At 28.1% G+C, this 288,358-nt stretch overlaps 6 protein-coding genes across 10 annotated transcripts; 4 read left to right on the top strand and 2 right to left on the bottom strand.

The window, feature by feature from the left end:
• The first annotated feature begins 115,124 nt into the window (after positions 1-115,124).
• LOC136071815 (D-2-hydroxyglutarate dehydrogenase, mitochondrial-like) lies at positions 115,125-165,152 on the top strand. Of its 5 annotated transcripts, XM_065797232.1 has the most exons (19): positions 115,342-115,477; positions 119,932-120,038; positions 128,203-128,391; positions 128,524-128,637; positions 141,087-141,164; positions 143,645-143,685; positions 151,001-151,081; positions 152,341-152,440; positions 153,965-154,058; positions 154,205-154,262; positions 154,586-154,674; positions 157,791-157,884; positions 157,991-158,121; positions 158,576-158,653; positions 158,789-158,860; positions 159,194-159,302; positions 163,711-163,794; positions 163,972-164,099; positions 164,359-165,152. In XM_065797232.1, the coding sequence occupies exons 5-19, from the start codon at positions 141,091-141,093 to the stop codon at positions 164,395-164,397; spliced, it is 1,272 nt and encodes a 423-aa protein (XP_065653304.1). In that variant the 5' UTR covers positions 115,342-115,477; positions 119,932-120,038; positions 128,203-128,391; positions 128,524-128,637; positions 141,087-141,090; the 3' UTR covers positions 164,398-165,152. The 5 variants fall into 5 exon arrangements, with proteins under 5 accessions (XP_065653303.1, XP_065653304.1, XP_065653307.1 ...); XM_065797235.1 differs by lacking the exon at positions 128,524-128,637; XM_065797233.1 differs by lacking the exons at positions 115,342-115,477; positions 119,932-120,038 and adding an exon at positions 127,154-128,135.
• Positions 165,153-169,439: 4,287 nt separating this feature from the next.
• Positions 169,440-172,801, top strand: LOC136080500 (uncharacterized). The gene is made up of 2 exons (XM_065797230.1): positions 169,440-170,380; positions 170,490-172,801. The coding sequence occupies exon 2, from the start codon at positions 170,826-170,828 to the stop codon at positions 172,095-172,097; it is 1,272 nt and encodes a 423-aa protein (XP_065653302.1). The 5' UTR covers positions 169,440-170,380; positions 170,490-170,825; the 3' UTR covers positions 172,098-172,801.
• LOC136071785 (DNA mismatch repair protein Msh3-like) lies at positions 172,209-202,981 on the top strand. Its single transcript, XM_065796754.1, has 12 exons — positions 172,209-172,286; positions 172,481-172,581; positions 174,960-175,283; positions 175,329-175,428; positions 175,474-175,624; positions 175,778-176,010; positions 178,928-179,305; positions 179,404-179,498; positions 180,379-180,521; positions 188,895-190,658; positions 191,807-192,137; positions 202,342-202,981. The coding sequence occupies exons 1-12, from the start codon at positions 172,209-172,211 to the stop codon at positions 202,415-202,417; spliced, it is 3,774 nt and encodes a 1,257-aa protein (XP_065652826.1). The 3' UTR covers positions 202,418-202,981.
• On the bottom strand, positions 202,587-249,363 carry LOC136080501 (calsenilin-like). Its single transcript, XM_065797236.1, has 10 exons — positions 249,230-249,363; positions 248,959-249,081; positions 248,718-248,786; positions 246,728-246,840; positions 243,453-243,522; positions 231,115-231,185; positions 213,497-213,604; positions 210,038-210,133; positions 208,473-208,535; positions 202,587-202,827 (listed from the first exon to the last, which is right to left on the bottom strand). Exons 1-10 carry the CDS (start codon positions 249,270-249,272, stop codon positions 202,588-202,590), a joined length of 996 nt encoding a protein of 331 aa, XP_065653308.1. The 5' UTR covers positions 249,273-249,363; the 3' UTR covers position 202,587.
• A 5,476-nt stretch (positions 249,364-254,839) lies between these two features.
• On the bottom strand, positions 254,840-265,633 carry LOC101239208 (kinesin-related protein 4-like; the record flags this gene model as incomplete). Its single annotated transcript, NM_001309756.1, is given in 4 exon segments — positions 254,840-255,108; positions 255,111-255,295; positions 265,141-265,258; positions 265,407-265,633. Coding segments are annotated over 3 exon segments (486 nt in total). The 3' UTR covers positions 254,840-255,108.
• On the top strand, positions 255,731-258,617 carry LOC136079909 (uncharacterized). Its single transcript, XM_065796582.1, has 4 exons — positions 255,731-256,148; positions 256,296-257,325; positions 257,453-257,617; positions 257,691-258,617. Exons 1-4 carry the CDS (start codon positions 255,823-255,825, stop codon positions 258,072-258,074), a joined length of 1,905 nt encoding a protein of 634 aa, XP_065652654.1. The 5' UTR covers positions 255,731-255,822; the 3' UTR covers positions 258,075-258,617.
• Positions 265,634-288,358: the final 22,725 nt, after the last annotated feature.

Here is a 288,358-nt window from a genome sequence, read left to right as displayed (position 1 = left end):
GAACGAGTAATAATTTTTTTATTTACCCTAATCAATCTTACAATAATAAATACAAATTTTATAGATTTATATATTAATAAAGATTTAATTAATTTCTCATAGTTCACAAAGTGTTTTAGATTAAATAGTTTACAAAGTGTCTCATTTTAATACAATTCCGCTAGCTTTGACTTTTTTTAAGAGTAATTAGACTAATTTTGTTTGAACGTTCCCGTTCAAGCAACTGTGTAAGTTCATAATTAAGTTTTTATTGGATTTTTTAATAAATTTTATAACAATAAAAAGATATTATTTTGCTGACTAGTATCAGCGAAATGTTATATTTTGCAAAAGTTTATACAAATATTTAGATTATTTTATAATTATATAACTATATTATTTGTGTAAACATTTCACAATAGTGTAAAATAGACTTTTCGTTGTTTACATAAATTAGAAAAACAAGATAGATACCTATCACCAGTAAATATAAACTTAATGTTGGATGAAGTAATACTGAGTTTTATTTTTTACAGTTGACTGAGACAATTAAAAAATACTCCATATCATGTATATAATTTATTTTATAGAATTTTGTAGTTGCGTTTTTAGAATTGTAAAAATCAGTAAAATCAAGAAAAAAAACTTATTTCAAAGAAGAACAGTTAAACAAGCACAGTTATCCTAAGTTTGATTTTTGGCTAATTATAACAGCCAGGCTAAATGCATACTTTTCCATACAGTAATTGAACTTTCAAAGTTGGGTATCCAAGCACTAAAAAGTCATGAGATAAAAAAAGGATTTGTTGAAGAAACTGTGGTCAAAAAAATACTTTCTCAATTAAAATTGTTATAAATTTGTCAATTCTTTTTAAACGCCTATAACTTGGTATCAAAAGATAGGTATTAGAGTGGGCTACAAATTTATGTTGGTTTCTAGCCACCGGACGTATCCGGGAGGCTAGAGGGGGTACCAACACCTACACCGCAATTAAATGCAAATTTTATTTACAAAAAAGTTTTTTTGGTAAAATAGTTGATTTTCATTTTATTTTTTAGAAGTAGTTATTATTTGCTTCCAGACGGCTGCCAAATATGAGACTTAGGGTGGGTCAAAGGGTGTCAGTGGGTGTAAGGGTGTTAACACACACTAAATTGAAAAAATCTTTTCTATGAAATTTTTTTTTTTATTAAAAAAATTAAATTTAGTATCTAATACAAAAACTTGATTTTACTACTACTAGCGATACACACATTGATTCAGTGAAATAGGGTGTGCCACCACATCTATTCAACCTAAAAGTAGAATTAAATTTTTATATGCAATTAAGAAAAAGATTTAAATTGCTATTATATAAAATAAAACAAAATAACATTAACAAAATAACAAGATGCATCAGAGGATCCATTCTTTCTGTAAAAAGAACGTTTAAATCTCCCCTCTTCCTAACCTAAAAATAACATTTTTAAATTAAATTATTTTGAACTAAACCAATTATTAATTTTTGTCTTGGCTTTTAGTAAAATGGTTAAAATTTTAAATTCCGTCAATGAAGCAAAATAATAATCATTTTTAACGATAGACACGACAAGAACGTAAGCGAGAGCCGTCTATCAATAAAATTGCAAGTCACGCCACTTGCGGTACTTTTTTTGCAAGTCACATCACTTACTGTACGTTTTTTTCAAGTCACAACACTTGCTGTACTCGTTTTGCAAGTCACACCACTTGCAGTAATTAATTTATACGTATTTTGATAACTTTTATACATATATTTATAATAACTACATCACATAATTAATATTATTATAAATTGTTACATATTCACTTAAAGAAATGTTGTAACACAGCTTACCCTAAAAAATAAGTTTGGTTTCTACTATCACATAATTAACATTAAACCACATAATAAAAATAGCTAAATTATTAAAAAATCAACTCTTCTGCAATAACATCAGCAGCAAGCAGGACTTTTTTTATGACATGGTAAACAGCTTCTGATTAAGATTCATCCTTTTTCCAGTAAGAAATGATATAAATTCTGTCTTCTTTTCTCTTATTTACTTTTTCTACTCGCCCATCATACATGACAGATCTGTATCAAACCATTCATGGCAGAGTTCTCTCCCAACAATTCTTTCATACATTACATCATATAAGTCATCAAGTTGTTTAATAGATAAGTACTTTATAAATTTTCATATCATTAAAAGATAGAATACGCAGCTCTCCTACCAGCTTTCTTTTTTCTTTTTCATCTAAATTTTGTCTTTTGCATGTCTGTCTTTTTAAAATCTCCGCTTGTAATGCAGTGTGTTTCAGTCGATTTTTTAATCTTTTTTTACAAGCTGCTTGCATTGACCTCTTAACTATATTTTCCCTAGATGTTTGGTCAAGACTATCTAGTCTCCTCCTTAAATGTCTCCGTAATAGAAAGTAAGAAATATCACTCATATTGACGGGTCAAAATTCCACCACAATAAAACAAGCCAAAATCATGTTCATAACCTGCTCATTGATGGAGCATAAATTTTGGAAATGGTTCTAAAACATTTGATTCAAGAGGATTTCCGAAACAATCCTTTTTACCGTTTATCCGTACACCTGGATAAGATTTTCAATTTTTATTTGTTTGCAAAACATTTTTAACTACTGAGATACCTGCAATATGATCAAAACTTGCTTTTTCAGCTGGTACATAAAATTTTTTTATCCAGGCTCCAGTGAGAAGTTTTCCAAATATTGCTAGCACGCACATACTGTTCCAACGGTCAGAAATTGCTTAAAAGCATTGTAGTGTTTCATAAAAATGAAACAAGTATGGAAAAGTATATGAAAACGATTGCCTCGATATCTTGGAACTATACCTCGTGGCAGTTTGTTATTGTCTAAAAAATTCCGGGTCACCTTTGCCATTTTTAAATATCATTTTGTTCATTGCCAATAAAATTTTAACTGCTATACAGTCGTGTCTTAATAATAGGCAACTTTCCTTTTCAAAAGACTGTAATACTGAACGATATGAAATAGCTCACGGTGCATAGGAACATACTCTAAGACCTTGCAACACATCCCCAGAGATTTTATTTTTGATTATCATTAAAAAACATTTCCTTATTCAAAAAATGTAAACGACAACTTTTTTTAGTGGGGGCCTGGGGAGAAAACACACATTTTAGGGCAGTGCCCAGGAATTTTGTTGTTCAAGATAGGTAGCTAATAAGCATGGGGCATACTCAAATTTTTAGTATGTTTATACTGGTAGCAAATGAGGATGACTTGCAAAAAATGGTAATTGAAGCTAAACCAACCCCTCCCCGATCCCTAACTGCCCCCTTACTAGAACTACGTCTCCTTTAATTGTAAATTTTTTTTTTTGTTCTATCATAAAGTAGATCAAAATTCATCGACAGATTTCAAATTTCATCAAAAAATCTCTTTTCGTTTAAGATTTATAATAATGCAAAGCCTAAAATTACCCCCTGAAATAACCTTGAATGGTCTCAACTTTTAAACAAAAAAAATTTTTTTTTGATGTAATTTGAAATCTGTCGATGAACTTTGATCTAGTTTAATATAAAACAAGCAAAAAGTTGAAAAGTGTTTTTTGGAACCATACCCTAGGGGGATTTGGGGAATCTTCTCGAACACCACTAAATCATGCCCATGCCCCATATTTAGATTTTCAGAAATATTTGTGATAGATTTATCAATTTTATTTTTTAAAGTTTTTAAAAATTTTTGTTTAACATTAAAATTTACAGACGGATAAGTAATTTTTATTACTTTCTATTTACATTTTTATTAAAATAAAAACAAAGCAAAGCAACCTTTAATTATTAACAATTAGTAAAAGTTAGCAGTTGCTAATTGTTAACAGTTGCATAATAACTCTTTGCACGCGTTGATATACGAACTGAAAGCATGTTTTTAGCCATTATATTGACATGTGTTTATAGGCATTATATTGACATTTAATTGATATAACCAATGTATCATGCCAATATGATCAATCCATATCAGAAGTTTTTATTTGAAGCATTCATTTAAAATGCCTAAACATGCAAAAGAACAGTGATTTTGTAAAAAAATTTTGCATTTGCTGCTTCAGGAAAGGCACGGATTTAAGACCAATAAATAACCCTGAAACAACTTACTTAAATCTAAATAAAAAGAAAAATGACTACTCAAACCTTATCAAAACTATATTCTGGAAAGATAATTCAGCGGATAATCCTGACTTTCCTACCATGCTTTGCTCAAAATGTAGAAAAAAGCTTGCAGGGACTGATCTTTACTTCATTATGTGGCCGTGTTATGAAGGTAATTATAAATATATTGATGTTTAATTTACTTCATTTAAAATTTAGTTTCGCTATTTTAGTTATTATAGTTGTCATACAAGTGCTATAAAATTTAGACCTGAATACCAGAGTTATTAGAGGGTAAAAATGTGAGTGCTTTATTCGTGAAAATGGGCGCAAATCAAAAATGGAAAAAATATTGGCCCCAATGGTTGATTGTGTTTCGGGAAAGCTTGTTTATCAAGGCGCTGAAGATGTTTCAAATAAACCTGCAGAAAGACTAGTTTGTCAACATTGTTATGCCCAAGTGGGACAGGGAATTCCACATCCCTGTACGAAATTAGAAAGACAAAAGAATTTGACTGCCATTGTAAAATCAACATCCCCAACAACGCAAGGAAAAGTTCTGTCTAGCTCTATCAAAGATTTCAGCACAAATGACTCAGAGAACACCTTAGTTTTGAAAACCTTTGGTCCGAAGCAACTCACTGTCTCTTTCGGAAAGACTGAGGTTAAGAAACCTTTCTTTTCTTTAGATAAATTGAACAACCTTCAATTAAAACTACATTCCAGGTAAATTTTTGTTGCTTAAAAATTCTTTTAAAAATAAAATTGTTATGAGTTTAAAGCCAATTTTTGTAATAACTTTATTATGATTTATAAGTAATCGCAACATGATTGAAGTTGCACGATTTCTAAGAAGTGAGGCAGGACGAAAAAGTGTGGAATCCGGTTTCAATATTAATCTGATTGAGAACAACGAAATAATTGGAAATTTATTCAATTGTGATAAACTCCCATTGCTATTAAAATTAAAAGAAAGCGAAGAGGTAAGTAAACTATTTCCAAAAAAATTATTTTATAGCTAGGTTGCAATTTGTATTATTCATTTTGATTTTTTATGAATGTATAGTTGGTAGAAAAAGATACTCCTATTGTGTATTGCAATGACATTGAAGAACTCGTAGCAATGGTACTTCATCACTGAAGTCAAGAAAAACAAATGATGTTGTTATCAAATTAGGTGTAGATGGAGGGCAGGGATTCCTAAAAGTTACACTGTCAATAACCCTAAAACCAGAGTTAAAAAATAATAAAATTCCAGAGAAACTGAGCAAGAGTGACGGATATGCGTGCAAAGATTTTAAAGATTCAAGCGTCCACAAAACTATATTGGCTATTTTGCCTTCATTGAACGAAAAATACCATAACTTGCGGTTAATATTGGATAAGCTAAACATTTCATTCTTTGATTACACAGTATCTGAAGATCTAAAGATTTTGCTTCAAATGGTTGGAAAACAAACTGCAACATCAAAACACCCTTGTCCGTATTGCATGACGTCATCTCCTGACTTTCAAAAAGCTGATCATTATACTCTAGAGTCTTTGTGTACATTGTACGACCAATGGATGGCTGATTTAAAAAAAATTTAAAAAAATCTAAAATCTAAAAAATCTAAAAAATACACTAATGTTGTTAACTCCCCTTTATTAACAGGCAACAAAAACAAAAAAATACTAGAACTTGTAAATATTCCCGGACTACATATACTGCTAGGTGTTGTAGACAAAATTTAAAAGATATTGAAAAAAATTTATTTGAAAACAAGGAGTTTGGATTACAGTTTGTTAATCAATATCTGTCTAAAATTAACATCTGCAGAGTGTCCTACCAAGGGCAGCATCGTTTGGAAGGCATAAATTGCTTAAAAACATAGACAGCTTTAAACTGTTTTTTCAAGAGTTTAGTCTTGGAGTTTCCGCTGCCAAATATATTAAGGTACTTAGAGATTTTGTTTAGAGAGTTGTTTTGGAAAATCATTAAGCTCCACGTATGTTAAAGATCTAGAGGAGTTCTCTACAAGCTGTAGAAATCTAAGGGCTACAATTCCTTTGAAGGTACACATAATTGAGCAACATGTTATTGAATTTATCAACATGAAAGGTGGAGTCTTTGATATGATAAATAACTTTTAAATTTGATTAAAAATAATTTATAATCTTAGTAATTAAATACTCTATTTCAATAGTTGAATCGTAAAATTTGCATAATTTACGACGAATATTTATTAAATAAACTTGCATTTCTTTTGTACTTCTACTGTTCTATAGGCTTAGGTTACTGGACTGAACAAGCTCTCGAATCCATTCATCAGGATTTCAATCAGTTTTGGCGAATGAGAAAAGTTGGAGAGCACAGCCCAAACTATATAGAGGCGCTGAAAAACGCGGTTGTTGCTTACAACTACAAGCACTTTTAAAGTAGCTTTCTATTTGCAGGAATGTAGTTTGTAAAAAGTAAAGTGTTAAATCTCCTATGAACAAACGTTTAGTATGACTTTGAAATGTAAAATATCAATCATAATGTAACCATAAAAATCAGAGTTTTTTTTTTTACTGCAATAAATAATTGTAGCAAACCCTTCTCGACCCCTTATAGCTCTCCCCAGGGCTAAAAAATACTTCCAAAAAACACTTTTCAACTTTTATAAAATTTTTTTACAAAATCGCTATGTTCGTTTGCATGTTTAGGCATTTTAAATGAATGCTTCAAATAAAAACTTCTGATATGGATTGATCATATTGGCATGATACATTGGTTATATCAATCAAATGTCAATATAATGCCTATAAACACATGTCAATATAATGGCTAAAAACATGCTTTCAGTTCGTATATCAACGCGTGCAAAGAGTTATTATGCAACTGTTAACAATTAGCAACTGCTAACTTTTACTAATTGTTAATAATTAAAGGTTGCTTTGCTTTGTTTTTATTTTAATAAAAATGTAAATAGAAAGTAATAAAAATTACTTATCCGTCTGTAAATTTTAATGTTAAACAAAAATTTTTAAAAACTTTAAAAAATAAAATTGATAAATCTATCACAAATATTTCTGAAAATCTAAATATGGGGCATGGGCATGATTTAGTGGTGTTCGAGAAGATTCCCCAAATCCCCCTAGGGTATGGTTCCAAAAAACACTTTTCAACTTTTTGCTTGTTTTATATTAAACTAGATCAAAGTTCATCGACAGATTTCAAATTACATCAAAAAAAAAATTTTTTTGTTTAAAAGTTGAGACCATTTAAGGTTATTTCAGGGGGTAATTTTAGGCTTTGCATTATTATAAATCTTAAACGAAAAGAGATTTTTTGATGAAATTTGAAATCTGTCGATGAATTTTGATCTACTTTATGATAGAACAAAAAAAAAATTTACAATTAAAGGAGACGTAGTTCTAGTAAGGGGGCAGTTAGGGATCGGGGAGGGGTTGGTTTAGCTTCAATTACCATTTTTTGCAAGTCATCCTCATTTGCTACCAGTATCAACGTACTAAAAATTTGAGTATGCCCCATGCTTATTAGCTACCTATCTTGAACAACAAAATTCCTGGGCACTGCCCTAAAATGTGTGTTTTCTCCCCAGGCCCCCACTAAAAAAAGTTGTCGTTTACATTTTTTGAATAAGGAAATGTTTTCTAATGATAATCAAAAATAAAATCTCTGGGGATGTGTTGCAAGGTCATAGGGTATATTCCTATGCACCGTGAGCTATTGTATCAAGTGGGTGCAAATGGCAGTTCAGCTCATTTAAATTCTTACTCCATGTTGCACAAGTTTTGGTATTGGTAAGATGATTTGCTGCAACTCAGTCTGTCATTGTGTTTGATATATTTGAAATAATAGACTTTTGTCAAAGGAAAGTGAGAAATAGTCTGAATAAACTAAAGCCGAAAAAAAATAGCTTGTTATTATAGCCATTTCATGTTGTTCAGCATTACAGTCTTTGGAAAAGGAAAGTGAGAAATAATATGAATAAACTAAAGACCTAATAACATATGTCTCATTTGCAATGAGACCTCTGTGATTAGGTCTCGTTGCAAAATGAAATAAAATGTTTAGAGTCTTTTAAAGTTGCAAACCCATTTCTTTGCCTTATTAACAAGGGTCTGAATATTATTTTAGCTAATGCTGAAGCAAAAATACTCTTTGACTTGTTTGACAGTTTCAATAAACAACTCACTGTTCAAAATAAAACAAAAAAGTATATGCCCTACCCAACACTGATTGTTTGTTTCGCAAGGTAGTTTGAAGTTAGTAAACAAAAATTTTTCAAACTTGCCACGAAATTTATGTAAATTTCTTTTTGGGCCCATATTATCTTTAAAAGTTTACCAACTTAGTCAATTGGGTAAATATTTTGCAATAGTAGAGCTACTTTAATAAGAAAATATAAATAGTTTAGAGAAAAAGTAAGTGCAAACAATAACATATATACTTTCTACAACCAATGCTAAGTACAATGCTAATGTTTTTAATTTCAGTAAAACCAATTTTAATCTTAATAACTGCAAATAAAAAAAAATTGGTTACAGAAGTATTCAAAATTGCAAATTAACTGTTTAATTAAAAAATTATAAATCAATGACAAATTAAAAAAGAAATAAAAATACATAATGAAAATTTTTTTAAATACAGTTATGAAGAATTGAACCAATTAAACTTTTCAAGTTTAAATAAATGAAACCAGAGTCATAACTGAATAATAATAAATAATTTAATTGAAGATAAAAATTTTAAGAATTTTGTATACAGTTCAACTGTAATTAAAAATATTATAGTTTTATAATTAAACGCTCGATACTTAACAAAAAAACTTATAAAAATTGAAACTAGCTAAATCATTTATTTGAATCGTATTTAATATGGTTCAAATAAACTACCATTTAACAAAAAGTAGAGTCGTAATATTATTTATTAAAATGATTGATTTAGAAGTATTTAGGAATAATTGATTTAGGAGAACTTTTAATTACCATAAGAGGGTTGTTAAGGAGAACTTTTGATTACCACAAACATTTTTATTTTTTCATTTTAAGTCTTTTTTCTTTTTAGTTAAATCTGAATCAATTATTATAATTTTAAAAGCAAACTGAATTTTCTCTTTTACTGTCCCCCCCCTCCTTTCCCATGTCTCAAAATAAAAGCAGAAAATCAAAATTTAAGTACCAAAAGTGCTGCACAAAATAGAGTATGTGTAAATGGTGGCAGAAAATCTTTTTATAAAGTGTTACTTTAACACTTTATAAAAAGATTTTCTGCCACCATTTACACATACTCTATTTTGTATTTATAAAGTATGCATTTAAATTATTTTTATTGTAGCGTACAATAACGTGTGTTAAATCTATTGCAGTTTATTTTACATAAAAAATTGTAAAAATTATGTCCTAATAATGTAAAAAAACCTGCTAAAAAATTAAAAATCTCTGTCTTTCTAAACAGTTATAAGTAAATTTTCCATGTTAAGAGACAAATGCCAAATACGACACATAAATTGGGTTATACCGTAATAAATATTTTACGTATAAATATTTTTTAATACGCGTTACGACATTTTGATAGTTTAAATTACCATCTGCCTTGAATTAATGCCATTAATTATTTTGTTAATAATTACATTAATTAATAATAATTTTTCTGTATTTTTGTTAAATGTTAATTTTTAAAAACAGGCAAAAATAAACGTACTTCATGTTTTTAATTTGATGTTTCTAAAATATTGAATAGTAAACTTAAAATCAAAATTTATAATGCAGATTTATGCTGTTATTGGTTGTACTAATATGGCAAAATCAGGACCTCATGTATTCTTTAACAAGTTTTCATATCTGACACTACTGTCAACTATATTGTTTAGTGTATTCTTGTACTTTTATTTTGTAACCTTAGCAGGTTGTAATTGGTATGGAGTTGCCGACATTTTAAAAGTTTTGTTATCAAATGCAAAGTTTAATGGTATTTCCTTTTCATCCGTATCCAATTTAGCAAATTTAGCAATTTAAATTAAATCAGCGTAATTAAAAAAATTTTATAATAAAAAAATTTAACAGCTCATCAAATATCTCTTATATATACTGCCAGTTAATGAAAGTAATTGTTAATAAATACTTCTTTTCGACGAGAGAACAAAAAATGTTATAACGTAAAAATGACCAGAGAAGTTTAAAAATAGTTCCCATTATTTAAACGAAAATAAGTAAGATTCAGAATATATAATACAGCGCTTTGACTAAAATGACAAGATAAGTTTTTCTTGGTATGCATTTATTATTTATTTTCAATCAAAAAAACTTAACTTAAACCTTTTTTTAACATTGTCTTTAATATGAACACAATATGTGTTGGGAGTTTGGGATCCCTTTAACAATATAAAACAGTTTAGAAGTAAATGTGTTTTATTTCTCACAAAACCATGGAAAGTTTGCTAAAATGCATCCCGCTAAACTGCAATCATAGCAAATGCAAGTTGTTTTGAACCAATCGAACTCAAAACATTAACAATTGAATCTAATCAAAATAAACTGAAAAGGTTGTTACATTATCTTGGCATTTTAAAAATTATATCTGCAGCACAAAGTGATAAATGACATGAAATTAAATATAGAAAAATTTCTTAGCTTTGATAAAAAAAACCACTCATAGTTTTTTTAGATATCTTTTATTTTTATCAACTGGATATAGCCAAACATAATGAACTTTCTTATATTATCAAATTGATTTTAGCGGTTAGTCATGGTCAAGCTTTTGTAGAAAGGGGTTTCAGCTTAAACAAAACAATTCTAAATAAAAATATTCATTCTAACTCAATAGTCTCCCATTGCATTAAAAAAGATCATATGAATTCTTAAAATATTCAAGCTTACACTATTAATATCACAAATGCATCAATGTTATCAGTTAAGTCAGCCAGCCAACAGTACTAAATCAGTTTAGAAGAGGAGAATAATTTAAAGACAGAGAGTACCAAATTATAGACAGAGAATCTTAATTTATTAAAAATGTACGATATGTACATGGAGTGCTTCCCACAAAATAAAGTTTGTCTAGAAAACTATAGGTGCTTTAATAATGTTTGATTATTTAAGAATATTATTGGATATTATCTAATTTTCTACTTTTTTTTTTTTTGTACCTGGAAAATATTTGTAGAAAAATTTAACAAAACTCGTCAAGAAGCAGAGGTGTTTTATGCCAAAAAGAAAGAAGTGCGCTGTAATGCAAAAACTGGCCATGCAACTCTTGCATTTTACTTTGCTAAAAATATGAATTGTCTTAATGTTTCTTCAAATGATCTTTATTATCGTAGACAGCTTTTTATGTACACATTTAATATACACTGCTTAGGATCAAATAATGCTTACTTATTTTGTTTCGATGAAACTTACCGTAAAAAGTAGACGATTTAGCTAGCATGCTGGAGCACTATTTTGAATACATTTATCAAAAGATGTATCACATTTGCAGCTTTTTTGTGACTCATGTGCTGGGCAAAATAAGAATTAGACTATTATAAGTTTTTTACACTTTAATGTAGTGATTAAGAAACGATTTCAACAAATTATACTATCTTTCCCGATATGGGGCCACAGCTACATGGATTGTGACCGTGATAATATATTAGTTAACCTAAAGGTTCGAGCATAACTACCAATAAATTAGATGGAAGAATTTCGTACGTGTCATAAGAAACCTTCACCATTTGAAGTTATCAAGTTGGAGTTGAACATGTTCCTAAATTTTTTTGATTTATGAAACCATTTTACTAAGCCAAATGTCCCATACCAACTATTCGTGAGATTAGTTTCTCCCAAGTATTCCCTATTATGTTACAATACAGACTCAGTTGAAATGGACCTTTTGAAAGAGTTGTCTCATAAAAGAAGTGACTATCACAAAACCCCTTACATGCTTGTGCAATGAGAGACTGCGGATCAGCTGTGCAAACTATGGTGACCTTCAAGTTTTAAAACCTTTTTGCATGCCTAAGGCCCAGCAGTATTTTAATGATCTGCCTCGCAAAGGTCAGTTAAGCGATGATGAATCAGTACCAGAGTTTGACAGAATACCATTTATTGATTAAAGGATAAAAGGAAATTTATTTTGAATTCTTGATTAATGTTTAAAAAAAATGCTATTAAAGTAATTGTATCATAAAATATTATTGCGTTTAGATTCAAAAATAAGTCAATTTCCACTTTAAAATAAAATAAGAAAAGTATATATTGGGTAAGCCAAAAAATCAATTAAGAAGTGAAATTTTTTTGAGGTTTAGATTTCTAAAGTTTAGAAATGAAATCCTCAAAAAAATTTTAATTCTAATCTGATTTTTATACTTACCCCATATACTTTTCTTATTTTTTTAATGTTGAAATTAACTTATTTTTGTTAACTTAAAAATCAAAGATTAGAAGGCCATTAGAACCCTTCTAATCTTTTTTTCTAACCCTTCACCACCTTCGAGGTGGTGAAGGGTTGAGGATTAAAAAGTTTAATAATTTATTGTTTTTAACAAAGTATATTCAATTTATGATTAGCAAAGTGAAGCATTAAAAATACAATATTTGCATGTAATTTGAGTTTCATTATTTTTGTAGAAAATAATGTAATATATTAGTATTTTATTCATTATATTTTAGTATTTCAGTATTTTATTTATTAACTTAAAGACTTTTTTAAACAATGTTATGTAAATCATTTTCAGCTTAAAATAAAACAGAAATTAATCATCAACCTACATCAGCGTATATCTCAAAAGAAGGTAATGAAAAACAACTTGTTTTATCTTTATCTTCAATTAGCTTTGTAAGTTCTAAATGTGATGTGAGAATTTTTGGCGAAATGAACAGTATATGTGCTGGAATTAAAATACTTCGTGTTCAATGCTACAGTATTCATATATAGCACATGAATTAAATAATTTAAAATTTTGAAAACGTTGAAGTTCCTTATATAGTACCATTATAATTCGTTGAAGTTAATTAACATATGGAAAAGTATGATTTTCCGTTATCTCAAAATTAAAATAAAAGTTTAATGTGAATTTAAATTTTTGACGAATACTACAAGTGCCGAAATACTATAAAATGTATAACTTTCAAATATGCTAGAAGTTATAGAAAGTATATTTAAATTGTTTGGTTTTCAAACAATTTAAATATACTTTCTATAACTTCTAGCATATTTGAAAGCTATACATTTTATAGTATTTCGGCACTTGTAGTATTCGTCAAAAATTTAAATTCACATCAACTTCTACTCAGTTTATGTGGTCAATTGATGATTATGAAAAGACCTTTAATAAATGCAGTTGTACGATTTGTCTGTGACTTTATATAAAGATTGTAAGAAGAAGGATAGTGAGCTTTTCAATTTGATTAAGTTGTTTTTTATAAACAATAATTTTTTTCTTTTTTTTTTTCGCATTTGACGATTTTAACTTAATGCATTATTTTATTTTCAAAAAAATTAAATTGTCACTGTCTTTTTTAATGAAATTTTCCTATCTGGCTAGGGTTAAGATTGTTGTCGACTTAATTATTATCCGGTCTTTAAAGATATTTTGCTGACCAAGACAATTCCATCAAACGATCTGACCTCTAAATTATCACATAAGTTGAATTTAAATAATAGAAGGTTTTGAAGGAGTTATTTACGCATGAAATTTAATCATAAATATATATTTTTCAGATTTTGTTTTAATGCAAATTATGGACCTAGGATAATTTGTTTTTTTATTTTATCTCTCTAAGGTCTGCAATGCTACGACTTTACAAGTACTCTAATAATTAGGGTTCTAGTTCCTAATGTTATGCGAGATTGTATGTTGTTTTAAACAAAGTTCTAAAGAGTTAACTTAATTTAGAAATAACCTGTCCAAATTAAGCACTAGCGTCAATGATTTAACAGTTTGCAGAAAAGCCATAGCGATTTCGTTCTATAAAAATTACAGCTTCGCGATTACCTAACTATATATTGCATTCGAAAGCGCCTCCGGTTTATAATCTATAAAACTTACCGCATCACAAAAAATAATACTACTCCGAATGCCACTGTTTAGTCTAATTAAACTGCCGACGCTTTAGGACAATTAAAAAATCTGAATAGTTAAACCCTTAAGTTTTACCGTTTGAAGCTTTGAATTCACTTGTCCCTCCACATCAGAATGGCAATAAAACTATGTGCGATAATGAAGATTACTTATAGTCTGTAATGTCGGATATAATAATGATTCATTGGACGATGAAAATAATGATTGCTTGAAATATATATATTTTTTTGCTTTACATTAACAGCTACATTTTAGTTATTTAAATTAGTAATATTTTTTTTATTATCACAAATTTTAATTATATAGTTTATGAGGTGTTGAAATTAAGTAATTATTTTTATTACATAATTAACTTTTTTAATACTATAATTCCCTCAAATCAACAAAATGCATAACTAATCAATAATTGACAAAAATATTTTTGATTGCATTCTTAGCAATCAAACTGCAAGAAAATATTATTTGTCCTAGCTTGGTGTAGGCAATTTACTGTGCGCCCTAAAATTTTTTAAATTTATTTTAAATTTGATGTTTGAGTTTTTCATTGGGAAAAACGTTTAATAAATTTACATGACCGACAAAATCTGTTGCTGGTATAGCCCATTATTATAATATTCTATTTGTCCCCATCACCTTGAAACAGCCCTGATTAATTATAAAAATAAATAGGGTGACAGTATATTCTCAATTGTCATAGTATATTTAAAACGTAAATTAATTTCTATGACATTATGTTTTTAATAATATGTGGTTATGAAAATAACCGTTTTTTAGAAGCACTTTTGACCATCACAAATAGAGATTCTTCACTTTATACCATTGTATCAAAACTCACCATGTTACTTTTGTTTCTAAAATAAAATTAAAAAATTCAAATTATAAAGTATTAATAATTTTCAAATTTATATATACAACAAGAGAAGTGGGTGAGTAAGGATTCATTTCTAATCTCAATTTGGTTAAACTGTAGTTTAACAATAATTTTTGTTTGTTTTTTGGTGAAAAATCAAATAATGTTCTCAAAATTATGCTTTGTAAGCGCCCATTTTTGCCATATTGACCAAAAAAAGGGTTTCGTTTGTACTTTTTCGTACTCCTTGAATTGATTTCAAACTTTTTTCGGTCTTTAAAACAACTTACACACACACACATATATACATATACATATATATATATATATATATATATATATATATATATATATATATATATATATATATATATATATATATAAATTAGTAAAATTACTTATCTAATTTTTGATTACTTTAACACCGTGTTTCACCATCAGTAGGTTCATTAGGAAGAACGTCTAAATATAAAGAACATTTTCAAATTATAGAGAAATTATTTCACAGGAAGTTGGGAATGTAATGTTATAATTAATAATATTATTACATAATTAATTATAACAATTCCCAACTTCCTGTGAAATAATATATATATATATATATATATATATATATATATATATATATATATATACATATATATACATATATATACATATATACATATTTATATATATATGTATATGTATATATATATGTATATGTATATATATACATATATATATATATATATATATATATATATATATATATATATATATATATATATACTGCTAGATACCAGATAAAGTCGACAGTGTTTAAAATGCTACTCTAAGTCGACTTTTTTTTTTTTTTCAATTAAATTGCATAATTTGGATAATTTATGCATTATACTTGCAGTTTAGCGGTCTATATCTAGGTACGTGTGCAAAATTTTTAAACTATTCAAATATTCAATTATTATACATCATTGTAAAGAGCTTTAATTCAGTATTACAATGGTGAAAATTTCATAAAAAACAAATGATTCTACTAAAAGTTATGCCCATTTAAATGACAAAAATTCATTATAAGGAATGCTTAAGAAAACTGCAACCAACTTAAAAAATTAGCGTTCGGCTTACGGTAGTTTTATAATAGAACTTCATTGTTTAGTTTTTAGCGCATAACTATGCCTCGCTTATATTTTATTCAAGTTATAACAAACAAACAAATTAAAATTGCTTGATTAAAAAAAATTATTTCTATTAACAAATTAAAAAAATTATAAATAATATAAAATAAATCAATTTTTAAAAGATTAAAAATTTTATTCATAAATTAATTTATTTTATAACTTTTTTTTTAAAGATAATACTTATTATATTACACTTTACTTTTCATATATAGGCATGTATATTAAAACGCGTAGTTCATTCGTTGCGTTATTATATATGTACATACTAGAATATAAACAGAAGATAAACAGTAACTGAGAGAAAATAATAACCTCTTTAATTATATCTATTTTTTGCGAGCGAAAAATATGACTTAAAGAAAAAGTCGGAAAAGGATGTGATTTGTGTAAGAGCAATAGTTTTGGGGAAAAACAAGGCCTGTTTTCCCAACCGTACCATTGTTATTACTCAAGCCACATAATTTTCCACTTAATCCATGATAGATACTAAAAAATACTATAATAAAAATTGTTTAATTACTTTGACAATTAGCGATAACATTTCATGTTAACTAGTATTTAGAGAGATGAAGACTTGTATTTAGAAAAAGCGCTTCAGTATTCTTTGTGTATCGCCTCGATTAACATCGAATAATACGCCCACCCCAATAAAAAAAAGATTTATTTGTTTTAAAATATACTTCATAATATAAAATTTAAACTAAATTAATTGTTTTCCATATGCTTATTAATGTTTTTAACAGAATTGTGGCTATGAAAATAGCTTAGTTTTGAAGCAAATCTAGCACTGACATCCAAAGATAGAAAAAGTCGATCCTTCGAGAATATCTAAAAAAAAAAAAACAGATTTTCAAATAAATCTATAGATCACCCTAGCACAACCATTATTAATAGAGAAGGCATAAGTCCTGAAAAATAAATTATTATCTAAAATGATACAAATATGTTATTACTGCATAATTTAATCTTATAAGTATAAATTATATACATTATGTCATTAAAACAGAAATATCAATGGAACAAATTGAATTCTTCGATTTGTCGCCTGAAAAAGAAAAGATATGTATAAAAATAATAATCAAAAAAACTGATTTCTATACTGATTGATTTAAACTACATAACACTAACATCTTGGTGTCCATGCATGCAAAAGGTCATCTTTTTAAGTTGAAATAGTATATCAAAAGCTAGGTGATTGGCTCAAAGCCAATAGTAAATGAGTTATGGTTTCCCATAGCATGTTACAACCAAGTCAATCCTGGTTGTTGGATGTTGGTAACTACCCGACTACCTAAATTAAGATCTGATATATAAATATAATCAATAAAAGAATTATAAATCTTTTCATAATCTTATCAACAACAACAAAAAAAAGAGGGTGAGGGGGCATAATATACACATTAGGCATTTTAAAAATATTGCTAACCAAGGCACTTACCTAATATCTGTAAATAAAAATTATTAATGCAAGTATATAAACCATATTATGATTTACAATAACACATACCTTATTATAATCAATTTGCACATCATTTTTTTATGATATTACCATATTACCACTAATGATGTCTGCAGATAGTTGATATTTGCTAATTTCATAATTAACAGCATCATCATCCTATTCTCATTTGGTTTCCAATAAGAAACTATGTATATACCACTGTTCTCCTTTTTAATGCTAAGAAGTCTGCCATAACATACATCTTGGCTGTTAGTGGCATTATCAAACCACAAGTGGCAAACACATTTTCCAATAGCAGCTCCAATAAGAATTTCTTCAATATTAGAAGCCTTATTATTTTCTAGGTCAGGAAATATTTCTTTTATCTGATTAGGCATACAATTTTTTAAAATTTTTTCTATTTTTCTCTGTTCTTTGAATTTTTTATTTTCAATTTTGTCAGCCATACGCTTTATAAGTTCTGACGTCATTTCTTTATGAGATTGTGCATTTGCAAATCGAGTTTTTTCTGGCATTAGAAATAGCCCATAATGTTAATTTGTTTTGAATATCAGTAGGTTTTTTGGAGAGTAGAGCAGTTGTTTTATTTTTACAAGCACGAAGTTTTGAAGAAAGAAAGCAAAGCGTGGCATTTGGAGCTTTTTGCTTTGCAGCACTAAACATACCCATAAGTTCTTCTGAGTCAATGTTGTGAAGCCTTGCTGATTTAGTCTGGTTCATAATTTGATCATTAGAACTCATGTTAAACTGCCGCTTGTATTGCCTGTCAATGACACTAACAACAGCTTTTAGACATTCAGCTAATGTTTTACTCATTTCATCAGTTACTGGGCAAAAGCTGATTATTGAATCAAAAACAGGATCTTTAATAATATTTCCGAAAAAATCAGTTTTTTGTTTAATTAGATTTAGAGGATCCTTTTTATAAGAGTATTCCGAACATTTTTGACTACCTGAATGCCAGATATGTAGTCAAGTCCCTGACCTGGCTGGATATAAAATTTTGTCATCCAAGGACCAGTCAGTAGCTTTCCAGTTAAAGCTAGAGTACATAACTCACGGATACCTGAAACAAAAAATTTATAAATAAACCGTAATATTAGTCTCTAATAATCTATAATCCATTAACTATTGCTCTTAGTATCATTACTACTGGTTTTAAAGGTTCATCCCATAGCCTTTAATATTGCACCCTTTCCTATCAATTTAATATCTGAATGTGTCCAAGAAAGGAAACAATCATATAAAAGATTCACCTGTTTCAGATGTAAAATCTTGGTACAAACTATATCTCAGACCTCTGCATAACGCTAAGCCACAAAACAGAAATGTTTTCAATATTTCATAGTGATGAATCAAAATACCACATGTGTGAAAAAGAATGTGTAGTCTGTTACCTCTGTAGCGTGGTAGCAGTCCTCTGGGCAGCTTATGTTGGTCCAAAAAGGCTACAAAACCCTTTGGGTCACCTTTAAATAACATAAAGTAATTGTTTTAAAGAGCATAAGGAGCATGTGAAATAAGAAGCATTTATATGCTAATAAAAAAATATTTTAGATTTATATATCATAATTCACAAAATTGTTGTGTTAAAGTGAAAAAGTGGGATTAAGATTATAGATCTACCTTTTCCATCCTTATAGCGAAGTTTGTTCAGCTGTAAAACAATATTTGCTGCAATGCAGTCTCTTCCAAAAAGTTTTCCTTTAGAAGTCTCTAATGCTTTGAATGAAGATTTGCATGAACTGGTCATTGTGTCCAAGGGGTGAAGGAGACAGTTTACTTCATTTAATGATTTCTGCCAAACAAGGTTTAACTTAGTAACTGTCGCATGGTTTGTTGCTACTCTGTCACTCATCGTGTTAGTTATGTTTCCAATAATAGTACTTCGCACATCAGTGAATTGTAGCTGGTAGAAATCACTATATAACTTGGCAAGATTATCAACAGATTTTGTTATGTGACTCTGATAGTCGTAAGCTGTACCTCCAGGAAGTTGATCAATAGCTACAACCATGCATACTGATTCTGTTGTTAAGTGCACAACATTTACATGAACACCCTCCTGTGTTGTTGCATCAAAACCAAGTGTCAGATTTTTTGTTGAGAAAGCTCAGCAGTCAGTAAGTCTGAAATTACACCTAGCTCATGCATCATTTGTTCCACAGTTGTGCGATGTGGAATGTGACTAAATTGATTGCCAGTGTGTTCTCCAATTTTACTGAGCAGAGTTGGAACACTATGTGTAGGAACTTGGCACACAAGCATGTCATATATAAGTGCTCTAATATATGCTGAGTACCATATTTCAGTTTTGGTGTTTTGTGTTGTTTGTTGCATTTGCTCCACTTTTTCCTGTAAAATCAGTATGTCATTTTGCAGTACAAGAATTTCAGAATTTTTGTGAGCAAGTTGTTGGCTTAACATAGCCTTTTGATAAGATAAGTTGCTTTGGGTAAATGTCAACCGCTGTTTTAAAATAAAAATGTGATTTTGAAGTTTCTTTAACTGTAAATTCAAATATTTTTCCTTCAATTTTTTTCGAAGATTAAGGATTGTCTTTTCTTTGCGAGCAATAACCTGATTTAGATATTTAAGTTAGTATGGTCGGGCCTTTGCCTTTTCTCTTAACTCTTTTAGATCCTCTTTATGCTTTTTTTTTTATTTGCCATTTCATTTGCCAAAATGGTTAACCTCTTTCATAAAACTTTTTTCCTAGGACTTAAATGATCAGCTCTCAACCTGGGTAGTAGTGGTTCATGAGAAGAGGTTATTAAAGTGGGACCAGGTAAAGGAGATGATTACTATTTGATACAGATAATGCACTGATGTGTTGAGAAGGTAAAATAGAAGAACACGAAACAATGTTACTTGAGTTTGTGGTTGAATGCAATGGTTGTGGCACAGCAGATATTGATTTTTGGTATGCAAAGAGCATATTGCAGATATTAATAAATTGTTCAGAATCCCTTGAATAATTACGAGCATAGAATTTGGGTCTATTTACTGGTTGCACGATCTGACTTTTACATATTTTGAAATTAAAAAGTTTATTGACTATTTCAACAGTTGTTTTAAATGATTCATTGTTGGATATGAATATATTTAATATATGTCCATTTCTACATTCAACATTTAAATGAGTTGGCATTGTAAAGTTACAAGCTAATTAATTTTTGGCTTCACCATAAAATAGATGATTCTTTTTAGTCATAATGCTCTAAAAAAAAGTTTAATAATCATAATAATTATTTTATTGAAACAGCTTTAATTATTATTACACTTTTTTTTAAATAAAAAAAGCTATACAATATGCAACAGAAAAAAAAATCAATTGAATCTTAAATAAAATATATATAAACAAAGAAATAGCATAGTGTGTGTGTGTAAATCATGTTTTGAATACTTTAAAAAAATCACCAATATTTTTAATAAAGTTTCATTTTTCAAAAAAAAAACAACTTTTTAATTAATAAAAAAGTTCAAATATACAAAATGCTCATAATCGTGAATCGCCCTTACCCCCCCCCCTCCCCCACAACCTCTATAACAGAAGAATATTTGGTACCTTTACTGCGTGCAAAAATAGAGTATAAGCGTGTCATTATTTTTTAATGAAATTTGGCAAGTACATAGAAAATAGATATATAAAATTGACTGGAAAGTTAGAAAAAAAACCCATCATTCCTTCAATGTCAATCCACTTCCAGAACAGGAACGAAGTTTTCAATAGCAATTAAATTACTAAAAACGTTAGTAACTACAATAAAAAAAAAACTGCAATAAACTTACAACACTCTACTTTTAAAATATTATCTGAGTCAATATAAAATTCTAAAAAAAAAACGACAAAAATCCATCCTTACTACACCTACTTCGAGCACGCGGTGAAAAAATGGTCACAGATTTTATCTTTAAAATCGGTGCCGTAAATCGAAGATACGCACGTACCTACTATATCAAACATTTAACCATGTTTTCTATGTAAATTTTCGCATTGAATTACAACTGTCGTCTTTAATTTAAAAGCATTAAATTTTTTAGAAGTTATCACTAGAATGCTTATAATGTCGACAAAGCGTATATCTCCGTAATAAATGTCGCCTTTAATGAAAATAGTTTTTTTATACTTTTTATTATTTTTTTTTACATAATATAAGAATTTATTTATACTATGGTAATTAGTAACCAGGTCGTGATTTTTTTAGATTTAAAATATGTACGAAATGAAAGCTTTTTTCAAATATGAACTTTATCATAGATTATTAATCTTTAACTTAAAGTTATTTACTAAACTGCAATAACAAAAATGCATTCGAGATGAGTTTAGAAGTGGTTTTTTGAACTTAAAATTATCATGAAGATATTTATGATAAAAATTATCATAAATAACTATTCACCGGGTGGGAAATGAGCTTGCGAGTAACTAGCTTATATTAAAACAATTTTTTTTTAACATCTTGAAAAATTCGATTTTTAGTGTTAAGTCTATTATAATTATGAGAATAATACAATAGCCAGTGGGTCTTTACTTATTAAGGTAGCTATACTCGTAGCCAAAATGCTGTCTTTATCTTTACAAATATAGATACTAGGGTGTCCCATAAGTTCGCGGGCACTTTGCGACAAAACTTTATTTCATTGTAACTTAATATTTATTAACAATTATTCTTCAAAGTAAATTCCATTGCTTTCTACAGCTTTCGTCCATCTTTGCGCCAATTGCTCAATTCCGCGACGATACCATTCCGCCGGTTTGGAGGCGAAAAACTCTCTACACCCATTTTCGACCTCCTCCAAAGAATCGAAGGTCCTACCGCGAAGAAAGTGAGCCATCGAACGGAACAGGTGGTAGTCGGATGGCGCAAGGTCCGCACTGTATGCAGGATGAGGAAGAACTTCAATTCCAGGCAACTCCGAAATTTTTTCCTTGGTGCGAACGGCGGTGTGTGCTGGAGCGTTGTCGTGTAGCAGGAGCGCGCGCTTTCGATTGACCAAGGCAGGATAACGAGCCGAGAGAGCGGCGTAAACACGATCCAGTTGTTCAGTGTAGAGTGCGGCGTTCACTGCAAGACCATTTGGAACAAGCTCAAAGTAAATTATCCCCTCGAAATTCCACCAAACACACAACATGACCTTGTGAACGAACCGATCCTGTTTGGCGACTTGTAGAGCGGGTTGGCCGGGCTGGATCCAAACGTTCGCCTTATTGGCGTTACGGAAGAAGACCCACTTTTCATCTCCAGTAACAACTCAACGCCAGAAACGAAGGGCCTTGGGGTTTTAGAGCAGATGGGTGCAGGTGTCGACGCGTCGTTTTTGCTGCGCAAGCGTCAATTCGTGAGGAACCTTCTCGGCAGCGCCTATTGACGAGTCCGATTTGATGGAGGTGGCGATCGATGGTGGACTTGGAAGGGCCGAGCTCTGCCGACAATCTGCGGGTGCTAGTTTGTGGTTACTGCTCCACCAGCTCGCGCAGCGCCTCATTGTTTACTGTCGATGGACGGCCTGACGTGGGTAGATCTGCAAGGCTGGTTTCGCCGTTGTTAAAGCGCTTGAACCATTTGGCCGCTGCGGTTTTCTTGACCATTCCCTCGCCTTCCACATTGCAAATTTCAGTTGCTGCATCTCTTGAATTCAGTCCTTTTTTCCAATAGTGACGCAAAAGTACGCGAATCTCATATTTTTCGTCCGTCATTTTAGAACTAAAAAGACACATTTTTAAATCACAATTACAAAAAGCGATACACCATTTTAAAGAGGAATAAAAATACTACAAAATAATATCATTCATTAATTGATTTGAGTCAAACGTCATAAAAAAAATTATGTTTGAAAATATTAGCTTCAAGTGCCCGCGAATCTATGGGACAACCTAGTATATTTTCGCTAACTTGCTAGTGATACTCGTGGCCAAATCGCTGTCTTTATTGTTACGATTATAGCCAGCTATTCGCCAGCCAATTTCCCACCGAACAGCTCGAAGTGGGAATAGAGTTTGATTGAACTGGAAGTTAGGAACTTGTTTTTAACCCTGCAATGCTTAGACCCATGTAGTTTTATAAAAACTCTTAGGTTAGCAAACATGTAAAAACTTTCACAATCATTTTGAAAGAGTGTAATTTGTATAAATTGCCTTTTGTATAATTATAGAGTTAGTATTCTTATAATCCACGTATTTTAGTATTGACTATAGCCAAAGATGCAGGGCGTTCAAGTGGAGACAAAAATGACTGACTTAATATATAGTTTGGTCCTAATAATTACAATAAACAAAAATCAACTTTAAGAGTTTAAGTTTATTTCCAACAAGTTTTCGCTTAATACACTTTCTAATTTTAATGCGTTCATTCGGAAGTTTGGTTCTTACGGTTTTATACGGTAAATCGATTCCACTGATAGCAATAAATTCACAAAGAGATTTTTTATCTAAACAACAAGCACTTTAAAATAAAGAAACATATTTTAGTTAGATACGCGAAATAATAAATCAAAAAACCAAGTTTTATCCAGGCTTGTTAGCATATGGAGAAACTCTACACAATATTGAAATATTTGTGAGAAATAAAAGTAGATAAAACTAGATAACATTGTAACTTTGTTACCCAGAATATTGGACTATCTTACAGGTTAAAAAACAAAAGATTTGCAATTTAAATTGTCGATGTAAAATAAAATTGTGTAAACGGACTGAGAACTTTATGCGAATTATTTATGCGAATAATATTTCGGATTTTACTAATTCGTTAGCTGAAAATTAATTACGTAATATGTAATTTAGTGAACTTACCAGGCATTGTGTCACTAATAATTTCTTTAGAGAATCTCTCGAGTAAAATTTTTTCCATTTTTGGAGTCCATGAATGATAGGGCCTGACAACTAAATATTTATTGGGATAAAATGTTTGTGTTTTAGTATAATATTCTTTGTCAAGACAGGAGAACAGAGTAGACATTATAAAGTAAAGAACTAGAAATTTTTTTCCATAAACAACTTTAAACCAAAAACAGATAAAGTTCATTAAAGAAACCTTTTGCATCGTGGAATTTAAAACATACCTGAATTATATTCTTGTTCATCATTAGGTTCTGTAATAATCTCATTAGATTCAATATCAAAAGCATCTGAATAATCAAGATTTCGTGTTTTTCTAAAAGGATAAATTTTGACTAAAGAAAATAAAAGAGAAAAGATAAAAAAAATTCGATTAACACACGGATATTGTTTACATTAATGTAATAGCACGTTAAATAGAAGTGGTGGTTTTAGGACTATCAATGGCAGACTACCACTTTAAAATGTTATAATGTGAATTCCTTATAATAACTTGAAAAAACTTTCTTTTCTGATTTGCTTCAGTATCTAAAGAAATTTTCAAGTTTGTGTGTAGAAGTAAAAATAGTAAAAAAAGATTTTTGTAAGTTTACTTAAGCAGTTTACAATAGAAACTTTGAATATATCAGATGAACTAAAAAAATATTAGGTAAATTAAAAGTTAGTTTAGTAAATACTTAATCTTAAAATAATCTAAGCAACTAACTTTCAAAAACAACATTTTTTGCCATGTCTTTTCGTGTACTTGCTAAAATTCAAAAAAAGTAAATTATCATTTTCAATAACCATTTATATCAAACTATGTAAAAGTTGTCTTAAACTATGAGTAAGTAAACTGATTAAAATACAATTTAATCAAATGAAATATCAATAAACTTACTAATTGAGATAACTTTTGGATTTTCATTGTTTTTACACGCAGGATGTGTTTCATTACGAGCTGATTTTGCTAAAAATAACAATAAATAATAGATATAACAGTTTAGCAACTTAGTTTTAAAGTTGTTAAATTTAAAATTAATTTTACATAGGTAAAACCTATTATAACTCAAAACTTCCAATTAAAAAGTTTAAAGTGTTTTTCATGTAAAATTTTATCATAATTTATAATAAATTTTATTTAAACTATCAACATACAACAATCAAAGTCAAGGAGATGTTTTCCAATTTTTGTAATTTCTATTAAAGCTGGAGGTACTTGATAAGTGCCTTCATTTAATGCAGCAGAATGTCCCATATATTTATAAAACAATTCCCTATCTTTTTTTGGTAAATCTAGGGTTGAAAAAAGTGTGCTAACTCTATGGCGATTGGAAGTTGCTTTAATATTTTCAGGCTTTATTAAACTAAGAACACTAATTATATTATGAACAGAATGCCACCCAGAAGTGTGACCTTCTGATTGTTTTGTACTTGCAAACAAGAAAGCATTACTTTGTAAAATGTCAACTTCTTTGCGAACAATGGGATCAGCTAACTTTTTTAATGAAGGCATAGTATCTGGAGGAGTAAGTATAGGTACTAAACGGTTGTTCCCTTTACCGCACATGTAGGTTATTTTAAGGTGATCTTCTAATGATTGTTCTAAATCATCCAAATCAGAGAGTCGCTGTTTATCGATCCAAGATTCATTGACAGCTTGATCAAACTCATCGATTAGCAACCTAGCAGGCTCTCCACCTGTAAAAAAATTTAGGAAATTTACACAAATTATACATATACATATATAAATATTAAACTAAAAAGATGTATATAATAAGAATAATTTCGAGCCATACCACTCCTACCATTCAACATTGTTAATCTTGCACATGCACAGTCCCTAAATTCTACATAACTAGATGTATAAAAGAATTCGAAAGATTCAGCTGTAAGTTCCTTCATTCTTTTTCAAATATGGCTTCTGAATACAAATATATCATGATCATCTGGTAATTCAGAAGGTTTCCTTAACTTTATGTTTTTATTTTTATTTAGCTGATATGTTGCGTCTCCGAAAATAAAATCTTCCCACATCTCTAAAATACTAACAAACTTATCGATTTCTTGGGATAGATTACCTTTACTTTGAGTGAGAAACACAGCTTTTAAAGTTTTTGCTAAAAGCTTAAGTAAGTAATACAAATTTTGTTTTAATCCAGCTTTTATGGTTGAACTGTCTACAGTAGTGTATTGATCTATTGCTACTCTTAATACGTTGAAATTTTCTCGAGTAAACATATCATAAAGATTCTTATAAGTTGTAGTTACTTTCTTTTGCTGCATAAAGATAACATATAGATTTGCTAAACGTCTCATATCTGTTCGTACTGATTTTCTAACACCAATTGTTTTTCCAAATTTTCTCCTTTCCTCATGAAAAAACATACTACCAATGCTCAATATCATTGGATCTGTACGACATATATGACCTATATTGTCATTTTTAAACTTGGCTAGAATGTTTGTTCGAAATCTTCACCAATTTCTACACCATTGGGTAACTGTAGAAGTCCAATAGGTATAGGAACAATTGATTTACAAGAGTTTTTTTGACACTATTTAACGTGGTTATACCAGTACCTTCTTGAAGCAAACATTAAACAATGACTACAAAAACTATCATTATCCACTTCAGCAATGCGTTCTCGTTCATATTGAGGTTTCTCTTTCCTGGCTTCAGCCTGATTAACTTCATATATACCGAGTCTTTTGAACTTTTGAAAAGCAAACCGCTGTTCTTTTTTGGGGAGTGCTAATGCCTGAACAACTTCAACTTCGGATTTATGCTTTGTTTTGATATGACGCTTAAGATAAAAAGAGTATATTTTGCAAAACACGCAAAACCGACGGGGCTTCTTTTTGTCTTTTTTCTTGAATATGTAAATAATTAATTAATTATAAACATAAAAAAAAATTAATTTTAAAAACAAGACAAAAAAAATCTTAAATATTCTTTAATATATTGAAAAATAAAAGCAAAAACATTTTAAAATTTTGTTAGCTACAAATAATAATTAAACACAAAATTAGAATGAACAGATGTTAACAAATATATCTACTATAGTATTTAGAATTTCTTCAAAGGATTTATCACTATAATTATTTTCTGAATCTATTACACTGTTGTCTGAATCCAAACAAAGTAAAGAATCATTTTCCACTTTAATCTGAAATAGGAAAAACAGTATTATTATATATTTGTCAAAAAAATATTAAATATATGAATTAAAATAAAGTTTCAAAACAACCTGATTGGGTAGGGCTGTGTTCAATTCAAAATCTATATCACTAAACTTACTCTAAAAAAAAAGTTACTCTAAAAAAAAACTAAACTTACTCTAAAAAAAAAGTTAAAAACAACATAAGCCAAAAGATATTTTAAAAAACATAATTAAATATCATATATATATATATTCGTGTATTTATATATATATATATATATATATATATATATATATATATATATATATATATATACACACACACTTACATATATATATATATATATATATATATATATATATATATATATATATATATATATATATATATATATATATATATATATATATATATATATATATACAGCTATGCTCAAATGTATGGAGCACCCCTATATTTTATTTAAAATTCAAAAGTAATGAACAAATAGTAAATGTGAATGTGTTTATTTGATACAAATTATTTCAATTCAACAATATTATTTAATATAATTAATATTTTGTAGCACCTCCCTTTGCCTTGATCACCGCACGTAGTCTTTTGGGCATGCTGTCCACAAGATCCTTACATACATTCGCTGGTATTTTTTCCCATTCATCCAGAATTTTCGCTTTAAATTCTTCTTTGGATTTACATCTGTAAATTGACAACTTCCTCTTCAAAATAGACCACAAATTTTCTATGGGTGACAAATCTGGAGACTGGGGGGGCCACGTAATGAGGGGAACTTCATTTGTTGAAAACCAGTCCAAACTTTTTTTTGCCTTGTGGCAAGGAGCGTTATCTTGTTGAAAATAATATTGAGGGACATCTTCGTCAAATAATTTCAATATTGATGGCTCCAAAACTTCATTTAGCATGGTAATGTAGCGCTCTGCATTTATCCTACCCTCACATAAAAATATTTCACCTACGCCACTGGAGGCCATGCAACCCCAGATCATTGTGCCACCACCGCCAAATTTGACTGTAGGGATGATACATTCCGGCTCAAATGCTTCGCCTGGTCGTCGTCTTACAAAGGTGCCTCCAGGTTGCCCGAAAATCTACGTCAAAAAAGTAAAGGAATACAAATTTGATATTATAAATTTCAACATGTAAAATTTCAGGTACTTAAAGGAATAATTTCGAAATGATTTTTTATTTTTATTTTTTGGTTACACCGTAAGTCATAATGATGCCTTACCTCTATATTTGATTCGTCTGACCAAATAATTTTGGCCCAATCTTCTGATGACCAATTTTGGTGCTGTTTAGCCCATTCTAAACGAAGTTTCTTATGGTGCTCAGTCAGCAATGGTTTTCGGCGAGCCCTTCTTCCATGTAAATTACCTTCTTTTAAGTATCTTCTAACACTTGGAGCAGAAATTTGAATTTTTCTGTGCTCCCACAGATCGCTAACCAAGTCTTTAGAAGATTTGGTCCGATTTCGAAGTGAAATCCTGTTGAGGAAACGATGGTTTCTAGGAGAAAGTATACGTTTTCTTCCCGTTTTTGGTCTATTTTCGTATGAACCAGTTTCACTAAATCTATTTATAGCATTTTGCACTGCTTTCCTTGACCATTTCATAATTTTTGAAATTTCCACTTGGGAATGTCCTTGTTTATGGAGTATCACAATTTGGCTTCTTTCACTCACAGAAAGTTCGCGTGTTTTACTCATAATGAAAATAAATAAAGAACGATAAAAAAAATCACTACTTTTAAACAATAGATAATGAGCGGCTGACAATAGTTACGTTTAAGATAAGAATGAAATGAATATCTTAATTCGACAGAATTTATACTAAGTGAGTATGTAGACAAGTTAAGACAAGTCTAATCATGCCCAGACAAGCAAATTCAACATGCATTAAATGATTTACTAATGCTTAAACGTAAAAAACAAATAAAATACCATTTAAAAAAAAATTCATCATGTATATCTCATCTTTTAAACACAAATATATTTAAACAAATAGGTGCTCCATACATTTGAGCATAGCTGTATATATATATATATATATATATATATATATATATATATATAATATATATATATATATATATATATATATATATATATATATATATATATATATATATATATATATATATGTATATGTTTATATATATATATATATATATATATATATATATATATATATATATATATATATATATATATAAACATATACATAATGGATACTTTTATACATACATACTTACAATTTACTTTACATATTGATGAAGTATACGGTCGTTTTCCTAAAACTGGATATTGGTCCAGATTAGAGCATCGTCTTGAAATATATATATATATTTAACTTATATATATTTCATTGTAATGAAATATATATAAGTTAAATACATTATAATAGTTAGCACATAAAAAAAGCAGAACGCAGTAAAGATAAATAAACTAAATATTGATTGAAATATTTTTAAGAAGCAATTCTAAAACAAAGCATTTGTAAATTATAGTATTAAAAATAAAAATAGCAAAATAAAATTAATTAATTCCGTTCTTTTGTATAAAACACAAAACTTAAGCAACATTAACATCCACTAAGTGCCTAACTTGATTCTCTAACTTCGGTTCTTCATGACTAAATGTAGTTGACTATAACAGAAGCACACAGCAAAGTCATTATTTTTAACAATATTCTAAAGATTTATTTTATATTTGTAAAAGAGTTTGCAGTGCATAAATATAACAAAAATACTTCTGTGCTAGCTTCTTCCAAATGCGGATCAAAAAAATTATCCTATAATAAATACTTATAATTATTTGAATATACATAAATGTGTGTAAACATTTGAATATTTATGTATGTGTGTGTGTGTGTGTGTGTGTGTGTGTGTGTGTGTATGTGTGTGCGTGTGTGTGTGTATTATATATATAAAGTATAGGCATTATATAGTTTAGATGTAGCAAGTTATGGAAATGGAAAACTCTGATATAAAAACCATAAATTAATTATGGGTAAGATTAGGAAAGAGAAAATATTGGAAGTTAATCTCTGTAAAATTATACAATTGTAAACATTGAATTATCGTCCAATGTTTACGATTACAAAAAAAGAACTGAGTAATCCAATATTTTCTTCCAGTTCATTTTTTTTAATTTCATATAAAAATTTAAGAAAATAGTCTCATGGAATTAGATATTTAAAACACTAAAAGTTAAAAAACGTTATAAATACAAGAGTAAACATTAGAAATAAACAAAGTACAGTAAAAAGAGTTAAAACAACTCTACCTTTAAGTCTTTGGTATGTTCCATTTGAGAAAACAGACGATTGATAACTTGTAAAATGAAAGACAACTTATAACTTTGAAAACAAAAATAAACTAACTGAAAGAGACTTAAGAAAAAATTAAATGAGCACAAAAAGGTTGAAACAAAAGTAGATATAATTTATACTAACTTTTGTTTAAACCTATGTGCCTTTTTAATCTTTTTATATTATAAAAAAATCAAAAAACCAAATCATTATAGGTATACTATTATATCATACCTGTAATATTCATAGACTGTAATAACTAAAACTTTAACTATAATTTAGTATAATATAGTTTTAATTGATATGTAATATATAGTTTAAGTAAAAGAATAGTATAGTATAACTATTACCAAATAATATAAATAATTTATGCACCATTTGTTTATTTAAAAACCATGACAAAATATATTTAAATAAAATCAAGATAAATCCAACATAAGTCGACATTCGACTATAATTTATCGCTGCGAAGAGAAAAACGCTTATATGTTCATAAAAAAAAATATATATCTAAAAAATTTCATTAACTGTATATCTTCTAAGCTTTTTGATAACTAAAAAATATTTTTAATGATAAATATAGTTTCATTTAAGAAAAAAATTTATATATATATATACACTAAAGACGGCCAATAAAATTGCTTTATTTTAACTGTCGTCTCAACAGGTATATTTCTTACGTTGATAAATATATGCATCGAAACTTTAGTTCTTTGGTTTCTTCCAAATATTTATACAATTAAAGCCAAAAGACCTATTTTGGAAACACGGTAACTAAATTTATCAAAAGAAGTCTTTTGGCGCTAAGTTGTGAAAAGAAAATTAATGAAAATAAACCTTTAAAAATAAAGTCGACGCAACTTTGTCGCCTTTAATTAAATGTCGCCTTTATCAGCTTTATCATAATCGAAGTGTCGATTTAAACGGTTCGCATAAATATATATATATATATATATATATATATATATATATATATATATATATATATATGTATGTATGTATATATATATATATATATACATACAGACGTATATATTTATATACATATGTATATATATTTATATATATAATAAAAAATTATATATATACAAATATATATTATTTATATATATATATATGTGTATATATATATATATATATATATTTATATATATATATATATATATATATATATATATATATATATATATATATATATATATATATTGTTCTTATCAACATTAGCACACACACACATTTATGTGTGTAACATTTATTAAAATTTGCAGAAAAACCTACTTTACAAAATGTTACTGTCTGGTACATTTGTTTCTCCATATTCACAACCATATGTGCTAAGAGCAAGTCAATGGTTGTTCCCATTATGAATAACTTGAACAAATGGTTGCGAACCTAGAACCTTAAAAAATAATTTTTGTCCTAATATTGGATCTTAAAGCCCATTTGATGATAGATGACTGTTTTTAATCAAGTTTTGGAAACAATGTATTACACTATCAGATAACATTCGGTTATTTAAAAGATCTTCTAAATCATAAATTGAAAGTAGTGGAACATTTGAAATTGCATTTTCGGTGTTGCTTTCAGATGATACATTTGCAATCATTATGTTGGTTGTAAATGTAATATCTCCTGTTATTTGTTCATCAATGATACACTCTTTTATTTGTGCTTCAGATGCAATGTAATCAATTTTAATGTTAGATGCTGAGTTGAACAATTCAATTTTCTTACCTACTCGATGTACACTTTTTTTTTAATAATAGGCAGATCGACTGTTTTTGTATGATTATTAGTTACATAATCGAGTGAATGCGTTGTTCTAACTGGTAAGCCTTTTTCTTTATTTCTTGCTTGATATAGATTTCCTAAAACATTTGAAAGCATTTCATGGAGATAATTAATTTCTTCCGATGTTTCATCAAAATCAAATGTTAAATTTTTAATAGTGCTAAGCATTTCACGCACTTCAGAGGATTTAGGTTTTTTTCTTTTAATTCTACCCAATTGATTTGATGGTAATTTAGTATAAACATTATTAACATAATCATTACTATTCTTATCTTCATGTTTGGATTGACATACATTTGAATCATTTAAAACCATATCATTTTTAATTATATCTAAATGTAAAAACGGAGGTTGCTTGTATAACAATGATAAAGAATCCCATGACCATGCTTCTGGAAATTTTCTAAATATTTAAAAAAAAGTGTTTACATAGGTAACATGATCGTAACCAGTCTTTAAAAGTACAACTCGGCATGGTATTTTCATCCCCAAAATAAACAGTGTAACTTTTCTGTTTATTTGAATAACTATTTATTGAAAATATTCCATGACCTTCCATTTTTACCCCATTTATATCAAAACTATTAGCCAAAGATTGTTTCTTTAAACACTGTTTAACAAAATGATGTGGTCGGCTAAACAAGTATTCAGGTACATCAACACTGTAGCGTTTATATCCATGACTCATTTTGTAATTAGACTCTGAATAACTTAAGAGAAAGTAAATAAAATTCTTTAAGCTAATACAGTAACAATATAATATTAGTAAATCACAGTAATAATATAAACTTTTTTTTTTTTTTAAAGATACATGTTTTTACTAGATGCTAGGCATAATCAGTTTCAAAATAAAAGTTTTCTGCATTATAATTAAAGTATAAAATCAATTTAAAATATTTTATATTAGTAATCTTACAAAAACAAACGAAAGAGCATTAAAAAAAGAAAGGCCAATAGATTAGTGATGGCTTTTTTAAATTTATTAATTGATTTTTTATTAACTCATTAACTTTATTTTAGGTGCCCAAAGAATTTCTTATAGTCTTAACACAGAGCACAACAGAAGTACATTTAAAAGGAAGTTCACGTTTCCTTTTTAAATAATGGCACATAACTTGTCCAGAGGTAGCTTTGAACCACAAACTTTTCGCTTATGAGTTAGTAGCACACTGACATAATTAACTTGTTTGTTCATTTAGCTTTTCCTACTTAATGTACATACTTTCCTTAATTTTAAGGTCCCTTTTGATAACAGCAATATAAAAAAACCAAGCTAAAAAAATTTTCTTTTTAAATTTTGTTCTTATCATCATTAATTATCTTTAACAACCTTACATTTAAAGTAGCTCTTTTTGCTGATGTCAGAACTTTATACTCCTGTCTTCTCTTTTCGATCGCTTAGAACGGGCAGTTGATCTTGAATCTAATCTCACTTCTGTAACAGATTGGGGCTTGCAGTGGCTTGTAAACTTTAACTCCAACTAAACTCAGTTATTTACTGCAAACAACTATTGCAATACTGTCGACACTCTTATATTAATGTTTGGCAACCTTCTCAATGAGTCTTCTTTTTTAAGTCTCCTTGGATTATTGTTTGCTACTGACCTTTCATAGAAACCATAAATACAATCGATTGCTAAATTAGCATTTGCTAAGGTTGCTTCTCTTCATTGTGCTCAGTATTTTCTAATTTTTTTCATTTCATTCTCTGCCTTTACATACCTCTTATTTATAATGATGCTTTTCTCTTCTAGACAAGGTCCAAAATCCAGGGTTAGAAAAAACCCGGGTTTTTTAAAAAAAATCCAGCCCACTGGGTTTTTTTAAAAATATCTTTTTTTGCTTAGAAAATGAAAGACATAATACCTATTTTGCTTTCAAACTATCTTTAAACATTTAATTTTTACAAAATAATAATTAAAAACACATAGTAATAGTTATATTTATTTATTGGAAAGAGCTTTTACAAGGAAAATTTTTTAAATTGAAGAACTGTAAGTAAAATTCTCCTTACATAATTTTACTTTGTTTGATTATTACAATAATTTTCGATTCTTGTCAGCTTTTCAGATGTTTTTGACAGATTTCAAGTTAAACACTTCCTCTGGAATCATCAAGAATAAACTAAAACAAATATAAATTACACTCAAATAATATAAATAGATTTTTTTTCAGAATTTAGATGGTTATACTGAAGTTAAAAACAATTTTTCCTACTTCTTACATACTTATTGATCAGATTCGATATCATCACAGGAACTGCTGTCAGCTGCTGAGCTATTGTGAAATGATTTGTAAATCTTCACAAGTTTCATTGCCTTATCTGCACCAAGACGATTCCTGATCTTCGACCAGACAAATCCAAAGGTTGAAAACCATCTCTCAATTGAGGCTGAACTAGCAAGACAGGAGTGTAGAGAAAGCTGCTAAAATTGGCAGAAACCTCTTTATCCCTGATTTGAGATCTAGTAACCTTTCCTTTCATGATGTTCCACCATTCTGATGGAGAGATAACCTTCAGTGATTCTGAGGACATTTGCTTGGGGAACACCTTTCTGTCCTTCAAGTAAAACTTGTATAGTAAACCCAAGAAATCAGGGTTCCTGTCCTCTAACCATTGTTCTGCACTGTTTTCATTATCATTATTAATATAGCTTTTGTAATCATCTACATAGCGATGGTCAGTTTTATAGGCCAAAATATGAAAGAGTTGTACAGCATCTTGAAATCTCTTCTTTATTGCATCATAGTATATGGATAGCTCTTCATCCTTTATCAATGAATACCAGATATGAACTGCGTCAGAGAGATGACAAGAATCACTCTGCATCTTGTCTAAGGCAATCCCCAATTTTTTCATTTGACTAAGAAGACGACTTGCCTCACGTTTGATGGCTATGTTCTCAATTATTCTTCTAATATTGGCTGGAAAATCTTCCATCTTCTCTCCATAGATCTGTACGTAGAAGTTAAAATTTTTCTGGCATGTCTCAATGCAGGCAACTTGAGAGTTTCAGCGTGTTTCATTTGGCAGCTGAGGCATACATCCATCTTTTTCCTTTAACAAACCATAATGGGCCACATGCACATTTCTAAAATATTTCTGAACTTCCTCAACCTGTTTTAGAATTGTTGAAAAAGAATTGCAAATGTCTTTCTGTAGCAAATTCATATAGTGTGCATTACAGCCATATGTTAACATATCAGGATACTCTTGTTTGATCAGCTCTTTCATTTTTTTCATCTTAACTTCATTGTCAGTGCAGACAGCAAATACAAACTTATTATATTCATTTTTTATGCTAACTATAGCTTCATTGATGATTTTGAAGCAGTATTCTGCAGTTTTTTTTTCTAATCCTGAGTCAACTATGTTGTACAGATAACTCTTTTTTCCATCATAAAATGAGTGAGCAATTATTGGGTCATTCTGAATACTAAACCATCCATCTTGACAAATTGCCAACGTGTCTTTGGTTTCTAGTTCGTTCTTTATACCAGCTGACAGACCATCATAGACTTTATTTAATAGATCTCCACCCAATTTCTTTATGCTTGGTGGGACATACCCAGGACGAAGAAGAGAGCAAAGTTTCTGAAACTCACAATTTTCCACTGAATTAAAAGACATGTTAGAGCTGAAAAAAAACCGGTCAACTTGCTTGTCCATGGCATCTTTCTGATCGTTTGATGTTCTAACTACAAAGTTATTTAAGTTACTACTTTTAAACCTTTTTGCTGGTGTGGAGCTGGACATAATAGATTCTTCGGAAATTGAAGTATCTGACTCATTTGACAAGAGGCTAATGTTGCTCATTGAGCCTCCAGGTTTTGGTTCTTGTTCATCAGTGTCCTTTCTCTTTTTACACTTTTCCAAATGAATACGAGCTCTTTCAATTTTTCCACTAATCTTCTCTGAACAATGGTCACTCTAAACACTATTTTTGTCCCCTTCTATCTCACTGACCTCCTTCCACTCCCATCCTTTCTTCCTTCCACTTCCGAATGGCATTCTTATAAAGATTTTTTTCTAAAAAATACACATTGCATCGAAATATGCAAGTTAAATATACTTAATGCTACACAAATAATAATACTGTTTGAATAAAAGTTTCTTGAGTAATTTGTAAGATAGAACACAGACCTGACTTTGATATGGTTGATGAAAGCCACTGAGATCACTGAAAGTATATTGTAAAAAATACTAAAACTATTTTTTCAGAAATATTTCAAAAAAATCATGTCTTTTAAAAATTTTGATTCTTATTAAATACTATATTCTGATCAAATCCATATCCTCTTTTCAATAATAATTACCTTTTAAATAGTCATAATTATGTTTAAATGTTTTCTGAAATAAATAAATCACAGAAAAAAACCAAGCAAAGAGAATCCTTTAAATAAAATATTATTTTAAAAAAATACAAAAAAACCGGGTTTTTTTGGGTGGGTTTTTTAATGCCAACCCTGCCAAAAACGCATTGTAAACATAGTTAAATCTGTTCTATCTGCTAATCTTGAGCCTCTTTCCCATCGTCGTAAAGTTGGATCTCTTTTTGCTCAAAGGAGCTATCATCTCTATTTCCGCTAACAAACTCAATCTCGCTTGACTCGTCACTCAGTAAAGTCTCTCTCGTTTACTGTATCGGTCCCTGCTTGCTCCAAAAAATGTTTTTCGTCTAGTTTTTTTCCCCACACTTTAACTCTTTGGAACTTTTTCCTATTTTCATGTTTTTCTGACTCATACAACCTTCAACTTTTCAAGTCTTCTGTCAACCATTTTCCTTGGTCTATAACTTTATTCTTTTTTTTTAGTAATTCCTAACTTAATAGTGGTTGCTTGCAGCCTTGTTAGTAATGAATCAAAATAAAAATAAAAAGTTATTTTTTTTCCTACGTTTAAAAGAAAATACTCTTTTTACAATTTCAAAAAAAGAGGGAAAAATTGACACACCCTAATGCTATGGTCTAAACCTGTATTTTAATAATTGAATGATTTTAGCAAACTTTCAAAAATTTTTATCTTTCTTATTATAATTTTTTATTGTTATAATTTTTTTATTAGAATCTTTCTTATTACAATTTTTACAAATTTTTTCCTATTGTGCTATAGAATCATTTACAGAGAAATTCATTGAAAAATTTAAAAACATTTACTAAAGATGATAATAAATATATAAAATGAAAGTATATACTAACTGTTCAAATTTATCAGCAAAAAGTTCTTCAAATAATAAGGTTAACATTCCAGTAATAGATGAGTTTTTTATGGCGCTGAAGATAGGTGTACTTAAAAGTTTCATTTTGTCTTTCAAGACCATTGTTGGTATTTAGATTGACTCATAAACGATCCTGGCGATAGGCCCGTATCCATCTCTTAATTAAATGCAAAAAAATGTTTCACATTTATAATTAACAAATTTTAATACTAAATTGAATGTCAAAAGAATGTAATAAACATTTTGCAGTTCATAAATATTCGGCAGCAAAATCCTTTGAGCAGTTTTAAATATTCAGAAGTATTATAAAATAAGCATGCATGATAACTCAATTAATATGGCACAACAAATGATTATAATAATTATGACATGGTTTTAATAAACCATGTTATGAATTAAGCTTTAAATATCAAATAGAAATTGAAATAAACTTACTTCTTTGTTGCATAACCAATAATTAGTTATATACTTCTTAAATTTATGAAGTTTACCATCCAACCAAAAATTTGAAGTATTAAGCTTTTCAATTGCTGCCTCTAACTCATTATTATTTTGCGCTCTTGCAATACGTCGCATTATTGAAATTATGATTCTTTTAAAATCGGAACAATCGTTTGTTTTTTTGGAAAGCCATCAATCCCATGCCTGCACTCTGTGGAAATCACATATGATTACATGACAATCTAAAAAAAATAAAAAAAACTCCAAACTAATTCAATAGACAGTAATCAAAGTTACAGACACTAAGCATTTTACCTGGAAAAACAGTTTCTAATGACTCAATTATTTCATTGCAATATTCTGTCATACAAAAAGAAGGCTGAAAGGATGAATTCCGATCTTTTATGATAGTTAATGCTTCAGTGATAGCATTTTCGTTTCATTTTCAGTGACAAAAGTGGCTACTACTTGGTAATCATATAAAGTGGCTACTACTTGGTAATCAATAAATGTTAGTATTTACAGTTAAAAAAAATAAGGGTAGGGAATATCTTGTAGTTCTGTAAGTAGCATCAAGAAGTATTATTTTATTTCCATACCTCAAAAGAAGGTCTTTTTGCCACTGCGACTGATATACAAATAGAAATGTAGAATTTTTTTCAAAATTTTAATTTGCTGTCACTTCGCATTTTGGTCGAAGTAAGACTTTAATGAATGGATCACTTATTTTCCATTCATCGCGCTTTTTCAAGAGACATTCTTGATCAATTATGGAATACCTATAAAATTATCATACACAAAATTAGCACTATAAATGTAAAAAAAAAAAAGAAATGTAGTTAAAACTTGGAGGTTTTAGTATTTATTAGTTAACAAAATATATAGTTTCAAGACGACGTTTAAATTTGTGATGAATTATGACAGTGAAGCATAGATTATGACAGTTATATCATTATGCAAGTGGAATCAAGCATGAAATGAAATAAAATAAACATGAGATAAGAGAAAAGAAGATTGATTGGTTTGGAAGATTATAAATTGTTGCTAAAATACAAAAACAAGTAAAGAGTAAAGGTATAATGAGTATAACTCATTATACCTTTACTCTTTACTTATTATGAGTTATACTCATTATACCTTTATAATGAGGTATAATGGTTGCTTAGAGACATCTGAAAAAAATTTACCTTAACTTTTGTCTCATTTTAACAATATGCGATCTTATAGTACTAGCACATGGATAAAATCTCCTATTTCTTGGAGGAGGAAGGTTTTCATTTTAAAAAATTTCTTTGACAGCAAGTCGAAGAAGGCGTTTCATTTCTCTTGTTATATATTTCTTTCTTGACATACTCTTCTATTTTTTGAAAAATTTGCGGATCAATTGTTTGAGAAATTAATTTAGCCTAAAATGGTTTAGCAAAAAATAAAAAGGATATGCAACATATACAATTATTATTTTGATTATTTTTTTTCTGTTATTATTTTTCAATTTAGAGTCAATATATACCTGTCCAACTAGATGTTTATCATGAGAGGACAAATCATCAATGATAACTACAATGGTTCGACTATATTGTAATTCATTTAAGGTTGAAGTTTTTAGTTTTTGTCTTAAAAGTTAAGGCATTATTTTTTCGCCATACAGTTTTTTGTGATATCTAAATGTAACAATAAAAGATTTGAAACTTTTTGCTTTTCTTTTTAGGGTTTAAATAGTTAACTTATTCATATGCCTTAAATTCAGGAAAGTGAATTATTTCTCTCATAGTTATTTTGGCGCAGCACATAAACTTTTTACTATCTTGTAGAATTATATTGTTTTTTTGAAAGCAATGATCACTCTTCTAAAATTAGTTTAGTTAACAAGTTAACAAATGAAATTATCTAAAAATGTTTCAAAAACCTATAAAATTATCTTTTACATATCTTGTAAATAAATAATTTATATAAATAAAAAAATATTATGTTCTTGTAATATTATAAAGAACATATTTATAGCAAAAATGAGTAATAAATTTATTAAAAACAAATAAAAAAAAGATCAACTTACATCACATATTTTTTTATTTTTTTTTGTAATTACTCTTTTTTTAAATATTTCTGTCAAACCCATTGTGACACTCTAACACTTTAGAAGAAACAACAATATAAGGAGTTCCTGAATAAGAAATAGAAAGATCTTCCTATAATACATTACGACTCTCTGTAATTGAATCTAAAAAATAAAAACATTCGATTAGTTACTGAGTGCAAGTTAAATAGTTTAAAATTCTGAAAATAACTTGAAAGTAAGAACACCTGAGTATTATCTTACGTGTCTGACCAAAATTGTTATTTGCATAATACACTACAAATCGCGTTGTTGTGGCTAGTTCGTATTTTTTAATACATTCCAATGCCTCTTGGAGGCATAGGAATGTATTAAAAAATTATGTTTGTATGTGTAGTTCTTTTAAAGTTTATAAGAATAGGGGCAAAATTTAAAAAATCTGTTTGCCTCATATCTGTTACTTCAAAAGGCGTTTTTCTGTTTGGTTTGCTAATAATATCGTGCCATTCTCCTGGAGAATAAATTTGTGGTGCATATTTTCTATGACGTTTTTCTATAAGAGCAAAGTCTCTATCCGAAGGGAGATAAGTATGGCCACTAATAAGAAAATTATGAGTTATACTTTTAAATTTTTTCTGTTTTATCAACTGTAACCAGAGAGCCATCAGAAGCCAATTTTTGTTTTGTCCGGGACAATTATCAGTAAAGATTATTAAGTCATCTACTTCAGTTATTGTGCTTAAATACTTTAAAAGAATGGATGCTACTTTATCACTTCCCTTTTTTGCTATATTTTCTGTCCAAAGAAACATGTGACCCTTTCCCGCTATGCAATCATGTATGCCCGAATTATACATATTTTTCTACAATAAAATTCTGGACCAGTCGTTAATTTTGGAAGTGGCAGAGCCTTTTGTAAATCGAAAGTTATTACTAATTTTCTATTGTCGTTTTTTGAAACTGCCGTTTCCAATTTAAGTTTTTCTTACATAGCTAGGGCCTTTGCATTATTGAGTCTAAGTTCATTTTGTAATTGAATCAACTCTTGATTGTTGGCAACTATTCTTTCTGGCTCTATTTTAATATTAAGTTGATCACAAGTTTTGCAGTTGTCCGATTTTGGTAATTTAAAACCAATATTGTATTCTGAACAAAAACATTTTCTATAAGTATGCTCTAAAACTGGTTCAATATTTTGTTGTATACACCAGGGAAGGTAATAATCCGAATAAAGACTTGATATGGTCATATCGCAGTTCAAGTATTTTTTGTGTAAATTTTCATTTCTACTATAATGACTTTGATTTAATGAATTAAATTTATATGGTTTCCAACACCTGCTTTTTTTTCTTCACTCACTTTATTGGGTCTGTTAGCATGTTTTCCTCTTTTATCTGCCTTTGTTATGGAATTCCCTTTTATCTTTTTGAAACAATATTGTTCAATCTGCCTTTTAATTGTTCCATGAACATTTAAGAATTTATTTTTACATACTTTAATGCTCTGGCCATTAACATTAATATAATAATTTGCGTTGTAATTTCTACTAGACTTATTTTTTCTTTGTTTATGTCTCTAATAACTTTTCTGTAAATCCCATAAATTCCAAAATTCATCAAAATTTTTTATTTCAGCACCCCCTAATTTTTCCCTACGTTTATTTTTACAACCACAAGGTGATCCTTAAATTCTAGCCGGAACTAACTTTTTTGTTTTATCACAAAAATATTCGTGACCCAGATTTCGTTGTGTTTTTCTTTTTATTCTTGAATAAGTGCTTTCATTTTTTTGTCTCCAGCGACTCTTAGGATTAGGTTCCGGTGTTTCGATTCTAACTCGCATGTAGGCTGTTAATTTAGGATATTCAACAGAATCTGTAGCATCAACAGATTTGTTTGGGGTGTTACTCTAAAATAAATATACAATAATATAACAAGCCACAAAATGGAACTAGTTTGCTTGTATTATAATATTAAGTGCAATATAATAACAAGCCACAAAATAAAAATATATGTTTACCTTATGATTTGAAGCTATATTTTTTATGTCATCAGGGACATAGTCTTTATGGCATCACTATCAATCAAATCACTACTTGAAGCACTATTATCACTAAAAAAAATTTTTAAATCTGCGGAAACTGTTTTAACGTGTTGGCGTTTCGGCGCCATTTTATATGGCATGTCATTGTATAACCTCAAAATATCCTAATTAACACATTTTGCAGTAAGATGATTTTATAATTATAGCTCCAATTTTAAGAGTTATGCCTTAATATCTTTTTGGCTATTGCGTATACTATTTATGATTATAAAGAAAATGATAATAACTCATTTTTGAAAAAAGTGTGGCTTGTCATTGTTTCACAATAAGCCCTTCAATTGTAATCAAAAATCAAATTTTCTTAACATTTAGTTACAGCTCTCCATTAAAACAAGAAAGTCAAAAAATTTCAAAGTAAGAAATTTTTTACTAACCTACCCTTTTTTTCAATTCTTTTCAAATTTTTTCAACAAGCTGTAAATAAAAACAAAATAACAACATTCATTACAGAATTCAGTTGTTATTGATTACTCATGAAACTTTCAAAAAACAATTTGAATTAGGTGTAAAGCATAAATGAGCTTTACACTTGTTGCAAAAACCTTTTGTTATTCCTGTGCAGCTTGGATTTTTACAACGTCCTTTTTTGTCAAGAAAAATAGGAAAATGACTGTTGACCGTGAAAATCACCTTCTGCGACTGCATTTTGCAACATTCAGCTTAAATATGCGCAATTGATGGATATCTTTTTGTAAAGCTTGTGACTTTTTTATGTCCCTACAATAGAGTATCCACGCTTCAATCAAATCAAAGAAATGCCAAATGAGTTTGTGATACCACTATTGGGATCGAATATGGATCTTGTGCAGACTCAATTTGCCAACAAAACGGTCTAACCCACCCATATATGTGTTATATGTAGCTGCAACAGGTGGTTGTTTGACTTGAACAACTCTCCTGATCTCTCAGGCTCAACGTTATTAACTATGGTAACCCTTATGACCGTCGATCCTCTAACTTCTTTTTTTAATTCGCTTTCAATAGGCATCCTAATATTTTGGAACCTGTTTGTACGCACTGTTCCAGTGCATGCTATGCTTTGGTGTTAAAGTGTTTTCACCAGTTCTAACCCAGTGTAGCAATTGTCAAAAAACAGCTTGTGCCATTTATGCCTTGGTACATTAACTAACAATTGCATCATAGTATTTCCAAATGCTTTTAATTCAGACTGTCCTTTGAAAACATCAATTGAACCAAAATGTTTCTCAAAATTATGAACTAGTCCATCATCACTAGCTAAAGCATAAAACTTATAACCCAATTTTTTTGGCTTATGAGATTTTTACTGTTTTAACTTCCCTTAAAAGGAACAATCCGTTCATCAATACTTATGAGATTTTTACTGTTTTAACTTCCCTTTAAAGGAACAACCTGTTCATCAATACACTGAATTTTGCCATGTTTCAGGTTAATCAAAGATTCATCAACATTTTAATGATTGGTCTTATCTTGTAAAGCTTGTCGGTAGAGTTTTCTGGACGCTGTATGTCATCGTTACATTGAAAAAATAACTTTTTATTTTCAATATTTTCAAATTGGTTTTAATGTCATCACTGCAGCAACTTTTTAAAAATACAACTCATTGCTCCAGTACATGCTTGTTGACGTGAGCTTCACAATTCTCATCAAATAAAAAATGCCAATTTTATTTGTGAGGCTTATTTGTTAGATTTATCAATAATCTTTTGAAGAAGTTCTTCAGTTAGAATTCTTACATATAGTATTGGCTCATCTGAGAGGCCGTTATTATCATCTTCTTCTTCACTGTTTTAAAATAAAAATTTTATTTGCTTAACATTTTGTCATCTAAATATTATTTGTCATCTTTTTAATTTTCCAAATAACATTTCCTTTATTTTTGTTGCTGCGGTTGGTATCTTGCTTGTGGTGGTTGCAGTAACTGTTAATGTGTTTTAGTGATAACTGCGATTCTTGCTGTTGTTCATTACCATCTGAAGTACCAATATCCCATTCTGAAGTATCATATTCTGATTCTGACTCTTATTTAATAAAATCTTCATCAGATTCACCCGAAAGATGACATCAGAGTCAGGATCTTTCGGGTTAATCATCAGGGAAAACAGTTCTCGAAATGGACATAATTTTTAACATAACCTTACATTCTCTCTTCTTTTCAAAAAATAAATTTTAAAACAGATTTTATTAAGTTTGTATATTCTCCTTTTGCCACTATTGAAACACTAACTGATGAAAACGTTAGAAAAAGCTGACAAGTCACTTTCGAAAGTACTAAAAATTATTTCTTAAAACTATAGCAAATAAACAATTGTTTTCTTACACTATGCAAATCAAAAAATACAAAAGTAAATACAAATTTTTTTACATTTTTTTATTTTCTTTTGTTAGAGAAATGGCTTTTATTCTTTTTTAAATTCTTTTTTTTCGAATTGACTTTTTAATTAATGAATGCTAAGACAAAGTTTAGGAGCGATATGTTTTTATTTTCTTTATCTTTTTGTTTCGCTTTCCAAATTTTTTTAATTTGTTTTTTTACTTTATAGAATTAATAATTATCCGTTTATTTATTACTTTTTCATTTTCTTCTTTACTTTTTCATTTAATGAATGGAAAAAGAAAAGTTAAAAATTTGTAAATTATCGTCTTCAGTGATGCCACTGCAGTGATAATACAGTTTTCTATTCAAGCTTTGCCTAATTTTAATGCTGTAAAAACTTAAAAAACTCGATCAATTCATCCGTAACGTCGCAACTTTTTCTATTCAACCATCGCCTTCCCCGGCCCCTCTATGTCAGATTGTCACAAATTCTATGACTCCAGCCCTAAAAGCATGACGTAATTTGCGAACGACCTTTTAGAATAACATAATTTTTATTCTTAAAACTCAACTCTTTATTATAATTATCAAATATTAACTTATAGTGTAATTAATTATATAATATTATATATATAATAATGTTTATTTAGATTTATAAATTTATTTAACAAATATGGACTAGCAATGGTCATTAAATGTATAACAAAATTGTTTCAAAAGATGAACCTTATGTTAAAAGTTTTTGTCTAGTTTAAATGGAGTAAGTTGTCGCTTAATCTTGATAAAACGAAATAGATACTTTTTTTATCCAACTTCAAAAAAAAAAAAAAAATCTAATAAAATGTCCTATCTTTTTATAGACAAAATGCAAATATAAAGACAATTATATAATAACTTTTTAGGTGTCTATATTGATAAAAACCTTAGCTGAAATAATTACAAAGAAATTTTGTGCAACAGAGTTGCTAAAAGTATAAGAATATTGTATAAAGCAAGAAATACTTTATATAAATACATTTTAACACAACTATATTTGCCTTTATACATAGCCATGTTAATTATGCAAAAACTTCCTGGGGTAATACCTATAAATCTAAACTGTTAATACTTTATCGTCAGCAGAAGCATGTTTTTTGTCTAATCAACTTTAAAGATAAATTTGCTGATGCCAATCCTCTCATATTTGAAATAAAAACAATTTATATTTATTAGCTGAATATTTTTAACAAACTTTTTTGTACAAATGCAAAACTAACGTATCTCCTATTTCTTTTAATAATCTATATAGATAAAAGTAAATACAACTTTAAATAATTTAATCTTGGCCTACAATTTATAAAAAAATAAATATAAGATAAACATAATGAGTTTTAATTTAAATTACACATACTTTTGAACACAATTCAACAAATACCGCAACTCTTACAGGTGCCTATTTATTGTATGAAAACCACTAAATAAAGTTATTATGTTGTAAATTAAAAATCTATAAGTATCAGAACAAAAGATTTTTGTTTTGTTTTGTTTTACAAGAAAACGATTAAAGTATGAATATCTTATTAAAAAGATACTCAGGCATCTTTGTTAAACTCTTAGTACTTTTTGTATAAGCAATATTAAGTCTGATTTGAAAATTTTGCATTATAAAAAACAGAGCATATTCTGTTTGTTTACAAAAAACGCTAATATTTGTTTGTGTTTAACCAAATAAATTAAATAACGGAACAGATATAATGGATGATTTATGTTTTTTATTTAGATTTCAAATTCACATTAAAAATGAAATGCGGCAGTACGTAGAGATGTGCTACAAGAATATTTTCATAACAAAAAATGTTTTTTTAGAGTAAAAGGAACAATATTCAATGCAGCTAGTAGCAGAATTACCTTTTGAAAATTTGTTTGATATTGTGGCCAACCCTAATATATATATATATATATATATATGCATATATATATATATATAGAGAGAGAGAGAGAGAGAGAGAGATTTGTGTAGCAAGATAATAAAAAGTCAATGTTTAAAGTTGTGATTCATGCAAAGTGGATTAATGGGTGTTGCTTTTGTCCATCAACAATGTCAGTTCAGAGAGCCATTTCAATTATAATTGGAATACATTTTTTTGCACAGAAAGAGCGAAAGCTAAAAAACAACCATAAACATTTTCTATCCAAAAAAATATCAAAACCAGATTAGTAGGGTTTAAAAGTTTTACGATTTTGGTGTTAGCGACCTCTATTAATGGCCTTTAATTGCAATCATCAACTTTATTTTCTAAAGAATTTTGAGTTTTTTGTTTTTATTGGTAATGTCATATTTTAATTCCTTGAAAAAAGATAATACCGTGGTTTTTACGCCACCTTCATCGTTGAAGTGAAGTGTTATTCTCAAAATGTCATTAAATTATAACACAGTTGACTTTACTACCAATTCGAATGAAGTTTTATTTATAGAAATGATTATTGGGCACCTGAATCATATAAAATTGTTGGGTCTTTCATTTGAATACAGTGTTTGACCGTGAACGTATTTTTTCAAAAGTTTCCCATCACTTAAATACTAAAACCCTTTCTTAATGATATTATATGTCCATACTGGTAAATTTTTACCAACAAAGTTTCTTTCTTTTGATTACATTAATTTAGAGCCTACAAAAGTTTCCTATCACTTAATTACTAAAACCCTTTCTTAATGATATTATATGTCCATACTGGTAAATATTTACCAACAAAGTTTCTTTCTTTTGATTACATTAATTTAGAGCCAACAGGATATAATATATCGCGATGAGACTGATAAGGAAAATTAGTGCATGGGTAAAATAAAATTAAAAAAAGCGTGAATAATTTTTTTCAATTTGTACACCTTTTTATTTTCAGTTAAAGAACTATTAGTTTTAGCCTGTCGAATCGCCATACTAAAATAGTTTCGTCTTTTTTAAACTGCGCATTCAGTTAATCTTTCCTTTTAAGTTAACCGATTACCATAATGTCGATCTTTACTCCAGTTACGTAGCCTAGTACCAAAACTTACATGGAACACTCCCAATTATATCTAAAACTTTCTTTAAAGCATAAAATTGAATCATATTGTTATAGTTTTCCTTATGATTATAATCCTCAGCTTTTATTTAAAAAACTTTAATATCACTAACAGAAGCATGAGTATGAGGTTTTGGATTTACGTGCTCAACTATTTCCTTTAGATTTCCTGTTTTCTTTCACTGGGTGCATAAAAATTATCTTTTTCTTTCAAAGTTTTTTCTAGCTTTGCTTTCTATTATATGGAGTACTCTTTGAAAACAAAACTAAAAACTTGTACAACACAATATAAAAAAAAAGTTTTGGTAATATCACTAAAATTTGATACATAATACTTCCTGTTGTACCACACGTCTTAAGCAACTTTCTGTTGAACCATACGTCTTAAGCAACCTACATACTTTTATCAACAACATACATACTTTTATTACATTCTTTTATCATTTAGATTACACGATCTTTGTGCGGCCGATATCATTTAGATTACACGATCTTTGTGCGGCCGTGGCGCAGTGGTTAGAACGCTTCCTTTATATGCAGGAGATCCAGGTTCGAAACGAGCTTTGGGCATATTTTCGCGTCACGGTAAGGAAGGAGGCGTGAACTTCCTGGTTAAATGCACTTCCGCGGTGCTCTGTGACAAGACCGTTAGGACTTCTTGGGGCACCTAAAATAAAATAAAAAAAACTATGCTGGCTTACTAAATTAACACTTGCTTAACAAAATCCGAAAAATAAAAAAACTCAAATCAAGGTAAATAGAATGAGAGAGCAATTAACTTACTGTTACTGCTACTGTTGCTAGTGGCTGTTGTCAGGATGAAAGTTTTTAAGTAGGCATAAATAAAGTGGAATTACTCACAATAATCTGAAATGATGTCAAAATAGATTTCAGAATCACTTTTAGCTGAGTTGATTTGATATAAGTAAAAGAAATCCAAAACACTAAGTTTTAATATTAGGATTTATTTAGCAGTGAACAAGTATTAAATAAATAAGAATTCTTTGCAAAAACGATGATTTGTTTAGTTATTTAAATAGCTCCAAGGTACTTCCTACCCATTTAATCTTTAGTGTTAATGTTTTTATGTAAAACGGTATGAACGGTTTAAAAAAATTAACGCCATTATAACGGATAACTTTGAAATGACTCAAGCCTATCCGTAATATTGGTGTTATATTTTCTTGTTTGCGTCATAATTTTTAGTACGCTTGATCGATTGATTTTAAATAATTAACTCTATCCGTTATATTTATCGGTTATATTATCCGTTATATTATTTTTTTTCTTAGGTTCTTTGTGTTCCAAATATAAAAAAACATGATTTTTAATTTTAAAATTTTAGAATCTAAAAACTTAAGATAATACATTATTCAAGTAAATAGTATGTAAATATTTGTTTAGAGTAACGATTAAGGTAATAAAAGTAAAGTAAGACAATTGAAGCGAAATAGTTGTTGCCTATTTGTTTACTTTTTTCAAAAAAGTAAAAATATATATTTTTATTAACCTACCAATTTCTATTGTACTATTGTATATTATTTACATTTAGGATTCCTTTATCTTTGGATTTGCCCGGAGATCTCCGGATTTTAAAGCAAGAAATAAGGCTCTGGGGGATTTTAGAAAAAAACATGAAATCTCCTCGTTTTAGAGGTTTTTGTTTAGTTTTTATAAAAATTTTATATGTAATACTTAAATTTTGAGTATATATATAGAACTGAAAATATAAAAACTATTATATGTAAAAATTTTTTAGTCATTTTACCATTTATTGAAAATGCTCCAATAAAATGTGTTCTCTTCTTTTCTTTACACAATGTTCAAAAATGCGCGCACATCCAAACTCGCGAAAATAAAAGTTTTGACCGTTAAATTACATTAAGGTTATAACGTATTTTGGTTGCTACTACAAAAGAGGTTAATCCTTAAATTTAAAGTTTAAAAAGTAAAAGAATTGCTGCACTTTCAATAACGTCGTCCAAAAAAATGTTTTCTAGTTTAAGAAAGGGAGAAATGATTGTGAGGCCAAAATCAAAATTTGCCCAGCTTGATCATATATTTCTGTTTCTCACAAAGATAAACGAATTTCTATATGTTAATCTTATTTATCTAATGCATCTTACAATGATAAATCAGTACAAATTACGTAATTAAGTAACTTTTTGACCTGTTATTAGTCCCAATACCAAGAGTTAAAACTTTTTAGTTGGATGAAACTACATAGTATCCCTGTTTGGGATCAAGTTGAAGACTCAATTTTATTTGTAAATGCAAGGACCCCTTTTATGTCAATGAATCATTTTGCCATGACCAATTTTCTTACACTTTACAATAAAAATGGATTATTACGCTTTACAAAAAAAAAGGGTGTATTATACATCATTTGGTTGTTTTTTGGTTGTATCATGGTTGTATCGCGTAGTTGGTTGAATTATTTACCATTTAGATAGAATTATTCGGAAAGTCTGAAAGTAGTTGTATTATTCCTTTACATAATTTAGAATTTATTTTTTATTAGACAAGCTTAAAAGATTTAATATTTATTAATAAAAAAAACCCTTTTTCCTAATAAGTTGCTTATTTCTTCTTTTGAGAAGAAATAAGCAACTTATTAGGAAAAAAGCAGACAAAAGTTTAACCTTCACTAATTCATTTTATTTGATAAAAAACAACTATACAAATAAAATTAAACAAAAAATGAAAAACTAAAATGATAAAACAAAACATAAAATGATAAAAGAAACATTTAACGTAATCTATAATGTAATTTTTGTTATCTGAGAGTTAAAAAAAAATTTTGATGAAAAGTTTTTGTAAATTTATAAAAAAGTATTGAATTTTTTAAAAAATGATCTGCTCAGATTATAGTTTAAAAATAAAAGATTTAGAAGTACAGCAAAGGTTAAATTATATCACCCATTATTTCTAGCAAAACACCATTTTTGTAGCATTTTTATAGCTAAACACCATTTTTTGTATACGCTAACATTCAAAAATAAAAAAACAAAAACGTGGAAAATATATTTTAGTGATTTGTGTTAATTTTTTGCGGCACTTAGATAACAAGAAACTCATAATATTCAGGCGTTATGTTATGTTATCACGCTTATATTATGACTTTTTTTAAATCTGCTAGTGAGGTTGGGTTCGTTTTAGAAACTTCTGCTTTCAAGTTTACCCCACAGTTTTCGATAGCTAATTCGTCTAAGTCTAATTCGAGGAAATTGCCCAACCACAAATTTATAAAATAATAATAAATATTAAAAAAATAAATTTGTTTTTTGATGAGCCTGCTGCCTTTCAATTTGATTATAGTTTATGATTATAAAACTTGTTGATTTCCGTATTCTGTTTTATTACCTTGGGTTAGTTTATTATTCAAAAGGTAAACATTAGATTTTGAGGTTTACCTTATGTGATCATATCTACCAAAGTAGTGAAAGGAAGCAGCTTTTCTTATTTGCCTAAAAAATGAAATAGCATAACTAGAACCTTTATTTTTAAGGTTAAGGATAATACTATATATTTATAATAAATATAAAAAATTGAACAAAAAATTATTTTTATTAAAAATTATACCTTTAAGTAAACAGAATTTTTTTCCATTTTTATTTTTAAATTAGAAACACAATTGTGTTAAATTTAAAAACCAAGATCTTCTGTGCTTTCTACTGTTAACCAAATCATCCTTATGTGTTACATCAAACTTTTGTAGTATCTAACTTCACAGTAAGTAAAAAAACCGTTATATTTTTAAAAAATATAACGGGAGTTTTCCTCGTTTTCCTTTTTATCGTTTTCATATCCTAAATTAAGGCTTTATTACAATAATACAATGAGGGAAAATACTGTTATAGATCAAAAAGATAACAGAAAGTTTATTTTATAAAGAACTATGTTTTTTTAAATTCAGTTCATGTTAAAAAATTAACATACTACTTTTAAAACTTAGTTTTTTTAATATATCTACATGTATCACAATATTTGCAAAGCTATCCTACATAAAATAGGACATCAACTGTCACTATCCTTCAATTTCTCAAATGATTCACACATGCTGCATACAAAGTTGATATTTTTAATATTGAGCTCATAAAAATAATCTTTATCATAAATGAGGCCTTAACACTGGAGGTGATATGGTTTACTGCAATTGTCGCATTGAATCCATACATCATTGCTCAAATCTACCCACGTTTTGTTACAAAAGCACAGTACCAATTACTATCTGTGTTGCTGTTAAGCTCTTTTGAACCTGATGGCTTTGACTTTTCTAAACAATTACTTCCTTTACTTGGTTCCACCTTTGGACCACGTAGTTTGCGTTTTGCAGGTGGATTTGCGCCTAATCCGAGGCATTTTATAACCTCTGTTTTGTCCATAGGGTAGATCCCCGTTGCTCGAAATCTGCTAATCAAAGCTTCTGGCCGCAAAGTGTTATTCAATTTATTTAAAAGCGTAGGTAGATGTTCCTTTGGGATTGCTCCTTTGATACGACTTTCTTCTCTCCACTTCAAAAGAATACTCCTCCACAACCGCTTTAATCCTCTAAATACAGCAACATCTAGTGGTTGACAGAGATGAGTTGCATTTTGGGGCATTGTTATAAACTTGACGTTATGTTGAATCGTGGCTTCAATAACATCAGGAGAAAAATGTGAACCAAGATTATTCCCAATTAATGTTGTTCCGACTTTTAAAATAGCAACAGCTAAGTATATTTCCATAAATTATCTAGTAAATGTTCTACTATCAAACCACCCTTTAGGGGTGATGTCATAAACAGTTCCAGGTGGTCCACCTTGAGTCCAACCCTGGTAAAAATTCTTTGCTTTATAAACAACCATGGGCGACAAAAACTCTCCGACAGCATTGCCAGAAAACATTAAACTTGTCGACTGCTTTGAATATTCTTGTTTTTTTTCAACACGGTTCCCATGGCCACGACGAACAATAAAGGATTTGGACCCTGGATCGTCTGTTATATTGGTCTCATCATAGTTGTAAATATTTTCTGGAGGTATATCCTTTAACTCTAGGTACAAATTATCAAAATATTTGTTAAGGGTTTCTTCATTTACCACGGCTCTACTATCTTTCACATTGTCTGCAACCTATTTGTTAAAAAATGTCTCTTCATGGAAGACTGAAATCGATCTATCCCAGGCATATTATTTTTGAATTGAGCGTCATTTATCTTTACCTTATCACAATAATTTTTGACTAAAAGTCTTATTTCCAACGATTCAAATGATACTTTCCAGTCAGTCATATGAATAATTGCTTAGACAAATAGATTTTTGGTTTTACTATCAAGTCTGGTTTGTCCGCCATGCTTTTTCGGAACTTTATTCCCAAGCTTTACTTTTTTATGTAATGTTCCTAATGGAATATTGTACATTTTTTAAGCCTTCCTTATGGTAAATCCATGTTTTTTTACTTTAATTACAGCTGTTTCTATGTCTTTTTTTGTGTAACTTGTTTTATAACTTCGACTGTTTTCCTTTCATTTGTAACTTCGAGGCATAGTTCCTAAAGTTAACAAAGAAAAGCCTAATTCCGCATTGAAAAAATATCATTTCAAAATGAGCTTTTAATCGGATACAGGCAAGCTATACCTTAAATAATTATTTTATCAAAACATTATGTATCTGAATGTGATGCGAGCGAACTTTAATGACGTTTAAATTTGGGGTTCTTAAGATATTACTTGATAAGTGAGTTAATTGCCCTAACCACGTAACTTGCAATGTTTATTTGCGATTGAGAAAAGGCGGGAAAAGATAATTTTGAGGGCAGCTGAAAATTATCTTCAACACATTATTATTTTTAAGGCAAGTGAGTAAAAAAATCTCAATTTTTGGCTATATTTTATGTGCTGCTTCACCATTTAGTAAAACTACTACTGGTGTTCATTTTCACCCCGCTGTTCATAGTCACCCGATCACGGTACTTAATATGTATGAAAATAACATAACGGTTTTAGCGTTATGTTTTTTCATAGCCTTAAACATAACGGTTACATAACGTCAATGACCGTTATGTGAGAGGAAAACTCCAGTTATATAACGCGCATTTTACCATTATGTTTAAAACCTGATATAACGGGTATTTATCCGTTATGTTACCCGTTATGTCAAATTATAACTATTTATTTTAAAGTAGGTTTTTTGAAACGCATGATTAATAGCAGAAACTGCTAAATAAACAAACTAACCCTAAACATTTTTTATGCTTATAAAAGTTAAATTAAAAAATAAAACAAACTTATGCAGTTTAATTTCCTAATATATTTATTTTAAATTATGTTTTATTATCGTGAAAATTGATTACAATATAATTGAAGAAATTAACTTACTACTGTGATCAAAAAGTAAGGTGAATTTTTTTTATAAAATGAAAAATCTTTATTTATTCTTCCAAATCTGTTCGTCCCCCTCAAAATAATTCCCCCCCCCGGCCCCAATGCACTTTTGTTAACGTTTTTTCCAGTCTTCGAAGCATGCCGAAAAGTCCTCGGTAGGGATAGCCTTCAATGCGCGTGCCGATTCACGTTGGATCTCTTCGATGGACTCAAAACGATTTCCCCGGAGTGGTCTCTTGAGCTTTGGGAACAGCCAGAAGTCACACGGTGCTAAGTCAGGCGAATACGGTGGTTGTGGAGCAACATGGGTAGAGTTTTTGGCGAAAAACTCACAAAGAACCAGTGCTGTGTGCGAAAGCGCATTATCGTGGTGCAAAATCCAAGAGTTATTGGCCCATAATTCCGGTCTCTTTTTGCGAATAGCTTCACGCAAACGTCGCATAACGCTTAAATAATATTCCTTGTTGACAGTTTGGCCAGTTGGAAGGAATTCGTAGTGCACGACACCACAATAATCAAAGAAAACAGTCAACATGACCTTCATTTTTGAGCGACTTTGACGTGGTTGCTTCGGTCTCGGCTCGCCTTTTTCACGGTATTTACTCGATTGGTCGGTTGTTTCAGGGTCGTATGCGTAGACCCAAGTCTCATCGCCAGTAATAATTTGTTTGTAAACGTCTTGATAGTCAGAAAGCATTGCTTCACACGTTTTAACGCGACGCTCTTTTTCAAAGAAATTGAGAAATTTCGGCACCAAACGTGATTTGAGTCTTCTGAGGCCCAAATGATCCTTCAAAATCGCTTGCACCGACCCAAATGATATTCCAACCATGTCAACAAGGTCTCGAATGGTTAACCGACGATTTGCAAGCACCAATTCTTTGATTTTGTTGATGTGGCGATCATCAATCGAAGTTGATGGTCGTCCGGAGCGTTCCAAGTCATCAACACGTTCTAGGCCTTCTTTGAAGTCTTTGTACCACTTGTAAACATTTTTTTGAGACATAGTCTCTTCACCGAAGGCCTTTTGCAACATTCGATACGTTTCAGCAGTAGAAATAACATTCCGCAAACAAAATTTAATAGCACTTCTTTGCTCAACAAAATTAGACATCGTAAAAATCGCCGAATGCACTTTTGGTACTTGGGAAACAAGCGTAAACAAAAAAAAATAATTATGAGTTTGACATGTAATTTGGCGCAAATGTTAATGACATTCCTACCAACTTAAAAATAAAAAAGATTGGACGATTCGAATAAGGCGGGAAGTTTAAATTAAAAATTCACCTAACTTTTTGATCACAGTAGTATTAACATTTATTAATTCAAGAATACTTCACTTTGTTGTGAAAAGATTGCAAAATAAAAATGCATTTTTTAGATAGTAAAGCCGATTGTCCAAATCGCAAATATCTTGCAAACAACCCAGAAACTGCCCAAAACAAGAAGGATATGTCAAATCTAGCAAATAATAAACAGCCATCAAAACAACCACCATTTCACATGTACTGATCAAGGGCTGAACATCCATCTCGACACCTCTACAACTTCTTACTCCATATTCCGTTTGATTATAGATAACTTGTAGACCATACATGCTTGGCACTCTTAAGTATTCATGTATTGAATCACACTAAAATATTCTAAATACAAAATAAGTATTGCAACCATAAAAAAACAACTTATTAATACATTAAATGGATTTGAATCAATGTTAACTTTATTTTTATAGGGCTGGCTTAACACCAAATAAAAAAAAAAAATAAAACTTACATCAACTTTCATAAACAACTTATCAATTGTCTTCTTAGAAATAAGTGATTTCTGGAGCAGCATTAAACTTTCAGTATGGGTTTGCGAATCAGGTGAAATCCAAACCAACATCTTTTGAATCTTAAGAGACGAGTCTTTAAAAGTAGGGTACAAACGAATCGATTCTTCCAGCATAAATCCATGCAACTCTTTTTAGAAATACACTATAAGTCTCGTATGTCTGTTTAGAATAGACAGTGTTGAAAGCGATGACTTTTTCTTATTAAATTCATTCAAGGTGAATAAAAAAAGTGATATACATTATTTTATAGCTATTTAATGAAATAAAGTAACGAACTGACACTTAATATTAATTATAATATTTCTAAATTTTTTGCATCTAAGTTTACTTAAATAGACTATAATTTCTGATATTAGAATTAGAAATCATTTTTATACAAAAGTTAATAAACACAAAAAAATCTTTCAACAACATTTTGTAATAGCTGTTTTTTATCTGCAACTGATTCGGACAAAATTGGATTTACAACTCGGCTGCTATTATAAATGGAACTATTTACAACAGAAAAATGAGTAAATCGCTTTACCTTTAAACTATGACATTCACTAAATTGTCTTTGTCGATAATTATTAGGCAACTTTTTGAACAAAAAATCCTAATAGAAAATTAGAAAATTAAATAAATTGAATCAAACAATTTATGTTTTCAGCAGCAAATTTGAAAATCTGAAGTAAAATAAAAAAACGATGGAAAAGGAAGGAGATTAAAAAAGTATATTAAAATAATAAATATTACAAATTTTAATTAAAAAAAATATTATAGTATTGAAGACGCGATTCTTACCCATTTATGGCTGTAAGAAGGATTTAAAAAAATGCAAGCAGACTTTAACTTTGCAAAAAATATTTTTCGTAACAATATTCCATTTTTAATATTACTATGATTAGGCACATGCGAACAACAAAAAGCAAATAAACAAGACATTAGCTCTCTAGATATCATCTTATCTTCAATAGAAAACTTGCTGCTCAGAAATAGTTTTATGTGAAGTTGAAAAAAATCAATGAGAGTTTGTTTAATTTCACCATCAAAAGGGATTCTGTTAGTCTAAAAATTTACTATTAATGTCAATATTAAATACATAAAAAGAATAACAAAAAACATTTAGTTTCATCTTGTGAAAATCGACAAAATAAAACATTTACAACTACTAAAGACTATTAAAGACAAAATAAATAAAACAAGTTAGGCTAAATCAACCATTTATTGCAAATAATATAAACTTTATATAAAATTAGATTTCTTTCAATGCAATTATATGATAAAGGCTGGCAATGCTGGGGGTACAACATAGAAAATATCCCCTTCTTTAAAACAAAATGCTAAGCCTTCAGCTGCAATAGTTTTAAAAGAAACTTTGTTGTCCTCAACAGCAGTAAAAAAACCTCGTAACACATTGTAAGTAAGGCACTGAAGCTGTGAGGTAATAAATACTGTTTTTTCTACTTTTACTTGTATTTCTTTAATAATATAAGCAGAAAATTAAAAACCATCATGAAACCATAAAGGCGATTCAGGACAATATTTAATACCATAATCTGAATGCAGGTAACAATGTTTTTTTTTAAAGTAACTTGATTTAATTCAAAAAGAACTCCATAACTAATTTCTCCAAAAGAATTATAAAAAGATGCAACAGTGTTTAAAACCATACTCTTCATAGCACTATAAGGCATATTTTTGAAGTTAAAATGCCTAATTTTTTTTATTACTTGGTGTTTCCTCTCAAAAGCCATACACATGTGGTATTGTAGTGGACTAAATTGTCTGGATTGCTGAGGATAATGAATAAGAAAATGAAGCTTTGGTATAAACTTATCTGGATATAAGTTCATAAAGAGTATAATGGGCTGCAATTGCTTCTCTAAAGAGATGAAGTAAGCCTCAGTGGTAACTGGAGAGAGACACATTTGAAGAACACACAGCAGCTTCATAAGACACAAGAAATGACAATCAATAGTGATACTTCTTTAAAAAATTGGTAAAATACGACAAATAGAAAGAACTTGAGCACTGCCAAATTTCCCCTTAATAACCAAATCTACTATTGCTGGTGGCTTTTCACTGTCTTTTGGGTATTGAAACGATTTTACAAAATCGTTCAAGCTATCTATTGTAAAAAAACCTTTCAAAAACCCATGATTCAATAAAAGTTCTATCTGTAAAGGTTTTACATCTTCTAACAAATCATGCATTGGATCAAAAAGAACTTGCTTTGTCGCATCAAATTCTTTAATTTCAGATAAAATAATGTTAGATTGAACGCCATATAGTTTTGACCATTTTAAACGTTCAACTCTGGGAAGACTAGGATTATCTAGTTCTTTGACTCTCATCTTGTGTTCCTCTAAACTCCTTACTTTACACTGAGAATGTTTATTATAAACTATCATTTCTGACCTGGTCGAATCACACACTCTACAGCACCTCACAACTTTCTTGCTAAAACCCTCTTTAAAACCAGCAATTGCATTGCAAGTTAATGAATCTTCAATAAAGTGTTTTAACTTTACAATGAATTTTTTACCGTAAGCATTAGTTAAAGTTGAGCAATCAATCAATGGTAGTTTATTTAGAGATTGTACCAAGTCAAGAAGAAAAGATTTCATAAAGCTTTTTACCTTAACAGATTTAGAACCAGTTATTGCTAAGGGACTATCGAGAAAGATTTACTTAAACAACATTGATGAATGTTTAACAACTGAAAATATAAAACCCACAACTTGTGTTTTCCTCTAGATTTGTCTATTGGATTAGTTACACCTAAATCATCTGAATACAATGAGATAGATATTTCTGAAGAATACTCTAGAAACTTATCATATTCATTTGATGTAAAAATAAACTGAAGTATTTCTTTAAATGGAATAAAACATCCATGTATTTTATTTTTAAATACTAACTGAATTTGTGGCATTTTAAAAGCAGTTTGAAAATATCTTGTTCTAAGATATTCCGTTGATAGTTGTTTACAAATTGTAGAAATCTCTTCATTTATTTTGTGATTTATTATTAAAAATATTTTGCAAGTTTGAAAAAATGTCGACCATTTCAGAGCATCGATATTTTCCTCGCAAATGAAGAGCTAATGCAGCAAGTTGATCTTTTCTATTCTCATTCAAAATTGAAAATCGCCCGGTTTTTCAATATTAAAATCAATATTATTATTAATTACTTCAATTTCAGTATCAAAAGGAGCAAAACAGTTTTTATTGTAAAGCTTAAAACCTTTAACACTTTTAAATTTAGAAAAACAGTTTTCACATACAAATGATCCTTCCTGACCATGTTATTTAAGATGTGATATCATTAGATATTGTTTACTTGTTTGAAAACTACAATTAGAACAAGATAAAATTACTTTTTGAGATGCAGGTGGTTCAGCACTTGCTGAAGCCCCTGCAGCAAGTTGCTGAACCACCAAAAGGTGGTTCAGCAACTTGTGCAGCAGTTGATAATAAACTTGAATTTTGCGATTTTGAAGACACATCTAAATCCTCAAGTACATCTTCTTTATAATTAGAGTCTTGGTATAATGTAGATTCAGTTGGAAGTTGAGGAATAATGGATTGTTGGTTGTGAAAATCGAGTGAAACAGGATCAGAGTCACTAAATACAGCAGAAAAAACAGCTTTAACAGGATAAAATCCCTTTAAACTTTGAGTGTTTAAAGGGATTTTATCCTAAGTGTATTATTTTTTGCTAAGGATACAACTTCATCTCCCAGATTTTGTTCATTTAAAATGACAATGTTTCAGAATTGACTTCACATCCATTCCACATGATGCCACTTATATCACTGTCACCAAACTTCTTAGAAGCTAAAAAAGTATAATTTTAAATTAAATAGCTCATCCATTGTTTTTGTCATATGTAATACTTTAAATATTATGAAGACAAAAATGAACTGTAAATAACTTGAAGATTGATTAAATAAAATGAAGATTGAATAAAAAAAGAATGTGCATTAAAAAATAAGCTTACCATTAGTTAGAAAGTCTGCAATATTGCTATTACTAGCAAGAACAATTTTTCTTTCACCAAGATACTTGACAACAATAGCCTTTATCACTTTGAACTATAAATTATTGTAGAAATCAGTAATGCAGTTATTATTACTTAGAAAACTTAAACTATACAAATAGTATATTTATTATTATTTAACACTTGCAATATAATACAAAATTAATTTAAGAATAGTAATATGTAACAAATAGTAAGTATTAAATAAATAGTATTAAAGAACATTACTAACTAACATAAAAATACAGTGAACTCCCAATATCTTGAAGCCTCCAAGGGACCAAGAAAATAGTTGAATTAGCAATATTATTATATATATTTAATAATTGAAATATAATATCTATATGTGAATATATATAAATATATATATATATATATATATATATATATATATATATATATATATATATATATATATATATATATATATATATATATATATATATATATATATATATATATATATATATATATTGTTATTATTTTTATTATTATTACTATTATTATTATTATTGTTATTACTATTACGATTATTATGATTAACACTAATTACTAAATAATAATAATAATAATATAAATAAGTATAAATTCTAATCATTAACAACCCAAATGTCGTTTAAATTCTTGAGAAAATAAAATAAGGATACTAAAATAGTAAAGACCTTATAAACAAAGATTGCAAAGATTTTTTAGATTTGCGCTATTTTTTACTGATAAAATAATCTGTTTAACATAACGGTTAAAGATAAATTTACAAATATATATCACCATACTAATAACACTTTGAACATAATTTAAAGTTAACATAACGGTTAACATAACGCCAAAATTTTCGTTTACCGTTATGTAACCGTTATTTTAGCGTTATGTTTTTTGCTGTGTAGCGTTTGATAAAACAGGAAAACGTTTATGAATCTTAACAGGTAAAAAAATTTATCTAAACATTTATAAAACAATTCAATATAGATAGAGTTACAGTTTCTATCTTGGCATCTAAACTAAATTTTGTAGATTTAGGATTTGAAGATGTTAAAATTGCAGAAGGAAGTACGGCAAGTGACGGCAAGTGTTTAAATTTCTATTTTTCTTCCTTAAGGCATTTAAGCACAAAAAATTAGTTAGCATTAAAACACATACAATTTTATTTAATTTTATCATTGAAGATACCAAGTCCTAATCTATTAAAGATTTTTCTGAATTATTTTGTACATTTTTACCTAAACTAAGCCATGGGGAGGCTACTTAACATTTTTTTCCCCTACCCTCTACTTAAGCCATAACTCAAATCTTGAAAAGGTGGATTTATAATAGGATAATTTATGGGTGTTATTTAATCACTACTGCTTCATTAAAGTTTGATTCCGTATCAAAAACCTTCACCTTCAGAACAAAAAAAATAAAATATTAACCAAAAATTTTTGCTTACTTCTTTTTCTTCTTAAATGTCTCTATCAAATCTCGATTTTCTGTTTCTCTTTGGATATATTTTTGTTTTGCAACCAACTTATGACTTTCTGTCTCCCTAAATTTTATTCTTGTTTTAAATCGATTATAAATTAACTTTAAAAATATATAAAAATATATAAAAAGTGCAAAATAATTCTTATAAAAAATAAAACAAAATAAAAAAGTAAATGTAATACACGATGTTTGAAACATTTCATAAAAAAAGTCACTGACTAGAATAGTTGGTTCAGAATCAGACAAAGCTATGTAGTCTTCATTCCTATCTATACTCTAAAGTAAAGCAAAATATTTAGACATTTTTTTACTAAGAATATTTATGCGAGCTTCAGTAGACATTTGATTAAAAGTATGGGTTTGAAAATAATGCTTTTAACGACATTTTTTACAATCTGGATACTCGATGGCATGACTTTAAAGTCCCATTAGTAAATATCATAAATTATCTCACAGACTATTGTAGATACAAACTTTCAGTTGGGCTAATAAGTCCTGTTGGTAAACAAAGTGACTCATTTGGTAAAGTTAGTAATTATCAAAGTTCAAGTTAAAAATTGGAAAAAATCAGATAATTAAAAATAAGTGAGTTAAGCAAAATAATAAAAGAAATTACCTTTAAAGGATTACTTGAACCATTAATACTTGATTCATCCTTGTTACTTGATACACTTGACATATCAGTATCTGAATTTGAATGCTCATCTAAAGACTTAGGGTTAAATAAAAATAAATTAGAAAAATTTAACTTAATTTTTGATTATTAAACTAAAACTTATTTTATGCAAGTATTTCCAGATCTTTTGAACTTTCCGCTTGTTTAATATTGGCATAAAATGAAGAAGTATTATTTTCAGTTTCTTTTAAGATATTCATAATTTCTGACATTTCTTTTGAATCAACATTTTCTTTCAAATTCAAGCACACTACTATGTGTTTCTTTAAAGGTACATTTCTCTTACCAGCATATATAGAATTCGTTAGATCTTCAATTTCATTTTTTTCCAGGACTTTTTTAAAATCACCTACCTCAAAAGTATTTCCAACCATCATAGCAAGTTTTAAAGCTTCTCTATGATTTGAGAAAAGATTGTAGTGAATTTGTGTAGTGTCTTCTTTATTCTTCATAAAATGTTTTGCAAAATACCCACTATCAATTCCCTCACTTTTGCAGCCAAATGTAGCACATGAACAGCAAATTCTTGCAGGACAAACTCGTGGGTACTCTGTAGCACCAAACACCAAAGCTTGCCTTAATGTTGAGGCCAAAGCACTTCCTATTGCACCATGCCTCATTTTTTATGCATCAGATGAATAAATAAAAAAGACGCTTCTGATTGATTTAATATAGGCAAAAGTTCTTGTATATAGAACTCTAGATGCTTGAATAAAGGCAAAACAACAACTTTTTCTCCATAAATTGTAGATGTTTTGTATGTAGAATTTACAAAAACTTTATGGCCTGGGTTTTCAGGATTTGTAGTTGCGTCAAAAACATCTTTTGTACGTAGTTATATAATATTTAATGCACGTAAGCCATTCATAATACAAATATTTGCAATCAAATAATCACGAACTTGTTGTAAAAATCTTTTTGCAAGTTTAAGCTTGTTATCATTACAATTTATTTTCTTATTCAAGGATTTTATTATTCCTTGAACATGAACTGACCGCCCATACTTTATCATATGTGAGGGAGTCATAAGTCTTTTGAGTTTGATTTTTCTCATGTCAATTTTTCTTTGTGCTATTGGCTTTGTTAGATCTGAATTCCACTCATCCATATATTCTCTCAAGTTATTTATATCTTCACGTTTGAGCCCTATAAACACATGCCTTCTAAAAGAAAACTTCAAAAATAACCTAAGAGCAACAAACTTAACTCTTAGACTAGATGCTTCGTTTCCACCATTATTAACTTTGGCAACACTAGGATTATGGAAAATGTCTTCAATTAGTAAAACATTAATGAAAGCTGATTTTGGATAAATATTCATTTGCCCATCTATAACAAGCCAAATGGATTTAACATGGTTGCGATAAGCTGATGCTCTGCTTATTGGATGACGCTTGCTTAATTCGCTTTTAAAACCATCTAGTAGATCTGAAGCATTTTCATAAAATAATGAGAAATTTTCATTTTGGATATCCCACTCAATCATTTTTTCTTTGGATAATCTTTTAGCACCATTTGGTGTATATGTTAAAAAGCTTTGATACTTTTCACTATTTGTATTTTCAGTGTACTTTGGTTCTTTTTCAATGCTCCTACCAAGTGGAGTACAAGAGCTAGATTGATTCATACAATCAAATAGCCAATACTTTTGTCTTGCTTCAGAAGTAACCTTTACTATTTGATCTTTGTTCATTTTATGCTTGTTTTTGAGATGGTTATCTAAACGCAGGTGGAGTTTAGAACACAAAAGACACGGCAGTGGCTTTGCTACATCATGTTTATTTTTCTGTGCTCATAAAAATAAAACGCTTATTTCACTTTCTTTTAATGATGAATCATCTTTTAAATATTGAGATTAAGTGATTAGATAAGAAAAAAAGTGATTAGATAAGCGAGTTTGCTTCACTTCTCAAACAGGACAAATAATATCGGAAAACCTGCAATTATTTTCGGCATTTCTTTTTTTAACAGTTTCTGATGATCCAATATACTTTGCAAGACAAGCTCGAACTTTTTTTCTTTTTTGCTCATCTTTTCTTTTTTTACAAAGGTTTTGAAAGTCTTTTTTTTGTGTGATTTAAATAGTTTCATTTTTATTTATCATTAGTTGATTGCTATTGTCTGATATATATTCTCTTTCGGCTGCTCTTTCAGCTTTTTTTATTTTGCTTTGCAGTATTTCTATTTCTTCTTGCAGACCACTTATTATATCAAACTGGGAATCTATAGAGACAATCACTTTAAAATAACTTAAACTGAGTTATTATAAATGAGAAAACCATTTGCAAATAAAAATTTTTTTAACCTTTATCTGTATTCCTTGAACTTGACAAGGTCTCTGATAATTTAAAACAAAAAGGAACAATAAAAAACAGTAATAAAAACCATATAGTTCATATTCAATATAATGTCATTATAAATTTGTAAATATTTAATTAAAACAACCATTTGTCTCCACAAACGATCTTTTTAACTTTCTCTTGCATTGAATCTGGAAAGAAATATTGTATTTAACTACACGCATGAAAAATGTTAACATTTTAAAATAACTTCAGTAAACTTAAATTTTTTATTTACCGAATCATAATTTTGATAATTAACCATTTTCCAAATATCTTTGGCTAAAATCGACTTTCCGAAAAAAAAAATTTCCTTAAATAATTTGTGATAGAAATTGATGCTAAAAATAATTATAAAAATAAAATTGAAGTTATCATTTGATTATGTAAATTAAACAATTATAGAAACATAAATCTTAAAGTATACTAAAAATTTTAAGTACAAAAACATCTAGTGCCAGAAGTACTTGGCTTTTGGTATCCAGACCATCTTTTTAAATTTTCTACTTCTTTTTAAATTTTATATTATTATTGTTTTCTACCAGACTCACTATATTGATCAGATGAAGAACTAGTTTCAACGATATCTTCTTTTTTCTCTCTAAAATATAAATAAACAAATTAAAAAAGAGAGAGATTAAAAAAGAGAATTTTCGATTTTTTTTTTGAAACAAAAAATATACTTTTCTTTTAATTTAACTGACAAAGTAATAATTAAAATCTTATTATGATAAATTATATATATTCACTTTACGTTGTGCACATTAAAGTTTTTTAATGTTTAATGTATGTAATAAAATGAACCATTGCTGTTAGCTACATCAAAAATTTAAAGATTTTGCATAAATTACAAAAATAGTATAAAAAACTTATAGATACCTTTCATTCATATAAGTATTTAGGAATACTTCAGACTAAAGGAAATAATATATGTTTTAAATATACAATTTTTTTAAATATTTTACAAAATTATAAAAAGAAGAATAAAAAAATAGCAACTGTTAGTTTATAATTAATGAATTAGTAAATATTTTATTAATACAGTTTATCAAAAACTCTTGCTATACACAAACCTGTGACCTTGAACTTTGGCAAACATTTGAATTATTGCTTCAGGCATTAAAACTTTCTAAACATAGTCATTGGACTAAAAGCCCAAAAAAACAATAAAAATACATTTTTTAAACAAATTTATAAAAAAATTTTATGAACGGTTATAATTAAGTTCATATTAAATTAAAAAAGAAACTTTATATTTAAAATTTTTTTCCCAATGCAGCTGAAAAGATGTCAGCTTGTTTTTCTGATAACAGATCTAATAATGGAACATCACTCATTGTTTCTAAAATCATTTTACCTGATTAAAAATTAATTAATAAAAAAAATGTTTTTGGCATTGTCTGGCAATGTATAAAAAAGATTTATAAGGCTCTGAATTTTTTATAACACAATGAGCCTACTAATTTATAAATGCTGATCTGTTCAAGAAACGTATAACTTTTTACAATGACCCTGTTGTAATCTTGAATTATTGGTAAATTTTTCATCAAGTACCATAATTTTTGGATAATACTTTAAAAAATGTTTCACTGATAATAATCATTTCAGTAAGAAAAAAAAATGAGCTTAGAGAAATGTTAAAGTTTTTTAGAAACACTTCCTGATAAACTAAAAACTATTATAACTGCAATAATAAATTTTTTGTTTGTTACAATACCTAATTTCTCATTTATTAACTTTTTAGAATTTTTAGAATGGTTAGGTTTAGGTTTTATAATGATTACAAGTTATATAATTGTTATATAAGACAAAATAAAATACAAACAATAATTCATACTTTTAGCAGCGCCTCCTTTTTTAAAATGGTTGGTTCTGTAACTATATTTCTAAAAAAATATATTTATGTAAAAGCTAAATTTTACCAGGAGTCAGTAACATTTCTAATAAACTTATGTTATTAAAGTTTTTTATAACTACAACACTATATAAAAAAAAAAAATTTAAATATGATTGGGTCTTGCATAACCTTTGCAATCTCACCTAATATAAACATTACATGGTTCTTCTTGAACTATGACATTAATAAAATATATTTTTTTTATAACTTACGGTTTTTGATTTTTTGATTTTTTGAGTTTAAAACATCTTCGCTTCCAACAAGGCTGCAAGCAACCACTAATTAAAGTTGGAAGTTGCAAGCAACCACTAATTAAAGTTGGAAGTTGCAAGCAACCACTAATTAAAGTTGGAAGTTATTGGAAGAGAAAAGATGAAGATTGTAGAGCAAGATAACGATTGACGGGCGACTAAAAGCATTGCAAATTATATAAATCAGGAAAGCAAGATGAAGGAAGCGAATTTCAAAGAACTGATGTTTGAGAAAAAAAACTAGACGAATAAGCGTTTTTGGAGCACTTAGGAACAGTCACAGAAAAAGGATGACACTTAATTGAATGACGAGTAACACGAGAGTGAATTTTAGTAAATGACACAAGAGACGCTAGCTCTTTAGAGCAGTGCCCATGATAGTTATTGTAGAAAAGAGAAAGAGTAGCAACATTAAGACGATGTAATAATGACTGGAGGTTGGCTGCAAGAGCAGGTCCAACTATGTTTACAATGCGTTTTTGCACCTTGTCTAAAAGAGAAAGGGCATCATTAGAGGATCCGCCCCAGATATGGCAACAGTATTCTATACAAGGCCGGATTTGAGATTTATAGAGATAGAACATAGAATCCGAAGTAAGAAAGTGTCGAGCTCAATAACGAGATGCAACCTTAGCAGATGCTAATTTTGCAACTGACATGATATATGGTTTCCAAGAAAGATCGGAAGTAAGAGTTAATCCTAGAAGATAAAGAGTAGATGAATCATCGAGTACATCACCGTTCATTAATATAGGAAGATCTAACTTATTTCGATAACGACTGGCTGAAAAAAATTAAGTTTTATCTGTATTGAAGTTTACCAGCCACTGTAAGCCCCATGCTGTAGCAGAAATGAGATCCTTTTCAAGCTCAATTGCCCCCTCCAAGCAATCAGAGAGTGTTGGTTTCTTATCACGACAAGAATAAATGATAGTATCATCAGCAAACAATGCCACCTAAGATGTGAAAATATCTGGAAGATTGTTAATGTAAATTAAAAAGAGTATAGGGCCAAGGATAGAAACTTGAGGAACCCCTGAAGTTACACAATAAGAAGAAGAGTGCTGTCCATCAAGGACAAATTTTATACTACGATTGGAAAGGAAAGATTCAATAATCTTAAAGGTGTTACCAGATAAACCATAAGAAGAAAGCTTATGGAGAAGACCAGCATGCCAAACTTTATCAAATGCCTTAGAAATGTCAAAAGCAATGGCCTTAATCTCTCCATCTTTATCTAATGCACAATAAAACCTATCGGTTGTTACTGTTAGCAAATTAGCTGTAGAACGAGAAGGTCGAAATCAATATTGATGGTCAGAAAGTAAGTTATTAGATTCAAGATGAGAAATTAAGTGTTTGTTAATTAGAGATTCAAAAACCTTCTTATAATAGGAAGAGTACTTATGGGACGGTAGTTAGACAAATCATAAATATTAATAATATTTATCATAAATATTATAATAATATTTATGATAAAATTTGTTAATTTACAACTCAAAAAATCACTATAAAAATAATAGTTACCATTAGCAACAGTTTTATCTTTTTCAATAAATGAATTTGGGTTGATAAGACCACAGCAATTTCTACAAACAACATACCCATCTCCAATTGTTCCTCCATGACATTTTACATCAATCAATAAATTTCATAATATGCAAATGGTGCCAGATTGAAAAGCATCCCCATTACACATATGAAGCATAATACCATTTTTAATCTACCCTAACTGCATAAGAGTTGTATGATTGGAATTAAACCATAAACAATTCATAATATTAATCCAGACAACCTAATGCATAGTATCGTGAGTAAAATTAGGAATTACAGAAAAACAACATTATTACTGCTATTCAATGCAGAGCAGTGATAATGTAAGTAGTGAAATGTAAATAGTATGAAGCCTTCATATTGGATATATCTTAAATTGTATATTCATATACACATTTTATTCTTAACTGAACATTTTACTCTTAAGAGTTAAGGCCATCTAGCATTTTTATAACACATTAAAAGAAAATTTATTATGAATGAAACATTTCCATTGCAGTATCCACCTCTATCTGCATATCATAAGCAGACTTCACAGAAGCGACTTAGCAGAGTGTTAAACTTTTTTTCAATCCATAATGTATATGTATAGATTTTAATAACTTTTTTTTTTATTAATGACACGTATTTATTAACACAATTGTCTTTGAAAATATAATTTTCTTCAAATATGATATAACAAGCTATCTTACTTTCTAAAAGCTGCTCGTTGTGAGCGGTGATGTTATACGAGTTTTTAATATCAGGCTACTAATCAGGGCGTTAGCCAGAAATAAATTTTATACCGCGTTTTAGCCGTATTGGGAATTTTTATTGTTGTTGTTCTAGAAAATGTTGGGAATTTTCTAGAAAAGGTCCTAAAAAACTCAAAAAAACACTTAAAAAAAAAGGTCGTTGACTTATGGGAATTTTAAGCCCATTGGGAATTCCGCGTTATACGCGGCACCATTGGGCTAGCTAACACCCTGCTAATAACAGTAGCGGATGTCTGGGTTGTATTATTTTGAAAATAACATCTTGAAACTTAATTTTCATTAAAAACCTTAGCAAATTTGAAATGGTGCAATCCAATTTTATCTGAAGTGGTCAAAGATTAAATTTTTTAAGTCATATAGTACGTTATGATTTTTGTTGGTGTTTACATTATTGCAAAAGTTAACCAAAAAAGCGGCGATCATAATACCGCAACAAATTGACTTGAATTTACTGAAGAAATCAATTTCTAATAGTTTAACATCGGTGATTAGCATTAGGAAGTTTCAACTTATACAATTAGCATGTAAAAATTTTAATAATACTATTAATTCAAAGTGAATGTTTTTAGAACTACAGGTAATGTAATTACAGGTTAAAGTGATTGCACTATTTCGCTGACGACCCCTATATTGATAAAAAATAGTGAAAAAAAATTATTGGAAAATATATTTTCAGGTAGAGTCAATAATTATTCATTACTGCATCACTTTTATGAAAATTTTAATATTATTGTGGCCTAAACTTAAGTACCGTTTCGGATGTGGAATAAGAAAACCAGACAGTGATAATAATTATTATTATTATAGAGAGCAAAAAGTACATGGATCGACGATCAAATATCAAATATGACTCGCAATGGAGTTACATCGACTGAGGATTTGGTTTGGGTTAGCATCAAGGTCAGGCGTAGGGTTATAGTTACGGCAAGGTTAAAATATATTACTGTAATTAAATAATATATTACTGTAATTATAAAACTGTAAAAACGGTTATATTACTGTAATTAATTGTTTTTGCAAACATATGAAAGTAAAAATGAAATATAATATAGAATAAATAAATAAAAATTGCAAAAATTAATTTAAAAAATATTTTTTTATAATAAAATAATAAATGTAAATTCTTATAAATAAAAATAGAAATAAAATAAAATTTTAAAAAAATCCATAAATTCGATAAAAGTAGTATAAATAAAGTGAAATAATAATACATAACGGAATTAAAAAAAACATATCCCCATAAAACCATTACCCTTTAAAAGAAAAAATCCTAGAAACACTTCTCTCACTGCAACTTTACCGTTGTGGATTTTAAATATCTGATCACCTCAGCCATCTGATCAGTGTGTGATATGTCAGGTATGGTGTCAAACATGATTCCAAAATACCTGGCAGCTTTTATACCATTTAAAAGAGTTTTCTTCACATAATTTGCCAGAACAGTTATAAATTCATTCTTTTCTTCTTAGCTTTTCGCTGCTCGCATCAACTAGGTCTCTTTGATTTGTGCACTCCATGTGGCATGATGGAATATTTTAAACTAATGTATATATAATATGTTGGTAATGATGGCTATGTGGCAAACAGCCGATTCTCAGTTTAATATGACTAGTCAATGTTATAATCAATTTTAAGAAGCTTTTTTGCAATGTTGGTTGTTCGTTTAATTTTAAAATAATAATAATATATGGGTTTTATTAATAAAGTATATAAATTATGATTTATAAATATATAAGATCAATATACCTTAAATTAAAAGTGCTGCTGAGCTGTAATTGTACAAAGTCTAGGTAACCACGTGTTTTATTCATATTAATTTTAAATAAATGTTTATTTCGTTAGATTTTTAGAATTCATTATTTTTAGAATTCCATTTTAGAGTTCGTTAGACTTTTGGTGTAATTCAGTAAATTTCAGTAAAATAAATTAAATTTTTTATTATATTTTGGTGTCATCCCTTGATGGTGTCACCCGGTGCGGCCCGTACCCTCCTCACCCTCTAGCAAAGTCCCTGATATATATATATATATATATATATATATATATATATATATATATATATATATATATATATATATGTATATATATACATATATATGTATATATATATGTATATATATATATACATATATATATATATATATACATATATATATATAAATATATATATATATAAATATATATATATAAATATATATGTATATATATACATATATATGTATATATATATATATATATGTACATATATATATATATATATATATATATATATATATATATATATATATATATATATATATATATATATATATATATATATGAGTTCATTTTTGCATTTTGATAATAAATATTGTTGTTGTAAAGCAGGGGGTAAAAAAAGTATTTAAAGAGAATTATTTAATTTATTCATTAAAATATTCAATTTGATTTAATCACTCCGTTTCGTCTGACACGGTCAATCAAACTCTTGATGTGACTAACTGTTTCTTGGATAGCGTTAGGATCAACTTTGGTCAAACAATACTTAATTCTTTCTTTGAGTTGTGAAAGTTTTTTTGCTTGCCAATCATTCTTATACGCAAGACCTTTCAATATTGACCAAAAATTTTCAATGAGCCTACATTCGGGTAAATTTGGCGGATTATCTTTTTTTAATACAATTTCAATATTTTTAGTCTTTAAATATTCCAATACGCTTTTGGCATAATGAGCAGATGCAAGATCTGCCCAGAACACAAAATTATCATTTAAATGATGCTCTTCTATAAACAGGATAAGTCTCTTTTGAACACAATGCTCTAAATAAATAAACTGGTTGATTCTCAAAAATATGGTTTTGAGGTACCTTTGGCCGAAATAGCGATCCAGATTATTTTTTTTTTTTGGAAACATCTCTTTTTGGCTATATTTTACAATCGGTGTAGTCAATAAGGTATCACTGGAGTGGTAACTAGCATTTCCATTTATCGAACTGTGATTTAAAGTAAAATACGATTCATCGTCAATGATCCTTTCAAAGTCTCGGTAATTTTGGTAAAGCCGACTGCAGCATGTTTGAATTCTTAGCATCATTTGCTCATCTCGCTTCGGAATCTTTTGCTTTTTTATAACGTTTGATAGCAGACTGATTTCTGAGTATTTTATTCACATACGGTTGCGAAATACTGAATTTACGAGCTATTTGCCTCTGTGAAATACTTGATAGTCATTTTTTCATCTGGATGGTCAAACATGGTTTTAAGCTTAGAAACCTTACTTTTTTGCATTTTTTTGGCTATACGACCACTTCCAGGCTTTCTTTCATGTCCAAATTTGTTTTCAGCGCGTTTTATGTCATAAATGGTAGTTCTTGGAATATTTTCAGCAAGAAAATGCTTTACTGTGTATGTTTTGCCGAGATTTATATTTTCCAAATAAAACTCATACACAAGTTTCCGTTGCTCATCTTCGTTTTTTTTGGTTCTCCTTCATTTTTAAATGATTGATTCAAATACTTTTTATGTTTTTCTAAAAAAAGAATATGTGAGCTAAATAAATATATTCTCATTATTATGTATTCACAGGTTTTTTTTATACGTATTTATTAGCAGTACTTTAAAAACCTCAATTAAAGAAGAATATTCGGAAAGCAAATCTTGACGTTTAAGTCAAATTTTGTAGCCACCTATTTTCTGTTCTTATAAAGCAATTTGTTATACAGCTATATGTATTCAAAGTATACGTAATTTATTTTAGTATTGTCAAATAGTATAAAATGATATCAATTATTGTAGTAATTATTATCTTAAGACATTTTTTATTTTTAATAATATGTTTATATAAATAAAAATAGTAAACGAAATATAACGCCAAATTTAACGGTTGAACCGTTAATTTACTTTTTCTCAATATAACGCCAGAGTTAAGCAAGTATAACGCCAAATATAACGGATAACAAGTGTTATCCGTTATTTGCTTAACTCAACGTTATATATATATATATATATATATATATATATATATATATATATATATATATATATATATATATATATATATATATATATATATATATATATATATATATATATATATATATATATATATATCACTGAAACTTAATAAGCAGGGGGGCTGGAATAAATGGGGGATTGGAAAATTTCGAGTTTTTTTAAATACTTAAAGCAATAACTAAGTAATGTTTTTGTTAATTATTAACATATATATTAGTTTCTGAAAACATGTAATTATATAATAAAGAAGTACTAAAGCCCAAAGAAGAAATGTCAACAGAAGACCAGTTCAAATAAGTTTCTCTCTTTACAGAGTTAAGCAAGTATAACGCCAAATATAACGGATAACAAGCGTTATCCGTTATTTGCTTAACTCAACGTTATATATATATATATATATATATATATATATATATATATATATGTAAATTATGTTAGTGTATTTTACAAATAGAGTGCTCAATGTTCTTAAAGAACAGAGCAATAATTAATTAGTAAAAAAACACTTATCTAACTTTTATCTTCGACTCGGAGTTTCACCATCGCTGGATCATCAGGAAGAGTGATATATATATATATATATATATATATATATATATATCACTGAAACTTAATAAGCAGGGGGCTGGAATAGGCGGGGGATTGGAAAATTTCGAGTTTTTTTAAATACTTAAGGGGGATGCCCTCCCTAAACAGAAGAATTAAACATTTTAAAGAAAATCAAGAACATAAAACATCAATATAATATGAATAAACAAAATCCTTGAAAAAAAATACAAAATGGTTTTTGGTTGCCATAGTGTAACCACAAAATACACATAAAAATGGGCAAAAAATGCATTCACACCGGCCGTAAAAACTATATAACCGTGCAAGATCTCTTAAAAACCTTTTACCAAATGCTTCACAAAAGGTCAAAGGGTGTTTTAATAGCGGCATTTTCCTTTAACTAAAAATCTGAGTGATGTGTGCACATTTAAAGATGGCGAAAATATTTTATTAAAAATAATAAAAATAAAAAAATCTAAACCTCAATTTAAAAAACTGTTTGTATTAAAACATAGTTTATAATCATAGAAACAACTCCAGAAAATTTCATCAAAATTGGTTAAACGGTTCTTGAGATAGAACGGCCGGCGTGTAAAAAAAGACTATTTTGAGAAAACGCGAAAAGAAAAAAAAATTAGCACATAAAACTTTTAAACTTTAGGTAAAACACAAACTATAGTTAAAATATCTAATAAAAAATATTAGAAACCTTCATACAACTTCCCTTCTTTTTCTTTTTCTTAATAATTTTTCGTCGCAACTTGTTTTTAGCAATATTCGTGTATTTGGAACGCGACAGTCGTTTATAGTTTAAATTTTTACAACCTTTAAGAGTATATGCTCCTGGAATTATGTCCAAAGATTCATAGACTAAAATCGAGGCTTTTCGACCAATGTTAAAATTAGCCACTGCATCATAAACTCCGAATCCTAATTGGCTGAATGATACAAATATCGTTTTAGGTAAAATTGTTTGACCTTTTTTAGACATAAAAATTACCATAGATTTCATTTATAAAATATGTTTTTGATAAAAATTATTCTAAAGTGCAGAAATTTTAGTTTTTTTAATGGTGAGTTGATGTTTCGATATATCAAAAGTGTAATTTTTTTGTCGTAATTTCAACAACAACAAAAAAAAAAAAGCTGTTTTAAAATGCGTAACTTGAGTTAGGATGCTACATTCTATTATACTTCTTGTTCAGCTATGCAAAAGTAAGCGAGATTAGGAGACAAAAACAGACTCAGATTAAAGTTATTTAATTTAACAAGAATGCCAAAAAGTTGTAGAGTAAAAAACTAAACTTGGTAGGAAAAGGTGTAGTTTTTTTCCAGTTAAAAAATCATTAATTTATGAAGAAGAAGTTGTTGTTGATAGTGTAAATAAAGAATCTACTCAAATTGTAAATATTTTATTTAATAATGACACTGTGATTGACTGTCTGAGTGATGAAAATAAAAATGAAGCTTCTGATAATATTGTAAATATCCCATCACATTCAAAAATACGACAAATTGATGTAGTCGAATCTTCTTGTAATACTCTATTGTCTGGATATAGAATTATAGATATAGAAGTGTTATCTGTTATTTTTAAAGAACTCATGTGTCCAATGTGCTTCAATGAAGACTCACTTGTGTTGTCTGATAACTTGAAAGATCGACATGGACTCGCCTCTTTTTTAGTTTTAAAATGTTCAAATTTTTTATTTCGTAAAAATTTTTGTACTTCAAAAAAAAGTGGTAAGCAGGGATACGACGTAAATAAGCGAGTTGTTTACACCATGCGGTCGTTGGGACATGGTCACGCAGGACTTGAAAAATTCACTTCTTTAATGAATATTATTCCGCCAATGACAAGAAATAACTATGACAAAACATTGCTAAAAAGCTTGCTAAAACAATTTCTAAAGTTGTGAAAAAAGTAGCAATAGAAACTATGTGTGATGCTGCTGCAGAAATTGGACACGATTCCAATACTGATATTGTTGATACTGGTGTTTCATGTGATGGGACATGGCAACGACGAGGTTTTTCATCATATAATGGTGTAATGACTGCAATATCTATTGATAGTGGAAAAGTTTTGGACGTAGAACCAATGAGTAGAGTTTGTAAAGCTTGTATTTTAATGGAACCAAAAAAGAAAAGTGAACCTTTACATTTTGCTGAGTGGAGAAACGTGCATAAGTGTGCATATGATTACAAAGGGTCTGCTAGGGGTATGGAGCCAGTTGGTATGAAAAAAATATTTGAACGTTCTATAACAGATCGCATGCTTCGCTACATAAAATATTTAGATGATGGGGACAGTAAGAGCTATTTAAATGTTATGAATGTCTACCCTGGTTTGGAAGTAAAAAAACTTGAGTGTGTTGGACATTATCAAAAACGTATAGGTACAAGATTAAGAAAGTTGAAAAAACAAACTAAAAACCTTGGTGGTAGAGGTAAATTAACAGATGCCACAATTGATCGGTTGCAAAGTTATTTTGGTATTGCAATTAGAGCTAATGTAGGGGATTTAGCATCTATGAAAGCTGGTACTCTGGCATCACTTTATCATGTTGCCTCCAACAAGGAGAATAATCTAAATTTTCCGCATTGCTCAGTCGGAGCTGATAGTTGGTGCAAATATAATTCAGATAAAGCCAATGGTACAAATACTTACAAACCTGGACCAGGTTTACCAATAGACATTGTTTATAAAATCAAACCAATCTTTGCAGAACTCAGTGCTGACGATTATTTGGAAAAGTGCTTACATGGTAAGACACAAAATACCAACGAAAGTTTTAATGGAACTATTTTTATGATTTTAGGGGGAGTTTCCCCTATAAAGCAATAACTAAGTAATGTTTTTGTTAATTATTAACATATATATTAGTTTCTGAAAACAAGTAAATATATAATAAAGAAGTACTAAAGCCCAAAGAAGAAATGTCAACAGAAGTCCAGTTCAAATAAGTTTCTCTCTTTACATATTTTGTAAAATGTCAAATATGTTACCCTCGTCCTCTTGCTCAACATCGGTATTATCATGAGCCTCTTTTATTCGTTTCTTGACGCTTTTTCGATCCTCGTAAAAAGCTGATTTCATTTTTTTTAGATGTGGCTTGAAAATAATACTAGTTTCATTTTCAAACATCCTCAAACACCTTCTTCAGTGCATCTAAAAACGTTGCGTCCTTATTAATCAATGGATCATCTGAAACATTTGTCAGTGATGGAATGGTATTGGAAGGATTGGCTGTAGCTTCAACCGTCACAGTTGGTGTTAAATCAGGCTGTGTTTCAGCATTGTTCTGTTTGCTATCACTTCCACTTTCGTCACTTGTGCCATCAGTTTCATTTCTATTTTCGTCTTCTAATAAGTAATGATCGTCCTCGATATAATCCAACAATTCCAAACCCTCGTGGTTTCTCCGAATACCTTTCGGTGGAATCAGGTTCTCGATAACTGACTGCAGGTTTACTGACACAGGTGATTCTGTTAGCTTCTTTCAAAATGTCTGCATGTCACTGCCGATCAGCGCAAACAGTTTATCTGAGACCAGGTGATCTTCCGATCCATCCAATGAACTGGTAACGAACAGTTTTTTGAATACCTCAGCAAAGTCAACTGGAACGTCTCTCCAAGCAGACAAAAGCATTTTGACCATGTCTTCGCGTTTCGGTGAAGGAACTTTGTTTTTATCCACTTCCAGCATTTTCAACATCAAATCTATTTCTTCGTGTCTGTATAATGCCTTAAGACGGCAATGTAGATCGGTATCATTTGCTTGAATGAAACCAGTGATACCTCCGCTCATCACTATTAGAATGTAGCCGCGTTGATAAAGAGCTTTTCTAACTTCTGGCATTAGGTGGACAGCGTAATCATCCAGGACGTAAATTGCAAAATTCTTTTGTGTGAAGGGGTTGAAACGATTTGGGAGATTATTTATCGTTTTGATCATGTGCTCTAATCGATAAGATGGACTTGGGGACCACTGGTAATTGACATTATTGACTTCTACCTTTGCTATAACTCCTTTACCTTTGAAGACGATTTCAGGCTGCAATTTATTGTTTGAAACGCTTGAAACCTGTGTGAATACAGTAACGCGCTCCTTGGAAAGATTATGATTTTCCCTAACAAATGTCTCTTCACCTTTAAACGACATTGTCTTCTCCTGTGAACTTTCATTTCTGTGGAGGGGCATTTGGTCCCCATTTATAATAGGAGGATCAACCCCATATTTCTCGATAAAGAACTTTCGAACTGCCCAGACATTTTGGAGATAATCACGAAGTCTTATCAGAAGATATTCTTTCTTAATTGAATAGCGTTTTTTTGGCTTTCTTAAGCTGACTCCGTATTCATTTTCCCAGGATTTAATCCATTTATTACTAAATTTGAGTTTCTCTTGTTCAGGAACTGAGTTTTGAATTAGCCATTCGCCATAAAGTTGCTGTGCTTTCAGCTTGAACAAACGTCGCGGCAAACGTCCCTTAAACGATTCTCTCACGTCTACGAACCAGTGGAATAATGCTACTCTTACTTCTGGAGCCTTCACTTTACGACCAGCACCAGCTCCTCGCGATTTTTTCGGTGGACAAGAGGAAGGATCTTGCAAACGCTCTAGGTCGTTGTATGAACGGGATGCAAGTTTAACTGCTTTTACGAATTCAGGGTCGTCACCTTTTGCATCGACCAAATCAGTATAAAAGAATCGGACAGACTTAGCAACATATTCAGTTGTCGGTTTTATTGGCACGTGTCGTTTTCTTTTTGAATCGTATTTCGTCTTTCCTTTGTTTTTTATCACTTCGGCATCGTACTCTTCTTTGAACTTTTCCACAATTTTTCCAAGCTCCATTTTTTCTACGTTACTATATTGGCTTCTTTCTGTCCTTTTAAAAATTCTTTTCGTAGTCGCCATTTCGTTCTTACACTCTGATATTACAACGTATACAAATAAATAAGTACTGTAAATGATATGACGTGACGATAGAAAGAAGAAAATTTATTTTTTAATGAATAATGACGTAACGATAGAAAGAAGAAAATAGAACGTTCTTTTTCTTTTTACGTAATATCATTCATTCAAAAAACAAAGTTTTTTGAATGAATGATATTACGTAACGTAAGTTAGTAGTGAAAAAGAAATTTTTATAAAAAATTGTCTTGTCTTGGATGGAATTTTTTCTAAAATTAATAGCCGGGGGGGTTGGAATAAGAATGTCGTGAGTTGAATATTTTTGAAAAATTAATTAGCGGGGGGGGTGGACGTCTATTAGGCACCAAAGAGTAATGAGTTGCTTTCAGCTCACGTTACGATCGGCAACAAATGTTAAGTTTTATTGTAACCATGATCATATTTTACATATATAATATGTGTAATTTGAAATACTTTTTAATATGTAAACACTTTTTTTTATGACCAATAACAACAAAATAAAGAGAAAAATTATTCTTTTTAGAAAATATAAAATAGAACACGATACTAAAGATATATTTTATATAACAAAGTTTAAATAAAAAAACAAATTCATAGCCGAAAAAAGCCGTTGAAACCCTTAAAAATTTGACCCCAAACGTCTTTTTTTGTATGGCGTCCTTTTTTAAACTTTTTTTCCAACTAAGTAAAAATAGCAAAAGAATAGAAACAAAATACAAAAACTATGCATTATAAAAATAATGTAACAGTTTCATAATATAAAATTATTTTAATGCATACATACATACACACAATTAAAACAGTTTAACACAATCGTTTAATAAAATAACTGCAATATAATTTAAGTTTGTTTAAGTTTCTTTAGATAATAAAATTAATATCACTTTTTTGATAAAAAAAACATCGTATGCTAAATAGCGATCTATAACTTAGTACGACAACATTATAGTGCTTCTAAAGTTACCGCCCTTTTTATTTACCGGCAGTATTAAATCAAGTTTCAATTACTATTTTTTGGAGTATACTTTATTCAAAACTCAACAAGATATTTTGTGTTTTCTATATAACGGAATAACCCAAAAATATTTTAGATAGTATTTTTGGTTATAATATCTCTGCGACATAGAACACGATGAAATTCGAACAATTAGCAAAAACTTTCAAGTAAAAGCTTTTAGTTTTAAAACTTTACGCCTTAAAATTTGGAAATGTAACAAAAACTTTCATGGAAATGTTTTTAGATACACCTAGTAATAAAACTTAAAAGTAAACAACACTCACCAATAGGGTAATTATAGACAGAAGTTTTCGATGGAGCCATCCTGGACTTCATACCATGGATCTCCAGCGTATATGTTTGCATTTGAAAATTCTTGTGGGTTTAAATTTTCTAACTCATATACTTTTTTAAAATTAATATATACTCTAAAAAAACTCTTTCCAAAAACAGCCATTTGACTTATTTGAACTACTATCCTCTGGTCCAGTAAAAGTGGCTCGAAATAAAAATGTTCATTTTTATTACCATTTATTGCAAAAGCCATGTGCAACTTTTGTTCATAAATCCAAACGCCAGGAATTCGATCACCGTATTTTACATTATCCTCTCCTATAGTTAATTAAATGACACCTCTAGAGATGCAAAAAACGTGTTTTTTTGCTATCGTGTTTTTTCACCCAAAAAAACGTGTTTTTTTGGTTTTTTTGGGGTTTTTTTGGTTTTTTTGGAGTTTTTCTGGTTTTTACAGATCCTTTTAGTGTTTTTTTTTTACTTACTTTTAACTTTTTTTAAATGTTTTCAACTTATCTTAAATGTTTCTATTTAGTTTTGTTTGAGTATTTTAGATTCTATATTAGATTATATTAAAATTATTTTATTAAAGCATAAACAGAGTTCACAAAAGAGTTAAACTAATGATTTTTTTATTGCTAAAATGGTTAACAAACTTTTGAAGAATTTGTTATTGTGTTGCACAGATATCCATTGCTTCAAGTTTTAAATTTTGCGATACAAACACTAATTTTGCTGCTCTTTCATTTGTTAATCTGTTTCTTTTGGCACTGTGAATATTTGCATAACTGCTAAAACTTCTTTCGCAAGCAGCACTTGTAGCAGAAAGCTGAAGAATTGAGATTGGGACATGACTGTGTCATCATTTAAAAATTTGTGTTTGACTTCAACTGGACATTTTCTACATTTCTTAATATGCAAGGCCATTCGTATTTCACTTTTCGACATAACATCATTGCAAAAAGAACATTGAACTTTTTCTGCTTTGTTCACCTGGCTTGCTGGCTTAAATAAAATGCTCACAGATGTTTTCTTTCTACCCCCAGTGAGGCCACAGACTACTCTATTATTACTACTCATTATTACTAGTATGTTCTAATCAAACAACTAAATGATGTGACTATTTTGATTAGAAAACTGTTTAATTAATGCTTACAATACCTTATAATGGCTATAAAATAATTTCATAACTCAGTAATATTATTAAAAAACTACTAATAATAATTGTATCACTGAAAATTTACTTTATTAAAAATTATGATAAACTGGTGCATTAAGTATTTTCAAAACAACAATATATCATCATAAATAATCTTATGTTTCAAAACTATTAACATAAAGGTATAAAATTAAAAAATAAAAATACTACAACACACTTATGCAATATTATCTATAACATGATTGAAAATACTATTTCCGCTTTCTGAAATTAAATGTTGACAAATTTAATTTATTTGCAATTGCAGAAATAAAACTAAAAAACAAAAAGCATAAAATAAAATAGCAAAATTAACAAAAAAATTAAAACTATGCAAAACTTATACAATACATATAAATTCTGCATTGCAGTGTTACTTCATTTATAAATTAAAAACTTTATTTGTAAATTATAAAGTTCTCATTCATTCTACAAATTACAATAATTAGTTTTCATTCATTCTTTTGAAAAATTTGTTTTTAACGTTAAGGAAAAATAGTTTTGAACTCAAAAAACATATCTACATAAAAAAAAAAAAAAAAAAAAAGACCCTTTACTTATGATGTCTTTGTATTTTATAAAAAAAATGTTTCTTTAAATAACTTTTTTAATTTTATTTTAGCTTTATATCAGTAAGTTATGAAGAAAAACTATTAAAGTTATTTGATGAACATTTGAAGAACTTGTAAAACAAGACAGATAAATTGTATGTTAAATAGGAGAATGACAAAGTCTTTTAATAAATATCTCCTAAAAACACACTGTTGAGGTGATATTTATTTAAATGTTAAAGTTCAAGGTGTTAAACTAGTTAGTTAAAAAAATACACAAAAAAAAAAAAGGAGGGGGGATCTGCTACTTGAAGAACTTTAGGCAATTCTAATAAAATCATATGTTAAATAAAAGAATGAAAACTCCATTAATAAATAACACCTAAAAACAAATTTTTAAAATTATTTCAGTGCTTAAAATAAGAAAAAGAGTAATTTAAAAAAAAAAAAAACGAAGCAGTTTGTTTTATTGGCAAAAAAAACGGTTTTTTTTTGCAAAAAAACGACTCACATCTATAGACACCTCTATGACCATCTGAAAAACTGTTAAGTTTTAAATTGAAGTGAACAAAAAACGATTTTTCTAATTTTAACAAAATTGCAACCAAGTTCTTTTTCTTCAGTGTTTTTTTCAGCACTATTAATCACTAACGTAAACAAAAAAACAATTTTATAACAATTTTAAAAATTGAATAAAGAATAAACAAAAGGTGCTGACTTTCTAACAAATGTTATTTATTTGCTATATTTATTGGCTGCTATTATTTCCAACTGGTTAGTGCAGGGGCGGATTAGGCTTTTGAAAAGGCCCGGGAAATGCTATCATGAAAAAGGCCCACCAAGTGACCTTTTTTTTTAAATCGTATTCGCTTGTAACCCCTCCCTTTTAAATACTTTTGTAACACTATTGAACAATAAGGACTTGTATACACTTGTTTAAAATCAATAAAGATGTCATTTAAGTACATGTGTTATATTTGTATTATAAATTCATATTTAAATCACAAAAACTAAAAATCATAAAAACAGTAACTTTTTTAATTCACCACTCAATTTAGCAAGTTCATCAATAATTTCATCGTTGGTTATGTTACTCAATATGTCCTTTTCAATGCACATCATCAACAGTGAGTCCAAGTGATCTTCTGTCAACTGACTTCGCAATCTTGTTTTGACACATTTCAACTTGCTGAAACTCATCTCACAAGCCACTTGGGTAATTGAAATTGTGAGCATGAATTTGTAAGCCCTGTGCAGCATGCAGTAGCTCTTGCCGTAAAGATTATATTTTCGAAGCACATGGTAGCAACAGTAAATGCACGAGCGACACTTCTTTAGAGGGCCGCATTTATGGTTGGTGGCGTCATCTTCATTTTCAACCTCATCCTCATCAATCGTGATTTGATCAGAACAATCGTAACTCTCTTCCAATGTTTTTTTTTAAAACTGGACACTTTTTTGCAAATTCCAACAGCTCAAGCAACAGCTGCGCTTCTTCGCCTAAAATATAAAAAGATAAAGATAATCTTATAAATATTCAAAATAAAGAACAAAAGAGATAACCTTATCTAATGTTAATTAAAAATTTAATGAAGTTTACCAATTTGGAAAACAAAAATACTTAAGCAATTACTAATAAAATTTAACAAGAAACCAATCAATTATATTTATAAGTAAATTTACACACCTGTTGCCGAAATATGACATGAGATTTTCTGAAGGGCTTTTTTTGGAATATTACATTCCAATAACTCAGAAAATCCGTTGGGGTCAAAACAACTCATATCAGAGTACAGTTCACCGTGTGATGCAAACCGAGTCGACAGACTTCTTAACACTGTGTCTAGAATACCATTGTGGACCTCTACTTCAAACTTTTTTAAAGGATCTGTAAGTGGATCATCATTTGCTAATTCTCCTGCCATTACTTTTCTTATTCTTTTGCGTACCATTGGCAAATCTGTCTGTATAACACAATCACATTCTTTCTCGTCAAGAATGGTTGCGGACACATTAATGAAATGGTCTGCTGCCACCTTAACTTGATCAAAATTGCGTGATTGAGTCTGAATTTCTGAAATAGTTACTTTAACCATCTCAAACGCCTTTATGAAATTCAATCCAGACGTCTGTAGGTATTTGGACAGTGGTGTGGTTGACTCCATTATTCTTAGATATACAAATCCCGTCAGTACAGTCTTATACTTCAGTAAGGACGTTAATAGACACTGCGCATCATAGCGTGCTTCAACACTTAATTTAGTGGAAGAGACTGCTATTTCCAGTACTTAAACGACGTCTGTGTATAATGCTCCTTCACCGTCGCGAAACGTACCAAAAAACGTTTGAAGGGCATCGTGTTTGGACCCCCATCTAGTAGCACCGATAAAACTTAGTCGTTTGTGAATGTTTTGGCCATTTTTTTCTTTCATGTGATCAGTCCAAAGGTCCATTCTCAAGTAGGACTCACGAAAAAACATAGCAGCCTTTTGAAGTATACCAAAAAGTGTCATTGAAGCTTCATTACTGCTGGTGGCGTCACATACGACCAGATTTAAAACATGCGCATAACACCATGTGTGAATGTGTCCAGGAGACGCTTTTTCTAAGAATGTAGTAAATCCATTGTATGCCCCGGCCATATTAGACGCGCCATCAGTACTATCTGACACACATTTAGTTATATCAATGCCATTTTGTTCCAAAACATTTGACATCAATTTTCACAGATCACTGCCTTTTCTAGAATGTGAATCGACAACACCAATAAGTCGCTCCTCAACTTTGTCGGTAACGTATCGCAGGACTATCGCACATTTATCCGCTTGTGTTACATCTTGAGTTGTGTCAAGTTTCACTGAGAATATTCCCGCTTGTTGTACTTCTTCAGCAATGGCACTTTTCATTAATTTAGCGATTCCTAATATAATTTGGTTTACAGTGGATTTGGAAATGAAAGTATTTCTGTTAGCTCTATTCCTCTTATCCTGTTTATCATTCAGCATGCCTTTGTCGATTATTTCCTTCAAATTCGCTTTTAGAATTTCATCGTACTTCGCAACAAGAATCACGATTTCAAGAAATGTTCCATGATCCACTCTGTCGTTAGCCAAAACATTGACGGCTTCGCAACCAGTCTTACCTCGATATGGCATACCACGTTTACCAATCACTTTGACAATTGACACTACTCTGTCCACGATCAATCTACGATGAAAAACTTGCTGTTTTCGTAGACTATATTGCTGACCTTGTACCATATCTAGAATGGTTCGATTAGCAGAGAAATGTAGATAAGCCTCGACACATTCTTGGTGTCTCTTTGACGATTCGTGTTCCACAATACGTTGATGAATATGAGTCCAACTGTTAAAACCTGTTACAAACGAACTTGGTTTCTGCTTCTCATTTCCATGTGCTAAACAAACACTGCAAAACAGGCACTCTTCTTCTTCTGAAAATGAAAGAAACATACGCTGCATACCATCTTCAGGACGATAATATACCATTTTTGAATTAAAGTGACGTGTTTCAGGCTGATGTGGGTGATATTTATAGAAAGTTGTCAGTTCATTCAGGTGAAGCTTATTAAACCAATCATTCACTCGGGTAGTAGTTTTTTCGTTATCACCAGTAGGTTCAACCATGCTTGAAGAAGCTGTGATGTTTAGAATGAGGATTGGTTGGGTCATTTCATTAGTGTCAGTATGAACGCCATCTTCATCATCAAGGTTTGTTTGGGTCTCTTTAGCAACGTGAGATCGAACCTCATCAACAGGCTCAGCATCAGCATGGTGTTGCAGGGTATTTGAATTCAGTTTAGAAAACATGGATAGTAGATTTTTAGTTGTTTTAGCATCTTCTCGCAGAAGCTTTATGTTTTTCTCACGTAACTTTTCATGTCCACTTTTTCGCTTAGACATCACACCTGTAAAAAAATTAAAAAATAAACATTTGTATTAGCCTTTTAACTACTATGATAGTTTTCATTGATTATTTTTAAATAAGTCTTATGAATGGAAGACCTGCGACTGTATTGTTATTTGTGTGAAGTTTGTTAATCTTATTATTTTTAAAGAAGATAACTTAAAATTTTAGAATATACTAATTTTAATATTTTTTAAAATAAACCTACATTTTATTAAACCTACATTATTATTACCTACATTATTATTAAACCTACATATTTATTAAAATAAACCTACATCTTCATTAATAATAAATTATTCATATTTATTTTTATAAACTGTGTAGGGATTTCTTGTTAATATTATACATACTATATAAAATATAAATAGATTACTTTTAATTTTTAAATAGTAAAATACCATATTAATAAAAAACCAATATTTATATAAATACCTAATTACTTTTTTTGTTAGATATTTTATATTATATTTATAATATTGTTTTGATTTAGAAAATGTTTATTGAAATAATAAATTATAAAAGAAGCGTTACATTAAATTAAAACTTCTATATAAGATATGTATAATAAATTATTTAACGCGTTTTTATTTAAACAATAATCTATAGTGAAAACAAAGTTGAATAAAGCAAAATCTGAAGTAAATTTCAACTCACAATTTTTTATTACTGTTCTAGAAATTTATTAAAAAAATTAAAGAAAGTACGTTTTAAAATATTATAAAATTTTAAAATGTTGTATTGCTGACGGCCCACCGGGAAATGTCCTGGTGTCCCGGTGGCCTAATCCGCCCCTGGGTTAGTGTGGTTTCTATAAAACTATATTATTACAGGTATTAATAAGTATGATATACTATTATAGATTTTTTTAAATGATTTAGTTAGAAAATAACTACCTGTAAGAACAAAAATAAAAAATTAATGAGGAGCCCATTTGCAAAACGCGCTAAGTCCGAGTAAACTGATTTTGAAAAAACAACGAATAACTAAACTACTCTTAATTGCGCATCTAAAATTGATATTTTTGTGTGTATTTTTTGGACCTAAAGTTTTTTAATTGGTCTAATATTTGAATATATAATAGATTTCAGAATATAGAGATTGGAAATGAATTTAACTTAAAATTTTTATTTTTCTGACTTGTTTTGCAGATGGGCTCCAAAAATAGGTACCTAAACCATGAGTAACCACTGATAGTAAAACAACACCAAGTATTGCTTTCTAAAAAAACGTTATTCACAAATTAGGCTGTTTTTAAATAAAAACTTATTTCGAAAAAAATAGTAAAAAGCTCATTAGAGAAAAAATTAAATTTTTAAAATACTATTATTTGTTCTATTATTTGTATTGCAATGTTTCGCTTCTCTTAGCAGATCTGCATAGATTGATGAAATAGCGCATCTTTATATAGAGAAAAAGGTTACTGGCAAATGACAAAATCAATATTCTTAACAATGGTTTTTTAAATTAAATTTTTAATTTTATTTTAAATTTCATTGTTAAAAAATGTTTTATTCACTCTTTGACGTTAATTCCTAAATGATAAAATCTCATTTTGCATAGATTGTTGCCATTCATTTAATTAGCTGATTTTATGATAAGATTCAACATTTATTATACACAAGTTGAGAGCTTATAATGTACCATATTGTAATTAAAACTACGCAGCATTTGTTACGATAAGATCCTAAATTGTTCTTAAATTTTGTCCTCAAAACTTGAATGTATTTTTACTAATTGTCCATGTATTTGTTATCTTTTACATGTTACTCTAATTTTTTAATTTTTTTTTTTTTTTTTTTTTTACTTTTATTATAACGTTTGTTAAAAATTAGAAAAAAGAAGTTCCAATAATAAAAAATCCTGGCGGAGCAAGAAGAAGACAGACTTGGCTAATCACCGAGTCCCGTTACATTGGTGTTTACAAACGTTTTTTATAAATTTGCATAACTGACAAGTGATAAATAAAATAGTAAAAGTAATACAAAACTTCAAAATGTGATACAAAAAAGTATACAAAACTTCAGCGATAAAATAAATTTTTGCTAACAATTTTCCAGCGGAATAATTCAAAAAAATAGGAAAGAAGTGAGATAATCGTCAAAGTGAATCACAAAAATTACAAAAAATTGCGTTAATTTTAATTAAAAATAATGCATTATAAATAAGTATTTAGGGCTGATTAATAAATATCAACAAAAACATAAAACAAAAAAAGAAAACAATAGGCACAAATAGTACAAATAGCTTAAAAAAATGTTATAATATTAAATGATTTTTTTAGTTCAAAACCTTTTAAATTGTTTTTAAAAAAGATATTTGAAATCTAGTATATCGAAGTTCGTGTTTAGTAAATGCCGTTTTACTACCACTGACGATGCAATTAGAACGGAAGCTCTCATATATGGTGAAGACTATATAATTGAAAATATATATTATAAATCGACAATAATATATACTTAACACCAATCTCATAGTTTTACTGCAAAAGAAAGGCAATCAAATTCTTAAATAAGTTTTCGGAGAAATCTCAAACAAAAAATTATGAAATAATAAGTCTTCTGCTGCAATAGCTTATAAAAAAGTTATTTTGTAGCGCGTACGAGTACCTATAAAAGAGTATTCAAACCTGTACATTGCATTTGTAGATTTCAAAAAGATATATTTAACTAAATTAAACGGTCAATATTCAGAACTGTCCCCATCCTACTCAATACCCAAATTTTTAAAGCAGCATGCAAACCTATTCTACCTTACGGCTGCAAAAGATTCTCATGCAAAGAGATTCTCATGCAAAAGCTTCGAAACTTAAACACTTAGTAGCAGTTCAAGTAACAGCTACAGGTAAATCCTGAGCATTAATATAATTGACCAAGTCAGTATTCACTTAATAATTAAAATGGTAAACCGCAATTGGCTTAAGTTTCATATTCAGCAACTGTGTTTCGTAAGATACCACATTATAAGAGACTCGAACAATTTCATTATTCAATCCGTACTGTGGATTCTAGAAGAACAAGTTGGATCCAAATTTCGAAGTAAACTGAAACTGATAAATTGTAGAACGCTACAAACAGCAAATATGATCTGGAACGTCGAAAGGTCAGGCATGCTTGATCAAGCACGGAAAAAATTTAAAAAATTTTGCTAACTGTAAACCCACCCTGTTTGCAGCCTGTAAAAATGATGATTGGCCATGGAGCATCGACGATTTAAATCACTTCTTTTATTGACTTACTTAGATAACCCCCATGCTACCTAAGTTAAGAAATTTAAGTAAATAATTATGTTATGTATAATTCAATAAAAAAAAAGTTTTTTTCATTTATTTAGTAAAATAGTAGAATAAGAAAACTTTATTAAAAAATTGAACTACTTGCGCATGTGTGAAAACAGAAAAGACATCAATTTTCTAGCATGTATAAGCGGAAACAGAACATCAATTTTCTAGGTTTATTCATTCAACAATGAAAAGTTTTTACAAAACCAACCCGATTAAACACATTTCAATAACATCACTCAAGTAAATACGCGGAAAAAAAAATTACGAGTAGGAGAAAAAATTTATGAGACGAAAATATAACAACTGGTGGAACCATGGCATTTTTAGGGGGAAGTTATTTGGTTTTAAGAAGCAATTGTTGTTTGTAAGCGATTTTAATTCATGGTGAGGGGAATCATGTTTAGCCCTAATGCTACGCAAGTAAGAAAAACGTATAAGAAAAAAGCTATTTTTACAAGCAGAACAAATCTTCCAGTTAAAAAAAAATATTTAAAAAAAAATAGTATTTATTTTGAAGCATTTATAAAAAAAATTCTTTAAAATATCGTTTTTTTTTTGCACCTCTAGCCTCTATGAATGTATTTTGAATGTAAAAATTGTTTTTAGCAAGTGGAATGTTTTCCACTTGTTAAAAACAATTTTTAGCAAGTGGAAAATATTTTCCTATGTTTGTCTTGTCAATACCGTGCATAAGATTGTATAATGCTGTTAAATCTCCCCTTTTTCTTCTCTCAGGGTTGTTAAACCTAAAGCAATAAGTCGAACTTCATATTTGAAACTTCTAATTGATGAAACAGTTTAGTTGCTCAGTGTCGTATTTTTTCAATTGCATTACAGTCTCCTTTCATATAAGGAAACCGAGCCGGAACTGCAAATTCAAATGAATTACAAATGAATGTTAAAAAAAGTGATCTCACAAGTTGACAATAGAAATTAGCCGACGAGTTTTTTATTCGTCCCAGCATTTGATTGGATTTCCCGATTGCAATAGTTTTTTGATTTTTCAATTTAATATTTTTTAAAAATATAGTTATATTTTCAAAAAATCTTTATAGTTATAAAGAAAATATAAAGTCAAAAACATTTTTGAATTCTTTTAAGCTTCAGATGAAAAAACGATTTTTCTTATCGTCAAATGAGTGCAAATAACGTTGCTACGCAAAGTTATTGTTTTAATTATGTTTTTTATCTATTTTTTATTTATTAATCATATTTTTTTTAAACTTTTACAATATCTCATTAAAAGATATTTAAACTAAATATGTTTTAATGAGATATAGACAGCATTTTTATTTTCTTAATCATAGTTTAAACTATGTCTAAAAAGGAACTTTAGCTCAGGAGTTCAGCTAACTCAACTGTAGAAAAATAATATTATTCTGAACTTTCATTTTAACAATAATCTGAATGTTTTGCCTTATAATAATATGAATTTTCTTTTGTTTTAAAGTTATCCTAGTGTATGACAAAAACAACCAAAATAAGTACCGGGCGTTTGAAATTGGTTCAACATTTTTAGCAACAACGATTGATTACACTATGCAGTTGTAATAAAGATTAAAGCTGGACTAATTGATATTAAAAAAAAGTAAATATTTTTATTCGTATAACGTATTTCCGCCCTTTAAACTTTAATGTTTCTTCTTTTTGTTTAATGTTTTTTCTTAGAACACATAATTGATTTGGCATTTTAATAGTGCTATTTTGCTCCTTAGTTAGCTAACTCATATATACGTTCTATATAAAAGTTAGCTAACCAAAACGACAAATAAGATACTTATCTTTTTGTTTTTGGTTTATAGGGCCAAATTTCTCTCTAAAGATATGTTTAGTAAAATTTCAGAAACAGGTGTAGATGGTTCGAGAGTTAAAGGATATTAAACATTCATATTGGCAAACGAAACATCTGAAGTGCCTGATGATAATAAAATAATAGGCAAATTTGATATATGGTCTAAAAAAGGTTCATTGCAAAAGTCAACAAAATGATCACTGTCCTCAGTCCTGTAAAATCTCAATTCAATGATTTATTTATGAGACTCCTAAATTGATATTTACATGTTTTTATCTTAAATTGTTTAGTGAATTGTTGAGATGTTTTGATTAACAACTCACTACTTTTTGTAAATAATAAAATAATATGTCCATTTTTACAAGCTGTACTACTCTCTGTATTAGAGTCAATGCTTAATTGAGACAATGCAAAACTATCAGTTAAATACTTTTTGAATTCACCAGAAAACATAAACTTTGTTTTTAAACCCTAGAAAAATAATTAGATTCAGTAGTTTACTTTTTGATAAATATAAAATAATAATGTTTTAAAATAATGAGAAATATACTGACATTACTGTTTCTAACTACATTATAATTTTTTAAATCAAGTATATAGTCTATATTTAACATCATTATTTTATTACTTATAGGTTCTGCCCACTCTTCCCGGCATTAACTTTAACTTATATTATTATATATTATATTATATAATCTTTTTTCGTCAATATAAAATTATTTTTTTTACAAAACTGTTAACGTAACAAGTTGACTGGAGCAAGCAGAAGACGATGGTCTAATCATCTTGCATCCGTTAATTTCAATTATGTTTTACAATCAATAAGATAAACACAAATTATAAGATATTTAAATATATATAAATATAAGAACTCATATAAGTAAAATAGCCAAGTAAATGTATCTTTATAAATATAAATACAATTAAATGCACTTTTATAAATATAACCACAATCATTTCTAGCTATTGTGTAAATGGAACAAAAAAAAAAAAATTTCAAGACGTGTGAAAGTTTTTTAAAAAATAAGAGATTGTTTCAGTAATGTTGAGGTCAAGTAACTGTTGTTTAACAACGCATTTAAAATGTTGAAAAGAGATTATCGTTTTAATCTTATTTTTGAGAAATGAGTTCCACAATTGTGGTCCTCTTCTAGATATTGAGAATTGGGATTGACTCAAAGACATTTTTGGAATATAGTAGTTCTGCTTAGAATGTTTTGCTTCGTATTTATGATCAATAAGTTGGAAGTAATTGTGGAATGTTTTTGGGACCAAATTATTTTTTACTTTGAACATAAACTGAAGGATGCTATAGCTGTTTTGTTCATAAATATTAAGAACTCTCAGTTCTTTCATTATTTGTTTAGCACTAACATATCCATTTGTGAATATGCGGCATGCCTGCTTTTGTTTTTTTATAGACTAAGGCTAGTTTTGATTGGTAAGTACTTGCCCAGGCAACATTGCAGTAGCTAATGCAGCTATGAACAAATGCAAAGTATAAACTTTTTAGACATACTTTATTTAAAATATACTTAGTTTTATGCATAATCCCAATGCTTTTAGATATTTTATTTTCTAACAACTTGATATGCTCTTTCCAGCTAATATGTTCATCTTCACAGAAAATTCTCTTTTCAATCTTTTTTTGTCAACTAAAATATCCGGAAGTCTTAATGGTAATGTGTCTGACTTTGATGGTTTTGTGAAAAGAATGTATTTTCTTTTTTCAATGTTCAAGGAAAGTTTGTTAGCTTTCAACCAATCGCTTAGCTCTTCAAGCTCCTGATTTATTATATTAAAAATAGTTTTAATATTTGAGTGGGTGTAGAAAGCTTGGGTGTCATCTGCAAAAAAAATAAAATTCAGTATAAGAGAAGACAAAAATTTGTCGTTAATATAGACAAGAAAAAGCAAAGGATCTAGAATAGATCCCTGAAAAACGCCACAAGTAATGGTTTGAAGGGAAGTGTAAGTTTTATTGTAATAAAAAGCTTGTTTACGATTGTTTAGATAGCATCTAAACCGTTTAAGATTTTTATTTTTTATACCATAATTACTAAGTTTGTATAGAAGGATCTTGTGATCCACTGTATCGAACGCTTTTGAAAGATCGATAAATACTCCAAGTGTATATTGATTTTTGTCAAACCCATTCAAAATTTCGTTGACTAACTTTATTACTGCATGTTCAGTTAAATGGTCTTTTTTAAATCCGTATTAGTTATTAAAAAGGATATTGTGATTTTTGAGGTATGAAAAAAGTCTGTTGTACATAATGCGTTCTAGTACTTTCGAGAAGCATAAAAGTATGGAAATTGACCTATAGTTTGATAAAGTAGACTTATCTCCGCTTTTATATATCGGAACTACGCGTGCTAATTTTAAGTGTTCAGAAAAAACTCCACTTTTTAATGAGTGATTAAAGATATACAATAGGGGATATTCAATAACATCATAAACTTCCTTAACCACATGAGAGTTGATATCATCAAGGCCCAGACTCTTTTTTGATTGTATTGTTTTAAATGCGTTTCGAAGCTCATCAGAAGATAAGTCAAACTCGTCCATTACAAAGTTTACTTCTTTTAAATACGATTTAAATATTTGTTTACTTTGAGTTATTTTATTAGCTAGTGTGTTTCCGATGTTTGTAAAATAATTGTTAAAATTTTCAGCAATCTTTTTTTGATCATTAATAACAATGTTTTTGTTACCGATATTTAAATGGTTTGGCAGGATATTACCTGGATCAATCTTTTCCTTTCCTATTACTTCTTTTATAACATCCCATTATTAAGGCCTAAAATAGTTTCCTAATTCGGTTATAGTTTTAGGGTGTCTGGACATCCTTTTTTTTTTCAATAAAATTTGCCATTTAGTAAGAAAAAAGGCTTTTAAAGGTGGAAGAATGTAATAGAATAATGATCTGGCATTTCTTTGACAATTTTTAAAAATAACTTACTTCGTAATAAATAAAGTTTTACATCAAAGAAATCCGTGTAAAATTAAAACTCTATATTACTAGTATTCAAAAAAAGTCTATGTTGATAAATATTTTTAAAAAATAACGCAGCAAAAACAAGTTCATATCATGCAACTTTTCAACAAACTTGAACAAAACTTATCGCAGAATTCGACCGAAAAAAACGGTTCCGTAAAATCCGGATTTACACGTACCTAATTCAGGTAAAGAAATATGATAGCCTTTATAAGACAATAAAAAATTAATAATTTTTTTAACAGCTTTTGAATCAAAAACAGTTTTTATGCATGATATTTCTACGCCAACTATAAATGAATAGTCAAATTTGTGACATTTTAATTCCTGCGTGTTTGAAATATGAAGCATAATAGAGTATTTACATTGCAAAACATTGTTTTGCAGGGTGATTTTTTGTTTCTATTAATTTATTTTTTACAATTTTACAATTATGTAATTTTTTAAGTTTTATTAATTGCAATTTCCAATGGAGCGTTGTGTGTATCTTTAGTAATATGTAAGGTTATTTTTAATAGCATGTTGATATAGCTATCTGAAAACTTATTTCAGTATTCTGTGTAAGTAACTGATTTCAGTATTCTGTGTTAGTAACTGATTTCAGTATTCTAAAAAGCGGTTCTGAGTTTTAGAAAAACGCAGACCAGATATCATACTGTTATTGTGAGAAATGTAAGTGTGTTACTATATTGACTGATATTTGCCTGCCCCAAACCAAACCCTCAGTAAATGTAGTAGTATCTCTTGCATGTTCTACCTAAATCAGTTAATATAGTAGCGCTTCCTTACATGTTCTCATTGTATCAATATAATGTCTGGTCTGCGTATTTTGAATGCTAAAAAGCCTCATCTTGAGCCATACGATTTTCTGCTTACCAAGAAACTCAAGATTTTATACATTAGCCGTAAAAAAACTTGCCTCTTAATCTTTTACGAAAATGCAACTTATCAAGCTCTATAATTTAAGTAGGCCATGATCTAATATACAAGATATTATATATTGTCAAAAATATTATTATTTTTATTTGTTGAAATGATTTGTGTCAATACTGGAATTTAATTATTTATGCAATAATCTAGTTATTATCCTAATGAAGATTGTTATTATTAACCTAATGAGGGTTGCTAACTATTATTCTAATGAGGGTTGTCACACGTGTTGAATTCCTAAACACGTGTGTATTAAATTTAGGTCTTGCAGGAAAAAAAACTTCATTTTTTAGAGCTGTTAGTCATTCGGAGAATAAGCTAATTAAAACGTTGAATGAACAAAAAATGACTATGGACGTCCGCGTGTCCAATATAACATTTTTTTGCTCATGAGTTTATCATAAATTTTTAAATACAGGGCCGACGACACCAGGGAGGCCTGCCCCCCCCCCCCTTCCCCCGCCTCCACTTTTTTTCTAAAGGACCTTTTTTTTTTTTTTTTAAGAAATTTCTAGTTACAGAAGACTTTTGTTAAAAATTGACGATTGTGCCAACCCCCACCCCCGAATTCGAAACCCGTGTCGTCGGCCCTTAAATATGAATCAAAAGGACTGGAATCAAGAAGAAAGTAGTTGTTTAGTTTTTCAGTTATAATTAATTTATCATATCATACTAATTTTCTATTAGTTAAAAGATTTTTTTGCATTTTTATTTTTTTATTATAGTTATTCTCTACATTCAAATCCTTAATTCCAACCCATATTTTTTAGTGTTTCCGTTGTTTGTTTTTTAATAACTGAGCATAATAAAGCTTTTTTGAGTATTTTTTCATTTTTCAAATATATTTTAGTAATTTTAATCTTATTTCAATTTTATAAGATTTTTTTTAAGATATTGTATACATAATTTTCTTGAAGATTATAATTTTTTGAAGATTTTAGTAAGCCTTTCGACATCATGAGATTTTGAAGTGAATTTATAATTTTTCTTTTCTAAAAACGCTATTCCATATTTGCAAAATTGATCAAGGAACTAGTTGTGTGTATTGTTAGCCTCAGTTGATTGCAAAACCAGATTCCAATCAGCATAATTTTTTAAAGTTTTTAAAATGTTTTAAGGATTTTTCATTGAACTGTCGCAGAAATATTGCGGATTTTGTGGCAATATTGTTAACTAAAATGTTTTTGATAGCTAAAAATGTAGGAAAATGATCCGATAAATCAATTTGATGATACCTGTGTAAAGAGGACTATTATAAAAATTGTTAGTTTTGATTAATTTAGTAGAAAAGAAGACTTTGTTACTCTTCTTGATTTGTTTTTTGCTGGGAGTTATTTTCTAAAAGAGTAATTATAAAATTCTTTGGATTATTATTTGAAGCATAGTTGAACAGGTTGATGTTAAGGTCCCCGACCAAATAAATATGTTTTTTCGAATTTGGAATTTTTTTAAAATTATTTCAAAATGCGTTCTAAATTAATTAGAACACTGATATTCAAAATAGAAAAACTGTTTTTATTTTGTCTCAGATATTGTGATTATTCAGAAAGTGAGTTATATTTACTTTCTAACATTTTGTAATTAAAATAATTGGAGTCGGTGTCAATTTGGTTATCAAATTTTTCTCCATTTTTTTAACATTTTTTTTTTATAATTAGTGATTATAAAAGCCCGCTAATTAATGACAAATATAAAGATCATAAATTTTTGCTTTTCTTTGCAACGCAAACTATCGATTTTTATTTCCTCCCTTAAGCTTTTCTTGATTTGCGTTATTTCAGAACAGAAATCCACGTTTATATTAATGTTTTTTTTGCTTTCAGATTACTCGATTTGCTTAAAACTTTATCTTTAAATCTAATAGTTTAATTGCTATTGTTCTCGGCTTATTTTTTACTTTTTCCAGTTCTATGGACCCGTTTAATTTGGACATTATTAACCGATAATAAATCTTCAAAAATTTTTTTTTAGCTTAAGTTTGCTTTTTAATAACTTAAGTTTCGTTTTCAATAATTCCATCTACTCTTAAATTCGCCGTTCCACTATAGGTAAATTTAGCAATGCATTTACCAAAATGCATTGCAAATTATATCTATAGTGGGAACGGTGATTTATATTAGTTTCGAATGACCTTCCCTAACTTTTTTTGCATGCGTCTAATTTTTGAATTGTTTTCTTAGTAGTAAACCTTTTATTTCTTAACGTTTTCATGAATTAGTTGCTCATAAAAATTTAAGCTATGTTTTAATTCTTGTCTTTTTTGACAAGTTTCCACTAACACTTTCCACTAAAAACTTTCTCCTGTTTTTTCAACATCAATTCAAATTCTTTTTTCTAGTCCTCAAACAATTTTTTTATTTCTGGTAATGCAGCAGACATACTATTTTTTATTTCTGGTAATGTAGCAGACACACTATTTTTTATTTCTGGTAATGTAGCAGACATACTATTTTTTATTTCTGGTAATGTAGCAGACATACTATTTTTTATTTCTGGTAATGTAGCAGAAATTAAAAAGTATTTTCTCAGGAAAAATAAAAAGAGTTTTAGCTTTTATAAAAATGCTTGAAAAAAATCACATCAGCTCGATGATTGCATAGAGTAGATTTGTGTAATATGAGCATTCTAAGATGGGTGTAGTTAGCAGTATCATTAGCGTAAATTTGTACGCTGTCATTAGCGGCTTCCATCTAATTAAGATGCTATTCATTTTTTTGTGTTAATAAAATATTATTAATACACATGAATCTGTGGCGCGAAATTTGATGTTGAAATAGATATTTATTTTTTCATTAAAAAAAACACATTAGCTAAAATTCAGTTTTATTTTTGTTAGGAAAAAAATCCTCACCTTAGACTTCATTTAAAAATACCATTTTCTTGTAATATGAGCAAATGTATTTTTTGCGTGCTTTTCCAGAATAACTGTTTTTCTGGAAAAGTACATTTACTACATTGCTATTCTTGTTGCTATAAACATACTTTTCTATTTCGCTTCAAATATTAAAATGTTAGCAAAAATCTATTAAAAAACATTTTTTAATTCCGTATATTAGAAATCTGCATAAAACATTGATCTATAATAGTTGAAAATTTTCGTTCTACAAGTAACTACAAGTGTAGTTGCTACAAGTTCTACAAGTAACTACAAGTGTAGTTACCCATCTGGCGAAAAAAACAAATTTCGATTCTTACCCTGCCATAGATAAACGCAGCGAAGAAAATAATTAAACACATAGTTATCAGACAGAAAGAGGGTTTCTAGAAAAATGAGTAATCAAAGGAGGACATAGAAAAAGCAAAAGTAGGTTAATGGAACACATACATAATGTTTTACTCGAAGCACCACGGGTTAAACCCGTATTCTATACATTTTGAGTTGAGTTTGGTTATGGTAGTTGATAGATTTTAAAACTGTACAAGTTTCAACTTTTTTTCAATAGTTTTACTTTATACGCTAATTCATTTTTCATTAAAAAAAGTATTATAAATCTTTGAGTAAAAATGACGCTCTGGTCAAAGTCCTCATAACTTAGGTTGTTCCAGGATAAAAAAATTCTTAAATAAATATGTGCATAATGGCAATCCTCCTTATTGGGTATCAATAACACACTATAAAAATATCTGATCTCAAAGAGATTGTTTTAAAGAAGAGGGTGTTTTAGAGTAAAAGTTTATACTAGTTGCGATAATAATACGGGATATTTACATTTTATGGTTTAAACTCTTGATTATTTTGTAAAATTATTCAATAATTTTTAAAAATAAGCAATTTAAATTGAAGCGCATTGTCTAATGCACCGATTTTGTAATTTTAATGAATATACATTTTCGTAATTGCAATTGTATTGTTTTTAATAATGATATAAAAAAGGTAAAATCTATCATGATTTGTGATAAAAATTTAAGTATACAAATTCGATTAATACAACATTACAAAATTAAAAAAACAAAAACTGCATCGTTTAAAACATAAAATAATCTGCTTTTTCTTAGATATCAAGTCAAGAACTAAAACAGCAATGTTGTTGTCACTATTCCGAGATGGGGAAGAGGGGTGTATAATGACATGTTTATCATTTTGAAGTCTCAGAAGGTCAGAAAAAATCATAAAGCTGTAGAAAATGGGGCACTTATAGTAAGAGAGAAGACCTTGGGTAAGATTAGATGTTAAAAACATGTTCTTCACTTTGACAAAAAGCTAGTCAAACAGTACAAGATGGAGTTAAAAATCTCTGAACCAGTAAAAAAGTTAGGAACTAGTGTATCCTTTACCTGAGTCTGGTCGACTTTCTTCTAAGAGTACAAGGAGTACTGTTCTCCAAAGGACCTGATTGGACACTTGCAATTCAAAGTCTTTTAGAAAATGATGGTTTAACAGACTAGATTAAGCTTGTTATTCTGATACAACTGCTTTTAACACTGAAAGACATAATGGTGCAATTAGAAATATTTCAATTTATTCTCTTCCAAGTCCAGTTTTTTGGCTACAGTACTGGTGTAACGTACACTACACAAATTGCAGTCAACATTTTAAATTTAAAGAGATTAATGAAAAGAAAATGAAAAGAATATATTTTAGGCACCATTTAATAGACCTGAGTTTTCATCATTTCATGAAAGAAATACAGGGAGGAACCCAGTTAACCCTTATACAAAAAATATCAGTATCTTTAGTCTAAGATTAAAAATGGTGTGAATGCGCTAGTTAAAACTGAAAAATTGGACTGAAACACATCTGAATTTGCTCTTTATCAACTGGTTACTTTTTAGCTGGGAGCAGATTTGCAAGCTTTCTAACTTAAGGCTTCTACAACCTGATGAACACCATAATGCTAGGTTGATGACTGACTTTGTTAGCAATGAAAATGACCAGAAATTAAAACAAGCTCATTAGTGTCATTAAGATTTAAGTGGTACAGAATCCAACATATTATGTAGTGATTTTTCACTGTTTTTCTTCCTGGATAGCCTACTGGCAGTTTAGGCTCCAGACAATTTTAGAACATTAAAAATATCTTTAATTAAATATCTTGAATTAAATTAATAAAATTAATTAAATTAATAAAATTAATAAAATTAATAAAATTAATAAAATTAATAAAATTAATAAAATTAATAAAATTAATAAAATTAATTAAATTAATTAAATTAATAAAATTAATAAAATTAATAAAATTAATTAAATTAATAAAATTAATAAAATTAATAAAATTAATTAAATTAATAAAATTAATTAAATTAATAAAATTAATTAAATTAATATAATTAAAAATTAATAAATTAATAATTAATAATTAATATTTAATAAAATTAATTAAATTAATAAAATTAATTAAATTAATAAAATTAATTAAATTAATAAAATTAATTAAATTAATACAATTTATTTAAAATAATTAAATTAAAAATAATTTAATTAAATTAATAAAATTAATTAAATTAATAAAATTAATTAAATTAATAAAATTAATTAAATTAATAAAATTAATTAAATTAATAAAATTAATTAAATTAATAAAATTAATTAAATTAATAAAATTAATTAAATTAATAAAATTAATTAAATTAATAAAAATATCTTTAATTAAAAAAATATCTTTAATAAAATAATTTTAGAACATTAAAAATATCAATTCATATCATAATAGATTCTCTCTTCCTCTTCTAAACACTTGTCAGCTAAAGGAAATGTGACACTCTGTGAAATCTTAGAGTTCTAAAATTAGGAGTTTTACCAATTTTTCCATACTTCTTTCCTACTGGAAGTATGGAAAAATTGGTAAAACTCCTAATTTTAGTATTCTCAGAGATATTTGATATTTCACTCTCATCTTTCACCTGACCAGTGTTTAGAAGAAGAATAGAGATGCATATTTTTGTGTAACTGTTGAAATATGATGTTCCAGAGATAAATCACTTTACATAGTACAACCAAAGACTTCTTCAAAGATTAGTTCCTTCTCAAAGCCGTATCTTTTTTTATCCGTTTTGGTATAACCAAGGATGGTATTCCCTCATATAAGAAAGAAGACCTGTCAAACATGGAGATTTGAGTTTAGTGAGCAAGATACATTAAATTAGTGTCAAATTTAATAGGCAGGACACATTAGGAAAACCGGTTCTCAAACAACGATGGTGGTTTTACACTGCGCGACAAAATGATAAGACACCTCCTAAAGATTTAAGAAACGCAATTGTGCACAAGAACTTATCAACTAATTTTAGTATTATATAATAAATATATTTACAATCCGCAAATTTGGGCAATTACGAATATTTATTTGATGTGACTGTTGTGAACTGTCAAAAATTAAAATTTAGTTTTTTTTATTAAGTATAAAAAAACAAATTAATTTTTAATGGGTCTGCTTCCCAGTTGAGTTCAATTGAGAAAAAAATGCTTTATAGCTTAGCGAAAATGGGTCTTTCTATTAGTTACTTGGTCCTAGACATTACACGCAGCCGATTAAAAACTACTTTAAAAGTCCTCATACGTATGGAATAAAGAAAAAAGTCTCTGACGTCCATCAGTATAAAGTAACCGTGGTAGACGAAGAAATAAGACAAACCTAAAATTCTTCTTTAACTGCACGTCTAACAGCTCCGAAGCAGGTTTGATTGCTAATTTACGTACAATTCATAGTTATTCATAGCTCTTTTCATCTTTCGCACTAAAACTTCTGCGAAAACCACCATTAGAAACAAAACACATAAAAGATCGAATAACTTTTGAGAAGGACCACGTAACGTGGGAAAAAGAATGGCAACGAGAAGAATTTTCTGACAAAAAACGAGATTGTCTTGATGGGCCGGAATTATATTACTTTTAAAATTTGCGTAAAAAACCAGTATCGGAAAGGCGTCTATGATGGCATACTAAACTTTAAAGCTTCATTATTCAGTATCCTGAAGACCAAGAACAAAAATTTTGATATATATATATACATTCTTTGTTACATGTAAAACAAGAATAACCCTAAGAGTTTTTGCGTAATCTTTCCTAATTAACCCTTTCGTGCTACAAAGCAGCAGTATAGAATTTCGCGCATGCACATAAGAGATTATACATATATGTGTTTTTTGAATCAAAAATTTTTTTAGCGAAGTAAAAATTCCTTTTTACTTCACTAACATATATGTGGTTTTTATGAAAGAAAAAAAAGGTTTTCTTAAATCGTCAATATTGCAACACACCTAACTTGTCAATATGCCATCATATGAAGAAGTCATCAGTTTCAATTAAACAAGCTATGTCTGCCCTGTTCAAAAGATAAAATTAAAATAAATATTCCACTAAATGCACAAAACCTGGAAATAAAAAGCATGAAAATTTCATTTGGCACAGTCACATTAAAATCACAGTCTTAAATTTATTCAAGGGGATTAAAAATACAACAGCACATCCCAAAATTGATTTTTGTGAATTATAAAAGCAATATTTGTGCCACAAGGGACATATTTTTTCTAAAACTAATGTAAAGTCAGTGTAGACATGTTGGTCGAGTCACTTTTTCGCCATAAATAATATTTATGAAAATATGACCGGACGCCATCATAGGTGCCTTTTCTCTAACGCAGCAACTGCGTCAAATAGGTGGTGATGGTGTAATGATTTGGTGTGCGATTGAGTGTCACGGTAAATAAGAAGATTATTTTGTTGACGGAAAATAAAGGCTAAATCTTTTAACTGTTGGAAATTTTTTACGACGTGAAGCATCTATTATTGGTGGTAAAAAATTTGTGTTTCAGCAAGATAATGCTAGCGTTCATACAGCTAAGATAGTAAAGGATTATTTTAACAAAAGTGATATTGAAAACATTGAAATAGACACCCCAGGCCTGAATCAAATTAAGAACTTTTTAGGGAAAACTGTTACATATAATGTTTGAAGGTGGTAAACAATATTCTTCAATAGCTGACTTAAAATCGTCCGTCGCATCTAAATGGGATGCAATTAACATCTCGCACATAAATAAGTTGTGAAGTTCTTTACTTTTTAGAACGATTGATGTAATTTGAAAAAAATGCTATAAGTACCCACTATTAATTTTTTTAAATTGAGACGTCTTTTTTATAAAAGATCCTTTATATAAATGTTTTTCAAAATTGTCTTATAATTTTGTCGCACTAAAAAAATAAATTTTTTTAATAAAAAGCAAATTACGTTTTAAATAAACTTTTTCAATGTTGTAGTATCGTAAAACTTTTGCTTCCATTTACTATAAAAATTATTTTTTAAATATAAATGTGTAGTAGGCTTTTATAAATATTTTTGGGGTGCCTTATTATTTTTTCGCACAGTGTAGGCAACAGACAGTAGGTGTCTGAACATGCCACCAATAAGAATTGAAGGTTTATACCTTTGACTAAATCTTTAAGTCGTGTGCTTAGTCGTTTTTGTACATAAGCTACACATTTAAGATTTATTGGAGTGTTATCAAAATCCAGGTAAGGGTTTATGTTTTTAACATCTTTGAGGGAAGAAGTGTCCCCATTGCCAAGAAACTCTTTATAAATTTTTTTTTTTACTGAGCAATTAAAATTTTTTACTGCTCCTGCAGACTCCATACTTCCTATGTAAATTTGTGATTTGTTTCACAGATCAAGTTTCCAGCACTGATATTCTGGAGTTTCTTTTTTACTATTCCACATTTTATAACCCATGCAGTATTTAGACCAAACTTAAATATCTATGCATTTATCTCCAGAAATCGCTGTAACTACACCATGCAAAGAATTGTAACCACGTTTCTGCCACGTACCGTCAATTGAAACTTTTACACAAGGTATACCCTGAGCAATGTTAGTTTTTTCTTTAATTGCCAACAACATACTTTTTTCTGTAGCATTTTTATAAACTACCATAACAGTTCTGTTTGACTTTTGATAACCATTTTTAGGTATGGTTCAGATATGATAATTCATGCAAGATGAAAATGTTTTAATTGCTCCGTAACGACAGCCTCTCAAAAAGCTATTATTGCACGCACATTAACATTGCATGGTGTGACAACTTTTACTGTATCCAATTTAGAACTTATTGATTTGGTTGGATAGTTGAATCTTTTATTATAACCACAGTGTTCACATTTTAATTGCAACAAATGTGCAAATCTTTTATACTGGAATCAACTGATAGAATTAATAGCAGTTACTGCATATTTCAGCTCTCAGTTCATTGAGAATTAAAAAGTTAATAAAAACAAAATAGTTATCTTATTCAGAGTTAAGTGTATTCAAACAGTTTAATTTGATTTTTTTTTCACTAGTCAAACTACTAGCTGTTTGATTTGTGCAAGAGATGTTAGATTTTTTATTTTGCAACATTCCATTTTCGTCTTATTTTTCTTGATAAATTTCTTTTACTTGTATTTCCTTGTTTATTTATTTAAAAAGAACTTTATTTCAACTAAATTAAAATCATTCTTAATATAATTTGATAAAAAATGAGGAAAAAGTTACATTATAAGAGACTAACATTATCAGACCAAAAACACTCGTGTACTTAAATTAAGTTTTGAAGTATGACTTTTAAACCGGAAAAGTAATAAGTGTCTGCATATAACACATTAAAATCAAATTGTGATGTCAGTTTCCTGTTTTGAATTCATAAAAACTCAAATGTTACTTTTATCTATTAAAATGCCATTAGATCAAATATTATATTATTTTTGAGAATAACTTTTTCATTATATATTGCGGGAATGATTTTAGAAGCAAAATACTAAATAATCCTAAAGTTGATTTTTTTCAAAAAACTTTTTTTTATACTTTTGTGCAACCATAGACAATAACTATATTTCACAACATTTTTTTGTTTTTGATACGTGTTTTTTCGAAAAAAATTTTAATAGTTCTTGCTTTCCATCATTGAGGAGTTATAACCCATTATATATCATTATTAAACACATTTGAAAACAGTTCAATTGAATTAAAAAATGTAAAAGCCATGAAAATTCATCAAAATTACTGTAATCAAGCATTGAAATTCGTGCACGTACTTTAATTTGGTCATTTTTCTAAAATATTAAATAACAGCCAATATTTTTACAAAGTAATCTTGAGTTTCAATAACAAAATGTAAAAAAATTCTTCAATCCTACCACAATTGATATATGTTTTTTGTTTTTTTTTTAAACACCTTCTTCTTCAAAACCTTGTTTTAGAGATCATATATTTTTTTGGTGTTTTCAAGGTCGGACTGGCGAGGGAGGTTAGGGGTACTTACCTCCCGGGCCCCTGCTATATCTAAAGGTCCTGGGTCTCTCTTTAAATCAAGATACACAAATAAAACACACAAAGATACATATTAGTAATAACTAATTATTGTAAATATGCATCAATTTTCAATTTCCTATATCTTTAAAGACAAAATTATGTCATTAAGGGTTTAACATATTTTTGCTAAATTTTTTGCTACCTATAAGGGTCCCATATATGCAGTGCCGCCGAGAGGGGGGTCGCGAGGGACAGTTTTTCCCGGGTGGCAGATATCCAAGGGGCGCAAAATGAAAAAAGGTCCTCAAAGAAAAAAATAGAAAGAAAAAAATAAAAAAAAGGTCCTTCATACATAATATAGGGAAATTTTGATATATAAGGTGGCCCTGCATCTATGCATCCCCCCCCCAACTTGGCCCCTAAATCCCAGTCCGACCCTGGGTGCGCTTTTGATACCCAATATAGAGCATAGCCATAGTACACATAGTCGTTTTCAAAAAAGAAAAAGTTCTGGGTCATCCATCCGTAAATTGATATTCACTAGGGATGCGCCGAACGATCGGCTATTTTGCCGAACGTTCGGTTTGGCCGAACCTAAGCAAATGTTCGACCAATAATGCAAATTTTGAATTAATCATACATTTATCTAAATATAAATAAAATTTAACTCCTACCATAGCTACGGTTTAAATGGATAAAGTTTTTATTAAAAGAAGGTATCAATTGAACATAGAAGGACATAAAATTTTATAAAAGTATTTCAATACAGTTTTGGTTTAAATTTTATTATGTATTTTCAATTTTGGATACGCTGGTTTCACAAACACTTCATTTGTGTCACTTACTGTGGGTTCTTCACAATCAGAATCAGAGGATTTAAGTTTTAAATTGTTGCTGCATTTCTTGCATCTGCTCATTTAGCCAAATTTTTATTACATTTTCATCTTCTTTTGATACATTAATTTATATCTAGGGTCACAAAAAGTGTAAAGACATAAATACTTAGTCTTTTGTCTACAGACTCTTTAAATTGTTCAACTAAAGTATTTATACTTAAAAATACCTCACAAACTAATGCTTGATTAAAAAATACTTTAAGAGCCAAAATCTGATAAAAATGCCTCAGGTTTGCTGAGATTAACGGTTAAAGTTTTAAATGGTTCTAAAATATAAAAAACTTTATCTAAAAAGCCCCATTGGAATAAATTTAATGTTGATTGGGTAGCATGATCAGCTGTATAAGTTGCTAAAAGAACTTTTCGATCAAGCATCCTTTCAATCATTTTGTAGGAACCAGGGATGCGGAGTTTAAACATGTTTGACATTCATTCAAAAATTCATGAGATTTAATGACTTGAAACTTATTGTTTTTAAGCCCAGAGTCCTGGAGTCCCGGAGTCCTTGCTGCCATTATACTTAAGGACTCCGGCTTCAAAAAAAAATCTTTCAAAAAATGATTTTTCCTTTAACCTAAAAGTCTTAATTTTTTTCCTATTAGTAATCCATAAATTTATTTATATTTTTAAAGCTCCTGGATACCAAAAACTAAGATAAAGTAATCTTTTTGTGACTTTCAAATCCGGAGTCCTTTTTGAGACTACACATCTCTGGTAGGAACTATTCCATTTTGTAGTAACATCTTGTATTAACCTATGCTTATTTGTACCAAGTTGTTTCTGAATTGCTTCTAATTTTGCTGCTGCTGTTGGTGAATGGTGAAAACGTGTTGCCAGCCTTCTGAAACAAACTAAAATTTCTTTCACAGATTTTTGAAACAAAATTGAGTCATGTATACATAACTGTATTGTATGTATAAAACATGGAATTGACTTAAAACCAGTCTCTAACGCCAGCTACCATATTGGCAGCATTATCTCGTAAAACAATGTGAACTTTTGTGTGTGGAATTTCAAAACTTAGCTAACCTTTATGTAAATACTCACTTATATTTCTTTCTGTGTGACTTTCTGGAAAATGCATAACTCTGAGTATTGCTCTCTGTTGCGAAAATTAATTATTGAGCCAATGTGCTGTAATGCTTATGAAAGCAAAATTTAAACTATTAACTGTCCAAATATCAGTTGTAAGGGAGATATAACTGGCAGAAGATATATTACTCTTGATTGAATTAAAAAGGTTACCATATATTTGTGGAACAATATTTTCACTAAAGAAACTCCTACTAGGTATTTGGTAATTAAGGTATATCTCTTCAATTAGTTTTCTAAAACCAAGATCTTCAACAATTGTGTATGGTTAAATATCCAATGCCATCATTTCTCTAATGCGATTGTGAAGCTTGATTGATCTATGGTCATTAATATTCTTCAACCTTTTTTTATTAATACTCTCTACTAATGTTAATTTTTTTATGTCCGAATCATTTGATGTAGAAACAGTCGATGTTTCAATAATTTTTTTTAATCAGACTCTTTTTCAGCCAATACATACTCCACAAGGTGCTTTTTTTTTAAATGGCGCCTAATTACACAAATGGTAAATGTCTTTGGACAATTCCCACTTCGAGAAAGAATTGCTTTGCATAGTAGGCAGATACAAAAACGAATGTCTTTCTTCGAAACTTTAAAGTATTTCCAAACAATACTTTTAAAAGTATTGTTTGGAAATACTTTAAAGTTTCTAAGAAAGACATTCGTTTTTGTTTTCTAAGAAAGCTTTGTTTTCTAAGAAAGCTTTGTTTTCTAAGAAAGACATTCGTTTTTGAAAAAATGTCTTTTAATTAAAAGACATTTTTTCAGAAGACATTGTTTTATACTTTTAAAAGATTAAAATATTTTTCTAAATTAAAAAAAAAGAAGTTCAACCAAAAAATGTTGCATTCTTGTATTCGTTTATATGTATATATTAAAAACAACTATCTGAGCGCTTTTCAACCTTTTGTTTTATTACATAAGATCGAATATAAATACAAAGTTATAATTCCCATGACAATTATAAAACAACAATAGTCATTAAAAAACATAAATGAGTGCGTGATTTTCATCACGTTTATCTACGTGACTTTTACCACGTGTGCGTAATAATTTTAATTCACCAACTTTAATAGAACATGCCCTCTTGGTGAATTAACTCATAAGTCTAATCGTTGTGGGGCTCTTATTATTCGTTCGGAGCGCGTTATCGTTTGTTCGTTGCAATCATTTCGAACTTGAACGGAATCCTCGTTATATCTTCCTTTACCGTTACCAACTTCATCTTTTGGTATATCAAGACCATCGTTAAATGAGTCTTTTTTATTATGAGAGTCCGGAATACGGCGACGCAAGTGTGAGATATGTCGTGGGAATACCCTATTTGCGGTTTTGACGTCAAACGACCAGGTATTTTGCTTCCGTACGATATCAGGTATCCAAGACCGATCACTTTTTGTCTCTTGAGCTGATTTTACCCAAACATTGTCACCTTCCTTGAATATGTTGTCTACTTTATATTTTTCGACTTTCTTACGTAATACCTGGAATAAACGACGTTGGTTTTTGCTTAAATTGCTGCGATGGACTTTTACTACAATTTGATGAGATCGTCTCATTGTACAGTAATACTGCTAGAGCAATTGAGCAACGTGAGCGGGCAACTGTTCTTTTAATTGTTCTGTAAATGCGTTCAACGATACTATTGCCTTGAGCTAGATGAGCTGCTCGATATTCTAAATCAACGTCCCATTCGTCAGCAAACCTTGTTAGCGTGTGTGAACGAAATTTATTGTCCATTAGAAGGCAAACTGGCGGTCCAAATAAGGAAAATATTTCTTCCAGTTTTCCAATAATTTCAGCCGCTGTTTTGATTACCAGTTTGCGCTACACTGTATACCGTGATGGGCCGCAGTCAATCATTGATAAGTACAGTTCTGCACCTACATGCGTCACATCGAGAGCAACCCGATTCCAATTCTGCTTTACACTCAGCTGACCATGCTTCCATTTTACGGAATAAGGATCGATGGAGTTGCACTGGTTACAACTTGCAATTACTGCTGAAACCTCCTTACGTGATACATTCTGGTTGTTTCGTAAACAAAGTTGTAATATTCGATCGACACCAAAATGACCAATTGGGTGAACTTTCCATATAATACCAGCCATTTCCCACCAACCGAGTCCTCTTTTTCCAAACAGTGAAGCAACTCATTCATTTTTTCTTTGCAATCTTCAGAAACATACTCGTTCCATGAAATATTTCCAGCTAATTGTTTGATGTATGAAGCTTGTAAACGCAAACTTCCTGCCACCGGGTAATGTCCAATAAGTTTACCTAAATTGCTAAAAAGCTGTGATCGTGTGACTGCATTTAAAGATTCGAATTGTACTACATTGTCCCGCTTCCAGATCAATACCCATTTTTATTTCGTTTGACTCTTAATCCTAAAACACGTCCTTTTTCTAGCTCTTCTGGAGGTTTACACTGCAACTCAAATTTCTCAAGATGCTTCGCTACATTTTCAGCTGTTTCTACACTTTCATCAACAAATATATCATCAATGTAATTATCACATGCTTTCTTCACAGTAGAATTCATATTGAGCACGTGACGAAGAATTTTAGTCATTATTGTTGGAGCCACATTGATGCCAAAACACATTCTGGTGAAACAATACCGTTCCCCATTTATAATCACAGTTTGATATGGCCACAGTTTTTTGTCAATGTGAATTTGAAGGTAGGCTTTCTTAAGATCAAGAATTTTTGCTCTTTCAATTTTCCTCCAACGACGCAGTTTCTCTTGACAAACGTCAGCATTTGCTGTGTGACAATTTACAATTTCGTTGAGAGCTCGGAAGTCTCCCACTGGGCGTATCTTTCTACCTTTATTTTCTTGCACAACACACATGAGCGGTATCAATACTTTAGGTGGTCCCAATGCTTGCTCGTTATACGGCACAAGAATGCCAGAGTTGATCAATTCATTAATTTCTTTTCGGTAACTACTTTCATGCTCTTCGCTCATCTTGTATTCGCGGATCGTATTATTAATTGCGGGCTCTTTATTCCAGTTCCATGATGCCGTCCACTTTTTTTTCGTCGAAATTTGCCGTAAAATCCTGATATTTTATTTCGTTGTTTTTTTTTTATTTCTTTCTCTTCGTTTATTTCATTATCTTATTTTATTTCGGTATCTTATTTTTTTTTTTAAATAGCATCCATTCCAAAAATCAAATCAAACCCGAATGGTTTGTCCTTTACAATAAACGAACTAACCATCCGATATATTCCATCAATTTCCAATTTGATTACCATTTCACCTAGTACTTTTTCAGTTCCTCCCAAAGTTGTGATGAATTTTTCACTTTTTGAAACAAGTCCACGTGTAGATTCAGCATGAACCACTGTAATTGAGCATCCAGAATCAATTAATGCTGTTCGAAACATTCCGTTTATTTTAACTTTAATGAGGGCAACGCTGTTTCAGGGAGAATACTGGATGCCATTATTTCTAAATTCTCCCTTTTCCTTTTAAACTTTGCAATCGTTTGGTGCAGTCTTTTGGCTCGATGATTGTGTGAACAGTTCTTGCATTTTGCCTCGCAGTCCCGTGCATAATGTCCAAATTTCCCACAATCAAAACATGTTAATTTATTTGTTCCGGCAAAATCAGTTGTTTGGGAAGTAGCGATGTTGCTGCAACCATCACATTATCGGAACCACCCAACTGTCGGGTTTCTTGAGTCACTCGTTCCAAAGTAACAGCAACCTCAACAGCCTTTGCAAATGTAAGTTCTTCAGATTTCAGTAATAGCCGTTTGATCGTAGCTCTATCGTTAAAGCCAGTGATAAATTGGTCGCGCATCCTGTCATCTCTATCCGTAAATTTGCATCCTTTAGCAGCTCTTGCAATCCGTCGTGAGAATTTCGTCACACTCTCGTTACTTGCTTTTTTAACTGTTGCAAGTTCAAAGCGTAGTATTAACGATGACTTTGGTTTAAAAAGCTTCATAATATTTTCTTCGATCTCTTTGTAAGTCACTGAATCATCTTCTGGGTATGCTGGTGTCATGAAATAAATTAACCCCCATAATAAATCAACTCCCGCAGCGTAAAAAATCCGGAGAGTTAATCTATTTCAGCGAAAAAAATCCGGAGAGTTAATCTATTTCGAAATAGATTAACTCCCTTCGAAATAAATTTACCCCTGTCGGCGAAACAAATTAACTCCCCATAGTATTTTAACTCCCTTGGAACAACTTATACGAATTACGGAAAAAGCATTTCAACTTGATGTTTTCCAAATGTGTTTGTTTTTAAATCTGTTAATTAGTATAGATATGGATATAATAACAGTAGCACTAATAGTGCTACTGTTACTGTTACAGTAGCACTATTAGTGCTACTGTTACTTTAACAGTAATAAGTTACTGTAATAAGTCAACAAACATGTTTAGAGCTTCTGGACACTACAGACTAGAAAAAAATAGAGGTATAAAGCCGGAGTCCTTTTGGGACTCCGCATCCCTGAGCACTATATATATCTTAAGCATTTTTAAATATTTATACATTCAATATATATGTATATCGAATACTACTATCTATCTACTATCTATAATTTCTACTAATTTATTGTTTTGTTCTATTAAGAACATTGAGTACTTTTATTATAATTCTTGGATTTATAGTTATATATAAATGCTGTTACTTATGGGACGCAAATAAGCATTGCATTAAACCTGTTGTTTTCAGTTGAATACTTCAAGCCAAATATTTAACCTACATAAACTTGCATCTTAAGTTAAATTAAGTAGTTTACTATTCTGTATAAAATTATTTATAAGGTTGTTTTAGCTTGTTGTGGACTCGAAGGATAAATGAATATAAGTGAATGATTAATTTTCAACTTTTTATTTACTAAAACAATAAGAAATATTAATATAACAATAATGTTCAATTTCATCACATTCTCCCCGACAACTTTAAGTTTTAAGTAATCAATTGTTCAAAGATCTAACCGATTTGGAGCCATGCACTTTCAAGTTGATCGTCTTTTATGGTAAAATATCATTCAACCTTATTGGACATGGCAAGATCAGACTCACTGGATAATGTAGGAAGATCGAATGACACAGTCTCATCTGGTTTTTGCAACTGGTGTGCAGCCTTATCTGGTTCTTGTAACAAGTGTACAGTAGATTGTTCTGATGAGTTAACTGTAGGGAAGACTTAAGTTTGAAACTGGTGTGCAGTTTTATCTGGTTCTTGTAACAGGTGTGCAGTAGATTCGACAGTTGCTAGTAACAGATTTCAAAAATGTACTGAGAATAGTAGTTTGCGAGAAGCAATCATTCTGGTAACACCAGGGTGACATAAGGAATTGTGTAAAGACAATAGAGTAAACAAGCTCATTGCTAAAGAGAGCATACAGCTAAAAATCAGGTGCAATATTGTATTCCTTTTCGGTAAACATGTCAAAGTTGTAACAAAAAAGCTCAAGACGCAGTTGATATATTTTATCATTCTTAATTTTACTCAGATTACTCTTATTAAACATAAACAATACAGATTCTTGATCAGTTAAAAGCTTGAAACGCTCCCAGTTAGTAGATGGCTCTTTTTCAATAAAGGGATATTTTACCTCAGATCGATTTAATAATTGCAAAAAAAAGCAACTGGTCTGTCATTTTGATTAGTCCTTCAATAGCTGTATCAGATGCATGGGTTTCTAATGGCTCATTCTCATTAATAAAACACAACAAGCCGGACATTTATATCTCGGATGCACAGTGTTTCCACGAAAGAAGCAAACTTTTTTTTTTGAGGAGTTGTTACTGTTAGGAATAGCAGCAGATGTGGTGAGAATTTCTGTCTTGTCATTAGAAACAGGTGCTGTTAAAGTAGGTTTTTGGTAAACCGAGGATAGATAATCTTGAGAATACTTTTGAGGAGATACGTAAGTTCTAGCTTTGTAAAACATAACTTCTAGTGTCATGTCATGAGCTTTGTCCACTTGTTTTTTGTAACACAATGATTAACAAGTTAATAAAATTGTTGTGGATTCAAAGGATAAATGACAATAACTGTATTATTGCTTTTTAACATTTTATTAACTAAAGCAATAAGAAGAAATATTAATATAACAACAAGTATAATAATGCTTAATTTTATATCTTAAATCAAACTAGTTATCGTTACTTACGGGGACAATTTTACGCTTTTATCAAAATGTAGTTTGGCAACTATTTATATAAAAAGTATGAGGCACGACTTTAATTTGAAATTTAAAACAAATAACAAAATTTAAATTTTTTTAAACATATGGCAACCAAATGATTACTTGGTTTTAGTTTGAATTTATTTATTTATTTTATTAAAATAACTCACTTGAGCGTGAAATTTGCCCTAGTGTATTGTACAATTAGAGCGCTCGATATTTTTAAAGAACAGAGCAGTAAAAATTAGTAAAAACACTTATCTAATTAAGGCTGTCGAAAAAAATTAGATAAGTGTTTTTATATATATATATATATATATATATATAAATATATATATATATACATATAAATATATATATATATATATACATACACAATATATAATTATATATATATATATATATATATATATATATATATATATATAATTATATATATTATATATATATATATTTATATGTATAAATTATATTTATAATTATGTGTATATATATATATATAATTATATATAATTATATATGTATTACATATATATAATTATATGTATATATCATATATAATTATATGTATACATGTATATATGTTTACATATATACATGTATACATATATACATGTATATATATATGTATACATATATATATGTATACATATATATATATGTATACATATATATATATATATATGTATACATATATATACGTATACATATATATACGTATATATATATACATATATATATATATATATATATATATATATATATATATATATATATATAAACGTATATATATGTATACATATATACATGTATACATACATACATGTATATATATGTATACATATATATATATATATATACCAATAAATATATATAATATGTATACATATATACAGCGCCGTACTATCGCAAGTGCAACAAGTGCAACCGCACTGGGCCCCCTATTAAATAAATCAGAAAACTACTCCAATACCATAAATTACTACGAATTAAAATAAAAATTTTTTTTTGTATATATACGTATATATACGTATGTATATATACGTATACATATATATACGTATATATATGTATACATATATATATGTATACATATATACATGTATACATTATATATATATATATATATATATATATATATATATATATATAAATATACATATATATATATATGTGTATATATATATATATATATATATAAATATATATATATATATATATATAATATATATATATATATATATATATATATATATATATATATATATATATATATATATATATATATATATATATATATATATATATATATATAGTTTTAGCTATATAAACTCTATAATCTCAAACATTATTATTAGGAAAAGAGAAAGGTTCACTGAAGTTCATGCAATATTATTATTTTTTGATCTCCTTTTTATTTTTACAACAATATACAAACTTGTCAAAAATGAACAGTTACAAAATAATTTTATTTAGCACATTGAAATAAACTACATTTGCAGTTTTCTAGAACTCACTATAAGCTAAATAATTCAAAACGCGTATAAAAAGGGGTTAATTTATTACGATGAGGGTTAGAAATATTTAAGCCCCAGGTTAATTCAATTCGCCATATTTAAAAATAATTTAACTCCCGGGGTTAATTTATTTGGAAATACCGGGGAGTTGAAATGTTTTAACCGGGAGTTAATTTTTCGGGGGGTTATTTCATTTCGCGTCACCGGCATAGATCTAATGCAGAATAAATCTGAGGTGGCAAACATGTTAATGTTATCGTTTTTATCTTCGCTTCGTCAATGTTCATTGCTGCAATATATGTTCGCAGTTGAATGATAAACCGTTGATGGTTGCCATCAAATACTGGTGGCATAATAGCTAAAATAGCTTGTTGCATTCTTGTATTCGTTTATATTGAATATATGTAAAACAACTATCTGAGCGTTTCTCAACCTTCTGTTTTATTACATAAAATTGTATATAAATACAAAGTTATAATTCCCATGACAATTATAAAACAACAATAGTCATTAAAAACCATATATGAATGCGTGACTGTCATCACGTTTATCTACGTGACTTTTACCACGTATATGTAATAATTTTAACTCATTTTTTTCCAAAATAGTAAAGGTTCGGTTGCCGAACCGTTTAATGTTCGGTAAAATTTCATGGCCGAACGTTCGGACTTGGTGTTCGGCCAAAAACAGGGTTCGGCGCATCCCTATTATTCACATGACAAGGTATCCTCCGTAAGGAAGGTTAGCGACAAAGTGTAGCAACAAAGGTTAGCGACAAAGTGTAGCAAAGTGTAGTATACGCGGATAGTTTCATAGGGAAAATAAACATTAGGGTAAAAGTATATCTGATAAGATATACTATTTATTTATTAGATTATTCGTTAATTAGTTAATTTTATTGGATTCAAACTAGTTTGAAAATTTTTAGTTTATATAAAATTTAAAATGATTCAAAAAAGACACACGCAGATTCTCTTTAAATTGGATTTTTTAAAATGTTTTCTGTCATGTGATTACACATGGAAAAATTACAATGTCACTAGAAGAGAAGATTTCTCCAAGGTAGTTTTAATTTTATTATTTTTTGTTTTGCTTAATTATTTACCCATCTTGAGTGAGAGCTTTTTTTCATGGTTATGTGGCCACATATTACCCACATATTATACCCACGTGGTTATAATAGAGGTGTCCCAATAAGTTAAGGTTAAAGTAAATAGATAAACGAAAATTAATTTACTAACTGGATGCTATATGTAAAGCATATTTAAATATAAGATGTATATAAAAATATTTAAATATAAGATGTATATAAAAATATTTAAATATAAGATGTATATAAAAAACCTATTTAGGCTTTATCGTAAAAGTTTTTTTTTTTTAAACATTTTGACTGTTTTGTTGTGAAGGAAAAGTTATAGTTTACTATTAATAAAATAGCTTTGGCTCAAAATCATGCCTCAGCATTATTCTATTAAACTAAGGATCTGGTTGATTTTTGTATTTTACTTTTTACTAATTTTTTTGTTGTGTCTTACATGTATGTATATTTATGCATGTGGATCTATACATACATATATATAGGTAGGTATGTTACATGAAATTTTTAAGTTGAGTAATTCGTAAATTTTTATATATCATTGGAAAGAGCTCTAAATAAGTATATTAATGGTGAAAAATTATGAAAATCAAATAATTTTTCAAAAAGTTATAAGATTTAAAGTAACATATTTCTGGTGCATGGATTCCTCGAAGAAACTGTGGTCAAAATTAAGTTTTTCTTAACTTAAAATGTTATACCTTTGTTAATTCTTATTAAAACGTCTACCACTTAGTATCCATAATTTGTATCACTATCTATACCATGATAAAAAAATTTTTAATGAGCTTATTTTAACAAAATTTGTACTTTTTATATTCAAGTAACTGTTATAATTTGCTTCCAGACTACTGCCAAATATGATACGTATATTTTTGAGTTACAACCTATCATCAAAAAAGACTAATTAATATAAGTATCTTTGTTTTTATTAAAATGAATAAATGTAATATAAAATACAAAAATTATATTTGACTTCTTTACAACATACTAATGGTATATATTTTGACTTAGGGTGAGGTATGTATGCCTGTCCATCCTGCCCTCCTAAGTCAATGTATATATCAATAATATACAATGTGTATGGGCAATTCCATCAAAATATTAACCATGATGTTGAAAATTAAATTTTAACAAACCCCAATAATTTTGGTATCAAATGAAAGGTAGATAACTGTAGTTTTCAGCTCTGACATTAAATTCATTATATCTTTGTGTTAAGTTGCCAAAATTTTTTGAAAAAGAAGTGTCATCTATGTAGCAAATTTATTTTGGTAACTATGTTGAACATTTCTTGCTCTGTTGCAAGCTGCTATATGATACTGTACCTTCAACTACTAGTTACAAAATAAAACTGGTTCACTTTGGACTCTAAAAATAGGAAGTAGTTCATGTTCTACCTCTTCTATGCTTTATAGTGCATAGTTTAACTACGGTACAACTATACTGTCACATGCCACAGTTTTTATTATAAAATTTTTTTACCAGCCATAAGACTTGACACTGAAAGATACTAATGCATATGTTTAAATTTAACTCTGTGAGCATAGCGTATGGGTAGATTTTTTTACGGTAAATAACTACATGCATAGCAGATATTATGGTGTCAGGTGTGATAGTGTCAGACGTGACCGCCAGTGTCAGACGTGACAAACTTGAAATTTTTTCATTTCAATCTGGCACAAGCAGTTTTATTATTCAAATGAATGTTCTATGTAGTTAAATCTAAATATTCTGTCAACGTTAAAACTGTTTTGCTTAGGTAATTGGTACTACTAGAGGTAGGCATTAATGACTGTGCCATTGTTCTCACTGGCCTATCAGAAACAAAGAGATCATAGTTGTAAACCCATTTTTTGGCTATATTTACAAGATTATCAATATTATTTGTGGTTTAGTTAAAGCCAAAGTACTCAATGACTAGTTAAACAGTTATAGTATATGACTCTTCCTTTTTAACAAATATAAAAAGTATATAGCCATTCCTACATTCAGTGTTTGAATCAGAATACAATGTGAAACCATCATCTAAATGTTTTTTTAATGCTTTATGAAATACGAGCAACAGTCTCATAAATATTGTAAAATATTGATTTTTAAATATTGTAATGTAAGAGTGAGTAGTTCAACCTTTGTTTATTTATAAGAATTTTAAGTATAATGCACAGAATTTAAATTTATATTTAAATATGTTACACATGGAGATACACAACATTATAATACTTATAATTCTCATGTTTGTGTGTGTGTAAGAGAGTTCTTGTATTGTAAAAAGTGGTTGTAAAAGATATATAAGTTTAAAACATAAAATACTTTTATTTATAAAAGGAAATAAAAACTTTTAGCAAATCACTATTAAAGATAAAATACAAGTTACATATTATTACTAAACTAAATTAACTAACTGATATAAGCACTGTCTGCAATATTCTCTGATAGAGACAAATTTGTCAGAGAATTTGTCATTAACAATTGCATTTTAAGCCATTATATTATTTTTGTTAAATTGAATAACATTATTTTAAACAGACTTTATAAGTATTATATTAATACATTTATGCCCAATAATATTAAACATAATTTATGTCTATATATTACAAATGTTAGTAATATATTATTAATATATGATATATATATATATATATAAATATATATATATATATATATATATATGCTGTTTTTATTTTAAAAAATTTGCAAAATAATCTTTTTTTTATTTTTTATTTTCATATGACTATCATCTTTAAAAAGTTTAAATTGCGAAAATATTAATATAAGGGTTTATATATTTACTGTTTGTAAATCTTGTAAATTAATTTGTTAAAAGTAAATTAAAGTTTTAATAACTTTTATTGTGTTATTGTTATTTGTTTATTTGTGTTATTGTGTTACTATTATTAAAAAATGGTTAAGTATTGAAAAATATATTGAAGAAGCAGAAACTAAAGATTTCTGATTCATTATTATATTTCATATATGAAATGTGTTAAATATGCTCGGGGAAGGTGTGTTGCAAATGCCATGTAAAAACAAGTAGGATAGAGATGTATCGCTAATTTTAAATAGCTACTCAATGCAACTAAGGCTTAGAACAAACAAACTCGTTAAAAAAAAAGCCGATAATTTTAAACAAATCCGATTGGTTGTTAGTGGCAACCGAAAAACTTTTAATTTATTTGTATTTAATTAATGCAAACAAAGAATTCGTAAATAATAGCAAAATATGAAGCGTCTGTTAGTTTTGCAGGAGATATATCCGTATAATTATAACTTGTGTTGGTATATTTATAAAAAATGTTTTTTTAAAAGCAGTTGGAATGAATTATGTAATATATATTTCATTTTGCCCTGTGCTAACAACAAAAAGTATTTATTACTAAGTATTACATTACTAAAGCCATAATATAGCTATTTCTATCAACTTAGTGTTCAAAAATATAATTGTTTTTATAACAATAAGTTAAATGTAACTTTTAAGTTACTTTTAAATTATTGTTATAAAAATAAAAGAAACCAAATGTCAATTAAAGTTTACTACTGATATAAAAACGAAACGAGTGTGAAAATGAAAGTAACTTGTTTATAAAGTTTACCGCCTCTGAATTTTCATTGTTTACGCATTCTGAATGGAATAAATTATTTTTTCAAGATGGTCGAATAAGTCCCGAGTATTTCAAAAAATGATACTAAATACAGAAAACAGTTTTTTGAATGGGGCTAAAAGTTATGATTATTTATGCAAAAACGACTTTGGTAGAAAAATTAACACTACCATAATTTATCTGAATCTAACGTGATATTATTGTTAAACGTACTCATTTAGGTGTGGTATTGAAAATAATAACTTCAATTTTCATAAAAAAATGTTTTTTTATGGATAATTTTCCCAAATCATGTCTGATTATAAATGTCAAGTTACATTCATTGAAAACAAACACCAATACGCGCTTTTATGAAAAAATCAAATCAATAGACTCATCTATAGCCGAGCCCCAAGGTACTTTATGTTGAAAACTACATCTTTTCTAAATAAAACTACGCTTGACAATTTGATGTAGTTGCATAACTTTTACCAGATTATAACAGTGGCTAAAATAATCTTTCCATACATACCAAATATGTCATACTTTTTGATGAAAAAACTTACATATATTGTAATTGAAAAAATATATATTTTTGTTCGGAAAAACGTGTAACAGGCCTTAGTTGCATTGAGTTAAAATTTAACTTAATTGCATCTCTTTACAATTATTGCGTAACTTTGTCTGCCTAATCTAATCTTAGTTAAAAAAAAATCTTTTATATTTGTTTGTGAATTTGTTTTTAAATAAAATATGTATATTTTTGTTTTAGTTTTTTTTATTAAGTTTTTTAGAAATTAAATATTTAAAATAGGTGAACTAATAAATTAATTTTTTAGGTGTCTAACGATGATATTTCATATTTTGAAGACTTATTACCAAACCGAGTGATAATTGATGAAAATGAGCTGGAAATGTACAATACTGATTGGCTAAAGTTAGTAAGGTAAGTCTATACCTACACATAAATATGAACATAGCAAGTGATGGGGTTTGATATTTGATCAGTTAATAATGATAATAATGATTTTAACAGAATTTTATAATGTTAAATTTTAAGCTTTTTGAATTGAAAAAAATTGATACTTTTTATTGCTAAAATGTTAACATGGAGTTGTTTATTAATGTTTTATTAAATAATAACTATTAACAGCAACAAAAAATCATGTAATTCAGGCTTGGTCGGGAAGCGGGGCGATCGCTCTCCATTACTGACCACGGAAATGATATTTAGTTGCGAAAAACTTGTTTTAAATGTATGTTTCCATGTATGTCAGTAAAAGAAAAAATTTTTGTTTTACGGACATACATGGAAACATACATAAACTTGAATGTTCTTAAAACATCTTGGTGCGGAAGAATAAAAAGAATATTCGCGAACACTAAAAACCCGCCAAATCTACGCTGACTAAGCGAAATAAAGTTCTAGAGTTTTCTGTTGAATTGTTATAAAAATTGTATTGTAAAAATTGTATTTCTAACATAAACTGTTTTAAGAACATACATTATACGAACTAATGCTTTAATACTATGGCTTATTCTCGGAGCCACATCTGCAAAGCCGTAAATCTTTTAAACTAATATTACTTGTTTACAAAAATAAGCGTTTTAAATATATATTTTTTAAATTGTCAAGATTTTGAAAATTATGTATTATTGATATTTATTTTTATTAGTATAATCTTATTTTTTTAGTTAAAAGTATGTATTTTTTATGTAAATGAAATTATGTGCATCTGTTTTTTATTCTATTGTAATCTTTTAAAAATTGTATTGTAAAAATTGTATTTCTAACATAAACTGTTTTAAGAACATACATTATACGAACTAATGCTTTAATACTATGGCTCATTCTCGGAGCCACATCTGCAAAGCCGTAAACCTTTTAAACTAATATTACTTGTTTACAAAAATAAGTGTTTTAAATATATATTTTTTAAATTGTCAAAATTTTGAAAGTTTATTATGTATTATTGATATTTATTTTTATTAGTATATTCTTATTTTTTAGTTAAAAGTATGTATTATTTATGTAAATGAAATTATGTGCATCTGTTTTTTATTCTATTGTAATCTTTTAAAGCAGTTTTTACGATTTATTTGTTGAACAAAAAGACTTTCAACAATAATTGTGTTTTCAATGAAATTGTTAATAATCATCGAAGTTAATTAAACCAAATATGAAATAAACTTAAAAGAAGTTTCTGGTTACTAAACTCAAACACGCATACAAAGTAACTCGCGCTGTATATATATATATATATATTTTTTTGTTATTCACCTCCCCAAGGCCAAGAAGCCCAATACAGATGAGGAGGCTACTTAATAGTGGTTATAACCCTCTCTCAACTCTATAACTCTGAAACACAAACCTCGACGAACAAGGCCGCTGCGCGGAGAAACAAGTTGAGCGCGGTACTACCAGGGACGTGGTGGGGATCGAACTCTGAACCTCTTGCTTATGAAGCGAGCGCTTTACCACTACACCACTACCGCATATATATAGATATATATATATATATATATATATATATATATATATATATATATATATATATATATATATATATATATATATATATATATATATATATATATATATATATATATGTATATGTATCTAGAGAGTTATTAAAAGAATAAAGAAATTAAAAAGTTATTAGAAGAATAAAGAAAAGTCTTCAAGTCCTTAGAATATTGGTTTACTAGCTCTAAATATTTTCGCTTCAGTTGCGATTCTTATAAATTCGTTATCCTTTAACTTGAAGTTACTTTTTTCTGTTTTAAATACTAATCGAAATTAAAGAACCCACTCGCTAAACATCATTAGCGATATTGTGAAACAGCTCCGTTTCCTCTTCATAAAGTATTTTTAGTTGATTTCTATCTTTTTAGTTGATTTCTATCTTTTTAGTTGATTTCTATCTAGTTAATTTAATTTCTACAGTAACATTAATTACTTGATTGTTCATCTTACTAAGAAGAATTGTTTCAAATATGTTAAAATTTTCACGCGAAACATATAAAAAAGTTATTAAAAAAATTAAACTTTTTTATTTATAAAATAATTTAGCTTAAATAAAACTAAAGCTAGCGTTAGTTTTAGAATCTGGTTAGACTTTTTGGGGCCTGAGGACTATTTTTATATTGGAGACCTTTTTATGTGCCACACCGTAAAAATGACTAAAAAAAAAAGTCTTCTTGACTATTTCGGGGCCCCTAACATTGCGGGGCCTGGGACTATAGCCCCCTTTAACCCCAACTTTTCTGTCCAGCACTAGAAATAAGACAAGAGTATATAAATAAAAATTATATTAAACTCTTAATTAAATAAAAAAACATTTGTTTTCTTATTAAGCAATCGTGAGATGTTTTTTATATAAAAAAATGTCACTTAAGTTTATAAAAAAAATATAATAGCGATGTTTCGAAAATATTTGTTCTTTAACGTAATTTATTTTGCTTTAAGTTTTTTCGCGTTAAAAGTTATTTTTTAGATTTTCTTTTGTAATTGTCTCTCATCGGTCCAATTAATCTTAAGCGCTTTTTTTTTGTTTTTTGAAATGTTCTCAAAACGACTAAAAAATCTGGCCAGCTTTTCGCAACTAAATATTATTCCCGTGGTCAGTTATCGAGAGCGATCGCTTATTACACTATTGTAGAAGAAATTTATTACCTATTTTTTACATTAATTACACTATTGTAGAAGAAATTTATTACCTAATAACTTCATCATTAACATTTTTAACATTACCAAATTTATTACAATTAAACAACTTATCTTTACTTTGTTAAAATAGTTTTTTTTTTTTTAAATAAAATAATAAATAGCCCCTACTAAACTATAATATTTAGCAGGGGTTGATAGCCGGAGCTAGAAAAAAACTCAATACTTTATATATTATAAATTTATGCTTACATTTACTATTTAATAAATACTGGCATATATTTATATATTTTGAAAATCTAATTTACTTCCAACAAGATTACAAGCAACCACTATTAAGTTAGGAGTTACTTTAAAATCTAGAATCTGGTAAAAATACAAGGAAATTGTTAACTGAAGACTTGAAAAATTGTAGGTTGCATATAAAAGAAAAACATGAAGATGGCTATTAAATATAAGGTTTTTTTAATATACAAGGAAAAAAACTGGATTAATAAAAGTGTTTATAGCATTAAGGGACAGATATAGTAAAAAGATGCAACTTGTTGAATAAGAAACTAGCAAGAATGAGTTTTGGTTTATCGTAATAGAGATGATAGCTTGTTTAAGCATTAACCATGATTGTATTTGTAAAAAAAAGAAAGAAATGCAACCTTGCAACAATGGGAGAATGGCTTAAGCTTGGTAGATAAAGAAGGTCTAATTTATTATTTTTTTAATGTTAATTCACCTTCCCAAGGCTGAAAACGCCACTACAGGCAAGGAGGCTAACTGTGGTTATAACCCTATCTCAACTATATATCTCCAAAACATGAACCTTGACAACCTTGCCCACTCTGCAGAAAAACAAGTTCAGCGCGGTACTACCAGGGATATAGTGGGGATTGAACTCGGTACCTCTCGCTTATGACACGAGCCCTCTACCACTACACCACGACCGCATTACATTTACAATGTGCTTTTAGACTTTGTCTGAGAGTAAGAGGGTTGTTATTCATCATTATGGAAATACCAACATTATTGCAATATTTTTTTTGCAGGAAATAAATGAGTTTTATTGTCTAACAAAAATTGCAGATTTTAAGTCCAGAATTTAAATCCATAAGCCACAGCAAGCATGTTATTAGGCTGTTACCGAAGAGAGATCAGATTAAAAATCAGCCGCTTGTTCTGAGCAATCAAAAAGTGAAGATTTTTTGTCAAGACAGAAAGCCAAAGAAGTTGAGAAAGACAAGAAAGTTGAGTTGTCAACAAATAGAGCCACTTTAGATGTTAAATTTTCATAAGAATTGATATTGTAGGTAAGAAACAATACAGGAGCAAAGATTTAAGGTTACCACAAGATATCTTGTAGTACCTTTAAAGTTACTGGAAATAAAGAAGAGTGTAGGTCTTCACAAATAACTTTATTACTGCAGTTTGTATGAAATAATTTAATAATCTTTAAACCTATATATTATGAAACTAATAACAGAGTGAAGACTAATAGTAAGATAGTTAGATAGGTCAAAGTTTTTTTTAAGAGTTTTGAAAAATTTAGCACTTTTTAAAAATTAAATATTTTTAAATATTATATAATTGATAAGATTAAATATTAGACTTACTTTAGTTAATGCCATTGTTGAAGACTAACCAAAAGTCTCTAGAACCTAACATCTGATATAAGATACAAGATATAGTAAACTGAGAATAACAGAGCTTAATATCATACGGGACCTTTTTATATTGGCTTTTAGGAATAATAAAAGGACATTCATTCGTAAGAGAGATTTTCTTGTAAAAAAGATGAAATAAATGAATAATAAACCAACTGCTCAAGATGGTGAAAACAATATGGAGTAGAATGATGCTTGACTTGAGTAGGAATAAAAGTTTCCAAACTTTTGGTCCAGAAGTAATAAAAGCTTCTGAGATGTGGTTTATGCATACATATTATGAATATAAACATTTGTGTTTGCTATTTATTTAGATGCTGGCATACAATATCTTTTCATATTTATATAAACTTTTGCAATTATTTGGTGTAGCGTTTGTCAGAAAAAAAAGATGATGATGATGATGACGATGATGATGATGATGATGATGATGATAATGATGATGATGATGATGATGATGATGATGATGATGATGATGATGATGATGATGATGATGATGATGATGATGATGATGATTATCATCATAATGATGTTTATATATGCGTATATATATAAATATAATATGAATTTTGAATAAAAAAATTATACTTTAGGATGTATAAATTTTTATGCAGCCCCGGTCACAAACCTGGCCCTGGCTATTTTTATCAAACCCGGCCCTGGCCCCAGTCAAATATTAACCCCGGTTTTACTACACACAAACATAAATCTAAATTTTTTAGTAATATTTGTAACTTTTCTTGCCTAAAATAAATTCTAGGCCATGATTCTCATAATCTTGAACTGGCACTAAGCAAGCCCACACGTTTAACAACATTAGTATAAATTATAAAAAAATGGATCAATTGTGTTTGAATGTTTTCAATAGTAAAAGATAAATAATTATTATGATAAATAATTAAATAAGGCTATTATCTTTCAGTAAACTAGCATAACAATTAAACGTTTAAAGAAAAAAGGTTAAACAATACAACCTGTATTACTATATTATATTAAAAATTACGTTATTGATGCATAACATACAGAATGTTTCAAAAACTTAAAATATATTAAAATATAATCAGGCTAAAATCTTTTAGATCCAAAGCTGCACACAGCTTTTTTATTTTTTTACCATGATCGGGATGAGAAATATCTCTTTTATAACGAATATACATCTTTTTAAATTTTGCTTAAATTGGCTTGCCTGTTTGCTCAGCAAATTTACTCAGACCACAAGATTGGTGGATACAAAATAGAATTACATGATTCATTATAATGTGGTTTTTCCAAGTTAAGGCAACTTTGTGTCAAAGATTTCAGCAAGACCTTGTATGTGACAAAAAGAACTTTTGAATGTTTTAAAAACCTCTTCAACAAGTATAGTTTTTCCAATATTCGCTTGGAGTTAGCTCCATCCCAACCAGATCCTAAACACAGTTATATTCTCTTTAAATAATTAAAAAAAAAATGCACAGATTTTTATTTATCTATTTAAATAATGAGAATATCCTACCTTGATATCCATGTCTTAAAACAGAATTTCTGGAACACCAAGGTCGAAAGCTTAAGGCAGAGAGGGGGGGGGGGCAACAAGATTCAGGCCTCGGCAGAGAGCGAGAGCTAAAGCTCTCGCTTCCAGTCTAAATCTTGTTGTGATGAGTTTTTTATGTGAAATTTTTTTTTCGATTATCTGACTCTTTACTCAACATCGCAAAAACTAATGAGGAGTAAACAGAACTACACTCACACACAAGAAAAATAATTACGTTAGCATCATTATAAAAAAAATCATAACAATTCCAGGCTTGTACGGGAATGGCGTGCGATTCCGGTCTTTGTTAGACCACGCATATAATAATTTTTTCCGACAATGGTTGCTTTTGACAATTATAACGTACTAGAAAAGAGTTGATGAGAAACTGTTTATAAAGACGTTAGAAATAACTTTTTATTGCACTTAAAGTCGATCGTTGATCTTGATTTATATTATGTGAAGACTTTTTAATAACGATAGTAACAAATTATATTTAACTCGTACGTCAAACTTTTTTATTCATATAATTATGTTTTTTTTAACGCTTGAAAGTATTATTCTATGTTTTTATTTTAAATCTTTGTTTTTGAAAAATTATTTAAGTGAAATTACAAAAGGAATAATCCCGAAACTTTTTAAATGACGTTAAAAAATTTTAGAGTAGTTGATCTTTGTTAAAGTTTACTTGAAGGTTTTTAAACCGAGTAACAAATTTCTTCTAAAGATTGCTTTCATTTAAGACATTTTATTTAAGTTGCCAAAGAATATTAAACTTATTTTAAATTATATTATATTTATAAACATGTTTTCTTTATATATGTAAACGTTAAAAAATATTTTTAAACGAGTTATTGTTTTTGAAACAGTTTTATAAGTGAATAAATTACAAAAAGAATCAATAAGTTCGATTTTTTTTATAATATTAATAAAATATGATTTTCAAAACGCTTTCAAATAAATCGATTAGTTACTTGCAACGATTATTCTAAGTAGACAGTTTGTATTTAAAATACCCAAGAGTGTAATTTGAAACTTTTTTTTATTGTACAAAGAGTCGACAAAAAGGACGTCACGCTCAGTTGAACTAATAGCTAGAAATTATTTGCTCTCGCGCGCAGAGATTTAAAAGTTATATCGCCTTATTTTTGAATGAAAATAACCGCGGAAGAGAGGAATGATCTTTTACTTATAACTAATATTCTTTGTGACGGCCTTTACGAACTAAGCACGTCTATTTTGTGATAAATGTAAAAGCTTCGATTTTTTTTAAATATATTTTTATATTACGATAAACGAAGAAGACTTATTATTCAAATGCGTAACATAATTTGTTGGATTAAAAAACGCAATTAAGAAGACATAAGTACAATAACTTTAATAGTCCGAATCCGATGTTGAGCTATATTCGTCGTTAATGGAGCTTTCGTCGGAACTATCAATTGATTCTAGTGTAGCATCAGTGCCCTCCATTGATTCAAAGCGAACCCCCCTGCGTTCACTTAGGTATATATTGAGGGCGCTATTCAAAATTTCATCTCGTTCTTGTACGGTAAAATTTTGATCATTTCCAGCTATCAATATTGCGTCTTCCATTGTTTGGTGGTTCCTTTTTAAATGACGATGCTTAGTATCAGGGTCAATATACTCATATATATATTAAACGGTCGTTAAAAGTAATTTGTAAAAGCTTTTCTGAAACTTTTGAAAAAACGTCTAGAAGATAAAAGTTATTAATTTGAAACGTAAAAACGTAACTTAAAATAATTAGCGCTTCGAATTTGATTTTTTTTTAGTTAAGTTTAATTTTTTTTTCTTTTTCGTTAATAATTCTTTTCTTTCTGAAGTTTTTTTTATGTTCTTTTTAATTTAGTTTAGTTAACTTTTTTTAATAAATTCCTGAAATGCGTTTAAATAAACCTAAATTAAAATTGTTAAAATATCTTAGCAACCGTGGTTATATTGTCAAAAAAAAGGTATATGCGTGGTCTAACGAAGACTGGAATCGCACGCCATTCCCGTCCAAGCCTGCAATTCATTAAGTGGTTTTTGAGAAAACTCAATTTAAAATCGTCCAAATTTCAACCGATCATGGTGATATCTTATTTTCTATCACATAGTAAATAACAAAAAGATGCAATGTTGCTTGACTGTTGTTCAAATAGAAACCTTGTACTGCATCTTGAAATAAAAAAAATGTTGAAAAATGTAAAAAAAATTTTTATCAAAGTCCTAGTAATATTAAAATATGATGACTTGTTTATGTTATTTTTAGATGCTGCAAATATGCTGTTTGACTTCTGGCTATATAATAATGGTCTCTTAATTGATATATTTGTTGACAAGTTTTTTTTAATAAAATCATCCACTGGAAGATTTACTGGAACTATGTTATATTTTTTGTTTGCTTTTTGCTACTAAAGATAATTTCTTCCATGCTGTGTTAATCAAGCGAAACAGTAAGGTACTCTTTTAGTGTGTTGATATCTACGCGTTATCTTAACTGTGCAGCTTGCAGTCTCAATTTGTTAAGTCACATACAAAAAATATCAAGAGGTCTTTAAAGTCGTTATAGTCTGAAATCGTCAATTTTTAGTGCCAAAAGTACTCACACATAGTATATGTTTGTGATTATGATACTGAATGGAGACCTAAAGTACTTTGAATAGGAATACACCGTTTTGGTCTAAGTTCATAAAACATAGAAAAGGTCAGTCTTCAACAAGGAAATGTTAATTAATTTTAATTTTAAATACAAAATTGAGTTAGATACAACAATGCACTTGTTATTTGTTTTTAACTACTATCTAAAAAGACATATGGGTCATTCCATGCCAAATAGACCAAAATTTTAGGATTTCAACATGGATCCCCTTAGATTTTGATGTAACTTGGGTTTGTTGATATCAATGAGAAAAGTAGCTCCTGAAAACTTCAGCATAAAATCTATTGTGGTTCATGAGATATGGTCATTTGAAATTTCTGCTTTTTCCAAAAATAAAAAATTCAGTAGCAAAAACATGATTTGTTCATTCTTTGAAGCTCTTTATTTTAAAAACAAAATTTCAGAAAACCTTATAGTTTTTTTATTGAATACAACTCTAGACTTACTTTAATAAAACTTTGACATTGAATTCTTGAATGTCACATTTTTTCCATAATGGCTACCTAAAAAAACGAAAAAGTTGTTTGCAAGTATAAAAAGTTGGTTTTTGATGAGTCAATATACAAAACCTGCAATACAAGAAGTGAAAAGAAATATTTTATTAATTTCTATATATGGTAGGCTTCTACATTTTTAGAAATTTACTGATAAGATACAATTCAGTAAAAAATTATAGACCTTTAAAAATGGCTGCCGCTAAAACTTAGGAAAATGTGCCTTCACTTCAAACCACCGCTAACCTAGGATCAACACTGGTTTTAATAAGATTTTTTTTTTCTTCTAATTTAGTAGACTTTATTACAGTGGTTTCAGAAAAAAAATAGCGGGTACTTATGGGGAAGTTACAAAATCAGAACAATGAAAATTGCCCAAAATGCATTAAAAACAATAAAAATAAAGTTATTGTTGTACTTTAGTTTGTATTATATATTGTAATATAAAGTATGTATGAATTTAAAAGTATTTCATAATCATTACTAGAAATAAGTCTTTAGTTAAGTCTGAATTAAACTCGATTTTTAAATAGCCCTAGCTCTTTCCTGCCCCCTCCCCCATCCATTTACTTTTAAACATTCACACTTTATCCAAGAACTTAGGAAAAAAAATGTAATTAAACAATTCTCCTTACATGGTACGTCTGGTTTTATGTCTGATGTATGAAGTGCCTTTATGCCCAAACACACCACTAAACATACACATATTAAAACTGAAATTTAGTTTTTAATGTTTTCACATAAAACTTATTAGTAGCCTATTAAGTAAAACTGAAATGAAAGACTTTTAGTCTAATTTACCTGATATTTAATATCATGACTATAAATTTTATAATATTTTTTCAATACATTCACGATTTCACCCTTCCTCATTAATTTGACTTATTTGATTATCATTTTCAAATTTAGATTAGAACTTATACCAAGTTAGTTATTTGAGTTATTTGACTTGTCAACATAGTGCAAGTTGATTGTGAAATAAATAATATTATTATGTAATAAACAATCAATATAAACAATGAATCTTTCAAATGATTTTTGCTAAAAAACCATTTTTAAATCAAATAATTCAAGTTTATAATAATTTTGCGAAGCTGTTATTCAATTATGTTACTTATGCTATTGTGCAATGAAATAATTCAGTTTTTTCTTGAGCTGAAATGATTGATAAATGAAATAAAGATAATAATATAAAAGATAGATAAATAGATGAAATAATTTATCTAAATAGTTTTTTCTTGAGCTGATAGTTCATACCATTTACGAGTTGATTGAACTTTTAAAGATGAAATTTTGCACAAAATATGCCTTATTGGAACACAGGAAGTATCCTCTTTATGTGGCCAAGTAATAGTGTTTAAGGAAACAGACTGCTTCATGAACTTGATAAAAACATTTTGATTTTCTTTAGATATTTCCGCAATATTGCCTAAAAATCATTTCGCATCATAGACACATGGTATATTAATTCCTGGTGAAAGAGAAGCAATTGGAACTATATGCTGAATTTTAGATACATTAACATTAGTATACATATTGTCAAATGACACCTGTCTCATCTGTAAAGTTTATGCAATATAGTACAATTGTGTCATTTGAAATGTATTGAAAATATATTTTGCCTACACCAATCATACATTTTCTCAAGTGAATTGATAGGATCTGCAAGTGATTGTCAACTGGCCTTAGCTACAAGTCTTTTGATTAAGCCCCCAACACCATGGCAAGCACTCTTTCTATGTAATGTAGCAAAAAAATGCCAATCTGCAGATACTTTATGATCTAGTTCATGGTGACATAAGTTAGATATGTTTTTATAATTTTTTGTATTGTGAACATGCACCATCACTAAAATAAATGCAATGGTTAAAGGCAACAAATCTTTTGTTTTATTACTTCATAAATGAAACAATGAACTGAGTTTGTATTATGTTGCAAATGATCTGAAATGTTACAAACATTTTTACATTTTATGTAAAATATGATTACTTGGTAATGATTAAATATGGTTACTTGTTAATTGATTTTTGGCTATATAATAGTGGTCTCTTAATTGGTATATTACTTTACAATCTTTTTCAATAAAATCACACATAGGAAGAGTGACTGGAACTATATCATGTTTTTTGTTGGCTTTTTGCCGCTGATTAAAGGTGATATCTTCCATGCCATGTCTATCAAACAAAGCAGTAAGATACTCTTTTAGTGTGTTGGTATCTGGGCAAATGTGCAGCATGCAGTCTTGATTTGTTTAGTCACATACAACTAATGCCAAGAGGTCTTCATAGTCTGAAATATCTGGTATTTGTAATGCTAAAAGTTTTGTATTTTGGTGGTACTCACAAACACATACTTAATGGAGACCTGAAGCACCTCTAATAGGAATAAACCACTTTGGTCTTAGTTTTTTAGCAAAAATCATTTGAAAGGTTCATTGTTTATATTGATTGTTTATTACATAATAATATTATTTATTTCACAATCAACTTGTGCACTATGTTGACAAGTCAAATAACTCAAATAACTAACTTGGTATAAGTTCTAATCTAAATTTGAAAATGATAATCAAATAAGTCAAATTAATGAGGAAGGGTGAAATCGTGAATGTATTGAAAAAATATTATAAAATTTATAGTCATGATATTAAATATCAGGTAAATTAGACTAAAAGTCTTTCATTTCAGTTTTACTTAATAGGCTACTAATAAGTTTTATGTGAAAACATTAAAAACTAAATTTCAGTTTTAATATGTGTATGTTTAGTGGTGTGTTTGGGCATAAAGGCACTTCATACATCAGACATAAAACCAGACGTACCATGTAAGGAGAATTGTTTAATTACATTTTTTTTCCTAAGTTCTTGGATAAAGTGTGAATGTTTAAAAGTAAATGGATGGGGGAGGGGGCAGGAAAGAGCTAGGGCTATTTAAAAATCGAGTTTAATTCAGACTTAACTAAAGACTTATTTCTAGTAATGATTATGAAATACTTTTAAATTCATACATACTTTATATTACAATATATAATACAAACTAAAGTACAACAATAACTTTATTTTTATTGTTTTTAATGCATTTTGGGCAATTTTCATTGTTCTGATTTTGTAACTTCCCCATAAGTACCCGCTATTTTTTTTCTGAAACCACTGTAATAAAGTCTACTAAATAAGAAGAAAAAAAAAAAATCTTACTAAAACCAGTGTTGATCCTAGGTTAGTGGTGGTTTGAAGTGAAGGCACATTTTCCTAAGTTTTAGCGGCAGCCATTTTTAAAGGTCTATAATTTTTTACTGAATTGTATTTTATCAGTAAATTTCTAAAAATGTAGAAGCCTACCATATATAGAAATTAATAAAATATTTCTTTTCACTTCTTGTATTGCAGGTTTTGTATATTGACTCATCAAAAACCAACTTTTTATACTTGCAAACAACTTTTTCGTTTTTTTAGGTAGCCATTATGGAAAAAATGTGACATTCAAGAATTCAATGTCAAAGTTTTATTAAAGTAAGTCTAGAGTTGTATTCAATAAAAAAACTATAAGGTTTTCTGAAATTTTGTTTTTAAAATAAAGAGCTTCAAAGAATGAACAAATCATGTTTTTGCTACTGAATTTTTTATTTTTGGAAAAAGCAGAAATTTCAAATGACCATATCTCATGAACCACAAAAGATTTTATGCTGAAGATTTCAGGAATTGCTTTTCTCATTAATATTGACAAACCCACAAAGTTTCATCAAAATCTGAGAGGGTCAATGTTGGACCTTGGTCCAGTTGGTATGGAATGACCCATATTTAAATACAAGTTTTTAAATAAACTTAGGTTTCCGTAAGTTTATATTATAAGATCATAAATTATTATGGCAACATGATCATCATAATCATTATTATTATCATGATGATGATGATGATGATGATGATGATGATCGCAATCATCATCATTATCATCATTATCATCATCATTATCATCATCATCAACAGCATAAAAGAGGAAGGCTGATGATCATGATAATTAAAATGATGGTTGTGATCATCATTACCAGGCTTTAGCCTCTTTTATGCTGTTTCTCCTATATAAACAATCTACAGCATTTTTTTTTTTACTAAAGCTCATTCTCTACCTCTCTACATGCTGATACCTAAATTACTTTAATCTTTTCTAATAACCGTTGTTCGATACAAAGTTTTTTCCAATCTGTTCAAAATTATGCCTCCTTTTCATGTCTTACTAAAGTCACACCACACATCCATCTGATCATCTTCTCTTTGGCAAATACTACACCATATAAATACTAAAGTTTATATAACAATGAAAGGATATTGCATGCCAGCATCTAAATAAATAGCAAACATATGTTTATATCCATAATATGTATGCACAAAGTGCATCTTGAAAGCTTTTATTCCTTATGGAGTAAAAGTTTGAAAGCTTTTATTAATTCTCTTCAATTTTAAGTGAAGCCGTATTCTACTCCACATTTTTCACCATCTTGAGTAGTTACTTTATTAAATAATCATTTTTTTCATCTTTTTTACAAGAACATCTCCTTTAAGAACAAATGTCCTTTTATCACTGCAAGAAGCCAATATAAAAAAGTCCTGCCTGATATTAAGCTCTGTTATTCTCAGTTTACTAAATCTTGTATCTTATCTCAGATGTTAGGTACTGGAGAATTTTGGTAAGTCTTCAACAGTGTCATTTGTTAAGTAAGTCTAACATTTAATCTCTAATTTATGGGTCTGAACTTTTTACTTCTCCCCTTAATAAAGCATATTTATTTGCAAAGAAATCTTACTTTAATTCAACTCTTGAATATAATGGTCATACTCTTCCTGGCAGTTATACAGATTAACCCATTGTTAAACATCGAAATCACTCTGGCTTCCAATGCTTTAGACAAAATTTCCAACATAGTCTTAAAAAATTGTTCTCCAGAACTCTCTTCAATTTTTGCAAAATTTAAAAAGATGCTAAATATGTGGTTCTAATTTTTCAAAACTTAAGAAAACACTTTGACCTTATCAACTATTCTATGATTAGTCTTCACTCTGTTATTAGTTGCTTTATATAAAGGTTTAGAGGTTATTAAATTATTTATTTCTAACTGCAGTAGTAAAGTTATTCTTGAAGGCCTACCCTCTTCTTTATTTCAAGTAGCTTTAAGGGTACCACAAGGTTCTATCTTTGTTCCTGTATTGTTTCTTATCTACAATAACAATCTTCATGAAATCTAAAGTGGCTCTGTTTGCTGACGACTCAACTTTGTACTCTTGTCTTGACAAAAAGTCTTAACTTTTTAGTTTTAGGTCTATACTCTCCTCTCTAACAGCCTAAGGCTTGCAGTGGTTTATGGATTTAAATTCTGGATTTAAAATCCACAGTTTTTGTTAGGCAACAAAACTTATTTATTAACTGCAAAAAAAAAAATTGCAATATTGTTGGCATTCCTATAATGAAAATAACTACCCTCTTACTCTCAGACAAAGTCTAAAAGCACATTGTAAATGTAATTAGACCTGCTTTATCTGCCAAGCTTGAGCCATTCTTCCATTATTAGTAAGGTTGCATTTCTTTCTTTTTTCTACAAATACAATCATGGTCAATGCTCAAACAAACTTTTATCACTATAACGATAAACCAAAACTCATTCTTGGCTTTTTATTCAACAAGTTATATCCTTTTATTGTATCTGTCCCTTTATTCTATAAAAACTTTTATTGATTCAATTTTTTTTCCTTGGACATTAAAAAGACCTTATAACTCTTATCCATCTTTATTTTTTCCTTTTTTAGACAACTTACATTTTTTTAAGTCTTCAGTTATGTTTCCTAGTATTTAAACTTGTTCTCTATTTTAAAGTAACTCATAACTTAATAGTGGTTGCTTGCAATCTATGATAATGTATGCCAGTATTTAATAAATAGTAAATATGAGCATAAAATTATAATATATTAAGCATTATAATTTATTTTCTAGCCCCGGCTATCAACCCCTGCTAAATCTTATAATACTTGCAGAAATAGAATTAAGAAATCAAAGTTATCTGCTGTATCCTATCATAACTATGTAGACCAACCACTTATTGATTTACCAGATGAAAAAAGGTTATAAAAGTTCTTGCTCCGTTGGAGCTACACATTCTCAGTGGAAACACCAATAAGGTTTTTAATTATCTTGATTCATATACAAAATCTAAAGAATTTTGTTTTAAAGCAGAGGAGTGAAATGAAAAACTGGGCTTTAAAGGAGCAAGGCTTCATGGTGGGCAATTTAAGTGAGAACAGTGTTCAAAACTTCTTGATAATATAGATATTTTAAATGATTGGATCAAGACTTTTTCACTAGATAATGATGAACATCTTTCTTTCATACTACAGGCACTTTAATGCTTAAGAGAAGTTAAAGTTAGTTATTTCGCAATGACTTTAGAACCCAACTACAAAATAAAAAAAAATGATTATCAAGAAGCCTACTGTCAACTTGGATTAAGAGTATCACCTAAAGTACAGGCTTTAGTAAAACTTACAGTAGAGTTTTTAAAAATGATGTCAAATGAATATCCAAACAAAGGTCTAGGCTATTGGAGCGAACAAGCCTAAAAAAAAAATCAAAATTTGGAAAAGTTCAATTCTTATCATTATGTATTAGTAGCTTATAGTGAAATTTTCAGCTTCCCAAATCAACTCTAAGGTAAAGAAGGTGGTTTTAGACAACGCCTATATAATATAATTTTTCCTGAATATTATAGTTTAAAGTTCCGAATATAGATAGTTTTAAATTTAAAACACTCAGAAAACACTGGTTTTTAATTAATATATATCTAATAGAATAAAGAAAATACATTTTGTGTGAAAATTTCATTTCAGATGATAGTTCTAAATTGAGTTGAAAGCTACAAAAAGGTGATGATAGTTGTTAGGTGTTCTGCTGGCACTTCTTTGTAACTTTCTTGGATACTTGCTGTCTGTTTTTATGGACAACCTAGAAAATAATAAATAAACTTAAAAGGACAGGTTATTTTGTAAAATAATTTAATAATCTAAGCAATAAAATTCCAAGTATTTGAAATTAATAGTTTAGTTTATTAAATAAATAAATATGGTAAGACCTTTGTATCAAATTTTTTTTCCGACCTGATACCGGCCTTTAAAAGATTGAGGTGGGCAAATTATTGACGACCTCATTTTTCCTAATTCTGAGGGTTGGCATGTGTGTTTGGGTAAGAAGTTGTTAGGTGTAAATTGTTAGGTGCAATTGACTTCCTTTTTTGTTAATGAAAATTAGCATGATATGTGTTTGCTATTCTAAACTGTTTAATTTTTCAAAAATGATCCCCTCCCTTTAACAATTTACATGCTACAAGTCTGTATAAAAATGTTTAGTAATTGCCTAAAGAGTATCCTGTAGTCCTTTCTTGTTATGTGTCCTTCCAATAAAGTCTTGGATCAGCTTTATGTAATGTTCTGCCCGATCATTTACCACTGCAAGCTAATTTGCACAAGCAGAGAACTTGACAAATGGCATAAAGGGTCTCACTTTTGCAAACAGCTATATCTTGCTCCTTCCACAGCCAAAGCTCTTCCTTAGTGATTTTTAGGACAAATAGGAATACCGGGTTTCTCATGCAGCATATATTATTTTTCTGGAACAGCAAAATATGGCAATTTGTTATGGATGTTGTTCTTAATGTTGGCATCTAGATCCCTGTCAGCAAAAGACAAAACTACAAGCTGGGGAGCTAGATACCAAGTGTGTCGTAGAAGGCTTTTGTTAAGAACTTTCCCAATCTCTGCATAGCCTTTTTAATCATCTGACATTTGGAGTTCGTATCTTAAAAGCTCTTAGGTCATTTGAAGGAGCTTGAGTTGCTGTAGGAAAAAACAGACCACGGAAAAACACAATGTAATTTGTAGCAGTGTTTATGTTCTTGAGATAGGAGGTCTATTTTTTTTTGAATCATTTGTATGATAGTTCTGTGTCATCTGTAGGACAAGAAGGTAAAGACAGTCTCTCATAAACCTGGCCTCATCATGAGCTCCCAGCTGCTTAAAGAAGAAATTAGTTATATCTGCACCCAGGAAGTAAGCCAGTAGCTGGTAAAGATACTTGTAGTCTTCTCTTGTAAAGTGTTTCTCTGAAGTGCTGTTGTGCAAAATTCTTCAATTTCAATTGCAAGTTGATGCAAAAGATTTCCTGGTCTAAATGCATCTTGAGACCATATAAATTTGACAATTTTTTCAAGTTTATTAACTTCTCTATGTATTTACAGCCATAGCTTCTGAAGTAAAATATAGAGGTGTTTGCTTGGAGTTTTTGTTGTACCTAAAACAAGCTTCATGACATGTCTCTCATATATGTGATGTCTGCACATTAGCCAGAGAATGGACCTCACCAAAGCATAAACAATAACATTCCTTATAGCTCCATTGTCCTTTCCTGTGTTGCTATCTGTGGTGTTAGCACACCCCAATTATTAGATCTGATAGCTCATAGTATTTGAGGATACTTTGATTGGCTACTACCTGGTTGCTTCCCTTGGAGCTTTTAATTTTCAAATTGCCAAGCAGAAAATCTAAAGGGTCAGCTTCAGGAGAAGAAAAACTCACAGCTATCCTTTCATGAGTTATGGAAATTCCTTCCTCACTGGTGTACTGCCTTCCAAATTTAGTATCAAAATGAATCACTTGCTTTAAGCCTCTGACTTTGAACATGTTCTGCTCTTGAATGATCTGGGCTTCTAACTCTACTACAGTGTGTGCTTTCGTGGTCAAATTTTGATTTTGAGATCTTCAACTCCTCAATGTTAATACCACAAGCTTTATAAAGAGATGTCAATAAACAGGAGGCATAAAAGCTTCGTCAGAGTCTGGAAGACTATCACTGTCTGTGTACCAGAAAACTTTAAACTCTTTTTGTTTTAGTTCTTCTACCTTCTTTTTATTATTTTCTTCTTGATTATTGATCTTGTGAGCGTATTTTTTCTTCCATTATTCTTATTTTCTACACAGCCAAACAAGCATTTTTTTGAAATGTGTTATCATTACCCATCATCTTGACCATGTGTCCTTTGAGGCAGTGCTTTAGGAACTTAACAACCTCTTTTCGAACCTCTTTTTTCCTCATTAGATTTTTATTTTAAATATTTATTTTTAAGTTTATAGTATAAAATATAGCTTACAGTACAGTAGTTTGTTTCATAACAGCAACTAATACTATTAAAAAGGACTTTTTTTGCCAAGCAAAAAAAAAGGGTATTAAACATAGCATACATGTGTTGTTTTTTATTTTAGTTATCTACACTTAACAAGTTATTTGAAAATGTCTCTAAACAATTAAAAAATAAGCTTTAATGAAATGAAAACTTGCTTATTATGTAAAACTTTTATATGTCTGCGCGCAAATTTAATGTTAGGAGAATTAGCAAACAAATCTTTTTTATTCTAACGTTTTATTAAAATTATTAATTATACTATTTTTTATTTTTTAATGATTTATATTTAGTATTATAAATAAAATTATGTAAAAAACTAAAAAATAATTATATAAATACTTTAATAATATTTTTACATAAATAAAAAAATAAAAAAGAGGTCGCATTGTAAACATAGTTTGACCTGCTCTTGCAGCCAAACCTTTTTTTTCCTCGAACATGAGTTCTTTGGAATTCGCTTCCTTCATCTTGCTTTCCTGATTCATATAATTAGCAATCTTTTAAGTCGTCCGTCAATTGTTATCTTGCTCTACAATCTTCATCTTTTCTCTTTCAGTAACTTCCAACTTTAAATCTTGAAAGCGAAGATGTTTAAAAAAAACAGATATATATATATATATAAAAAGAGAGAAATGTGTATAAATAAACATCATCAAGCTCATCATGATCATCACCATCACTATTATCACCATCACCTTAAAGCAAGTTTTATTACTTTTATCTTTATTTTTTCTTCTAAAGCTCTGCTTCTCCTAAAACAGCTCTCTAGATGCTTATACTTAAATCACTTGCATTCTCATTGCTTAACATATCCAAACCACCTGAATCTTTTTTTATGCACCTTGTCTGATGCACTCACTATTCCCTATCTGTGTCTAAGACCATAGATTTTTTTATTTTGTTAGAGTCACACCACACATTCTTCTGACCATAATTTTTTTCTCTCCAAATACTACACCATATAAACAGGTGAGAGTGCCTTAACTGGAGCATTTCAATTTATTTTTGAAATAAAATGTTTCATAGCTATATTTTTACATTTTTCTAGTAAAACATATTTTCTGCGTTTTAAGTAATTTTGAAAGTTATCCCACAAAAAATGTGCTCCGGTAATTTATTAATGGGATTTAATACAAGTAATTTATTACTTGTATTAAATCCGATTGCATTAAACACAAAAAATGGTTATACGGTTTTTTGTGTTTAATGCAATGGGATTTAATACAAGTAATAACATGAACTTATCTTATAAATGCTGCAAGCATGATACTAACAAAATTGATATAACAAAATTGTTAAAAGTTTCCTTGATAGGAGCTATAACATTTTCCCCAATAGAAATGAAAGGGTTGAAGAAGAAGTTCAGGCGTAATTTTAAGATAAATAGTTACCTCAAAAATAATGCTTTTTTTAAAGATTTCTAATTAATGAAATAAATTTCATAGTAATTAAAGCTTTTGTTTGTAGGATTTCATTTTGCCCATCCAGTTTTAATCTTGTTATATGTTTTGAATGAATTGTTAAAATGTCACTGTAAAAATGAAAATGATTTTTAAGTGATTTCTGTTGATTTTTCTTGGTATTTTTTGAAAAGAGACAAGCTGTTCAAGTTAGGAATATGCTCCAAATAAGGAAATTATTCAAATTTAGAATACCAGTTGTCTTGATTAGAACAAAATTATGGCTTGCCAAAACACAATTTCTTTTTAATATAAGTGCAATTAGTTGAGTCAAACTATGGTTAAAAGTATAAAAAGTATAAATGTTTTCATAGTTAAACCAGCTTTGGTTAAAAAATATTTATTCATTTGGTGTTTCAATTTTGGCAACTCTCCCCTACTAAAGTTTATAAAAAAATAGCAAACATATGTGTTGAGATTCATTTATAACCATATTATATGCGTGTATTTAATAAATAGTAAATATGTGCATAAATTTATATTTAAAATTAAAAAAAAATTACTAACACTGCTATCAATTCCTGCTAAATCTTTTGCTGGGGCCAAGTTTGTAACAAGTTCCATACTTGGCCAGACTGGACTGGGGCCCAGTCAGTTAATATATGGAAACAATTATATTTATAATATTGGTATGTTAAAGAATATGCGAATATTAAATGTTAAATCACCCATTAAAAAATGGGAATACTTTTAATCACCCCAATGTCACTTTTAAATAACTTCAATTAAAAGTCAAAACATAATTTGTTAAACAAGTCAAAACATGTTTTAGTATTATTTTAAATGTGTGTCTTGTATTTTATCATTCTTGATGATTATTAAAGTTGTTGCCAAGCTGATTTGATGAGGCACAATACATAATATTAAAGATTTAATTTAAATGGGTTTATACACTATTTTTTTAAGGTTTTTTAGTTTTAAAATTTCTGATAAAAGAACTTAAAGAGATCTTGAACCTCTGACACATATTATGTTCATATTAAAGAGAATGATAAAAAAAATATTTGGGCAACATTTTTTTTTGATTTAAACACGAATAAATGCAAACCAAGCAAAACTAACTTTTTTTTTTTGAGTAAGAGCTCGCCTTCTCTGTTTTATTAATAGTCTTCATAATATATGTCGCAATCTACAGACTTGATAATTGATTTAAGTGTGTTTATTCTATGAGTTTTAGTACATGATGCCATTGAATCAATTCAAAATAACTTGATTTTAAAATAACTATTTTTTTACTCAGATTATGTTCAAATGTTTATTTTGTGTTTAATATGTTATTTTTTACATTTGTTGAGTGATTTTTTTTTATTTTTTTATTTTTTCATTTTAGAGGAATGAGTAAAGTATTATTAAGACCAAAAACAACTGAGGAGGTTTCAAATATTGTTAAATACTGCAATCAACGCACGTTAGTAGCTTTATTTATTAAACTGATAGCTTGTCATTTTTCTATAATGATATTTTTTTTTAATTCATAATTTGCCTTCAATGAATCTTTTACTATAAAGATATTTTTTTAAACTCACAGCTTTTCTCTTCTGATTATTTCTAAGTTTTTTGTTTAATTTTATTTTTAAATACTATGCATTTTCTTCAAAATTGAAATTATTTTAATTTTAACTATTTATTGCATAACTCTCACTCCGATCAGATTTTATTAATTCAATATCCAGAGTTTATTAATTTAAGAGCTAAGTTAAATTTATTGTCTGTCAGGTGATACCTCTAAAATGTAAAAAACTAATTTTTCAAGAAGTTTAAACTGATTACCTCATTAACCTTAAACAACTAAAAAAAAAATCAACAGATGAATATAAGTCTTGGTTTAAGAAACATAAAGTTTATTAGTTTTCAAAGTTTTTAAAATTTTAATAGAATAGAATCTGTATAAAAAATATTACTGGGTTTTTATAATATTTTTTAATTAAAACACTACTGATACCAGCACATACAGTGTGTCATTGATAGGTACAGTTTTTTTGTACATATATTTTGTACATACATTGATATGTACAGTTTCTTTGTACATACATTTTTTATTAGTACATACAGTGTGTCATGATGCACACGTGATATTTTACCAAAAGATGCGCATGAAAAAAAACAGATGACGATATGTAAAAACCAATTGAGGAGGGCAGATTTCTAAATTAGCTATTCATTTCTATAGACACCTTACAGTTTTAAATAGGCTATTTATTTTTATAGACTATCTGACAGATAAAAACCAATTAAAGGGAGTAGATGTTTTAAATATTCTATTCATTACTATCACAGAAGTTATGTCTCACAATACTTCTTGTAAATGCAGCTGAAAGGGAGTCCTTAAAAAGGCAGGTGGAGCTATGATATTAGTCAAACCTAAATACACAAAAACTATTCAGGAGAAACTTGCCTGATATCTGCTAAACCTGACATACTACTTAATTCATTGAGTTGCAATTTGCTGATCCTAGCATACTGCTAAGTCCAAAATGTCAATCTACCACTTATTTATATTATAAAAGATGTAGTATCAAGCTGCTATGCAAAAAATGCCACTCATGGCAAATAAATTGTTATTTAACTCAAATAACAGCATCTAAATTATCTTGCCTTGTCATAATTCTAGCAAGTGCACCCATTAGTTTATTGTTAAAAAAAGTCAACGACCTTATACCATGGATAAACTCTAGCAATATTAGTGAGCGCAACATTGCTTTTTCTTATCAAAATATGTATAGAAATACACAATCTAAATATTATCTGGTAAAATTAGAGACACAGTTACATTCATACAATAACTTCAGATGCATGTTATCTTTGAAAGCTTTAATGCTGACCCACTTAGTTCATTTTCAGCCTTTCAGAGTGCTTTAGCTGATACACATATTAAACATCAGCCTCTGCTTATGATTAAAACCTGTGGTGACCAAGAATGGATGATTGCCAATATTCTGCAGTCCATAAAACAACATCTATGTTTATACAAAGATGCTATTTACTATCAACATAACGCCAATATTATTGCTCAACAGTTAGCCATCTAAAAAGTATTTTACTACAGAAATAAATTTTAAAAAGTCAATAGTAAGATATTATCTACAGATACTGAATTCAGTGCAAAACAAAATGAATGATTTTTGGATGTTGTTTACTGGATACTTGGATAGTGATTGACACCCTAAGCAACTGTTGCTTTATACCCGCTAATCAATATGGTAACAAAAAGTTCTTTATGTAGCCTTGATAATGTATGCTAAAGGCACTAACAAAAACGCCTCCATTTGCAGCATAACTCAGTTGATACTCTTATATATAACAGCTGTTGTTGGAATCAGTTTCTCTAAGAGCGGTTGCAGAGTTTAAGAATCTTTATTAGAACTATTAATAAGGTTTAACAAAACCCATTTTTTTGAGTTCTACGCTTATAAAAAGTCAGAGTAGAGACAAGAAAATCTAGCCTTCGTGATCTTGGGCAGGTTATGAGTGCTGTAAAAATGGTTTATATCAATGCCAAAAGTAGAAAATCACTAGAATAACTTACCGGACCAAATTAATGGGGCAAATTTCTAAAAAAAGTTTAATAATTTCAATTATATAAAAATGTTTCCAACAAAACTTTTTTATTTTTAAGTTTTTCTTTATTTTAAAAGTTATTATAATTCAAAAAAATCAATTTAAATTAAATTTTAATTTTGAAAAGTTTCAAAACTTTAAAAACAAAAAAATCATTTGGTATTTAGTTATACAATCTATCTTTATGACTACCTGTTATCAACTATAAATCATTCACACTATCAATAATGTAAATAATGTTTTTCAATTTTTTATTTTGCGATAATATTTATCATCAATATTTTTAATGTTTTTTGGTTTTTAAGACTTATATAAAAGAGATAATTTCAGGCTGGCATTGTGTCCCCAGGGTGGAAACACAGGACTTGTTGGTAATTTTTTTTTATTATAATAATATTTAAAGGATATTTATTTTTTTTGTTTTAATATTTTAATTGTGTTTATGACTAAATTATTGTAACTCATAATTTGCTGGATAAGAGATATAGAAGTAGTATATATGTATATTTTTCATGTAAAAAATATTTGTTACATATTTTAGTATAGAAGATTTCGTAATTAAGCGGCTATTATGAATCACATGATGCAATGTTTTTCTCGGGAGGGCAAAAATGTAAACAAACCAATAATAAACATATAAGAAAAAGATAAGAAATAATACATCAGGTAAATAACAAATAAATAACAAATAAGAAAAAATACATCAGGTGTGTAATTTTAAAAATGATAAACGTTTACAAAAATAAACACAAATAAAATAAAAGTCGAAAAAAACCTCAATAAAATATTTAAAGAGACAAACCAAAAAATTATTCTTATTAAAGCAGTGAGTTTTTGCAAAAAATTTATTTGCTTTCTTATTGTTTAAAAATAATTCTGTATAATATAACTTTGGTTATTTTCTTAACTTTTAATTAAGTTTTAATCTTTTTGTTTGAATATTTATTATCATGTTGTGTTCATTACTAAGTTTTTACTGTTTACTATCTCAGTTAAAAAAACATTATGGTTAATGATCGCTGTGTAGTTGGTATTTGCAATAACGATAAACGTTATCCAGAGCGTTACGAAATACATAGTAACGTTAAATTTGGAAAATTATGTTTACACAAATTGCCTGTTGATGGAAAAATAAGAAAATCATGGATTCATGCAGTTTCTAAAGGGCGAAAACACTTTGTTATACCTAAACATTTTAAAATCTGCTCTAATCATTTTGTCGATGGCATGCCCACTTATGAAAATCCTAACCCAACACTCTTTTTGACATACACCATGAATGTTCAATGTACTCCGGAAAAAAAACAATCAAGACCTACTCCAAAAATTAGAACAACATTGTAAAACCTGTTTCGATAAAAATGATTGAATCTATTAACTCTAACTCGGATACACTTACAGCTGAAGAGTTGTCAGATCTTGTGATTGTTTCTTCAGACGAAGAAAGCTTAATATCATTCGAAATAACTCCATATGTTAGTGGCGATGCAGTTGCAGCAAAATTATTACACATCTCCGACTCTCCCAAAGAATTATTACACCCACCCGCCTCTCCCAAAGAAAAAGACACTGTAAATCCAATTTTGTCTAAGAATAAAGCAGGCTACAGTGTTAAAAATAGTATAGAGCCTACTAGATTATCAACATATACTGCTTTACAGTTTTGTCATATTACTAGGGACTCAGATGTATCGACTTTTACAGGTTTACAAAATGCAAAAATGTTTCAAAGTGTTTTCAATTATGTCAAGCACAAAGCAGCAGTTATGAAATACTGGGATGGAAATAAGAGAACAAATCGATTACAAAAAACCATGTCCAGTGTTGAATCCGTCGAGCAGCTACACTTAACAGAAGATTATACTATTAGCAATAACTTATTTCCTATGAGAAAAAGCGGACCTAAAAGAAAAATCTCACTGGAACAGGAATTTCTTTTAGTTATGATGAGATTACGTTTGGGTCTTTTAACTGAAGATTTAGCTTTCCACTTTTGTATATCAGCTGGAACAGTTTCCCAAATTATTATTACATGGGTAATATTGTTATCTAAAGAGTTGGACAGCTTAATCTTGTGGCCTAGCCGGAATACAATTCGAGCAACTATGCCAAACTGTTTTAAGCGATTATATCCAAAAGTGAGAACAATTATAGATTGTTCTGAAATATTTTTTGAAACATCAAGTGCTCTTGATGTTCAAGCTTGTATGTGGAGTGACTATAAACATCATGCAACAGTCAAATTTTTAATAGCAATAACTCCAAATGGAGCCATTTCATGGCTGTCTCCCCTTTATGGTGGACGTGCCTCTGACATTTTTATTGTTAGAAATAGTGGTTTTCTTGATATACTTGAGCCCTATGACCAAGTTATGGCAGATGGTGGCTTTAAAATAAGGACAGACCTTGCATATAAACAGTGTACTCTTTGTATACCTCCAAGTGCTGTTAAAGGAATTTAAATGTCAAAAGAAGAAGTTCGAGAAACATCAAACATTGCTAATGTACGTATTTATGTGGAGCAAGCAATAAAAAGGATAAAACATTTCCGCATTTTAAAAATAACACAGCCATTATTATACCTACCTATTATTAATAATATACTACGCGTATGTGCTGCTATAACTTAAGAAAACCATTAGTTTCTAAATAGTTTATTAAACAAATTTAGTTTACTAAATAGTTTTTTTTATTGTATAATATAATGTTCCACTGTCCAAACTTTAGGTTATTATTATAACATGAGTTTATATCAACTAGGGTTTGAAAGATGTGTAAAAAATTTTTTTTTTTTTAAACCAAACCAGCCCCGAAAAAACTTTTTTTTGAAAATCTTTTGAAAATGCAGAAAGAATTTAAAAAAATTTAAATAAAAACAACATATTTATCTACAACTCTTAATAAAATATCCATTGAAGATTTAAGCTAAACATAAACTAGACATTGAGCATATGCAACAAACCCAGTCTAGATCTGCTATTAACTCATAGTCTTCTTTTTTTAAATTTTGACATGAACAGTGAAACCAAGTGCAACATACTTCACATTGAATACTGCTAAATTCATTAAATTCTTTAACATTGATTTCTGGATCTTCGAGTATAAGTTTATCGCATTTTCCACAGAATGTTATAGGTTTTATTAGTAATAATGCTGGAGAAACATATGTTTTGAAAAAAATATCTAAATTTATTTTCACCCTATCCCAGAGCTCTTGATCAAATTCGATTACTTCAACATATAAGTCCTTAAGCGTCCAAACAATAAAATATGCTGACTTGCAATTTGTAATTGCCATTTGGGAATTAATCTGTGTGTAATATTTATGACACTTATTTAATGTTATTTGATCATTTTTTATTGTAAAGAAATTACATTAACTAGCTCCTTCTTTGATTGTTTTATTAAAAATTTTAAAAGGACATTTAACTTCTAAACACATTCTACCATGACATTTGCATACCATAAATCCATCTGGGGAGCAAGCAATGTAAGGTCTGTCATACAAAATAAAGAGACCTCTTTTTTCAAATTTGAAATCAGTGTGATTTGATACATGCTCTGCATAAAATTTTTTTATAGCATCTTGCTCATGATCAATTCCCCATTTGATAGAAGCAGTAACTAATGTTTTTTTATGGGGGTATAAAATCTCAGCAACAAGAGGAGTTGTTTTAGGCTTCTTAGAACTTGTATTTCTAGAAAGAGTATTAACTTTGGTATATATTCTGTGATGTTTAGTTGCAGTTATCCTCCCCTTTCTCATTTGAAACCAGGTATTGCTTTTAGCTTGATCTCTTGTGTTATATTCCACGTTTTTAATTGTTTCATGTGTTAAAACCATTTTTTCTAATAATATTTTGCCTAATGTTGACTCATCAGCGTTAGGATGGTCTAAAAGTATTTCAAATGATAGCTTTTCAAGATCAGGATTACTTACAATATTTTCATCAGATTTTTTAATTTTTGATTTAAATATTACAGCAGAAGGCTCAGATATATGAATGTTGTTTAAAAAAGTTTTAAATGAATGTTCATTAAATTCACGATGACTTTCGATACTTGGATCGAATTCTTGCAATGCTTTCATCCTAGTGTTTTCCTTATTATTATCATTTTTTTCATTATTTGCAATTTTTTTTCTAACAACTAGGTCAGTTATTAAGCACGGTTTTCTAGAAGACTTATTCCAGACACAAGCTTGTTCTGTGCATGTTGGATTACACCAACCTTTGTTATTAGCATATTCCATTTTATAAAGGGTGGCAATGACATGATTACAAACTTCAAACACAAACACCAAGCAGAAAGAATATCATTATTACAAAAGGCAATCCAAAGCTTTCTTTTTTTGTGAATTTTTTGCGAACCACACACTTCAGAATATGCGAATAAAACATCTTTTTTAAACCTGAAGTGCATTATTGGGCCTACAAAACCACTATCGAAAAATGAAAATGCTTTTTGGTCCTTATATTTGCCAATATATTCTGAATCAAAATATTTTTTATTAAGAATATATGAAAAAATATTTCCCATTGTTATACTAGGCCACTCAGATACTAAGTCTTTTCTATGTTCCATTGGAACAGAGTTTGGGTCAATTAGATCTGCAGCTTTTAGCTTGTCCGTATAAGATTGCTTAAGTTTTTTTTCCTGTTCTTCTGCTGTCTGCTATAACATCTATATTTAATTCCATTGCAGAAAATGCTCTAGCAACAAGCTCGACTTTGCGTCCAGTAGTACTTAGCCCACGAACAGTTAAAAAACTAACAAGCTGTTTAACAGATAAATTCAAAAAATCTTCTTATTTTTCAAGTGGCTTGGTAAAATACAATTTTCAATTATATATTTCCAGATAAACTATTTTTAGATATTTAAACAAACAATAAAAATATTTAAACAAACAATAAAAAAAAGCGTTTTGCCAAGTTTGTTTATAATTTTGCCCTCCCGAGAAAAACATTAGGTCACGTGATTCATAATTGCCGCTCAATTGCGAAAAGGTCTATTGTTAAACAACTTCTTGTTTATTAATACTAAAAAATAAAATCTCTTATTGTGTTGTCTTATTGAGGATCATTTGGCTTTCTTTAAAGAATCCCCTGGTACTATCAAAATCAATAATGAAATGCTGCAACATGTAAAATAAGGCTAGCAGTCAATATAAAGTATATTTGAGAATGTAACAGTATGAGTTTAAAACCAAAATTTTGAAATAAGAAAAAAGCAGTTAAGGCAAAGTGCAGAATCTTGCAAAGTAAAATAACAATTCTTAGTTTTAGCTATAAATAGCTATTTAGCCAGTGTTGATTTTATCAAGAAAAAAATGCCTAAATTTGTTCCTCTAAAAATAAATAATCTAAAATAATCTTTAATAAATTAATCAAGTTAATTACTATTTTCTCAATTTTGTAAGCATTTTTGTTTCCTTAAGCTATAACTCTAGTTATTTTTTCTAGTAAATCCCAACTTAATAGTGGTTGCTTGCAGCCTTGTTGGGAGTAAATCAGAATTTTTCTATTTTAAAAAAAGCAAATAATACCGTGTTATATATATGAAAATAATGAACCAGCTTTGAACCCTTGCTTTTTCTACTTGGATTTCTCACCACTTCCTATTTCAGTATAAGTTCATATTGCCCACTAAATACACAATATTCACATTTATATTCCCAGTTTACTAAATCTTATCACAGACATAAAGCTCTAGAGACTTTGAAAAAATCTTCAACAGCACCATTAACAAAGGTAAGTCTAATATTTCTAATTCATGGGACTGATCTTATTATTTTTCCCAAGAAAATGCCTGAAGCATTTGTAAAATACTTTTCTAATTCTTATAAATATAACGACGAAATTTTCTCGCTATACTTTTTTAATTCTTATAAATAACCACTTATAAATATAACCACTTATAAATTTTCTGTCCATTCTCCTTTTCCTATTCCAGTTAAACAAGTTAACCTATTGTTAGACATTCAAATCACTCCAGCTTCCATTGCTAAAGTAACATTTTAATTTAACTCTTCTACGGCTTGTGTTTCAGACAACATTCCTGTCATAGTCTTACTAAAGTGTTCTTCAAAACTCTCGTCAATTCTTTTTAGCTATTTAAAAGTGCTTGACTGAATCTTACTGCATAATGGGATGTGGTTCTTATTTTTTAAAACTGTGAAGAACATTCTGATCCTCAACTATTTTTCAAATCACTCCTATTTCTATTCTTACCATTGATCAACAAACTTTTAACAACCCATCTTGAATCATATAACTTACTGTCAGACAATCAATACAGTTTTCGATCTTCTCGTTCTACAGGTGACTTGCTAAACGCTATGACTGAAAGATTCTATCGTGCTTAGATGGAAGCTGCGAGGCAAAGACAATTGCTCTTTACAAGTCTAAAGCTTTTGATAAAGTTTGGCATATTGGTCTTCTTCATAAACTTGCTTCATATGGTTTATCTGGGAAGAATATTAGGATTATCAAATCATTTCTAACCATTTTGGTCAAGTCATCCTTGAAGGCCTTCACTCTTCTTCATTTTTTTTTGATTGATTAGAACAAGCAATTATTCTTGAATTTAATCTCATTTCTGTAAAAGATTAAGGCTTGCAGTGGCTTATAAATTTTTACTCAGCTATTAACTGCAAACAACTTGCAAAACTGTCGACATTCCTATAATAATGACTAGAAAACCTCTCACTGAGTCCTCTTTTTTATATCTTTTTGGATTATTGTTCACTACAGAACTCTCATGGATATACGTTCCATTGCAAAGTTAGCATTTGTTAAAGCTGCTTCTCTATATCATGCTTCTTTTTCTCTTTATCTCTTTTTTATCTCAAGAATTAACGCATCATTCTTTTCCACATGTAACGCAGATTCTAGTTTTTGTAAGATGAAATCATTTTTAATGGGAGATTTTAGTTAAGTTTTTCGAGATTTTTTTTTTTCTTAATGAATTTCTTAATGTGTTTCTTAATGAATTTCAGATCAATCGTAACATTCATTCATTCATTAATTTATCTTATGTCATATTCTTATATCTGATTCAGTTTCCTCATCAGAATCAGAATGAGTTTCATCTATATTTGTTATTGGGTCATTTTCATTTTCCTGCTCCCTAATAGAACTTTTGTTTTTTTGCATAAGACTTAATAACATCGCACAAAATAATGGGGGATTAACAGTCTACAACCACCTGTAATGATCAAAATTGCTGTTAATGAAATTCTGCCGGTCAGTTTTAGAAAGTGTGTTTCTACCAACAAAAATATTTTGAAATAACTAAATATTCGTAACACCTATAATATTTTAGACTGAAATATTTTGAAAAAGTGTCTAATATATATTCTTACTGTAGATATATATATATATATATATATATATATATATATATATATATATATATATATATATATATATATATATATATATATATATATATATATATATATATATATATGTATGTATACAACCCTCGGGATTAAGAAAAATGAAAAATCTTTAAGAGGTCGCTATCAGATCGGCAAAATTATTTCATATAAAAGTTTTACCATAAACATCGAAATGAAGTCGGCAAAATGTTGTTGTTTATATATTTATGTTTATTTTAACAAGAATAAAAGATAAAAGGGTATTACCCCAATAAAATGTTTATTGATTTTGTTTTTATCTTTAGGTGGAAGTGTCCCTGTCTTTGATGAAATCATCTTGTCTTTTTCTCTCATGAACCAAGTCAATAGTATTGATCCTGTTTCAGGTTTTCTTTTTTTTTATTTTTTTTATTTGTTGTTGTAACAAATTTGCTCCCAACAATGCTAGCAACCACTATGTAAGTTTTGAGCGGACAGAAAACAATAATGGAATTGGCTTTTTGACTCTATTTTTGAAATTTTTAATCAATTATATATATATATATATATATATATATATATATATATATATATATATATATATATACTTTTTTTTATGCATTAAAGGCAACTAAGTTATGTACATGAGTTTTTGCACAAATAATATATATATATAATATATATTTATTATTTGTGCAAAAACTTATGTTCATAACTTAGTTGTTATGCATAATAAAAAGTACTGATTTCTTTTATTACTTTTGAAGTGAATTTTTGCTTTTTATTAAATCAATAAATAAAATAAACAACAGATAATTATTTTTTACTATAAATTAGTATTTTTTAACTTGTTATTTATATACGCAATACGATGGGCTGAAAACAGATTTTAAAAATTGTCTTTTAATAATTTTAGTTGCATAAATTTAATAATTTTAATTGTATAACTACCCTTAACTACACTTAACTACCTGAATAAATGTTAATTTTATATGATAAAATTAAAAGGTTACAAGAAATTAAGAAATTTTAAACAAAATATATTTTTAGAGTTTTCCCAAGACCCTTGAACATTTACACGGTCCCCAATATTTTGAAAAAATGATTTATCAGAAGTTTGTCAACTTGATGCTCAAAAAAAGCAAAATTATATAAAAATTTCAAAAAAAATATTGTTTTTGATTTTATTGCATATAAAATAAGGATTTTTATTTAAAAAAGGTGTATTTTTACATGTTTTTAATAATATAAATTATATAAAACAAGTATTATTTTCGATTTTTTGATATAATTTTATTTAATTATAGTTTGAGTTATATGAAAAGATTATTGTTTTTAAAAGTTTATGAATAGTTTTGCTTCTTTAGAAACCCAGACTTAGCATTTCTAAGCTATTTTTTCATGATATTTATTTATGTCTCATTTTCCTTATATTTATTTATGAATCATCTGATTTTCAAAGGTTTTTAACAACTTTAAAAAATATATATATATACATAAACACAGTAGTAAGATAAAAAATACTGAAATAAACAAGTTAATATTTTGATGTGATTGTTATATAACAGCTTCTGCTGTTACAACAAGATTTACATTCTAAATTTAGTTCCACATTATAGATAAGATTGTATTTTCTATTTTACTGTTGTAAATATTTTTTTATAAGGTACTGTTGTGTGTCAATCTGGTATAGTTCTGGAAAAATTAGATAACTATTTGTATGAGCATGGACTAATGGTCCCTTTAGATCTTGGTGCAAAAGGAAGGTAATGATAAAGTTTTTTTTTTCCTTTTTTAAAAGACATTTGATTAATATAGTTTTTATTATTCTTTTTTTTTTAATATAAAACATTGGCTATCGCGTTTTGTTGATGGCTTAATTTTTAATTAGCTAAATAAATAAAATAAATGTTGCATAGAAGCATAATTAGGTATGTTCCATTGTAAGAAACAACAAATTCACTTAGGATGTTAGGACAGAAAATGTTTTTAAAACTATTTTTAATCATATTTGTTACTCATCTTTAATCAAATTAGTCTTTGAAATTATTTGCAAAGACTGGCCACAGTATTCATAAACTTTATGTTTGCAGAGACTGGCCACAGCATTCATAAACCTTTAGTTTGCAGAGACTGGTCATGGCATTCATAAATTATTTCTTTGCAGAGACTGACCACAACCTTCATAAACCTTTTATTTGCAGAGACTGGCCACAGCATTCGACATTTTATATATATAAGTTGGTACCCCTGGAAAAAAACTTTTTTCTTTTATAGTGATAGCGAATCATTCTAATATCAATTTTTCAATACTAGAAATAAGGACGAATTTAAAAAGTATAATTTTATAACAAAATGGACATTTTTTCAGCATTTTTGGACACAATAGTTTTAAAACAACTTATGCATATAATATGAAATTTAGTACAATGATATATTGCATATATATAAAGGTAATGAGCAGGAAAAAAAATCTATAGACAGGCTTAAAAATTCATAATGGCGGCCAACGTAAAAAAATACACTTTTGAAACCCTCTATCCAAATAAAAAATTGAAATAAGAGAAATCAAATAATGATTCATTAATTTCTTTCTGTTCAGTTTTTAGGTATATGTTTGAAGAATGTTTCCAAAAAAATTCAAGTCATAAAGTTTAATATTTATGAAAATATGAGATTTGAAAAACTTAAAGTTGCATGAAAATCATATTTAAAAAAAAATGCTATTTAAAAACTTAAATACAAAGAAAAACTATACTAACTTTTATTATAATTTCTAAAATAGTAGTTGTCTCCCTTCAAGTTAAGTTTTTTTTTTTGCGGTTTTTGAAATGTTTTAAAAATATCTAAAAGGTCATTGTCATGTTGTCACAACTAAATATTATATGCATGGTCAGATATAGAGTATAATCACACCTGTGTCCCGACCAAGCCTGTATAGAACATATAATTATTTATACTTTTCATATATTAAGTGTAAAATGTTATCATAATTTGATTGTAAAATTAATGTGCTTTATAATTATACAATAGCTCTTATAAATATAGATTTACCAACTTTTTTAGCCAAATTAAATCCATAAGGTTTTTTTGCGAAAGAAAAAAAAAATCAAAGAATAATACAAAAATTATTGTATGCCTCAAGCACTTAGTCAATGTATCAGCAACCCCCTTGCATGTTCTTTCTATATCAGTAGTATGTACTTGTAGCCCCCACATCTCCCAAAATATATATGACATTAGAATATCAATCTAAGTATGCTTTTATATATATATCTATATATCTATAGCTGTTTCATTGGTGGCAATGTTTCTACAAATGCAGGTGGGCTTCGCTTTTTGAGATATGGGTCTTTGCACTCCTCCGTTCTTGGTGTTGAAGCTGTATGTTGTTAATATTTAATTTTTTTGCACAATAAAGAACAAAATTTGATTGATGAATAAAGTAGTTTTTATTAAATAAAAACAGTAAAAATTAAAATTGTAAATATATTAATATTAACACAAAAATGTTTAAATTTTGATTTAAGGTGTTGGCTGATGGCACAATTTTAGATTGTTTATCAACCCTCAAAAAAGATAATACCGGTAATGATTAAAGCTATGCTTATGAAAAGCTTTATTTTTCCTATTAATTAGTTTTTTACGCATCATTGGTTTGATCTTAAAATTATATATATTTTAATTATTTTTTGAATTATATTTTTTCTTTACACTAATGCTTTTCATTATTCATTATATTTATCATTACTAATTATTACTATATATTACATTTTAGTTTTTGTTTTAGAATTTTAGAATTTGTTTAAATATAATATATTGAAATACAAACTATTTTGATTATTTTTTGAATATTTTTTTTTTTTAATTTTTTATTGGTAATTAAATATTTAAAAAAAATTTAATTTAAGGATATGATCTTAAGCAGTTGTTTATTGGATCTGAGGGTACGTTAGGATTAGTTACTGGTGTCTCGTTAGCTTGTCCACCCAGACCAAAGGTATAAGTTTAACTTATTAGCTCATAAACTCTTACCAGCATTATAAAATTTTCTAATTATTTTGTCTACCAATTTTCATTTTGCAGTGTTCATTTTATTCTAAATTAAAAATAAAAAGAAAAATTTTTTACAGCTTTTGCATTTTATGATAAAAAATTTTTTTCTAGTTAACTACTATAAATTAATTTTTGAGAGTTTGTACAAAGTTAGTACAAAAACTACAAAAAAATGAATTTAAGTTTAAATTTAATTTTATTTTCATTTTTCCTGTTTATTACTGCAAAGTTTAAGATAATGTGAGATTTATTTCAAATTGTATAGTTCATTTATTTCTATTTTAATATATCAGTTGTTGTGCTTAATATGCTTTGATATCAAGTGTCAAAATCTTTTTTTATTATTTACACAATACAGCTTTTTTTTATTTAATAAGATTAGAGATTTTTATTTGTAAAGGATTTATTTGTCAACAATAAATCAATAAAAGGGTAAATACAGGGTGCGCCATTATAACATATTTATGCTATATTTTTTGTAATTGTTCAAACTTGTTTCAATTTCTGATAAAATTATATTTTATTCGCCTTTTTGTTATGTTGTCTCAAAACCAAGAAGGCATACAGCGTGTGAAATTGTATTATGAAAAATAGCTGTCTGTGACAAATGTATTGACTATTGTCCAACAAATTAAATTTACTGATTCAGGGCTCATTTTAAAGACACTAATTCATCTCCATCCAGTGAAGTCAGCATCAAATACTGCCATAGTGAAGGATAGTGTTAATTAAAGTCTAAAAAAGTCAGTTATACACCAGGTACTGCAACTTGGATTATCTGCAACTTCAATGAGATGAATTTTAAAACAGAACCTTGGTTTACAAGGTTCTGTTGGTCATACAAGGTTGATCATACAAGGTTTAGTTGACTCAAGAACAAAAAAAAATTTATAATACTTAATATATTATAGTTTAATACTTACATTTATTATTTATTAAATACTGGCATATATTTATATATTTTTTTAATTCTAGTTTACTTCCAACAAGGTTGCAAGCAACCACTATTAAGTTATGATTTACAGGGGGTAATATAGGGGGGTATATTAAAATATAAATAGGGGTATATAAGTATAAATAGGTATATAAATAGGGGGTAGATTAAAAAGCTAGGAAACGGTTAACTGAAGACTTACAAAGTTGTAGGTTGCATAAAAAAGGGAAAAATGAAGATGGGTAAAAGTTAAAAGGTTTTTTTGATGTGCAAGGAAAAAAACTGGAATAATAAAAGTTTTTATAGCATGTAAGGACAGATACAGTTAAAGGATGCAACTTGTTGAATAAGAAGCCAAGCAAGAATGAGTTTATCGTAATAGAAATGATAGCTCATTTTGACCATAGTTAGAGAAACAGCATAAAAGAGAAAAGCTTAAGCCTGATAAAGATGGTGATAGTTATGATGATGATCATGATGGTGATGATGATGGTAATGATGATTTTGATGAATAAGGGTCGATCTTATCTCTCGCAAACTCTTGCACAGATCAAATTTGACTCTTGAATCTAATGGTCATTTACTTCCCTCCATTCCAATTAAACAGGTTAACCCATTGTTAACCTGTTTAAATGGAAGGTAGGGAATTTTTTTAAAAATTGGATCTGTTGTTCCAATATTCAAAAACTCAGGTAAACATTTTGACCTCTCCAGTTATTGTTTTATCAGTCTGTTATTAGCAAGGTCTTTGAGTTTTTGATCAACAAATTTCAAATTTCTTAGACAATCAATATGGTTTTCGATCCCATTGCTCTACCGCAGACTTTCAACTGTTGTGGCTGTAAAGATTTAATTGTGCATTAGGTAGAGGTGGAGAGGCTAGGGCTGTTGCTCTTGACATATTGACAAAGTTCAGCATGATGGTCTTCTCCATTTAGCCTCTTTCATATGGTGTCTCTAGGAAAGTTTTTGAGATTATCAAGTTGTTTCTTTCTAATCACTAAATTAAAGTTGTTCATGAAGGCCAAAACTCTTCTTCATTTTTAGTAACTTCTGAGATATGTCAAGGTTCTATTCTTGGACGTGTTTTGTTTTTTATTGACATTGATAATCTTTCCAACAACCTTACATCTAAAGTAGCTCTTTTTGCTTATAACTCAACTCTATACACCTGACAAGTCTTCTCTTTTTGATTGCTAAGAACAGGCAGCCAATCTTGAATCTAATCTCACTTTTGTAACATATTGGGGCTTGCAGAGGCTTGTAAATTTCAACTCTAACATAACTCAGTTATTTACTGCAAATAACTATCGTAATACTGTTCATATATTAATGAATATTAATGAATGACGACCCTCTCACTTAGTCCTCTTTTTTATGTCTTCTTGGATTACTAAGCTTTCATGGGCTATATATACCTTATATATATACCTATACATATGACCTTTCATGAAAACCATATATACAATCAATTGCTAAATTAGCATCCACTAAGGTTGCTTCTTTTTGTTGTGATTGCCATATTCTTTTTCCTGATTTCATTCTCTACCTCTAAAAATCTCTTAATTGTCTCTGTATGGAATATTGTTGTCATATTTGGGCTGGCTTTTTTAATGAAACTCTTTAACTTCTAGATAAGGTCCAAAAACGCATTGTAAATGTAGTTGGACCGGTTATGCTAAAGTCTCTATCCTATTGTTGTAAAGTTGCATCTCTTTCTCTTTTCTACAAATACTATTATGGTCGCTGCTCAAAGGAGCTATCATCTCTAGTTCCATCAACTAAATCTCATTCTCATTTGACTTGTCATTCACTTATGTCTAATTTTTTTACTGTATCTTTTACCACCTTCATGTTTTTCTGACACATACAACCTACAACTTTTCAAGTCTTCTGTCAATTAATTCCTTGCTATATAACTCTTTTTTCAAGTAACTCCCAACTTACTAGTGGTTGCTTGCAGCCTTGTTGGGAGTGAATCAGAATAATAAAATAATATAAGTTTCTGTTTTAAAAAAAAGAAAATATTGAGGTTGTAATGGCATATGTTAAAAGAAAAAGTTATCTCATCAAACATCAAACTTAGTTGAGTTCAGCCAGTTTCATCTTTTTCAATTTTTATTTAGTCTGTTAATCTTGCCTTGTTGGGTATTAATTCTTTTGAAGAAATTCAAAATGTTTATCTAGCTGCCAAGTCAATGTTGGGAGAAATACTTTCAGGTAGTTTGTTACATAAGGAAGATGAGATTTATTATTTAAACATGGTGTTTAGTAAATTAAAAAAGTTAAGCTAAATTTTTAATTTTATCTGTATGTTTATTATTAGCTTTTGAATTTTTTGATCAATCGTGTGCATTATCTGTCCATGAAAATTTGAAGTTAAGAATTCCAATACCAGAATTTCCATTTTATGTTCTCGTGGAAACATCAGGTTCTAATTTTGAACATGATACAGAGGTTAGTGTTTTTAAACTACAGTAGTTATTGTTATTCTGATTGTTGAATTTGGTTATTTTTGTAATTGTTATTAATATTAGCAGCAGCAGCAGCAGCAGCAGCAGCAGCAGCAGCAGCAGCAGCAGCAGCAGCAGCAGCAGCAGCAGCAGCAGTAGTAGTAGTAGTAGTAGTAGTAGTAGTAGTAGTATGATGATAATGTTGTTGTTAAAGCTGTTGTTGTTGATGTCGTTGTTGTTGATGTTGTTATTGATGATGATGATGATGATGATGATGATGATGATGATGATGATGATGATGATGATGATGATGATGATGATGATGATGATGATGATGATGATGATGATGATGATGATGATGATGATGATGATGATGATGATGATGATGATGATGATGATGATGATGATGTAGCTGTAAAGCATTTAATTTGAAATAGTTTTTGTTTTTCTTCATTTAGAAATTAAATACATTTTTGGATTATATAATGGATAAAAAAATTGTTTTAGATGGAACGTTAGCCACTGAACCTTCTAAGGTGTTGTATGTTTTTATTTAACAATGGTATTATTTTATTATTCAATGATGCTTATTTTATTATGCTGTTATGTAACTTTGTGTTGTAAATTTTTTTTTTTAATCTATAAATAAAATTGCTTCAATTTGATTTTAGATTAAAGAGTTGTGGGAGATACGTGAAAATATTGCTGTAGCTTTACTTCTTGATGGAGATGGTTGTTTTAAGGTATTATTAGCTTTCCATTCAAACTTGAAGATGAGTCAGAAATTATTTTTAGTTTGTGCAAACTTGCAAAACTAAATGTTTTGTCCCATCTTTCTTCTGTATTTACTTTTTTCATTGTTATTTATAAACTGAGTAGAGTTAGCAAAATCTACTACAACAATTCCACTGCAACACTAACCTGACTTGTTAACTAACTTGCCTGATTAGCTAACACAGTTCTTAAGGTTTATTTAAAAAAGGTTCAGAGTAATTAAGAGTAATTTATTAACTTAGAAAAAATATTTTAAGTCATGAAACAAGCAAAAGAATGTTTAATTTTTTTTATTTTTCTAGTATGATATATCTCTTCCAGTGAATTCATTATACAATATTGTAAATATACTTAAAGAAAAATTTTCAAATCGTACAAAGAGAATAGTTGGATATGGTCATTTTGGAGATGGTGAGAATTTATTTATTTTCTTTATTGTAAAATGCGATTTTTAATCAAAGAGTTAAATTTAGCTTTCTAGCATTCTAAATTAATTTTTTTTTTTTAATTACCATCATTATTAACACATTAGTTTTCAGTTTTGCTTTTACTGACACAATAAACTTCAGTATCTAAGAATATTCTATGAAACTTAAAATTATGCATTTCATACCAAAGTATGTCAGAGTTTTGATGTCAATAAATTTATTTTTAAAGTGTCAAACCGTGTATCATTTAGTATTGTCAATAATATTTAATCAAAATTTGTTAATATTAAATATTGTTAATTTTCACTTGAAAAATTTTAAAAGAAAGCCTGTTTAAACAATTATTTTAAACAGTTAAAAATAATAATAATAATAATAAAAACAGTTACAGGTTTTCCCTCCTTAAAGATCTTAAATATCCTTTAAAAAAAATTTCCTTAAAAGTCCTTAAATAACCTTAAAAATAGTTAAAATTTAACTGCTCTCCTTAATTATTCCTTATTTTTTTTTTTTTTAATCATCTAAGAAATTTTATTAACGTAAATGGATTATACTTAATAATTATAAAGAAAATATATAGTTCTTTGATAGTTTGCAAATCTATATTTCTAGTGTGTGTGTGTATGTGTATATATATATATAAATATATATATATATATATATATATATATATATATATATATATATATATATATATATATATGTGTATATATATATAAATATATATATATATATATATATATATATATATATATATATATATATATATATATATGTATATGTATATATATGTATATATATATATATGTATATATATATATATATGTATATATGTATATATGTATATATTTATATATTATATTGTGCGGCTGTGGCACAGTGGTTAGAGCGCTTGCTTTAAAAGCAGGAGATCCAGGCTCGAAAGGAACTCTAGACATTATTTTGCATCATAATAAGGAAGGAGACGTGAACTTCCTGGTTAAATGCACTTCCACTGTGTTCTGTGGCAAGATCGTTTTATAGTTTAACTCTCATATGAGAATTTTGTTGCATGACTCTGAACTGAACTCATTTTAATAAATCAATATCTTTCCGGAGATTAGAGCTTCATTTGGTAATGCCAAATTCAAACCGAGGGCATAAATAAGTGGTGTAAAGTTTTTTCCATAGTTTTTTGGTTATAAAGGTATGTTTTGGTAAACCAAGTATTTTCTCAACTTCATAGGCCGCTATAAGAGATTGGGTTTTGAATTTAGGATCATTAGAGATGTGGATGCCAAGGTCTCTTTTAAGTGGTTGTGTTAGTCAGTTAAATTCAATTTTTTTTAGGGGTTGTAAAAACTTGAAATAAAATAAAAACAAAAATGAGATATTTATTTTAATTTAACCTCTGGTAATGCTAAAAATGGGTGTCCTAGAAAATTCTGTTGCTTTTAATCACCTCAAAAAACAATACAATATTATGTTGTGAATTAGAAAAACAATAAACTAACACCTCATAAGAGTTTGTATAGAACTTTAGCTAGAAAAGTTGCTAAGAAATTCATGTATGTTCATTTGAACTTTGTAAAATATAAAACAAAACAAAATTAAAATAAAATAAATTATTGATTGCACCAATACAAACTTAAAGAAGTTGCAACTGATAAGTGGAAGATTTTGTCAAAATTCAGGAACCATGAATTTGATGATGAATCATGATGACAGAGGAACCATAGTTTTGATGATGAATCATAATAAAAAAGGAACCATGAATGAATTTATTATTGATAATGATTTTTATTTTACATTTAACAAAAAATAAAAATTTTAATGCTGGATTTTACTCATATTACTCAAATCATAATCAAAAAATGAAAAAATAATCAAAAGTGTGTAAAGCAATTTAAATTTTTTTTGTGTGTAAATATTATCTTATGTAATCTCTCAACCATTTAAGTTTTTTCTGTGTATGAATTATCTCATGTTATCTTTCAACCCTTTAAGTTTTTTTTGTGTGTGAATTATCTCATGTAATCTCTCAACCATTTATCATTACTGTGGGATTCCTAAATTCTGTAGAACAATTAACCAAACATTAGGTAAAAAAATGATTTCATTATCTAAAGATTAATTTCTTTTATTAATGAACATCACTGGTTAGTTAAATATATTAACTTGAATTTGTCATATTGAATTGTATCAAAAGTGTGATCGATTATTTTGATTTAAAAAAACATGTATTTTTAAAAATGTTTGTTTTTTAAAGAGCATGATAAAAATGTATTTGGTTTATTAAATTAAAACATTTAGATACTAATTTTCAACAAATCATAACAGTAAAATATAGTATTAAAGAGGGATTATTTTTTCTGGATATATCTGGAATTCCATATATTTCTTTTAACTTTAGGTTTTTCCGGATTTCCAAAAAGTGATATGTAAATACAAATTTAAATATATTTTTTTGCTTACAAAAATGTTTGTTTTTTAATTTTTTCAGTCATTACCCATACAAAACAATGTTTTTAGAAAATTAAAAAAACAATCAGCCTAATGTAAAGTTAAGACAAATATAACAGAAATAGATTTTTTCACCAGAATGCTTTAAATCTCTTAAAGTTTTTTAGTTGGCTTCAGTATTTTTTTCATTCATTTTTTTCAAGTAACTAATAAACAAAATAAAAAATAAGTCCTCAGTGAATTCGGTTTTGTGACCAATGTGTTCAGCAATATAAAAACCCTAAATTGTGGTCTTGTTTCATAGACCCTTCTAATTTAGTATATCACACTCTTTTCTTCAGTTTTTAATTACATCCATGAAAAGAATGATTATTATCTGAGCATTCAGAAAAGTACGCATCAAATCTTAGTAGTAATTTAGCATGATATAAATTTTTGTCAGCAGCAAACTTAAGTAATTATGTTTATATTGCTAATAGTTATTCAAAAATTAATAATTATAAATAAATTAAAACATTTAATAAAACATGTCCCACCAATACAATAATAAACCAATACACTGATACTTAATTTACCAAAGGTTTACTCTGAAGGATTAGAGATGATCTTGTGGTTTTGAGAACTGGTTGACTGGTTTTTGGTAAAGTCTATTAAACTTTTTAATTTGTAAAAGACATTACATCTAGTGTTGTCATAATAAAAGTTTTTGCAACAGTATTAATACTATTTTCAATAATTGTTGCAGACAATCTTTAGCATTTTAAATGACCACTTGCAATCTAAATCATACATCATCAGACATTCTTCTTACATTTACAATTTTTCATGCATCAACAAAAGTTTGTAGTAAAGCATTCTTTAACTTGTTCCTGATTTATAACTGGGTTTGTTTTCAAAGCTATTAGAGTTTCTTTACAAAAAACATGCATCACTAGATTTATATTTTGTCTTGCTTTTTAGATTTTGGATTTATTTAGACAAGATAATTTGATAAGTAATTTTAGCTATAGCGATCTCAGCTTTTTAAGATTTTTTGTAAACGAATTTTTATTTACAAAATATACTGGTTATGCACAATACATTTTACCATTACAGCAGGGAGCTTGCAAGCTTCCCCAAGTTATCTTGAGCATGACCTTAAATTTATCTATTAAATGTCACAATTTTTTTAATAAATATTTCATAAACTATTTCAATCATAAGTTAATAAAAATTAAAGTCATTTCTATGTTTTTAAAAAACTAATTGCATATAAAACAGAAAATTTGACTATTACTCTTATTCTGTAAAAGTAATGAAAACACTGTAAATCCATATAAAATGCTGCATACATTAATACATAAAGATAATTTAGATTATTCAATTAAAAGGTTTCTCACTATGGTATTCCAGTTCTTTGAATGAAATCTTGTGATAATAAAACAATATATCCATCACATTTACTTAAAAGTAATAGTTTTTCAATTCTAACCTTCATTATAATATCACAGAATTTAAAATTTTCAGCTTCATTAAAACTTCTAAGTTCATTTTCTTGATTATTTCTTGGTGATAAACTTGTTTGCTACTATATGTGATTTTGCTGGTGCTGTTGGAAATAAGCCTGAGTAATGTTATATAATATTGTTAGAGATACTGTTTTTTGAACAAGAAGTTCTAAATTAAATTTCTCAGCACATCCCTAGTAGTACAATCCTCAAATTGTATATCTTTGTGCAGCAGTCTTGTTCCTTGAGGCCTGTAATTTGCAGCAAATGGGTTAAGAAACAGTTGTAAAAATAGTTTAAATATAAAAATAGCCTCCTTAACTGTAGTGCCCCCTACAGTTTTGGGGTAGGTAAAGACAGTAAAAAATAGTTATGGTAATAATTGTATGCGTACGTATGTATGTATGTATGTATGTATGTATATATATCTATATATGTGTGTGTGTGTGTGTGTGTGTTTAGGAAATCTCCATTTAAATGTTGTGGCGCCTACTTATGACAAAGAGTTATTGTCACAAATTGAACCTATCATTTTTGAATACACAGGTTAGTTTTTTTAATTCAATTTAATGTTTTCTAAAATATATTATGTATTTTACCCGGTAGGTTAAAAAATTATTTTTGTTTTTATTCATTATAATTATAACAATAAATCACAATAATTATAACAGTTTTTATTTATTTTTTATTCTAATATTTATTAAAGTCTTTTGATTTTACCAGCTTTACACAAAGGAAGTATCAGTGCAGAACACGGAATTGGGTTTAAAAAGTCAAAGCACATGCATTATTCACGATCAAATGGTGCAATAACATTAATGCGTAACTTAAAAAACTTAATGGATCCAAAAGTATGTCTTTTCATAATATTCTTTGAGTTAATATTTTACATTTACAATTTATCATTTACAAATTTCAAATTCAAAGTTTCTTAACCAATATTAATTAAAATGTTTGCATGACTAAATTTACTGAGCTTTTATTTTCAATTAGTAATTAAAAAACAACAATAAATGTTTTACTGTTTTATTAGTTTTTTATTAATTCTTAGTTAAAAAGTTAAGAACATAAATTTTTTTTAATTATCATTGATTTTTTGTTGTTGTTTAGGGAATTCTTAATCCATATAAAGTGATTCCAAAATTATGATGGTAAAGTAACAGTATATTTAATAGATTTTTTTTTTTTTTTTTTTCTTTTGAATTTTCAGAAATATAAATGTGTCATTTAAATAAAAAAAAATTTTTGAATTTTTTGATTTCTTGTTTTAACTTTATTATTTTGTCAATTTTTTTTAAGTAAATAATATATATATCAATGCAAAAAGTTCAATAAAACAAGATTTTATTATTAAATATATATTCACATTTTTTTATATATGATTATATATGTATACAGATATAGCATAGTAACATCAAATTAGTAACAACAATACATAATATATATAATAATGTTTTAATTTTTTACAGATATGTAATAAGTTCTAATAAGAATTTTTGCATTTATTTGTTAGTTTACAAATCTCAAGTAATTTGTACAAATCTAATATATATGTTTGCATATTTTGTTTTTGTAACTCAATTGTTTATAAAACTCTTTTTTTTTTATTTTGATAAAAATTTGTAGTTATAGTTTTAAAATGAAAAAGTTATTTAAAATTTTTTTTTTTTTTAATTTTGAATTTCAATTTGTTATTAGCAGTCATTTTTTTCATATTTTAAATAGCAGTTATTATTAAAAATTGTTATTAGCTTGTTGTTCTATATTAACATTCCAAAAAATTACATCTTAAAGCACTAATGTAGCAATAATGTCTTCTAAGTCTTCTTTAATAGGATATGATAATAGTAACAATAACCTGGTGTGTATGTTGATTTTGAAATAAAGACAAACAATTTTTAAAAGAGTTTTTTCTTCGCTACGCAAAAAGGTTTAACTATTAAGACTACCAAAATTAGTTCTAATGAAAAAGTTAATCTCAAGCAACATATTTCATTTTCATTCATTTCATCAACTTTATTTCTATGCTATATATCTTGAGATTTTGTATTTCATCATTATACTTATCAAAAATACATTCCACCAACCTAGTTTTGCAGCTTATTTGACAATGAAATCATTTTTACTAAAAGTAATTAAATGAAACTGAGTTAGGAAGGAAAAAGTTTTTGAATAAAATGTACAATGACAATGACCATGATATTTATTTTTCAGAGTTGTAAAGTAGATTATTTACTATAAGACTTATTTACTATAACTTGAAATCAAATTGTTTTAAAAAAAAGTTTAATTTTGCAGGATTGACAATATGAATCGAGCAGATAACAATGATTTCATTGTTATCTGCTACCTTTTGTCAATTGTGCATCTTCCTGAACATCCATGTCTTTTTTCATGGCACTACAGATAAAACCCTGGTTTAATGAGTGACAAAAGATTTAACAACCTGGCAACTGTAAATTTGGCAACTAATTTACTGATAAATTGTATTATTTGGAAATTAGTTTGTATCTAAGCACAATGAACTCTTTCACCAATATTGATTTGAGTTTGTTAAAAAATGTTTTTTAATAGTTTAAAATTTGAATTTATCAATAAATTTGTTAAACACATTCATTGAATATTTTACTTAATTACTCTAAGCACAAAAATTTAGATTACTAAAATATAGGTTCCGCGAAAGTTTAATTTTCTATTTTATTAAAATCTCAAGATTTGCACTGGTGTATCAGACCCCATTATGTTCTAGATTTCCTTATTTCTTTTAGAGCTTTTATAATTACTAATATTTAATTTGATTATATCTAATATTTCTGATTTTACTAATTTTAGTATAACTAAGGTTATATAATGCTTTAAGGTAAGTTTTCACTCTTCCATTTTTCTATGGGAACGAGATAGGGGGAAGGGAAACATATTAATGTGAGCACGGGTTGTTTTTCTTCAGATAAATTAAAACGTATACTATGCGTGCCCACGGGATTATTTTCCTCTTACCTTTCCTGTTAGTGTCAAAAAACGATGAGTGAAAACTCATTTTAATTTAATTTTTACTTGTAATTATATAAGATTTATGTTTTATTTACGTTTACTTTATTACTTATATGAAAAAATATTTTAATACTTATTAGTGACTTGCTTATTAGTTATAACTGCTTAGAACTTAATTAAAAAAAAGGTTGAAAAATTGGTACTAAAGATGAACAAAAAAAGAAAAGTTGTCAGTCAGCAAATCTCAAAGTTTTTCAAACCAGAAAATGATTTTAAAAAGAAAAAAATTGTAAGTGTTATACTTTGATCTCATTTATAGTAATATATTAATATTAGTATTCCTATTTAATAATAATAATAATAATAATATATATATAGATAGATATATATATATATATATATATATATATATATATATATATATATATATATATATATATACACACACACACCTATAGCATCACTTACAGGGACAGATTTTACAAAAAAAGAATACTTCAGGGACATTAGCATTATTAGGAAGATTTTTGTGTACCCGTTAATTCTTTGTCCCCATAGGCGTCATTTTTTTTAAAAAAAAAATGTCCCGTAAGCAACTTTTATAGAGAGCGAAAAGTACATACATCAACTATCAAATAGCCTGACTCACAAGGGAGTGCTACTACATTAACTGAGGGCTTGGACAGGGTCAGCATCAAGGTCAGTTTACGGAAAGGTTTAAATATGGTTACTAGGGTGCATCACAAAATAACAATTTAAAAAATTGATTTTGTCTGACACCAAATTGTGTTCTATATATCAAAAAAACAACGACTTTCAAAAATTTTTGGACTAAGAAATATTTTTAGAGGTCCCCCGACACCCTTGAGTATTTGACCAGTCCCTAATGATTTCAAAAAAATAGTTTTTTAAAAGTAGGTCATGTTGGGTCTCAAATTAAGTGATATTTTATACAAATTTTAAAAATAATCATCATTTTATTAAAAGAAATTCACATTAGATTTTACTGCAATAAATATGACATTTTTAAAATAAAAATGAAAAAGGTGCATTTTTTGTAGTTTTATATATACATAGCAGTGAAACATAAAATGTTTTTTTTTATTTAATTATTATTTTTGAAATTTTTTAAAAATTTTGCTTAATTTGAGACCCAACACGACCTACTTTTAAAAAACTATATATTTTATAAATATTAGGGACTGGTCAAATATTCAAGAGTGTCGGGGGACCTCAAAAAATAATTCTTATTCTAAAATTTTTGAAAGTCATTGTTTTTTTGATATATAGAACACAATTAGGTGTCAGACAAAATCAATTTTTTAAATTGTTATTTTGTGATGCACCCTAATGGTTACGGAAAGGTTCAACTAAAGTTATATTACTGTAATTAATCATTTTTGTAAGTAGATGAAAATAAAAATGAAATGCAATATATAATAAATAAATAAAAATAACAGAAATAAATATAAAAAATATATTTTTATAATAAAAAATTTAGTTTAAATATGTATAAATAAAAAATAATAATAATTAAAAAACATATATAAATATGATAAAATTAGTATAACAAAAGTAAAAAAAAATATGTAGCGGTAACAAAAAAAAATGTCCCCGTAAACACCGACTAGGAGTGTGTATATATATATATATATATATATATATATATATATATATATATATATATATATATATATATTTATCATAAATGTATTTATATATTTATCATAAATATATATAGTGATCGACCGAAACCGAAAGTACCGAAATTTCGGTTCAGTTAAGCCGTAGCCAAAACCGAAGCCGAAATTTCGGCCGAAACCGAAGCTAAAATTTCGGCCGAAACCGAAGCCGAAATTTCGGCTGAAATTTGAAAATGAATGTTTAAAATCCCTGAACCTTTTATGATCACCAAGTTAAAGCAAAAAAAAACTATTTTACATATATCTAAGCAATCACCATGTAACATAATTTGATAAAAACTATAATATGTCAAGACATTTCAATAATTAAAGGTAATAATTGAAGTATTTTCTGGACGAAATACAGAAATATAGAAGACCTATAGGTCTTATAACAGAGCACCGCGGAAGTGCATTTAACCAGGAAGTTTACGCCTCCTTCATTACCGTGACGCAAAAATGTTTCCTAAGCTCGTTTTGAGCCTGGATCTCCTGCTTCCAAGTCAAGCGCTCTAACCACTGCGCCACGGTCGCACAAGAAACTTCAGACCTTCTTTAAAGTGTGAATCAATTTTTGAGATTTATAGGACTGCCGGTAGTTGTATTGCTTTTTCAGTTAAGAGATTTTTTTGGGTAAACCACTTCTTAAATGTGATGAAAGTCCACTAAGTGATTGAAGTTTTGGACTGTACGATCCATGAGATATTTTCAAATTGCAAGTTCCGTATTTGAAATCACTAACTGTCACGGTAAAATGATTCCATAAACCAGTTTTTTATCGATTATTTTCCGTTGTAAAATTTAGCACTGAGAAACTTTTGATGAAACTATTGCTTTGGGTTGCTTTACTTAAATGTTAATTCATTTTAAGAATGATTTGAGAATAGTAACTTAAAACTATTATGTAACGTGATTTCAATTAAAATTTTTACAATTGTTATAATTAAAAATTGATTTACTAACAAACGATTACAATTAGGAAACCGTCATGACCCCACTTATATTAAAACTAAAAAAAATATTACAAAAGTTTCAGTTCATTTCGGTTGTGGTTTGAACCAAAATTTCGGCCGAAACAGGAAAAGTAAAAAAATTGTTGAAGCAGAAATTTCGGTTTTGGTTTCGGCCGAAGCCGAAAGTTTCCGTTCACTAAATATATATATATATATATATATATATATATATATATATATATATATATATATATATTCATTATAAATATATATATATATATATATATATATATATATATATATATATATATATATATATATATATATTTGTCATAAATATATATATATATTTATCATAAATGTATATATATATTAGGGGTATTCAAAAAAAGTGAATTTTCAAATCTAAAAAACCATACCCCCTAAATTTGGGGCAAATATATAAAAAATGAGCCTCACAAAGTTTGAGCGCTGTCCGTTCACTTTTGACCCCCCCCCCCCCTCAAGCTAATAATTTAGGGGGAAATTGACCGAAAAGTGGTCGTTTTCGGGCGTCTTGAGGGAGGGGCAACTTTTTTTTTTTTTCAAATTTTTTTATTCTGCTATATATATATAGGCCTATATTTTTGTTTAAAAATATATGGTTTTTTCCTTACTTCTTAAAAATCTATGTTTGGTGATATTGAAAATCATGAAAATTGGTATTTTTTAAAATATATTTTCTGTTATGCCTAATGTTATATACATATATTTTCGTGTAAATTCTGATAGTTTAAAGCTTTGAATTTTTCTAATAAATACAGATTAGTACATACAATAAACATTAAAAATGAGTGAAGCTCAACTTAGGTCAATGAAAAAGGAACTTTTTATTATAAAAGAGGCAAAACCAGCTATATCAGGTATAAACATTTTTATTAATATTGGAATTATAATTATTTTTTTAGTTGCTAAAAAATTTATTTTATTTATAAAATATAAATTTTTCTATTTAGATATACAACTTCCAACAGGCTTGGATATACTTCAACATTTAATATATAACCAACCATGTCGATCTGTATCAATATCAAGTATTATTGCTCGTCCCCCTAAAAAAAATTTTTTAGATGTTCGGAGAGTTGTTGTGAATGTATTTTGTCTAAAATCAAGAGACCCTGGATTAAAGCTGGATTTGATGTGTTAACTGATTTGATGTGTTAACTGAATGGATTTGATGTGTTAACTGAAGTTTAGTTAAAAAAACTTTTTAAATTGCATAAGTCCTATTCCAACTTGAAAAAAAATGCAAAAAGGGGAAATAGTAGTGATTTGGCTAAACAAAATGAGTTTGAGATTGAAATAAAAAAACTTTTTTGGGCTGGTAATTCTAATCTCAAAGACACAATCAGTAAAGATAAAAAAAGATCACGAAAAGACAAGATTGAAGATCTAAAATTTCTTGAAGATCAGGAAAATGAAAGAAAGTTTGTTATTGTTTCAGAGAATATTAAATATAGAAAAAAGGTATTCAATACTTTTAATTAATTACTTTAGCTCTTTCTCAAGCTCTGTTAATTCTTTTTTCCACTAATTTTAAAATTAAAACTAAAACTACATTTTTTCTGTTAATTAGGCAAAAGAAAGCATCAGGAAGAAAAATCGTTTACAGCCTAAGATTTTGAGAGATGATGTACCCAACGTTGAACTTATAGACACAATTCTAAGCAATGATTCTTCAATTGAATCTGATTTACAGCCAGGTGATTGGGATCATATAGAAGTCTCTGAAAACCCAGACACAGTAATTGCAAAAATTCCAAAAGATGTTTTTGCTGGTAATGTTTCACTTACTGCTACAGCCTGTGATATATCACCAAATGTTTTACAGAAGGTAACAAATGCAATTCTATATCAATCAGGAGTTGATCTTAAAGAAGTTAAAAGCAGTCAGTCTACCGCATATAGAAAAATGAAAAAAGAAAATGAAAACATGGCAAAAATTTCAAAAGAAGATGTTAAAGCAGCCATAGACGCATCTCCATATCCATGTATAATTCATTTTGATGGGAAGACCTTGTTTGAGCTAAACAAAGGAAAAATGTTAAAGAGGGATAGAATGGCTGTTTTAGTTAACATTAATGGACAGACTTACCTACTTGGAGTACCTCCACTAGCGTCATCCACTGGTGAAGATCAGTTCTTAGGTGTAATGAACTTAATTAAGGAGTATCAACTTACGTCAAAAACTAGAGGTATATGCTTTGATACAACATCATCCAACACTGGGACGAATAAAGGATCAGTTTCCAGAATATCTCAAGAACTGGATAAGTATCTCCTCCAAATAGCATGTAGGCATTATGTGACTGAATTAAGAATGCTTCACTTTTGGAAATTAGTGACCAATGAAGAAACTAGTAGACCTGATAATCCTCTTTTCAAAAAGCTTAAAAATATTTTTGAAGAACCTAATTTTAACTATAATTCAGTTCTACTGTTACGGTTTGATTGGAATAAGGTTAAAAGCAGTTTTTTAGAAAAGGCAGCTATGAAGTCATTAACATTTTGCAAAGCATATGTTAGTAAACCAGGTATTATAAGAGATGATAAAAGTGAGCTTGCAGAATTAGTTGTCATGTACTTATCCCCTATAACATATAAAGTAAGAAAAACTGGTGCTATTCATCATGCAAGATTTTTAGGAAAAACAATTTATTATTTAAAGCTTCGGCTTTTATCCAATCAACTTACGTTTGTTCAGGAAAATGATAAACTGAAAATTGAAATTAAGCTTATTACAGAATTTATTGTTTGTTTTTATGCAAAATGGTATCTACAATCTGAGGATGTCATCAAAGCTCCTTTTCTTGACATTACAGCCATACATCAAATGCATCTGTACAAGAAGGTATGTACAAACCTTATATCTGTCGATGCTGTATTAGAGTCTCAGTATAAACACTGTTGGTATTTGGATTCAACAATGATACCTTTAGCTTTGCAAGATGACGAGTTAGCATCAGAGGAGAAGGCAAAAATTGCATCAGCAATTCTGTCATTTGATATGCCTAGCTCTGACTATCATAAGCCTGAGAATAAAGTAAAGCAAGATATCAAGGAAATTTATAAAATGAATACAAAAATTGGGAAAAAACCACCATCCTTGTCTGCCTTGGTTGATGTTTTTTCTTACCTGATTTTTGACATGATTGGGTTTGATAAGCAACGAGTTCAAGACTAGCTCTCACTTCCACCAAACTATTGGCATACTCAGTCATGCTTCAAAAGTTTTCAAAAATATGCTGAAACTTTGATTTTTGTAAATGACCATTCAGAACGGTCAATAGGTATGATGGGGCAGTATATTCATAGATATTCTGATGAAACTGAAAAGCACAACAGATTGCTAACTGTGGACAAAGTTCGATCTGTATTCAGATCACAATAATAAAAATCCGGTACAATTTCAAAGATTAAGTTTAATAATGGACTTGGTGTGATGCGAAAAAATATAAAGAGTTAAACTTGATTATTATTAGATTTGTACATTTTTTTTCTGTTATAAAACTTGAATATAAATTTATAATTTTATTTATTCTTGCTCATTTTGATTTTTCAATATAGATAAATAGTGTTTTTTTTAATATAGATAAACAACATTGCTTAGGTCACAACCAACAACTGTTCATTCTTTCTGGCAAAATGAAGGTTGGTTGCTCCCTCTGGTATGTCTTGGGAATAGTTAGAGAGGCCTTGTGTGTATATGTTAATACACTCAAGGCTTATAAATAAATCTAACTTTAACTACAAAAATTCTGATTTTCATAAATTTCAATACCACCAAACATAGATTTTTGAGAAGTAGGAAAAAAACCATATATTTTTAAACAAAAATATAGGCCTATATACATATAGCAGAAAGAAAAAAATTTGAAAAAATAAAAATTACCCCTCCCTCAAGGCGCCCGAAAATTACCACTTTTCGGTCAATTTTCCCCTAAATTTTTAACTTGAAGGGGGGGGGGATCAAACAGACAGCGCTTAAACTTTGCGAGGCTCATTTTTTATACATTTGCCCCAAATTTAGGGGTATGGTTTTTTAGATTTGAAAATTCACAATTCACTTTTTTTGAATACCCCTAATATATATATATATATATATATTTATGATAAATATATATATATATATATATATATATATATATATCATAAATATTTATATATATTTATCATAAATGTATATATATATTTATTATAAATATATATATATATATATATATATATATATATATATATATATATATATATATATATATATATATATATATATATATATATTTATCATACTATAGCATGGTTTTAATGTTATAAGGATTGTATAAACGTGTTTTGACGCTTTTTTACAGTCCTGTTGTGTTGCACATGTGTAATACCTGCCCATTGTATACCAAGCCAATATACGTTCCAATAATCCTACTAACACTCCTGTCAACAAATCCTACATCGGTATAAGTGAAACACCATTCAAAATTAAATATTCCAATCATACAAAATCATTTAACATTCTAAAATACAAAAATGACACCAAATTATCAATAGAATTTTGGAAATTTACAAGATGCCAACTTAAACACAGTTGTTAAATGGAAAATAATTAAGCAATGCAATGCTTACAACCCAACCACGAAGTCCTGCAACTATGCACAAACAAAAAATATGAAATTCTATTTTCCAAAAATAAAACTCTGCTAAACAAAAAAAGTGAAATGCTATTTAAGTGCAGGCATTAAAACAAATTTCTTCTCGCCCTATTCAACACGGGTGATTGATCAGTTTTCTATTTAATTAAATATTGTTTGTTTTGACGCCAGAACTCATTCCATTGCTTTGTTATGTTTTTTCTGTCAATTTCTGTATTTACTATTTTTTAACGGTTTTTTCTTAATTTAAAAAATAAAATATGGTAGATGATCGCTGAAGGGCAGGGTTCCCACTCCTCCTTAAAAACCTTAAATATCCTTAAAAAAAAAAATTTTCTTAAAAGTCCTTAAATAACCTTTAAAAAAGTTGAAATTTGACTGCTCTCCTTAATTTCTCCTTATTTTCTTTTTTTATCATCTAGGAAATTTTATTAAAGCAAATGGATTATGCTTATCCATAGAAAAGCATAAAGTTACTTCTTTGATGAGTTAAAATCCTATTCTTTTGTTTTATATATATACATATACATATATATATATATATATATATATATATATATATATATATATATATATATATATATATATATATATGTATATATATATATATATATATATATATATATATATATCACATATATATATATATATATATATATATATATATATATATATATATATATATATATATCACATATATATATACATATATATATATATATATATATATATATATATATATATATATATATAAATATATGTATATCAAATATCAGCCCTCCAAGTATTAGAGTAAGTTTTTTAATGGTTTTTTTAGCTTTTTGTATTTAACATATTTCACTTTCTTTAAATAATTTTATTTTGTTTTCTTTACAAGTGAACACCTATTAAATAATGGTAGTTACACTTCTTGATTTCAGATAAAAGATAAAAATCCCAGTCTTGCAAGATGCAAAGTTTGTTTTAAGTCATTCTCATTAACAAGCATAGGTATAAAGGCTCTTGATGTACATGCAAGAGGAGAAAAGCACATATAGCGATTGCCTAATGAGGGTCATGTTGTTTTGTTCAAAAAAACTTTGCAATCAGTATCACAGAAGCCTCATCAAAGCAATGTATCATTTCAGATATGCTTCAGAAGGAAGCAGTTTTGAAAGCAAAATTAATTTGGCGTTTAAATATTATTCAAAGCAAATACTCTTTTAGATCAAGTGAGAATAATTCTAGACAATTTGCTTTGATGTTTCCAGATAGCAAAATTGCCAGCGACTTTTGATGTAGTCGAACAAAATCTGGCTATATTGTAACTCATGGTCTTGCCCCTTAATTAAAAAAAATTCTGATAAAAGATCTTAACCTGCTGGATAACTTTGTATATCTTTTTGATAAATCTTACAATAAAGTTGTAAAGAAAGGTCAAATGTGCGCTATTGGAATGAAGATAGGAATACTGTTTGTACAAGATATTATACTTCAGAGTTCATGGGAAAAGCTGCAGCCCCAGATATTCTAAATATGTTTAAATCCTGCACGACTGGTTTAAATGCTGAAAAAATGCTTCAGGTTTCTATGGATGGCCCTAATGTGGTAAAACTGTTTTTGGAAATGCTCAACAAAGAACATCATAACAATGAATTAAGTACACTCATTAATATTGCCTGTGGTTTACATACTATCAATGGATCCTTACAAACTGGTGGTAAAGCTACAGATTGGAACTTAAAGAAGTTAATGTCTTCAATGTACCATAAATTTCATTAAAGTCCATCAAGAGCAAGTGATTATGAAAGAATAGCTGAGGCAACAAGTCCAGATTTTCCTTACATATTTTGTGGCACTCGACGGGCTGAAAATCAAAGTGTTGCCAAGAAAGTAATAGAGGTTTGGACAAAAGTATTCTTAGTTGTTTACTACTAGAAGTCTTTACCAAAGCTTAAGCAACCTGGACTTGGTAAATCAGGGCAAAACACCAACTTTGAACATTTAAGTGCTCGAACAAATAAAGTTTTAGTTCCTTTAAAGTTGAAGTTTTTTGAAGAAATTAGTGGCAGTCTAAATACATTCCTTGGTAGGTAATATTTGATCCAGGTGCAATTTTATTGCTTTTTATGTAATATATTTTATTTTATTACAAAAGTATAGAAATATTCTGAGATATTATTAAATTTTGAAAAAAATCACAAAATGTTATTTTCAATCTTGCTATTTTTTTTTCTTTTAGTTTTTTTTCAAACTGATAAACCAATGACTCCTTTTCTGGTGGTAACACTTGAAGAACTACTACGCAACTTTTATGCGAATATCATTCGATTAGATGTTTCTTTTAAATTGTTTGCTAAAAACTTTTCATCAATATCATCTCTTGATTCCACTAGTTGCGTTCTACCTGATATTGCCAACAAACATGTTGATCCATTGCTTGACATTCATATCACTCCAGCATCTGTATCTAAAGTGATTTCCTGCCTAGACTCTTCTACAGCTTGTGGCCCGGACAACATACCTGTTATTGTCTTGCAGAAGTGTTCTCCAGAGCTGTAGTCTATACTCTCGAATCTATTCAACAAGTGCTTATCAGAGTCTTGTTTTCCAGCCTACTGGAAAGCGGCGTTTGTTATCCCTATCTTCAAAAATTCTGGAGAGCGATCTGATTTGTCTAACTACCGTCCCATAAGTCTTCTTCCTATCTTAAGCAAGGTTTTTGAATCTTTAATTAACAAACACTTAATTTCTCATCTTAAATCTAATAATTTACTTTCTGACCATCAATATGGATTTCGATCTTCTCGTTCTACAGCTGATTTGCTAACGGTAATAACTGACAGGTTTTATCGTGCATTAGATAAAGGTGGAGAGGTTAAAGCCATCACTCTTGACATATCAAAAGCTTTTGATAAAGTTTGGCATGCTGGTCTTCTCCATAAGCTTTCTTCTTATGGTGTATCCGGCAACATCTTTAAGATCATTGAATCCTTCCTTTCCAATCGTAGCATAAAAGTTGTCCTCGATGGACAACACTCTTCTTCTTATTCTGTAACTTCAGGGGTTCCTCAAGGTACTATCCTTGGCCCTATACTCTTTTTAATTTACATTAACAATCTTCCAGATATTCTCACATCTAAGGTGGCATTATTTGCTGATGATACTACCATTTATTCTTGTCGTGATAAGAAACCAACACCCTCTGATTGCTTGGAGGGGGCATTTGAGCTTGAAAAAAATCTCACTTCTTCTACAGCATGGGACTCACTGTGGCTGGTGAACTTTAATTCAGATAAAGCTCAATTTTTTTCGGCCAATCGTTATCGCAATAATTTAGATCTTCCTATATTTATAAATGGTGATGTACTCGATGAGTCACCTACTCTTCATCTTCTAGGATTAACTCTTACTTTCAATCTTTCTTGGAAACTATATAACAAATCAGTTGCAAAATTAGCATCTGCTAAGGTTGCATCTCTTTATCGAGCTCGTCACTTTCTTACTTCGGATTCTATTCTTTATCTCTATAAATCTCAAATCCGGCCTTGTATGGAATACTGTTGCCATATCTGGGGCGGATCATCTAATGATGCCCTTTCTCTTTTATACAAGGTGCAAAAACGCATTGTAAACATAGTTTGACCTGCTATTGCCGCCAACCTCCAACCATTATCACATCGTCGTAATGTTGCTTCTCTTTCTCTTTCCTACAAATACTATAATGGGCACTGCTCTAAAGAGCTAGCGTCTCTTGTGCCAACTACTAAAATTCTTTCTCGTGTTCTCATCATTCAAATAAGTGTCATCCTTTTTCTGTCACTGTTCCTAAGTGCTCCAAAAACACTTATTCGTCTAGTTTTTTTCCTCGAACATCAGTTCTTTGGAATTCGCTTCTTTCATCTTGCTTTCCTAATTCATATAATTTGCAATCTTTTAAGTTGTCCGTCAATCGTTATCTTGCTCTACAATCTTTATCTTTTCTCTTTCAGTAACTTCCATCTTTAATTAGTGGCTGCTTGCAGCCTTGTTGGAAGCAAAGATGTTTAAAAAAAAAATGACAAAACTACAACATCTTTGTTAAAAATAGATTTGTTTAATTCCGCAAACCGGCTTTCAACCAGCAAGCCTTCCTGTTCCCTGGCCACTTATAACAGTCTGTTATAAGTGGCCAGGGAACAGGAAGGCTGTATATTGTACAAAATATGATGCACCATGATCAGTACATTAAAGTTCTCGAGGAACGCCTCATACCTCAGACAAAGGAGTGGTTTCAAGATGGAAAATTTATTTTCCAACATGATTCGGCTCCATGCCATAAAGCAAAAAGCCTATCTAAGTATTTAGACAACAAAAAAATTACTATTTCGCCCTGGCCAGGAAATTTACCAGACCTAAATCCAATAGAATAATTATGGGAACTTTTAAAGCGGGAAATGTCAAAAATTTCAGTAACCAATAAACAAAAATTATTTGAAAGATTAATTGAAGTATGGCACCATAACGAAAACATTCAAAAACAGTGCTTAAATTAGATAGAGAGCATGCCAAGGAGAGTTGCAGCAGTCATCGCAGCTAAAGGTGGTCATACAAAATATTGATGTTGATGTAGATGTTAAAGTGTATTTTTTTTTTTGTAATAAAACTTATAAAAGTTATCACTGTTTTTTTTCTAAAATGCCTAAATGTTCATAAACCAATTGATTTAGAAATTCAATGTATTCCGAAATTGGTGATTTTGGCACCTAAACCTTAAAAACGTGGAAATTTTATAGTGGCTCTAATTTTTTGAGCCACCTCTGTGTGTATATATATATATATATATATATATATATATATATATATATATATATATATATATATATATATATATATATATATATATATATATATATATATATATATACACACATAATATATATATATACACACATAATATATATATATACACACATAATATATATATATTCAATTATAATAGTTTATCTATTTATATTTAAAATTTATTGAAAAAAGAAAGATTCAAAAAAGTTTTTAATATAGTTGTTTTCTCCTTAATTCTCCTTACTTTTTCCTTCAAAAAATTGTTGTTCGCAACCGAATCTCCTTAAATATTAGGAAAATATCTCCTTAAATCTCCTTAAAATCCTTAATTTTAGCCCCAGTTTTAATAGTGGGAACCCTGAAGGGCATGAAACTTTAAGTTCCATCACAAAGTTGTATTTTTACAAATAAACTCTTTATATATATATATAAATGTTGTAACATTCTCAGTTTTAATTCTACAATTATACTTGTTTTTGTAGTATATATTTATGTTAAAATTAAGATTTTAGCATGTTTATTTTAAAATAATATTTTCACATAACTATGTATTATATTTTGTTTCAAGAATTTTTATTTTTTTACTTTTTTTACTTTTATATTTTTATGGGCTGTTATTGGTGTGAATGATTTAAACACGTTAAAAATTAATTCAGCACTTAAGGAAACTGTTTCAAAATGTTCTGAAAAATTGCAACTTTTTTGTGCTGGTACTGGGAATAAAACTTACACTAATGATATTGTGGAAGATTTCAGTTTTAAAATTAATCAGGTCTCAACTATTTTTGAGCAACACTCAGATACTTTTAAGAAACCTCCTTTGGTTCAACACTTAAGTTACACTCCTCTGGAACTGCAGTTCATGGAAATAAAATCAAAGCATGAAGATTTACTTCTTTTTGTGGAGTGTGGATATAAATACAGATTTTTTGGAAAGGATGCAGAAGTATTTTTTTAAATTGCTCTTTGTATTGATGATAATGATCTTGATGATTATTATGGTGATGATTATGATGATGATGATGATGATGAAATATATTTCAGATTGCTGCAGTAGAACTAAATATATGCAAGAATATGGATCATAATTTTATGACAGCAAGTATTCCTGTTCATCGTCTTCACATTCATATGAGTAGGTAATATTTTTGCATATCATATTTTTTATAGTAGTTTCACTGCATATAAGATATGTCATTTTCTCACTTTTAGTAATATTATTTTGTACTAGGTAAAACAGCATAAAAATTCATTAGTACTTTGTGTATGTAATTTAGCATTTATTTTTAGAAAAAAACTTTATGCATATCTACTTCTAGGTAGTTTATAATTCTGTAACTCGATAACTTAACCCGTTCTTTAAAGTGAGAAAAGTTGCATCTTGAGTGATTTCTTTTTTGATTAAGATTTATAACAAGTACATCACTTGTTGACAATTCTTACTTCTATTTTTTCAATTATTCATCTGCTTTTAAAGTGCTTTTAAACATACATACAATTTCATCAATGTGATTAATTCAAAAATTATTTTATAAAAATTGCTATAATAATAGTTAAAGTATTATGACTTCATAATTTTCAGGGCTAAAAGTTAATTTTTGACTCATCTACAAAATAGTTTAATGCTCTAAAGTGTAATTTAGTTGGTTCACCAAAATTTGAATATAAATAGATAATTAGGTATTTCTTTAATAAAAAACAAAACTATATATATATATATATATATATATATATATATATATATATATATATATATATATATATATATATATATATATCTGTGTGTTGTATATGTATATGTACACATACATGTAGTCCTGTAGTCAGTTTGTTGATTTGATGCAGATGCTTCAATTCAGCAAATTGAGGGAAACACTTTAGTGTATTGTTGAAAATTATATATTTTTTCTTTTTTCTTAAAAACTTTATTTATATTATTATTATATTTTTTTTTGTTTGTCTTTTTTTGAAAAACAAATAAATAATTTTATAATAGCTTATTTTTTATGTGTTTTTCAGATTGTTAGAAAATGGACATAAGGTTGGTGTCGTTGCACAAACAGAAACTTCAGCCCTAAAAGCTGCTGGTAGCAATAAAAGTGCAGTGTTTTCAAGAAAACTAATGTATATTTATACTAAAGCAACATATTTTAATCTTGAAGGTGATCAACAGGTTTCTTTTTTAGATCTTATAATTGTTTTATAAAATCGTTCTTCTGTGAAGAAAACATTTAAGCGCAAATATCATTATTAAATCACATGGTTATTATTTCATAAATAATATTTATAATATTTCTTTTGGTCTGATAATTTATATCTCCATTTAATTAAATATTTAACTATTTTAATAAATATTTAAGTTAAAGTTTAAAACTTTGCCACAGTGGTAAAAATTGGCATTATGCCATAGCACTTTTGAATTGAAAGTTCTATGGGTTTAATGTTCAAGTTCAGGAAAAATCCCAGATTTGGCTACATAATTAAAATAAACTTTTGAAGAAAAAAAAATTTTATGAAGTTTGCTTTTCTAATGAATATTTAAAAAAAAAAATGCTCCAATTAGGTTCAAGTAGATTAATAATAGTTAATGTTCAACTTGAAGAAACTAAAACAAATTTCTTCTGTTTGACTTGTTGTTTACAAGATCTGTCATTAAAAGGATTTTAGCCTAATCATAGTTTGCTTTTTTTTTCTAATAAATTGATTTCTTCATGTATGCTAAAATTACTTACAAGCTTTTAAAAAATTAATAGAATAATATTGCATCTACAACCCTTGGAATTAGGGTCGGCATTCGGCAATGCCGACCTAAAAGTGTTTGAGGTTGGCGAAAATTGCAGGCCTCGTTTCTATGTTTTATGGTAGGAACTTTGATCAAATTTTTTTGCCATCCTGATGCCGACCTCTAAAAGATTGAGTTTGGCAAGTTATTGCCGACCACATTTTTCCTAATTCCGAGAGTTGCATCTACATTATATATTTTCAGCAAGTTAGAAAATACTTTTTAGGCAAGATTTCTTTTCCAGCCTAATACTGATGGTATGTCAACATCAAATTATGAAATCTTTTCCTGCTGTTCTGACCTCATGTTTTTTAGAAAAATATATATTTATCAAAATCAAGTGTTTTAGCAGTTTTATGTATTTTATGTAAGGTAACACAGGGTTATATTGACAGGTGGGTAACATTGACATGTGTTACATAAAATATTTTTACCAGTCATCAGTTGACTATTGTTTAAATTATTTTAACCAACGCGACAGTAATCTGTTGAATGAACAAAGATAGCTATTTTTATCCACATAGTTGTAAACAAAAGAAATGACACAATACAACAAACACAAATTAAACTTGTTCTTAATTTTTTTACTGTTAAAAAAACTTTAGTTATAAGGTAAGTTATACAATACAATAATATAATTTTAAATGTATTTTTATGTTATTTCTAAATGCTAAGCATTTAAAATGATTTTTTAGTATTTTTTGTTAAAAACATGCATTTTGGTTTTGGGGTAACATTGACAGGATTGTCAAAGTTACCCCATAGGTCTGTCAAAGTTTACTCATAATATGTGTTATTGTCATTACACTTAAGTGTAAATAAATAAATGATTGATTTTTTAGAGTTTATGATCACATGATAACATATAGATTTTATGATCAGAAGCCACGAAGAAAGCCATTAAAGATAAAAGTAAAAACAATGTCAGTATAAGTAAAGCGGCATCCATGTGAAATATCAATGGAACAACATTAATTAATCATCTCAAGAAAGTGCATTGTAAACAAGTTAAACATTCAATAATTTTGACAAGAGAAGAAGAAATGATCGTTCAATCAATCCAGAAACTAGGAGACTGGGGTTTTGGGATAGATTGTTGCAATGTTGCGAGTATTGTGCAAGATTATATAAACAGTAGTGGTAGAGCCACTACCTTTAAGAATGGAAAGCCTGGAATTGATTGGATGCATGATTTTGAGGTGAGATGGAAAAATGAACCTACCTGACCTACTTTTAGCAGGAAAAGATTGGACAATCTTTTCCTGCTAAAAGTGGGTATGCATCCAATGTTAATGTTGTTGATGACTTTTTTGAAAAACTAGCAGTTGTTATTGAGAAAATTTATCTACAGAATAAGCCACAAAATATATTCAATATAGATGAATAAGGATTTCAAACCGACATGGACAAGCAGAAAATTCTCTGCAAATGCGGATTGAGGAATCCACTTAAAACGGTCGGCACTTCAGCTAAACAATGTTCGCAGTGCAGGTATGCTGTTCTGCAACCGGTCAATTTTTATCACCATACATTGTTCATAACCTTTTACAGCACCTGGTGCAATGGCGGCCCAGACAATGCACATTACAACTGTTCTCCTTCAGGTTGGATGGAATCCCCCGATTCAATGAATGGTTTGAAAAGATATTTATTGCCAAAAGAAACCAATTAAAAAGATCAAAGCTTTTAATATTTGACTGACACAACTCTCACATATCAAAAACTGTTGTAGACTTAGCTATTGCAAACAAAATTGAGCCACTTTGTTTACCTGCCCATTCAAGTAGTATTTTACAGCCTTTAGATGTAGGTGTTTTTAGGACAGTCAAAGTATCTTGGAGGAACTGTTTGAACACCTTTTATGATACAACACGATACAAAAAAACAACTTTTCCACAATTGCTGAAATTGGTTACAGACCTTAGGGCATTCAATCGAAGCAATGCTGTAATGGCTTTTGAAACTTGTGGAATTTTTCCACTAAAATGAAGTAAAATAACCAGTGAGAAATTGTCAACAGCAGAGCCTTTGACATTGGGTGTAATTATTAGCGCAAGTAATAACGGAAATCAAAATAAGATTACCCTGGCAATCAGTGACATGAATAATATAAGCTCCGTACCATTGCAAGTCACAAGCTCAGATGAAATACAGAAAGTTCTGACTTTAAGAAAACAACTAGAAGAAGTACTTTTGAAACATCTTTAACACACGCAACCTGTAAAAAGCGACAAAAAATCATGAGAACATTGGCGGAATGTCTGACATCTGATGAATCTCGTGCGAGATTAAATGAAATGGAAGCAAACCTAAAAAAAATAACTTACTTTATTATATATTCAAGTAGAAAGTATCAGAAGCAAATCTATTTTATATCTTTTAAATAACAATTTTTAGTTATGTTTTCAGCGCTATTGTACATTTTTTTTTAAAGTATTAATTTTTAAAAAAAAGCAGTAAAATGGTGCTAGTATATATTTGAAATGTTTTCTCTATTTGTCAAAATTCCAATTATTATGTTACCCTTATAAAGTATTTTTAACATTTAAAGCATTAAACATTCTACTGTCAAAGTTACCCCAGATAGAGATTGCTGTAGTGCCACATTGACAGTGACACTATAGCAACAAAAATAATTATCTATCAATAATATTACACAAAAAGTTAAAATTTTCAACAGTTTATGTCATTGGTAAACACTTAAAAATATGGATACTAAATTGTTTTTGTCGCATGCTAGAAAAAAAAATTTTTTAAAGATGTGGTAATCTTACACCACTTTACCTTAAACAATTTGTTAAATTTTTAGATACAGTTTTAGTATTTTTATTTTCCTTGATAATGAAAATTTCAAAAAATTTATAATCAGTAAGCATTATTGTTATAAGCTAAAGGTATCTTTGTTAATCCATTTTAAAAAAAAATTTTTAAACAAAATAATTTAAACATAAAATAGTAGATAATCTTGAAACAAAATATATAAATGTTTACATTATAAGTAAACTTTCAAAATGGTCACATATTTGGCAATTTAGTATAGCGAACAAAAAATGTTTTTATCTATGCTATGGAAACAGTTGTTTACCAATATATTCATACTCAATGAACATTGACTCGCCTGAATAATATGAATAATAACGGTACACAGATTTTTCTTCTGCAAAAAAGTTATTAAGATATGGACTTCTCTTAAGGTTATAATGTTTGTTCATCCATCTTGTCTTTGTTTAAAACAAGTTTAAAAAAGTTCAATGTTCATCACCACTGCGTAACGCTTTTTCAGTGTTACATTAGAGTAATTTTGGTATTACTTGAAAATTATCTTGGATTTAACCAAAGAAGCTCAAGCATGATTCAGCCCTTGGAATTAGAAAAAATGAGGTTGGCAATAGGTCTAATATTGCCAAATGCCAAGTCTAATTCAGAGGGCTGATGATTCCAGAGATACCATTGAAGCTCAAGCATGATCCCAACTTACAAGTTCTTGAAATTTTTAAACAAAAATAATTGCTGCAACATTTTTTTTAAATAATGAATAAAATAAAAATTTATCAAGTATAAGAAGGAAAAAGGAGTACAGAGAGTTGAAGGGCTGTTGAATATTGATCAATAATCTTTTTTAAAATTCTAGTTATATATCATCTAGTTATATATCTTCACATTTTAAAATAATAAGCAAAATATTGTTAAGTTAATGATTATTTGCAGTTACAAATTTAAATTTATTTTACAATAGTTTAAACTTAAGGGTAAACTTTTCAAGTTGTGATATAGAAATTTGCATATTTTTGGAAAACAAACTTGCTTTCAAATTAATCTTTTCCTAATATACTAAAAATGTGTTTGGCAACTAATAGCAGCTAATTTGCATTATTTTTTTAACTGCTCCTTCTATGCTCTCACTACTATGTATGAGTGTTGATTTAGATAAACTTTATCCATTATCACAATACCATTTGCTATATCTGGTTTTAGAGTAACAATGTCTGGATCGTTATTTTAATTCTTCAATTTTTATGTGCTTTTTTAGTCTTTTTTAGGCAATAATTTTATATATAGCAGTTAGTAATGAAAGTTCAGCTTTAACTAGAATTTTCATTTTTATATCTCATAAAGAATTTTTAATAATATTATAAGCATTAAAAAAAAATTGCATTTGTCAAATTTTTTATATTTATTTTTGTGTTTTATTGAAATAATTCTATGATATTAGAATACTAATAGAATTTTCATGATTATTTTTCAAAATCCGAATCAAGTTTAAACATTAGAAAAGATATCAGTAGAGAAACAATTATAAAACTACTAAAGGAAAATTAAGAATAACAGATAGTTTTAACTATTGCTAATTATCACTCGGGCTTTTGTCAATATTAATAATTATTATATATAAAATATTTGTCCAGTTTGTATCTTTGGCCTTCTAAAAATATATAAATAATAAATTTTATAACATATTCTAGTTTTTGAACTGTTCTGCCATATTATAGTTTTTGAATGCACAGTGGTTAGAGCGTTTGCTTTATAAGCAGGAGATCCAGGTTCGAAACGAGCTATGGACAAATTTTCGCGTCACGGTAAGGAAGGAGGTGTGAACTTCCTGGTTAAATGCACTTCCACAGTGCTCTTTGACAAGACCATTAGGACTTCTTGGGGCACCTAAAATAAAAAAAATAAAATAAAAATAATAAAAAACTATTGTATAATTTATTGGTAGTTATAGTTTTCAATTAGCTAGGCTACTTAGAGACTTATTATTTCATGGAAAACCCTGGCGTTTAGGTTATGACTATATTGGAGTGAGTGAAAGTTCTTTGCCATGATAAATATGACCAATCTAAGAAAAAAAAAACTCTTTAAAAAAAACATTTAATACCCTATTTAAAAAAAAAATTATTTTAAATTAGGGTAGGAGGAGCATGTAAATCTTGGATGATAGTCCTCCGTTGGTAGTATCATAATAAAATGCTTAATTTTTGATCTGCAAAATAGATTACCATCATGAAGGGCGGTTTAAAAAAGTTGTTTTACCTCCTTGATAATGTCTTATTTAAATGATAAATGCATTTATTTAAATGATAAATAGACTTTATAGAAATCTATCTAAACTACTTAAATGGGGGAAAATTATTATCTACTGAATACCTTCATTACAACTTTTTAGTAATTTATGATATCACAAGTTTCTTCTTTAATATTCAAGTACAAGAAATAACAGTCTTCAATTTTTGTTACATTGAGTTTTAAAATGAGTAAAAGTGAATAAAAAAAACTTTCTAATTCTGCAACATCTCAAACATATTTCATTTTCAAAAGCAAAGATTTATTATTGAAATAATAACCATGGGTTCTACTATTGTGCCTGTTTTTGCTAATCTATTTATGGGTAATTTTTTAGAGAAATAAATCAAGTTTTATAATGGAGTTCACCTTTTTAGAAATATTATGTACACTGCGCAACATAATGATCAGACACCCCAAAAAGATTTATAAAACTCTACTATACATTTATATTTAAAAAACTAATTTTTATTGTTAATAAAAGCAAAGGGTTTACAACACTAAACAACATTTTAACAAATTTATTTTTAACGTAACTCACATTTTATTAAAAAAAACAACGTTTTTTTTATTAAGTATAAAATAACTGTAAACTTTTGTGAACTGTCAAAAATTTAGTTTTAGTTTTTTTTTATTAAGTATAAAATAACAAATTAATCAATAATGGGTCGTGCTGCAGCGTTAAGTTCAGATGAGAAAAAAGTGCCCTCTAACTTATCGAAAATGGGTCACTCATGGAAAGAGCTATTGGATGCAGCTGAGCTGTGAATAAAAACTACGTTAGTAGTCCTCATATGTATGCAATAAAAAAAGTTCTAGACGTTCATCAACATTAAGTGACCGTGATAAGTGAAGGTTGTTGAGATAAGCTTCAAATTCTTCATTAACTGCATGTCAAATTGCTGCAGAAGCAGGTGTGATTGCTATGTACAGTTCAGTGAATTATTCATAATGCTTTTCACCTTTCGCGCAAAAAACTTCAGTGAAAACCACCTTTGATAACAAATCAGATAAACAATCAAATAACTTTTCCACATAACATGGAAAGAAGCGTGGCAACAAATAGTATTTTCTGACAAAAAACGATTTTGTCTTGATGGGCCAGGCAGATGGAATTATTATTTTCACGATTTGCATAAAGAACCAGTAACACAGCAACAACCTCAAATGGGTGGTGGTGGTGTAATAATTTGGTGTGCAATTGGGTAATCAAACATTAATTTTATTGACGGAAAAATGAAGGCTAAGGATTATCTTTTAATTGTTCAATAATTCTTACGACCTGAAGCCTCTATCATTGGTGATGAAAATTTTGTTTTTCAGCAAGATAATACACAGCTCATACAGCTAAGATAGTAAAGGAATATTTCAACAGCAATAAAATTAACACATTGAAGTGGCCAGCTAGATCTTCAGACCTGAACATTATTGAGAATGCTTGGGCACACCTGTCACATATTATGCTTGAAGGTGGTAAACAATATAGTTCTCTAGCTGACTTGAAATCATCATCCTACATGGGATGCATTTGACATTTTGTACATAAAAAAGTTGTATGATTCTTTACCTTCTAGAATGATTGAAGTGATTCAAAAAAATGGTAGAAGTACCCACTATTGATTGTTTAAAATTGAGACATCTTTTTAAATAAATGACGATTTAAATGAGTTTTTTCCAAAAGTGTCTTATAATTTTGTTGCACTAACAAAAGAGTTTTTTTTATAATAAAATGCGAATTAGCTTTAAAATAAATTTTTTTAAATGTTGTTTAGTCTTGTAATCCTTTTGCTCTCGTTTACTATAAAATTAGTTTTTATAATTTTAATTAATTTTTAAATGTAAATGTATAGTAGATTTTTATAAATATTTTTGGGTGTCTTATCATTATGTTGCGCAGTGTATCATAGTATGATACATAACGTTTGCATTAAGATTGTTATAATTACGAATAATAGTCAGGTAAAATAACATTGTAAACAAACATAAATGTTCAAAGTAGATGCAAATATGCATTAATGTACAACATTTTATTTTAATTAGTTTTACATATATTATTAATACTTAACTGGAAATGGCTGAATCAAATGAATGACTTTGTAGTAGTTAAAAAGTGTTTATAAAATAATTTAACAAACTTTATTTTAAAATTGCCCTATTGCAGTCTTACATATACAGCCATTGGAATTAGGTAGAATTAGGTAGGCATTCAGCAATGCCAAGCTAACTGCCAACCTAGAAGTGTTCAAGGTCGGCAAAAAATTGCTGACCTTGTTTCTATATTTTTTTTGCTGACCTGATGCAAACCTCCAACAGATTAAGGTCGGCAAATTATTGCTGACCTCATATTTTCTAATTCTGAGGGCGTATGTTTTAATCTTTAAAGTCTTAATTTTGAAATTTATCTTCATATTTTATATATATATATATATATATATTAGATATATATATTTGTATATATATTTACACACATATACATATATATATTCATATATATACATATATATACACATATATACATGTATATATACACATATATACATATATATATATATATATATATACACACACACACACACACACACACACACACACACACACACACACACACACACACACACAGATATAAATGTACACATATATATGTTTGTGTCTTTGTGCTTGTGTGTTATGCATGTGTTAAAATTTTTTTTAGAAGGAAATGTTGTGACAAAGAAGAATACTGGAGATTTCATTTGTAGCATAAGTGAATGTGAAGGATGTTTCAATGTACTACTGGTGAATCCATCAACATCTGATATTGTTTATGATATGAATTTAGACATAAATGGCTTAAATCTAATTTTTCATGTTTTCAAACCATGTGAAATTGTTACTGGAATATCTGATCTAAATATAGAAGCAGGAAACCTAATAAAGAATTACAAAGCACAAAAAACTATTTTAAGAATTGAGAAATTTTGTTGTGAAATGTCTGACTCCTTTAATCAATTTTTTGAACGTATAAAAATTGACATTTCTTTAAAGCAATGTGCATGTTTGATGTATTCTTATTTAGCTCAATTTCATTTGGAAAACCTTTTAGATTATTCATCTGGATACAGATCTTTTCATTCAAATACATCTTCTATGAATCTCGATTACACATGTATTCAAAATTTAGAATTATTTAGCAATAACTGGAATAACGAAGTTAGTGGTTCTTTATTTTCTATTCTTAATCATACATACTCTGCATTTGGGAAAAGATTATTAATCAGTTGGTTGAGAGAGCCTTTAAGAGATGTCTACGAAATTAACAAGCGCTTAGATGCAGTTGATGAACTTAAATTATGTTTGCAATTAAAGTGTATTGTTGGTATTTGTAAAGCCCTTCAAACAAGCGTTGATCTTGAAAACGGTTTATCATTAATTTATAATCAAAGGTGTGCCCCCATACAGTTTTTAAACATTTGTGAAAGTTTTGAAAACATTCGATCATTTTTTATATGTCATAGAGAAGAGTTTATGTCAAACTTTAATTCAAGCATTATTTTGGATATATGCAGCCAAGTACCTGATCTTCTTGGCAACAACATTTCAGATTTTATGAAAAAACTTAACAAGAATGAAATAAGGAATGGTGCTAAAGCATGTATGTTTGCTGATACTATAAATTTTCCTCATTTACACAAATGTTTGCAAGAAATAAAAGTTATTGAAGGTTTACTTGCTAAACATTTACTATCAGATGTCACTCCTGTTTTGGGTCGAAAACTTGAATTCAAAACTGTATCTGGTATTGAATATTTAATTGAAGTTCGAAATGTTGAAGTTAAGATTTTACCTGAAAACTGGATAAAGGTATCTGCTACAAAACATTTCACAAGGATTCGAACACCTTTTATTGAAAGCCATTTTCACAAACTTCTTCGTCTTCGTGAGACTTTGCTACTTGCTGCAGATGAAGCATGGCAAAACTTACTTACACAATTTAAAGGTATTTATAACAGCTGTCGAAATGTTGTTGTTTTATTATCTACTTTAGATTGCCTAATTTCTTTGGCAACTGTAGCTAATGGTGTAGGTTATGTGAGACCCAAGTTTACCGAGAATGTGATAATGATAAAAGACGGGCGACATCCTGTTATTGAAACGTTGATAAACAATCAGTATGTATCAAATGACACATGTTTAAATGAAACTGAAAAAGTTATGCTCATATTTGGACCAAACATGGGCGGAAAAAGTTCTTATGTTAAACAAGTTGCAATATGTTGTATTATGGCTCAAATGGGTTGTTATGTTCCAGCTTCATCTGCTTGCTTACCTATCTTGGATTGTATATATTGTAGAATGGGTGCTAGTGATAAAATAGCAGGGGGGAAAAGTACATTTATGGTTGAACTTGAAGAAGCTAGTTACATAATGAAAAACGCTACTTGCAACTCACTTATTATTTTAGACGAGTTGGGAAGAGGTAAAAACAAAAATGATATTAAATTAACAAGTGATTTCTAATAAAGTAGTTATTCCTGAAAATCTGCACTAACTTTAGGTAAACAATTAATCAATATTTATTTATCATTTATTATTTATTATTTCCAGAAAATAAATCTATTAAAATGTTTCTTCATTTTGGCAAAACCTAGTTTCACAATCCTGTAAAATTCATAATTTATGCAAATTTATTTTAACAAATTTCACCAACGGTAATGATTTTATTTTAGTTTTTTTTCTTTGTATTTTTTTTCGATTTTTTATTATTAGCATTATTGTTTTTTTGTTCTGTTTTTTTCTAAAGACACATAAACTTTCACGTAAAATTTTTTTATTTTTTTATAATGTCATTTACCTCATCAAGGCCAAGTGCACTCAGGGCCACTGCACTCAGATTCAACTAGGAAATTTAAAAACAAAATTATTATCCTTGAACTGTATTTATAAACTGAAAGTTTATAAGGTCAAATGTATTTTCAGATTTAACTATGAAGGAGGGTATTAAAGACAATGAGCATGTTTGCGGTTTGACTATATCTCACTATCTAACTCTCCTAAAACTTGATTAATGTTTTTTAACAAAAGCATTGATTTTCACAAGTTTAAAAATAAATATTATGTTATATCACAGATAAATGTTGAATTAACTTAATGCTTTTTGTTTTTAATGCTTTAAAAAATTTATGGTTAGGGGTCCTAAATCAGTGGTTTTACTGTGTATGTACTTTATGAATGCCCCTTGTGAAATTGCTATTCTTAAAGAGTGATTGAATGTTTGAAGAAAAAATTTACAGCCTAAAATATTTGTTAATAAAAAATATTTTAGGCTGTAGTGTATGGTTGTTTATTACAGTAAGTAATGCTAGTTCTACATTTAGTGCTACGGTTATTTAGAGTTACCTTACTAGGTTCATTTAGGATTGGCTTAAATATCTGTAAACAAGTTATAAATGCTTTCACATATTTAAAAAAATCTTATTGATACACATTATTATGTTCTGTTAAACACATTGCAGATTTTTAGGAATCACTTTTAGGAATCCAATATATAAATGTAATATTTAAATATTTGTGATGTTGTGATATGCATTAGATAGTTTGTTAACTAAAATTTTTTATAAAACTAAGGAACAAGCACGCATGATGGAACAGCTATAGCATATGCAACACTTGAGCACTTCATTGAAAATATTCAATGTTTTCTGTTATTTATTACACACTATCCCACGCTTTGTGAACTTAAATGTAAATACACCGAATCTTTAAGTCTATATCATATGACATTTATGAGCAATGATGTTGATGTAAATGCCATTGTGCTTCTTTATAAGTTAATAAAAGGCAAAGAAAACAGAAGTTATGGATTAAATGTGGCCAGAATGGCTGGAATAGATGAAATAATTTTAAATAAAGCTGCTTATATGTCAAAGGAGCTAGAAACAATCACATTAGTGAAAAGGTAATGTTTTTATATAGCCTTTGTTGCTTGTCTTGTTATGTTATTGTTTAAAAGTTATGTTTTATATATGTTATATTGTTATTGTACATGTAAAGTTAAACTGCCTATTTTATGTTATGCATATTTTATTTTAATTTGCATATGTTATAATGATGTATGATATGTTATAATCGTATCGACTTGTCAATGTACATATCGCAATGCATGTACATTGACAAATACATGCAACAATATTTGTTTATGTCAATTTGTATACATATATGATATACATACATGATTTAAATATATCTAAGCTATAGTGTGAGTAGTAAGCGACCAGGGTTGATATTTGACCGGGGCCGGGGCTGGGTTTGATAAAACATAGCCGCGGCTGGGTTTGTGACCGGGGCTGCATTACTATTGATATTCCTTATAAATATATTATTGCTATTTGAAATTCATGATATATTTTATATAAAGGTATATATATCATCTCATCATCATCATAATATCATCATCATCATTATCATCATCATCATCAAGCATACAGTTGATGATGATAAAGATGATTATGATGATGACAATCATCATCATCATCATCTTAATGATTGGCATCATTATCATCTCCTCTGATACACACTATAAATATAATTACTACTCCCATACTCCCTCTAAGATCATTGCTTCTTTTCCTATCTTTTAAAGACACCATATATCCATCTGATCTACTTTGTTCTTTCTTATTTGTCATTGTAAATATTTATGAATTATATTATATTTATATATATTATTTTTGTGACTTTTTCTTATATTTTCTTAAACTTTCATAACAAATTTTATCTTGAACAAAATAAAAAAAACAGCAACAACAACAACAAAAATCCAGCCCCTGGGCCGGGTTTGCAAAAACCTCTGTTTTTAGCCGTGGCCGGGGCCCCTGTCACTTACTAAGTGTGAGTGCCAATTCTGTTATCTTTTTGAGAATCAAGATTAAAATAACTATTTAAAATTTAAAATTAAATTTTCATAACGAAACTGAACTTTTAAAATGATATTAAATTTTAAAATGAAACTGAACTGGCCACAGACACAAGGCATATTATTATTTAGACATTATAATAAGTTTTTAGCAAGTGCACAAAATGCGTTGTTAAAGAACAATCCTCGAAAAACTATTTATGATATGCTTTATATGTTTATGATATACCAAAAGTTGTCTACTTTTGTTGCCATTAGCTATGGTTTGTCCCACCATTAGAAATGATTTCCGAAAAACTGTTATCTACCTGTACGATTCACAGAGTTTTGCTGCTAATATTTCTATTATTATTATAATTATTTGTTTATAATTATTGCTGCTAATATTTCTATTATAATATAATTATTTCTTAACCATAATTTGTCAGAGGTCGTTTAGAAATAGCAAAACTTGTATCAGAGCAATTGCACCAAGCATATTCTGAGTTTAACATCATTTGCTGGTCATTCCGTCAATAGTAGATGTACAAAAGAGACAATTTTAGTTATTTTTCAAACTCTTAAAGAATTTTTCTCCAGAAACTTTGTGAATTTACCCAAAAAAATATAAGTTTAGTCGGACGAAGAAAATGAAAACCTGCTATTCTAAAAGGTACCACGGAAAAAAATATAAAAAAATTAGAAGAAAAAAACTTGAAAAATTTGGGAAATTAAAAAAAATCATGTTTGCAATCTTTTGAAAATCATAATAAGAGGTCTTCCATAAAATACGTACGCATGAGTGGGAATAAAATTTCAGTTTTCAGAGTAAAAAATCAATAATTTGTTATGTAACAGAAATGTCGAATTAAGTAAAAGTTTTTTGTTTTAAAAGTTTTTTGTTTTAAAAGTTTCGAAAAATTTATCCATTGGGGAGGAGCGGGGGGTTATTTTGTACTAAACAATGCCTACATACGCAGAGGGAGTAAGGGTATGTTGAAAGCAATCAGGCATGGGGGAGGGGCTAAATCTGCGTAAATAAAGAAACACTGTTTCTTACCTTATTAATAAACGTTATTTGACAAAACGAATAAAAAAACTTAGAAAAAAGAAAAGACAAGTGCGGAACATAATTACTCTTGCCTTGTTTGTTGGAAAACTTTCTCTGAAAGTCTATTTGAAGAAAACTGGATTCAGTGTTAAGTGAAACAATAGTTTTACACAAAATGTGATTGCATGTTGGTCGATATTTATGTAAATTTTTATAATTTATTTCGTATATCTGCAATGTTTATTTATTTCACAAATAAAACTGTTTAATTTTAAGATAAAAAAAGTATTAGTTTACATTTATTTAGCTATTTTACTATCAAATAATTTCTTTTTATATCCAAATCTTAAGTATTTTGTTGCGACTTGAAGTATATATTTAGTATATAGCTAAGGTATACACAGATTTCATATGTATACACAGATTTCGTAAGGCATACACAGATTTCACAAAGGTATACACAGAGTTCATAGTGGTCACGGAAAACATTGACATTTTTGAATTTTTAAAAATCAAGAAAATTATTAATGTTAAAGGAAAACTTGCAAATGTTAGACATTAGTAAATCAAATATAATTATTTTATATATTATTAGTTATTGTGATTGTAAAAAATTTATAATAGTTCGTCGACAAATGAAGTTTAATCTTTATATTATAAAGCAAATATGACTTTAAAATTGGTCCTAAGCTTACCGTTAAAAGTAGTTTTATTAAAGACTTAAATGTTACTAATATAAATAATAAATTTAAATTTATTATTTATATTATGCAAATGTTATAATTCGTTTATTGTCTAACTACCCCACTGGGATTTAGACAATGGCTCAATTTGTCTCGCTGGAGCAGACTTGAAAACTAATGTAGATAGTATCTATTTTTATTTAGAAACTTAGATATTTTTATAATATTAAAATTGTTTAAATCCAATGTAACTTTCAAGATATCTGTTAGAGTGCAGATATATAGTATACTAGCCCCGCCCCGCCCTTCCTTTTTTTTTTTTTTTTTTTAATGTTATTTTGACTGTATAAGTCAAACTTTTAATTTTGAAATTTTACCTTTAAGCAATATTTATACAATATGTCAGGTAAAATTTTCAGTCTGGAATAAACACAACTTAAATAATATATTGATAAAACCTATTGATTTTTCAAAATATATATATTAAGTATCAGGTGTATATGCAACGTCAATTTAATTTATTTTATACGACCGAATGGTTTTTCTAAATGTCTGTGTTTATTTAATCTGAACTATCTAGTATGACTAGTATAACATTTGCATTTATTAAGTTTGTGTACTTTAAAATATTTTTAAATTGTTTTAAAAAATTTTGATAAATTTTTGTTTTGTTTTTGTTTAAAAATTAAAAATTTTTTCAATCTGAATTTTCATCCGAAATTAAATAAGTAGGGGGGAGACCGGGGCTAGTTGCAACAAAATTAAAAAAACTGCATTTATCTCCTTAAACTTTAATATTTTTGAAATTTTTTTTTCAGGGTTATAAAATAGTTCTTAGTGACATATTAATTCAACATTGATAAATATAAATAAAACTTAGTTATTCCACAAAAGTGAAACAAAAATGAAAAAAAAATTGTTGCAACTTACCCCGCATCACAATACACAATACTTTAAAAGTATAAGCCTTGTAGAGTACACAAAAAAATACTAGTTAATCTGTAATTTCTATTTGGCAAAAAAAAATTTTATAATTACAATAAAAGAAAGTAGTATTTTCCTTGAGTTGCAACACATTTGTTATGCTAGACTTCACATATACTTGACTTGTTTAGTAAACTAAAAAGGGTTTTAGAAAAAAAAAAAGTTCTTTTAGTCAAATAAACAACAATTAAGTTTAAAAAAAGGCAAGAGGAGTATTTAGGATATTTAAGTTCTGTTTTTTTCTGTTTTTAGGATATAAAAATACAGTTACGTTTTGTTTAAAAAACAATTTTTTTTAATGCAAAAAATTACATTAATTCCATTTTAATTCAACTTTAATGTTTTTTTGTTTGTTTGTTGATGTAGAAGTATTAGACTTTCTCCTTGTCAAACTAACTTCTTTTTCAGCCATAAGTCGCTGTTTTACTGGAGTATCTGTAAGAATTTCTGCATACTTTCTCTTTGATCTAGTGAGTATTTCTTTCCTAGGTTGTGCTTTCGGTAGAGGTCTTACATTCTCTGGGGAAAATTCTAATGATGCAGGAGATGGAATTGCATTTGAGATTGAAGTTGATATACTAATATCAATACCTGCTTTAGATTGAGTTGCTGGACAATCAGTAACAAATGATGGAGCAAAATCTGCATCTGAAAATATATCCTTATCATATGGGAATATTCCTGCCACTCTAAAACCAGATGTTATGTTTTGTTGTCTAAGAGCATGCTGAAAGGCTATTTTTGCAATTCCTGGCAAATCATATATACTTATTGTTTTTCCTGGCTATTGTTTCATCCATGAGTCTTGTGCATTAGCTACGCATTTTTTGAATGGTCCGAATACATATCTGTCTAGAGGTTGCAACTTATGTAAGCAATGAGGAGGGAAGGAAGCAAAACTATACCATTATCTTTACACAATGTTATTAATTGAACCGATAAATGAGACTGATGGTTGTCTAAAAGTAATACCACAGGGCTTTCCTTTGTGGGCTTGACATGCCGAAAAAAAGTGGTTTAAGTAAGTAACAAAGAACTCCTCATTCATCCAGCCTGACCCATTCGAAGCACCAATGCATTCATTTGGTCCATCACGTATAAAGTGATCAAAAAATTTCTTTCTCGGAAATATAAATATTCGAGGCACACTATTGCCACATGCATTTACAGCTAACACCATTGTCACTAGTGTCCCCCGTTCTTAAGTTATTAATGCTCCAATTTGCTTAATACCTTTACGAGCAATTATCTTGTTTGGTTTTTGCACAGTGGTGATACCAGTCTCATCAACATTGTAAATATTAGATGCAGAAAAATGATTTCTATCTAAAACATCTGATAATTTTTGAAAAAATACACCTACATTAGCACAATTAAAACTAGTTGCTTGTGCAAGATTTGTTGCTTCTGGAGTTCTGAAAGACAATCCTGAATGTCGATTTAAAAACCCTCTCATCCAGTCAGGACCAGCGATAGAAAGTTTTAACCAAAACTTTGGAAAATTAATGTTATACTTTAAAGCACATTCAAATGCAAGTTTTTGTGCTTCATAAGGTCCAAAATATCAAAAGCTGTTGATATATATGAAGCAATAGCTTTTTCTAGTTCTAAATTGAAATCTTGGCGTGACTTTTCATAACCAGGAATAGGTAGCGGCATTACCATATTAACTTTTTTTACTTTATTTATGTAACAAAAAAGAGATGAGTAGTGGATTCCATACTTTTTTGATGATGCTCTAATCGATTTTTCTTTTCCATCAATAACATGGTTTGCTGCCTCTATTACTTAAGCTGTTGGATAAAGTTCTTTTTCAGTTTTTCTCCTATAAGTTCTCATTTACAATTTTTACTTAATGGGTGATGCGGAAGTTATCGGACAAAATAAAAACGTCAATAACTTATTTATAAATAAAAAAACAAACTACTATCATAATTTTTTTAAATAAAGCATTTATCTTTTAATAAAAGTATATTATTTTTTATATGAAAAAACGCCACCATGTGCAATTGATCTCAATTTTGCTCTGACGCCTTTCATATACGACTGTAAAAATTTTAAATCAATTTCTTGTAGTTTTAGTTTAATGCGATCAATCAAAACTTGCTGTGTTGAAGCTTACCTTCTGTGCCAAATGTCCCCGAAAATTTTCAATTGGTCGTGCTTGAGGCACATTTGGGGGATTGGATTCTTTATCAACGTAATAGACATATTGGTCCATTCGATTTAGAGAATCTTTAGAATAATGAGAATTTGCTAAATCTGGCCAAAATAAATAGTTAAAGTCTCCATGATACTTGTGAATAAATGGAAGAAGTCGCTTTTCTAAACATTCATTAATATAGATTAATGAATTGATCGCTACAGCCTTTGAAGTGCGAAACAATTGTTCGGACATAGCACGGTCAGATATGGCTATCCACATTAATAATTATTTTGGAAATTTCTCTTTTCCTATAAAACGAACACTTTCTGGGCATGTCTTTTTGTTGTTTGTGTAATATCCAGAATTTCCAGGCATGTTGTCCCCTGCAAAACAAAAGTATATTTCGTCATCAATGACTAGAAGCAATTTTGTGTTATAGAGTTGGTTAACTAGTCTCCTGCTTCTTTTCTTTGCCTTTATTTGTTGTTCTATAGTGTATTTTGGAGTCTTTTCACGTTTTCTATATTTAATATTCATTTTTTTTAACTGGTGACCAATTGTCAATTGATTTACACCGAATTTAATACCTATTTTTCTCTGACTGACCCCTTTTCAATTGTTGACAAGTCTTGTTAATTCGGCTTTCTTTTCTCTAGTCCAGGATGTCAGACGACCAGGGTGCTTTCTATCAGAAAATGATTGAACAGTTTCAAGTCTTTTTAGGTTATCATATATTGTACTTTGCGCAAATCCTTCCTTTTCAAAATGATTTAAATTTTTTTTTTTTATTATTAGGTTTATTTACAAAAACCATTTTTAGTCGCTTTCAAAAAGATTCTCGTTCAACTGCATTTAACCTCATTTTAAATAATTGTGTCTTAAATAATAAAGTTTATATTTTATAGAACGTTTATGCCTACGCATAAAACCACAAAAACTAATTATTATGCTCAAATAATGAAATTAGGATTTGTCTGATAACTTCCGCATCACCCGTTAAGCACAAAATAACAGTTTAATCAATAACAATAAAATAAAAAAACATTAAAGTCATTTTATACAACTTAACCTGCATCCTCATTTATTTACATGTGAATATATAATTTATTTATGAATATATGTATGCATCTACATATATATATATATATATATATATATATATATATATATATATATATATATACACACACATACATATACATATACATATACTTATATATATATATATATATATATATATATATATATATATATATATATAAATTTAAAACAAAATTTTATGATTAATATTTAATATATATATATACATGCATACATATATGCATATATGTATGCATGTGTGTGTATATATATATATATATATATATATATATATATATTATATATATATATATATATATATATATATATATATATATATATATAAATTTAAAATAAAAATTTTATGATTAAGATAAGTTTATATAAGTTGTATATGTATATAATATATATATGAAGCATATTTATAATAATGTATCTATGCATATATGTATGCATGTATATATATATATATATATATATATATATATATATATATATATATATATATATATATATACATACATATATATATATATATATATATATATATATATATATATATATATATATATAAATTTAAAACAAAATTTTATGATTAATATTTAAATCATATATATACATGCATACATATATGTATGCATGTATATATATATATATATATGTATATATATATATATATATATATATATATATATATATATATATATATATATATATATAAATTTAAAACAAAAATTTTATGATTAAAATAGGTTTATATAAGTTGCATATGTATATAATATATATATGAAGCATATTTATAATAATGTATCTATGCATATATGTATGCATTTATATATATACATATATATATATATATATATATATATATATATATATATATATATATATATATATATATATATATATGTATATATATATATATATATATACATATATATTTACATATATATATATATATGTATACATATATATATATATAAATTTAAAACAAAATTTTATGAATAATATTTAAACATATATATATATATATATATATATATATATATATATATATATATATATATATATATAAATTTAAAACAAAAATTTTATGATTAAGATAAGTTTATATAAGTTGTATATGTATATAATATATATATATGAAGCATATTTATAATAATGTATCTATGCATATATGTATGCATGTATATATATATATATATATATATATATATATATATATATATATATATATATAAATTTAAAACAAAATTTTATGATTAATATTTAAATCATATATATACATGCATACATATATGCATATATGTATGCATGTATATATATATATATATATATATATATATATATATATATATATATATATATATATATATATATATATATATATATATTTATATATATATATATATATTTATAAATTTAAAACAAAAATTTTATGATTAAAATAAGTTTATATAAGTTGCATATGTATATAATATATATATGAAGCATATTTATAATAATGTATCTATGCATATATGTATGCATTTATATATATATATATATATATATATATATATATATATATATATATATATATATATATATATATATATATATGTATATATATATTTACATATATATATATATGTATACATGTATATATATAAATTTAAAACAAAATTTTATGAATAATATTTAAACATATATATATATATATATATATATATATATATATATATATATATATATATATATATATATATATATATATATATATATATAAATTTAAAACAAAAATTTTATGATTAAGATAAGTTTATATAAGTTGTATATGTATATAATATATATATGAAGCATATTTATATATATTTATGTATTATATATTGTATATATATACATGTATTTTATATGTGTATGATCTATAAATTTTCTATATATATATATATATATATATATATATATATATATATATATATATATATATATATATATATACATATATATATATGTATATGTATATATATATATATATATATTCATGTATTATATATTGTGTATATATATACATTTATGTTATATGTATATTATACATAATATACATAATATACATATATATTTACATAATATGTAATACTTAAATATATATACATATTTATACATATGCTTCATATATATTATATACATATACAACTTATATAAACTTATCTTCATCATAAAATTTTTGTTTTCGTTTATTGTTACGCTGTTATATAAAAAAAAGCGTCCATTATTTTAGAAAAAACTAGTTAAGTGCGTAAAATCAACAAAACCCGCTGCTAATTTATGATTCAACTTACCCCAAGCAATTTGATACCCCATAGGCATCATAATCACTCTAATCATTGTATATAATTATTTATATTGAAAAAAATTTTTTTTTTTAGCTCATCGTGTTTAAAAAATATTTTTTTAACTTACCATTACTTTATTATGGTCATATACCTCTAAGTTTAAAGTAAAACCCAAAAAAACTTCAAAAACCAAATTTAGAATTTTATATCGAAAAAAAAAAATATCAATAACTTTTAAATATTTTATTTAATAACTGTAAGTTTTTTACAGCTGACGTGTTAAAGTTATAGTTATATTATTTAAGAAAAAATTAGGAAAAATATATAAAAACCATTCTTCAAACCGCGTTGTTGCAACTTAACCCTGTTGCAACTAGCCCCGGTCTCCCCTAATAGACGATTTTTTGTTATATATTTTTTTAAATATATGACAATATTTTGTTATATATTTTTTAAATATATGACAAAATATCGTCTAAACTTATTTAATTTTGGACGAAAATTCAGATATTAAAAAAAAATTTATTTTTATATTTTTAATAGAATTTATATTTTAAAATATATAACAATACTTGTTCAGTTTCTGACGAAAATTCAGATATAAAAATCCTTTAAAAAATCGATTAGAAGCCCTTCAATAAAGTTACTTGAGTTTGTCTGATTACTTACTTTTTAATGATATCACTAATATTAAGTGTTATCACATTATTGCTTTAATATATGTATTATAAATATTATTTTGGTAATATATCTATAATATCACAACAATATTTGGTTACTTATAAATAAATATACTTTTTTTTTTTCTTGCAAAAAAACCATCTGTGTAAATAAAAATCATTTTGTTTAAATATATTATTATCTGTAAATATTAAGACTTTTTTGTTGTTATAAAAGTGTTGTTATTTCTTATGAAGTTTTTTATTTATTTATTACTTTATCATTAGTTCTTTATCTCTTGAATTTTCTGTATTTACTAATTATACAAGTAAATTTTTAATATTTTTAGGTTACTAAAACGTGTGTTTAACCAACACGTGAGTTCAGATCGTTTGCTTACTTTACGGTCTATAAAACTGCTTTGATGTATTTTGTAAATTTCGGTTGCATCGTTTGCGTCCTTTTAAGATTGATTGATTTTCGCAAAATGGATCTATCGACTTGTTTCATAGACTAGGTATTTTTTCAAGTCGTTCCTCAAGATGCGCTTTGAAAATATCTTTTAGAAAAGAAGTTACAGTTTTGTCATAGCAATTTACAAAATGGTTGATGCTGACAATTGCGATGCTGTTGTTTCCGAGGAGATTTTTCTCTGACGCATGAGATGTTTTTCATTAAACGGTGAACGAACACTCAATCTACTCATGTGTTCATTTATATCTTCACTGTGTTGGCTCTTGATCGGTCCTCTAAACTCGCTAATGCTTCTGGGATACTCTATTCTGATATGCGTTGAATGAAAGGGCTCACTTAATACTGCAATCAGAGGCTCGTTCTAAACAATATTAATTAAAATGCTTGCGTACATTTTTTATTAAAAAACAAAACTCACACAATTTTATAAGTTTTAATATTTTTATCTAAATAACCTCTTTTAAAATTATTTTCTATTCTTTGAAAAAAAATACATTTATTTATATCCCTACAAACTATCGATTTAATCGTTTATCAACTATCGATTTATATAAATTGTTTATATCAGAGGTTCCCAAACGATTTTGTGTCGTCGACATGTTTTTCGGTTTTAGGTAGACCCCTTACTTAGCTGATATTGATTTTTTGTAAATTTCTAACTCTAGTGAAGTTTAGTGTTAAAAACTTTAAGTAAAAACACGTTAAGTTTTATATAACTGAATTTAAATTAAAACTACTCAAATTAAAATTTTGTATCTGTTATATAGAATATACGTAATATAAGATACACTAAACAATAAGTAAATGCTTTTAGTGGGAAGGATGAACCTGATGGTTTAATGATAAATTTGAATCTTTATTGAAACTTTATATCAATAGATTCAAATTTATTTGATTTTTTTTTTTTTTCAAATTGGTTTTAAATAAATTTGATCTTTTTTTTTTTTTTTTTTTTTATTTGCTTCCATTCGAAAATTTTTATTTGAAATTTTGTTTATAGCCATTAAATATCGGTTGGATATGAATTCAGTTTATCGGGAATATTAATTTTTCAATAAAAACTGCACCGAACCTAACGGTAATATTCTGCCCTACTTATAAAACTGACAGTAACTCCAAAATTTCCATTCTGAGATATTCTTAAAAAACAAAAAATGTATATAGCCAACCAGTCAGCTTAGTACATGTCAGAAACTTTTAATATCATCAATTGACTTCAAAAAAGAGCTTTTCTGAAGTTTTAATGATTTTTTAAATTTTTTATTTAATTATCACAATTAATCACATACAGTCTTTTTGCTATGTATTAAAATTATTAATTAATTTGTTAGCGTGTGTTAGGTAAGAAAGAAAGAAAACGAATACGGTCTTATTGCTTTGTACCATAAGAGAATATACGTTAATGAAGTAAATTCCGATCTTTTTTTTTTTTTTTTTACTTACTGTCTATTTTGTAAATCGGGCAGTATTACTATTCAATTATAATCCCTTTGGCAATTAAGATAAATTTAGTCAAGTTTTGAAAATATGCCATAATAATAAGAGTCTGGCCAGTTATGCTGTTTTTACGAAATTCTATTGTTTTTAAGCAATAAAAGTTAACATTTTTGAATTTATATTGAAAGTTGCTTATTTATCATGCCCAAACAAACGAACAAAAAAATCCTATTTTTATAACTATCTATGCTGTGCTCCATATATCAGAGATGAGCTTTCAAAGTACATATTCTCAACAAAACTATCATTCGAATTAATATAAAAAATCCTTTATTTTATGGAGAATTGTGACGCTGAAGTTTTTTATCCAAAATTTTATAAAGTTGCTAGTTAGGAAAGAATTTTTCTCTTTCTTGTAGGATATAACCTAGTTAAATTTCGAAAAGAAAAAAAAATAGTTGAATATTTGGACAAAAACGCATCTAATAATTTTCATCAAAAATATGGAAAAAGTTAGAAAAGTTGATTTGGTCAAGAAATAAAATTAATTTTGTTGGGTGGAAAAATTTTAGAAAATTATTAAAATTTTTTCTTTGAAGGGTATAATCGTAGTACAAATAGAAAATTTAACTTAAAAAATCGAAGTGATCTCTGGTCTGTATTATCTAAGATAAAAAGAACAAACTCTTTCAAAAGAAATGAAGAAATAGTCTTTAAACTCCGCAGAATAAATACAAGGCATTTAAAAAAGGTTATTTTCATAGCCAAAAATATTTTATCTTCTATAATGCAGTGTGCTTGAAAGATGCAATAAAAAGCAAAACTAAATAAAGTTGTGTAAATTTTTGTTTTATCAAATAATATTTATTTAAAAACTTTGGCATATATAAAATTCGCCGAATGGTCATACACGAGCAGTGAACGCCTGAGGGAAGAAATGAAGTACATTTGAATGAAGGAGAATTATTTTTTGAACAAAGCATATTTTGACAGTTGTCAAGACAAAAATAAAGATTAATAGAGGAATATTTAAAAATAAATCAGACAGGCAATGCACCTAAACGGTACCAACAATAATAAAAGACAATCAATTGTTTTAAAACACTAATATGAACGAAGATATACAAAAAAATATATCACCAAACTAAAACTAATAAAACAAAAAATTGATTACAAAAATATGTATACAACAATAAAAGGCCTCAGAATGGAATAAAAAAACATTAATGCTAATACGTAAACATAATTTGTGTAGTGATTAAGTAATAAACATCTCAATCTTTTACTTTTAGTGATAATATCAAATAATGTAACAATTAAAGCAATTAAAGAAATGTCGAATTAAATTAAACTACTTAAATAGGTTAATACTTTTTATTATTTTATTTAAAAAATCTTATAATACCTTTTTTTTTGCTTCACTTTTTCTACACACAACTTCAACCTAAGAGGTTACTTTTTAGCCTCTCTGGATATTTTTAAAGATTAGCAATACACTCTTCGTTTTCATTTACGAAAGTTTTCCTTAGAGTTCTCTTTATTATGCATAATGTTTTAGACAATGTAAATAATAAATACATATCTTAATATAAGATAGCCTTCAAAACTATATTTACAAATACTAAAGACAAATGTGTGTGTGTCCCTGTATATATATATATATATATATATATATATATATATATATATATATATATATATATATATATATATATATATATATATATATATATATATATATACAGTGCCGTAGGAGCAAAAATTATATTGGGGGGTAGTACTACCCCGAAATAGTTTTAAGGACTTTTTTTGTTTATAATTATTAGTCATTTTTTCAGTCAATTTCTTCAAAATTATTTGTTTTAAAAATTATTGGGGGAGGGGGGAATGCCCCTGCTGCCCACCCGGTTGCTCTGGGCCTGATATATATATATATATATATATATATATATATATATATACATATATATATATATATATATATATATATATATATATATATATATATATATATATATATATATATATATATATATATATATATATATATATATATGTTCAACCTGCGCGTCCATGACAAGCAGCTCAACCGTCAATTCGTAAGAGGATGTGAGGAGAGATCAAACTTGGAACTCTCTCACACAGCAAACACTGTAAACTTTGAATACATTTAAAGATCGTATTTCAATGTGATAAACTGTCAAATCAGCAAAGAGACTTCTGGAAAAGTCTCTTCATCAAATTAATAATTTAACATTTAAATATATACAAATATATTTTTTTTATTATTGTTATTGTGTGTGTGTACGTTTTTTTAGGGTTTTATCTTTTCATTATGGGTCTTGTTCGTTAAAATTTATTGTTATCTAAGTTCAAAGATATTTTATTTAGTCAAAACGTTGCTTACTGAAATTGTTAATTACATACTTTAAAATCTTCCAGGAAGTAAACATATAATTTCATCTAATAGTGAATTATCATCATCCAATATTTTTTCTATTTAAGAATGGAGTATAGTTTGATATTTAGGCCGTAGAAAATAAATAGTATGTGAGATAATTTATTTGTTACATAACTTTGATCTTAAGGTTTTCAGCTTTCTAGTTTAAAAAATGTGAAAATAGTTACTTTTGTTGCCAAAAATTCAATAAAAATATTGAGGTTGAATAAAGCTAAATTTTTTTGACCAATCAATTGTGTTGAGTTACGTTAAATTATAAGTTTTAAATATATATTGAAAAAAGTTTTTAAATATCAAACAAATATTTTGAAAGGGTTATGATATTGCAGGATGTATGATGTTGAATAATAGTTAAGTTTATAGTTTCGTAGTTAAATATATTATGCATAAATTATGTAAATACATGAGCTAGCTTATGAGCTAGCTCTCGCTCTATATATAAATATACAGAGAGAGCCCAAGATTTAGCAAAGAATTTTTTCTATATAAAGTTAAGATAGGAATTTTATTGAAAATTGATAAAATCATGACCCGGCTATACTGCCTGCTTATTATTGTGATTTTTATTGTGATCTGGGCTTAAAAAAGGAAAAAATTATACTCATTGAAAGAAAAAAAAGTTTAGTGTAATCAATTCGGAAATCTTATTCTAGAGTAACCTCCTTAACGAAAAAAAGTAACCTATTTATATCTAGATACATGTAAAGAAAGAAAGTAATTTTTCTTTATTGAATGTTATTTTAACTAAACTACTTTAACTTTTTGCAACTAAAATAAAGTGACACCATTTGATTGTACCATTTGATTGATGACACCATTCGATGGCACCATTTGATTGTAAATTTTTTAAAGCAAAATACATAAAAGTATTTAGAAAAATCATGTTCCTGAAAATTCCAAAAAAGCGATATTTATAAATGACCTTTTGTATTTCAAATTTTATTGATTAGTTTCAGAAAACATTCCGCCAAATACACAAATAGTGTATTACAAAGAATCTTTAACAAAGCATTTTTAATCTTAGAATTACTTTTAGTAACGTTAATAAAGTAAAACATGAATTACTAAAAATATAATTTTCTGTAGTTTATTTAAAAGAGCAAAATGCGAAAGATGTTCTTCTATTGCTATAGCAATAGAAGTCAGCAAAGTTACAATATTAAATGAAGTCAGCAAAGTTACTATAACAGTTGACGTCCTATACCAATTATAGTCGGCAAAGTTACTACAACAATTGAAGTCGGCAAAGTCACTATAATAATTAAGTCATAATAATGTATAATAATTAAGTCATAATAATGTATAATAATTAAGTCATAATTAATGTCATAATACGGAAAAAGAACTTTTAAAATGTAACTGCAAATTTTTTTGTTTTGATATCGACGATGAAAATCGGAAAGTTTGAAGTTGAAAATTTTGAATTATATTTTTGTAAGTTAAGTGATTGTATTTCCTTCTTTCTTTTTTTTTTACAACACCAAACTTGTTTAGGGGACAAAATTCTCATATTTACTGCTATTATGTTTATAACTGTTTATTTTATTTCAAAAAATATCAGCAACAATTCGAGCTTTTGAAACAATGTTAACAATGATAGAAACTACAGTATCTTCATTATAAAGAAATAATTTGTTCTGTCTAAATTTAGACAAAACAACCACAGTCTTTTTCAAAAATTTTCAATATTCTTGAGTATTTTCAAGAAAAAACAGTTATGTTATTTTAAAAACAACAAGATTTTCAAAAGTTTTGCAAGGATCTGAGTATAGCAAAAATTGCATACAAATAAGTTTAAACAATGTTTTACTCATGAATATGATTCATCAGACCAATCCAACAGTGCCGCAAATTAGTTATAGTTAATAACGGATTAGTTTTGATTAATTTAATTTATATAAATAAATATTTGGTTCCGGATTTGAAAACTTTTATAAAACTCCCATAATGTTTTTGATGATTTTAGAGATTAGGTAAATTTCTTTTTAATCTTAGGTAAATGCTTAAACTTTTGTCTTTTATTTGTCACACATTTGTAAAAAATGAATGATAAATTCTATAAATATTTTAAGATAACGGTTCAGACAAAAGCAATATTTTTTACTTACTTTTAAACATGTTTCCACAAACTCCTCTTCGCTGATATACCCGTCATTATTTACATCGAGCATCTAAAGAGAAAACTCCAGAGGAGTATAACTTCAAAGAGTGAAGATAGTTACATTTAAATAAAAACTTAAACAAGGGAATTCTAAATAGATAATGTTTGTTTTAACTAATCTTATCTAACTTTTTTGACTGTTAAAAAAAAATAGTTGATTTTTATTTTCTCAATGTTACTGCGTGTGTCGCAGCGAAAGAAACTTCTTTTAAAAAAAAACCTTCCTTTACTCCTTTGGTTTACTATTTCTAACTGCGAAGTTACTATTTCTAAATTTGCAGTTTGAAATTAAAGTTATTCCTAATATTTAGGGTAGATTAGGGTATTATGAACACCTAAAGCAAAAATTGCAATATTTTCAAGAATAGTATTTTTAATAATAATTTCAAGAATTTCAATAAATTGTAATATTTTCAAGAATAATTATGCTGGCTCCAAAATTTTTGCGAATAAATAATTTTTAGAGATCACTTCTCGTGATCCACTTAGGTATTAGGGCACCCGAAATTTTTTCTCAAAAAAGTAAAGGTTTTAAAAAAGTAGCGACAGTGCTCATACTACCTAGACCGCATGGTAATATAAGCACTTAAATTAGCTCAAAAAAATAGCATTAAGTAAAGAATTACCAAACTGACAATTAGAACTAATTTATGGAATATAATGATTCGTTATTAAAAAAATATTTTCATTAAAATATTAAATTGGAAACCATTTTTAATTGAAACAATGCAACTTTATTTTATGCGATCTTAATTTTACAGCATTATTTTATGAAAAATCTATTTTGACATAAGTACTACGTATTACATGGTAGTTCTTATGTATGTATGTATTACATAGTAGTATTTATGTCAAAATAGATTTTTCAATGGCGGGGTGAAATTTTTTCAAAAGATTTGTAAATAATAGTTCATTTCGTGCTTTTTAGGTAGAAGTTCATCAAGCTACAGCACACGAGCATGGGGTTGAAAAAAAAGTCATAACCCAAATGCTCATATTACACAAAAATTTGTGTATTTAAACGAAGTAAAGGTAAATGTTTCAGAATTTCGTGCCACAGATTCTTTCATGTGTAATAATAACACAAAAAATTTAATAGCATTTTAATTAGGTGAAAGCCGCTAACTACTGCCCTAATGATGAGATGAGAGCCGCCAACTACTGCGTTAATGATGATATAAGAGCCGCCAACTACTATATATTTAAAGCTAATTACACTTATTACTTACTGCAAATTATTTTTCACCGCATAAAATAAATATCAAATAATACAAAGCAACTTGAGCTTCACAACTCACTTCTTAGAAGTTTTTTAAGTATGCTCATATTATCTAGGTGCTCATATTACCCGAATCTACCATACTACTAAAAAAACTACTTCACTAATTAAAGTTTTTTTTTTTGTGCAAATATTGTTAGAAAAATATTCTAAACAAACACAAAGTTGACAACGGTTTCATACATATGTAAACTTTGTTCTCTATTATTATTAGTGTTAAAATTGTAGCCTACCTTGAACAATTTGTCAATATGAAAGTTAACTTCAGCTGCGTTGTTGCTTTTACCTTTTTGTAATGCATAAATTCCGGTGGCAACGGTAAACAATTCCTAAAAATTGAAATGGATTTTTTTTTTTGTGTGAAAACAAAAGAAAAAATTGGAGCGTTTTTTCCAAGCATCCTGTGTTAAACATACGGTGTTTAATTTTAAGACATTGCTACGCCTAAAGTAATTTTCTTGCTTCTAAATTTATGTAGTTTGTTTAAACTATACATGCTTGGGATGTTTGAAAACCAAAACACAATAAAAAGTAGAAAAATAAAAGGGAATAGTTAAACTTATAGTGTCTTAAATTTCGACTCTGTTGTAGTCAAGAGGAAATTGCGCAGAAGTACTTTTACTGTAAGGATTTGCGCAGGAGTATTTGTAAGGAGTAATTCCATGTCAAAACAACCAGGCCATGCAACCCTATGTCCTTGGATTTTCTTTATATTTTTACCATAGTTAGTACATTATAAAATAAGATAAATCCTAAAATTTCAAGGTCTAAATCCCAACGGTTCGTGAGTAATGGTTGTTTTAATTTTAGCAACTATTATTGATTTGGTCATTTTCCGCCATTTTTAAATTTACATTTTTCCTTTTAAGACCAAGTCTTTAAACGTGGGAATTCTAAAAATAAGTGACTTAGTTAATCTCTAGATGAGGAATTTAAATATATAAATAAAAAACTCAATTTATAATTAAAAAGTACATAAATATCAATTATAAATGTTAAAATAATGGACACCTGCCACTGTAAAATTTTTTGGTGTGCGGTTAATTTTTTAAGCTTAAATTTTTAAATAAGATCATTGTATGTTTGAAGAACATTTTGTGAAAAAATCATTTATGCCAAATGCATAGTTTTGTAAATATTTTACTATTGTACTAAAAATGTATATATAATTGCAGGGGCGGACCACAATTTTTTGGGGTTTGAGTTAAATAACTTCCAGGTAAGTTCTATACTCCAAACCTTTGAATGTTCATACTTATGTCATTTAAAGATGGTTTGCGAAAAATTGCGCTGCAAAGAGCCTGGGAACAAAAGTACCCTAAAAAGTAGAAATCATCAGCCCAAACGTGAGGGGAATTGATTTTTCCAAACAGAAAAGTTACTTGCTTTAATAAGACTAAAAATTGTACATATTTTTAAAATTTTGTCAAAAAATCATTTGGCATTCAAAATGTATAACCATGTAAAGATTAGAACCTCATCCAAACGAGGGGCTTGTTCAATTAGGTGTAATTTCTAAACAAATCATTATTTTTCAATGAAATTTTATTACCTTAAAAAAATTTCTACCTAGTTTAGGATATTAGAATTTATATTTCAAAAAATAAATTTCCTCCACGTTTTAGATTTCTAATTTTTAGGGTATTTTTGTTTCCAGGTTCTTTGTAGCGCAAATTTTTGCAAAACATCTTTAAATGACATAAGTATGAACATTCAAAGGTTTGGAGTATAGAACTTAACTGGAAGTTATTTAAAATACAACCCGAAATTCTCTGACTTTTTTTTCAATTTTCGCCAAAGTACTTTAGCAAAAAATGATAATTCCTATCTAAATCTTAAGTTTTTAAATCTTAAGGTTTTTCACTTAAGGTTCTTAAGTTATGAAAGTTTTTTTAATGTATTTTTTTTATTTCCTTTTTGTTCCCTTGGTTCCTTGTCTTTTCCAAATATCAAAGTTTAATTGCTGAATTCAGATATATTCATCTAATTTAATCGTTGCAATTAATTCTACATAAATAATGTAATTAATACATAATTAATGTAATTAAGATTTGAAAAGAAAAATGGCAGTTGTTGTAATGTTTATAAAGTGCATAAAAAAAAAAAATAATAATAAAAGGTAATTTGATTTCAAATATATATTATGTAATTATATTGAAGAAACCCTTCTTTAATTTTCAAATTGTATTACTTTTCTGACGTATGTGGAGGACAGTATAAAAATTATAAAAATTTTCCAAATCTATGCAATCGTTCAGAAGATTTTTTATTGGAAGCTGAATGGACATTTTTTGCAACCAGTCATGGCAAATCTTCTTGTGATGCAATAGGTGGTACAGTAAAACGAACAACAGCAAGAGAACGTCCGAAGAAAAATCAAATACTAACAATCGATGAATTTTGCACTCAAAAAATGCTCACAATAAAGTTCTTTAAAATTGATAAAGGAACTATGGTTAATGTTAGAGCTACATAAAATAAACGATTTGAGAAGGAAAAAACAATACCAGGAAGTCGAGGATTTCACCATTGCATACCAGTTTCGAAAACATCTATGTTATTTAAAAAAACTAGTAACGATATAAATCCAAAATCTATTAATATAACTAAAAAATTAAGTTACCAAAATTTAAGTTTAATAATTTGTGAGCTAATGCAGAAATACAAATATTACGCATGTACATATGACTCGTTTTGGTGGATTGCAGAAGTCGAAGAAAAAGATGAAGAATATAATGATATAAAAATAAAGTTTATGCATCCACACGGTCCATCTGAACAGTTTTTCTGGACGAAAAGGGATGATTATTGTTGGATACCAATCACCAATTTAACAACATTAAAAAATGCACCAAAAATAATATCAGATAAATATGAACTTTCAAAAAAAATTTTAAGTTGATAAGTATGTATTTGAAAATTACTAATTTTTAATGGATATATTATAAAAAATTTTATATCAATTCAAGTATGCAACATTTTTATTTATTTTGAATACTACGATAAGCGAAATATGCAATATTTGCTTTTTTTGTAATATTTTTTATTTAACTTTTAAACTATGTATTTGGCAGAAATGATTTATTCACACAATGTTCTTTAAACATATAATGATCTAATTTGAAATTTTAAGCATAAAAAATTTACCGCTTACCTAAAAATTTTACCGGGGCAGGTGTCCATTATTTTAACATTTATAATTGATATTTAGGTACTTTTTAGTTAAAAAATGGGTTTTTTATTTATATATTCAAATTCCTCACCTAGAAATTAACTAAGTCAATTATTTTTAGAACTCACATATTTATAGACTTGGTTTTATAAGGAGAAATGTAAATTTAAAAATGGCGGAAAATGACCAAAACAATAATAGTAACCAAAATTAAAACAACCATTACTCGCGAACCATTGGGAGTTAGACCTTGAAATTTTGGGATTTATTTTATTTTATAATGTACTAACTATGGTAAAAATATAAAAAAATCCAAGGACATAGGGTTGTATTTTTAAAAAAAATTGGTTGTTTTGACGTGGAATTACTTTAAGGATTTCTGCCGATGTATTTGTAAGGATTAGTCAAACTGTTAATTAGTTTGGGTTTAAAAGTAAAATGACGAATCAAGCATCAAAGAAAAAATAAAAAAATAAAAATGAAGATTTGAAGAATAAAATACTTTTTTTTTTTTACTTACGTTTCTTCCAATTAAGCCATTACCATCTAGGTCATAGAGTTTAAAAGCCCAGCGCAGTTTATCTGCACATGTGCCATGCAAACATTTAGATAATCCAATTACAAAATCCTTGAAAATTTTTAAGAAACAATTAATTTTAATCTTTGGTGAGCATAATATTTGCGAACATCAGAAAATTTAAACAATTAATCATTTTATTTATTGGAGATTAATTACACTATATAAGATCAACATAAATTATTTAAATTCACGCATTAATGATTCGAATATCTGAGTCAGGTGATGATGTTTGTTTATCCAATTATGTTATCTTTTGATGTTTCCAGTATTGCTTATCCGTTTTACGGATCTTTTGTTTACAAAGTCAGCATATATATATATATATATATATATATATATATATATATATATATATATATATATATATATATATATATATATATATATATATATATATATATATATATTTGGTTTAAGTTTATTAATTGTTGTACAGCTTTAAATAACCAATAATAAAAATAATGATATAAACTTGCAATGATAGAAAATATAACAAATATAAACAAGATATCTGAAAGAAGATCGCAAAGATGTTGTCATCAGAGCCTTAAATAAACATTTAACAAAGATAAGATTAACAAAAAATAATAAACTTTTACAAAATTGCCAGATAATCTGTGTCTGAAAAAAGATCAAGAGGATCTTCTCATCAGAATTTTATACTAGAGTAAACCAACATATAAATTAAAATACAATAATACAATACAATAATATAATATAAAAAATAATAAAATAAAATATACAATAAATGAAGGCAAAAAGTATCTATTACTTTTTGCCTTTTTTTAAAATGGCAAAAAGTAATAGGTACTTCAAAATTAAAATTCGGTATAACAGTTTTATTCCAAAGGTGTGGTATTACAAATTACAAATTACGATAGGTAATACAAAATTGATAAAGTTTGTATGACAAAGAAGTTTATTTAAAAAGTTATTATTTCTCAATGTATATTTACTGATTAGTTTAAAAGAGAAAAGATCATTGAAGACAGCTAGGGATAAGTTATTTATCCGTATATATACAAAATATAAAATATTAAATACATTTAACTCGTATATGAGTCATTTTCTCATTCCGTCAACTCCGTTACTGAAATTTTGTCGTACAGCTATAAAAACGCAATTCTTGTACAAGTAACATAAAAAACAGCACCGTGGGTAGTAATACTTATTATTAATATAAGCTAGCATTTTATCGGATATTTCCGGCTAAAATTTAAAATTTTGTGTGCACAATTGTTAATCAAAAATGTCCACTCCGTAGATGTCCTGCATCTAGAACTATACTGTTATACTCAATAATTTTTTTTTCTTTTGTATTACGGCTAATCGGGGACATAATTTGGTGCTTTAGACATGCTAATATATGGTATTTTAATACATGTATTAATTTACACCTTATCCTGTTGTAGCTCTTGTCAAAAACTTGTTGTCCCCACATTTTTTGTCCACTTTGTTATTACATTCTAAAATAGTCACAGGTTTGTAGTTTTTACTTATTTACTAATTAAAATAATGAAAAAAAGTCCAGTTCTATGGAATTTATTAATATTTAAAGTTATATCGTGCTGCAAGCATTGTTTATATAAAAATGAGAGCCTAATTACCTTATTTTAGAAATGATATTCTTATTCGAAGTCTACTCCGTTACGCTTTTTTATTCCGTAAAATTACATTTTTTATATGGCGTGTTTTAGTACTCTTTAAATCTTTTGGACAATATAGCAATAAAAGATTTTAAAGATGTTTTCCAATGAGTAATAATAAGATATTATTGATTATGTATAATTAGGTCTACTCCGTTACTGTCAACTCCGTGATTTCCTTTTAATAACGGAGTTGACAACAACATAACGGAGCTGACATCACGAAGATAAAAAAATCAAAAGCTTTAATTTAAGCTATTTTCTGCATTAAATAAACACGTCAACCATTAGGGACTTACTGCAGCGATAAAATATGATTACTTTGCAGCGTTAAATATGATTACCATATGCACGCTGCGTTCTTTTACTTTCAAGTTAGGATTTCATTTATTGTTTGGTTTTTATTTACATTTGACTCTAATACATTTGGCTTTTAAAATAAATGTAAATCTTGAAATATATTTTAATAATAATAAATAAATAATAAATAAACTTTTGGTGTATTAACATTTACAGTTATTATACTATTTTTCCAAAAAAAATACAACTAGGCATATAACATGAAAACTTCGAAGAAATCTCGTGCTGAGATTCAGAAAGCGTTTTGGGACAGACAATTAGAAAAAAATGCACACATATTTCGTGAAAAAGAACGCAAACGTTGGCATATGCGCCGTGAGCAGAAGAAGGTTAAAGTGATATCAGAATTATCAGAAAGAAAAAAACGAATTGTTTGTCGTTGTTGGCGCGTCCAGAAAGCAAAATTAAGAGCTGCAAAAAAAAAGATTGAAACATCGTTATCAGAGTCACCGGAACGCGAGTTGAGTAGGAATAACAAACGCAAACAGAGAGGTAGAGCAAAGGCTGCTTACCAAAAAAAAAAGACTTATAGAAAAATACAAACATTATCGGAGGAATTGGAAACGGCTAATAGTTCAGCCCAAAAATACAAAAAACGTTAATTAAAACTTGAAGGTTTTTTGCCTGGTTTACAAGCAAATTCACCTACAACCACTGATAGATCATCTACTTCTTCTGAAAAAAACGGTTTTCTTACAAATGAAACAAGCAGGATGTCAAATTTATTAGCAGGTAATAAAACCCCAAACTCTTTTTTTCATCAAAAAGTACAAATCCAAACAGCGAATGTTATCGTGGTAATTCATCGCTTGATGCTGAAACACAGGATTTGATCAGAGAGTTTCTTACACTACAATTCTAGAATAACAACTGGAAAGAAACAGACTGTAACAAAAAATAAAGATAAAAAATAAAAGCGACTACTACTCGATTCATTAATAAACCATTATGAAAAATTTTGCGCGGAATATACGAGAAACAACATTTCATATACAACGTTTACTCGTTATCGCAAACCGTCGGCTAAAGATAGAGATACATGTCTGTGCAAAAAACACGAGAACATACAATTACTTTGTGATAAACTTATTACCCTGCGTGTTTTGAAAGAAAAAATATTGAAGAAAAAATATTGAAGTTCAATTTCAAGCAAAAGGATTGCTAAAAGATGAAAGTATTATAGTTTGGTTCCAGTGGGAAAAAGAAAAACAGGAATACGAAAAGATGGGAGAAAAGAAAACAACAAATATTATCAGGAAAAGTGTGAAGCGTGGAACACTTAAAGATCTTAAGTTAAAATTCTGTGAATCAATTCGAAACGAGCTATGCAAGCATGTTTTTATAATAAGACACCAGTTCAGAATGTACAAACAATTAAAAGAAACAGTAAATGTGAACAATACTGTTATACATATAGATTTTTCAGAGAACTATGTGTGCAAGAATTTTGCTGCAATTCAATTTTCACATTTCGGAGCAAGTAACAAACAAGCTACATTGCATACAGGAGTAATTTATAAAATGGATGGACATCAGTCATTTACAACTATATCCGGCTCTTTGAGGTACGATCCTCCTTCTATATGGGCACATCTGGAACCCGTGCTAATTGAACTCAAGATAGATAACCCACAAATTACAGATCTTCATTTTTTTTCTGATGGACAAACAACACAATATAGGAATAAGCAAAACTTCTTCTTATTCTCTACATTGATATACGAATTAATTTTAATTTAGCCAGTTGAAATTTTATTCAAAGTGGCCATGGCGAGGGAGCATCAGATGCGATAGCAGGATCTGTGAAACGTCAGACAGATCATTTGCTTAATATGGGTTGTGACCTTCCAGATGCAGAAAGTTTATATAATTTTCTTAACAATAGACATTCATTAATAAAGTTTTACTATATTGAGGGATCCAAAATTACTTCTTTTGACTCTAAATGTACTAAAACATTAAAGGCTATTACAGGCATTATGAAATTGCATCAGCTTCACACAGACAGAAAATTTAATGTTTTGTATCGAGATTTAAGTTGCTTCTGTAAGAGGGCTACAGTATGCACCTGCTACAATTTAAAGCGATATATGTTTTCCAAAAACACTAGTACGGTAAAATAATATTTGTGTGTTTTGTTATTTTGCTAATTTATTTGTTTCTATACTAATTAAATTTATTTTAAGTACTTCCGTGAATTTCTTTTTAATATTGCAGAATTTTAGCAGTGATGAAAGTATTACTTCAACCAATGCAATGGATGTCAATGATTACCAATTTCAACATTTAGGCAACAATATCATTGACCTGGTTAATTTCGATGAAAATTTGAATATCTTGTTGATTGAAGCAAATGATGTTGTGAGCGACCACGACTTTCTTCACATTAATGATGTATGGTAATGATCTAGTAACGGAGCGGACAGTATTTGTACAATTTAAATCCGAAAAAGATTTTTGTCGAGTTAGCTTCTTTTTTTAACTTACAACTGTTTTGCTTTTAAATAATAAATAATTAGCAAATGTCAGTAACGGAGCAGACATTGTCACATAAATTAAATTTTTTATGTCATTAAATTTGGCTAATATACTTAACATGTAGGCTGTAGTTATAGTACCCAGTATATTTCATTACAAAAATAGAATTTGTTACAAAAATAATAATAATTCACAGATGTAGTTACATTTATGTTACGGTAACGGAGTGGAAAAAATTATTGGACCTCATTACTTGATGATATCCAAAAACATTTAAAAAGCAGATTCATGCAAATCCAAATCTATTTTGTACATCCCTAATGATGAAATTTAACTTACTTGTTAAAATTTTATAAATAGTCCAAACTTTATTTTCATGCAACATTAGTTGCGACAAAACTGTCTTATGAGAAATTGACTCATATATTCAGAACTCTCAATTCAATAAAATAATGCTTCGACTGAGAGAAGCGAATTGCAAAATTGATCATACGGATTGCGCGTTTCTGACGGAGATAAAGACGTTACAACATACTTTTTCTGTGCTTCCCCAAGCACTAATGGCATAATTTAAATAGCTATGTATAAATGAGTAATTAAGTTAAATTAAGACTTTCTTATTGAGATAGATTCGTGATTCATATAGGATCCCCATGTTTTTAGAAATTTTTTTGCTTATATAATCAATATGGTGATTCCAATTAATGTTTTCATCAATATAAACACCTAATAAATTTGAAATAAAATTTGAATAAAAAAGATTTGAGGTAATTTTGATGGGAGAAATCGCTTTTTTGTAATCGAATAAAATTAAACCCGTTTTGTTTTTATTAGTATTCAAGGTTAACTTATTACACTTGAACCGGTTAAATATATGTCTGAGTTCTTCGTTTACTGTTCTAAAAAGTTTAGCGATATCATTGTTTGAAAGGAATAAGTTTGTATCATCTGCATACATAATGCTGTTAGTTTTGAAGCTTTATTTAAGTCATTTATATAAATTAAAAAAAGGAGAGGTCCAAAAATTGAGCTTTGTGGGATTCCACAGATGATTTTGAGAAAAGTGGGTTGATAATCATTGTTAAATGGTACAAATTGTTTTCGGTTTGATAGATAACTTTTAAACCATTTAAAAATTTTATTCTTTATTCCGTAGTATTTGAGTTTATAAATCAAAATATGGTGATCGACCGTATCAAAAGCTTTTGATAGGTCAATAAAAATTCCTAATGTATTGTGATTTTTCGAATGAGTTTGAGATTTCATGTACAAATTGAATAACTGCATGTTCAGTTGAGTTATCTTTCTTGAAACTAAACTGATTGATATAAAGTAGATTATTATCATGAAAGTATTTGTATATTCTGTTGAACATAATTTTTTCTAGAATTTTTGAAAATGTGGAAAGAACGGAGATAAGGCGATAATTACTGATTTCAGATTTGTCCCCTTCTTTAGAAATAGAAATAATTTTTGCAATTTTTAATTGTTCGGGGAATACTCCTTGATGAATATAAGCCCTAAAGATTTTAAAAAGAACAATTTTAAGTTGTTCAAAGCAATCTATAACCACGTTTCCATTAATTTGATCTGCTCTAATTGCTTATTTTTTTAACATCTGAACAAATGCAATTATCCAGGGGTTCTAGAAAATCAGTAAACAAAGACTCGGTCTTAAGTAAGGTCCTATGTGAGTGAAATATTTGAGTGAAAAATTTGTTAAATTCTTGAGCTATAGTTTTTGGTTCATATAAACTTTTGTTATCGACTCTAACCGTTTGTGGCAGGAAACCAGAGCATAACTTTTTTTTGCCAATGATTTCTTTCATTATTTCCCACGTGCGCTATATGCCGTTTTTAAATGTATTCAATAATTGGGAGTAATAATTTTTCTTCAGGTTTTTGCGAACTTTTTTAAATAGGTTTTTATAGTTCTTACAAATTTTTTCGCTTGAAGCTGCTTTTGTTTTTAAAAAATTTATAAATAACATTGGTTTTATTCTGAATGATTTTTTTAAACCTTTAGTAATCTTTTAGTATTGATATTCTTAGTTGTTATTATTTTTTCTATTATTGGGAAATTAACTTTATAAACAAAAAAAATATGTTTTGAAAAAAGTTTCATAAATATTATTTGCGTTATTATCAAAATATATGTTTTTCTAACGCAGTAATGATAGTTGTGTTTTCGTATTACTTTTTTTGTATTAATATTTCTTTCTGGGTTTGTTTTATAAAGTTTCAGGAATGTAAGAAAATGATCTAACATGTCAGTTTTTATGATACCTATTTGTTTATTATTATTGAAAATATAATATTAGCTATAAGAGTTGCGGTGTTTATTGTTACTCTTCAAGTGGGTCGATTTATTAAACTGACCCTGTTTCAAAAACTTGATTGAAATGAAGTTTTTGAAACAGGGTCAGTTACTTTCATGTCATGAGAATTCTTAATTTTATGGACGCCATTATAGAGAAAACAGTTCATATTTAAGTTTCCGACTACATATGACCTGTTTTCTCTCAGGCTCACGCCGTCAGGTGGCCGATAACAACAGCTTAGTAAAATGTTTTTAGTTTGATTGTTTATAATTTCAATAGTTACAATTTCTTTATGTAAGAAACGTTCAAACCATTTCTTAAAACAATACTCAAAATATTCGTGAACATAAATTAATACTCCAATGCCGTTCTTTTTTTGTTATTTTATTTTCTCCATATAAATTATATTAAAATGAGGAGTATCAAAGTTACTACTTATTTCATCGACTGTGATCCAAGTTTCAGTTAAACAAATTATATTAAAAATGTGTTTAGTTTATTCTAATAGATTTACAAGTTTTTCAAAATCGCAGTTCAAACTTCTTGTATTGAGGTGGAGAATTACAATTTGACTATTATTTTTTTCACGAGCATTCTTATAAAGAAACCCTTCTAGTTGGCTAGGAAAATGATACAAACAATCGGATAAAATATTACGATAAAATTATTTCAGGTTTTCTTTTGAAGAAAAAAAATTTGTTTAATATAAATTTAAAAAGGGTTCAAAGTTATTTGTCATAGCCATGATAATAAATGGAAAAAACAAACAAAGGATTTCTTTTTAGGAGTGTTAGGTATTTGTTAAGATTGATTATAAATTTTTATTAAGATAAATAAATTTGTCACATATTACCGTTGCATTTTCGCCATTTGAGCGCCTTTGCTTAACTTCCGCAAGTTTCTTTTTCTGAATAGCAACGATCTCACGAGAAAGTCTTCGTTAACAATGGAATTCGTGCCTTTAGTCGATAAGATTCTTTAAAATTCTTATTTTATCTTTGTATTTCTGCAGGTTAAGTATAATCGTCATCGTTCGTCCACCTTTCTTCAATCAAGTGCGGTGGGTACGTTCAATTTCGATATTTTTCAGTCCAGGTCTTTGCCAGAAGAATGTGTGAACTTTTTCTTCAGAGTCCCCTCATGATTCTTACCTATTTTCATAAATTCCGTCAATTCGTAGGCTATTTCTTCTTGATCTATCTTCCAGGTTTCGTTGCTTTTTCTTCATAAATTTTTCTAAATTGGTATGTTCGAATTTTTTATCTACTTGTTTATTGTTGTTATGAATTTTTTGTCAAATAGTTTTTCGTTGTAGTTTAGACTATCCTTAATATCTTCCAATTCCTTTGTAAGTTCTTTAATTTTGTTTGCATTCACGTTGATGTTTAACTCTGCTTTGTCCAATCTGTCGTTAATTATTTTTATATAGGCGCCAATAATATCAATAACAGTTTTCTCTTGCTTGCAAAGCATTTCTTCAGTTTCTTCTTTGAATTCTTTAAACATTTCTTTTAACATTCTAATCACTGCTTCATTTGCTGCATTCTGTTATTATATATAGCATGGAATAAGAGGTATATAAACTATATTCTAATATATATTTAAATTTAATGCATAATTAAAACTTAAAAAAATAATTTGCGATGACAAATTTTCTAATTGTTTATTTTTGTCTAGCTTTCTATAACTTTTAAATATCAAATGATTTTTAATGAACTTTTTACGAATTAACTTTTTTTATAATTTTTTTTAATAATATATATCGGAGGAATGTTTTTTAGGATGTTAAAAATTCTTTATAAATTTATTTTGGGAGACTTTTTTTTTAGTGTTAAATAATTCTTCACATAGAGTTGGAATTTTGTAAGAGGGCATCAACAAAAAATCTCAACTTTTATCAAAGTTGGCTTATGGGATTTCTTCTGTTTTATAGACACTCTATATTTTTAAATGTCGAGTGTAAAAGATTTTAACGTTTCTGAAATTTCAAAATCTAAAAATGTTTTCAGAGAAAAAATTTTTTTTATTAATCAGTGGAGCAAAGCAGCAAATGTTTAGTAGTTAACCGAAAACCTTAAATTCCTGTTTTCTTTAGTTCTAGAAAATGTCCTTTACATTTTGTATTATTGTGTTTCAGTTCCCTAACCTCATTTTTTCATGAATAATCAACTTGTTTTTTTCTGAATACACGCCCTTCTTTTCATAACTGATTTTCAAAACTTGATGCTTATTATGAATCGTATTAAAACAGAGGTCTAAAAATATAAGGAAGTTTATTAAAATTAAGGAAATTAATAATAATAATAATAAATTATAAAAAACTAATTAGATGGTAGTAAAGTTGCATAAATTACATTAAAAACTTTCGCTATTTTTAGAATGTACTTTAACACTATTTTTAATTATTTAAAAACATCATTTTGGTTTTTGCTAATGAGCTGGTTTACACCAAGTTTACAGTTTATTTTTGTATTTCTTTAAAAAAAAGAAGCTGATTATTACTTCATTTTTTTAAAATTTGCCTACAGCCATTTTAACTCTCTTGCCTGTATTATTGATGTCTTGCTAGTTTTGAAAGAAAGGTTTTTTTCTAGAATTAAAAAAGTGTTGCTTTTTTCTATCTTTCTTGGTGACAAACTTTGCACAAGAGCAAATAAGATTGTAATTTTAAGTTGAGTTTTGTTTAAGGCTCGGCTAATGAACGGCAAAAGCTCGGCTAATGAACGGCAAAAGCTCGGCTAATGAACGGCAAATTATATTTGAGCTAATGAGCTGGTTTACACCAAGTTTACCAAGGCTTTTTTTGTATTTCTTTATATAATTTACAGATTTTTTTTGTATTTTTTATATAATTTGCCGTTCATTAGCCGAGATCAAACTATTTTTGATGTTTTTATCTTTGAATACTGTTTTGATATAAAAAAAAAATGCATATCTTGTATATGCAAAGAGAGTAAATGAGTAATAATGAACATATTAATAGTTATATAAGGAATTAAGTTAATAAAATGAAGTTCACAAATTAATAAACAGAAGTTTTCCCGAATAAAAAATAACTAATGACAGATAAAATAACATCTTAACATTTTTACCTGTTCTTTTTTAAACCTCTTTCAAACTTTTTTCGTTTTTTATTTTTTTTTAACTTAGATTTAAATACTTTTTGTTTTTCTTCAAGAGTTCTAAGTTCGCCTTCTTTCATATTTTATGTATGAAATATAATGCAATTTTTATTATCAATGCTTATAAAATTTGCTAAAGTAAATCTTCCTTAAAAATGTATCGCGGATATTTCTAAAAATATTGTGAAGTTCATCAAAAATGCAATCTAGATATTCCAAGTTTAATTTATTCTGCTTGCCCTTCCGTGACAACGAATATGATTATAGGTGACATTAAAAACTTGTTGTGGGCAACTAACCGCCTTACATATAGTTTTAGGTTTAAAATTGTAAGCTTAATAAAAAAAAAAAAAGAAAAATGTATATTAAAATAGTTGAAACATGTTGTTTATTATTTTATGTTTATTGTGACTACTTGTCAATTCTGCCCATAAATATCTTTAAAAATTTCCAGACACATCCGAGTCATCGTTCATACTAAATGTTTCCTTTTAACCTTAAGCTTTTTCCTCCTCTTTTTTGACGCAATTTTTCCTATTTTGCACCAACCCAGCTAAAAATTAACATTCAATAAACGTTGCCACAACGTTTATCTAGGTTTGAGTAACGTTCGCTGCAAACGTTAGGTGAATCAACTCTTGTAAACTCCGATTTACAGTTCTTGAACGTTCAATACAAACGTTCAAATAACAAACAGCAAACGTTTACTTAACGTTCATTGCAAACGTTATTTTGATAGCTCTTAAACGTTCACTTCAAACACGCAATAGCGAAACCCAAAATTTTTCCTTTTTTAAATTTTTAAACGTATAAATGTTAGGTTTCGGCGGAATTTCTGTTTAAACTTATATTTGCTAGCTTTTGTGTAATGTTATGCTTTTTTAAGCTTACACAACCTTTATATATTTAACAAATGTTAAATAAATAATTAAGTAAAAATTTATTTGTACTTAAGTACAAACTCACCATTTTTTACAATTGAATTAAACCATTTCAAGTTAATTTGAGAGCTCACAATTCAGTTATTACACTTCAACCATAAGGTACACAATTGGTTGAGCTGATTACAGTTAACAAAAATTGATACTAAAAAGTAATACTTCTTGCAATTGAACTAATATTGAACAGGAAACTCTTTTTCCGTGTTGCACTAACTTGAAAACAACGGTTGCTTGACATCTACAGCATCATTGGTACAACATGAAGCTATTTTTTCAAAACAGATTTCTTTCAGTATTGTTGTCGCTTTGATTGTTGCTTAACTGCGGAAGAGGTTATTTAGCTGCCATCCACTTTGCTCAATATATCTGATAATGCATATTATTATGTTTCATTTTAACTACTATTAAGTATGATAATATAATATATTGTATTTAAAACAATTTATTTTAACATAACAGTTTATAAAAAAAACAAGTATAACTCCTTTATGTAAAGCATTCGTGTACCTATATATAAACACGTCTAATATTCATACGTGTCAGAGTACTTATTTGAAGTTAAAAACTAAGTACCTCAGGAATTATGAATAGTTTTTAAATTTCATTTTATTGGCCAATCCTCCAAATTTATATTTTGCTTTCAAAAAAGTTTAAATAATACTATTTTTACAAAGTGCTTGACAATGATTTTGATACAGGCCCTTAAATTCATGCGCATAAAATGTTTTGCATAGACCTCTAACTTGGTAGTAGTCGAAGTTTAGACTTTTAACTTAGTAGTAGTATCCATGTCAGAAACTGATTAAGGGGGATAAAATAGGCAATACATTACAACCAGAGGCAATTTTACGGGGGAAAGGGGGAGAGGGGGTGTTACACTCCCCAATTTTGGTGATTTTCAAGTTATAGTTGGTTTTTTCACAAATTTAGTCGGCTAGTCGGGTATTTGACACAATTCAGTCGGTTAAATTTTTGTTTTAAGGGTTTTTTTTTTTTTTCTTAAGAAGCCAGTTGGTATTATTTGAGGATTCACCCCTCGACTTCATTTTATTCGTAGAATCGCCTCTGCAGGCAACCAACCAGACTCACTTATCATGTTACAATAAGTTACAATACATTCATTTACTCAAGTTAACCCAAATATATTATATAAAGACTTTGGTAGAAATTTTATTCAAACTTCTATTGCAAAGTTCAGCAACCTGTCTGCCAACTCGAATTAAGTGTACATACATCAGGTTACTGTTAGAGAAAACATGCAGCGGAGTGTGCATACATTGGCTGATGATTTGAGTTTGAACAGGTTAACTGGTAATGAAAAGGGTTATTGTTTCATGTTTGCGGATGTTAAGGACAACCCAGGAATTAGAGTTTGAAAAGAGAGCCTGTTACAGCCTTTGAGTCAATCTTCTGATATTTAAAAGCATTTTTTATTTTGAACTATCTTGGTTAACTATATAAAGAAAAATGCGGTAGTGGTGTAGTGGTAGAACGCTTGCTCATCAGCGTGAAGTTCCGAGTTTAACCCCCACGTCCCTGGTAGTACCGCGCTCAACTTATTTCTCCGCGCAGCGGCCTAGTTTGTCAAGGTTCGTTGTTCGGAGTTATAGAGTTGAGAGAAGGTTGAAATAACAAATGAAAGAAGCCTCCGCGACTGCAGTGACCTTCTCAACCTCAGAGAGGGGAACTAACCTTAAAAAAAAAAAAGAAACAAGATTACTTCTAGCAAAAAAGAAGGAAATGGTTTTTTATGAATATTAATAAGTTTTTAAAGTTTGTAACTTTAAAAAAATAAATTCGAATACATTTTTAACTTACTGTAGCGATGCTAAAAAACGTAAAAACCGTGATGTTTTTTTAAATTCCTACAAGATAACAGCTGGTGTCAAAAAAGTAATCAATTTACCCAGCAAAGTCAGTTTACGCAAAGAAGTGAGTCTACCTAATGCAATTTAAGTCAGCTTATTACCTAATGCTGAAAAGTTCCGATGGTACGATTTGGTTTTCGAAACTATGAAAGTGGAGGCTGCACTCGGTCGGTAAGTACCTAGATTGACCAATTCATTTTTAATTTCACAACTAACATCTGATATTATGTCAATCAGCTATTTTGAATGGCTTTTTCTCCAAAGAAATAGTATTATAAAGTGTGTTGATAAACCTAAATCAACAAGTGTTTATTAACCTGTAATCAAATGGTACTCTTTTTTTTTGTTGTTGTTTAGTTTATTTGCCTTTTTAAAATGTTTTTTTAAATATTTCGAATCATCAGTAAACAAAATTAGGCCTAAAAGATTTATTGTATTATTTTAATCATAGTAAAAAAATTTGTATTATTTTAATCATAGTAAAAAAATTGCTTTTTGTTTGTCAAATGCCCTTTGAACCAAAGTAAGTTTTAACTTTAACTCCGTTCTTTTTAAGTTTTTTTTAGTATGTTATAATTTCCGGTATCAAAAGCTTCTGACAGATCAATCAAAACTCCTAATGTAAACCTGTCATAATCAAAGGCGCTAGATATTTGGTTGAAAAGTTAAACTACTGCGTGTTTAGTTAACATTTTTAAAAAAAAACCTAATTCTTTGCTATGCAACGTGTCGTTTTCAGCTAGATGGTTATGCAGCCTGTTATACATTATTCTTTCTAGCAATTTTAAAAAACAAGGTAAGATAGATAGGCCTGTAATCTAAAATATTTGACTTTTCTCGAGATTTAAAAATTGATGTTATACGGGCAATTTTTAGTTTGTCAAAAACAACATCTGACGTTTATGAAAGAAGTAAAGATTTTTTTTTTCTTATTCAACATCTCCACTTTCAATGAGGCTGCTAGCAACTTCCAATAAAATTGCAAATTATATGAATCAGGAAAACAAAATGAAGGAAGAGAATTCTAAAAAACTGATGTTCGAGGAAAAAAACTAGTTGAATAAGAACTTATAGAGCACTTAGGAGCAGTCACAGTAAAAAGATGAGACTTAATTGAATGACGAGTAACACGACAATGGGTTTTAGTAGATGGAACAAGAGACTCTAGCTCTTTAGACCAGTGCCCATCATTTTACAATCGATTTGATATATGGTTTCCAAGCAAGATCGGAAGTAAGTGTTAATTCTAGAAGATAAAGGTTAAATGACTCATCGAGTGCATTAGCGTTCTTAAATAGGTAGATCAAGATTATCGTGATAACAATTAACTGAAAAAATTGAGTTTTATCTGAGTTGTAATATAATAACCAAAGTGTTAAATATTATGACAAAATAAATAAATAAAATATAAACAGAAAAACACGGATAAAGTCAAAACAAAAGAAAATTTACAACAAACATTACAAACAAAACAAAAAATTACGTTAAGTAGGGGAAGTTGGGGTACAGTGGATCGAGGGGCAGAGTAAATAAGAGGCATTTTCTCGAAGATTTGAATTTTGTTAATCTTAATAATATAATCATTTTATGTGCTCATATGTTTGCAATCTTTATTTATAGTTGTTACCACATAATTTTTGACTACCGGTTTTTGGTAGGTAATATTTATTTTTAGCTAACTAAAGTAAAATTTTTTACCTTCCTTATGTTTATTATGGAGATCATGGTTGAAATAATTTTAAAAGTTGAAGTTTTTCATTCGGATTATTGATATTTATGCTAGTTAGTTCTTCCTTCAGCAACACTCATGTTCAAAAAAATTAGACTTAAACTTAATTTGTTATGGTGGAGCACAGTGAATCGGACTACAGTAAATAGGTTGATTCACTATGGCCTATTAATGATCTTAAAGATTAAATTCATGCATTTTTAACAAACAAAGTACATGAAAATGAGTTTATTAGTTTTAAGTTATAAATAATAATATTTGAATAAGTTTTCAATTTTTTAATATTTTTATAAGTTTTGAAATCAATAAAAAAAATTTTTATTTCAATTCTTAAATTGTCTATTATTTTGATTTTATACTAAAATAATTAATAAAATGGCGCCAAAAGTGTAGTGTTCAGTGTCCTTACTCCCTCAGTTTCAAAGTTATTTGGCTATGCCCATATTTACTATCATTAATTTACGGCTGTGTTCATTTATTAACTGAATCACGTAACATAACATATTTTGGTTTCGGTGATTTCTTATCATGAAGAAAATAGATCCCAATCATTTCGCCTCGAAAATAATAAAATACATATTTTAACTTCTGCTCGTTTAAAAAAATAAAAAATCCAATCCACATCCCAACCTCCCCTATTTTACCAGAAGAAAAAAAAAAAAAAAAAAACGACCTAAGAAAAAATATATATGATAATAAAAATATTAAAACCAACACGGTATAATGAAGCATATATATTAAATGGCTGAAATAATAATAAAAACAAATAATAAATAACTGCTTATAAAATTTATATATCACTAATAAAAAATAAATAAAAAATAAAATATAACACAATAAATGGGTAACGAAAAATAATCAGTAAAACTATATACGCTAAAAAACTTGAAAAAAAAATCATGACTACAAGACCGCATAAACAGCATAACTAAAAATAAATCGTAAATAAATAAATACAAAGAAATATGTGAAAGAAAACTAACAAAACAACTATGAAAAAAAAAGTCTTGGTTCGCCGATCTTTTTCCGTTGATTTTTTCTGATGTTTAAGTTGTTTTATTTTTTTCTTTCTTTTTCATTCTTTTTATTTATTCCGTTCATTAACTTTTTTTTTTAACTTCTATTTTCATTACTTTTTTACTTATTACCTTCAAATATTTATTTTTCTTTTCTTCTTTTAAAACATTTGTTCATTTTTTTTTTTTTTTGCTGAATTTGTTTTTCGTTTAATTCATAAATGCTTTCTTTTCCTTCTTCTTTTTTCCTCTTTAAAAAAAGTCATTTATAACCTTTAGAAAAAAGCGACCACCATTTGCGATGTCATTCCAAAGAATCCCACATCCCACAACGACCCGGATTTACCCTTAACTTTATGAAAAAAGTTTGTTTCAGTTACAAAAGGTTGAGAATTAAGATTGCTGAAAAATGTTTTCAATAAAGTAAATATTTTATTCTATTTTTTTATGTGGTGCTGGTTCATGCAATTTTGCATTATGTAATGTTTCTTCTATAATACAGTTAGGGTATTAAAAATTTTTAAGCCATAGCTTGAGTTCAGTGAAGCGTAATTTTTCAATATTCTATTCAGATGTAAAAACAACTATTCTTTTAGATAACATATAAAGAACATTCTTTATAATAAGTAGTAGATATCTGTTATAATTTATCTAATCTTGAATGTTAGTTTCCTTATAATAATTTTCGGTTTTAATTTTTTTTGTTTTTAAGAATAATTGCTATATCTAAAAATTTAACTAGGCTGTAGGCGTTTGCATTTTTATTTTTTTAGTTATTTAGGTGCTCCTAGAAGACCTTACAGTTTTATCAAAGAGCACCGCGGAATAATATTTAAACAGAAAGTTCACGCCTCCTTTCTTACCAATGTAGAGTATACGGATAGAACCTTCAGTTCTGAGACCAGAATTCTAACCTCTACACCACGACTGCTTAATAATCTCCTTTCCTGTGCATATTTATTGCTTATTTATTTCTAAACATCGAATAAATAAACACATGTAAACATTGAAAAAAATAAATGTAAATCTCAAAAAAAATTATGCAAGCATTAAAATAAATAAATTTATTTTGTTACATTCTTGTCTTTTTTAGAGGTGTTACATGAAACATTGTAAACTAAAAAATTCTTGTTTAAAAAGTGTAAACTATATAAAAAGTTTAAAAAGTTTTAGATTTAACGCAAAATTTTCAGTCAAAGATCTGTCAAAGGATAAAAAGTTAATAAATTTTAGTAAACTTCGTATCCAAATCATTTGTTAAACTGATTAAGTCATTTAATTCTTTTCTGTTTACTGATTTGACATCTTTTTCAATTCATATTAATTAAAATCATATTTTAATATTAACTTGGTAGTTATAATACGCAAAGTGTCTCCGTAAAAAGACTGCGCTGACGTCATCTTTATCTCCTTTGCACCTGTCTGTTTTACTTTATTAAATAATGAATTTATTCATTAAAGATCATTTTAGAATGATCTTTATTGAATAATAAAATTATTTAATAAAGATTATTTAAAAAAAAAAAACGGTGCTTAGTGACAAGATTATACTGTCTTTATTGTTTTCCGGACATATTTATTTTTCCTTTCTTATATATATATATTGATTATTTAATATTAAACATTAACTTAAATGTAATTAATAAAATAAGAAGGTACTTGGACTCAAATAAATGATTTCCTTTTTTTTTTTAATATGAAAGTTTAAAAAAGTTATACAACTAAACAAACATATTTATCATTTTAACTCATCATACAAAAAAAGTGGGGGCTGAAGCATCTGCAAACCTTCACGTTGCTCATTACCTGTTAAAGGTTCTATTGATATAATATTTGTAATCTTTTTTTCAATATTTTATTTATGATGTTTTATATATATAGCTCATAGGACAAAAGTATTATTTAAAATCTTATTTTGTTATAGATGTTATAGGAAACATTAAAAACTAAAAAACGGCATCATAAATAAAAACATGGATAAAGTTTGCTAGATATCTGAAAGTTATAACAAAAAGGTAAAAGTTTAATATTAAATGTTTATAAAGTTTCAAATAAATAAAATTAAAAAATGTTTCACCTCAAAATTGAGCTTTCCTCTATTTGATCGATCAAAAGAAGTAAATAGCCGATCTGCGTATACTTTTGGATCTATAAGCAAATAGTAACAAACATATTTTCAACATTTCTTGCTTCTTTTTATCATTATCATTTCGTAACTATCTTCATTGATTTTTTCTTGTGTAAAAACTAGGGTATGACTCTCCGAATGGGAAGGTATCAAGGGTACCACTATTTGTGACTATTGTTTAGCAAAAAAAGATAATTTAAAAAGAAGAAGTACAGTAACCATTTCTTTGCTGCGATGAAACAGGTGGCATCATTACAGTGTGAAACATAAACATCTATCAAATTTTTTGTTAAATGAAGTATATAAATCTTTACAATATAAAAAACTTGTAAAAGTTTCTTCAAACTTATTTTCATAAAGTTAATGATAATTCTAAATAAATATTGCATGTTATTTTTTTGCACTTTTGTTATATGCTTTAATCATTGGTCATACTGTGATCCTTCGATATACAGTAGCGTGCAAAAGTTAGAAACATCAACTTTTTTTCAGTTTTTATTGCATAACTCTTTTCACAAACTTCCTTAAAGAAGCTGAAATTTTTTACCAAATGTGGTCTATATTATTTTAATTTAAAATATAAACCAAAAAAGGTGTAAAATTGAACGGTTAATAAACTTTTAGTTGTTTTTTTGAAAAAGCTTCCGTACAAAAGTTTAGAAACAGTATCATACCTTGCAATTAAATCATGTTTTTGTGAACGAAAGTAAAATTTATAGCCAAAATATTTCTGAAATTTAACAATTTAATTACTTTGAGATATTTCAAAGAATGTGAAGTATAACTAATTGCCAAAATATTTGTAAACCTCGCCCTGAAAAACCTAAAGTTACAACTGAAAAGGCTGACAGATTAATAGTAAGGTATTCTAAAAATAATCCTCGCAAAACTGCTGTCAAACTTATTTTATTTATACATCAGTTTCATGGCACAAACTGAAGCGTTGATACAACTAAACGTCGATTACGACAAAATAATCTGCATGGTCTGTATGCATAGTTAAGAAACCGATAAAATTTGCAAAAGATCATATTAGTTGCTCAGAAAATGACTGGTCAAAAGTTCTTTTATTCTAATGAATCAAAGTTTATGCTATTCAGAAGTGACACAATTAGGTATGTTAAGTGTCCAGTAGGAGACAGATTTAATCCAAAATATTATTTACCTACTGTTAAACATGGAGGAGGAAATGTTATGGTTTGAGGATGTTTTAGTCGTGACAATTTGGGTCCCATTCATCACATAGAAGGTATAATGGACCAGAAAGTTTATTTAGACATCATAAACAATGTTATGCTGCATAAAATGACTCGTAAATGTATCTTACAACAGGATAATGAACCAAACCATTGCGCCAGATCTGTTCATGAATATTTTAAATCACAAAAAATCAAAGTTCTTGAATGGCCTTCACAGAGTCCAGATCTCAATCGAGATGCCACCAAATACTGAGTGTTTTATTAAAACTATTTTATTGTTAAAAAATTGTTGTTTTGTAAATTTTAGTGAAAGTTTCAGCTTTTTTGAAATAAGTATTAATCAAGTTCAATTGTTTCTAAAACGGAAACAAATTTCAAAAAAACAATTAAATGTTAAATAACCGTTTAATTTTACAACCTTTGTGGTTTGTATTTTAAGTTGAAACAATATAGAGCGCATTTGGTAAAAATATCAGCTTACTTCTAAAAGTTTGTAAAAAGCTATGCAGTACAAACTGACAAAAAATTAGTGTTTCTAAACTTTTGTACCCTACTGTACCTTATACCGGGGTTGCTTTGAATGATTTTGAGATATTTTACTTGCTCTTCCTTCACTATTGACAATAAATAAAGTTTAATAAAATGCTTTAGAGGCTAAGGTTAACTATTATATAATTCAAATTCAAAATAATGTTTAAACAAAAGGATTTTGTATAATATTAATTTAATTAGTCATTCAAAGTTACCCCACAAATGGGGTAACTTTGAATACGTTTTCTGTAATAGCAAAAACTATATAAAAACGCATTGTTTTGTTTTAAAATTTAATAATAGCTAAAATAATATAGTTTTATTTCATAAGAAACACCCATTTGATTTTGGTTAGTTTTTTTTTTAATAGGTTTTAAGAGGTCTAGTATAAAAAGATCAGTTTCATTTACAAAAGACAATGCAAGTAGAACGTCTTTACATTTTCCTATAAAATTCTTGAATAAAATAGTCAAGGTCAAAAATAACTTTTTTTCCCTTTTTGAGTCTCCTTTTTCCTTGACATCAAAAGGTCATAATTGTTAAATTACATTAACTTCTGCTTGACAACTACTGTTTTATTGTTTTTTTTACCAACTGGCAAACGATTGAGGATAATTCTTACTTTTAATAGGTAAATACCATATTTTTTAAAACCACTAAGCTACTAGGTTGCTAATTACCTTTTGATCTGACGAATACAATGTTTATAAGAAAATAAAATTAATAACAAAGATTTATTTTTTGTAACAATTGATCAAGTATTTTCCTCCAATGCTTTTTAAAAAGTTCATAACATACAACATTAGGAGGTTGAAATAAATGGGTAGAGTCACTAGTTATAGAGCAAGATACAGTTTTCTTCATAACAAGATATTATATTCTTTAATTTTGGGTAATTCAAATACTTTTTCATTGAATAGATTGCTTAGATTATAATTATTAGGAACTTCAGTTCCTGCAATTTGACAAATAACAACAACAAAGCAATCAAAAAAACAAATAGAATCAGTGACGGATCCAGGAACTTTTGTGGGGGAGGGGATGTCGAAATATTTTTGCATTTTGTACCATGTTTGCGTCTCCAAAAAAAAAGAAAGGTCCTCAATTTCTAAGACATTTTAGGACTTTCAGATTATGTTAGCAGAGGGGGGGGGGGGGGGATTCATACCCATTCCCCCTCCTCCTGAATCTGTCACTGAATAGAATCAAACTGTTCTGACGTCGATCGTATTTTACATTAGGTGGTCCATATGGATTTTCTATGTGTTTTTAGATTAAGTTTTTAAACCTTATTATACAAAGTGGCAACATTCACCCAGTGTACATTCAATAATTTTTTGCATGGTAAACCACTATTGTAGCTACAATAACATTTGAAAATTGGACTTGTATCAACTTTTTTTGCATAAACGTTGGATAGTACTGCTATGAAATGCAAAACAAAAATCATACTTCACAAAGAATAACAACATTTAAACAGTACTTTCAACAAATTTAATTGAACACAATATTGAATGTACATACATTTATTATATGACATACTTTTTAAATAAGATTTTATGAGTGTTTTGAAAAAAAAGAATACACACAGATATATATATATATATATATATAGAGAGAGAGAGAGAGAGAGAGAGAGAGAGAGAGAGAGAGAGAGAGAGAGAGAGAGAGAGAGAGAGAGAGAGAGAGAGATAGAGATAGAGATAGAGAGAGAGAGAGTATCGGACAAAACGAGAGCAACCAAATAATGCTAATTTAGTTTCTTTATATAAAAGTGCTGCACTTTTTCAATTTAGAGAAATGACTATGTAACTGTTTAGAGACAAAGTTCTTCAAGTTTTATTCATCACAAAGTTCATTATTTGTACACGAAAATTAATAAATTAATCAAAAGTATTAAAAAAAGTTGATTTCCTTTTGGACAAAACAAGTGCAACTCGACAAAATGTTGACCAAGCTGTATTTCGCTATCAATATTTCGTGGCGAATCCTTTGTTGTCGATCACAGCCTTGCATCTTCGAGGCGAAGATTCGATCAGGTGATCAATGAAACTTTGTGGAATCGCCCAGGCCTTTTGGATTTGTTCAAACAGTTGATCCTTATTACGAACACCTTCACGATTAATTCTGCGGTTGACGATCTCTCACAGGTACTCGATAGGATTGAGATCCGGAGATTGAGGCGGCCAATCCATCACCGATAGGTGGTTGTCTTGAAAACACTGCTTTACTACTTTTGCAGTGTGTTTCGGATCGTTGTCTTGCTGAAAAACCCATTTTATTTCATATTCCATTCAGCATGAGGTAACAAAACATCTTTCAGGATATTTTTATACATGAAACGGTCCATTATTCCATCGTTTCGATGTATTGGGCCTAGACCGTTAGCAGAAAAACACCCCCAGACCATTACATTGCCTCCACCATGCTTCACGGTCTTAAGGCAGTAACGTAAATCGAGGCGTTTTCCGGCCGGTCGACGTACACGGCAAATGCCATCGCTCCCAATGATGTTGAACTTCAATTCATCACTGAGCAGGACAGTTCGCCATTTCTGCACATTCCAGTCAATATGAGATGTAGCAAACAGGAGTCTTTTCTTCTGGTTATTTAGTGAAATTAGTGGTTTCTTTGCAGGGCGTCAAGATAACTATCCGGCTTCAACACTACGTCATCTGATTGTTCGGTCCGATACAGGCAGCTCTAATTGCTTTTGTATCTTGACTGATGATATCCAGGGATCCTTCTTGACGGATCTGACGATCATAGAATCCTCTCTAGAAGTGGTGGAACGCGGTCTTCCACCTTTGTTATCTGCTGCCAACTTGCCCGTAGAACGATATTTGAAACATAGTCTTGGTACGGTCCATTTTTTCACGCGATATTTATCACAAATACTTTTTTGTGACATTCCACTTACGTAATCGCCAATAATTTTCTTTCTTAGTTCCAATCCAAGAGTGTCGGGAGCCATTTTTGCACTTGAAGTCATAGAAATAATAAAAATAAATAATCACGCTTCTCAAGGCTTGCCGTGTTACATTTACCTTGTGATGATACAATAATGGTCTGTGGAACACAACGTCTTGGTTGGATGTGGACTGTATTGATGCAATGAAACACTTGTTGTATTTCACTTCTTGTATTGATGTTCTTCGATAAAACACTTTGATAAAACTTACTCCGATAAACTGTCTTGATAATACTGAATGATTGACTTCCATATACTGACTGAATTACATGTCGATTTACATGTCTCTTCTATAGTAAAATGAACCTGTGTGAACCTGTTCTGGAAGATTCTAGATGCTTCTTTTCGATGCTTCTGGAAACTTCTGGATGCGTCTGGATGCTTCTGAAAGTTTCTGGATATTTCTGGATGCTACTGGATGCTTCCAGATGCTTCTTCTGGAAACTTCTAGAAGCATCTGCATGCTTCTGGAAACTTCTGGATACTTCCTTCAATTATTAAAAAACTTCCGTGACGTTGACACGGACCAGACTTAAGAAAATGAAATAAACCAAAAAAGTTGCACTTGTTTTGTCAGCTGCAAAATGGCACTTGTCAACGAAATTCTTCCTGTTTGCTGTCACCTGTCAACTGATTGCTCATGTCATGGCATGCTATGACTCCAGACTCCTGAACTGTTTGCTGTGGCAGTATAGTTCGTTTCGTTTTTAAGACATGTAAAAGTAGGAACACTTTTTATCATTGTTCGATGTTGGTTGCAAATGTTTTGTCCAATACTATATATATATATATATATATATATATATATATATATATATATATATATATATATATATATATATATATATATATATATATATATATATATATATATATATATATATATATATATATATATATATATATATATATATATATATATATATATATATACAGTGTCAGCTCAAGGTATTCTGCCGCCCGAGGCAAGATCCCAGTTTGCCGCCCTAACTAAAAAGCACCAATATATTAAAAAAATAAAAGTAAAGTAAATCTATGAGTGACCTATAAAATCTTATATTTGCAAAACATTAAATCCAAACAGTACAAACACAAAAAGCAAGCAAAATACATACAAAATGGGCATATTTTAACATGACTTAGTGAAAGAAGTTTACTTTCCTACTCATTTCAGATGCAAAAGTCTTCAATAATTCAGTAAAATCTAATTTTTTAGCCATATCACTTTCTATGGAAATTAAAGAAAGACCTGTCAAAAGATTTTGTGACATAGTAATTCTTAAGAAATCTTTAATTAATTTCAGTTTTGAAAAACTACGCTCTCTAGATGCAACTGATACTGGCTGTGTAAACAGAATTTGTAAAGCAATAGAAACATTTATAATGGGATCTTCTCGAGTTTCATAAGAAAGCATTTGTTTTTAAACCTTGGTCTAATAGAAACTTTAAATGAAAACGATAGCTCCAAATCTAATTCAGCTGCAATTAGTTCTGCATCAGAAATAACTTTTTCAAAAGCTTTATCTGAGCGATATAACTTTAAGAAGTTAACAGTTTTGTTCAAAGTTTGTTTGGCTTCAGAAATGTCAATTTCAATATTCAGAATAACTTTGCTTGCTAAGTTTACTTGGTACAAAGAATTGAGCCATATCACAGTACAGCAACAAAATTTAAAGTTTTTCATCTTTGGATCTTCACGTCATGAAGCAGATACCTCTGCTTCATAACGTGAAGATGGATTATAAGAAATGTCCTGGCTGATTTCAAAAAGAGCATCAAAGATATCTCCAGCACATTATTGAAAAGGTTGCACAGCTTCAATCCTGCTTTCCCATCTTGTTGCACTCAAAGGTTTTGGAAAAACTTTTTTTCCAAGATGATTTTTCAAAACTGTCCATCTACGAGATGATCCACTAAGAAAGTTACTAATGGCTTGCAACCTTCCAAAATAAGCCACAGCCTCTCCAGATGATTTTGCAGCATCATTAACAACCAAATTTAATGAATGAGCATGATATGGTACAAAGAAGACTCTGCTGTTCCTTTCCAATATTCTTTTCTGCACTCCTGACTGATGTTCTCTCATATTCGCACCTTTGTCGCAGCCCTGTCCACGTATATCTTCAATTCGAATCCCAGTTTAAGTCAACATTTGTAGAATAATATCTGTGAGTGCTGCAACAGTTGTCTGCTCTACAGGTATGAAATCGATGAAATGTTCACAGAATTTAACTTCAGCATTTTCCATCTGAACAAAACGTAGCACAATTGACATTTATTCCACTTTACTCACATCTTTGTTACAATCCACTATGATGGAAAAATATTTTGCCATTTTCAATTTGGACAAAATTTCTTCACGAATTCGTTTTGTAATTATTTGAATGAGTTTTGTATATTTTTCCCCAAGTAATGGGTGTTAATCTCCTCATTCTTTATTCGGTGAAAATGATCTCCCATAACTGCATCAAACTGTGCTAGCAGTTCAACTAGTTTTAGGAAGTTTCCATTACTTTTCTCATGTAAAACATCAGAACTTCCACGAAAGGCAAGATATTGTTCTCCTAAAAATGTCACTATTGCAAATAATCTTTCCAGAACTAACTGCCAACGCTGCATCTATGCAATGAGAAGTCGTTATTGTGATGCATTAAATGTTTTGTTGGTATCTAGTCGGTTTGCTAATTCCATCCATTTGCTTAATGAATAGATGTGATTTTTAGAAGTTTCATGTTCCTTCAGCTGTCTGTGCAAATTTTTCCAGTCTCCAAAACCGATTGTCTTCAAATGTAAGTCCATGTCACCAAACAACTTACATGAGAAACAAATGCAACATCTTTTCTTTTAGAGTATATAGCCAGGACCTTTTAACAACTTCACCATTCTTGAGTACTTTTGCGTGCATGAAGGATTAAATCTTCTGTTGTTGGCATTGACAGGAAATAGAAAAGTTTGATTGGGTGTTGATGGAGCATTTTAAAAAAGAGTCACTTGAAGATCATCTGGAATTCAATCAGGTCAATAGGCAGGATCTGTCAGGTCTGTAGTTAGTAAAGTTTGAAAACTCTGTTCTTCTTCTTGCAATGTAATTTGCGAAGTCGTAGATAAATTTGCTTCATCTCCTAATTTAGATTTTTCACCATTTAGCTCATTTTTCACTTCCAACTTTGAACTTGTTGTTGCATCTTGAATTTAATGGATTTCATCACAAACACTAACATCACAAGGATCTCTCATAGTTGTTGTTATATATATATACATTGTATATATATATATATATACATTGTATATATATATATATATACATATATATATATATATATATATATATATATATATATATATATATATATATATATATATATATATATATATATATATATTTATATATATATATATATATATATATATATATATATTTATATATATATATATGTAAGGGAAAGGCGCCTATGATGGCGTAGCGCCTATGATGGCATACCGGTCATATTTCCATTAAAATTGGTTTTGGTAAAAAAAAGATTAGACCTACATGACTATACTAACTTTACATTAGTTTTAGTGAAAAACGTCCCTTGTGCACAAATATTGTTTTTATAATCAACAAAAATCGATTTTGGGATGTGCTGTTGTAGTTTTATTTCCTTCATATATTTAAGATTGTGATTTTACTATTAACTGTGCAGAAATGAAATTTTCATGCATTTTACATTCAAGTTTTGTGCATTTAGTGGAATAGTTACTTTAATTTTATCTTTTGAACAAAGCAGACACAGCTTGTTTTAATAAAAATGACGACTTTTACACATGATGGCATACTGACGAGTTGGGGGTGTTGAAATATTGACGAGTTGGGAAAACCTTTTTTTTTTATAAGAAAAACTTATTTTTAAGTAAAGTTAAAATGCTCCAACATTTTTTTTGGTCAAAAAAATACGTAAAACGCAATATATTCTATGCGCATGCGCAAAATTTTACAATGTTGGTGCGTAGCATGAAATGGTAAATTAGGATGGTTTCGAGTAATTTCTGGCTTTTCTGAGGGAAGACACTAAGGTTAAATGAAATCATTAAGTTACCCTCGATCCTAACTTGCCCCATCCTCCCCTATGCCATCATAGGAGCAGTGGTTGCCTATGATGGCATACTTGTGCTTTTTTTTACAATAAGAACAACTTATAAAAAAAATAAAACTGATGAAAACTCCCAAGGTAATTATTGTTCTAGATGTAACAAGGAATGTATCCATATCAAAACTTTTATTATTGGTCTTCAGAATACTGAATAATGAAGCTTCAAAGTTAAGTATGCCATCATAGGCGCCTTTCCCCTATATATATATATACAGGCCCGTAGCAACCGGGTGGGCAGCAGGGGTATTTGCCCACCAAATAATTTTTCAAATAAATAATTTTGAAGAAATTGACTGAAAAATGATTAAAAAAAAAAAAGTACAAGTTAAAATTTTTCTCTCCCATGATTTACTGGTAAATTGAAGTTCTGTATGAGCCATTAAGAGTAAAATAGTTCCACTAAAAAGATCCATTTTTTTGCTCTAGAACCTGACAAAAACTTTATTAGTTGCACAAAGTAATTTTTCCCAAACAATAATAGAAAATTAGTTCAAACTTTTAAATAGCTTTCCAAAGACCGATGGCATTGTCCCTCTCCAGCTTGTTTGAACATTCAAGGTAAGTTCGCGTAGGAACTTTCAGAATGTCAACATATCTATTTTTACAGCTCGGGCTGCAACTAATCGAGAAGACCACCTTTTTGGACAAAGTCTTTCCAACTTTAATGCCATTATATACAGAGATGGGAAAGCCATATACGACCGCCTTTTTAAACTGGATCCAAAAAAATTTAAAATCTGACTTATTGTTTCAAAGAACGTTACGGCCGGTACATCAGCTTAAACCGCATCATTGATAACCAAGTTCAGATTATGAGAAGAGCAATGTATGTATGGCACGGGTGCGGTAGTTATCAAATTTCCAAATAGTTTTTGAACTCCATCTTTCTTTTTACTCTTTAAACTGGCGCCATCTTAGCCATGGATTCGTATCTTCTCTAAGTTTAAACCTTGCATAGTCAGTCAACCACTTAACATGTTCTATTAATCCTACTGCAGTTACATCTGTGGCATTTAGAAATCCGAGAAACAATTTATGTTGCAATTTTCAGAGTTTAAATTATCTCAACGTATGACTATGGAAATATGATCAACTCAAATGATATTGCTTATAGTATCAATTATGATAGCATAGAATGGAAAATTCTTGTACTTTGTGATCAAATAACATTTTTCTGCTTTAGACATATCGTAAATAATTTCATTTTGAACTTTAGACTTAAGATACTTTGCGGATCAAGATGGTAAACATGTGACCTTTTGTAAAATTGGGTCAAATTTAGCTTGCATAGTAACCAAACCCAAAATTTTTTTCTTTTATAATTACCCGCTGATATTATTTTGCGGTGTCCTCGAAAAGGCAGGCAAAGTTTTGAAAGGATCATTATAATATTAATGACTAGCTCAAGAACCTTTCTACATAATTTCGACTATTTTTGTTTATTGCATTTTCATGATAGACAATAAAAGCAGTTAAATGGATGTATGACTTTTCATTCTGTCTAATTTTTTCATTTAGATGACAAGATGAGTTACACCTTTAATTCACTGCCAATTAAGATTGAAATCACATCAATCAGCAAACAACCGGCAAGGCAAGTTTCCAAAAGAATAAAACGAGTATAATGGTTCTCAAAATACTGGTCGCCCAACTTTGCCTTACTCAAATGATCTTACTGACTTATATTGACTACGCTGCAGAATAGTTTCTATCAAACTGGAACTATACATTGTTTGTGCCGGGATAACTCAGTTGGTTAGAGTGCTGCTAAAAAGTTCTAAATAATTTTTGGCTGTAGTATCAGGATTGCATGCTCCAATCCCGGCTTCGCCTACTCAGCATATGAGTAGTACCTCGGTACAAAGGGTACTCGTCTTGATTAGCTCTGCTATTCAAAACCATTTTACATGTGATTTCATCACTTTGTAAATAAACTTAATAAAAGTTTGAAGTTTAATATTCTTATTCACTAACTCAATTAACAAACTGTTCGAATTTTGAATAAAAGTTTTATTCAAAATTCTAACAGTTTTGTTATAAAACAAGAAAACCAATTGCAATGCAACTAAATTAATTTTTTCTTTAGCCTTGTTAAAACTTAAAACTCCTCCGTATATGTTTTGTCAGGTTAAGTAAATTTTCCCGTTAAAAAATCGAGGGACCCTTTGTTTCTCAAGACCTCTGGCATTTGTCCACCCTGTTCATATGGTTGTTACGCTACTGTATATATATATATATATATATATATATATATATATATATATATATATATATATATATATATATATATATATATATATATATATAATGATATTTTGTGTAAAAAAAAAAAAAAAAATACAAAAACTCTTGAACGCATGAGAGTGCTCAATAATAAACAAATAGGGTTTATTAGTATTATTTATTTAATAGAGTATTATATATATGTGTGTGTATATATATATATATATATATATATATATATATATATATATATATATATATATATATATATATATATATATATATATATATATATATTTATAAATTTATAAACAAAGAAATAGTTTCATGCCTGAAAGCAATTATCGGCTATATAATACCCATCATGCCTAAATCTATGTATGTCGATCTATGGACTGAAGCCAATAAATGAATATCTTAAAATGGTCCATGTTTCTGATTTTTTGAACGTTATTCATAAATATGTAAAAAAATGTATAAAATGTATAAAACAAAGTATGTTATGCTACAGCAATGGAACATAACTATAGTAGGCAGACAAACTTCTTTAAATTTTTAATTATTCAAAATATTTAAATCATTTTTTAAGGAACAATAACAACCAATGAACAAAACAAAACCTTAAATAATAAAATTATAAACTATTTTTAATACTTTGATGTTTTAGGTTTGAACAGTTTTATATAAATTCTTGTCATAATTACAACTTGAAAAAAAAAAAAGATTTGTATTCAAAGTTACCCAGCTATTCAAATTCTTTATTCAGAGTATCCTTATTGGCTAAAACTTACATATTTTAAATTTAAAAAAATTCGACCATGGTCAACGGTCAGTTTCTATCAGGACAAAGTTGTTGTCACTGCTTGACTTTTTAAATTATTTTTTTTATTGAAATTCCATTTTGCAATTTCAATTATCCGTATTTTGACGCTGCAATTTTTTTGGGAAAAAAAGGTTGTCATTATTAACCTGGCCTCATAAAGGCTTTTTGTGAATTGAAAAGAAGGTTGGCCTAATAATAAAATGAAAATTTTAAAGAACTAAAAAAACATAATTTAAGATTAAAAAGACTCATAAATATAATAAAACGAAAAACTTTTAACTCAAAATTAACTTTAAATTACTTTATTCTTATAAGCAACTTATGAAATATATTTATAAATACTTGTTTTATGAAATATGTAAAAATCTAAAAACTTTCATCATCAAATTGATTTGAAAAATTTGTACCTCCATCTGGGTATAGTAAATACTGTATAGATACAAAAGTGTTTCGATCTATTAATCCTTCTGAACATTCCTTAAAAGTAATTAGTATTATAAATAATCAACCGAACTTTGAAATACAAAAATGATTTATAGAAAGTAAGAAATTTTAAATAGTATCATCATTATTTTGTACGGCTAAAGAACAAGTGTATGTAACCTCTTTATACTGACAAACACATTATATTTTAAACGCGTTTTATATTTTACAATAAAATAATATAGCAAAATTGTTTATATTAACGCAAACTTTTGATATAATAATATACAATACTAATAATAAGAAACAATCAAAATATTGTTTTAATATCGTTATATACAGTTTTCAACAACAGGTATATTTTAAGGTGGTAAAATAAAAAAAAATTAAATATTGATGCTATATCGAAATATTTATGTTTTTCTAAAGTTATGAATTGAATCATTCCAAAAAGTAACAAAGCTTATTTTTCTAACCCACCTATTCCTTAATTATGCGTATAAGTTAGTAAATTTGGACGAAGCAATTGATTTTTTTTAAACAATATCTAGAAAACATATTCTATAAATCAAACTTTAATGCAGTTTTGTATTATACAGTAAACAAAATTACAACTTTTATATCATAAATCGTTTCAGTTTAGAAAAAGTTATATAGACCTTCCCAAAGTGTAAATTTCAATATTATTTATAATTTTTTATTTATTTAGCTATAACAAACACACAAAAATATATGCTAGAAGTTTAAAGGAATTGCAATAAATACTTAAAAGATTGTCTTTGTTGAAAAGTCAAAAAATCCATGAAAGTTTAATAATTAGAAAAACCTAATAAAAAAATATTAGAACTATAGTAAGATTTTCAGAAAATTAAACCACTATTGTACACAACATCTTCTGTTTCTTTATGTTGTACACAACACCTTCCTTTTTTTTATATTGTACACAACTTCTGTTTCTTTATGTTTCACACAACACCTTCTATTTTTTATGTTGTATATAACACTTTCTGTTTCTACATGCTCTACGCAACACCTTCTTTTTTATAATGTGATTTAATAGTCTTTTTTGTATTGTTATTAGAAATTCATTTTTAAAGCTGTTTATTGGAGAGGCTAAATTAATCTCCTAAACAGTTCGTTCTAAAAAAAATATTTTATGCATGAATCTTAATCATCAATTTAGCAACTCGTTTAGGTTTTGACATTTAATATTACTCTGGCAATTCCTCACTACGAAGATTTTTGTGAGAAAAATTGGTTTTAAAGTGCTCAATTACAGTTTTTAGTGTATATAACTTTTGCTAGTAATTTTTCTGTTCTTAATGAACAATACTGCTCTGAATACTTACACCGAAAACTTAAACCTCTCGGAGAGAGTTGGTTTCTAACCACGTCTAACAAGAAATTGCATCACGAACTTGCATATAAGACTTAGTATCTCCATCTACAGCAACATTAATGATTTACGATTTTAAATAATTTTTACCAAGTTGTTATCTACGCTTTATGTGTAATTTATTTAGAGGATTTAATGCAAGCAGCATGAGTTTAACTAATATTTTTGTGGCAACGACGTTTAGTTATACTTTGATGCATGTTTATTAAGCAATTAATTTGTTTTAATTGCAGTGTATTCTTTCGGATTTCTTAAAAATTTAATACTGGTTGTACGTAGACCTCTCTCTTTTTTTAAATTTTTGTTTTAGGTGTCCCAAGAAGGCCTAAAGTTCTTGTCATAGAACACCGCAACAAAAGCATCTAACAAGGAAGTTCACGCCTCCTTCCTTACCGAAGGCACAAAATATGCTCAGAGCTCACTTCGAAAGCTGGATCTATTGCTTCAAAAGCAAACGCTCTAATCACTGCGCCACGGTTGCACGTAAGTTTTAAACATCTTTCAATTGTTGATGTCAACTTAAAAATATAGTTAAGTTCATAATCATATTAAACATTTTTTGTTATCATCATCAAAAACTTTTTTTTAAGCCGCCAATCCATTTCCATGGCTTGGTTGGTGTGCCAAAAAGCGGTTTTTTGGGAGTCATTTGAATTATTGACAGAAAAACACTTTAATTCATAAAGATTCTTTCTCTTGCTCCAGCATACCTTTTTTTAACACATTTATAAGAAAACTACTCAAATATGTTCAGCCAAAATAAATGTTAATAAAGAATCTATGTCTTACAAAACGAAGTTTATTTTTATATATATTCAATCAAAAACTCAAAAACGGGTTCTTGAAAAAAAAAAGTCTTCAACAAACAAAAATATTCGTTTCCCATTTTTTGACCAAAGGGTAATAAACAATTATAATGGCCAGTATATAGTATAGTATGTTAAAGTAGCCGGGTTTTAGATAAATTTTATCTTTTTTATTGCATTAGATGAAATTAGGTGACAAAAAAATTATTATTATTCTAACTTAAGATAACTAAGATTTTATTCTTTAAAATTTCATGTATTCTATGTATTTATAGTTTTATCTCATGCACAAGGTGGTTCATAAGTTTTGTCATTCTTATTAACAAGTTTTGTAATTCTTATTAACAAGTTTCGTAATTCTTATTAACAAGTTTCGTAATTCTTATTAACAAGTTTCGTAATTCTTATTAACAAGTTTCGTAATTCTTATTAACAAGTTTCGTAATTCTTATTAACAAGTTTCGTAATTCTTATTAACAAGTTTTGTAATTCTTATTAACAAGTTTCGTAATTCTTATTAACAAGTTTCGTAATTCTTATTAACAAGTTTCGTAATTCTTATTAACAAGTTTCGTAATTCTTATTAACAAGTTTCGTAATTCTTATTAACAAGTTTCGTAATTCTTATTAACAAGTTTCGTAATTCTTATTAACAAGTTTCGTAATTCTTATTAACAAGTTTCGTAATTCTTATTAACGAGTTTCGTAATTCTTATTAAAATATCACCCGTAATTAGTAAAGCTACCCTAGCAGCAAAAAAAAAATTTCTTTATTAAAAATTTAGTAAGTGGAAGAAAAGTGCTAAACCAAAATCTCTACAATTTAACGGGTTAGGAAATTCATTTTGTAACTTTTGCAAACTAAGTTTTAGAATTTTGCGTCATCACTGACGCGAATTTCAATTTAAATACTTAATTGGTATCTTTAAGCTTAAAAAATCTACTTAAAAAACATTGTAGGTTTAATTTAAACCCACAAAGTAATCTTGTTTTTAAAGTTGTTTTAATATTTTTTGAATAATAAAAACTCAACAAATAATCTGTAATGTGTACTTACAGTTTTAAACCCTCGATACATTCTTTGAAGTTCTTCTTTTGTAAAATCGGTTTCTTCCAGTAAACCTTCCAGTCCAAGTGTAGGAAACTCTATGATTTCAGGGATTTCTATGCCTAAATTTTATTAAACATCATTTTTACTTCAATATTTCGTAAAATAATATTTACTATTAGTTTTATTTTTTTGTTAATAGCAGATGTTAATATTATTTACTGTAAAATTTACAAAATAATATTTATCCCTTGGTTTTAAGGTCAAGGTAAAAACGTCTTTAATGATTAGATAAACTACATTAACTTACACTACAGTACAATATTCGATGATTGCTCGGGCAATATAAGTAATATCGACGAGAAAGTTTCTCGTGCTTTTCTACAGTACTTCGTGAATTAACAATTCTTAAACAAAACTAAATATTAAAATTAAACATACTAATAATAATTAGCAACATTATTGTTAGATAAAGATAACATCATTACTAAAAAAAACTTTATCACAAGATAGAGACTGCATCATAAGGTAACGTTATCACTGTTAAATTAAAAATCTGTTGTGAGTATCATGTTATAGTTAAATCTTGATTGAAAGAAACTTTTAAACTTAAATAAGTCGAAAATCTATAAATATAGCATTTGTTTTGATTATGGCTTTAAACTTTGTTTGGTTTTATTTAAGAATTGTTAATTAAACATTTTTATAATAGCCAGAGTTTTTCTAAGTTTTTCACAACTGTCATTTTTATATATATTCGTATATATAAAGGTTCGCCTATATAATGCTGAGAATAATAGAACCGATTCAAAACGTATTATATACGTTTCGATAGATTTTAAATGCCTGTTATACGTTTATAAAGACTACACGCTTTTACTACGTTTAATAAATCTAATAGATATATACTTTTTGAATTTTGAAGTTTAATGATGCTTTGTTCTAAAAATAACTCTGGATTTCATTTTAAATGGTAATCGATCAAAATTAAACGTTTTGTCTAAACGTTGTTTCGATGTTTAATAGATATTGGTGTTTACTGGGTATGAAGGTAAAAAAGATTTAAAGGGAGATGTTTATCAATGAAAAGTTATCATTAAATTTTTTAACAATAATGTTATTTAGAAGTTTCAAAAGCCAATCACTTGTCAGTAGATGACATTGAATAGACAATATGACTTTACTAAAATTATCTAGATCCCAGTGGCACAGTATGTTTTTTACATGTTCTTTAGACGTTTTTATTAGATTTAAATCTAATAAAAACGTTTTAAAATCGTTTTAAGAACGTACCGTGCTCTACCTACTCTACTCCCCCAAATCAACTCCCCCTACTCTGCTTTCCCTGTTATACAATAAAAAGTTTAGACAAGTTGGAGGGCAGTATACCATTATTAACCATTATGAATTACTTACACAAAACCAGTTTTTAAACCAGTGTGTTTACTTGGACTAGCTAAATTTTTCCTTTAGAATTTTTAAAAAATGTTTGAAAAATTTAAGCTTTGTTTTGTCGGACTATCAAATTGTTGAGAAGATACTTAGCAACAGTACGCAATAAAAACAAATTATATAGCCTTCTTGATTTGTTAATTAAATGTTGTTACCATTATAAAAAATGTAACTCCAGGCCTTGCTAGCATTACATTTTTAGGACAACATTTAAAACTACAATCTTGTATTTTAGAAACAAGAAGTATTTAAGATTAATGAATTTTTCAAATCTTTTGTTTTAGTTACTGTTCGTTTCACTTTTTCACAACAACATAAAAATTTAGACTAATAAAATGCAATCGATTGAGCGTTTGAAATTATCCTAACGCTTTAAACTTGTTTTAAATATGAGTTTTTTTTAAATTTACATTCTGTAAGTAAAACAACTTGTAAAGACTCGAAAACTGAAGATGTGCCTGAAAATATCTATTTTGTGTTATACGTTAAAATAATTTAGCAAATATAATACGTTTTTAATATTCTTTGATAATGAATAAATACTTACTTGATATGACACTCATAGTTGATAATTTTCGAAGACGACTATCGGTAATAACACTCCGAAAGCAACTTTCTAAAATATTAACGCATTTTTTAAAACAAATAAACATTTTAATCTCAAGGATAAAAGAATTAAAAAAAAAAAGTTATTCTTCCTATTTTTGACCCGTTATAATTATTATTTTATTATTATTATTTTTAATTTAATTCAATTTTTTTTAAAATTCTAGCTAACAACTACTTACGAAAAAAGTTACGGAATGAATTTCTAAATGACGAAGTTTTCCGGTTTTCTCTATCTGAAATGGGTGTTTGCAGTGTGTGTCTTGTCGTAGCAAATCGCAGCTCTCTGCGACTTTTTAAATTGTCTGCGGAAAAAATTGTGAACGCGCAAATCAGCTGATTAATTTAAAAATGAAACACTTATTTGAAATGAATGATACTTTTAAAACCAGCTAATTTTGTTTTTATACATAAAAGTTACGAGTATCTTTATAATTTTAAAGTTTCGATTACCTCTTTGATCAGGAACTAGACATCGAACTAAGAACAAACCCATTTTGCCTTTTTTTTAACCTAAAATAAATTTTTGTATGTGTACGGTTATAGTCATTTTGTTTTTGGCACTTTTTCTGACTTTAAAATTTTATTTAATCATTAACTTTTATTTACTATTAACAATTAAATTTTTTCAAGTTTTGTTTTAAATCTTTACATAAATTAACAATGTGTTTTTCAAAACATTTTTAATAAAAGATTTTCCATTAAAACGTTTTTTAATCGGAGTAACCAAGCAACCAGAGTAAACTCTTTGTCAAGCTTGAAGGGAAAAATGTTTATAAATCGTTTTCTTATTGCAAAGATAGTTTTGCAAAATATATAAAAAAACTATTTTTTAATAGATGTTTTTAAGATCTTTTTTTTTTTTTTTTAAGTTTTATCAAATAGATTTCTACTTCTTTTCAATAATTAAAGAACAAACAAAAACACTGAAAAAAAAAAAAAAGTGCCTTTGGTGACTTTCGCCATCAATCGGCTGCAATATTTTTTTTCTAATTATCATTCGTAACTTTGATATCAATAATATTAAAGTAAAAGAATATTCTATTGAAACAACTGTTTGTGACACAAAGAATTATTTTGACTTTGCTTCTTTCTTTGCTGAATATCGAAGTAAATGAAAAGGTCATAGATATATAACATTGGGTAACAATTTGAAAAAATATTTCTGTTGAATTTGATTTGGGGGCCTATTTTGATTAAAATTGGCATGCTAATTTCAAAATTAAAATCAGTTTTTTTAGTATACTAACTTTTTTTCTCCACTCTTTCCACTAAAAACTAATTTCCACCGTAAAAAAGTTACCAGCTGATTGCGACTGGGCTCGTCTACCTTACAATCTACAAAAGTGGTTTGTCTAGGCTCCAACTACTTTTTGTGTGAATTGTTAATTTTAATCAAAACATGTTTTACATCAAAATGTTTTTATATTTCCTTTATTTCATGTTTGTTCCTATTACTTTTTGTCGTAAATGCCTATATAAACCCCTGATTCAATTTGCTATATTTGTGGTAGTTTTACTATTCCAAGTAAGAGGGGAAACATCAATATTAAACAAGGCTGTTTTGTATATTTCAATTTAAAACTTAGTGATTAAGACAAGTCATAGGCCCCTCACAAAGTGTGCAAACACTGTGTCAAAAGTTTTCGTATGAGGACCAAGAGAACACGAGAAAATCATTCGGGAATACCATAACCTATAAAAATATCATAAATCTAAGGTTTGGCGGCAGCAAAAAGATCATTCTCCACTGGTTCTTTTGTCTAGTAAATACATCAGGCTCATAAAAAAAAATGAAATGACAATAGTTTAACTTAATTTACCATTAGCTATAAGACTACTGTGTCATTCAAACGAAATTTCAGAGCCAGTACTTAAACAACTATTTTCTTAAGAAGAAATGAATGATGTTGAAGAAGGCAGTGACAGCAATGATGCAGATTTTGAGCATCATAACTCAGCTTGTAATGAATTTGATCGGTCTGAGTTGAACGACACCAGCATAAAATATATAGGGGATAGTACAGTAATTAAAATTGAAAAAATTATTTTTTTAAAAGTTTATTTTTATATCAATAATATTATAGTAGATTCCTAAATTTTTCTTGTTTGCAAAAAAAACTTTGGTATTTGTGTCAAATCTTTGTTTAAAATGATTCAGTATCAATTTTTATCAATAGCTACGCTTTAATTTTTTCGTTACTATGCATTTTTGCAATGATATTAAACCACAAAATGCAATAAAAGCACCCCTAACCTGACTGTATAAAACAAAGTATTGTTATTCCACTGTTGGTTTTTGTTTATTGAATTGATTTATGCGCGTTAATTGCGCGCAAGACAGCTATTTATACTACATTATGTTTTTGTTAAGGCTATTTGTGACTCTATACCTTTGTTTTTTCCTAATATCTTGTCTAAATAAAAGTCCTATGGGTAAATTGAAAAGTATCGCCAAAAAAGCTTTACCAAATGAAAAATCAAAGTTTCATGAAAACAGCGATAAAATTGTCTACATTTTTAAAGAAACCACTGCTATACTTTCAGACTGATGTTAAAAATAATTGAGGCTTGGCCTACTTTAATATGTTGTAAAACAAAAAAGTGAACAGGATCTTTAAAATATAAATTAAGATTTTAAAGTTATTGTGAGATTTATATTACCTAAAAACATAATTATGCTTTTTAGATGTCTAGAACGAGAAGATTTTGTAAACTTACATTTTAGTTCTTCTAAAAAAATAAGCCTATTTATAAGACTAAAAACTTGTTGCGATAGTTTAATGAGGAACTGTTTATTTATCTACTACTACTGCTAAAAAGAACTTTAATGCAAAACAAAACAATCTAGTTAAATATAAGTGTGTTTTGGATTAGCTACTTGACCAAAACCCTAATGTTGTAGCATTTCGTAAAATGGGTAAAAAATTGCCATCAATTTTGTATGCGCTCCAAAAGGTTCATGGTACAAATTCCAGTCTAAAAAATTGGGCGGAAAAATGACATATAACTGAATTTTTATTCTAGCTGTTGTTTACTCTATCAAACCAATATTTATATCATTTCTTCTGATAAATTTTCTGAAAAATGTATACATTGAAAAAAACAGTGTTCTAATGATTTGCTAAATCAAACCATACGAGATGTCAAAAACTATATACATGATGATGAACTGCTCTAAGTATTGAAGTAAGATCAGCTATTCTAAATTCTATGATGAACAACAATATTTTTAATAACTTTTTTAATGAGTTAGGAATGACATCTATTAATAATGGGCAAAATTGTAGTTTACGTAAAGACACTAAACAAGTCTCGGTAGCAGAAAAGAAATGTAAGCAATTCCAGAACGCAATGAAAAACATGATTTTTGACCAAAAACATGTAGTTTTCATAAACTTTTTTCTCTTATGTCTTTTTTTTATAATAAAAGTTGAACCTTGAGGTTTTTTGCATCAATTAGTTTGACTTTTTTCCAGCATTATATAGAAAGTACAATGTTTTATACGGCATCTTTTATATATTATCTTAAGGTCTTAAGACCACTATTGATAAAAAAAACTTGCCGCGGGACATGTTTTTTCAAATGTAGATTTTGAAGGTAAGATTTCCTAAGCACCAAAACACATCTAATTTGTAAGAAACTTTCCATATATTTAAATATATATAAAATTCATACATTATTTTTAAGTTCTCAGCGTATAAAAACTTTTAGTTATAAGTGTATGTGTAATAAGCGTATAAAAAAGCGTATAAAAAAATGTAATAAGCGTTTAAAAAAGGTTAGTTTGTATTGAAAAAAAAAGTGTTTCTGAAAGAGTCCATGTGGAAGTGGCAATTATAGCCTTTCTTAAATTTAAAACAAGTATTTATGTTTTTTTAATGAAAAAATGGTACTTGGAAATTTGTTTAGAAATTATGTATATAATTTTTTTATTCCTTTGCGTATCGTTTGTTTCGGGCTTGATTTTTTATGTCTTTTTATTTTGTTTCAGTGGCATTTCACGTCAAATATTCCATACTAAGGGACAAAGCGTTTTGTCAAAAAATCATCAGTTTTCCCAGCACAAAAAATTCAATAACTTTGGATCTAAGAAACTTCTTAAGTTAAAAGACCTCTTTTTTTTAAAAAGTCTTTTTAAGCTCTGTACAACTATGTAAGTCATATATAAATATATTAACAAAAAAAAAAAAATCCTTTGGAATGACTAGCGATATAATCATGAAACAAAAAAAATCAAGAAAAATTTTATTATTTATAAAAAAATTGTTTTTGTGACCAAAATAAAATATTAGTCGTTGTAATATAAAAAAGTGAAGAGTTTTGAACGTTGTTTGTTTACTTTTTTTTACTTGCATTTTTCTCAAAATTATGGTATTTGGGTTGACAACGAAAATATTTCAAAACTAGTTATCAAATTGATTTAAAATTTGGCCCACTTATTTATTGTATTAATATTTACAACATAGACTGAATCATTTTTACTGCTTCTCTCGTTTAGTATTTTTAAAAGATTTATGTCTCTAAATTACCCTATTTTTTTAAATTTTGGTCAATAACAATATTAGGTAGAGCTAAAAAAAAAATAACTTTTTTTTTAGTTATCGAATGAAAATTTTATTTTTTTAATATATAGTGTAAGTTTATTGCATTTGAACCAGCTAGAAGTATGTTTGAGTTCTTTATTCATAGTAGTAAAAAGTTTATTAATATTGTTATCAGATAAAAAATAAAGTCATCCGCAAACATAATACTCACAAGTTTAGCAGCTTTATACAAATCATTAATATAGATTAAAAAAAAAGTGACCTCAAAATTGCTCCTTGCGGAACACCAATTTTTTGATAATGATTGTTGATAATGATTGTTTTTTAAATAACTTTTAAACCATTTTAAAATATACCATTCACTCTATAATATTTAAGTTTATGAATCAAAATATCATGATTTACTGCATCAAATGTTTTTGATAAAGCTAAAAAAAATGTGAATTGTAAATTTTTAAAAGAGTTAGAGATTTCACGGACGAATTGGATGATGCAAAAATTCAATTCGTCCGTAGAAATATCAGTAGAACAATTTGTTTTAAAACCAAACTGTTTTTTAAATAAAAAATTCTTTTCCTTAAAATAAGTATATAACCAATTGTAAATAACTATTTTTAAGATTTTTTGAAAATGTAGATAATATTGTCAAAAATTGCGAGACGTAATTTGTGGACGACAACTTATTAGAATTTATGAATACATTTATGACCCACCTGTTTGTTAAGATCCCCCGTTTATTTGGCAGGTGAGAGTATAAATCTATTCGTTATATTTCTACTAAAATAGCTTAGACATTCGTCAGAACTAAAAAAAAGCTAATAATACCTGCATTTTTTTTGGTCTTCTAACCCCGTGCAAGTTAGTGCAAATTATAAAGATGATTATTAATGTATTATTTAGGGCAAAACTACTTGAATTTTATTCAATATTTATTTTTAAAAGAATTTAATAGTCCAAAATACTAGTTTGTGTAACTTTTTTATTTTATTTATATAACATTAAACAGTAACTGACTTTATTTTAAGTATTTTAAATATCTAAGTATTTTAAAATATTAAAAAAATTAGTCGGAAATTTTGGCAGAAAGCCTTTACAAATAAAATTGCAAAACTTGATTTTCTCAGAAACACCAAAACGAACATACGACCTCTTGGTACTTGGCTGACGATATATTTAATAAGATGTGTGATACACAAGTCTGCCAGTTGCCAAACTGCATATTAAAAACTTTCGGCCACGACCAAGAAGTTATTTTCTGAGCCAAAGTTTATAAAAATCTTTTTAGCAATTCTAAGAGTCAAGGCATTATTGGTTTAGTCATGTTGATGATTGAATGAAAAATAAATATAGTATCATAAAATACATTAAATTTAATTGTTATTTTAATTTTTATGATATTAAAAAAGTTCTGTCAAGTTATTTGTGACTGCAGGGGCATGGAGACAATAAGCCTATTTTGAAAAACTTGCAAGGGGCTCAAAATTTTAAGTTTACTTTATTGAAAAAGACAAATATTATGTGAAAATATTCTAATAAACTTTAAAAACTATTTACATACAAAATATAATCGAGTATTAAGATTCAGTTCACAAAATTTCAGCAAAACTTTACATAATAAATATATACACGAGAATAAAAAATAATTATAAAGATCAAAAATAAATTATAATACCATTAAAAAAAAAATTAAAATAAATATAAATATAAATATAAAAAAAATCAAAAAATTAGTCTGTTTATTCATTTGACTCTTTCGTTAAATAATCCAAATCTCTAAAGAATTTTCTTATGTTTTCTTTAAACCTTCTCCCTCCATGACTTGATCAAGCATTGCGCCAAATTCATCCGATTCGATTATATCATCCTTGTTTTTGTCAAACTTTTGGAAATCATGAGCAATTTTAATAAACTTATTTTTCAAATGAGTCGGAACACGATTCATGAATGAGTCAAATTCATTACGCGACAACCCTTTAAAATTTTAAAAAATTTCGAAACAAATACATATATATATAGATATATATATATATACATATATATATATATATATATATATATATATACATATATATATATATATACATATATATATATATATTTAGGGTGGGGCATAAAACACCAAAGTCATTAAAAAAAATACCATAATAATTTTTCTGGTTCCTTTTGATATGTGTATTAAAAAAATGTAATTTTTTTTTTTTGTGAGTATCCCTATGGTTGGTCCCAGCAGTCCGAAAATTAGAAAATTTATAATTTTTGTAAATAATAAGGGGGGCAGGGTCACTTACAAATATTTTAAAGATATCTTAAGGGTTATTTTTGTAGCCTGATATATCTTTTTTTAGATTACGTTTTGTTTTGTTGCAAAAGATGATGGTAATGGTCAGCCCTACCTATTTAAATACATGTTTGCATATTTGGGAGGAGGGGGGGGGGGAATGCTTAAGTTAAAAAAATCGGTAATTTTTAAAATTTTTATCTTAGTGTAAATAAAAATAATGCAAACAAAAAATAGTTTTGGAAAAATATCTCATCGTGAAGTTTTTCTTGTTGGAAAAAGAATTGGAACAATACCTAATACACAATTGCCAACTAAAAAAACTGTATTGCAATATTACCATTACAGAGATCTTATGCTAAGAGCTGATTTTCCAAACATTTCCTCAGTTAGTATAGCTTCATGTCCTCTTGGTGATTTTTTTACTGCACAATGTGCTGAAATAGGCGGTTGTCTCCAAAAATGTTTACCATGCGTTGTTTATGAGGTGAAGAAAATATGGCAAAAAGCAGGAATTCCTTTTATTAATACTGACAAGCATATCAGGTTTTTATAAATTTAAAATAGTTTTAATTTTTAGTTTAATCCAATTTCAAATTTATGTTATATAAGTAGCAATTATAAAGTCATACAATTTTATATATTTATAATAACTTACATTAATTTTAATGCATTCTTCTACATTGGTTTTAGAGACAAGATTGTTGACTTGGAAAAGAAGAGAAAAGATTTAAACAAACACAGGAACCGTTTAAGTACAAATTTAGTTTTAAAAAGAGAACAGTTTTCAAGAATGCTAGAGGAGGTATTTGATGTAAGTCAAAAGAATTGTGAAGGTATTATTATGAAAGATAAAACTAAAGATATAAAAACTAGAAGAGAAGATGCAGATTTTCTTAACGACCAGAAAGGAGCGCGTGTTCAGAAAATGTTGGGTAAAGATAAAATTTCACAAAAATTTGTAAAAAACAAAACAAAAAGAGAAATGAAAATAAAAAATCAAAGAATAAAAGAGTCCGTAAAAAAACAGAAAGAGTTGGTTACTGCGAAATATGAAAACACAACAAAAAATTTTAATACTTTAGATGATAACCAAGATGAAGAGTATCTACAGCCTTCTAGAAAAATTAGAAAATCTAATGTTGTTCCTCTTATTGTTCCAAAAAATATAGGAAAAGATTTAGCTCCAACAGCATCACGATATGGAATAAGTTCGACTGCACTGAGTGCAACTCTTGCTTCTCTTATAAATAATAGTTCTGGAACGACAGATGATTTTTCTATTTCTAAACAAAGTATTTTGAGGCAGAAAAAATTAAGTATAAGAAAAACTGCTTTTAATATTAAAGGCAACTTTATTACATTGGCTAAGGGTAAAAGTCTTACTGTGCATTTTGACTCAAAAATTATGTTAGAAATGAAAGAACTTGGTAAAGAAAAAGTTGAAAGAGTAGCTGTACTAATCAGTTCACCAGATCTCTCAGATTCCCAACTTTTGGGTATTTCAATTGTGGAAGATGGCACTGCTGAGTCTCTTGGGAAAGCAATCAAAAAAACTTTACAAGACTGGGAGCTATTTGACTATGTTGATTGTCTGTCCTTTGACACCACTGTTACAAATACTGGTTGGCTAAAAGGAGTCTGTACTCTTATTGAGCAGTGGAGAGGAAAAGCTTTAATTTGGATGGCTTGTCGTCATCACGTTTATGAATTACATATAAAGGTAAATATTGAAAAAATCATATAATATTTTTATATTTATTTATATACTTAATTATTAATATTTCTTGATGAATTAAATGCTTTATTAATAAAATTTATTTAAATGATTTGAAATAAACATATTTTAGCACTTCTCAAATGTTCTTACTGGTGGTAAAACAAGTGGACCAAAGACTGAGTTATTTGATAGGCTGAAGGGTAATTGGAAATCGATTCTTGAAAAGAAGATAAATTATGATAACCTAAAAAGATTTGACTCAGAAAAAAAAATTATATCTTTTTTGGAAAAGCAGGTTAGTTTAATTGTCCTATTTAGATTAATGTGTTTAGTAATAAGTTTTAATAATAAAGTTTTTTGAAATTTAGGCTTCTGAATCATTAACATTCCTTCAAAATTGCCTAGATAATGATATATTTCCAAGAAATGACTACCAGTATTTTATAAAATTAGCAGTTCTTTGGTTAGGTGGCAAAGTAACAAAATTTCAATTTAGATTTCCAATGGCTTCGCATCATGCCAGGTTTATGGCACAGGGAGTTTATTATTTAACATATGATCTTCTTCAGCCACAATTCAGTAACTTATGTCCTAACATAATATCATTGCAAGAGGGAAAGCTGATTTATGAAATTGATTCATTTACAGCACTATTTTATGTTCCATGGTTTATTAAAGCTCCTATCCCTGCCATAGCACCTTCTTTAGATCTAAAAGCTATTAATGAAATGATACAATATTCTGAATTCTGAATTCAGTTTCAAACCAGCAGAAGCCGTACTGAAATCACTTAAAAAGCACAATTGGTATTTAAATGAAAGATTTGTGGTTATGTGTCTTGCTGATAAATGTTTACCTGTAGATCAGCTACAAAAAATAGCTCTTAAATTAGCTCAAACAGCGAAGCCCACCAGTTATAAGATGGGGAAACTGAATTCCGAAATTTTTACTGACAATGAAAAAAAAAATAACTAAAAATATTGAAGACTTTATTGGTCCTGAAAGCTTGTTTTTATTTGATTTATTAAAAATGACATTACATGAGACAGAATGGCTTAAAACTAGTTCATCAAACTGGGAAAAATTTTCAGGTTATATTAGATTTAAAAATTATGTCACTGGTCTTCTTGTTGTAAATGATTGTGCAGAACGGGCTATTAAACTTGGTCAAGACTTCATTGAAACTTTCAGAAATGAAGAAGATAGCCAAGCTAATTTATTAGTTGTTGCAGATCTTCGGCTAAAATTTCAGACAACAGAAAAAAAATCTTGGTTGAAAACTTTAAAATAGACTTTCTTTAAAAAATAAATGCAAATGTAAAAATATTTTTTATTTAAAATATGTAGGAAAAAATATATACGCCCCTCCCCTACCTCTCAAATATAAACATCATGTATTTTAATGGGTAGGGCTGACCATTTCCATCATTTTTTGCAATAAAACAAAACATAATCTAAAAAAAGATATATCAGGCTACAAAAATAACCCTTAAGATATCTTTAAAATAATTTTCAATGACCCTGCCCCCCTTATTATTTACAAAAATTATAAATTTTTTAATTTTCGGACTGCTGGGACCAACCATAGGGGTACTCATAAAAAAAAAAAAATTACATTTTTTTAATACACATATCAAAAGGAACCAAAAAAATTATTATGTTATTTTTTTTAATGACTTTGGTGTTTTATGCCCCACCCTAATATATATATATATATATATATATATATATATATATATATATATATATATATATATATATATATATATATATATATATATACGTACATATATATATACACCCACATATATATATATATATATATTTAAACAACTTTAAATATATAAATATATAAATATATATTTAAACAACTTTAAATATATATATATTTAAACAACTTTAAAAAGTATTCTACACAATAGAGTGCTCAATGTTCTTAAAAGAACAGAGCAATTATATATTAGTAGAAAAACACTTAACAAAAATTTTTTCCATTTAACACTGTGTTTCATCAACAAAGATTCATCAGAAATCAGAATTTCTGATTAATCTTTGTTGATGAAACACAGTGTTAAATGGAAAAAATTTTTGATGCTATAAAAAATAATAGCAATTGCTATAAATACAAAAAATTTGGTATCAAAAAGTAAAACCATCTGGTCATGAAAGTGTGCTATTTATGTTGTCGCCACTGTGTATATATATATATATATATATATATATATATATATATATATATATATATATATATATATATATATATATATATATATAAGCGTTAGTGGTGTTGTGGTAAAGCGCTCGCTTCATAAGCGAGAGGTTCCGAGTTCGATCCCCACCACGTCCCTGGTAGTACCGCGCTCAACTTGTTTCTCCGCGCAGCGGCCTTGTTTGTCGAGGTTCGTGTTTCGGAGTTATAGAGTTGAGAGAGGGTTATAACCACTATTAAGTAGCCTCCTCATCTGAAGTGGCCTTCTTGGCCTTGAGGAGGTGAATAACAAAAAAAAAAAAAATATATATATATATATATAAATATATACATATATATATACACATATACATATATATATATGTATATACATATATATATTTATATACATATATATATATATATATACATATATACATATAGATACATACATATACATATATATATATACATATATATATATATATATACATATATATATATATAAATATATACATATATATACACATATACATATATATATATATGTATATACATATATATATATATACATATATATATATATATATATATATATATACATATATATATATACATATAGATACATACATATACATATATATATACATATTTATATATATATACATATATATATATATATATATATATATATATATAAATATATAAATATATATACATATATATATATACATATACATATAGATATATACATATATATATACATATATATATACATATATATATATATATATATATATACATATATATATATATACATATAGATACATACATATACATATACATATATATATATACATATATATATATATATATAAATATATATTTATATATATTTATATATATATATATATATATATATACACACATATATATATATACATACATATATATATACACATACATACATACATATATATATACACATACATACATACATATATATATACACATACATACATACATATATATGCATACATACATATGTATATATATATATATATATATATATATATATATATATATATATATATATATATATATATATATATATATATATATATATATATATAGATATATATATATATATATATATATATATATATATATATAATACACAGTGGCGACAACATAAATAGCACACTTTCATGACCAGATGGTTTTACTTTTTGATGCCAACTTTTTTGTATTTATAGCAATTGCTATTATTTTTTATGGCATCAACAATGTCAACCTTTATGAACGGAAATACTCATTTGACATTAATTGCTGTCAAAATTGCTTATTTTGAGCATTTAAGCGGTCGTGTTTACCTTTTTCTTATTTAAAAAAACTTAAATTCTTTTATTATATCAAAAGATAATCATTCTATTCAGTATTTAAAGGATATTTTTGTAACTCATTTAGCAAAAAAAAAAAAAAAAATTCATTATCTATCAACTATGGGATGAGGTAAACATGGAACAGTGGTCTTTCCAGGACAAGTACAGGTATTTCGAGATCTAGGATTGAACAATTCTGAAATAGCTTGAAGACTGGGTTGATCTCGTAAGAAAGTTATCAATACTATTAATTTATTTAACGATACTGGTTCATTAAGCAACAAAAAATGCAAGTCTGGCAAACAAAAGACAAACCCCAGAGAAGAGGCAGCCATTGTCCATATTGCGAAGCTGAATCCTTTTGTTGGCGCACCAAAAATTAAAGAACAAATTGCTCAAAATTTAAAACTCGATCTGTCTGTCAGCACTGTTAAAAGTCACTTATGCGAAAATAAACTATTTGGAAGGGTTACCCGAAAAAATCCATTGGTCTGAAAACGTAATCTTGTCAGCCGTTTGAAGTTTGCAAAACAGCACGTACAAAAGGATTTAAGTTTTTGGCAAAATGTGCTTTGAACTGACGAGCCTAAGTTCAATCGCTTTGGATGCGATGTAAAACAATATGTTCCTCATCCCCAAAACCAAGAACTCAGCCCTCGGTATACTCTTAAGACCGTAAAACATGGTGGTGGCAATGTGATAGTTGGGGCAGTTTTTCATGGTGTGGTGTGGACCTGTTGCATAGAATTCAAGGGACAATTCATCAACACACGTACAAAGAAATACTAAAAAACGTCATGTTGCCATATGCCATAATTTTCCCTTTGGTTTGGAAATTCCAACAAGACAACGACCCTAAGCACACTGCCAAAAGTGTTAAAATGTGGTTTAACGTCAAGAAGATTGATGTATTGGAGTGGCTGGCACAGTCACCAGACCTAAATTCGATAGAATTTAGGTCTGGTGACTGTGCCGTGGGAGGAAATTGACAGAAACATAAACCGGTCAACTGCAACAAATTTAGACCAACTTTGGGTTGAAATAAAGGCTGCTTGGGATGCCATTACGCCTGAGCGATGCCAAAAATTGATCTCATCAATGGGCTGTTGTTATTGACTCAAAAGGATACCCCACTAAATATTAATTTACCTCTAATAAAGTTTTCTAAACTATTTATACAAAGAAACTCCACGATTTTGGTAGCAAAATGATGAAATGATAATTTTATACAAGGTGTGCTATTTAAATTGCCCCTTATTCAATACTTCTAAATAATTTTAGGATTGTACTTTTTTTTTAACTAAGTTACTTTCCTTTCTTACTCAGTAATGTTATCTTCTAAAACTAATATTTTATTAGGCTGAAAAAGTTTAGATCTCAAAAACTCAGATCTCTGGAAAATATATCATTGCATATTAAACACTAATCTGTGCAATATATATATATATATATATATATATATATATATATATATATATATATATATATATATATATATATATATATATAAAAATACTTAATTTACCTAACTTCAAAAGTTAGGATTAAATTAATATTCTTTTACACATTAGGATTAAAATTAATACACATTAAAATTAATATGCATTAGGATGAAAATTAATTTTCTGGAAATAAATAATTTTTAAGCCTTGTTTTCGAGGTAGAATAACCAAATAAGAGCTTGTTGATGAAACTGCACCGATACTTGGCATGCATATATTAGATGTGAGCCAAAAATAGCATAGTATATGTTCAAGAGTATTTCAAGATTAAAATAATGGCGAATTTTAGCCAACAAGCCATTAAATCTACTCAGTTTCATTGCTAAGTCTTTACAGTGGGATAAAAAGGAAAGATTTAATTTTTATACCAAGATATTTAAGTGAGTTAACAAGTTCAATTTTCTTGTCACTTAATTTGTTTTATTTTATTTAAAGACAACAGGTTCAGTTTTATTAGAATTTAAAAAAAGTTTGTTGGAGTGAAGCCGTTAAACTAGATTGCCAAGATCATGGTTAATGTGTTTGTTAAATTTTTAAAGGGATTTATTGATTAGCATTAGATTAGTATCATCAACAAAGTGGTAAACAAGTAGTGACAAGTTTTTTTTTTTTTTTGTTATTCACCTCCTCAAGGCCAAGAAGGCCACTACAGATGAGGAGGCTACTTAATAGTGGTTATAACCCTCTCTCAACTCTATAACTCCGAAACACGAACCTTGGCGAACAAGGCCGCTGCGTGGAGAAACAATTTGAAGCAAATGTTTTAAAGTGACCATCCCAATAGTCTGACTTAAACCCCATTGAACATTTATGGGAACATTTTGACCGTCAAATGAAAAAAATCAAGCCTACAAATTATGCTGATTTATTTAATAAAATCAAGGAAATTTAAGACTCAATTACCAATGACATTTGGATTAATTTAGTTGACTCTGTCTCGCAGATGCCAAGTCATTCTTGATTGTAAAGGATATCCTTTGAAATACTAATGTGATTTGCTTTTATATAAATTTATAATCAAATATTGTTGAAAAATTTATACTATTTAAAAATTATCTGTTATATATAAATACAGTTGCTCTAGCCACATTCATGCTTATGTTTAACAATTCAGGTAGCATATATTTTCAAAACACAAGTTTTATGCAAAAATTACATTTCTTATGTTTTGTAGTAATTGATTGAAATATAAAATTTAAGTGCATATTCCAAAAATTAAGGCTGATAGAAGCAACAGTTTGCATATTCAAAACCAGCAGGTTCAAATTGACTAAAATTGATTGACAAGATATCTGTAAAAATTTACTGTTGAAAAGTGTAATTAGCATATCTGCTTCGAAAAGGCTTTTAAAATCGATCCATTTTTATTATGATCTTATCTCTGTACACAGTGTGAATGTTGTTTTTTGGAAAAAATTTATAACTCTGGTAATTGTAATTGGTAATTGAAAAGTTTGTTAGTGAAAATTTGTGCATAATACTGTTGGGTCAAAAATCTGATTGGGAGGTCAAATTTTATGTTTGTGCACTCTGAACCAGGGAATGGAGAGGCTATGGCAGGGATGAGCATGCAAAGGTTAAGCTCCCCCACTTTTTTTAAATTTTTAAAATAAACTATAAAATATAAATTAAAACATGAATACAATTTTAAAAAAATTTATCCTTGTGATCATATCCCATCCCTGTGACCAGTATACTACTAGCTGGCTGGGTTGAGTCAATACTTGATTATGGCATGTGGTATAAATAATATATGCCTAGTGGCTGACAAATATAATTTTTGATTTGTTCAACACAATATGAATTTACTATTTCAAGCAAAAAAATAAAAAGTCAGAATAATGAATTTTTTCATACTCTGGGCACACTGTGCTGTGTACTTGTAATCAATGAGCTCAGCTTGTATCTCTCAGCTGATAATCTTTGTACTTGGCTAGAGATTTATGGTTATCATGAAATCAATACGGTTATGAAACACTACACTACAGGTAATACACTGAAGAATCTAGTCTTTTCTCTTATATAAAAAAAAAAGTGCCCAGTCGACCAGTTATTTTTTTATTAACTAATAGTTCAATGTTTAAAAAAAAATTCTTTAATTTTGTATAACCCAATTAAAAATCACCCAATGATTTTTTGTTATTTTCATTTCACATTTCTAACGAGGGACTTCAAGTCCTTAAAAGACACTTAAAGGGGGATTTAAACCTTTAATGGTTATCATTTTTTTAAATCATTTTTGAACACTAAAAGATTTTTTCATTTGAAATAATAAAAATATTTTAAAAATAAATTTGAAAGTTATTCATGAATATAAACATAAAAATAATAAAAATATTTTATAAATTCATACATTTCAAATATTTCATAAACTCATACATCATAAAATCATACATTTGGGGCAAATTAGAGAATGGGGGTGGGAATATTTTGGAGTCATTTTGTTTACAAACTCATCTTAAAAAAATTTCTATAGTAGTATCCTCCACCAGCTTGAGACAAATGTTTAAAATATTTTGTAAATTTTACTAATAACTACAATAAAATTGTAATTTAGCTATTGGAATTAAAAAAAAGTATTTTTTACTTTTAAATTGATAAATAATAATAAGAAATGACTGGTTTGATCAGTGTCTGTGAAGTGAAATTTATACATATTTAACTGCATCTTTGTAAAATTTGACCCAAAACTTTTGGCATTGATGTACAAAATATGATAATATATACAAAATATATTAATATATACCTTGATGACCATCAATCAATTCGATGTCTAATGCAATTTTCTCAAGTAAAGATCGATCCATTGCTTTCATCTTTTCATTTAACTGAGAAAATATCATTTCTTGAAGTTTTTTGAATCCCTAAAAATGAAATGACAATAATTTTTTGAAAAAGTGCCTAGAAGCATATGAGAAAAAGAACATGTAATAAAATTTTTTAAAAAAAACTTATTGATTTGAAATTTTCAAAATAACAATTATTCTAATAAAAAATTTAAAAATTGCCTACACCAAGCTGTTCCTGAAGTTCATCTCTCACTGTTGCCAGCTTCTCATTCTCCCGCAGTAACCTCTGATAAAGTTCTTTAAATTTTTGGGCTTTCTCCTTTAGATCTTTAATATTTGATGTAAGCTCCATAATTTTCTCATGGTAAATAGTATTTTGTTGTTTGATAGACTCATTGTTTTCCATAAACTTTCTATTCTCAGTACCAATCTCTTCAGTCTAAGTAAAAAGAACAACTAAGAGCAACTTTATATCTTGAAATTTTTCTTTTAATATTATTTGTTAAGTCATATTGCTTACTTTTAAAAACAGAATTCAAGAACAAGAGTCTAAAAAACCTTAAGCTTGAATTAAAAAGCTTAATAAAGTTAATAAAGTTAAATTAAATGTTTTTGTTTTGTTTGTTTTTGTCATCATGTCAACATATTCTTTTTTTTTATATAACATGTTTACTCCCAGCAAGGCTGCAAGCAACCACTAATTAGAAGTTACTGGAAGAGAAAAGATGAAGATTGTAGAGCTAGATAACGATTGACAGATGACTTAAAATATTGCAAACTATATAAATCAGAAAAGCAAGATGAAGGAAGCGAATTCCAAAGAACTGATGTTCGAAGAAAAAAACTAGAGTAATAAGAGTTTTTGGAGCACTCAGGAACAGTCACAGAAAAAGAATGAGGATGAATTGAATGACAATACGAGAATTAATTTTATTTTAGAATTCATTTTCAAATTCAAAAAAAATTTAAACTTTAAAGACTTTAAAATTTAGCTTTAAAAAAATGAAAAAATTTAAAGTTCCTTAACAAAGTTTCATTAAACTTTTTTAACCGTTAAAGATAAAAATTTATTTCAACTGCCATAATTATTATTATTGTTGTTATTATTATTATTTATTATTAATATTACCATTATTATTATCTATAAATTTAAAATATTTATACAGGATATTGAAAGCTTCAGATAAAATAAATTTTTCTGCTATCATGTTTGTCCTATTTAAAAATTATTTTAAATATTAAATAAACAAAACAATAATTAGTTAAAAGCTTTTTTTATATAGTTTCAAGTTTTTGATTGTAACCAATATTGGTAGTTTATTGTATAATAAAGCACCAGTAAAATGACTTATTCGCAAATGCTAGTTTCACGCAAGGTATTCTGAAAGATATTTAGCTCTTTCGAGTGTAGTTATTGTTGTAGCACTTTGAAGTGCGGTATAGTTTAAATAAATTAATCCAGAATAAGTGAGCATTAGTATGACAGCTCACTTAAGAGAAGTTCTGAGTTCAATCCCCACCACGCCTTTGGTAGTACAATGCTCAACTTGTTTCTCTATGCAGCAGCCTTGTTCGTCAAGGTTTGAAGTTATAGAGTTGAGAAAGGGTTGTAATCACAAATAAAGTAGCCTCCTTGACTGTACGTTGGCCTAGGGGAGGAGAATTAAAAAAAAATTATTTAAAAGGTAATCAATTATCCATTCTTTTTTTTTTTTTTTTTTTAATTCACCTCCTCAAGGCTGAGAAGGCCACTACAGATGAGGAGGCTACTTTATAGTGGTAATAACCCTCTCTCAACTCTATAACTCTGAAACACGAACCTTGACAAACAAGGCCGCTGCGCGGAGAAACAAGTTGAATTACATTCAATACCATGTCCATAAAAACCATACAAACTGCAGTTTGTTAAGCAGAACACTAGGACTTACGGTATCAAATGCCCGAGACAGATCATCAAAAACTGTTTTTACCAGGCATCCATTGTTCACTTCTATGCGTATATTAATTGTTAGTAAGTAGTAGGGTGTAGTACCAAACTGCAAATTGTTTAATAGATTTTTTTTCCAAATAAATCAACCAATCAACCAATTGTGAGTATATTGCTTTTTCTAGTATTTTTTAAAGAACAGCAAGTATGGAAATTGTGGAATGTCATAAGTATCAAGGGGCGAATCATCTCAATATTACCAGATCATGTGGAATGTCATAAGTATCAAGATGAGAATCATCTCAATATTACCAGATCACGATTTGCAGAAAAAACAACAAATTTACTGCAACAAAAATAGTTTTTTTCATAAAACTCTCACATGTTTTAAATATTATTTGTTTAAAATAGATGTTAATCCAGGTAATGCAAATACAGGAAATACAATAATTATGGTTATATGCCAAAATAAAATAAAATAGAAATGAAGTAAATTAAGGCTCATTATTACCTTAATCAACTTAAAAAGCCTGTAAAAATAAACAAACTTAAAAGACAAGCATTACTTGGTGTTATTCATGGTCGAAAAAGTACACGCTTTAATTTTAAATATAGATTCCCTAACCTGATGGACAAATAAACAAACAGTAATACTTGTCAACAAATAAATCAACATTAATACTGAGCAGGTTACTTTTTTTATTTTGTATTAACATTATTTTAAAGCACGATGAAACCTTTTTTTCATAAAAACTATTACTCAGGAATATAAAAATTAGTGATTGCTTCAAATAATTGAGTTTCAAGATTGATAAACGGCTTTGGCCAATTGCAATTAGGGGTGGTAGATTAATCGGTATTTCAAATTAATCAATTAACTTTTGAAAAATTAATCGATTAATCAATTAACTTCAATTAATTTTTACAAATAAATTCTTACAGTTTAAAAAAATAAAAACAACTTCTTATGATTTTATTTCTCTTTGTTCATGATATATGATCTTAAAAAACATAAGTTATTAACAGTGTCATCATTCAAACTAGTTCTTAACTGAGTAATAAAAAACCCTGCAGCACTAAAACTTCTTTCTGCTTCTACAAAAGATGGTGGAAAGCTAAGCATGGTGTTGTAAATCTTTTCTAAGGAGTTTGGCCTTTTTCCAGTGCTTTCAAATGCTGCCATTTATCGTTTAATACAAGTCAAAACCTCTTGAGGGGATGACTTACTAGTTAGTTCTTTATTTCTTACTGTTGTTGAAGTTATATTTGATATTATTTCTGCTAATTCTTTAACTTTAGTTTTTTTTTTAATGGTTCTACATCACAATTAGATTTAATATCAGACTCAGGTGCTACTTCTACTTTCTCATGTAGAAACAATATCAAGTTTATATAGCAATTTCATTTTAATTTGGATATTTTTAAAGATTACCTGGTAACTCTGAATTTGATTCAAAGTCATCTGGATTATGCAAATAGCTTAGTAAACCAGCAATAACATAATTTCTTCATTCAGTAATTTTCTCAGAGACTACATTTAAAAGTTTTTGACCAAAATTCCAATAGCAAAGTTGGTGGGTAACTCCCATTTCTCATCCTATTTTTTCATGACTGATTCACCATCAGTAACACAATCAAAGATATCATTTATCAAACTTAAGCCAAAATCATTTAATTTTTAAAAACAATATTAACTGCTCTTTCTGAAGACTATGAACCATTTATTCCAATCATTCCAAGACCGTAATAAAATTTGTCTAAACAATGTACATTAAGACACAAATACCTTCTAGTTCCACCTTAAGTCCACTCATTTCAAGAGAAATTGAAAACCTTTCTTCAGTTATTTTTTTTTTTTTGCTGAAGCTTTTGAGAAATTTTTAATTTTATTGAGCTTGCGCAGTTCATAACAATTGCCTTTATAGCATGTCGATGATTGAGGATTTTAATTTCTTGAGCTTTCCAGACATTTTTAATATCTTTACTATTGGCCAAAGTTGCAAAAGAAATACGATCTACAGCTGTTAAACAACTAATACTTCTTCAGCTTTGTTACCTGTTTTATTACAGTAGGCAGTAGGCAGTTTATGTTTGTGCTCTAAATAATATAAAAAGCTTGAAATCGATGAATGGAATTTAATTTTGACTGAACAATGTTTGCATTTGTATGATGATTTCGCTTTGTTTTCCAATGAAAAATACGGCTGCATTCTATTATTTGTTTATATTTTTTTACCTGTACTAGAAAAATGAAAACAGTTATTATTGTTTCTTAAAAAATGCTACTTCGTTATTATAACAACAAAGTGTTAATAAAAAAATACAATAACAATTATAGCATTTTAAATAAAAAAATTAACCAATTAATAATATGTTAATTAATCAATCAACAATTATTTTTTTTTTAATCGATTAATTGTTAATTGTTTACCACCTCTAATTGCAATTGCTTAATTAGCCCCTTAAGTACACTTTTAAATATAAAAACAGTGACAAAGTACTAGCGAGAAATGAATTAACAGTATTTATATAATGTTAAGAATTTATATCATCAATCTCTCTACTTTACATGCATCCTACCTCCTTTTGTCCCTTCCTACCTGTTCCAGAGCAACCAATAATTGAGGGTTACAATGGAGAAGAACTTTCTTACGAATCACATGTTATTTCATGTCAGACATTATTTAATAACAATAAAACACATTTAAATAATGAAATATTTTTAAAAACATGCTAAACAACTATTTTCAAATTTACATTTTTTTGTTTCATTAAAAGGAAATGGCTTTTTTCTGTAGATTTACTGACAGCAGTGGATTTTCTTATTTGAATGCAAAACTATAAAATAAAACTATGAAATAAAAACAATTTTTAATATAGATTGAGTGTATTCCTTTTTATGAAAATATTTCCGTTATTAGGAGGCATTTTGTAGTCACTAAATCTTGTATAATAACCTAGAAGTTAAGCTCTAGAAACTTCTTCAACAGAGTCATTAACAATGGTAGGTTGAACATCCCATCTTTAGTTCTTTATCATTTTTCAGGTAAAACAAATTTCAAAAGACTTTACCTCTAATTTGACTCTTAAATCAAATGGCCATATTTTTCCTGTCAATCCAGTTAATCAGGTTAACCTTTTGTTAGACATATAAAGCACTCTGGCTTCCATTGCTGAAGGTTTTTTGCAATTAAAATCTCATAGGACTTGCGGTCCAGATAACATTTTGGTCATAGTCTTACAAAAGTGTTCTCCAGAACACTCTTATTTTAACTAAACTATTTAATAAGTGCTGGAATGAATCTTGTTTTCCTACCTCCTCTTCTTCACGTTTTCTTGGATTACCATTCACTATTTAACCTCTCAAGGAAAATATTTAATTCTTTGCAAAGTTTGCATTTGGTAAATTTTAGTAAAATTGCTTCTCTTTATCATGCTCGCCATTTTCTTAATCCTGATTTTATTCTCTACCTCTACAAATCTCTTATTAAAACTCTATTCTTTATTTTCTAGTAACTCTCAACTTAATAGTGGTCGCTTGCAGTCTTATTGGGAGTAAATCAGTTAAAAAAAAAAGAAAGAAAAGTTTTTTATCTTATTAAAATGAATTTAGCGCAACTAGTATCAAACTGGAAATAAAAGTAAAAAATAATATTAACGCGTATCCATAGAAACAGCCAATTTTGCATGTATAACCTTAGAGCTTAACAATTTAACTTTTGATTTTATTATTAGTATATTTATATTTTCTTGTCTTTTATTATTAGTATATTTATATTTTCTTGTCTTTTATTATTAGTATATTTACATTTTCTTGTCTTTTATTATTAGTATATTTATATTTTCTTGTCTTTTAAGAACTTATACAATACAAATATACTAAATTATACATGGTATCATGAGACTGGTTAAGAAGCTGTGTGAAATACCATAACTAAAGAAACATCAATAAGCAAAACATATGTAAACAAAAGTAAATGAAATAAACATAAATTTCAACATTTAATAAAAACAAACATTTAATTTCTAAACTATATTTTTTTTGAGATTATCATCATAATCTATTATCATTATAATTTACCTCTTTTGTGAGACGTTCAACAGATTCAGAAAACTTTTTATTTTCTAAAATAACTTTATCCATCTCTAGTTTTAAAGCTGCAATTTCATCTTCTAATTTTTTACTAGTTTGAATCATCTTCAGATTTTCATTTGAAATCTCTATTAAATTTTTACTTAACACATCATTGCTCTTTGAGAATTTTTCACGCTCTTCAGATATCTTTTTTACATCACACTAAAAACAATTTTAAAACTAATAGAACGATAACTAAAACCATATAAAAATTTTTATTTAAAATAACTTTATTTGATGAAATATTATATTTGAGTATATTGAATACATAAAAACAGGCATACATGTGTTTAAAGAAACACACACTCAGTGACGTACCCAGAAATTATTTACCCATACTGGTCTAAATATCCTGTCTACATTTGGAGGACTTTGGAAGACTAACTTAAATATATATATATATATATATATATATATATATATATATATATATATATATATACACAACCCGTAGATGTTGTCCGAAAGTTTTTTCCATATTTTGTTGACAAAAAGTAAAAATTAAAATGCAAGACCGGAATTATTTTTTTTTGTTAATTGATAGACTGCCTGCCCCAACCAAACCCTCAGTCGATGTAGCAACACTCCCTTGCGGGTCAGGCTAAACTATAGATCTATATATATATATATATATACATATATATATATATATATATATATATATATATATATATATATATATATATTTTTTTTTTTGTTATTCACCTGGTGAATAACAAAAAAAACAAAAAAAAACAATACTTTTATAGGATCATAATTAAAAATAATACTTTTATAGGATCTATTAATATTAATGCAGCCCCGGTCATAAACCTGGCCAGGGCTGAATTAAAATTGATAGATCCTATAAAAGTATTGTTTTTAATAATAACTCATATCATAAATTTTAATTAAAAATAACATTTTAATAGAATCTATCAATATTTATGCAGCCCTGGTCATAAACCTGGCCCAGGTCGCAGCTTTGTGTTATCAAACCTAGCCCCGGCCAAAGCCCCGGTTGTTTACTATCTCCCAAGCTGTTTAAACTCTTCATCTAAAAAAGAAGCTATTTCTTTCAGTTCCTTTATTGCGATGAATAATAGTAAAAACAAAACAAACTATTGATGTTGTCATTAAACTTCTTTAAATGAATATCAAACTTTATTGAGTCTAACACAGAAGGTTCTAATCTTTGCCACACAGTGGGTATATACTATACTGGAGTTTTTATTTCGCATTTTAGTTTGAACACCAGCTTTATTGCTAGACACTACAGATGCACCATCAAAGTCAGACGATATTGATGAAACAAAGTTTTTGCAAGCTTTGTCACTTAAGTAGTTCTTGCCCAACTTAATTCATTTTAGCTTTTGTAGCTTGCACAGCTGAGGAAATTTTGTAAATGCAAGATTCTCCTTAATAACAAAATATGATATCAAAAAAGTCTGTTCAATTCTTCTTGGTTATTCTCAGTAGTTCTTAAAATTGATGTCGATACAGTTTCTCAAGACTTGGAGCTATATTGTGAAGGTTCTCTCGATATTTAGAAATACAGGCTTTATACCCATCATCTTTATTGTAGTATAACAAGTATGTTCTTTTCCAAAATTTATATCCCATTGTTATTAAATTGGTTGCATTACTAATATTTGGATACTTTTGGCAAACTTAACAAGAGAAACACTCATTTGATTTGTCAATATGAATCCAGCTTAGCTGTTGCCTGTGTTTTTTATTGCTTGGTGACAATCCATTTACGGTGTTCCAAAACATAAACTCAATATCTTTTGGCCCAATTTTTCCAAAGTCATAGCAAAATCCAAGTCATAGCACTTTTTTTTCGCATGCTTAGTTTCTCTCTCTTTTTCTCCTTTGCGTTTAATGCTACGCTCCTCTGTACCATCTTTCTGTAACATCAAAAAGATGCTTAGTTGTTTTGACATTTTTTTAAAAACTTTAAAAATAATAGTATATTAAGTATTTAATAAGTTAATAAAAATATCATATTATTGGTGTTGTTAAATGCATAACAAAAAAATTAAAATTATAATAAACATAATAACTTTATATACTCTTTAAGATTATGTATTTTTGAGCAAAACTTGAAAACTATTTTTAAAACTTTTAGAGTTTTTTAAAATATACAAACAAACATTACTTCACTTTAAGGAAAATATGGGAAAGAAAAAGCACACTATTGAAGAAAGCAATCGTTAAGTTTAAGCTTTTTTAAAGTAATTGCAAATGCAGTCATTTTAAGTAAAATTTTGAATGCTTTTGTAAACGCATGCAAAAACTATGCGCAAAATTTCCATTGAAGAAAGTAGTTTTAGTGTGGTTTATTTTAAAGTCTTTGAAAATGCGATTAAAATTTTTGTAACTAATTGTTTTTTATTGCAATTACGTGTTGTTTATAATAAATAAAAAACGATTAATCGCTTAACTATATGGAAAAAAAATTGCTGAAAGAATGCGTTCGTTTTAAAAATTTTTAGGATAATGTCAACGTTTGTAAATGGAAAAGTAAAGGAACGTAACATTTGTTTTTCTGTCTTTTCTTTAGCTGACATTCGCACGTTTGTCAATTTGTCCCGCCCTATATATCAGGGTGTTAGCCAGCCTGATGGCACCGCGTTTAACGCGGCGCTTCCAATTTTTTTTAAATTTCCCAAAAGGTTGTTAACAGGCTTAAATTTAAAGTGTTACGCAAGACTCGTTGTAATACTTGGTACTCGAAACGAAGAAAATAATTTAGTCAATCGAGAATAATTACTTTCTTTACAAGAAAAAAAGTGTAGAAGTCATTCATTCAAAAATAAAATAAAACTTTATTTTTTAACTGACAACGTTGATCTTAAGTTTTTTCATTTCGCTTATTACATAGTTTTTTTATTCGCTTTTTTTATTTTAAACTTTTTATTTACAATAAAAAATTTTAAACTAACAAATGGTGTTAACTTTTTAGAAAAGTAGAAAAGTTAGAAAAGTAACAAAGATTATAACATAGTAATTATTTAAAAAATGACTTTTGTGGAGGTAAATGTCATTTCGAAATTACTTTAAAAAAAAAGATAAAAAAGTCTTTTATTAAGGTAATTAAAAATACTGTTAGTAAATGAAATTTGCTTGTGACGCATTTTAGTGCAAGCGTTTTAATACTAATTAAGTTAATAAATCATTTGTGCTTTTAATGTTAAAAATTATTTGCAATTTTTACAATTTTTTTTTAAATTTACAAATCAAAAATTTTAATAACAAAAAAAAAAAAAGTTCAATTTAGTAAAACAATATTTAAAAATACAAAAATCAATTTTTTTTTAATTTACACATACTAAAGTTACAACTAAAAGAAATATGTCGCTAATACTTATTTGCGCGGTCAACCAATCTCCCCCGGCCGTAGTTGCTTATTGAATTTAATTTTAAAATACCACCAAGCAGTGAAAGTTCTTATCACTAACTTTTTATTCGACCGAAATTTGATTAGAAAAAATTCACTCAAAAGGCATCAACGCTATATTTGTCTAAAACAACAAAATCTTTTTTAACGACGAAAATTTTTAAATTTCTAACATTCTATTTGAAAAAAGTTCTATTCTATTGAAAAACGTTTCGCTTCGAAGACCTTATTATTTTGGAATGAAATTGACGTTCTATTAATAATTTAGATTCAAATCAATAAAATAAAAGCGACAACAAAATGCCTTCAAATAATGGAAAGTACTATTTTAAAAAGAAATATAAAAAATTAAATCAAAAACTATTGTAATGTTATTTGAGAAACACAAAGAAACAAGTGTGCAAAACTATAGTCAACAATGTACATCAATAGTAAGTGAAAGTCCTTATCAGTCTACATCAGTAGTGAGCCACAGTCCTCCTCAGTCTACATCAGCAGTAAGTGAAAGTCCTCATCATACTGCACCAGTAGTATACCAAAGTCCTCATCAGTCTACATCAGCAGTAAGCGAAAACAATGTATACGACATTCCTTTAACTTCAGTTCTCGGAAAAAGAAAGTCAAGCCAGCACAAATACCAATCAAAAATATAGAAGACCTACGATTTAAAACAACAGAAAAGTATGAGGTGTTATTTCCCAATTTTTTTTATTCGTCATCAAAACAAAGTTGGTTTTGTAAATTTCCATATCGTTTGCCTCTGGAAAAAAAAGTAATCGTGCATTTATTGAAAGCCCTGGCAAATTTGCAGATCATTCCTCGGAGTGTGCTAACAATCACTTAAATACGCATCGGCATACTATAGGTTTAAAAAATAAACAAGCTTTTGATGAAATGACTAAGCAAGATTCGAATATCTTTAAAATGCTGCGTGAAAATACCCTTGCAAAAGAAACATTAAAAACAAGTAACTCTCGGTTCGTTATTAAAACCTTCTTTCGAGTCACGCATTTGTTAATCATGAAAAACTGGACACACACTCATAATTTTTCAGACATAATTGAACTTATTGCTGCGTGTGGTTGTAAGGAAGTTAAGGCGTACATTTTGTCTAGTCCAGCAAATGCAACATACATGTCTCCGGAATATATTACTAAGTATATAAATATTATCTTTGATTTTGTCAAAAATCCTTTACTCCAGTCACTTAGAAATGGTGGGAGTTTTTCTTTTTTTTCGGATGAAACTTCTGATATTACTTCGATTGAACAGTTAAATATACATGCCACTTTCGAACACAACGGCATTGTAAAAGAACATTTTATAGGAATAGTTCCATTAAGTTAACTCACCGGTTCTAGTCTATCAGCTCGAAATGTTTTTGATGTTATTCAAAATTATTTTAGAGCTAATAATATCTCATTTAAAAATGCTCGCTTTTCTTGTATGCTCGTTTTTCTTGTTTCCAACTTATGTCAATCAAGTTAATCATTGTTTAGATGATTTAATTTCGGGTACTCGACGAAAGTATTTCACTGAAATAAATTTTATTGAAATGAAATCAGTGACTGATGAAATAACTTTTTCGTTACCAGCCACAAGCCGATTAAAAAAAACAAAAAAACTTTGACCTAAGTGAGTTAGAGTTAAACATTTTTAGATCTTTTGTCAACAGTTTTAAAAGTGAACTAAAAAACAATTTTTGACCCAAGAAGATTGCCTAAAACATTCAGCCAACTGTCTAGTTATGGTAAAGAAAGCTTAGAGCAACTCATAACTCACTATGGCAGATCAAAAAGCAGTAACAAATTTGGAGCATTACACATTCAAGTTCCAGATATCTCAGAAACCGAGACAAAAAACGAATTTGAAAGTTTCAAAATAATGTTATTTACTAAACGCCGAGAATGGGAAAACAGTTTCGATATACATATATCGAAAGAAAAAGATCAAGAAGTACTCAATAATTTAATTAAGTCAAGAAACAATTTTACGCCTCAAGAGTTATGGAAAGTTAAAAATGACCCTGTTTTAATAAGTGTTTATGCTAATTGTATGTTTTTAACTAAGTTACTTATTATATTTCCTTTGAGTGTAGCTTGCGTGGAAAGATTTTTTCAAAATTAAAAATAGTTAAAAACCATCTTCGAAATCAGCTAAGCCAAAGCACATTAGAAAGTTTGATGATGATTGCAACAGAAGATCCGAAGGAGTGTTTTGAAGACGATTTGTTAGAGTACTTTGTCGACGAGTTAAAACGTAAAAATCAAAATATGAGAATTGCGTTGCAAATTGAAAATTTACGACGTAAATCTCATTTGATTTTTTAATTTGAGCTTACAGACAATTGGTGAATATTTAATGTTTGTAGTTTTTTCACAGAATATTCACAGTAATTTCTTGTATTCCGGCCGTGTCTTTACAATTTTTCTTTGTAGCAGTTTACTGAATTTTTATTTGTATGCAAAATACAAGCTTTTTGTTCACACAGCAAGTGCTAAGCTTTAGAGCTAATGGTTTTAATAATCATTATCTTGAGCATTAGATATAATTGGGCGACAAAACTTTCTGCATGATCACCTAGTTTTCTTATCGCTTTAAACCCAATAGGTTACCTAAATAAACAAGCTCGTATGTCGAGAAACTCTCGTTTAAAACGTGCATTGCGAGCCAAGTTTATCTGAAAGCTATTAACCTTATGATATAAATAATTATTTTTTCTTATCGCCAATGATGTTTAAGGCAAAGTTTAAAAGCATGACGTTTAAAATTTACACTAACAAATTATTTATTGATAAAAGTTATATTATAAAATTAGCTTGCAAAAATATGAATATCTGTGTAATTATAAAAAAGGTTAAAAAAACGGTTCTAAGTATTTTAAATAAATTGTTAAAACTTTCCTTATAATGTATGTTGTTTTTAAAGACAGCCAATATTTTAAAAATAGCTTTCGCTATTAAAAAGCAACATAAACGTTAAAACTAGAGAAACGTTAAAACTGTTAAAAAGTTCTGTTGTAAAAATTTTTTATTCTATACTTAAATAATGGTGTAAACTTTTTTGAAAAATGTAATATATATTTTTTATCATATTAAATGTTACTTAAATAATATTTCTTTTAATTATTATTATTTAAAAGCGAGTTACTCAATTAAAGCAGTTAAAGTAAAGGAGATCAAAGTATCGCATCATTAATTATTTATTTGCAAATAAAAGATCATTGTTGTTTTCTTTCTAGCAAAGAAAAGACACGATTGCTAAGAAAGAAACAAGTTGATAATTAATCTGTTTTAAAATTTTGCATTTATAAAATATAAATTTTTTGTATTTTCATTGTGTTTTATATATATTTTATTAGTACTAGGTATTGGCGCAACAATATTTGCCTAGAAAATTTTGTTATGCGCGACCTTTTTTTTTTTTTTTTTTTTTACTATCCAGCCGACAGCAACTTAAATTCCCAATATTATGAAAACGCTGTATAAATTTTATTCCTGGCTAACACCCTGTATGTATGTGTGTATATATATATATATATATATATATATATATATATATATATATATATATATATATATATATATATATACATACACATATATACATATATACATATATGCAATCAGTTAAGAGTCAGGATAGAAGATAGTCGATGTAGCAACACACCACTGTAGCAGCAGGCTATAAGATAGGTTTAACTATGTTTACAAAGCGTTTTTACGCCTTGCCTGAGAGAGAAAGGGCATCAATGGAAGATCCGCCCCAGATATGGCAACAGTGTTCCATACAAAGATGGATTTGAGATTTATAGAAATAAAGAATAAAATCCGGAGTAAGAAAGTTGCAAGCACGATAAAGAGATGCAACCTTAGCAGATGCTAATTTTGCAATCGATTTGATATATGGTTCCCAAGAAAGATCAGAAGAGATAATCCTAGGTAGATGACTCATCAAGTACATTACTGTTCGTAAATATAGGAAGATCTAGATTATTGCAATAATAATTAGTTGAAAAAAATTGATTTTTCTCTGAGTTAAAGTTCATTAGCCGCTTTAAGCCCTATGCTGTAGCAGAAGTCAGATCCTTTTCAAACTCAAATGCCCCCTCCAAGAAATCAGAGAGTGTTGGCTTCTTATTAAGACAAGAATAAATGGTAGTGAATCATCAGCGAACAATGCTATCTTAGATGTAAGAATATTTGGAAAATCGTTAATGTAAATTAAAGAGTATAGGGCCCAGGATAGAACCTTTAGGAGCCCCTGAAGTGACAGGATATGAAGAAGAGTGCTGTCCATTGAGGACAACTTTAATGCTACGATTGGTAAAGAAGGATTCAATAATCTTAAAGATGTTACCTGATACACCATAAGAAGAAAGTTTATGAAAAAGACCAGCATGCCAAACTTTATCAAAAGCTTTAGAAATGTCAAGAGCAATACTCTTAACTTCTCCACATCTATCTAATGCACTATAAAACCTATCAGTTAATACTGTAAGCAAATCAGCTGTAGAATGAGAAGATCGACATCCATATTGATGATCAGAAAATAAGTTAGTAGATTCAAGATGAAAGGTTAAGTGTTTGTTAATTAAAGACTCAAAAACCTTGCTTATGATGGGAATAAGACTAATGGGATGGTAGTTAGATGAGTCAGATCGCTCTTCAGAGTTTTTGAAAATAGGGATAACAGATGCCAGGCTGGAAAAAAAGACTCAGATAAGTATATGTTAAATTGTTTTGAAAGTATAGATGACAGCTCTGGAGAACACTTCTGCAAGACTATACCGGGTATGTTGTTCGGACCACAAGCTTTAGATACAGAAGCTAGAGTAATACCAATGTCAAAGAATGGATCAACCTGTTTGTTAGCTATATCAGGTAGAACACAACTTTTTTTTTTTTTTTTTTTTTTTTTTAGATTATTCACCTCCCCAAGACCACTACAGTCGAGGAGTATACTCATTTTTTTTTAAACTTTTATTCTTTATTTTTTAGTTGTTTTTTTGTGGTGCAACCCTCTCTCAACTCTTTAACTCCGAAACACAAACCTTGCCAAGCAAGGCCGCTGCGCGGAGAAACTAAGTTGAGCGCGGTACTTCCAGGGACGTGGTGGGAGTCGTCTTCCGAACCTCTCGCTTACAAAGCGAGCGCTCTTACCAATACACCACTACCGCAACTAGTGGAATCAAGAGATAATGTTGATAAAAAGTTCTTAGCAAACAACTTAATTTTGTCTTTAGTTGAGATGACAAAATCTAAACAATACAAGAGAGGTGGAACAACAGATTTGTCCTTATTATAGATACTGTTAAAAATAATTATGTATCTTACTAAAGATACAGATGAAAAAAAGATTGAAGTGGGCTCAAAATCACCATCATTAGTATCTTGATAATAGGGAAAAGGCATTTTTTTAATATAGTATTCACATTCTAATTCATAGTTTATTTTAGAAAATGTTCAATAATAAAATAATTATGTCTTAGGATATCAAAAAAAATTAAAAACACTTAATTATTTCAAATTTAATAATCTTAAAGAATGTCTTCAATTTTAAATATTATTTAAAAAACTTAACAATTTTAAAAAATATAAAAAACAATTATAAAAAGTATAAAAAAAAACTTTAACAATTGCAATAGTAACAATTAAATTAATAAAACTTACAGTTAGTTGACCAACTTCAAGTTCAAGCTTTTTATTCAAGTCTGCAATTTTTTTATTTTCAACTTCTAGTTTGTTTAAATCTAAACCCAGCTTCGAAATTAGATCAGAAAGTTTCTTATTATCAATCTCAAACTCTCGATTTAAATCTCCTATTCTTGTAATCTCATTCTTCAGGATTGCAATTTCATTTTTAAGACATTCGTTGTTTTTCAAAAACTCATTATTTTCTTCTTCTAACTCATTAATTTCCCCATTGAGCTGACGAATTTCTAATAACAATTTATCATTGTTTTTTTTAAAGTGATCATTCTCTTCATCTAGCTTTTTAATATTCTCCTTAAATCTTGTATTTTCCTCTTCAATTTTTTTTAGAGAACTTTCTAACTGTTTTTTCTTTTCTTCTAGTAAATTAATATTTTTTTCAAACCTCAAATTTTCTTCTTCTAGCGAGGCCACTAGCATTTTCAGGTTTTTGTTATTTTTTTCAAGCTCCATATTTTCACTATCCAAAACATTAACTGATGCATCTAGTTTTTTATTATTTTCTTCAAATTTTTTGTTTTCATTTTCAAGTTTTACTATTGTTGCCTCTAACATCATATTATTCTTTTCCATTTTTTTATTTTCATCTTCTAACATGGTCACAGCTCCAGACAAAATTTGATTGCTTTTTTCAAATTCTTTATTTTCAACATCTAGCTTGATAAGAGATTCTTTTAACTTTGTATTACTTTTTTCAAATTCTTCATTTTCAGATTCCAGTTTCACAAGGGAATTTTTTAATTTTTCGTTACTTTTTTCAAATTCTTTATTTTCGGATTCGAGTTTCATAAGAGATTCTACTAACTTTTTATTGTTTTCTTCAAACACTTTATTTTCTACTTCCAGCATCATAAGTGACTCTTCTAACTTTTTATTGTTCTCCTCAAACTTTTTGTTTTTTAATTCCAGTTGAGTAACAGATTGGTTTAATCGTGTATTGTTTTCTTCAAACTTTTTATTTTCCGATTCTAACTTTTTATTGTTTTCCGAAAATTTTTCATTTTCAGCTGATATCATATCGAGTTGATTTTTTAAAACAGTTATATCATTTTGGCTTCTTCTACATTCGGCTTGAGCCTTAAACATCTCTTTACCTATTTTTGAGATCTTAGAATCTCTTGTCTCAAAATCAGGTGTAATAATAAGACTAATCGTTCCATTGCCAACCAAATTAACATTCTGAAACAATACATAAATTGTTACAATTAATTTTTACTACTATATATTGACTTAACATTATTCAATACATACATACATCCATGCATACATAAATACATACATAGATACATACATACAAACATACATCAGCCCTCAGAATTAGGAAAATAAAAAATTTTGATAGAAAGTTCTTTTTGTTTAATATTAAATATTTTATTAGAATTTAAAACAAAAATGGTTTGTTTTTACAATTTTTTTTTAAGTACTGTTAAATTAAAATAAAAACTTTTTTATTTTAACTATTTTATTTAAAGTTTAAATAATTTGTTTTGCTGTTTAAAATTTATTTGACACAGCAAATAAAATTGTGTTTTAAAATTCACAATTTTATTTGCTTGAGGTAGCCAAAAAATTGCCAATCTCAGACAGTCAGGCCAGTAGTTAGGCCAGCATGCCAACCTTATTTCTGAGTGTTGCATGCATACATATATATATATATATATATATATATATATATATATATATATATATATATATATATATATATATATATATATATATATGTTGCAGACATACATAGTTGCAAATGTGGCTGATGATGACATATATATGTCATCATCAGCCAAAAAAAAAACACAAAAAACAACAACAACAAAAAAAGAAAAGATCAAGGAACAAATCCAGAGTTAGGCCGGTAGATTGTACTTTCTACCTTGAGCAGGTGAAAGGAAGGTGATCCAAATCCATCTGCCTAGAAGAACAGATTGATTTTGTTTGGTATAGAAATAATTAGATAATTTTTAATAAATAAACACAGTTTTAATTATTCTAATTAGACTATTCTGAGTTATTTGGTTAACAAGAATCCTGAAATTCTTGTTAACCAAATAACTCAGAATTTTAAACTTAGTCCAAATTTTTAAATTCTCTGAATCTAGTTTTTGAATCTTATAAAATTTTCTTGCTTTCTGGCATACACCTGTTTTATAGAATTTGAAACTGAGCGTTGTTATTGTGATACAACCAACAATAACAACACTCAGTGTTGTTATTGCTGATTGTATTTGTACTCAAAATTTATATTTGTATTTGGTAAAAATGGGCTATTTTGGTGTATTTGTATTCCTATTGCATTTGATAAAAAAATTTCTTAAACATTTGTATTTGTATTAGTATTTGATTAAAATGGATTTGCAGTTTCATTAACTTGGTTAACCAGTATTTATTTGGGAAATACAAAGTTTGTTGTTAATGCATGTATTGTATTTATGTATCTAAATGTATGCATATGTATGTGTACCCCTATATCTGTATATGTGTCCCTACCAGGGCCAAATTACTCTATTATTGGGGTTTGTTGGCTAAAGCAACATTACTCAACAAAAAAAATATATTTAAAAATTATATTAACTTTTGATAATGTAAATTTTAGGTCTTCTCAAACCTTTTTCATAAAAAAAATTAAAATAAAACATGAAATGTAGTAGAGGTGTAATTCTAGAGAGCTCTATTTGTAAGTTCCAAGTTCGATCCCCACCATATTTCTGGCAGTACTGTCTAATAATAACCTTCACAACATTAGAGGTCCACTCAACCTTGGAGAGGAGAATAGCATTTTGTTAAATGTTCAAAACTAATATATTAATTAAAAAAAAGGTCAATCTGCATGGTCTATTCTGTGTTTTTGTTAGTTCAAGGTAAAAAAGTTTTAATAAAACTTGTTTTTTTTATTTTTTTATTTATTTTATTATTAATATTAATTTACTTTTAATAAACTTAAAAAGTTCAATTGATCTGTATAAGGAAACCATATAACATCTTTGTTTGCATCCAAATTTTTGCGAACACAATTAAAATATTTTTATATGAACTTCCTCCTCCATCAATTGATATTTGTATTATAGTTGCATAAGAATCCAATGTACTTTCACTTATAATGTTCATTACAAGGTTCCTTAACACACACCAGTTTCCTATCAAAGTTTTCATATCATTTCAGATAGTTATTTTTGATAGTAATTTAAATTTATTGATAGTGTGTTAATTTTTTGATAAAAGAGTTCTGATCAAACTCAATTGAATTAATTAGATTTACCCTTTTGAATCTCTAGTCAATCTTTATTAATGAATCAGGTTTGACATTTAATGATTATACTTAAACAGAAGTTTTAAAAGGTTTAAGTTATCAACTTAAACCTTTTTCATCTTTTGTGTCAGTCGGATTAGGGAATCCTTTCTTTTTGCAATCATATACAAATAAGTTTTACAATGTCTATATATAAATTAAGCCACAATTTCTTTCACGCTTACAATAAATACATACCTCTATATTTATTTTATATTTTTACTGCCTAATGATAAAGAAATTTAAAGTTTAATGTTAAAAACAACATTTTATAATTTAAGTTCATGCAATAAAGCTCATCAAATCTTTCTTGAAAGTTTGTCACTGATTTTGTTTGTTTGAAAACAAATTATTCCATTTTATGATGACTCCATTGGTGAAAGAAATAAATTTCGGACTTGGCTATGCAACTGTTCTTGCTATCTTCTAATGAGGGTACAGCTCTAAAACTCAGTTCAATGGTTCTGAGGCCAACTGGCATTGAGGTTTTCTGAAATCTGTGGTATCTCTCAGAGACTGATTCTAATAACAGCTGTAAAATACAACAGTATTAACAGTGCCATGCTGCACAATAGATAGTATACCTGTTAATGCTTTTGGTGAGCATTGCCGAGGCCACATAAGAAGCCTTAAATAAGGACTTTAAGTTAATTAGAAGGACTGAGACAACTGCATAGCTCATCGCTTATAATACTATGCTCTATCTGTGAATGAGTCAAGTCCTCTTTCAAGATAAATCATATCAAAAGTAACCAAAAATAAAAAAAATAAAAAACCATCCTCACCACCTAACTGTTTCAATACATCATTCACAAATATTTGAGATCTTCGAAGTAACTTATTATCAGTTTAATCTTACCTTTATCACCATTCTCTTTATTATTTATCCTTCTATTTTTTTTTTTTTTTTTTACTTTTTACATTACTATTTATCCTACATTATTTATCCTACTCCTTCTTATAAGGACTGCATTACTTTAGATGTAATTTCTGGTCAAATTAACCATGTCCTTTCTTTTTAACGCTCTGCCAATATTGTTGTTATTGGTGACTTAAATGTTCATCACTGAATGGCTTGGCTCTAACAACACTGACCCTGCCACCACTAAAGTCATAACTTCTACATCTCTCAATCTCTTACTCAGATAGTTGGCTTTGTGACTCATTATACAAAGAACCACAATCACCAGGGTTGAGGTCGAATACATATTTGTATTCAACCCTCGGAATTAGGGTTTAAAACTGCCAACCTTAAAGTGTTTGGAGTCGGTAAAAAATCGCAGACCTTGCATCTATGTTTCATGATTAAGCCTTTATGTCAAATTTATTTAGCCAACCTGATGCCAACCTCTAACAGTTTAAGATCTGCAAAAAATTGCTGACCTCATTCTTTTTAATTCTGAAGGTTGTGTATTTGTATTTGTACCAATCAAGGAGTGAAGGTAATCACTTACCTTCACTCCTTGATTGGTGACTTGTCTCTGACCCTAGCCTATGTTCAGTTTCTCCACGTTCTTTTTTGGGTGATTCTAACCATGCAATGATCTCTATAAATCTTACTTCTCTCACTCTTTAGACTTGCCCTATCATCACACTGCATACTACTAACCTAAAGCTGACTGCGGTTCTTTTCTTAATTTTTTTCATGACAGCCCTTGGGCTGATGTCTTTTCTCTCCACTGATAAATGCGCCTCCTACATAACCTCCTGGATCCAGACAGGTATGGAAGTTTTTATTCCTTCTAGTTGGTTCTAGAAGTCAAGCCTCATTCAACTCCATGGTTTTCACCTTCTTGTGCAACTGCTATATCTAACTGTAATTATATTTTTTATCTTTTTCAAAAGAACCACTCTCTTGAGAACAAACGCCTATTTATTATTGCAAGAACTCAATGTAAAAAAGTCCTGTCAGATAATAAGCTCCAATGATCCAAAATTACTATTCTCATATCTTATCTTAGAAGTTAGGTACTAGAGACTTTTGGAAAATCTTTAACAGCATTATTAACAAGGTAGGACTGATCTACCTCTCCAAAGGATAAGAGACGAGGAGTTGATAAAAATATTGAGAAAAATTACTAAATACATGCGTTCTAGCATGTATTTATTTTTCTCAAACATAATTGAGAATTACTTTATATAAAATATAATTTTATTTTTATACAGATATACAAATATTTACACATGGATATAACATCATCGTGCTTATCAACATGATCCATAAGTGAACAATAATAGCAGGGTCTATTATGATATTTAGAGATTTGGTTAGATGTTACAGTCAGATGGACAGAAAAGGCGTGTGATCACACTCTATTCCTGACCACACATTTATTATTTTTTTGCGACAATTTAACCACAGCTTTTTAAAATTTTGATAATGTTTAAAAAATCAGCTAAATAAAGTATAAGGTAATAAAGCAAAAAATTGCTTTAAAAGATTGAATACAAAAGACATTTATTTAAATTATCAAAAGATACTATATTGTTGAAAAGTGTATTTTTTACAATGAATTTAAATGTTTTTAAAACAATTTGTACAATTACTTTTATAAACAACAACGAAAACAATTTTTTAATGAACTTTACGATGAATCCATAAATTTAATAGCCGAAAATGTAACCATTTTTTTTGATATGCTATATAAACTTTCTAATTAAATTTGTTTACACTAAGCTAAATGCTTGAAATAAATTGCCATAAATTAAATTATCATAAATAACAAAAAAAACTTATTTATTTCAAAGTATTTTTTTTTAATGATGCATGTAATTTTTTTATAACAATTTGTATTCTTAATTTTATAAACAACAATGACTACAAAATTGTTTTAATAAAATTAAAAATACTTTTTAATAATTTAAACAAAGTTAGTTTTTTATTAAAAAATAATTAAATGTAAGTTGTTTTTTTTATTTAAAACAGTTCGCCTAATATTATAAAAACATTAGAAAAGATCAAAGTTTTATAGTTTGTCGCGTTGGTTTTAAAAGGTTATTAACTGTATTAGGAAAATTTTAAAAAAATCTTTTAATTTTATTTTTTAATGTTTAATTAAAATTATTTATTTTTTATTTGTTTATGTATTCTTTTTTTCATTGATACATACAATTAGATAAATAAATAAAAAATAATCATATAATTATTTTTTTTTTGACATTAAAAAAAAAAGAAAGATTTAATTGCTATTCTTTTAATATAAACAAAATCAGATAGAAACTCCTCAAACCAACGCGTCGAGTTATTCAACCTTAACGTAATTGTGAAACACTCTAAAAATAATTTTCTATTAGAGTTTTGGTTTCTCAGATTTATATTAGATTTTTTTTTTAGACCTATAGGTTTTAATTTCTCTTTCCTTAAGATTTCTTTCTCTTTTATATAGTTTAACCAGCTTATAATTTTTTTCCTTTGTCGGTTTTTTTCAGTGTGTTTTTAATTATCTAAAAAGCTGTGGTCAAGTTTTCAACAAAAAAAAATTACATGCATGGTCAAGATTGGAGTACAATGGCACGCCTGTCCACAACTGACGTTAGAACTCACTTTTATTAATATATTATTAATGAAAGAATTATAAATTTCATTCATACTAACCTTTTGTGTTTCTTGATTTTTTATACAATCATCAATAGAAACAAAACCGTGGCCCATGAAAACATCTTTCTTTAGCTTGTTTTTATCCCATACTGATATCAATAGTGTATTATGACCAAATGGAACATCAAATATGAAAACCTCATTCCAGTCTGGATTTAAAGTATTATTAAGATGTTTTGTTTTTTGTTGCTTTCCACCTATCTCTACAGCACAATAAGGATCACTTGTTTGCAGCGTCTCTTTGTTGACTAACTTGCGACCATTTAAAACCTTTACCTTAAGCTTGCCACAACATCCTTTTATGAGATCTCCAATGTCTGTTTCTACAATATTTTCATTCTCTTGTTTAGCAGGCAATGTTTTTGATGACAAACTATTAGAATTTTTAGATTCATTTGATTTTAATTGCCCAGATAAGTAAATCCACATTGAAAATATTTAAGTAGCAGTCAACTAATCTAAAATCACAAATAGCTTAGATTAGTTGAAACTTGAAATATTTGATTTGAAAAGATTTTAACCAATGAAAACTAGAAAAACAAATCTAAAGAATTAAATTTGCATTCTTACTGACTAATGTTATTGTTTTCATTTATTTAAGTTTATTTATATATACCATATAATTTGTACATTGTTGGTTATAATTGAAAATATACATACATGTGTACATATATATATATATATATATATATATATATATATATATATATATATATATATATATATATATATATATATATATATATATATATATATGTATATATATATATATATATATATATATATATATATATATATATATATATATATATATATATATATATATATATATATAGAACCCTTAGATGTTGTCCGAAAGTTTTTTCCATATTTTGTTGACAAAAAGTAAAAAATAAATTGCAAGACCGGAATTTTTTTCTTTTATAAATGATAGACTGCCTGCCCCAACCAAACCCTCAGTCGATGTAGCAACACTCCCTTGCGGGTCAGGCTATTTGTCAGTCGATGTAGCAGCACTCCCTTGCGAGTCAGGCTATTTGTCAGTCGATGTAGCAGCACTCCCTTGCGAGTCAGGCTATAAGATAGTCGATGTAGCAACACTCCGCGCATGATTTACAGTAAAAAAAATAAAAATA

The sequence above is a fragment of the Hydra vulgaris genome, chromosome 05, assembly GCF_038396675.1.
Source record: "Hydra vulgaris chromosome 05, alternate assembly HydraT2T_AEP".
Classification (NCBI taxonomy): Eukaryota; Metazoa; Cnidaria; class Hydrozoa; order Anthoathecata; family Hydridae; genus Hydra; species Hydra vulgaris.
The sequence above is the reverse complement of the archived record's forward strand: the minus strand, read 5'-3'. Positions and strand labels throughout refer to the sequence as shown.

Coding starts and splice junctions, on each gene's coding strand:
- LOC136071815 (XM_065797231.1), top strand. CDS start 115,361: ATGATTCAAAAAAGACACACGCAGATTCTCTTTAAATTGGATTTTTTA. Junction 115,478..119,931: donor GAAGAGAAGATTTCTCCAAG/GTAGTTTTAATT, acceptor TTAATTTTTTAG/GTGTCTAACGATGATATTTC. Junction 143,686..151,000: donor TGGAAACACAGGACTTGTTG/GTAATTTTTTTT, acceptor TTTTATCTTTAG/GTGGAAGTGTCCCTGTCTTT.
- LOC136080500 (XM_065797230.1), top strand. CDS start 170,826: ATGAAAAAAGAAAATGAAAACATGGCAAAAATTTCAAAAGAAGATGTT.
- LOC136071785 (XM_065796754.1), top strand. CDS start 172,209: ATGGGGCAGTATATTCATAGATATTCTGATGAAACTGAAAAGCACAAC. Junction 175,625..175,777: donor CAGTCTAAATACATTCCTTG/GTAGGTAATATT, acceptor TTTTTCTTTTAG/TTTTTTTTCAAACTGATAAA. Junction 190,659..191,806: donor TTTAGACGAGTTGGGAAGAG/GTAAAAACAAAA, acceptor TATAAAACTAAG/GAACAAGCACGCATGATGGA.
- LOC136080501 (XM_065797236.1), bottom strand. CDS start 249,272: ATGGGTTTGTTCTTAGTTCGATGTCTAGTTCCTGATCAAAGAG. Junction 246,841..248,717: donor AACTATGAGTGTCATATCAA/GTAAGTATTTAT, acceptor AATAAAATTTAG/GCATAGAAATCCCTGAAATC. Junction 208,536..210,037: donor ATATTGACAAATTGTTCAAG/GTAGGCTACAAT, acceptor TTTTCTCTTTAG/ATGCTCGATGTAAATAATGA.
- LOC136079909 (XM_065796582.1), top strand. CDS start 255,823: ATGCAAACAAAAAATAGTTTTGGAAAAATATCTCATCGTGAAGTTTTT. Junction 256,149..256,295: donor AATACTGACAAGCATATCAG/GTTTTTATAAAT, acceptor CATTGGTTTTAG/AGACAAGATTGTTGACTTGG. Junction 257,326..257,452: donor TTTATGAATTACATATAAAG/GTAAATATTGAA, acceptor AACATATTTTAG/CACTTCTCAAATGTTCTTAC.